The sequence below is a fragment of the Megalobrama amblycephala genome, linkage group LG7, assembly GCF_018812025.1.
Source record: "Megalobrama amblycephala isolate DHTTF-2021 linkage group LG7, ASM1881202v1, whole genome shotgun sequence".
Taxonomy (NCBI): Eukaryota; Metazoa; Chordata; class Actinopteri; order Cypriniformes; family Xenocyprididae; genus Megalobrama; species Megalobrama amblycephala.
Window position 1 is genome coordinate 47,543,323 of NC_063050.1, and position 285,441 is coordinate 47,828,763.

Genomic DNA, 285,441 nt, shown 5'->3' on the forward strand with positions numbered 1-285,441 from the left:
CGTACAATGCAAAATGTACAAGACAAATATAAGGCATTGTAATACAGTTCAGAAAAAGGTCAACATGTGTTCAGTGAACTGCATCTTTTCTCTCTGGACTATGGAATTCAATTGTTGTTTTTTTAGTCACGACTTTCAGTCTTGTGCCTATTCAATATACAACGGAGTAAAAGAAAAAGTATCAACTAGCCCCAGTATTCCGTACATTATTTTAGGACTACGTAGTCTACGTAGGCTTTCGGTAGCATCTATTTTATCCGTTTATGACAGGCTGAGGCTACCATACAACACAACCGTGACGTCTGGTTCAGGGAAATCTCCTCAGCTGCAGCTCATCTTATGTGCCATGAGGCGGCAGCATTTCCTAATGAATTTCTAAGCAACGACCCAGGTAAAAACAAATACTGTACGGCAAGTCTGCAAAATAGCGTACAACTGTGCGAGGACAAAGAGATTAAACAACTAATTAAAACGTCAGCCCTTCAAAAAAACATCTCACAACTGATCTGTTTCTCTCGTCCTCACCTTTTGTGCTCTGTATTCCTCGGCAGGTGAATGTAATCTCTTGTTTTGATACGGTGAAGCGGAACCTGTAAGGGGAGCTGAAGCCGGAGCTCTGCTGACCAGCTGCTGCTGTTCCATCACACATCATCAGCATCATCACCACCGGCCCTGTTTGATTTTCCGAGCACCTGTCGGCCTGTGAGTTTTCCACCGTGTATTCTGAGGCCCGTGCACTGCGGCTGAGAGGTAATTTGTCTCTACGACCACCTTAACCTGCAAACTACAACATTTGGAGAAATGCTCTTTTCTGCTCTGGTTTTTACACACCTTCCCCCCCTCACACACTCACATTTTACTACAGAACTGTCCCTAATTGGGCCTATTTTTGAATGTCAGAAAGATGTTTATATTTTAAAGTCAGAAAGATTAAAAAAAAATCATATGCCCTTGTAACCTTAAATCAAAAACAGCCGCAAACTGCAATCATCGGGGGGCCAAGCATAAATGGCCCATGAGTCATTCCACGAAACCGGTACGATTTGAGTCCCTCTGACCTTTTTCAGTGTAATTTATCTGTTGGGTCACCAAAATATATATTTTAAAAGCTTTTTGTATTAATTGAAATATCTCCTTTAATAACATTTAAAAATATGACATACATTTTATCTTTATATTAGAAATTATTATTTATTTATTTTTTTCAGTTGACACCACCTGTTTTGTCATGTCCCTCAAGGCCTTCTATGAAAGTGTACTTGGGATATGAATAATAAAATGAGAAAAAAAATCCATACATTTTGCCATTCCCATAAATATCCATCTGTGCTTTTTTGCTTGTAAATTCATGATTATTCATCAAAATCACATTATTTAGTTCCATACCTCAGTAACCCCTCAACCCCGTTACACAAACCATAATTAACTGATACTTATGTGACATCATTAATAGGAAGTGACATCATTGAAGTCAATATTGTGAGCAGACACATGCAAGTTACCACCTTCTTTAATAATTATAACTAAATTATGTTGTGAAATTGTGTTGGTCAAGCTTAACGACTCAACACTGTTACATCATTTAAAGATAGAAAACTAATTCTTGTGAAAATTATCTTTGTTATTTCAACATTATTCATGATTTCTTAAAATCATGTATGCCATGTACTCTCCATTTATTCACTAGATTTAAAGCAGTGGCCAATTTGGGGAAAATCTCACAACCCCGTCACACACAACCCTGTCACACCTACATTTATATTATTATATATTTTTTTAAGTTTATGAATAAGTAATTTAAAGTTTGTTGAGCTCTGTCTGAAATGTTCAGAGCAATCATAAGAATATTGATTTTTGTTCAAATTCTGAAGTTAAGCCAAAAATGATGAGGTTGCTGTCACAAAAAGTGCCCATTTCAGGCTTTAGTGTGAGATTTTATGTAACTTTTATATTTGCAATTACTGAATTAGTGTGAGGGACATCTGATTATGGGAATGACTCCCATGTGTTAGTTTGGGTTTGATGAAGCAGGTTTGCAATACATGCTGGTGTCAAAAGGGACAACTGACTTCCAAAGGAAATCACTCATTGCAGCATGCAAAAATTATTTTAATTATATTATATATTTTGGCCTGGGATGTTGGGATGGACTCCAGCAGCACCACACGACAGAGGATAAAGCATTTTGAAGAATGGCTAATTGGATCGATGGATATCATATATTTGTACAAATTACAATATCGCCTAATAATGCTGAATAAATACTACACATTACTAAAGACATGTTAGAAAATTTACTTAAATCCTATAGAAATGAAAATTGTCTTAATTTTAAATGGACAGCAGTATAACATTTAACATTTTTATTAGCATTATAAGCAAAATAAATATAAAATTGCTTGTTATAGGACCACCCTATGGCCAATTTTCACAAAATTTGGAACACATACTCAGCTTTACATGGTCTGTGATTGTCAAGTTCTGCAATGGTATGCCATCCACATTTTATGTTATTAGCTGCTGAAAATTGATTGGCTGCTGGTGGCCATGTTTTTTAATGTATCCCAGTGAAATGAGATGATATGTTAGGACATCCACTAAAGATGCATACCCATTTTCAACTTCATTAACCAACCAGTTAATGGCATTATTAAAGATTTTCTGTTGTAGCGCCCCCTATGGGAGAAATAGGATAAAATTTGACTTTCATCCATAGAATGTCTGTGTACCAAGTTTCCTTAAGCTTAGACTTTGCATTCAGAAGATATTTGCATTAGTGAAAATGGGCCACACCCACAGTTTCCATTGGCTTATATCTGATAAACAGTTTGACCGATCAAAATTCTTTTGATTACTTCTTGCCATGTGGTTCTCTAGTCTAGATGACACATGTCAAGGATTCAGAGGACACAATAATTTTGTTTCTAGCCCTTATGGAACCAGAGATATTAACCAAAATGCAAAGTGGCACCAGTACCTGAAAAATGTGTGTCGATGCGCCTGAGTAGCGGGTGGGATTTCTGACCATCCCACCAAGTTTGGGGTCTCTACGATGTACGATCTCTGATGCTCAGACAGATTTAGGGCAGAAATAGAAATCCTTACAAATACAATAGGGTTCCTGCACTTTGTGCTTGGACCCCTAATAACTTTCTCTCTCTCTTGCTTCAACTTCTCTGTTGATGTGTTTACTGGTGCAAGGGTGAGACAACCTGTCACTCACATGAGATCGACAAATAGCAAACCACACAGATCTAATGATCCAATCAATTCCTGATGGACAAAATCAAGTCCCACCCTACATTTTTTTCTTGTTCAAGAAGCCGTTTCATATGGATATACATCACAATAAGGGGAAAATCATAACTTCCATTTCAAGCCAACTTCAAACAGTTCTTTGTAGTCAAAATTTTAAAGGAGTATTTACACTTTCTGAATTCACATGATTTCATTGATCTGATAGCTATCTGTCCAAGTGTAAATGCCCTCCAAGACAGATCTGAGATAGATAGCAAACCTCAGGATACATGATGTGAAAACAGATCTGTAATACATCTGCATGTAGATCTGGTTTAAAGTAAACTTAAAGGGATAGTTCACCCCAAAATGAAAATTATCCCATGATTTACTCACCCATCCTAGGTGTCTTCTTTCAGACGAACACAAACGGAGATATATTTTTAAAATATCCTGGCTTTTTCCAAGCTTTATAATGGCAGTGAATGGGGGGCTCGATTTTGAAGCCAAAAAAAGTGCGTTCATCCATCCATTGCAAAAGAACTCCACTTGACTCCAGGGTGTTAATAATCAGGGGTGCACATAACTTTTTTGGTCTGGTTCTCAAGGGAGTACCTGGAGATGTTGCTTGGTACTCACACTTTACACGACACATCCTAAAAGCTGTCCTTATCACTTTCCTCCTGACTGCTCTCCTCACTATCTTCTTTTCTCTCGAACATGGTAGATGATGATAATGATTTTTTATTTTTTTTTACTAACATTAATGACAGCAAAGGCTGCTGTCACTTTAAGAAGGAAAGCACGGACCGAATAACTGACACACATCCGGTTTCTTTCTCAACACTTCACTTATGACATAACCGAGAGAACACTTGCCGAGACAGGTATTTTGACATAATTTTGTGTGTATGTTTCCTTTCAAGCGCAAGTAAACGCGAAAGCGGAATTAATTCGGTGTTCGAGCGCTGTCTGACTCATTATGCGCGCGTTTCGGGGGGCTGTGCGCACAGATTACAGTTCGCGAGTCCCGATTTTCGCCTCTTCTTCCGCTTTTAAAGTCGTTTGAATGTGTTAATTGGCGAGACAAAACACGTCCAAATTACAAACTTTCACTCTATGATGGTTAAATATAGCAGTTAATCCGCGAATCACATGCGTGCCGAACCGTTGGACCTTATCCGTATGGATCACGGATTAACTGCGATCCGTTGCACACCTAATAATTAAAGAACACACATATTATCATGATTGCTATCTTACCAGAGATGGAGAAAAATCCTACTCCAGTAAGTAAACGTATCCCTGTGAACCGGTACTCAAAAGCGCTTCCTTCCATGTTTTCTAGTACGCATAGTTTATTTTTACCGCGCATGCGTACCTGCGTACCTCTAATGTGCACCCCTGTTAATAATGGCCTTCTGAAGTGAAGTGGAAAAAAAAAAAAAAAAAAATCCATATTAACTATAATAACTAGCTTCCGGCAAACGGCTGTACGCATCGATTTGTGGTGGAAGGGTAACCTCTGACCCGACGCATGACGTAATATGAATGTGGAAGCGCAGAGGATAGAGCAAAACAAAACACTGGTCAAGAATTAGAAATCTAAAGGGAGAAATTTTGAAGAGAAATATCTGAGGATTTTGATATAAGCAAAGAGGAGCTTGAGTTTGTTGCACAGCCTTATTTGTTTACACTGTGAGAGGCGTCTAAGCTTATGATACTCCTATATCCTTCGTCATACATCGCGTCACGAGTTACTCTTGTGGCGTAAGTCGACTTGCGCAGTATGTGTATGGTCATCTGCCAGAAGCTAGTTATTTTAGATTATAAAGTTTTAAATATGGATATTTTTCTTACAAAAACCCATCGTTTCACTTCAGAAGCCCATTATTAACTCCCTGGAGCCGTGTGGAGTACTTTTATGATGGATGGATGAATGCACTTTTTTGCTGTCAAAATCGGGCCCCCCATTCACTGCCATTATAAAGCTTGGAAGAGCCAGGATATTTTTTAAATATATCCAATCCGATTGTGTTAGTCTGAAAGAAGATCATACACCTTGGATGGCTTGAGGGTGAGTAAATCATAGGATAATTTTCATTTTTGGGTGAACTATCCCTTTAAACTGTGTGCATGTACTAAAACTGACTTTCAAAGATAACCCTATAAGTTCACCGTCCCGCGCTCCTGTGGCTCTCTATGTGAATGTGTGTGTATCGATGTGTGTAAATGACAAATTGTCTCATCCATTTGTTTCTCCCACCTTAAACTTTTATTCCTTGTTATTACTCATTTTCCACTTGAAAGATATAAAAGCACAAATGCCCTGAAAGAGTTACTACAAAATGTCAAGGGTGTCATTTGGAAAATGTCATACATCGCCTGGCATGAGAAGGGTGATATATTTTAGAGCTCTTCTGTTAATTTAGTAAGCAGTCAGTGGTCTTCTGGTTCATCTCACCCTAGGGGTCTGAGAAAAATAGACACTGGAAAAGGTCTAAACCATTCCAACCACTTTGCCCTTGATGATTCATTCACCTACACACTCAAATCCACATATTTAGCCAAACATCTGCCTTAAACTGTCTTCCCATTCGCTAATCCCCTATGGTTGTTTTTCCTCCCTGTTTGCACAGATGTCGTTTAAAGTTTAAGACCTGCATTTTGCCTTTGCTTTCTGGTGTTTCAGTTTGTGTGGTATAAGGTTCTGCTTCTTAAACTTGCACCGTCTCGTTGTTTGACATCTAATGATAGCGGACAGGCTTTTAAGTCAATGTATGTGTACATTTTTTTTATGTTAAAGTCAACATGATGCATATTTGATTTGGCTGAGTAGCATGGGTCAGTTAGCAGATGCTTGTAGAAAATATTTTACAGTAGATGCACAAAAGCATCTACTTTTGAAAAGAAATGACAGTTACAACATTTGTAATGTCACAAAAGATTTCTATTTTAAATAAATGCTGTTCTGAAAAAATAAATGGTTTCCACAAACATGCAACACAACTGTGTTTTTTGAACTTCAAATCAGCATATTAGAATGATTTCTGAAGGATCATGTGACACTGAAGACTGGAGTAATGATGCTGAAAATTCAGCTTTGTTATCACAGGAATACATTACATAAAAAATTACTATAGATATCAAAATGGAAAACTACGGAAGAGGATTAGGGCCAAGCAATAATAAAAAATAAAACCATCTCAAGATTAAAGTTGTTAAATTTCGAGAAAAAAGTCGTTAAATTATGAGAAAAATGTCGTTAAATTTCGAGAACAAATTCGTTAAATTATGAGAAAAATGTCGTTAAATTTCGAGAAAAAAGTTGAGATAAAATGTTGAGAATAAAGTCATTAAATTAAGAGAAAAAAGTCGTTAAATTACGAGAACAAATTCGTTAAATTATGAGAAAAATGTTAAATTTCGAGAAAAAAGTTGAGATAAAATGTTGAGAATAAAGTCATTAAATTAAGAGAAAAAAGTCGTTAAATTACGAGAACAAATTCGTTAAATTATGAGAAAAATGTTGTTAAATTTCGAGAAAAAAGTTGAGATAAAATGTTGAGAATAAAGTCATTAAATTAAGAGAAAAAAGTCGTTAAATTACGAGAACAAATTCGTTAAATTATGAGAAAAATGTCGTTAAATTTCGAGAAAAAAGTTGAGATAAAATGTTGAGAATAAAGTCATTGAATTAACCAATTTTTTTCTCGTAATTTAACGAATTTGTTCTCGTAATTTAACGACTTTTTTCTCATAATTTAATGACTTTATTGTCGTAATTTAATGACTTTTTTCTTGTAATTTAATGACTTTATTCTCAACATTTCATCTCGACTTTTTTCTCGAAATTTAACAAAATTTTTCTCATAATTTAATGAATTTGTTCTCATAATTTAATGACTTTGTTCTCGTAATTTAATGACTTTATTCTCAACATTTTATCTCGACTTTTTTCTTGAAATTTAACAAGTTTTTTTCTCGTAATTTAACAAGTTTTTTCTCAACATTTTATCTCGACCTTTTTCTCGAAATTTAACGAGTTTTTTCTCGTAATTTAACGTGTTTATTCTCAACATTTTATTTCGACTTTTTTCTCGAAATTTAACAAGTTTTTTCTTGAAATTTAACAACTTTAATCTCGAGATGGTTTTATTTTTTTATTATTACTTGGCCTTAATCCTCTTCCGTAGAAAAACGTTATTTTAAATTGTAATAATAATTCCCAATTTTACTGTGTTTACTATATTTTTGATCAAATATATTCAGCCTTGGTGAATATAAGAGACTTCTTTGTTGTCTTCAAAACATCTTACTGACCCAAACTTTGAACAGTGGTGTATAAAGTGCAATATAAAATTACATTTTATTTTAGTCATTAATTTTTCAGTAGATTTTTTTTGTTGTTGTTGATGATGGGTCTAAAAGCATAAAACCCACTTCATAATGAGACATGTTTCTGAATGAAACACAATATTTTAGTAAAAAATGAGAGGATAGACTTGATGAACGATGATGAAGAATGTATATGTGATGAGTTAGTGAGTTAAAAAAGTGATTTATGAGTAAGTCATATTACTTATCTGTAAATGTCCTTCCCTGAAGAAAGAAACCTCATCTGTGTATAAAGAAGTTAACAAGAAAATATCCTAAAAGAGGTCCTGCTAATGTATATGCAACCCTCGGGTATATGGCACGTCTACAGGAGAAAAAAAAAAAGGATATGAAAGTGTCTTTGAGCTCTTAGTAACTTGTTCACTTGTGTCAAGAGACAATCCCAATCCTTTTCCAGCCCCCTCACCCCTCTGGGGTCCATGTCTCATGAGAAGTCTTCCTGTGTCTTCACTCTCTGATGTCATGACCAAGGACAATGTCACAGCCTATTAAAATCGTCCACACTACTGGATCAAACTCCGTCTTTGCTTCATAAAAGGAGTAGGTGGAAAGGGAGAGATAGGGAGAGCAATCCCTTTATTCACACTGAAATGAAATTTAAGCCCCTACTGTTTTATACAGTGGAACGGATGTTAATGTGGATTCATTTTCTTTTGATTTTTTAAATCTCCTTCTTCTCTTGTGTTTTAAATGAGATTACATGTCACAGCTTAAAAGACTAGACAGAGGAATTTATATGGAGACAGAATCTATTCAATGGTCACTTTGTATGCTAATTGGCATGTTTAATGGTTTGTTTCCTCAAAACTCATCCATGTAACAGCAGAACTTGGTGAGTTTTTAGAAAACTGTTTGATCAGTTATGCTCTCTCAAGTGGAAATTCCAGGAACTACACTGCCTGACCAAAAAAAAAGGTGCTGTTTGGACTTAAATAGGCATACGCTTACGAGTCTATGACTGGATCATTATTGCCATGATTATTATGTTTCTAGCATGTTATATGTTTGGCAACAGTTCTTTTAACCCTATAATACAAGATATTGACCAAAAAATGATGCACCTCTCGATGGAAATAAATGTTATGATGTTATTTCCATCAAGAGGTGCATCAGTTTTTGGTCAAGATCTTGTATTGACAATGCAAGAGGTGAGCACTCTGTAAAGTCTCCTCCAGCACATCCCAAAGACTTTCAATGAATTTAAAGGTGCCCTAGATTCAAAAATTGAATTTACCTTGGCATAGTTAAATAACAAGAGTTCAGTACATGAAAAAAAGACATACAGTGAGTCTCAAACCCCATTGTTTCCTCCTTCTTATATAAATCTCATTTGTTTAAAAGACCTCTGAAGAAAAGGCGAATCTCAACATAACACCGACTGTTACGTAACAGTCGGGGTGTACGCCCCCAATATTTGCATAAGGGCAGCCAGTATTAACGTCTGGATGAAAGGCATTAGACAAGGGCAGAACGTCTGGATGTGCACAGCTGAATCATCAGACTAGGTAAGCAAGCAAGGACAATAGCAAAAAAATGGCAGATGGAGCAATAATAACTGACACGATCCATGATATCATGATATTTTTAGTGATATTTGTGAATTGTCTTTCTAAATGTTTCGTTAGCATGTTGCTAATGTACTGTTAAATGTGGTTAAAGTTACCATTGTTTCTTACTGTATTCACGGAGACAAGAGCCATCGCTATTTTCATTATTAAACATTTGCAGTCTGTATAATTCATAAACACAACTTCATTCTTTATAAATCTCTCCAACAGTGTAGCATTAGCCGTTAGCCACGGAACATAGCCTCAAACTCATTCAGAATCAATGTAAACAAAAATAAACACTGTACTTACGTGATTAGTCATGCTGCATGACGAACACTTTGTAAAGATCCATTTTGAGGGTTATATTAGCTGTTTGAACTTTTTTTATGTTGTTTAAGGCAAGCCCGAGCTCTTGGGGCGTGGAGCACGGGATTTAAAGGGCCACACACCCTGAATCGGCTAATCTAATTATGCCCCAAAATAGGCAGTTAAAAAAATGAATTGAAAAAAATCTATGGGGTATTTTGAGGTCCTTTAAGGTCTGGACTCAGAGGTGCCAATTCACGTGTGAAAATGATTCTTCATGCACCCTCCCAACCATTCTTTCACAATTTGAGCCTAATCAATCCTGGAGTATGATCATGGTTCCTACATGTTTGTTTGAGAAATGAAGCTACACACTACATCAATTAGGGGTAGAAGAACTGTTGCTAAACATATAACATGCTAGAAACATAACAATGACAGCAATAATGATCCAGTCATAGACTCTTAAGCATTTGCATTTAAATCCAAACTGTGACTTTTTTTTTGGCCGGGCAGTGTATTTTGAGATTTTACACATGTACTTTTGTAGTATTAATAGCAGTGTTGCCAAGTCTGTGTTTTTCCTGCGGAATTGTGCTACCTTTAAATGGTTGCACTGATGTACAAATTCGGCTCTCCTACTGACTCCCAGATGGAGAAAATTGCATTGGGCTATTTTTGGGCATTTTTTGGCCAATGGGCGAGTTTTATCGCGCAGACCTGGCAACCCTGAAAAATACTATAGAAAAAGAGGTTTGGGTCAAAATTTAGAAACAGTTTATTCCTTTCAACGTTGCAGACAAGATACACTACTCTTCAGAAGTTTGGGCTCAGTAAGATGCATTAAAAGGCATAAAAAGTGATAGTAAAGACATTTAGAATGTTACAAAAGTTTTCTATTTCAAATTGATATCTTCTGAACTTTCTATTCATAAACAATCACAACAGTGTATAACATTGATAATAATAAGAAATGTTTCTTGAGCTTCAAATCAATTCAATGCACATTTATTTGTACAGCGCTTTTCACAATAGATATCATTTCAAAGCAGCTTTACAGAGAATGCATGTCAACATTGCAATTTAGAGTAATCTGTTATCGGACTGTCCAATGTATGTAATTTCAGAAATGTATATATATAATCATGCAGCTAACAATGTAATAATTTAGGCAATTTAAATCATCATATTAGAATGATTTCTGAAAGATCATGTGACATTGAAGACTGGAGTAACGATGCTGAAAATTTAGCTTTGCATCACAGGAATCAGTTACATTTTAAGATATGTTAAAACATTTTTTTGTAATATTTCATAATTTTACTGTTTTTTTTATCAGATAAATGCACAAAAAACAAACAAAAAAAAAACATTTATTTAATTGAGTCTTGTAGTATAAGTTTACGGAGAGTCTGTTTACACTAAGTGCAAATAACCCAAATATGTTTACACTAACTCCAGGCAAAAAGACAAAAGAAAGCAGTCCCAACAACCTGGAGAGTGGCATGCCAGTGTTCAGCTTTTGATGCAAAAGACTCAAGAATCTGCCTTTTCTCAACCCCATTCTTCTCCCTATTCCCATTGCATATTAGCTCGGAGAGGCATTTATTTTAAATAAAAAGATTTGAAAAGTCAAAAAAAGTCTGGAACACCAAATGCAATGTACAGCTCTTTTTGTATACCATGCACGCTCAAAACCGTGGACCTTCGAGGACATATTTACAGATCAGCATGATTCAATTAGGGTTAGGTGTAAATGTAGAAATGGGCTTTATGGATCAAACAATTAAGCTCTTAATAAGGCAGCATCCATTTATTTGTCCATTTAATCCATTTATTTTAATAAATATGATCAAATACAATGAATATGTTGTTATGACATACTATTTTATGATGTACTACAATACACTGAGATGTAAATTGTAGTTGCCACAATATAACACTAAAGTATAAATAACATCTAGATAAATAACATCAAACAGCATTTAACTATTATTTACACAGTGCAAAGTAAATATATTTGCTATAGTGTAAATGGCTTAGATAGATACATACATAGATTGATTGATTGATTGATTGATTCATTCATTGATTCATTCATTCATTCATTCATTCATTCATTTCATTTCCATGTTCCATTTCCAGTTGTGGTGCTGTTCATTATACAGAGGTGACTGTAATGAGTATCGCTGCATAAGATCTGTCTGTTCTGTCTCAGTCAGTGTCACTCTCTTCTGAAGTGCAGGTCTGTGAAGTCTCATTTTTGGAGTCAGAGTGTTGCCAACAAGAAACAAAGAGTCGACTACCTGCTGAGAGTTAAACTTGTGGCAGGATACTCCTGAGATGATTAATGGCTTTGCTTATGATTTCATTAATCTATTAATACCACTGATAAGTATCCTGCTGCAGAGAGAGAAGGTCAGTGTCAGAATAAATCTGGACACTCATTAACCCCTCAAGCCAAACCTCTGCTCATCAGAAAGCTCTGCAGAGAGAGGCGAGAGAAATGCCATCTTGACTGGATGTAATGTTTTTAAGGAAATAGATCTTCTCATTGAATGGTTGATCCAGTTCGCAAACACCATTGTGAATGATTTGAAAATCGTTAATGTAGTCATACACCTTACCATTCGAAAGTTCATTCAGGGTCAGTAAGATTTTTAATGTTTTATGTCTCTTATGCTCACAGAGACTGCATTTATTTGATTGAATAAAACAGTAATATTGTAAAATATTATTACAATTTAAAATAACTGTTTTCAATTGGAACGTATTTTAAAATGTAATTTATTCCTGTGATGGTAAAGCTGAATTTTCAGCATCATTACTCCAGTCTTCCGTGTCACATGATCCTTCAGAAATCATTCTAATATGCTGATTTGCTGCTCAATAAACATCTTTGATGAATTAAAAGATCAAAAGAACAGCGTCTATTTGAAATAGAAATCTTTTGTAGCCTTATAAAGGACTTTACTGTCAGATTTGAGCAATTTAATGCATCCTTGCTGAATAAAAGTAAAAATGTCTTACCGACCCCAAACTTTTGAACGGTAGTGCGTTTTAAAAAGCTAAAAATATTAGCAACAGGTAATTGATTGATTGTGCAACTTTTGGATCAAGCAAAAAAATAGCTGCTTTCATAAGGTAGCCATAAATCCAAGGGTATACTTGATAGACACTCTAGATTAAAACAAGACAAGACAAGGTTTTTTAGATCTGTCCCATGATTGATCTTTTGAGGAATTTTAGGTTGAATACAGATGAAAGAGGTTGAAACTGTAGGTGTTTTCTCCATTATCTCATGGATCAAGTTTTTCCTTCATGTTGACTTTTTTTGTTTCTTCACCTTATCTGGGTGGATTTCAGTGTTTTTGGCCTTGTGCCTGTTCTATGCTGAAAATAGATGCTTGTATGCGTCATACATTTATTAGAGCTCGTTTCTATGTGAAATCATATCCTGTTTTCTGGTCAATAAGATAATATCTTCACATACTGCATTAGAGTTTCATTTGGATTTAGTTTGATGCAGGAGTAACTAATATTTATAGTCACAATTAAAACCTCTAGCACTTTTTGGCCCTTTTTAATTAAGGCAATAGCACTGATGGCATTGGTCTGTCGAAGATTGTAAGTAAAAAGGTTTTTAGTGTTTAATCAATGCTTAAATTTGTGAGATTTTATATCAGCAGGTTTCCTTCACACATACTAATGCTATCCTTAGACTGAGTGACGCTTGAAAGCAAATTCAATTAACCTTTTACACAGTTTTACCAACATGAACAAACATGTAAACACTTTATGCATCAGGGGAGACAGAGAATGGTTGTAACACTTTTTGCTTTAACATTTGTAACTTATTGTTTTTTTCTACTTTTTATTTCTTTTTATTTTAAGGATTTTAATTTAAAAGGCTTAAAATTCTTTGAAAAGGCCCCCGGTTTCACAGACAAGGCTTAAGCCTAGTCCCAGACTAAAATGCATGTTTTGAGCAAATTGCACTGACATATCTTAAAATATGTCACTGACATTGTTTTGTCTCAAAATGCACACCAGTGATGTTTTTTTAAAATATTTATTAAAGGTCCCGTTCTTCGTGATCCCATGTTTCAAACTTTAGTTAGTGTGTAATGTTGTTGTTAGAGTATAAATAAAATCTGTAAAATTTTAAAGCTCAAAGTTCAATGCCAAGCGAGATATTTTATTTAACAGAAGTCGCCTACATCGAACGGCCAGTTTGGACTACATCCCTCTACTTCCTTCTTTAATGACGTCACTAAAACAGTTTTTTGACTAACCTCCGCCCACAGGAATACACAAGAGTTGCGTTTGTAGAGTGTGTTTGTCGCCATGTCGTCGAAACGCTGTTATTTTCATCCCGCGGTCCAATCACCGGGTCTGATTCCGGCTCAAATTGATAGGGTAAAATTAAAGACATGTTTACAATAACACTGAGCGCGTGCATCTCCACGTTATGGTAAGAGGCGTGACCTTTCCGGGCAAGATGCGCTAAACTGCTGTAGAATCACAACACAGGAACCGCTGGCACAATCAGAACTCGTTACGTATTTCTGAAGGAGGGACTTCATAGAACAAGGAAGTCATCAGCCAGTTTTTATGACAGTGGAAACAGCGGTATACAGATAAGTAAATTATGTGAAAAATACTGGTTTTTTTTACACGCGAAACATGAACACATGTTATATTGTACACTATAAACACAATCAAAGCTTCAAAAAACCACGAAAAACGGGACCTTTAAGATATTTTTGATGAAATCCGAGACTCGTCCATAGACAGCAATATAATCAAAATTTTCAAGGTCCAGAAAGGTACTATAGACATTGTTAAAACAGTCAACGTGACTGCAGTGGTTCAACCTTAATTTTATGAAGTGATGAGAATACTTTTTGTGTGCAAAAACAAAACAAAAATAACAACTTTATTCAACAGTAACTTCTCTTCTGTGTCATTCTCATACGTTGTTAAGTCCAGCGCCTCCAGGTTCTACGTCAGAACGCCGACTCGTTATTGGCCGCCTCCTGCACCAGCATCACACGCATGCGTCGTGCTGCTCACGTGATCAGCTTTGGCCAATGAGCCGGCATTTGGACGTAAACACGGAAGCCTTCACTGTGCTTACTGCGTCAACTGCGTAAGGATAATGACAGAGAAGAGAAGAGATTGTTGAATAAAGCAATTGACAGAAATTTCATTTTTGGTGAACTAACCCTTTAAATGTCCTAATTGAATTAAGGCGTACTCTTGGCTTAATCTAAGCCCTGTCTGTGAATCCAGGCCAAAAAGTATTAAACAAATACATAAAACATGGGCATTTAAAAAATATATTTTACTGATTGAAATTAAAATGCTAAACATTATTTGCAGTGCACAAGGACTTAATATTGAAAATGAAAGGTTTTCGGCAGGCCTTAACAACCCAATAAATCACAAAATTTGTGCTTATGGAGTACCTGTAGTAAGAACATGCTACAACTTGGTCAGATAACTCAAGCTATACATACTCAGCATACCGCAAAGGTTGACAACATGTTTGTCCGTGATGGGACTGCATCACTTTCTCCAGCTTCAGATCTCAGTGTTTTTCTATTTTTTTTTTTTTACCAAGGCAGTGATATCTACAACATTGTGGAAAAAAACCTGGCCATGCATTTTTTCCCTCTACCTTTATGGAGAGTGAACGGAAAGTCGTAAAACCTGGTGCCAGCTCTTACCTGGCCTTCCAAACCCTGAGATGAACTTGAAGCAGAAAGATGAGTCAAAAGCGATACAACACTGATTTAGAGCCTTGCGGTAGCCAATGTTCAGGGAGCCCAGAGGAAACTCCTCTTCTCCGCCAGGAAAACTGATGGGACGAGAGGAGTCAGTGAAGGAATGATAAGTTCTGTCAGACTAAGTCTAACAATAACTGAGAGAATCTCTTCTGCACCAGGGAGAAATAAAAAAGAGTGGAGGGGTGGAAATATTATGGTGGAAAGTAAACAAGGGCCAACATGTGGAGCAGAAGGGAGAAAACGTGTCAGAGACAAGAGGAAATGTCTTTTTTTCCCATAATGCTATATTTTAATTTCAATATTGTAATATTTGTTCATTTTGACAAGTTGATTTGAAAATTTACTGCATCTTTTTGTTTCTTTTTGTTCTTACTTCCTTTCTGTTCAACTTCAACTGTTAATCAAAAGCCTTGTCTTCATTGTCATGATATCGTCATGGTTTTATCCCTCTCATTTGAGCTTTGCAAAACCCACAGTTGGTGAATCGATGAGCAAGCACTTGTAAGTGGTAAATCATGCAACATTCCGAGCTGGATTCCAGCATCTGTCAGCACCATATCTTCAAAATCATTTGGTGATTATTTACTATCTGCAGACTCGTTCAAAGGAAATAAACAATAGAGTGGAAGAGGGAGACATGAGATAAAATTTGACAAACATGCACATGCATTCCTTTACAGACATTTTAGTGTGAATTTACAGTATATTTCTGGCTACTAGTTTCTGCACTTTCATAGTATTTTTTATTTTTTTTACAGCAGTAGATCTACAATTATTAGAATTACTGTAAATAGAAGGAAATTAATGGGATAGCAGATTTTATTACAGTAATCTCTTGTACATGACTACTAAAAGTTAGCATTGCAACCCCAATCCCAATATTATTTAAAAAATCAATCCATTTAAAGTATTTTATTATTTTTGTGCTATATAATATTGCCACATAAAAAAAAAAAAAAAATAACATGACTTTAGTTAATAATTAAGCTAATTTTCCTTTATAAATAAAAGTCCAAGCAGTTCTGCACTAAAGTGCCTCACAGAACATTTATTTAAGATTAAAAACATTCCCAAAACGGTATGAAAATGTCATATCAGTGACCAAAATTATCACATTATCAGTATTATCATTATCATGGTATTGTTGAAATGTGCTGGAATTGAATGTTCAAAAAGTACTGATGCACACTGAAATCATTTCATGTCGAAAACCAACAAATAACATTAGCAGAACTAGGCTATGCATTATTTTATTTATTTATTTTTCATTAAAATAATAACATTAACAAAGATGGTCGGATTTTAAATGAACAAAAATTGTTGGATGAGTCACTTACAACATAAAATGTTACCACAAGTTCAAATAAAGTTTTGACGAAAACCTCACATTACAACCTTTATGAAAAGGAATGATAATGAATGATCTTTATCTGTTCCATGAACAATTCTATCTTATTATCTGAATTGTTGAGATTTTCAGAATGCACATTAGCTATTATTTTCCATCTACCTGTTAAAATTTGCAACAAAAATTGGGGCATTTTTTCAGATTTGTTTCATTCAGATTTGTTTCATTGATCTGAACAAAAACGGTAGATGGGCTGAATGTCAGTAGGTGGCACGTATGGAACAGCAGAAATAAAGCTGTTTCCCCGGTAAACTCTGTAAACAAGGCAAAACGCTACTTTATTAGGCATTATAAAGTACCTCAGAGATTGTGTTTTTGTATAGGCCAACCCGGAAGTTAGCAGCGCACTGGTTCCCTCGATCGAAAGCCTATGCATTTTTCCCATAGACTTTTGAAAACTTGCAAAAAATAAGCTCTGTGTTTAACAAAGGGTTATGACACTTACACGTTTTGTCTATCAAGATAATCTTTACAAGTTAACACACATTTTGAAGCCTAAATAAAGTCGTCAGATATAAAAATCTAACAGTAGGCTATAAACGGACTACAGCACACCATGGTCGCGGATCAACGTCACCAAGACCAAGCTTCCTCAAATTTTATTTAAAAAACAATTTTATTTAAAGGTGCCCTAGAACGTTCTTTCACAAGATGTAATATAAGTCTAAGGTGTCCCCTGAATGTGTCTGTGAAGTTTCAGCGCAAAATACCCCATAGATTTTTTTTAAATTAATTTTTTTAATTGCCTATTTTGGGGCATCATTAAATATGCACTGATTCAGCGCGTGGCCCCTTTAAATCTCGCGCTCCCTGCCCCCGAGCTCTCGACTATAATACAGTGTATAAACAAAGTTCACACAGCTAATATAACCGTCAGAATGGATCTTTACAAAATGTTCGTCATTCATGCTGCATGCATGCTTCGGATCATGTGAGTATAGTATTTATTTTGATGTTTACAGTGATTCTGAATGAGTTTGAGGCTATGCTCCGTGGCTAACGGGCTAATGCTACACTGTTGGAGAGATTTATAAAGAATGAAGTTGTGTTTATGAATTATACAGACTGCAAGTGTTTAAAAATGAAAATAGTGATGGCTCTCTTGTCTCCATGAATACAGTAATAAACGATGGTAACTTTAACCACATTTAACAGTACATTAGCAACATGCTAACAAAACATTTAGAAAGACAATTTACAAATATCACTAAAAATATCATGATATCATGGATCATGTCAGTTATTATCGCTCCATCTGTCATTTTTTGCTGTTGTTCTTGCTTGATTACCTAGTCTGATTCCGCAGTGCACATCCAGACGTTAATACTGGCTTATCTAATGCCTTGAACATGGGCTGGCATATGCAAATATTGTGGGCGTGAATATTAATGATCCCGACTGTTACGTAACAGTCGGTGTTATTTTGAGATTCGCCTGTTCTTCGGAGATCTTTTAAACAAATGAGATTTACATAAATAGGAGGAAACAATGGTGTTTGAGACTCACTGTATGTCATTTCCATGTACTGAACTCTTGCTATTTAACTATGCCGAGGTAAATTCAATTTTCCATTTTCCATTTTTCGATTTTTCATGGCACCTTTAAAAAAACATGCTCGCTGATTATTAAAAAAACATGCTCGCTGATCTGTGCTGTGTATGAATACCTATCCACTTTTTAATGAGAAATGCTGTCCAAATGTCCTTTTAGCAACTTGTTAGCAACTGCTGTTTTTAAGACACAATAAAGGTTTAAAAAATCACAAGTGGGTTATAACTGGTGTGTTTTATGTCATAGATCAAAATGTGAAAATATTTAGAGGCTTTGTTAAGCACAGACCTTATTTCAGACGATTTAGCAAAAACTTCAAAAAACCCATAGACTTTAGGGCGATGGAACCAGAAGTCCTAAAATGCTAACTCGCTTCCGGGTTTTTTCTCTGAGGTACTCTATACAGAGGGAAGGTGAAAAGCAAATGCCATCTATACTTTCCTGAAGACATTCGGTCTCCCTTATTCATTCATAAATTCTTAAAATTTCTCTCAACACTCTACCTTCCGTCATGTTTTCACACAAATTGAAACCTACGCTGGATGCTGAGACTGCGTGGTACTGTTGCCAACTTTGCTGAAAGCTGAACACTGTATACTATTTACCGTGAGTTTTTCAAATACAGTTTTAATTATAATTCAAATGTGATATGATGATATCGTCAAAACGGTAAACGTTTCATCCCTAAAACCAACACTTTTTTTGACTCTGAGAAAGTCCAGAGAGCTTTGTTAAATAATTAGTACTAAATTTAGTCCTAACCAATGTCCAAATTCAGCTCAGGCATATAATAACAGCAGGAAATTTGAGCTGGAGGAGACTTCGCCTTTCATCATTGTCACTTTTGGCTGCTGTCACCTCAGACTCATTTAACCAAGAGGAAAATTCATGTAAGTGTTTTTAGCATCTGTCAGATAAGCAACACATCTGTTCTCATTTGCACATAATGACAAAGAGCTGAAAAAGTAAAGGGAGATTGTGTCTAAGGCTGAGCTGTTTTTTATACATGTGGCAGGCAGTCATTTCTTTCTGGATGTGACAGTTTGTGACACGCTTAACTTTGGCAGTTTATTCTTTCAATAGATGCACATGCGTTTCTAAATAGCAGATAATTAACCTGTGTATTATATTTATCAGATAAGGTTTCTTCATCATCTAGGACTAGGTCATCGTAAGGTTTGTTTTAGAGCATCTGGATTTATTTTTTCGTTTACTGAAGACGTTTGGCCACTTGTCTGATCTTTTCTTATATATCATGTTTATATTGCTCTTTTGAGTGACAGATCTGTGTCTGTCTGTCTACAAATGCATGTGTTTGAAAGAATGGAAAAAAGAGATGAGACAGGAGTAGAAATATGGTCCATACTCTTTCTTTATTCTCTCATTCCTTGAGTCCTTGAAGTGATCTGATGCATAGCCAAATCTCTGACGGACTGACCTTGTCTTTTCTCTCATATTTGTGTGTATGTGTGTGTATTCGAATCCACTTAAAGGGATAGTTCACCCAAAAATGAAACTTCTGTCTTTAATTAGTAATTACTCCCCCTCATGTCATTCCAAACCCGTAAGACTTTTTGTTTATCTTCAGAAGGCAAATGAAGATGTTTTTGATGAAAACTGACAGCTTTCAGATCCTTCATAGACAGCTATGCAACTTGCATTTTGACGCTTCAAAAAGTTCATAAAGAGATCGTAAAACTAATTCGTATGAATTGAGCGGTTTAGTCCAAATTTTCTGAAGAGAAATGTTTGCTTTATATGATGAACAGATTTAATTTGTGCTCAGATTTCATCAGAAAGATCTTCATTTGTGTTCTGAAGATGAACGAATGTCTTACGGGTGTGGAACGACATGAGGGCAATTAATGACAGAATCTTCATTTTGGGGTGAACTAACCCTTTAAATGATGATAATGTATCCAGTGTAGTTATGTATTCAGAAATTATATCAAAGTATGAAATATTTAAATATAGTATTTATGTATTTTAGATAGTATTATTAATATGTTATGATTATATGCCTTTTAATTTCTTTTCAATATCTTTAATGTCTACGTTTTTTTTTTTTTTTTTTACAGAGATATACAGCTTTGATCCTGTAAGCAAGATGATTTATTGTCAGTGACATACAAACAAAGGTAAGATGCCATGGAGCAATTTTCATCACTCTCTTTTGTTAACTTGCATATGACAAAAATGGATACAGGTGCATGTTTTATTAATACAATTTAAAGATACTGTAAATCACTATGGATAAGAACATCTGCTAACTGACCGTTTATTTTTACATACAAATTTAAATATGATATTTAACATAATCTATAATATAATTAAATACATACATAAGATGAACAAATGATCAGGTAACTAACCTAATATAACCTGAGAAATACAAGCTCCTTTTAATATAAAAAATGGTAGTGGCTAATTATACTAAGTGCAAATAGTGATAGATGATATTTACACTAAGGCCATTTTTTGCATATCCAGATGGGTTTTTGAAAGTCTGGACAGCAAAGAACACATGACATCTGATTTAAAGAAAAAATCTGATACAAACCAGATACGGAGGTGGTTTACAATGCGATTCCAATCAGATTTTTACAGATGCATCTCAGTCATCAAATAGTCTTTTGTGTCACTCTTAATGCGACACACAACGATAACGTCAACATCGGTAATGGAAATGCCGGAAGTATTCACACGGTGCCGGTATGTTCAAAGATTTCGGCTTTTTGTCCTGTGCGATGGACACTTTTTTGGGTTAAATTAATACCCTTATTAATACCCCTCAATTTTCAAATCATTCCTTTACCTCTAAATTATTAAATGTGTTTCTGCAGCTACAGCTTTCACATCATTAATTTACTGTCCTTTAACCATTTAAAGAGCAGCATGTCAGTCTAAGACTAGTTATACACTCTCTCTTTCTCCTTTAAATTGGATTTGAATGGATTAACTCCAGACTTGTTTCCCAGAAAGTCTCATTCTTACTGTTCATAATTGTATTTCACACTGATATGCAAATTCAGGTCAAAGTGTCATTAAGGTCATTGGCATCTTCCTGACACTTTCAGATCATCATAATCCCACAAACAGTATATTAACTTGCAAAGTTGCTTCTTCGATATCCAAAAGGGGTTTTGCAAGTGTTCATAATGTTGACAAATTGTTTAGATCATGCATCTGTATCGGTATTGTGTCAGCATACTGTTTTATAATGCTTTCATGACTCACTCTTCTTCAAACAAACCTCTTCCTACTCTTCGCTTATGTCGTCTGAGTCAGTTAGTGTTCTAAATTTGTATATATCAAAAGCTCATGCTGAGATAAGACCATTGTACTAGACATTATAATTTCTAAACTACAAAAACAAACTGGAAATGAATAGCCTGAAAGCTCTATAGCAAAACTGTATCTACTGTAATTACATCTATAAAGCCTGAGGCCACTAATAAAAAATGCCTCTACTTTCCAGTTTATCTAATTTAATAGTACTTTTGTCCTATTCATATACAATTAAATCATTTTCTGCTACAAATTCTACAACAACAAAGATGTTTCTAACAATGATGCCCAGAAAAATAGATTTAAATGCATATAAGGTTTAGGTAAATGATGACAGAATGTTAATTTTTGGTTGAACCAAATTCTATCCATTTTCCATAACAGTCATTTTTACAAATTCATTAATGTGAATAAAGGGATAGCATGCCTGATGGGAACACAATTGTGGTTAAAGGGATGTGTGGGGTATTTTTATGGCATTTTTCTCAAAGGATTTCTCACAAGTCCCAGGAGAGGGATGCACAGAAGTCTTTCCACAGACACATCCAGATGTGTTTCCCAATGATGCTGAACAGATGGCATTCAAATGCTTGAGTACCTGACTTAGCCTGACCTATAAAAGACAAAGCTGATTCTTCTATTGCCTAAGGATCATACTTCTTATTTCACGCTTTATTTTCTTGACATAGCACTATTGCGCAGAATTTAGCGTGCATGAACAGTTTAGAGTGTATAACACAGTGGAGTGCAGCTATACATGTAAGAGGGGAAATTTCAGTTACACTTCATTTTAAGGTATCTTTGTTACAGTGTGATTATACATTTAAGTACTAAGTAATATTGGTTAAGAACATGTACGTCTATAGCGTTAGGGTTTGGATTAAGGTTTGGTTTAGGTTTAGTTGCATGTAATTATGCATAATTTACTGTTATCACAGTTAGTACATGTACAGGTATCATGTAACAAGAACACTAAAATAAAGGGTTACACTTTATTTTACAGTGCCGTAGTTACATTGTAATTCCTCAAATAAGTACTTAGTACTATTAATTAACTACATGTACTTACTATAGAGTTACGGTTAAGGTTAGGGTTTGGTTTAGGGTTAGTTACTTGTAATTATGCATAATTTACTGTTATTACTATAGTAAGTACATGTAGTAACGTGTAACTATGGCACTGTAAAATAAAGTGTTACCAGATAAAGTGTTACTAAAATTTCTGTGATTATTTTTGGGCAGAGGTTCATGGGGAAAAGGTGTTTCAAGTGTACTAGATAGATAGATATATAGATAGATAGATAGATAGATAGATAGATAGATAGATAGATAGATAGACTGATAAAACAGATATATAGACATACATACAGATAGATAGATAGATAGATAGATAGACTGATAAAACAGATATATAGACATATAGATAGATAGATAGATTGATTGATTGATTGATTGATTGATTGATTGATTGATTGATTGATTGATTGATTGATTGATTGATTGATTGATTGATTCTAAATGTTGCCGTAACTGATATAAAATAATTTTAAGTACTAGATAGGTAGGTAGGTGGGCCAAGTCTCGCCATACTTTCTGGTATTCTGCTTAGACATACAGACAGATATATATATATATATATATATATATATATATATATATATATATATATATATATATATATATATATATATATATATATATATATATATAAAAAATGTCTGTATGTCAAATATAGATATATAGACATACAGACAGATAGACAGACTGATAAAACAGATATATAGACATACAGACATACAGATAGATAGATAGATAGATAGATAGATAGATAGATAGATAGATAGATAGATAGATAGATAGATAGATAGATAGATAGATAGACTGATAAAACAGATATATAGACATACAGACAGATAGATAGATAGATAGATAGATAGATAGATAGATAGATAGATAGATAGATAGATAGATAGATTTGAAATGTTGCCATAAAACTATAAAAAAAACTATAGCCTAAATAAAAGTTGAATCTAAATATTAATAAATAATATAATAGTAGCTATAAATAATACTAAAATAGCAACTTAAATGGTCATGTGGTCCTAAATAGGCTATATAAAATATCCCGTGTAAGTTTTGTTTACATAGTGTAAGTTGTGTTTTCAACATGTGCAAATAGCATCTGTTTATTAAGTGTAAATAGTGAAAGAAGCACAAAATGTAAATAGAAGTAATTCTATTTGTACTGTGGTAAATTGTGTGAGCAGAGTGGGTGGAATCTGCAAATAGCCTTTACCAATAAAGTTGCCTATTTGTTGTTACTTCAAATAAACATTGCCTATTTATACTTAGAAGAAAAAAATAAATGTGGGGGAATGTTTTTTTTGGAGTTATTGAGACTGATGGATAGGTTCAGATATGGGATATCTCGTCCGACTCATCATAACAGCTTGAGAGCTGGACACTCGTTCAATAAAGGAGGAGGGCTGTAATTTCTCTCCCTCCAGTGAAGTCTTCACGCATAAATTGGAGCACATGTGGTTGGCAAAATGGAGCATCATTCTTCCAATGAGAGGCGGAGTCAACCGAGCCGAGAAGCGCTCCGTTCATCTGAATTTTCACACGGGTAAAGAGGGGTGCGTGGCTCGTTTCTGCCAGTCTGCTCTCTGGACGCAGTGCAAAAGAGAGGAAAGCATATAAGAGGGAGTGATGAGAAAGTAGACGACGTAAAAGGGCACATCAATAAATTGAATTGTAATAACCACTATGGCCGTTCCTGCGACTCTTCCGGTTCACTCTGGGAGTTCTGTGGTGTCCGGTAAACTCTTCAGAACCGACCCGTTCTTCTCGAGTCCCGCGGACTCTCCGCGACTGATCAACTCGCTGAACGCGACGCTTCCGAGCGGCGTAGCGACAAACGAGTGCAAAATCGTGGAGGTGCACGGGGTGAAAGTCGCTTCTTTCAGCGTTGATGGACAGGAGCTCATTTGTCTCCCGCAAGTCTTCGACCTGTTCTTGAAGCACCTTGTCGGCGGACTGCACACCGTGTACACGAAACTCAAACGTTTGGATATAAACCCGGTGGTGTGCACCGTGGAGCAGGTGCGCGTGTTGCGCGGACTCGGTGCCATCCAGCCCGGAGTGAACCGCTGCAAACTCATTTCCAGAAAGGATTTCGAAGCGTTGTACAACGACTGTACCAATGCAAGGTTCGTTTGGTGAATAACTTTTTTTTTTTTTTTTTTTTTTTTTTTTTTTTTTTGCTGTTTATACGTTTAAATAATTGGTGTGCATTAACTTTTAAATTGCAGATAGACTCCAAAAGTAAAGAACATGTCAGTACTTTTTTCAGTATCAGAGAAGGATTTCGTTTCTAAAAGCACTGCATTGAAGCAGAAATGTGTGAAACAGAGGTAGACTGTATTTTGCACCAGGGTTGGGTAGAGGAACATAGTGTCCCGTTATGTTGCTCTTGAGTCATTTCAGTGGGGACAGAAAGCAACAAGTGGGGCCCCAGTTTTGACTTGGTGGCAAATGTCCCGGAAATATTAAGAATAAAAAGAAATATGAGGAATACACCTTGTCACAAACTGCAAAGCTCTGAGAAAGATCTTAGAAATGAAATCTTTTGTGTTTGTTCATTTCATAAATTTTTTGCAAATAGTCTATATTGATTCAGTGACTGGTATAACCTAGTAACATTTAATTATCTTCAGTAAAACATACAAAAGTACTTGTATCTTGAATACATGAGGGAGTATATGACTTAATTATTTTAGGTTTTCAAAAACTTGACTTGGCTTCCTGAATGTTGTTTACACCACGTTGACTGCCTGGCAGTCGAAAGCTAAATAATAGTAATAGTAATAATATTTTAAAGCTAAATTGCAAATAAAATCAGTAACATATTATGCCAACTAATTATTCCAATGTTTTCTTTTTTAAACCTTTTAATGAGGCTTCATTTTTACAATCTAGATGGTTACACTAGCCCAACAAAAGGTATTAAAAGACTCAGAAAGTAAAAGCATGTTCATGACAGAAGAGATGTTTGCAGATGAATTACATTTTCCTAATGAATTTTTGATGCATCCCGACCAAAAAATGAGCTCAACCATGTCAGACATTCAGCCAATGCAAGGTCCCGAAACCGCTATATGAGGTAAATTTTCTTGATTAAACTTTTATCAAGGAAGTTTGCTTGCATTACAGTTTGCTTATCTGTCTTCTCCATGGACACCCTGGAATACTTTCAGGGACCCCCAGGGGTCCACAGACCCCTGAATGAAAACCCTGACTCTAATTGGATGGAATAGTTCCGTCAGGAACCATTAGTTCTGTGAATACACTTTGTGTGTCAGCTTGTGAATTTTTTCGTGACCAAAGTGTAATTGCCATTCTTTGAAGCCCAGAAGCCTGTTCAATCCCTAGATCCTCACATACGTGACACAGATCAATTTTCCAGATCCTCCCTTATGTGAACGCACATGCATTGGTCAAGATGGTAAACTGTTTATCCACTTTCAGACCTCGCCGCTTGTTTTTCATCAAGGACATTTTAAGCATCCTATGTTAAGTTTCATTAATAACAGTCTTCTTCTAAACCAATTTGTTTGCATTTCCTATCAAAGACAAAATTAGTTTGTATGCTAATACTTTAATGCATTTAAACATTTCATTTGAGTAATAGCTTCTGTTTAATCCCCAAGTGATTAACTGCAGAACTGTATATATTTTAGTATGTTTTGTACAGTGCTGTGAAAACACTGGGATCGTGTAACATCTATAGAGTCATGTTACGGCCACGCTTTATTCACGGCAGACAATAGGTTAAAATATGGTGCTTTGAATGTGATGTCCTAATCCTTCTCTTTGTTGCGGTCTGTTTGTGCAGAGACCATGACTGAATAGAGGGGAGATATATTGTCATATTAGGTCATGTGTTTTGAAGAAAGTCTGTCATCAGGTTTCAAAGGGACTTTTGGATACATTCACAGGTTTGAAGGAAATATTTTTATGTGGTGTGAATGTTAGAACTGTTGCCTCTGGTGATATTAGGAAGCTAGTATTTAAAAAAAAAAAAAAGTCTTGAAATTTAAAACTATAATCTTTTAAGAAAATGATGAGAGAGAAAAGCATCTACTAGCAGTCAGTTTTTTTTTTTTTTTTTTTTTTGGTAACACTTTATTTTACAGTGCAGTAGTTACACGTTACTACATGTACTTACTATAGTAATAACAGTAAATTATGCATAATTACAAGTAACTAACCCTAAATCAAACCCTAACCCTAACTGTAACTCTACAGTAAGTACATGTAGTTAATTAATAGTATTCAGTTTTTATTTGAGTAATTACAATGTAACTACGGCTCTGTAAAATAAAGTGTAAACTTTTTTTTTTTTGCTTGTAGATAATTATGTAAAAAAGCTTTCAAGCTTTTAGTTCATGTCTGTTTGAGGCCATCTATTTGCTAGTGTACTGCTCAAGTCACATCATAATTCATTGTTAATTAAGTTATTAATAAGAAAGTATGATGATAACTGAATGATTCCAGGAAGAACAATAACATTTTTGATTGTATTAAGAATTTAGTATTGGTCACATTTCACCTTTGTGTTGTCTGGATTATGTTTCCTAGCAGATGGTTTACACTGCTGCGCATGAGTGAACTGCTTATTGACCTGTGACATATATTGTTGAGAACACACACACATACACTCATGATTTTATTTCTCTGTATAAACAGTGATGTCTCACCATATGTGATTCTAAGAATACAGCAGGCTCAAAGGGTGACTTGTTTTATTGCCTAGCTTGTCATGCACTGAACATTACCATTTATTAACAAGAATTTGAAAACCAAAGAGTTAGCACAATAAAACATTAAGTCCATGTCTCAGATGTTGTTGAATCATGATTGTGTTGATATGAAGTGATCCATGATGTAATAGTGAGTGTACTTGTGGCTGCGGTGAACTATGTCTGCTATAATATGAATATAGAATGGCCTCAGGATTCGAAATTCCAGCTCTTGACTCTGTAGTGAAGCCATTTCTCAATTTCTTCAGTGTACTTTGCTAAAAGGGATAATTCACCCAAAAAATGTAAAAATTAACCCATGATTTACTCACCCTGCAAGCCATCCTAGGTGTATATATCTTCTTTCAGACAAACACAATCAGAGATATATTTAAAAATATCCTGGCTCTTCCAAGCTTTTTATAATGGTAGTCAATGGGAGGCAAGATTTTTGAAGCCTTCCAAAAAATGCATCCGTCCATCATTAAAATAATCCATATGGCTCCAGGGGGTTAATAAAGGCCTTCTGAAGCAAAGCGATGGGTTTTTGTAAGAAAAATAACCATATTTAAAACTTTATAAACTAAACCAGCTGTATGGATTATTTTTATGATGGATGGATGCATTTTTTTGAGCTTCAAAATCTCGTCCCCCATTCACTACCATTATAAATCTTGAAAGAGCCAGGATATTTTTAAATATATCTCAGAATGTGTTCGTCTGAAAGAAAATAGTCATGGCTAGGATGGTTTGAGGGTGAGTAAATCATCAGATCAGATAATTTTCATTTTTGGGTGAACTATCCCTTTAAGAGGTAACAGTGTGAATGCAGTAACCTGTTAATATGGGTGCCGCTTCAAATGCATGCTCTACAAAACATGCCAAACATGGCACTATGTGCTGCTTCAAGCAGTGAGTGTGAAAGACCATGAGAGCAGCGGTTATTCATTTGATTCCTTATTGAGTTGTGTCTCAGCTGAGGTCATTCAGTACATTCAGTACTAATGAGCTGCACTAGGGGTGCAGTTGCACTCAGCGAGGTTAATGTGTAGCGTGAAGTGGACATTTTGATAACACTTAATTACATTTGTCCACATCAGAAGCGGATGTTGGATGGTACGACTTCTGCGTCACATCATTGTGCCTCTCTATCAAGAATCAGGCTGTAAATATTAGAAACTTCCTCTTCAGAAAGTTATTGTGTAGACCAGGTGAACATCAGGAAGATATGGATAATAAAGCTCCTTTATGCTGTTAGATTGTTATATTGCCTGTAGTTAAACAACAAGGTATGCTTTATACTGTAGATACTCTATTTGGTGCATATACTTTGCTGTATATTTAGTCTTAATTCTAAAAAAAATATTTTAAATAACATCCTTTACATACAGTACACTGCCTTTCCAAAGTTTGGGGTCACTACAATAAAAAAAAAAAAAAAAATTGAATTAATTATTTTCTTCATCAAGAACACAATACATTGATCTAAAGTGACAGTATTTATAATGCTACAAGATTTCTATTTCAAATCATGGAGCCCTGCACATGACATGCGGTTAAAAAAAAAATATATATCGTTGAGCACAAAATAACAATTCATTCCCACAATTTACCAACTTACTACTTACTAATACTACTTATTAATACTACTACTATAGCATATATAGTAGTAGTATGTTACTATTACTACTATATAGTAGTAGTATATTAATACTACTACTTGCTAATACTACTTACAACTTACTAATCAGCACGTTTTACTAAAACCAACTAAATATCAGCACGTTTTACTAATTCGTTCCATCGTTTTAAGTTAATCATGCGCTCAATATAATAATTACTAAATCGTGCGTACGATATACTAATTTAATTGTTCCCTTGTTTGATAAATCGTGGTAATGTTTAAACAATGTGTTCCCTTGTTTTAGTTAAATAAAAATGGTAAAACAAATTAGTACAACATGGCCACGATTTACTAAAATGAGGAAATTAATAAGTCGTGGAAACAAATTCTTAATTCGTGGTCACGATTTACTAAAACGAGAGAACGAATTCTTAATTTGTGGCCACAATACATATATATTTTTTCCGCATGTCATGTGCTGGGCTCCATATCAAATAAATACTGTTCTTTTAACTTTTAAGTCATCAAAGTATCCTAAAAAAATGTATCACAGTTTCCACAAAAACATTAAAGGGTTAGTTCACGCAAAAATGAAAATTCCGTCATTTGTTACTCATCCTCATGCCGTTCCACACCCGTAAAACCTTCGTTAATCTTCGGAACACAAATGAAGATATTTTAGTTTAAATCCGATGGCTCCGTTAGGCCTCCATAGGGAGCAATGACACTTCCTCTCTCAGGGAAGGTACTAAAAGCATATTTAAATCGGTTCATGTGAGTACAGTGGCTCAATATTAATATTATAAGGCGACGAGAATATTTTTGGTGCGCCAAAAAAAAACAAAATAACGACTTATTTAGTGATGGCCGATTTCAAAACACTGCTTCATGAAGCATCGGAGCATAAATGAATCAGTGTGTCGAATCATGATTCAGATCGCGTGTCAAACTGCCAACGGCTGAAATCACGTGACTTTGGCGCTCCGAACAGCAGATTCGATTTATGATCCGATGCTTCATGAAGCAGTGTTTTGAAATTGGTCATCACTAAATAAGTCGTTATTTAGTTTTTTTTGGTGCTCCAAAAATATTCTTGTCACTTTATAATATTAATATTGAACTACTGTACTCACATGAACCGATTTAAATATGTTTTTAGTATCTTTATGGATCTTGAGAGAGGAAGTGTCATTGCTCCCTATGGAGGCCTCACGGAGCCATCGGATTTCAACTAAAATATCTTAATTTGTGTTCCGAAGATTAACGAAGGTCTTACGGGTGTGGAACGACATGAGGGTGAGTAATAAATGACAGAATTTTCATTTTTGGGTGAACTAACCCTTTAAGCAGCAACTGTTTTCAACATTGATAATAATGAGAAATGTTTTTTGAACACCAAATCAGTGTCACGGGGCTGTCTAGTTTACATCCGAAAAATGATGCGTGATGCAGAATGAATGATTGATACTTTTAAAAAACATCAAGAATAATCAAAGTACCTTACACAAAAACATGATGAAACAGAACAATTAACAGAAAGAACTGAGGGCTTAAATACGCAGAAGAAATGATCAACGGAACAAAAAACAGGTGCATAAATCAATCAGAAACCATGGCGACAAACTATGAATGAGAATTCAGGCAAATGGTAACAGGGAAAACGAAACAGAACATGGCCATGAAACTAAACAGAACCAGATACAGAAACTAAACATAACATGATCGTGACAATCAGCGTATTAGAATGATTTCTGAAGGATCATGTGATACTGAAGACTGGAGTAATGGCTGCTGAAAATTCAGATTTGCCACCACAGGAATAATATATATATATATATATATATATATATATATATATATATATATATATATATATATATATATATATATATATATATATGTATATATATATATATATATATATATATATATATATATATATATATATATATATATATATATATATATATATATATATATATATATATATATATATATATATATATATATATATATATATATATATATATATATATATATATGTATGAAACCTGAAACATTTCCCTTTCTTTTGTTTTCAGTTACAATCAGTTACAAAGATAGTGTACAATCTTTTACAGTCATAGGCAGGTTAAACTAAACAGACAATTAAAGCGTTAAGAGCTTTTTACCATTTGTGAAGAAAGACAATAGCTGTGTTTAGCGATTGGATCACAAAGAGAAGTTCTGTATGTTATGCCAAGTGATCAGCTGATTGTGAGGCGCTAAGTGACAGGTTAGTACATTAAGTACCCGAGATACTGAAAGAAACAGGAGGAATCTGGCATCTTTTTTTCATGACCTGACGCTTGTGCGGTTCACAGACACATAAATGAATGATCTCGTCTAGACGCAACAAGAGTCAGCTAGTTTTCAGACTAACAGATCCCTCATCTCACTTGTTTTAGCCATAGCATCATGATGTCCTTTATGACTTCTGTTGAGATCATGCGTCTGTGTTTGCATTGTGGTCATGTAGACGGGTAACATGCGGATGGATAGATGTGTTGTGATAATGTTTCACCGAACAAAATAAACCAGACTTCTGTTCGGGTCTCTTATCTGAGTGAGGGAGATAAGCTGCTGTAAAATAGTCAGTTTCCCCTTAAGACAGTCAAGCAGACAAACACACACTCCCTCCCCACGCTTTTTCCTGTTGAGGTGTGGATGTTATGGATGGATGTTAGACACATGATAAGCCCTCTCTTCCTACTCACCTCTCCATTAGAGGCTTGAAGAAAACAAAAACGACAAAGTGGTGCTTGACAGTAAATGTTTTTTTTCTCATGCCTTCCTTTTAAAGGAGCAGTTCACCCAAAAATGAAAATATCTGTCATCATTTACTTACTATTGTATCTTATCATATCTAACAATATGACCAAAATGGAGAATTATTTTCAGCCACTTTTTTTTCAATGCAATTACAATGAAAGCTTTTTAGACATCAAAAAGGATGCAAAAGCATTGTGAAGTTATCATCATGGTAATCCATATGACACATGCACTAAAGTGTGTGTACATTTTGTGAACTGGATCAATTGATTCATTGAAAAAGATCTGACTCAAAACAATGATTCATTCACAAATCAGACATTTCTTGTGAGCACGCCAAGGATATCTAGGCCAGGTGTCAAGTATTTCAGTGAATAACCTCAGGACTTGGAATATAAGAGTTGTGTGGACCACTATCATACTTTAATGGTGTATTTATGAAGCTTCATTCCCCGTTTATTGTCATTGTATGGAAAAGAGCATGAAAATAGTGGAATAGATAGAAAAATAATGGATTTTCTCATTTCTAACTGAAAAAGCCACAGTGAATTAAATTACTTGGGGGAAGAGTTGTGTGTATATATATATATATATATATATATATATATATATATATATATATATATATATATATATATATATATATATATAATGGTAATAAAATATGACAAGATCTCAGAGTTAAACTGTGTCAGAAAAAAATAATCTTAATTATGTCAGATAACACTTAAGCAAAACATGGTCAGGTCAAAGTGTCTGAATAATTTTTGGTTTCAAATTTGTATCAATTTTACTGGTAGTCCACTGTATGAAGAATTTTTGGGTATAATATGTCACAGTTTACTTTATTTTGCTATCCTCACTTACATAAATGAACTATAGTGCCCTGCACCAACTAGTAAAAATATATCAAAAATATTTTTGGTTTGACTGTATGTATGTGTGTATATATATATATATATATATATATATATATATATATATATATATATATATATATATATATATATATATATATATATATATATATATATACAAATACAAATATTTAAGTAGTTAGCAAGTAGAGAGATTGACTGCAATTTGGTGCAATTTGCTTGCTTCAATTCCCTGATTGGTGGGGATTGTTTTGCAGAATCATGGGTAAACACAATTATTTAAAAAACGGGTTGAAATTATGCAGGATGATGGCTTCAACAAAATTATATGCCATCAATTAACAACCTCATAGCTCACAGTAGGTTTGTCTTTAATGGTCTATTAGTTATTATTAAAAATCAATTCACTTGGAGAAAAGGAATAGGATTTTTACTTCCGGGACCTGATTGTTGCACACTGTTGAATAAGTTTGATATTAAATTCTTTTTGTCACGCGTAAGAAAACTCTTTTGCGTTAAAATCACTTAAACACATGCCTTTTGTGGCTTGTTGGTTTATTCCACTCCTGTCTGCTATATTCTCCCAGTTTTTCCCATTCTCACCCTGTAGCACCTCTGAGAATGCTGCTCGCGTCTCTCTGTCCGATCACAAGGTGTCATCCCTGACTGTGCTGACTTGGCACTTTTCCGACACACACACACACACACACACACACACACACACACACACACACACACACACACACACACACACACACACACACACACACACACATAGAGGATTGTTTATTGGCTTGCAAATATGTCCTCTATCTAAAAAGGACAGAGAGGGAGAAAAGTAGAGAGAATTGAATAAGTAAATGTTTTAATATGCAGGAGGCAAAGAGGGAAAGAAAGACAGGAAGAGAAGAAGAGAAAGAAGAAGTATTCATGAGCTTGAGGCAGAAACTGAAAAGCAGTCAGTGGAGAATTGTGGTCATTAGTGGCACTTACTAACATACTGTAAGAGTCACTTTTACTATTGCTTATACTTTTGTGATTTAAATAAACTGTGAAAACTGTTAGCGTAGAACTTTAGCGTGTAACTCATGTTACGCTATTTGTTGTAATATTCATCTTTCTTTCTTCAGTTAAAATGAAATTAAGGCTTTTGAGGAAAACATTCCAGGATTTTTCTCCATTTAGTGGACTTCAACAGTTACCAACGGGTTGAAGGTCTAAATTGCAGTTTCAATGCAGCTTCAAAGGGCTCTACACATTCACAGACAAGGAATAAGAGTCTTATCGTGAAATGATCTGTCATTTTCTAAAAATAATAAAAATTGTATACTTTTAACCACAAATGCTCGTCTTGCACTGCTCTGTGACGCGCCACGTATTACGTAATCACATTCGACAGGTCACGCGTGACGTATAGGTGAAAGTACCGCGATAGGATGAAAAACCTAAATCATTTTCTCCTCCAACTTCAAAAGCGTCAGACAGCGTTGTTTTACCTTTTTTTTTTTTGTAAAAGTTGTTTGACTTTCTTTGCACGTTTGCTTTGTAAACAGTTGCTCGGTACTTCCGCCTACGTGACATGACCTTTCCAACGTGATTATAATGCGTGGGGCATCGTTTTGCTAGATAAGACTCTTATTCCTCATCAGGGATCGTGTAGAGCCCTTTGAAGCTGCAATGAAACTGCAGTTTAGACCTTCAACCCGTTGGTAACTGTTGAAGTCCACTATATGGAGAAAAATCCTGGAATGTTTTCCTCAAAAACCTTAATTTCTTTTCAGCTGAAGAAAGAAAGACATAAACATCTTGGATGACTTGGGGGTGAGTAAATTATCAGGAAATTTTCATTCTGAAGTGAACTAATCCTTTAATAAAAGCTCGAATTGGGAGGCTGGAAAAGGACTATTTCTTTTCAAAGTTATCAGATATATGATTTTCACCTGGCACAATGATATACTGTTACAAGCTGCAAAACCCTGAAGACTTACATGGCTCTTTTGACTTGTACCTTTTAGCAGCCACCTAGCAACCACACAGAACACCCTAGCAATACCCCAGCAACCACTTGGAGATTTGATCACAGTTGACACAATTACACAAATCTATTTTGTCAATAATTCTCAGAACGGAATAAATATAAGGTTCCACCTTACAATATATTTAGACAGTTCGCTAGCTTTTAGAACAGATCATGTCATGAAAGTAAGTAAGTGTCATGAAAGTAAATCACTCTCATAAATTGTTCACTTGGTCATTTTGTCTTTCAAAGACATTTCTATATTTACACAAGCATAAAAATGCTTTAAGCCACCAGTTGTTGTTTCCTTGTGTCCCTTTTCCTGTTTCACTCTATGAATAGAAATCAGCATTTATGTTTTCTGTTTGCTTCTGTGATTCTTTTTAGACAGAGAATGAATGCCGCCTTTGTGTGGTCAAGAAACAGAGCAGCAGATAAACTGTGCCTCTCTCTTTCTCTCTCTCTCTCTCTCTGTCCATTTCCCCCTCTGTAGTCTTCATTGTTACACTGCTCTCATACTCAGCCTTCCAAATGCATTTTACTCTGATTTTTTCAAATGTAGAATTAATCAAAATCATGTATTAAAATAAATGGTCTATATATTCTGCATGTATTTGATCAAAAATTAGTAAAACAGTAATATTGTGAAATACTACAGTTTCCTTTTTGAATATATTTAAAATGTAATTTATTCATGTGATGGCATGGCTGAATTTTCATCATCATTACTCCAGTCTTCAGAAATCATTCTAATATGCTGATTTGGTGCTCAGTTATTAACAATTATTATTGGTGCTCAATTATTAATAATACTTGTATTATTATTATTATTATTATTATTATTAATGTTGAAAATAGTTTTTGCTGCTTAATATTTTTGTGAAAACAGTGATACACTCAGGATTCTTTGATGAATTGAAAGCATTTATTTGAAATTGAATTGTTTTGCAACATTATAAGTGTCCTTTGAACAATTTAAAGGTGCCCTAGAATTAAAAATTGAATTTATATTGGCATAGTTGAATAACAAGAGTTCAGTACATGGAAAAGACATACATTGAGTTTCACACCCCATTGCTTCCTCCTTCTTATATAAATCTCATTTGTTTAAAAGACTTCCGGAAAACACGCGGATCTCAACATAACACCGACTGTTACGTAACAGTCGGGATCATTAATATGTATGACCCCAATATTTGCATATATGCCAGCCCATGTTCAAGGCATTAGACAGGGAAAGGCAGTATTTACGCCTGGATCTGTGCACAGACAAGGTAAGCCAGCAAGAACAACAGCGAAAAATGGCAGATGGAGCAACAATAACTGACATGATCCATGATAGCATGATATTTTTAGTGATATTTGTAAATTGTCTTTCTAAATGTTTCATTAGCATGTTGCTAATGTACTGTTAAATGTGGTTAAAGTTACCATCGTTTCTTACTGTATTCACAGAGACAAGAGAGCCGTCGCTATTTTCATTTTTAAACACTTGCAGTCTGTATAATGCATAAGCACAACTTCATTCTTTATAAATTTCTCCAACAGTGTAGCATTAGCCGTTAGCCACAGAGCATAGCCTCAAACTCATACAGAATCAAACGTAAACATCAAAATAAATACTTTACTCACATAATTCGAAGCATGCATACAGCATGCATGACGAACATCTTGTAAAGATCCATTTGAGGGTTATATTAGCTGTGTGAACTTTGTAAATGCACTGTAATATAGTCGAGAGCTCGTGTGGCAGGGAGCATGCGATTTAAAGGGGCAGCGCTGCCAAAATCAGTGTATAGTTAATGATGCCCCAAAATAGGCAGTTAAAAAAATTAATAAAAAAAAATCTATGGGGTATTTTGAGCTGAAACTTCACAGACACATTCAGGAGACACCTTAGACTTATATTACATCTTGTGAAAAAGCATTCTTGGGCACCTTTAATGCATCCTTGCTGAATAAAAATACAAGTTAATTCCTTGCTGCAAACTTTTGAATGGTAGTATATCACAGTTTTCACAAAAATATTAAACAGCACAACAGTTTTCAACTTTGATAATAATTATACAGTGGGTATAGAAAAGAATCACCTCCTTTAAAATAATCACATTTTGTTGCTTTGCAGCCTGAAATGAAGACGGACACAGTTTTGTTTTATCCAGCTGTATTTAACTTAACATCCAAGTGAAAGATATAACTCCAACATGTCAGGAAAAAAATTAAAAAATTAAAAACCAGAATCACTGAGTTGGAAAAAGGATCACCCCCTCCTAAAAATGAATTGTAAACTTAATCAGGTGTAGCTAAACACCTTCTCAATGACACACAAAGTCATTTGACTTTCAACTGTGATCACCTGTGGTCATTTTGATTAGCTCAGCATGAAAAGAGTTTTCCTGGAGCATTTCAGCAAACAATCAACTATGGGCACTGTCAATAGATCTCCGGGATAAAGTTGTGGACAGGCACAAGTCAGGAGATGGATCCAAAAACATTTCAAAGGCTTTATCAATGCCTAGAAGCACAGTGAAGTCTATTATTGAGAAGTGGAACACAGGCCCTTCCTGAATCAGGACGTTGCTCCAAACTGGATGAAAGAGCCAGGAGGAAACTGGTCAAGAGGCCTACAGCAACTCTGAAGCAGTTGCAAGAATTTATGACAAAGAATGGTCATTGTGTGCATGTGACAACAATATCACAAATTCTCCACAAATGTGGCGTGAATGGGAAGCTTGCAAGAAAAAAGCCACTCCTCAAGAAAGGCCACATGCAGTCACGACTTGAAGATTCTTCTGAGGCCACATGGGAAAAGGTGTTATGGTCAGATGAGACTAAAATTGAATTATCCAATAAATCCAATACAGCTCACCATCCAAATAACACCATTCCTATAGTAAAACATGGAGGTGGTAATGTCCTGTTATGGAGATGTTTCTATGCAGCAGGTACTGGAGCACTTGTCAGGATAGAAGGAAAAATGGATGGGGCAAAATAGGATGAGGAAAATATGCTGCTCTCTGTCAGAACGTCTTCAATGGGAAGAAGGTTTACAGCAAAGCTGACTACACAGTGGTTGAAGGACAAAAAGGTGAATGTCCTTGCATGGCCTAGTCAGAGCCCAGACTTAAACCCCATTGTTCCAATCTGTGGAATGACTTGATTGAAGACTCAACAAACGGTCACCATCAAATTTAACTGAACTTGAGCAGTTCTGCAAAGAAGAGTATTGCAAAGTCTAGATGTGCAAAGTTCAACTAAATACTGACACAATACTGATCCTTTTTCCAACTCAGTGATTCTGGTTTTTAATTTTAAATTTTTTTTTTTTTCTGACATGCCGGAGTTATATCTTTCACTTGGATGTTATAAGTTGTAGCATAAATACAGCTGGATAAAACAAAAACTGTGTCCGTCTTCATTTCAGGCTGCAAAGCAACAAAATGTGATTATTTTAAAGGGGGGTGATTCTTTTCTATACCCACTATAAATGTTTCTTGAGCTGCAAATCAGCATATTAGAATGATTTCTGAAGGAAAGCAAACTGTTTTAATTTGACCTAATAATGCATAACATGCATGTCGTGCCTCTAGATTTTTTATAATGTACAACATTCGGTAACACTTTATAATCAGTGCACGCTATGAAGCATTAGTTAAGCATTAGTAAATAGTTAATTCATCACTTATAAAGCATTAATAGACATTAGTAAGCAGTTTATAAATACATTATTCTTGATTTATAAGCATATCTATAATGTGTTTAATAATTGTATTTTCATACTTTATTAATAATCAATTTATCATTCCTAAATTAAGTATTACATTATTTACAAACCAGTTATTTAGGAGTTGTCAGTGGTTCATAAGATCATTTAGGAAGTGTAAATAAATGATTAATAAACTATTTAAACGTTCATTTATACATCTTATTATTTAGACAGATCGTAATAGTTACATAGTGTGTTAATAAATGCTTTATTAACACATTCCTACTGCAATTCATGATTAATTCAGGTAATTTTAAAACATTTATTTTTGTGAGCTCATCTAAAGTGAGGACTATTTATGCTTTGTAAAGCTTTTATAAATGAGATTTAAAGGTTCAGTGATCTTCTGCACTGCTGTTCTCTAATGTTAGTACCGAGGTAATTTTGACACTAGGAATATGTGTTAATAAAGCATTAACACTGAGTAACTATTACTGTGTCTAAATAATATGTATAAATGTACATTTAAATAGTTTATTAATCATTTACTTATACTTTCTAAATGATCTTGTGAACCACTGACAAATCCTAAATAATTGGTTTGTAAGTAATGTAATACTTAATTTAGAAATGATGTATGAAAATACATTTATTAAACATTATAGATATGCTTATAAATCAAGAACAAATCATTTATAGCTGCATTTATAAACTGCTTACTAATGTAAGGGACAATGCTTTATAAATGATGAATTGACTACTTAACTAATGATTCATAGCGTGCAGTTATTATAAAGTGTTACCCAACATTCTTTTATAAATATATACTAGATTTTTACTTTTTCTGAAGAAAGTGGGAGTTGTTCTCACGCATACAAAAGTCGTCACCACCATTGTGGTGTGTTGTGTGTGTGCTTGTAAGGATTAAGTAGCCTATTACAAGTATAAGTAACAGTCAGACTTCAGGGCCTAAGCATTGTGTTCTTTTCATAATATACTGTACAATATAAAGTGTCAGAGGCTGTAAATGAAATTGGTTTGAACACTGAATAAGTCTCAAATTGTCTTGCTGTGATCTAATTCATTCTCTCCCTTTCTTTTCTCTTTGTTATATTTTGTTAGGACATTTTTTTCTTTCGTTTTGCGTGTTTCTCTGTCATCTCTTCCCTCTCCTGCTCTTTTCACTCAATTGAAAATGAGAGACTGTAATTAGCTCTTCTGTGGTCCACACAAAACCAGCCAGAGAAAGATGGAGCTATTGTATTTCTCAGAAGAAAGTCAATAGATGTCATTGTGTATGTGTGTATAAATGGGTGTGTGAATGTGTGATTAAGCTTGTGTGTGTGTGTGTGTGTGAGAGAGAGAGAGAGTGTGTTTATTTATGTGTGTGCTGCTTGTCTGTCCTTATTATCATACTTGATAGTAGTGAGAAAAAGAGGCAAAGGGCTACATAAATTCAATACCTAGCTCAAATGAAAAGAAAGAAAGTAAAGAAGACAACCTTGACCAATCAATAAAGGGAGGGAGGGATTCCCTCCAGAGCTTACTATGACATCATAGTAGAAAAAACACACAAAGGAACAGATGCTCTGTCTTTTCAAAGCATTTCAATTCAGGTGTGCTATGCAGTAAAACATATTGATTGTATCGAAGTGTTAAATGTTCTATTCTTGTAAATATATCTGTAATGTGTACAGTAATGTGGAGAGATATTTTGTATCGGTTGAGATTGGTAATCTTAATGGTTGAATATCACAAAACCTATTCACATTTCACCCCAAAATCAAAGAAAAAGAAAAAACTGTGAAATTCTTAAAGTCCCCCTGTGGTGAAAATCACGTTTTTAATGTTGATTATATGTCTATGTGGTGTTTTTAATATGCTTTAAGACAAACCATGTGCAAATTCATAAGTCGACACCATTGCTGAGTATTTTCTCTTTAAAACTGCAGTGATCTAAAGATGGTTTAAAAAAACATGGTTTGAAATCGCTGATGTTTCTGACTTCATCTTGTGACCAATCACGTCAAACGTGCCAGCGGGCTTTAGCATATCATTAACTATGGCCTCTCTGAAGCAGGAGAGTCTCAAGAAGGTTATCCCGGTATATTTTTTCTGTTGATATGAAAAATCAGGTAGAAATATAGCAATATAGCAGGTGTATGATGTATATTACGATGTTATGATGAACTATATGCCTTTTTCCACTGACGTTCTAAAGTGTTCAAAGCGTTTCTAAGGATACTGATTTTAGAAGGCAGCTATCTGACTCACAAATGTGAACATGGTTTGTTTAACATTAGCAACACATTATTAGCTGTTTGATAACGTAGGTAAGCAAAAGGCTAATCATATTAATTACTGTTATGTGTCCGACGTTGTAAAAAGCGATACCATTATGCAGAGTTTACCTCAGTAAGTTGACTGAGTGGATCTCTGAGCTCGTGCGAGAGAGTGGAGGCGGGGCTAAATAGCATATTCATAGATCCGTGTATACTAAATGAGGCAAGGCTGAAGAGTTACATTCAAGCTATTTTAACCCTTAAATGCATGACTGTTTCGCCAATCATTCTTACATATTCGGGTCTTTATCGACCCGTATCTATATCTAACACGGAAGGATCTCTACCTGTCGCGATAATATAAAACTCCTCTGATATTAGAGTAACAATTACAGAAGAATAAAATAAATCATATTTTGTTAACTTTTAGAGCTTGAAAGGGCTCAGTTTGAGCAGATGTTTTATGCCATCATCACTGTCCTCGTCAGAGCTCATTTCCCAGTAAATTCAGCAAATAATAGGCTAGTTTTATATTTGAGGTCACAAATATGAGCTCATTCACGATCTCAAACGTATTCTCAAAACGATATAATTTTCAACATCTTCAAAATCAATATTTTGATCACTAACAGCTTCATCAGATCCATCCAGTGACAGTTACAGTCATATTTGATTGCGTTCAGTACTTGCTCTGCAGTAAATCGCTGAGCTATTCATGTTTCTCTTATTATTTCGTTTTCTGTCTAAATGAGTCGTCACTTCAGCATTGTGTATCAGACATTGCCACCTTGTGGAATAAAGGTGAATTGCACTTATTCCGTCATCTAAGATTCAATTATTGTTGTGCAGAAAAAATATACGTACACTCATACACACCTCGGGTCGTTTGCGACCCTATACAATTTTTACAAAGAATGAATACAAAAATAGACATTCTTTTATAATTTTATGATTTTTTTCTTGTTAGGGTTAGGTTGATGTCTAACTTTAAAAAATGAACAAGGAGGAGGGTAGTAAATGACGTCCTGGGTCACTAAAGACCCGAGGTATGCATTTAAGGGTTAAGGCATGAATAAAAAGTTTTTAAAGGAAAAAAAAGGGGGGACTTTTTTTTTCATTGACATTATTTGCATGATAATTAAGTGGAAGGTGCAGGCACTTAAAAATATTTGCAATAAAATATCAAAATAATTTTTTTACTACAATACATTAAATAATTGTCATGATCATGTCTTGTTTAGTTTATTGTCATTGTCTTTGCTTGAGTTCTCATTTGTTACTATGGTTTCTAATTAGTTCTGCACCTGTTCCCTGTTCTATTGATCATTCCTTCTGTGTATTTAAAGGGTTAGTTCACCCAAAAATCATCATTTACTCACCCTCATGTTGTCCCAAACCTGTATGAGTTTCTTTCTTCTGTTAAACACAGAAGATATTTTAAAGAATCTTGGTAATCAAATAGTTGACGGTAGCCACTGACATAAAAAATACTATCGATGTCAATGGCTACCGTCAACTGTCAGGTTAACAACATTCTTTAAAATAACTTCTTTTGTGTTCAACAGAAGAAAAAAACACTACGTTTTTTTTTCTTTCTTATAACTTTGGGGTGAAGTGTAACCCATTTGCATGCCATGTTTCCACGTGATTCCACCCTTACCGTTATTGTTAGTGAACATTTATGAATGTAAAGAGGAACTGCAGTGAGACCTGTGGTCAACGGTTATGACAGCTGTTTGATATCTATCATGGCAATAAATAGTAGAGCTACCCTCTGCCTGTGTGTGTGTGTGTGTGTGTGTGTGTGTGTGTGTGTGTGTGTGTGTGTGTGTGTGTGTGTGTGTGTGTCTGTGTGTGTGTCTGTGTCTGTGCGTTTTTGTGATTTATGAGGACAAAAATTTGTATAATGACATGGGTATTACACTGGTATTACGACGTAAACATGAAATATGAGGACATTTCATGAGTCCTCATATTTAAAATAGCTTTAAAATCATACTAAACAATGTTTTATTAAAAATGTAAAAATGCAGAATGTTTTCTGTGATGGGTAGGTTTAGGGGTAGGGGTAGTGTAGGTGGATAAATGTACAGTTTGTACAGTATAAAAACCATTACGCCTATGGAATGTCCTCACTTTGATGGTAAAACAAATCTGTGTGTGTGTGTGTGTGCGCCTGTGCTTTAATAATATGTCTTTGATCTCTGGGGGAATCCTCCCTTGTCCTCCATCTGCCACCAATCATAGCCGATGACAGAGTATTGATTGAGAAGAGGTTTCCATAGTAACAGGCTCCTGGGTGTGGTCTGATATATGTTTTATGCAGAGTTTGGTGTGTGTGTGTGGGGGGGGGGGTGTCTTTGATAAAATGTAATACACTCTAGAGTAAAACATCAATAAATAAAGAGTTATTTTAGTGTTCTCTGATACAGCAAATATCATCAAGGTCTCATACAATAGCCCTGTATGCATGTGAGCGAGCATGTTTAGATTACATTAGATTAGATAATACTTTATTGTCCACTACTATGGAAATTTGTCTTTGGCTTCACAAACAAAACTACATACGAACAAATTAAACATTATGTATATATAGTATCACGAAGAAAATTCACAGTGTCTTTTAAAATAAATAATGATAAATAAATAGAATAGATGTCAATACCACACAGTAAATAATTTTTTGGGATTTGTTTTCACATATTAAGTTATGTAGTTAATATGTGAAAACAAATCCCAAAAAATCATTTATGTAGTCACATTGTTTTACATTTTATATTATTTTACGGAAATACTAAATACTAAAACTCAGCTTTTTTAGATAATTATATATTTTAATCAAGATGTACAGGTTTTTTTTTTCTTCCATTTGCAATGGAAATCATTACTTAAATTGTGATTTCTAAAAACACACCGTTGCTTTGGGATCAGAATTAGTAGAGTGCACATATTTTAATCAAATATAATGTTAACTAAATAATATATATGATAAATAAATATCATATATATGTGTATGTGTGTATATATATAATACATTTGTTATATTGTAACATACACTAAAAAATGCTGGGTTAAAAACAACCCAAGTTGGGTTGAAAATGGACAAACCAAGCAATTGGGTTGTTTTAACCCAGCAGTTGGGTCAAATGTTTGCCTGACCTGCTGGGTAGTTTTATTTAACTCAACTATTGTTTAAAAATTACTGCATTGCTTTCTTAAAATGATCCCAAAATATGTTGGAAATTAACATGTATTAATATGTTTAAAGGGGTACTTGATTATGACTTCACTTTTTAACTTTACGTTAGTGTGTAATGTTGCTGTTTGTGCATAAACAACATCTGCAAAGTTACAATGCTCAAAGTTCAATGCAAAGGGAGATATTTTCTTTTGCAGAGATTTTAAGGACTACAACAAGCGGCTGGTGGGGACTATAACAAGCTTCTTCCTGGGTTGGTGATATCACAAACCCCAAAATTTACATAAACTCTACCCCCGGGAACACACAACAAAGGGGGTGAAGCCATGTTGGGCTGCTTTAGAGAAGAGGAAGAGTTGTTGTAGTAGAGTGTTGTTGCCATGACGTCATTTTACGCCGGACTGCTTCACAAATGAGGGTCAATTCAATGCTGGATTTGCACAAAAGATTAACATGACAGCACATGCTAGTCGATGAGTTGAATCGACTCCACAGCAACTACATAAATTTATACACTAACCATTCAGAAACATCCAGATGCATTCTGAAAGTTGTAACTTCTTTCTGAGTCTCTCCATCAGTGTCCGACTCCAGTTTGACCAATGTAAGGCTGAACACCGTTACTGATGATCGTCATTTTGGCTGTGTGAGATTCTCCAGCTTTGTTGTTGAGCAACCGAAGCGTGAGCTTTTAAAGCTCCACCCTCTTCTGGAAAGGGGGCTGGGAGCAGCAGCTCATTTGCATTTAAAGGGACACACACATAAATGGCGTGTTTTTGCTCACACCCAAATAGGGGCAAATTTGACAAGCTATAATAAATGATCTGTGTGATATTTTAAGCTGAAACTTCACGACACATTGTGGGGACGCCCAGATATTACATCTAGTGAAAAGGGGCATAATAGGTCCCCTTTAATAAATAAACATTAAATAGGTTTAATGAATAATAATTGAACAATAAACATTTATTAAATTGCTTATTAATAAACCTTCACATTTTGATTATTATTGTTGCCTCTGGTAATTTTGTGTCTGATTTTTAATTTCCAACCTATTTTTGGGTTCATTTTAAGCAGTAGTTGGGTTAAATAAAACTGCCCAGCACGTTGGGCAAACATTTAACCCAACTGCTTGGTTAAAACAACCCAATCGCTGGGTTTGTCTATTTTCAACCCAACTTGGGTTGTTTTTAACCCAGCATTATAGTCTGCTGATTAATTATAACCAGTGTACGATTACACATACACTCTTTTTGTTTGCTGTGAATCAAACCTATGACCTTGGCATTTCTTGCATCTTGCTTTACCTGTTGAGCTACAGAAATGCAGTCTAATCTGATGCCATGATGCTGGCATGACTGGCTGGTTTAGGCAGTGTGTTTCCAGTCCCTCCGATCGGTGCTTCAGTCATTTTTATGAGAGTTTGTGCTTGCTAGTGACCTCTGCATGACTGCATCGCTTCCATCAGCGGCTCATCCTGTCGTTCCCTAAAAGAGAGGGATTCTTTTCTCTCTGATAATACAGAACAAAAGAGCTGTTGTCAGTAGATCTGGATTAGCTTTTTTTGTGTTTCCGTGTGTGTGCGCACAGAAAGATAGAGCGAGAGAAAGAGAGGTAGAGAGAAGTGGTATCAAGAGATCAATGAATGAGCGTCTCCAAGAGCTGTATTACTGTAAGCTTTGTAAACAGCGTTCTTCCTTTTGTCTGTGCTTTTAAGAAAGAGGAAACCATTCACACCCCCGTACATCAACACACCGTCCCACACACACTGCACACATTCCTGTTAGGCTGACACAGCGGGTTAGTGGATGTATAAACATTACACACCAGGATGAAAAGAGAGATATGAGCAGCTGAACTGCCGTGGAAATGCTTTTTTCCCCTCTTCTTTCTTTCTCTCTGTTGGAATTCATCTGTGGCTCTTTTAGGCATCAAACTAATTAAGCGTGCAAAAAAGCATACACAATCCTTATTGTTTCAAAATCACATTGCCTTATTAAATTTACTCTGTTTAAAATCTAAACTGCTGCTGAGCCTGTGTTAATACTCAGAGATTTCAAAAGGGCCATATCAGAGAAAACAGGATTTTCCTTGCTCTTTTGAAACACAAAAGTATTACATTTCAGTGTATAACTCACCCTGCACTGTTTACGCTACAGTCATGAATAATTCTGCAAATTGTGTGGCTTGTTGAGGAGAGCTTGAGGAGAAAGTGATAAAAAGGATAAACGATCCCATAGATTTACATTTTAAGGAGGGACCCAAGCCATATAGAGACTTATGGCAGTAAACAACCGCCTATAGACCCTTTTCACAATGACGTCAGTTAACTTCCGCCTATCCGCAAAGCAGTGTATCAGTTGTTCCGTCTTACCTTCGCGCCGGCGACTTCTCTGGAAAATGCTTTAATAACTTTAAATGCGAACGGTTTATGTCAAGGATTTACACAGTCGGCTTCTTCTGGTAATGATATTTATTATTTCCTTTCTGTAACTGCCTTGGTTAGGGTTTCCACGAGCAGAAACTTTAGCAATGTTGTCATTGAATTGAGTTTTATCACAACGATTGTGTGTCCACACAAATCTGTTAGCCTATTTGGAATAACAAGAATATTGTCTTTAAAAAAATCTTTATTTTTAGAAATTGGTAGGCTATATGATGATGCATATTGTTCTTGTGAGATTTATTTACAAATAATGGACATCTGGAAGTAACACGTCCACATTTAATACTCCGAAGAATTAATGGTGTTAAGATTTTAGATAATTTTACATCATACCAGTTTAAACTGAACTGCTGCAATATATTAAGATTGAATAATTTGTAATAAGTGTATTGAAAATACAAAACGGAAGTAGCCTATGTGTTCATTTAATGTTATTCCCTGGAGAAAAAATTGTATTTTGTTCATTTGCTGCTATAACAATGAGTACTGTTGTAAATCCTCTATATATATTTTTGTATGCGACGATCTTGTTCTGCAATAAAGAGACGAATGACAATGTTTTTTTTACTATGGTAAAAATGCCATGTACATGAGTCAGTTTTTACAACATTAACAGTCTTCATGTAGAAATAGTATTATATTAAACACAATTTGTATTATTATGTATGCCATATTTATCGAAATATAAGTATAAAAATAGACTTTGATATTTTAAAAAATAAGCTTATGTTGATCTTCATTGTACATAGGCCTGTAGTAGGCACTGAAATAAGTTAGTGCATTAAGGTTTGAATTAATAGTTTTTTACTGCACGTAAATGTTGGAAACATGCGTTTATTTCACAAATATATATAAACAGCTTCATCTGCAATAAAGACAGCAAAGTGTATGTATGGCTTCAGTACGTATTCAACTCCTCCGACTTTAAGCAGCAAATCGCGCCGATCGGTAAGTTTTTTTTTTTTAGATCTGCGGCTGCCAAATACCTCACCTTGAATTTACATGAAATTGGGCGACTACAGTCATCCTTTAACCACATTTGTGGCATATGTACAAATATTGAGTGCACTTCATTCGAGTCGCGCTAGTATTCCACTATGCTGACGGAAGTGAGGATACACTGCTTCGAGTCCTAACGGAAGCTGTGTGACGTCATGTGAAAAGGGTCTATTAGCAACACCCTAACATCCACTCAGAATCCCCGGCAACTGCATAGCAACGTACCAAACATCACTCAGATTACCTTAGACCGCGTCTACGCCGGACGCGAGCGATGCGAGCGACAAATCTCAGACAGTAAACTGATGCCTCCTTCTATTTATGACATACTGACATGAAGGACAAATGCTTTGCAATGGGTGCTTTGTTGCGTGCAGTGTAGACAGCTTTTATGTGTTGCGACGTGAGCGACAGCAGAACAGAATGACAGAACAGAACTATGCTGATATGGGGAAGTAATTTACATATAGATGTATTAAAGATGTAGTTGCAAAAATATCAGTCTTATAGATTAATAGGTGGCAGATCAATCGAGATACAATGTTTTTTTTATTCTTTCGTGTCAAGTGCTTGACGATTCTGGTTCTACAGTAAAAAAAGTTGAAAAATATTAAAGTTTCACCGGTAAAATTCTTATCATTTGTAATTTAGAGCATTGTTTTTTTTTTTTTTTTTAAATAAGTGGGTTTATTTGTTATTTGGAGTGTTATTAATTTGGAGTTTATTAATTCTAAAATATTTTTTATGGTTAAGTCATTAATTTTGTAATAAGGTGTAGCACTATTTTAAACTTTAAAAACAGAATGTTTAATCAGTTTTTAAACACTTGATGAACACTAACTGCACTGAAACAACAGGTTTATTTATTTATTTATTTTAATTATGTACTATGGATAATCATGTTAATTAAAATGTGAATATGGATATGATATATAAGGCTTATGAGGAACATTTATTTGTAAATCTCAATCATTGCATTGCATGTTTTGTCCCCCACAATAAAAACTAAAAAGCTTTGATCATAAAGTGTTTACATACAATCTTACTAAGACATATTGTTGGGAGATATAGAGTAACAACTTTTTTTTCTATGCATTTTATGTATAGTCTGCTAAACTGTTATAAAAATTTGATTTACATTACAAGTTATCTTTTTTTTTTTTTTTTTAATAATAGTATAAATAAGTATAAATATCATCAACTGCACCTAATTGCATATTTTGGCTCAGTCTGGGGTGTTTTTTTTCCCCCTCCTCAAGTGTGAGCTCCATATTCTCATGTGTAAGCCAAAAAAGCCTGATGTATTAAATAGGATTCTCAACAAAACAGACTTTTATATTTAAAAATATATTGGTAACACTTTACAATAAGGTTCATTAGTTAACTACATTAGTTAACATGAGCTAATAATGATATGCAGTTCTACAGCATTTATTAATCTTTGTTAATGTTAATTTCATCATTTACTAATACATTATTAAGATCTTGTCAACATTAGTTAAAACACTGTGAACTAACATGAACAATGAACAACTGTATTTTCATTAACTAACATTAACAAAGATTAGTGAATACAGTAACAAATGTATTGCTCATGGTTAGTTCATGTTAGTTAATACATTAATTAATGTTTAACTAATGAACCTTATTGTAAAGCGTTACCAATATATTTTGTCTAAAGGCAGTAAACGGTTCCATTTCATTAAGTTAGATTTTTCTTACTATTATTTCATCTGTTAGTTTTTACAGTGTTAGGGTTAGGAGTGGATCTTCATTCTTACTTATTTTTCTAGAAAATTATTATACAAATTTAAGCCAATTAGCAACCAATTCGCCAAAGCGAAAAATAGTTAAATTTTTTTCATGAGATTGGTTTGCTCTGTGCTGTACTGTCTGAATAAAGAAAAAAAAAAAACAGCAAAAGCAAATGTTATTAAAAAATAAATAAATAAATAAACCTTGACTAACATTTTAAGCTTGGTTTACCTCAATCATAATATTTGGGGGATATGATAATGAAAAAAATAAAAATGCCACTGGTTCATTCTAGCTCACTGTACGTCAATGTCATTCTCTTGTTATTCACATATGGGTTCATGATTGTTGCTCTATCAGAGGAGAGATCACAGACTTGTCATCGACTACCACTGCCGCATAAATCAAGGGATGTTAAACTCAGTCTGTTTCTCTGTCAGTCACATGCCTCTGTTTAAAGGCCCCTCAGTGTCTTTTAACCTTTGACTGCTCAAAGATTGTGCCTCTACCCCTGAGATGAACCTTTGGAGTTATAAACAAAAGCAAGACTGGCAAGAAAAGCTACCGGCTGTCCTCACTCTTTCTCCTCCTGTATCGGTTATTTCATCTGAATTTGGAGGGGTTTGTCCATCTTTATTTAATCAGCAGTTTGTTGATTTATAGAGGATAGTTCATATCCCAAGTTTGGCAGGTGACAGACAAAGTGCAATGTTAAAACTACTTTAGGGGAAAAACTTATGGGAAAAGCAAAAGCATCCCTTTTGAAGCTTACTGAACAGTCTGAATCTGAACCTTCAGAATGATTTTCTTGCTTTGACCTTTATAACGCCTTTCCAGTTAGAAGTTAGAAGGCTGAAACCTCAGTATGTTCACCTCATATATGCTCAGTAGGCTCTGATACGCTATAAAATCATTTGAAATATCTATGTGATTTGCTGAAAGGGCTCTCTTGTGTGACTTACTTTTAAATTGTTGACCACTAACATTCATAAAACAGTCTCATATTTATGTTATTTGAATATACTGTTTAAAAGTTTGAGGCCAATGTGATTTAAAATACATAAATACTTTTATTTAGCATGGATGCATTAATTTGCATTTGAACTGTTCTTTTTGACTTTTTCTGAATGTATCACATTTTCCCCCAAAAAAATGTATATATATATATATATATATATATATATATATATATATATATATATATATATATATATATATATATATATATATAATAATTTATAATTAATATAATATAGCAGCTTTGAACATTGATGATAATAATAAGAAAGGTGAAATATTTTCTTGAATTACTTGAATTATTGCTAAATTTGGAAACTGTAAATTACTTTTTTATTTTTTTATTTGATAAAGTAACTGCTGAACCTTTAAGAAATCCCATATATATATATATATATATATATATATATATATATATATATATATATATATATATATGCATAAACATGATTTGCGCCACTGTTACATTTTTATTTATATGTATTTTAGTATTATTTTTTTATGTTGTTGCAGGGTAAAGATCAGAGAAAAATTTCTAATTAGTAATTAACATAGTATTTATTACTATTTTTGGCTTTTGTTTTTATATTTTCAGTTTTTGTTTCAATTAGTTAATTTTATAATATATATATATATATATATATATATATATATATATATATATATATATATATATATATATATATATATAGCTAGCAGCTTTGAACATTGATAATAAGAAAGGTGAAATATTTTCTTGGAATATTGCTAAATTTGTTGGAAATTTGCTAAATTTGTCAATATGTTATGTAAGTTTGGAATGCTAGAAAATTTGTGTTTCCTGTCAAACTTGTTGCTATAATGTCATTTTAAAGTGTTATTTTTCTAGTTTTTGTTCACATTACGTAAAACGTACTTTTCTATTATTTGCTTTTATTGTGTTTCTGTTTTTCTACACTGGTTCTCTGAGACATCCTCTCCATTGTCTGTTCCCGTTGTCCTTAATGATGGGCGCAAATTTGCTAATGTCTGTTTACGCCCTCCACAGCTCTCGTCCAGGCCGCCCACCAAAGCGTTCCTATGGGGCCAGTGTGCAAGACAGCCCCAGAATCCTCCACCACAGAGCAAACAGCCTTCTGTCTCCAGCCCTGCTGTCACCCACAGGTAAATCCAACACACCGTACACACACCCAGCTCGCTTTTCACCACATTCAGAGCGCTGTAAATTTAGATGAGCCTCAGTTTACTCACTCACAGCCCCCTTCAACACATATGAAAAGTATATGCTTAAATCACTCCCTCCTCTGCTGTCCTTCTGCTCATCTTTCATTCTCTCTCCCTTTCTGCCGCTCTGTTCGGTCATCTTTCATGCACCTTCTTTTACGGGTGACAGTGATGAATGACACACCCCAGCGGGATCACTCATCCATCTGTTCATCCCTCTCTATTTCCCTCTTCCTCTCACTGGCCAGAAGCCTCACATCCCCCGTCCTCTCTTCTCAACTCTACAGTATCACATTGGGAAGGGTGGATGCTGAAAATGTGCTGAAATTTGCCCTAAGAAATGTCTTATTTCCACCAGAATCAGGGATGTAACAGTGACAATACCTGGAGGGGACATGTCCTTCCCACTTTCAAAAAATGATGGCTTATTTTCAGGAAACAGTGCCAGAAAATCTGAATTTGAATTTTTTTTTTGTCAGAAAATCTGGAAACTGTAAATTACTTTTTATTTTATTTTTTCATAATTTTATAAAGTAACTTCTGAACCTTTAAGATATCCCATATATATAATATATATATATATATATATATATATATATATATATATATATATATAAACGTGATTTGCGCCACTGTTACATTTTTATTTGTATGTATTTTAGTATTATTTTTTGTTGTTTTTGCAGGGTAAAGATCAGAGAAAAAAATTATAATTAGTAATGAATATAGTATTTATTACTATTTTTGGCTTTTGTTTTTGTATTTTCAGTTTTTATTTTAATTAAGTTAGTTAATTTTAATGTTATGTGCCTTGGTCATTTTATTATTTTTTTATTTAGCTTTATTTATGTCTTTTTAATACTTGAACTTATTGTATTTCAGTTAGTTCCTTTGCACCTAACTGAAATAAAATAAGTTCAAGTACTAAAATGACAACATAATTTTAATTTAATTTCAAAATTTTCATATTTTTTATTTTATTTCAGCTTTATTTTAATTAACAAAAATGATTTTTAATAGTTTTAGTTTTAGTTAATAGTAACAAAATTGGCAGCACACCACATTATTTACACTCAGTATCCTTGAGCTTTTTTCCTATAACAGAGTGGAACTATTTAGCTTGAAGATAAAGCTTGTTTTCTGCTATGAAATAAAAAATAAAAAAACGTTATTGCGTCTTTTTATCTCACAATTCTTACTTTTTTCTTAGAATTCGAGATATAAACTCACAATTGCATGTTATAATGTCCAACTGTGAGGGAAAAAAAACTGACATTGTGAGATATAAAGTCAGAACTGTGAGATATAAAGTAAGAATTGCGTGATGAAAACTCGCAATTGCGAGAAAAAAGTTAGAATTGCGACATATCTCGCAATTCAGACTTTATAAGATGCAATTCTGACTTTATAACTCGCAATTGCATTTAAATCTTGCAATTCTGAGGAAAAAAAGTTGATGCAAACTCACAATTACCTTTTTTATTTTTTTATTTAGTGGTGAAACAAGCTTCCATATGAAGAGGCCAAAACAAGCAAAAAAATGGTCACTCCAATAAATATGATTTCAGAGATATCAACACTTTTCAAAACGTTAACCCATTTTTTAAACCTATACACCTGGTCAAAATTATTTTTCTATATGTTTATCAGCACGTGTGTGTGTGTGTGTGTGTGTGTGTACACAGTAATAGCAGAACCCCCTCACACACACATACACACAAAGTTGTGGGGTCACCATGGAGGATGCGCTAGACTGTGCAGTGATATTCTGCCATGTTTGAGCAGTTACCGTGGAGATGTCACTTAGAGTCTTGGCATCGTCAAGTGCCAGATGTCAGGACTCGTTAGGAATGAGAGTAGAGCAGTTTGCTTTGATTTGCCAAGTGCTCAGTCATTGTTTGAGGCTATGACAGTAAGGTAAAAAAAAAAAAAAAATGGTGGCACCATTTGAGTGATTCAATGTTTCTGTTCTAACAGCAAAATACAACCAGCCAGCAAACACAGTGGAGACATGACAGTATTTTGCTTTGCGTTTTTGTAAGAAAATCAGAAATTTCTTAAATATCTCAACTGAGATGATTCTCTGATTGTTTGCCTGAGGAAAAAAAAAAATAGAGTATAGCCTATGTTTCTTTAGAGCTTCAGAAGATGATGATGACATTCAGAAAATGTATGGAAGCTTGTTTCCGCCTCGGAATAAAAAAATGTAAAATATAATTGCGACTTTTTATCTCACAATTCTGACTTCTCACAATTGCAAGTTATAAAGTCCAATTCTGAGAGGGGAAAAAAGTTAGCTCACAGTGCTGACATTTTCTTACAATTGAGTGTTTATATCTCACAGTTCTGACTTTATAACTCGAGAAAAAAGTCAGAATTGCGAGATATAAAAAGCACCTTTTTTATTTTATTTTTTTCAGTGGTAGAAACAAGCTTCCATAAGTCATTTATTTCAATATGAAACATTCAAACATTTTTCAAGTTTTTTTTTTTTTTTTTAATGAACAATTCACATTAATTGTGTAGTTCTTACTGATCATCAGTAATTGCCTCAAGATTTTTCTCTGGGATCTGTATGTAACATTAGCATGAATTTTTTCTTAAAGATTGGTATGTAAAATTTGACTTTGACATTCATTTAAATCATTTATTTTCATTTTCTCTAATCTCCAACTGCTGCAAAATGGCCTCGTTGGCAAGTCTTGAAATTTTTGGGATTGTTTATGACACAGGGCAATGACAGACAGCAGGGGGTGGTGCCAAACGAGAGAGACGAGAGGAGAGGAGTAGAGATGGGGGAAATGCAGTATTTGATCTCCATATAATTGGTTCTAAATGCACACACCAGCTTCCAAGGCATCTAAAAGAATAAGAATGTCATACATGCATACATACATACTGTTCAAAAGTGTATGACAAGATTTTCATAATGTTTTTGAAAGTCTCTTATGCTCACCGAAGCAAAGAAATAATAAGCTTTTGTAACACCATGTCTTTATTGTCACTTTTGATCTATTTAAAGGGTTAGTTCACCCAAAAATGAAAATTATGTCATTAATGACTCACCCTCATGTCGTTCCAAACCCGTAAGACCTCCGTTCATCTTCGGAACACAGTTTAAGATATTTTAGATTTAGTCCGAGAACTTTCTGTCCCTCCATTGAAAATGTATGTACGGTATACTGTCCATGTCCAGAAAGGTGATAAAAACAGCATCAAAGTAGTCCATGTGACATCAGTGGGTTAGTTAGAATTTGTTGAAGCATCGAAAATACATTTTGGTCCAAAAATAACAAAAACTACGACTTTATTCAGCATTGTCTTCTCTTCTGGGTCTGTTGTCAATCCGCGTTCACGACTCCGCTTCTTCTTCTTTCCTGTTTTACGGTGGTTGGCATCCAGCTTATTGGTGCATTACCGCCCCCTTCTGCTCCGGAGTGTGGTTCACGACGTAAGACGCTGCTGACGTGTTATCTGGTGCACCAGAGCTTCGTTTACAGTCTGAGGGAGACGCACGCTGTATTCAAGCTATTCTACATTGTTTGTATTTTGGTATTGCTATATTTTTTAAAATGGTGCATAAGTGTGCATGTCGCGGATGTCCTAATCGCCAAAAACAACCACGGCGGCGTAAAAGTGCATTACCAACGCCGACAGATGAAAGGATTCAATGGAATCAATTCAATGGAAAGGGTTCCGGAAGAGAATACAATGCTGAATAAAGTCGTAGTTTTTGTTATTTTTGGACCAAAATGTATTTTCGATGCTTCAAAATGTTGCGGATGTCCTAATCACCAAAAACAACCACGGCGACGTAAAAGTGCATTACCAACGCCGACAGATGAAAGGATTCAATGGAATCAAAATGTATTTTCGATGCTTCAAAAAATTCTAACTAACCCACTGATGTCTTAAATATCTTAAACTGTGTTCCGAAGATGAACGGAGGTCTTACGGGTTTGGAACGACATGAGGGTGAGTCATTACAGTTTTTTTCAATTGCTAACATACTTTTGTCCATTCTGTAGTCACATTTTCAAAACTCTAAACACATTTAGCAGAACATCCGTCTGTTGTGGCCATACCATGAACACAATTCATGTCGTTTTCACACAAAATGCAATCAATTAACACGTTTCTTAAATGCTTACATTTTCTTTTCATATAAGCTTACCTCATACCAAAATCATGGATCTTTCTCATCTGATTTGCAAATGCTTAAACACAGCAAGTCATAAATGAAGACCTAATGTTCCAATCATTAAATATAGGATAAAACCTCTACTTTTGCAACAACAGCAGCTCAAAAGTATTGAAAAAATATACAAGACAAATACTGAAACAATTGATAAGCATTTTTAATTAGCAGATCACTGAAATATTGAGAAATAGCAGATTCCAGTCTCAGTTGGAAGCATAGTCAGGGTTTGAACTTCTTTCCATTACATGGACATACACAGTAAAATAGGACTCTTTGAATCAGATTTGTTCAGTGTGGATGAAAAACAACACAGAGGAGCAGAGAGAAAATAATATCTGGGTAAGGGAGAGGAATAGATGAAGGAGGAAAGGAGAAGTTGCATCAGGACAAGGGAGAAGATGATGTAGAGGAGAGGAGGAAGAATGTGTGCTGGATTGTGCATCTCTGTTTTTTTCACTTACACGTGGAACCTATGAAAGCTTATTTCTGCCATGAATAGAAAATAAAAAAGGTAATTATGTCTTTTTATCTCACAATTCTGACTTTTTAAACTCAATTCCTATAGTTTATATATCACAATTCTGAGGAAAAAAAGTCAGAATTGTGAGATGTAAACTCACAATTACAAAATAATAAATAAATAGAATTGTGAGATAAAAAGTCACAATTACGTTTTATACTTTTTTTTTATTCTGTGGCGGAAAAAAGGCTTCAACAGTAACCAAAAACCATGTATGTTGGATTTGTTGTTGATCAATGGCAGCAATTTCATGTTTTCATTTCAGTAAAAGTTTCATGTAAAGCTTTTACTTCAACGATTCCACTACCACTGTTCCATATATGCAGAATATGTGGTCTGCGTAGGGCACTAACTACCAAGGGGACACCATCCCACCCTCTATGGGGGCAACATCAACACCACACCCCCACCCCCAGAAAGAGATTTCAACCAAGGGGGCAGCTGAAGTTCTGCATAGGGGACACATCTGACCAGTAGCTGCCCTGAGCAATTCTGTTACTTTCTTCTTCTTCTCTTTTTCTACTGTACATTCTATAAAATAATGACTCACTTCTGTTGCCAAGAATGCACACATTCAACACTCAATCAAAAATATAGAATGGCTTACATGCATTATACTATTACTGTAGTAAAAGGAAACTGAATTATAAAAACAATGGATTTCATATTTTCTCCAGTTAGAACCGAAACATGACAAGTAATGCAGTTTTCATAATGCCATCAACTGTTAGTATTTTGACAGTCATTGCACTTTGATTGACTATATGTTCATGTTGAATAGAAAACCAGTGCTATGTTTTGACAGAACGACTCGATTTTGAATCAGGTTTGCTGTGTTTTGATAGAGTTAGTATATGCTGAAAAAGGTTTTTAGCATTTTGAAATGCAGAGTTTGTGTTTATTTAACAAAATATGGTTTTGGGTAGAAAATTAACTATTTGGCTAATTGTGTGATGTTTGTGTGTTGCTGTGTTAAGAGTTTAGAAAAAGTACTTTAAGTATTGCTAAACGCTTGTTAGCAATTGAAAAAAACTGTAAAGTGTTAGTTCACCCCAAAATGAAAATTCTGTCATTAATTACTCACCCTCATGTCGTTCCAAACCCGTAAGACTTTTGTTCATCTTTAGAACACAAATTAAGATATTTTTAATGAAATCTGAGAGTTTTCTGTCCCTCCATAGACTGCCTTTGCAACTTGACCTTTGACTCTGAAAGAGTTAACAAAGAGATCGGAAAACTAATCCATATGAATTTAGTGTGTGAACACAAACACTAAATGTGCACTGAACCAAATCGCAGATCAAGGTTTATATGTGAGTAAAAGCCTAAAGTAAATCTGTTCATCATAAAAAGCGATCTAGTCTCTTCAGAAAATTTGGACTAAACTGCTCAGTTTCTTCAAAGTCAGTTTCTTGCTGTTTTTATAAGGCATGTTCTGTGCATAAATGTGTGTATGATCTTAACTATTCTCATGGTGTGTGTGGCTGTGACATGAAATTTGTTTCTGGTGCAACATTCGAGTTCACATGAACGAGCAGTTTCCTTCTTGTCAAACAGCTTATGTAACTCAACTCAAATCTCTGAAGATTATTTTCCCATGAGCCCACAGTGAAGCTCATGCAACAGCTGTATACTAGATTCAGACAGTCAGCATTTACATATAGAGATGTTGAAATCATGATTAGCCAAGCAGTCACCGCTCTCCTGAGGGAATATGCCGGTCTGTACTTGTGTCTATGTGTGTGCATGTTAATGGTCCATTGTTTTTCTCCTTCTCAGCAGTCAGTCTCACCTGCACTTTTCTTTTCCTTTGTCACAATCGTGACCTTGTCAGATGCGATACACACGCTCACCCAAACACACATGCAAAAATATACAGGCACACACACACACCATCACATGCTCAGTGGACATTCTAGAGTTGCAGGGTCGTGTATTGAAAAATCTAAACTATAATGAGAGAGGCAGCAATTTTAACATCAATCACTGGTCCAGTGCATTGACCGTCTGTCACTAATCAATACTTTTTTTTTTACCCCTTTTTTTTTTTTTTTTTTTTTTTGATGGTATCCAGGGTAACCAAGGCCAGAGCTCTCAGGCTGGCTAATTGTGCTGGTAGTAGGAGGAGTTTAAAGTGATTGATTGGCAGATGGCTATTTCTTGGACGACTTCCATGATATGCTCTCTGTCCAGCTAACAGAGAGTTATTTCAGGTCCCTTATCTCACTGTGACCCTTCAGTTGCTCTGACTAAAACTCTGCTGATGACAACATCCATTCATTGTCAACTAAGGAATTTATTGCTGTAATTTTTAGTCTAATGTGCTTCATAAATAGCACATCTCTTAGCAGCCTGAAACCAATATAATAAGGTATTCAAAACCAAAAATGAAGCCTTATTTTTTTCTCTCATTTAAGTTAATTGAAAATAGAAAGAAATTAGATAATTGTTGTCTTACAGTAAGACTGTACACTATACCGGTCAAATGTTTGGAATAATAAAGATTTCTAATAATGTTTTTGAAGAAGTCTTTAAAGGCCCATTCACACCAAGAACGATAACTATATTTGCGTCCACACCAATGAACAATAACGGTCTGTTTATTGAAAGCTCTTAAATTCGAATGGATTCTGATTGGCTGTCAGTGTTATCGTTCAACAGCTGAAAAAAAAATTGCTCTGAAAGTGATCCCAACGATATCGCTTCTCTATATTGTTATCATTATAGCTGTGGTGTGGACACCGCTATTCTTTTATATTTAGAGCAATTTTTAGAACTATATCTTTATTATTATCTTTATAGGTATCGTTCTTGGTGTGAACGGGCCATTAGGCCATGCTTAAGCGTGAAATTAACGCTCAGCGCCTAGTTACACTCCAGGCGTTTAAAAAACGTGGCGCTTCCATTGAAAACAATTGGAAAAGTATGCTAGCCACTGGTAAAAACACTTTGGTGGACACACGGCCTTATGGTCACCAAGGCTGCATTTATTTGCTCAAAAATACTGTAATATTGCAGTATTTATTCCTATGATGGTAAAGCTGAATTTTCAGCGTTATTACTTCAGTCTTCAGTATCACATGATCCTTCAGAAATCATTCTAATGCTGATTTGCTGCTCAATAGAGTGGTGGAACTATGACGTCACTTTGTAGGCCAATCAGCAGTTAGCATCACACTGGTTCCCTCAACAAAAACCCAATAGGTTTTTCCCATAGGCTTTTGGATTATTGCAAAAAACAAGTTCTGTGTTCAACAAAAGTTTTATACTTGCACATTTTTTCCATCAAGATAATTTTCACAGATGAACACAACTTTTATGAATTTTGAAGCCTAAATGCAGTCACCTGAAGTAAAAAGCTAAAGGTAGGCTATAAACGAACTACACCACGGTCCCACGACTTCAGTGTCACCACCTCTAAGCTTCCGACAACTCTTTCAGTCTTTATCTAAAGACTTTTTCCCTGAAAGTTTGAATTAGAATAGTTTGTAAGAGCGCAGTTATAAGCATAGCTAGGTTGTAAAAGCGGACTGAGCTTACCTGTTCGGCGCAATGACATTTAACTATCATTTTCAAGACATGTAACAGCTTAAAAAAATCACGGGTAGGTTAATACTGATGTATTTTATGTTGTAGAATTAAACGTGAAATTATCTTGAGCCTGTGTTCACCACAGACATTATTTCAGCCATTGACTTTGGGACGAGGGAACCGGAAATGCCATAATGCTTCCGCGTTTTGGCCTGCAAAAATGTGTCATAGTTCCACCACTCTGTTATTATTGGTGCTCAAATATTAATAATTGTTCTTATCATTACTGTCACTTTTGATCAATTTAATGCACCCTTGTTGAATAAAAGTATTAAAGGTGCCCTAGAATTAAAAATTGAATTTACCTTGGCATAGTTAAATAACAAGAGTTCAGTACATGGAAATGACATACAGTGAGTCTCAAACTCCATTGTTTCCTCCTTCTTATATAAATCTCATTTGTTTAAAAGACCTCCGAAGAACAGGCAAATCTCAACATAACACCGACTGTTACGTAACAGTCGGGATCATTAATATGTACGCCCCCAATATTTGCATATGCCAGTTCATGTTCAAGCATTAGACAAGGGCAGGACGTCTGGCTGCTAATGTACTGTTAAATGTGGTTAAAGTTACCATCGTTTCTTACTGTATTCACGGAGACAAGACTGTCGTTATTTTTATTTTTTAAACACTTGCAGTCTGTATAATTCATAAACACAACTTCATTCTTTATAAATCTCTCCAACAGTGTGTAATGTTAGCTTTAGCCACGGAGCACTATCAAACTCATTCAGAATCAAATGTAACCATCCAAATAAATACCATAGTTACGCGATTAGACATGTTGCATGACGAACACTTTGTAAAGATCCATTTTGAGGGTTATATTAGCTGTGTGAAATTTGTTTATGCACTTTTTAAGACAAGCATGAGCTCCGTGGGCTGGGAGCGTGAGCATTTAAAGGGGCCGCAGCCTAAATCGGCTCATATTTAATGATGCCCCAAAATAGGCAGTTAAAAAAATGAATAAAAAAAAATCTATGGGGTATTTTGAGCTGAAACTTCACAGACACATTCAGGGGACACCTTAGATTTATATTACATCTTTTAAAAAGACGTTCTATGGAACCTATACATTTATTTGAAAAAAATTTAAAAAATGAAAAATTACTTACCCCAAACTTTTGAATGGTAGTATATTAGTGTATCAGACACTGATGACAGGAATAATTCAGCTTTACCATCACGGGAATAAATTACATTTTAATATATATTAAAATAGAAAACGGTTATTTTAAATTGTAATCATATTTTACAATATTTACTGTTTTTGCATTTTTTATCAAATAAATGCAGCCTTGGTTAGCATAAAAGACTTCTTTCAAAAACATTTAAAATCTTAATTATTACAAACTTTTGAGCAGTAGCATATATATATATATATATATATATATATATATATATATATATATATATATATACACAGTGTAAAGTATATACAGTGGTCTTGGAAAAATATTTAATTTCGATGAGAAATGTTTGATTCCATCTTGGAATTTATGGCATTTGATTGGAGAAAAATCTTGGCAAATCTGAGCTCAGTTTGAGATATTTTTGTTATCTCTGCTGAAAATGTTGTGAAGGAGACACATGCGAGTTTACTCTCAAATGAAGCAGAAGTGTCTCCATTTGATTACCTCAGTGCTGTGTGGGAGAAACGAGTGAGAGTGGAGTGTTTTGTGTATGTACTTATTTGTGATATTATTTTATTGCAGGTCTAACAACAATGGCTGAAGCCTTGAAGATACAGAAGATGAAAATGATGATGAATCTACACAAGACCCACAATGGCTTAGAATTTGATTCAGATGAGCTCAACTCTAATACAGATACAGGTAGGGCTTTTGCTTTCACTATTTGTTTGTTTATGTGTTGTGTTAAAGGCAGCTTGTTTAAAGTGCAATCTGTAGATGTGTGAGACAGATGGCCTTGCAATTGTAACCTGGGCCTTTTGGGTGAGATGAGCCCCATCACAGAGCTCGCTCAAGGGGCCCATGTTGCAGGGCTGTGCTTGGTTTACAGAGACTAATGGTGACATTAATGACTGCTGCCTGACTGTGCATTTAGAGAAGACCAACAGCAAACAGGAGAATAGTTAATCGTACACCAGCCTTAGAGATGAAACGAGACATTTGGTGCAGAGGTGCACATGTGTTTGTGTGTATGCACATGCTGTGTTATATTGCACAATATTTGTTTGTGTGTGTAAGTAGACACACACTTACACTTACACTTACACACTTTTTTATGAATTTTATATTTAGTTTTATTTAAACTAGATCTAATAGTACACATATTTATTTATATTTAATTATATTTGTTTTGTCTAAATATATTTATATCTATATTTCTAATCCGTCTGATGTGGTATAATACAATATCATGGTAGAAAATAATACATTTACTTTATACTTTTGCATTTACTCATATTTAAGTAAAAATATTTGAAAACAAAAAATATTAAAAAATTATAAACAATATAAAACATTATTTATTTTCAAGACCTGGTGATACATTGGTCTCAAAATGGCAAAATATTTTACAATTCACATGTCATTCATTATTCAAAAGCATTTATTGTTATTGAAAAATGTATGAAGTGTAATTTCCAATTTAGTTTAATCAGTTGTAATCTTCTTGATTTTCATTTCAGCTTCACTAACAAAAAGGTAGGGCTATTGTTTGATTTCCAACATGTTTAAAAACACATCTAAAATATAATTAAAAACATATAATGAATAAAAATAACATTTTTACTTATTCGCTATCGTTCGAGTTTTTTATGCTCACCAGGGATACATTTACTTGATGAAACATACATTATAATGTGAAATATTAAAATAAATGTTTTCTAATTGAATATGTTATAAAATGTAATTTATTCCTGTGATGCAAAGCTGAATTTTTAGCATCATTACTCCAGTCTTGATGCATCAAAATCATTCTAATAAGATGATTTGCTGCTCAAGAAACATTTATTTTTATTATCAATGTCAAAAACAGTTGCGCTGCTTAATATTTTTGTGAAAACCTGAATATATTTTTTCCATTATTATCAAAGTTAACAGTTGCGGTACTTAATATTTTATTAAAAATGATGATATATTTTTTTCAGGATTCTTTGATGAATAAAAAGTTCCAAAGAACAGCATTTATTTGTAATAGAAATCTTTTGTAACAAATCTTTTGACTCTTTACTGCCACTTTTGAACTTAATGTAATTTAATGCATTCTTACTGGAAAAAAAAGTGCAATTTTCTTAAGAAAAGCTTTTTCTTTTCTTTTTTTTTTTGAAGTGTTTACATTAAGCGAGTCCTGCTAGACAGATTTTCAGGCATCACATGAAATCTCGAGTCTTCAATCCCATCATAACTGTGGCTAAAACAAACACAGATAATGTTAACTTCAAAGGCCACTTTCACAAGTGTTTAGGAGGAAGAGAGCACAGCGTTCCTAGTGAGAACAGCTGTGGACAAGCAGAATTTAGGAGAGAAGAAAAAAAGGCCTTCATCAGAAAGATGGAATGCAGTCAAGGAAAATCAGCATCAAGGATGACATCAGAAGAGAAGAGAGAGACAGTGAGAGATACTTTTTTTCCTCTGCGTTGACAAGTTGAAAGAAAAATTCCATGCATTATTTAACAAGATGGCCGAAACCTGTCATACGGGTGATTGCCTGCGTTAACAGAAACAGGTGTGCGTTGTGCGCGCATACGGGTGTATGTTAGCACATGTGTGCTTGTTTTCACGTCCACATGCGCTTAGCAGGGAAGTCGTGTCTAGTGTAACGCACACATTATCTGTTTGCCCATCTTTCCCTGCGAGCATATGGTCAGCATTTTTGGATCTTCACCCGTCCACCCCCTTTCTGTCTCTCTCATCTTGTCTGTTTGAAGTTGCCCTCATTTTTAAGATACTGTTTAAATCAGTAGTTTTTTTGTGCAGGCAGTGTTTGTGTGTGTGTGTGTGTGTGTGTGTGTGTGTGTTTTGGTGAGAGCAAACATGTAGAAACACACAAATCTGTTCTAGTTGACTTTTAAAGCATTTCTCACTTGATCAAACAGTCTAGACAAGCTGACCATCTGGTGTTTATTAATTACTAGGATACTAATTACTATAATTAATTACTGGCCAAAAATACTCAAAAGTGAGAAATAGCCATTTTTATGAGAAAGTTTTACCTTGTTTTGACCTTGTCATTGAGGCTCATTTTTTCTGTCATTCAGTGGGAGAACGTGCCTGTGGTGACATTTCTGTGTGATAAAGTGATATCACGTTACTTTTTGCGTTTCGTGACACTTTTAAAGTGAAATGTCTAGTGATTGGTGCTAAATGTGCATTCAGTTTTGTCCGAAACAGATGAACGTGGATCTGGAGATGACTTATTACATTAGTTATTGTACGTATTGTGGCAGTTCAGAAATAAAAAAAAAAGTCTGGAGAGTTTTGCTAAAAGGTTAAAGGGTTAGTTTACCCAAAAATTGTCATCAATTACTCACCCTCATGTCGATCCAAACCCGTAAAACTTTTGTTCATCTTTGGAACACAAATGAAGATATTCTAATGAAATATGAGCGATATCTGTCCCTCCATTGACAGTCCACGCAACTACCACTTCGGCGCTTCAAAAAGTTCATAAAGAGATTATAAAATTAATCCATATGAATTGAGCGGTTTAGTCCACATTTTCTAAAGAGACACGATCACTATATATGATGAATGGATTGAATTTAGGCTTTAATCACATATAAACATTGATGAGCAAACATAAACAGAAGCTCAAACGTACTTGCTTGATGCACGAAAACAAACATGCTTGAGCTTCCGTTTACCACAATAATAGACTAAATTAAATCTGTTCATCATATAAAGCAATCATGTTCATTAGAATAACTTTATTTGTGTTCCGAATGTCTTACGGCATGAGGGCGAGTAATTAATAACAGAATTTTCATTTTTTTTTTTTTTTATCACGTTTGAATATAATGGAAAACCTCAACTAAACTCTACCATAAACTTATAAGATAGTGTTAACAAAGGCAAATGTGAGATAAAAAGCAACATGCCATTTTAGCTTGATTCTACATGTCTTTAAGCTCTTTTATTGTCATTCATGTTTCACGGGATTCATACCCGAGCGCTCTACATCACAAGTGCAATGCTGTACCAGGTGAGCTACTGAGCAAGTTTACTATGTCAGAAAAGCTAAACATATGCAGTTGGTTATGTGATGCAAAGTTCAAAATGTATTCGTTTTGAGTGTTTTGAGGTCATATATATATATATATATATATATATATATATATATATATATATATATATATATATATATATATATATATATATATATATATATATATGCATGAAAATAAGTCTTTATTCTTTCATAATCTGCCCCTGGTGTGAAAAGGAATAAAAGTTGTTGGTTTTCTACTGCCACTTCAGCTGGAAACCGTTGCAAATTGTATGTATAGTTAAGTTTTTTGAGTTTTGCATGTTTCTCTAATAATCTGTAATATGTTGCAGTGATAACTTTAATAGCAGATTGTACCTGGGTGAGTTGCTATGTGACTGCAAAGATATTGGTTGTTGCTATGTGGTTGCTAGGGCATTTCTAGGTTGATTGCTTACTGGCCCAAGTCAATAGACCAGCCCTAAATTATATTTTATACTAAACATGGCGCAGGTCCTTCTTTTAATGTAAGTCGGTGGAATTTTTGGCCTGTTTCATCATCCACCAGGTGAAAATTATCTGTCGGAAATCTATCTTGAATAACATGCACTTATGAATCACACACAATAAAGCCAAGTCTTTTATTAAGAAACTTTTTATTTCATGTTGACTGTACATAGACAGATTTGCCATCATATCTCTTAGACCAGATCCTTTCAAAATGTCAGTAATCCAAACCAAGCTGTTCTAGACATCCACCAAAAGCTGAAAGCTGTTTCTATTTGAGTACTTGACACAAGACAATATACTGTATGCACGTGTGTGTGCGTGTGCATGTTTGTGTTTGTTTTAGTGTTTTGCAGCACAGCTGCAGCTCTTGTTGTCTGATTGCCCCTGCTTTCCCTCCTCTCATCCATCTTCATCTGTCTGATTACTGTGAATTTGCACCCTCTCACTTACGTTAGAACTCCAGTCCTACAAGATACGTGAGCGTTTGTTGACACTGGTCTTGATTTCCACGGACGTGCAGATCGTCGCACAGATGGCCACTCTATTGTATGGTATTTATGTCACGTGAAGAGCCCAGGTTGCGAAGCTGTCATTGTGTTGTAATGTAACTGCAGTGTTGTGTCGTGGTGTAATGAGGGAGCTTATTGTTTTTAATCAGGTTATTTTTGTGCGGTCCTGTGAAGACCTTATTGGCTGGATTGTGTGAAAGTCTTAAGGGGACTGACTTCATCCTGTGTTATCATTGATTCCTTTGCCACAATCTGCCACCTAAACACCATCTGCTCCCAATGGCAGAGACATGAATGCTGATGATAGATTATTTCAGTTCATTGTTACTGCTGGTCGTTGGACAACCTACTATTTATTGTTTCTTTATTCACTAAAAATAACAATATGCACATCTTATAATATTTTGATCACCTTTTTGGGGCATAACGTTTTTAACTTAAACTTTAAGTTTAACTAAGTTCATAAGTCTGAGCATATTTGTGTGTGTATGTGTGTAAAGGTGCACTTAAAGTTCACCTAAAGCAAGTACTTTTAACAAACTCCAGTAATATTAGTCTGTATCTTCCAGTTATTTTTGGTTTCAAAAGTTTGATTAGGCTATAAAAATAAATAGGCTATTTCTACAATGACATACCAGTAGGTGTCAGTATAAAGTCTAATGCCACGATGAAAAATAAACAAAAAAAAAACTACTGCTGAATAGAGTGGTGGAACTATCCCTGTGTCCCAATGTCTATACTATCCATTCTAAATAATATATGAGATTACAATAAGTGTGTCACAAAGCATAGTATGTTGAAAAGAGTATGCCAGAAGTCCCTGAATGGTCTTTTTTCTGGTAGATTTTTGAAGTGTGGATCCGTGCACACTATAAAGGCTAATATTGCCCACAACCCATTGCATATTGAAAGAGGATTAGGTTCAGAACTACAAACACGAGTAAAAACTGTTAAAAAACTATAAAAACATGGCGGATATGCGCGACCGATGGTGAGAGGTTTGATAAAGGTTTGAGTGACTAATAATTAAAGTTTTACATGATAAAATATTTATTTAATGTTATCAGTGTTATATTTCATTTGCAATAACATTGTGGACTTTTATAAAGATCTGTTTGTCCATTAACTTATATTATAATTTCTGTGAATTTTGACTATTTCTTTACTATTTCTTTTCACTATTTCATACTCTTTTATTATTAATTAAACAGGATGTAGCACTTTGTCCTGGGAGAGAGAGAAACATTCATCACCTGCTTCAGAGAAAACACAGCACAGCTTGAACAACTCTCAGCTCAACTCTCTCCAACACACCCATCTACTGGCCAACAGTGAGCATTAACCATTCACTTGCACACCCCGTTGTGTTTAAAGGGATAATTCAACCCAAAACAAAAATTCTGTCAGTATTTTCTCACCCTCATGTCTTTCCAAGCCTGTATGACTTTCTATTTTCAATTATTGGGGCAGTTAATGTTTCATTTATCATTGCGTTTATATAGTACTTTTGCCTGCACTCAAAGTGCTTTTACATGGAAGCGAAAATCTCCTCAACCACCACCAATGTGCAGCATCCACCTGGATGATGCGACGGCCGCCATATTGCGCCAGAACGCCCACCACACACCAGCTGATTGGTGGAGACAGGACAGAGTGATGAAGCCAATCAATATTAATATGGGGATGATTAGGAGGCCATGATGATGGATAGAGGCCAGTGGGCAAATTTGGCCAGGATTTAAACCCCTACTCTTTTTCGAATGACATTGTACAGTGTGAACCCGGTTTAACATTAATGACACAGGCAGCAGCAGGAAGGCTGCTGTCACTTTAAGACCAAATGCATGCATACATCCTGCCATGTGATTACCGCGGATGCGCGCACGTTGCGATATCGATGCTAAAACAATATATCGTGCTGCCATAAAAAGCATCATATAAGTAGTCCATATGTATGGTAGCTTGTTTCCGCCATAAAATAAAAAATAATAAAGGTAATCTTTTATCTCACAATTCTAAATTTTTTTCTTAAGTTATAAAGTCAGAATTGTATGGTATAAAATCAGAATTGCGAGTTATAAAGTCAGAATTGTGTGATATAAAGTCAGAATTGCGAGTTATAAAGTCAGAATTGTGAGTTATAAAGTCAGAATTGCGAGTTATAAAGTCAGAATTGCGAGTTATAAAGTCAGAATTGCGAGTTATAAAGTCAGAATTGCTGATATAAAGCCAGAATTGCGAGTTATAAAGTCAGAATTGCGTGATATAAAGTCAGAATTGCGAGTTATAAAGTCAGAATTGCGTGATATAAAGTCAGAATTGCGAGTTATAAAGTCAGAATTGCGAGTTATAAAGTCAGAATTGCGTGATATAAAGCCAGAATTGCGAGTTATAAAGTCAGAATTGCGTGATATAAAGCCAGAATTGCGAGTTATAAAGTCAGAATTGCGTGATATAAAGTCAGAATTGCGTGATATAAAGTCAGAATTGCGAGTTATAAAGTCAGAATTGCGAGTTATAAAGTCAGAATTGCGAGTTATAAAGTCAGAATTGCTGATATAAAGCCAGAATTGCGAGTTATAAAGTCAGAATTGCGTGATATAAAGTCAGAATTGCGAGTTATAAAGTCAGAATTGCGTGATATAAAGTCAGAATTGCGAGTTATAAAGTCAGAATTGCGAGTTATAAAGTCAGAATTGCGTGATATAAAGCCAGAATTGCGAGTTATAAAGTCAGAATTGCGTGATATAAAGCCAGAATTGCGAGTTATAAAGTCAGAATTGCGTGATATAAAGTCAGAATTGCGTGATATAAAGTCAGAATTGCGAGTTATAAAGTCAGAATTGCGTGATATAAAGTCAGAATTGCGAGTTATAAAGTCAGAATTGCGTGATATAAAGCCAGAATTGAGAGTTATAAAGTCAGAATTGCGTGATATAAAGCCAGAATTGAGAGTTATAAAGTCAGAATTGCGTGATATAAAGTCAGAATTGCGAGTTATAAAGTCAGAATTGCGTGATATAAAGTCAGAATTGCGAGTTATAAAGTCAGAATTGCGAGTTATAAAGTCAGAATTGCGAGATATAAAGCCAGAATTGCGAGTTATAAAGTCAGAATTGCGTGATATAAAGCCAGAATTGCGAGTTATAAAGTCAGAATTGCGAGATATAAAGCCAGAATTGCGAGTTATAAAGTCAGAATTGCGTGATATAAAGCCAGAATTGCGAGTTACAAAGTCAGAATTGCGTGATATAAAGCCAGAATTGCGAGTTATAAAGTCAGAATTGCGTGATATAAAACCAGAATTGCGAGTTATAAAGTCAGAATTGCGTGATATAAAGCCAGAATTGCGAGTTATAAAGTCAGAATTGCGTGATATAAAGCCAGAATTGAGAGTTATAAAGTCAGAATTGCGTGATATAAAGCCAGAATTGCGAGTTACAAAGTCAGAATTGCGTGATATAAAGTCAGAATTGCGTGATATAAAACCAGAATTGCAAGTTATAAAGTCAGAATTGCATGATATAAAGCCAGAATTGCGAGTTATAAAGTCAGAATTGCGTGATATAAAGCCAGAATTGAGAGTTATAAAGTCAGAATTGCGTGATATAAAGTCAGAATTGCGTGTTATAAAGTCAGAATTGCGTGATATAAAGTCAGAATTGAGAGTTATAAAGTCAGAATTGCGTGATATAAAGTCAGAATTGCGTGTTATAAAGTCAGAATTGCGTGATATAAAGTCAGAATTGAGAGTTATAAAGTCAGAATTGTGTGATATAAAGTCAGAATTGCGTGTTATAAAGTCAGAATTGCGTGATATAAAGTCAGAATTGAGAGTTATAAAGTCAGAATTGTGTGATATAAAGTCAGAATTGCGTGTTATAAAGTCAGAATTGCGTGATATAAAGTCAGAATTGCGAGTTATAAAGTCAGAATTGTGTGATATAAAGTCAGAATTGCGTGTTATAACGTCCAATTGTAAGGGAAAAAAGACACTTCTCAGAATTGCGAATTTATATCTCACAATTCTGACTTTATAAACCGCAATTGCATGTTATAAAGTCAGAATTGTGAAATATAAACTCACACTTCTGATAAAAAAAGTCAGAATTGCGAGACTTTATAAGACGCAATTGCAGGTTTATATCATGCAATCCTGACTTTATAACTTGCAATTGTGAGTTTATATCTCGCAATTCTGAGAAAAGGTCAGAATTGTGAGATATAAAGTCAGAATTGCGTGATTAAAAAGTCAGAATTGTGAGAAGTCGCAATTACCTTTTTGATTTTTTTATTTAGTAGCAAAAACATGCTTCCATACATATGACTGGAGACATTCAGTAGATTTGTGTGATAAACAGACCCAAATGTAAGTAGTTATTCTCTGATTCTTTCTTCTTCGCATAGGACTGGACCTGCCCTTCATGATGATGCCCCATCCCCTGCTTCCTGTTGGACTTCCTCCTGCCTCTGTTGCCATGGCAATGAACCAGATGAACCACCTTAATACAATTGCCAACATGGTTGCCAGTGCACAGGTGCACAGCCCCGTCTCCAGGCCGACATCTGCCATCAAGGTAGGACATACTGTACACACCAGACACTAAAACACACACACATACACTCCAAGAGCTCATTTGCTGCAAGGTCATCAGGGATTGTTCACACAGTTCTTTTTTGAGTTTATTTATTTTGAGTCACTTAAAGCAATTTGCTGGTCCACTTGGTCTGAAGGGGTCCAAACTACTTTAGGGACTTGTGTTGCAAAGCACAGCTTGACTATTAAACTAGCTTCACCACAAAGCTGTACCTGAAAAAAGGTTTTATTTTATGACAAATCCTCAATGATGAACCTCAAGCCAATCTGACTCTCTGTTGGATTTCAGACGAACTGGGCCGTTGAAGATGTGTTTTCATGTGGGGAGAGTTTATATGGGTGTGTAATTGTTTACAGGACTGAACTTTTGATTTTTTATTTTTTTTTATTTCAGCAAGAGTGTTTTGAAGAGAGTCCCTCTTTGACACCATCCGTTGAGGGGATTGTTCCTCAGAAAACTGAGCCCTCACCTCAACAAAGCAGTTCAGTTCCCAGCAGCCCCACACACCCTTACACACACTCTCCTCAAAAAACAGGTGAGTTTACATATTCAATAGGGCTATCAAATGAATTAATTATATGCTGAGTAATGAATTGTTTTATTGTAATGAATCAAACTATACATCAATATTTTCTGAGTAAATCCCTCAAATATACAAAAGTTTGGGGTGAGTACTTTTCCTTTTTGAAAGAAATGAATGCTTTTATCCAGCAAGTGCATTAAATTGATCTAAAGTGAGAGTAAATACATTTATAATGTTACGAAAGTTTTTTATTTAAAATAATTGCTGTTCTTTTGAACTTTCTATTTATCAAAGAACCTTGAAAAATAATCAGAAATGTTTCTTGAGCACCAAATGTACATAGTAGAACGATTTCTGAAGGATCATGTCAAGTCAAGTCAAGTCAAATTTATTTATATAGCGCTTTTTACAATTGGTAATTGTTTCAAAGCAGCTTTACATATTAGAAGCACAGAAAAAAGAGAAGTGGTTAAAAATAAGCTGTACAAGCAAGCATGGTAATATGTAACATATACAAGACGGTTGCTACATTAAGCCAATGTCGGCTGACTCCCAGGGGTGGAAAAAAACCCCTAGGAGAAAAACCCAGCATGCTAACACTGGGAAAAAAGTCCTAGGAGGGAAAAAACCCCTTGGAAGATATATATAATATATGTAAATGGATATGGAGATCAAAATCTGAATTATACATTTTTATTATAGAGATTAAAAATAGATTATATATAAATATGTGTAAGCGGATACGGAGATTAAAAATCTTAATTATAGATCATGTGACACTAAAGACTGGAGTAATGATGCTGGAAATTCAGCTTTGCCATAAATTACATTTTATAATATATTCAAATAGAAAACAGTTATTTTAAATTGTAATATTATTTCACAATATTACTGCTTTTACTGTATTTTTGATCAAATAAATGGAGCCTTTGTGAGCATATGAGACTTCTTTCAAAAACATTAAAAAGTGTTACTAAACATTTGAATTATATTGTAACTCAAAGACATTATTGTGCTATATGAGTAAACCATTAAATAGACATTACAGGCAGTAGCATTAGAAGTCATCATAGTGAAATGTTTGTTTTATTTCTATAAAATTGAACATAAGCCTATCATTGGCCTGAAGTATACTTCAGAACACCTTAGTAAAAACACTCAGAATACTGTAGCAACTATATATATACCGATCAGGCATAACATTATCACCACCTTCCTAATATTGTGTTGGTCCCCCTTTTACTGCCAAAACAGCCCTGACCCGTCGAGGCATAGACTCCACTAGACCCCTGAAGGTGTGCTGTGGTATCTGGCACCAAGATGTTAGCTGCAGATCCTTTAAAGGGTTAGTTCACCCAAAAATGAAAATAATGTCATTTATTACTCACCCTCATGTCGTTCTACACCCGTAAGACCTTCGTTCATCTTCGGAACACAAATTAAGATATTTTTTATGAAATCCAATGGCTCAGTGAGACCTCTATTGGGAGCAAGATAATTAACACTTTCAGTGCTGAGAAAGGTACTAAAAACATATTTAAATCAGTTCATGTGAGTTCAGTGGTTCAACCTTAATATTATAAAGTGACGTAATACTTTTTGTGCGCCAAAAAAAAAATCGGCCATCACTAGATATTGTTGAAAAGTCGTTATTTTGCTTTTTGGCGCACAAAAAGAATTCTCGTCGCTTTATAATATTAAGGTAGAACCACTGTAGTCACATGAACTTTTAAATATGTTTTAAGTAGCTTTCTGGGCACTGAAAGTGCAAATTAACTTGCTGGCAATAGAGGCCACAATGAGCCATCTGATTTCATCAAAAATATCTTAATTTGTGTTCTGAAGATGAACGAAGATCTTACGGTGTGGAACGACTTGAGGGTGAGTAATAAATGAATTATTTTCATTTTTGGGTGAACTAACCCTTTAAGTCCTGCAAGTTGCGAAGTGGGGTTTCCATGGATCGGACTTGTTTGTTCAGCACATCCCACAGATGCTCGATTGGATTGAGATCTGGGGAATTTGGAGGCCATGTCAACACCTCAAACTCAGTGTGCTCCTCAAACCATTCCTGAACCAATTTTGTTTTGGGGTGCATTATCCTGCTAAAAGAGGCAACAGCCACCAGGGAATACCGTTTCCATGAATGGGTGTACATGGTCTGCAACAATGCTTAGGTAGTTGGTATGTGTCAAAGTAACATCCACATGGATGGCAGGACCTAAGGTTTCCCAGCAGAACATTGCCCAAAACATCACACTGCTTCTGTCGGCTTGCCTTCTTCCCATAGTGCATCCTGGTGCCATGTGTTCCCCTGGAAAGTGACGCACACGCACCCAGCCATTCACGTGATGTAAAAGAAAACGTGATTCATCAGACCAGGCCACCTTCTTCCATTGCTCCGTGGTCCAGTTCTGATGCTCTCATACCCACTGTTGGCGCTTTCGGCGGTGGACAGGGGTCAACATGGGCACCCTGACTGGTCTGTGGCTATGCAGCCCCATACGCAACAAACTGTGATGCAGTGTGTATTCTGACACCTTTATATCAGAACCAGCATTAACTTCTTGAGCAATTTGAGTAACAGTAGCTCGTCTGTTGGATCGGACCACAGGGGCAAGCCTTCGCTCCCCAATGAGCCTTGGCCACCCATGACCCTGTCGCCGGTTCACCACTGTTCCTTCATTGGACCACTTTTGATAGACACTGACCACTGCAGACCGGGAACACCCCACAGGAGCTGCAGTTTTGGAGATGCTCTGACCCAGTCGTCTAGTCATCACAATTTGACCCTTGTCGAACTCGCTCAAATCCTTACGCTTGCCAAATTTTCCTGCTTCTAACACATCAACTTTGAGGACAAAATGTTTACTTGCTGCCTAATATATCCCACCCACTAACAGGTGCTGTGATGAAGAGATAATCAGAGTTATTCACTTCACCTGTCAGTGGTCATAATGTTATGCCTGATTGGTGTGTGTATATATATATATATATATATATATATATATATATATATATATATATATATATATATATATATATATATATATATATATATATATATATATATATATATATATATATATTCCCTCAGAAAATGTAGTTTCTGAATGTTAGTGGATTTATGGAGACCCAGTTATTGTGGTTAGCATCTTCATCTTGAAGTGTGATATTACTGTTGTTTCATAATATCTTGCGTATAATGTCCATAGTAAACAATATTATATGATTTACATTGAGGGAAAAAAGATGTTACTGTAAACTAATCAACAAGCCTTGCAATGATTCTGGTGCATACACAATAACAGCACAAAGCAATATGTGTTTGTAATAGTCTGTGCTACTCAGAAGCTTCTTGTTTCATTTATCTACTGTCTTTTTATGTCTCTTTCTCTCTTTGCAGCATATGACGTTCATGACGAACAAAGGGAGTCAGACTCAGCTCTGCATATGAACAGACTTTCCAATGACAGGGGTGCATTTTCTCAACATAAACAAAATTTCATAAAAAACACAATTTCATATAACATAACTTTACATAAAAGCCTCTGACCTCCTCTGCTCTCGTTACAGTTCAATTATTACACAGAGCTTTTTTATTGCGTTTAGTTGGGTGATGTAATGGTATATTGTTGGTTGTAATGAGATATTCTAGGTTCTATAAACAAGTAATCTCAAAACAATTAAAATAATATGCTCATGCCTTACTTCTTACCATCCTGTACTAGAAAATATATAAAAAGCATTGACTGACAGACAGGTTTGGGGTCAGTAAGATATTAATTTATTCATTTTTATTTATTTATTTATTTATTTTTTTGGAAGTAAATGAATACTTTCATTCAGCAAGAATGCATTAAATTGATCAAAAGTGACAGATGTATCATGGTTTTCACAAAAATATTAAGCAGCACAGCTGTTTTAAGCATGATTCTAATAATAATAAATATTTCTTGAGCAGCAAATCAGCATATTATAATGATTTCTGAAGGATCATGTGACACTGAAGACTGGAGCAATGATGCTGAAAATTCAGCTTTACCTTCACAGGAATAAATTACACTTTAAAATATATTACAATAGAAAACAGTTAAAGTTTTAAATTGTTGTAATATTTCAGAATATTACATTTTTTACTGTATTTTTGATCAAATAAATGCAACCTTGGTGAGTATAAGAGACTTCTATTAAAACATTTAATAAACTTACTGACCCAAACTTTTTTTGTCAGTTTTATTATTATTGTTATTTTTTTTTATAATTTTTTATATTTTTATAAAGAGTTTTATTTCTTTACTTATTCTAGTACATCAATTTAAACTAAATTAAAATGAGAAATTTTGCCTTGACAGCTAGCTTTTATTGTATGTATTTAAATTTTACTGTTTATTTTATTTCAAGTAAAGATTTTTGGTAACACTTTACAATAAGGTTCATTAGTTAACATTAGTTAATTACATTAGTTAACATGAACTGCACTTCTACAGCATTTATTCATCTTTGTTAATGTTAATTTCAACATTTACTATACATTATTAAAATCTTGTTAACATTAATTAATGCACTGTGAACTAACATGAACAAACAATGAACAACTGTATTTTCATTAATTAACGTTAACGAAGATTCACAAATACAGTAACAAATGTATTGCTCATGGTTAGTTCATGTTAGTTAATGCATTAACTAATGTTTAATTAATGAACCTTATTGTAAAGTGTTACCAGATTGTTTTTTATTATTATTTAGTTGTTACCTATAATAACCCTGTCTGAGGATGAGCAAATGATGATAGTATTTAAATGAATGGCTAAACTATTCCTTTAACAGTCAGTTAATCAGTTTAATTAATGTCTGTGTGTTTATTGTTTTGCAGTTGAGCAGAATACAGCGAAGTCAACAATATTTGAGAAGGTCCCAGCTCAGACGTTTTCCTCAGGCTTCCCTGCTTCCCTCCTTTTCACAGACGGCCTCTCCTCCGTGGAGACCCTGCTCACTAATGTCCAGGTATGGCCATGAAAGGAATACATGCACACTGCACAGAGAGACACACATACAATACAATGTTCAGCATTAACAACATTTGGACATGTGTTTCAGGGTCTGCTAAAGGTGGCTTTGGAAAACGCCCGTCTGCAGGAGAAACAGCTTCAGCAGGAGAGGCGAGAGCTCAAGATGGAGCTGTACAGAGAGAGAGAGATGAGGGAGAGTCTAGAGAGACAGCTCACCTCTGAGTTACGCAGTCGAGGTAAAGTGTTAAGCTGTAATTCATATATTGGAGAATTGAAAAACCTGAGATCATCCAGTTCCATTTTGATTATTACAAGTGGAACTTTTCACTTCATCTTTTCTCATGCAGCCACTATTCAGAGACGTCTGAAGAAGGAGAAGAAGGCAAAGAGGAGGTTACAGGAGGCGCTGGAATATGAGTCCAAGCGGAGAGGGCAAATCGAGCAGGCCTTACAGCAGGCCACCTCATCAGACTCTCTCACACACGGTGAGACACGCTCACACACACTCAGTGAGTTTCATTCAGGCCGATAGTCTTTCAGCAGGCTTTGTCAGCTGTCGCTGTCTGTTAACACAGATCCAATCAGTCTGGACATGGAGACGGAGCGCTGCAGAAGCCCGGAGGACAACTGCTTGTTACAGGGTATTGAATGGAACTTCTTATTGTAGAACAAGCTATTTTAATCATATTTTAATAAATATATAGTACAAAATTCTGGAGTTGGTAAGATTTTGTAATGGTTTTGAATGAAGGCTTTTCTGCTCACAAAGGTTGCATTTTTTGAGTAAAAACAGTAATATTGTGAACTATTATTACAGTTTAAAATAACTATTTGCTATTTTTATATATTTTAAAGTGTAATTTATATATTTATAAAGTTGAATTTTCAGCATCATTACTCCAGTTTTTCACTGTCCAATGATCCTTCAGAAACCATTCTAAAATGCTGATTTGGTGCTCAAGAAACATTTATTATTTATTATCAATGTTGAAAATAGCTATGCTGCTTAATATTTTTGTGGAAACTGGGATACAAAAGAACAGCACTTATTTAAAATAGAATTTGTTATTATAACTAGTGTAAAAGTCTTTACTGTCACTTTTAATCAATCCTTGCTGAATAACAGTATTAATTTCCTTTCAAAAAACTTATGAATGGTGACATATACAATATATAAATAGTACAGTCCAAAAGTTTGGAACCACTAAGATTTTTAATGTTTTTAAAAGAAGTTTCGTCTGCTCACCAAGGCTACATTTATTTAATTAAAAATACAGTAAAAACAGTAATATTGTGAAATATTATTACAATTTAAAATAACTGTTTTCTATTTGAATATATTTCACAAAGTAATTTGTTCCTGTGATTAAAAGCTGAATTTTCAGCATCATTACTCCAGTCTTCAGTGTCACATGATCCTTCAGAAATCATTCTAATATGCTGATCTGCTGCTCAAGAAACATTTAATGTGTACAATTGTACAAAATATTTGTGTACAAAATTTTATTTGATGAATAGAAAGTTCAAAAGAACAGTGTTTATCTGAAATCTAATCTTTTGTAACATTATAAATGTCTTTACTGCCACTTTTGATTGATTTAATGCATCCTTGCTGAATAAAAGTATTCATTTCTTTCATTTCTTTTCAAAAAAATAAAAATAAAAATTCTTACTGATCCCAAACTTTTGAACGGTAGTGTATAATGCTACAGAAGCTTTGTATTTCAGATAAATGCTGTTCTTTTGAACTTTCTATTCATCAAGGAATCCTGAAAAAAAAAAAGTACACAACTGTTTTCAACATTGAAAATAATCATAAATGTTTCTTGAGCAGCAGATCAGCATATTAGAATGATTTCTGAAGGATCATGTGACACTGAAGACTGGAGTAACGATGCTGAAAATTCAGCTTTGCATCACAGGAATAAATTACTTTGTCAAATATATTTAAATAGTACACAGTTATTTTAAATTGTAATAATATTTCACAATATTACTGTTTTTTACTGTATTTTTAATTAAATAAATGTAGCCTTGGTGAGCAGACGAAACTTCTTTTAAAAACATTAAAAATCTTAGTGGTTCCAAACTTTTGGACTGTACTGTATATATCATTAGAAATTTAAGGATTCAGATTCATCATCATTACCGAACAATCATTATTTTAAATTTTTTTCTTTTGTCAAATTAACTTAAATAATTAATGTAGTTCAGATAACATATTTTAAGTTTCTGTTGATTAAACCAATCGCCTTCATTGCATTAACTCAAATTTTTAATTTCAATGAACTTTAACGCATTTAAAAATTTAACGCAACCAGGTAACTTACTTTTTTTTTAAGTTAAAACAACAATATTTTTTTACAGTGCATGAACAAAAATCAACAGGCTGAAGAACACTTAGACAAGGAACTTTTGCCTATGGTTTAAAAATACCTTAGCAATAGTAAAAACAACTAGCCTAACTAATATAAATTTCAAGCATTATTAAAGACAAGTAAACACTCTGTAATTAAAAAAAGAACAAATAAACAAATTAGCAATTGCACAAATAAATACAACTGAACAAAGATACAATTGAAATCAACAGTGTTTTAAAATTTTCAGGTATTTAGGTACAGAAACTGTAATCAAATGTAAAATAACACCTAACTTTATAAATAAAATATACATTACAAATATATTTACAAAAGTTAAAAGTTATAATTTTTCGCCTGCTGTCACTTTAAGAGCTGCACGAATCCAATATACCGTTATGCATTTTCTGATTTTCTGTCAATTGTTTACGTTCACTTAAGTCATAACCGACTGTGTTTACGAGGATATTTTGACATATTTTTGTGTGCATTTGTGCATTCAAGTGCAAAAAGACGCGGAAGAGAAGTCAGCATCAGGCACTAATTCAGCACGAGAGGTGGCTTTCTGCGCGCACGTTTTGGATGTGTGCACAGCACAGAAAACAGTGCCCGGGTCTTCTTGTGCTTGAATGGTTTAAAGTCAAATTAAAATGCACACAAAGGAATCGATAAGAGGAATCGAAATTTTAATTTTATAACAAGTATCCGATTCCAGAATTGGAATCGATTTTCAATTCCCAACCCTATTAATGATAAATATGATCATTCCCTGTATATTCACTTTGAAGAGAGTGCTAATATGTTTAGTATTTTTATTTTTCCTTGTACAAACACACGTTTATCAACACACTCATGTATGCAGTGTGTATTTATATGGACATGCAAAGTTTCAGCTTTGGCTTATTCAGATTTGTTGTTTTGACCTCACTTCCCCTTCCCATCAGTCTTTCTCAGCAACACCGTGTGTCACTCGCCCGTGTCCTCCAAACAGATGAGATCATCGGCTCCCTCTGTCTCAGAGCGAAACCATTAGCAAATAAACACATAGATGAATCAAAAGACTGGGGACTAATTGCAAGTTTCCTGTGTAAGCAAAGCCTCACCGCATGAATATTCCAGCTCCGCCCTTCCACCCGTTTATCTGTTTCTGCAGCTGGCCTTTCTCGTTCTCTCCCCCTCCGTGAGACAGCTAAAGCTACATGATAAATTACTTGAATTACACCTCGTGTTAATTTTATTAAAATGGCTCCCTAATGCCGAGAAAATCTGCTACACGTTGGCACCGCACTGGACTGGAAGAGTTGTTCATTTACTAATGTCTATTGTACTTTTTACATGATGTGCAAAAATAGTCTATTTTAGAGTAAAAGGGCATTTGAAATTATATATAATATTTACAAGTTAATAATTTCTTATATTTGAATTATGCAGTGTTTTTAAAAATGTTGGTCAAACATTAGGCCTATCTTAAATTAACTTAAATAAAAATAAAATTGACAATCTAACTAAAAAATAAAAAATAAAAAAATAACTGAAATGAACTATATGACAAAAAAATAAAACAAAATGCACTACCATTCAAAAGTAGGGGTTTGGTAAGATTTTTAAATGTTTAGGCTGCATTTATTTGATCACAAATACTGCAAAAACTGTAATATTGTGAAATATCATTACAATTTAAAATAATATTTTTTATTTTTAATATATTTTAAAGGCAAAGCTAAATTTTTAGCAGTCTTCAGTGTCACATGATCCTTCAGAAATCATTCTGATATGCTGATTTGCTGCTTAAGAAACATTTCTTATTATTATCAATGATGAAAACAGTTGTGTTGCTTAATATTTTTGTGGAGAACAGGATTTATTTAAAGGTGCCCTAGAATTAAAAATTGAATTTATCTTGGCATAGTTAAATAACAAGAGTTCAGTACATGGAAATGACATACAGTGAGTCTCAAACTCCATTGTTTCCTCCTTCTTATATAAATCTAATTTGTTTAAAAGACCTCCGACGAACAGGCAAATCTCAACATAACACCGACTGTTACGTAACAGTCGGGGTGTACGCCCCAATATTTGCATATGCCAGCTCATGTTCAAGGCATTAGACAAGGGCAGGACATCTGGATGTGCACAGCTGAATCATCAGACTAGGTAAGCAAGCAAGAACAACAGCGAAAAATGGCAGATGGAGCGATAATAACCGACATGATCCATGATATCATGATATTTTTAGTGATATTTGTAAATTGTCTTTCTAAATGTTTCGTTAGCATGTTGCTAATGTACTGTTAAATGTGGTTAAAGTTACCATCGTTTATTACTGTATTCACGGAGACAAGAGCCGTCGTTATTTTCATTATTAAACACTTGCAGTCTGTATAATTCATAAACACAACTTCATTCTTTATAAACATTCTAACAGTGTAGCATTAGCCGTTAGCCACAGAGCATAGCCTCAAACTCATTCAGAATCAAATGTAAACATCCAAATAAATACAATACTCACATAATCCGATGTATGCATGCAGCATGCATGACGAACACTTTGTAAAGATCCATTTTGAGGGTTATATTAGCTGTGTGAACTTTGTTTATGCTGTTAAAGGCAAGTGCGTGCTCCGTGGGCGGGGAGCGTGAGCATTTAAAGGGGCCGCAGCCTAAATCGGCTCATATTTAATGATGCCCCAAAATAGGCAGTTAAAAAAATTAATAAAAAAAATCTATGGGGTATTTTGAGCTGAAACTTCACAGACACATTCAGGGGACACCTTAGACTTATATTACATCTTTTAAAAAGACGTTCTACGGCACCTTTAATGATTTATTTTTTAACATCATAAATGTCTTTACTCTCACTTTTGATAAGTTTAATGCGTCCTTACTGAAAAAAAAGTATTAATTTCTTTAAAAAAGTTTAACAAGAGAAGTTTAACACTGTTAAATATTTAAATAATCATTGAATAATATTGAAAAAAACTGTCGTTTCAGCCTCTCCCCATTCAAGTACATAAGAAGAACAAGTAGTTTTTTTTCCAGACTGCTGTAATTTACAAGTTAAACCTGAGGTTTAGTACTCTCAAACCTTCCTCTTGTTGTTTCTTTTTTTTTACAGAAAGCAGAACATACACAAAAAATCCAATAATGTACTAAGAGGAGGTGATCTCCCAATGAGAGAGCGAGGATGTTCTCCACATCATGGATCATCCCTACACAATAAACAATCAACTTCCCAAATGCAGTTTCCAGTGAAGAGAGGACTTCAAGGTTTTACACAATGAGCTACATTGGAGAAGATCTTCTCTTTGACCCAACCGATTGCTCCATCCACTCTTATTCCCATCCTCACAACATTCCAGATTCCTCAACTGTTGTTTTATCTACATACATTGTGCTTAATTCCCTGTTTAAGCTCTGTGGAGACGGTTGATGTCCTGTTACTTGTTTTGAAGCCTTGACAATATCCCTTCAGGACACTGACCTTCAGTCTAATGCCCTCAGGATGGGCTGATGAAAATGTAAAAAAAAAAAAAAAAAAAAAAAAATGAGAGAAAGAGAAGGAAAAGAGATGCATCTGGCTTGTGTTTCATTCTTGTTGAAAGACTCTGAAGAGTGTGGAATGTTACATTTCGTTGCTTTTCTCTTGTTTGTCCATCTTCTGGTTCTTCCGTTCATTTATCTCTCTTTGTAGGTCAGTTTAGCTTCTTGATACCGTTTAAAATGTTCACCTGCTCTTCAGTTTGAGCAACCGTATGTGCTAGTTTTCTTTCGTATGACCTTGCGTTATTTTATTGGCTTTCAGTCAGAAGGAAAAGCTAACGAATGTGTTTATTCTGTATTTTGAATCTTTCCTAACGAGAAATACAGTATTACAGCCACGTCATTCATTCAAAAGTTTCAAAAGTCTCCCTGAATGTTTCGCCCTTCATATGATACGTAGGTCTTTGGATTGTTGAAACCTGTGGTTCCCAAGCATTTACAGAGATTTGATTCACTAACCGTTTTAGCATAGGCTAAAACTAGACACTTAGACCGCAGAGGATATTTGGCATTTCCCCCAACATATGAGTCTTTATTTAGTCTGAGAGTTACTTAAAGAGGAAAACAGACTTCCCGCAGAACAGAAGTTCCCTGCTGCTGTTGTCAGGATGAGCCTTGAGCCATCATTCCTATAGGCATTTGAATGCTAAATCATGTCTTGAAAGGTGTGGATCGATGTCTGTCACCGTTTTGTGCACCAGAAAGAACCGACGACACAAATAAACAATGCTATGCTCATGTCACCGGTGTCACCTTGTCGTCAATAGCATTCCTCATGAAGCAAAAGCCATCAAACAGTCCTATTGATTCAGGTCATGCAAATGAGACCCCATTAGTGCCTTTATTGACACATATCAAAGTCCTCATTAACATTCAGTTTGTGGTCTTCTCACGACCGGCATTTTAGACACAAGCTAAAATGTCATGAGTATTGTCCTGTAGAGTCATTTAGAGTCTAAATGGACCCTTGAAAGAGGCAATTTCCTTTTCCAAACAAGGATATCATGACTCAAAGTACAGTACTGTAACGTGGCATTGTAATATTTTTCTTTTGCATACTTTAGGAATATCACCAGAGACCATAAATCTTTGGGGACCATAAATAGATTTGAAAACAATTTACTCTGATTCGGAATTTCTCTCTAAAAATGGGAGATGAGTGACCATTTGGGAACGTGGGAAATGTTCGGTTTAAAAACTACAGTAAGCAAAAGATAGGAGCGGAAGATAAACATATGTGTTTAGGATATATACAGAAATGGCATCTGTTTTGTAATGATTGTTTTGTGATAAATATATCAGTACTGTTGCATTTATTTGTGTATTCAGTCAATTTCAGCATCCTGGAAATTATGTTAAGTTATACACAAGTTTTGAGTCTCTATGTAAAAGGAAACTACATACAGGATATTGTGTGATCACTGACTAAGCAGGCTGGAAACAAAAAATAAACAATAAAAATGAAACCTCAAGTATCAAGAACATGGTCCCATACACTGAAAAAAAAAAGGCTTTTTCACATTATTTTTCACAGGGCTTTTCACATTGCACTTACCCCAGGAAAGGAACGTTTCACAATTGTAATTTAGAAGCGGGGTTAGCAATGCTTTTTATGATACGGTGTTAAACGAGGGCTTTTCACACTTGAAAAAGTTAACCATGGGTCATTATAAACCCCAGGTAAATGCAATCCTGGGTTATCTTTATATTTACTTTTCACACTGCTCATACTATACCTGGGGTTAACAGTTAATCCAGGGTATTCATAAACTGCCGTTTCACACTGCACGTTCCTAGCAGGGTTAATCTTCTTATTTGCATATTTCAGGTGTCAGTACTGACTGGACAAACGCAGTGCGTGACCTGTTTACATAAAGGCTCTTGCATTGCTGACTGTAATATCAAGTGTTTTTATAGGTAAGGTAAGGTAAGGTAAGAATGACGGTCTCTTCACTCCAACTGAACGTTAAAGGATTAGTTCATTTTCAAATTAAAATTCCCTGATAATTTACTCACCCCCATGTCATCCAAGATGTTCATGTCTTTCTTTCTTCAGTCGAAAAGAAATTAAGGTTTTTGATGAAAACATTCCAGGATTTTTCTCCATATAGTGGACTTCAATGGAGCCCAAACGGTTGAAGGTCAAAATGACAGTTTCAGTGCAGCTTCAAAACGTTCTGCACAATCCCAGACGAGAAATAAGGGTCTTATCTAGAGAAAACATCGCTCATTTAAAATAAAATAAAATGTTATACATTTTAACCATAAATGCTCATCTTAAACTAGCTTTCTTCTTCTTCTTCTCTATTAGAATTCCAGCAGTGTAGACACTGCTAAGTGTATTACTGCCCTCCACAGGTCAAAGTTTGAACTAAATTGTCATATACAATATGCTAGTGCAAGTATATAACAATTAGTTCAAACTTTGACCTGACCATTGTACAAGTTTAACACCGCAAAACACCGTAAGGGCTCATTCACACAGAGGCGCGGGCAGTGGAATGGGGAAAAAATGCAAGGTCTCGAGAAGTGTTGAACTGATTTTAACTTGAGCGTTTTTAGAAAGCCATGTCATGCGCGAGACGCTGCAAAAGAAGCACGACCCGAGCGATTTTTCGTCTAGCGCGTTTACATAGAAAAACAATGGAAAAGTAGTGCTTATAAATTAAAAAAAAGTGTATAAACGTATATAAACAGTTGTTTCTGCGTATGATAGAAAAAATGTCAAACGGCAAAGGAAAACGCTGCAATTGGAGTGAAGAGACTGCCATTCTTACCTTTAAATTCAAAAAGTTCACTGAAAAAAACTTGATATTACAGTCAGCAATGAGGATGCGCAATGCAAGAGCCTTATGTAAACAGGTCAAGCGCTGCAGTAACATTGACACCTCGGAAATGAAAATAACACTAAAAAATAAAAACGGAAAATGTACTGGTAATTTTCTGCCAGGACGTTAATCCTTAAAACACAACCTAATGCAAAGCATAATTCTAAATACAGGTAAAACACCTGTAAAATACCAATATGGAAAATTCCTTCATATTTATACAGTACATTGTGCCCTATTTTTACTGAATTTTTAGCCCAGGGTTTAGGAATGTGCAGTCTGAAATGGCATTTTATGAACTGTTTATTAAAGGTGCTACAGGGGATGTTTTGTTTCATACATTTTTGCAATATTACTTGAAACTGTCTTTACTAACTGATAAAAGACTATTTATTAGGTGCACTGAAAGGAATAATATTAATATACATCATCTGTGCACGAGGTAGGGCCTTAAAAACATCAGCCAATCGTTTACGCAATCATCGCGTAAACGATTGGCCCTCTGGCTTGTCAATCACTGCCATGACTTTTCTTGTGCGAGACGTGCGCGGCTGCGCGCTCCAGTAACTTTCCACATTCCACAGGCGCTGCATGCAATGTTTTTGTCAGGAGACAGGAATAACAACTGCAGATTATGAGTTACCTGCGGTGAGTCCGACATAATGAATCCACTAACACGACACAGCGAATGCCGGTGGTAAACACTCGTGTTCCAAAACTCGTGCACGAGTTTTGGGAAGCGTTCCCTCGAAATGAGCTGTGAAGGAGGGGGGTTGTTCTTACGCATGCGCTCATTTCAAAAACTCACTAAGTGTCTTTGGTTTCTCAGTCGATGAAAAGATCCTCTTTAGCACCTTTAACTGTTAACCCCAGGTATACGGAAGAGGATTAGGGCCAAGCAATAATAAAAAAATATAAAACCATCTCGAGATTAAATTTGTTAAATTTCGAGAAAAAACTCGTTAAATTTCGAGAAAAAAAGTCGAAATAAAATGTTGAGAATAAACTCATTAAATTACGAGAAAAAAAAATTTAAATTACGAGAAAAAAGTCGTTAAATTACGAGAACAAATTCGTTAAATTATGAGAAAAATGTTGTTAAATTTCGAGAAAAAAGTCGAGATAAAATGTTGAGAATAAAGTCATTAAATTATGAGAATAAAGTCATTAAATTATGAGAAAAAAGTTGTTAAATTATGAGAACAAATTCGTAATTTAATGAATTTGTTCTCGTAATTTAACAACTTTTTTCTCGTAATTTAACGACTTTATTCTCAACATTTTATCTCGACTTTTTTCTCGAAATGTAACGAGTTTTTTTCTCGTAATTTAACGAGTTTATTCTCAACATTTTATCTTGACATTTTTCTCAAAATTTAACGAGTTTTTTCTCTAAATTTAACAACTTTGATCTCAAGATGGTTTTATTTTTTTATTATTGCTTGGCCCTAATCCTCTTCCGTACAGGTACAGTATGAGCAGTGTGAAACGTGAATAAAGATAACCCAGGATTGCATTTACCTGGGGTTCAGAATGACCCAGGGTTAACTTTTTCAAGTGTGAAAAGCCCTAAATGTGAGTGTAGAAGAGACCGTTTCATTCTTATCTTTATAGTCCGAAATGTCCATTCAATATAAATTTGAGTCGGCAATACGCAGCTGTAAACAGGTCGCGTGCTGCGTTTATCCAATCAAAGACACCGCAAATATGCAAATGAAAACATTAACCCAGGGTTTAGGAATGTACAATGTGAAACATCAGTTTATGAATACCCAGGATTAATTATTAACCCCGGGTAGCCTTAATTATGAGCAGTGTGCAAGATAACCCAGGATTCTGTTTACCCAGGGTTTAGAATGACCCAGGGTTAACTATTCCATGTGTGTTACTATAAATTTCACAAATAATTACAAAGAAATAGCAAGTGACATTTAATTAAACATGAAAATTTGAAGTAGTAGCTTTTTCTTGTAAAACGTACTCCGTTAAAACCTTTTTACAATCTACAACAGCAAAACAATACATCAGTTTATTTCATGGCATTCATTATTTTCTTTAAAATGATTCTCCAAGCTGTGGGCAGTTTTTCAATTCCTTGAGCCAGATAAACAGAAATGTGCCTGATATGTCTTATTATTTCCATGATGCATTAAGGGTGGCTGCTGTTTTCTCAGGGTGGTGCAACAACTATAAATAGTCAGAGGCACTGATTGAATGATTTACCCATAATGCTCCAAACAGAAAACATGAGTTTATTTTGTTACTCATGAAAAAGACAGCCCACATATTTTTTTAATGCGATTTGAAGAAGCTTCTTGTCTCCAGTGAGTTATAGAACCATTTCATGCACCACAGCCTTCAAATAAAGATACACATTGTGAAGAAAGCACTTAAATAAGACAAGAAAAAATGTTTGTTTAACTAGATTACCCATATTAGGGCACACTGGGATGGAAAGGGAGGAAATGCTTTGAAAGGAAATTATTAAATCATGATTAAGTCATTGAACCCATGAACAACTTTTCTTTTGACATCGAAAGATAACAGAGGATGTTTTTCCTCATCTAAAGTGACCAAAGTTCTCTTTTTTTGACTTCAGCCATATAGAAGAATGAGAATGTTTCTTTAAATGAATGACAAGGAATAAAATAATATAAAATAATAGATTAATACAAGGAAAGAAATCATATATTTATAGACCTGCACTGCTGCAAATCTTTTTAAAAATATCTTTTAAAAAAGTCTCATGCTCACAAAGACTGCATTGGATCAATAATACAGTGAAATAACTGTTATTAAAATAACTGTTATTATTATGATGATTTAAAATAACTGTTTTCTATTTAAACATAAAATTTCATTTATTCCTGTGATAAAGCTGAATTTTAGCATCATTACTCCAATTTTCAGTCACGTGATTCTTCAGATCCTTTGCTCTGCATTTTTTATTATCAATGTTGAGCCACTTAATAATTTTGTGAAAACCGCGATACATTTTTAGTGTCTTTATTGTTCTTTTCCACCAGTTTAATTTATCATTGCTGAATAAAAGTATTCATTTCTTTCTTTCAAAACAAACAAACAAACAAACAAACAAAAAAACATTCTGAATGGCATATGCATATAAAAAACATTAATTCCATATCCATAAAATAGTTTTTCAGTTATTAAATATTATAAATGCATTACTTCACACCACCAATAGGGTGAAATAGATATAAAACAAAAAACAAACAAAACAAAAAAATACGACCCAATTCTTCCCAATTAATTGTTAATAATTACTGTGGGGAAACCAGAAACCATGCTGAGAGCATATACATGGTCAACAACTGTAGGCTATATAAATCAAAACAGTCAAACAAAGACCCAGAGAAGAGATATTCATATTCTTGCTCACACATACTGTCTCTGGTGTAATATAGCAGGTGATTGCAATGTAAAAGATCAATATTTCAATTTCAGACTGCATTTTTATTCTCAGAGATTAGAGAACAATCAAATACTCGATTTTCTCCATCTGCCGAAGGAAGAATCTCTCAGCCTTACTGATAGCAAAATGAAAAGGTTTTAGCCTGGGTGCAAGATGTTTGTTTTTGTGAATTATTCATTGAGATGTGTTTGTGCAAGTGAATAGCCATTTGCTCCAATACTGAAGGGCAAATAATACAGATTGCTCAAACATAACAGAAAAGGAATTTGACATTGAGAAGTGGAAATGCGGACAAAGCCTTCAGGGTCACTCACTTACTGATAAACAGTCCTCGTGACAGATGGAGCGACACTTAAGCTTCTTCATAACGCACCATACTTGTGTCGGAAGAGCTTCGACAGATCTGTAGGATGTTGTTTGTCCACATAAATTTTAAGAAATGAAGGGGGTAAAGTTAGTGTACATCAAATAAGTCCCGTTTCCGGTGTTTTTCTCTTGAGAAAGTTAGCTTTGCTACAATAAAACAAAACAAACCAACAAATAAGAAGGACATACATTTTAAAGTCGACAGGAAACGGAAGTTTAGGTCTTAGGGAAGCGATAGCCTTTTCTTCCCTATGGTGACCTATGAAACGACTTCTCGAACAAGAAAAAATGTAAGGCGGGACTTGATTTTGTCCATAGGAATCGTGGTTTGACAGGTTGTGACCCTTTTTAAAAAAAAAAAAAAAAACAAACAAACAAACAAAAAACTATGGTTGTGATAAGCACACACACGTTGGGTTTCCATGTTTTATGGGGCATTTCCATAAACATCGTGATTTTTATACTGTACAACCTGTATTACCATAACCTACCCCACACAAAACTTTCTGCAATTTTACATTAAAAAAAAAAAAAATCAATTTAGTAACATCATTTATAGGCTGTTTTAATAATTATGGTTCCCTCATGGGGTTCAAAAAAAAGATGTCCCCACAAGGTCAAAGATTACTGGCATTACAATCCTTGTGGCGACATTTGGTCCCCATATAACGTCGTAGGGAATATCAGGACCACACACACAAAAGAAACGATCCTGAATATCGTAGGAACATTCCCACACTAAAACTTCTTGACAAATCCTTGTCTCTTTTACAAGCAAGGATTTGTTCTTTGTTTTTGGCGTTACCACCCCCTTGTGGTAAAGGCTGCAAAACTACTGCTCAAAACATTTTCTTCTGACATTTATTAAAAAAAAAAAAAAAAAAAATCAACCCAACAGTTGCTTGTTGTTGGTTTACTTTTTTTATTCATCAGTCATTTACAACTCACTTATCAAAAGCCTCAGCTAATGAGCTGCTGCCAAGAAACACAAAACCCGCACATGTTCCTCCCATTACAAGATTTGCATATACAGTTCAATCTCAGGTCAATAACTTTCATACACACACTCCACGTCGCACTCCAAACAACACTAATCTGAATAGGCATACAAACACCTGCAGGAGCTCACACACTTACAGACATACAGCTTTTGGAAACAGTGACGCCTGATATCAGATAAACAGCTGAAGTAAACAATACTGTACAGAAGAGCATTAAGAAAAAAAAATAACTCAAAACATTCCCTGTAAGTGACATCACATACATAAACACTGAAAACGCAAAAACAAATATGAACAGATCAAGTAAAAATGGTGCAACCATATTTGGATTTTAAAAAAAGAAGAAAAGGTCCCTACTTTCTCAGGGTTTCTTCCATTATCTGCATTACTGAAATGTGGGATATTTAGAGGCTTTACGAGGTGCCAAGTTCAGACTGTTCCATCTAAAAATAAAATAATAAAAGGAAATTTGTGATAATATATAATAAAAATCACATTTTATGGACATGTTGAATCACAAAAAAACAATCTGCATTTGTTGCATCACAAAATGTTTACATAAAAATATTATCTTATACAGAAAAAAAGTACAATTTTTTAATTTTTATTTTTATTTGTACCACCTAAATCATATTAATACTGAAAAAAGCTCCAAGTATGTATCTATGAGGGATCTATAATGATGAAATGAATGGCAAGTAAAAGTAACAGATCTTAACTAAATTTTAGGAAAGAGTGAGAGGAATAGAAATGAGAACCATGAGAAGGATTTCCAGAATCCATTCCGAGAGCTTGCCAACTTCAATGATTCAAAACACTTCCTGAAAGGAATATTGTACCAACATGTACCAGCATGAGAACAAACACAAGCAAACGTTTAAATCCAAGCTCTGATTTGATTGGTCTACAGTAGCTGCCATTTTTGGATCTGAAATGGTGTTCGATTTTAGCTTCTTCCTGTTCATGTAACATTCAAGTGACATGTTGTGCCTGATCTATAATGAGGAGCTCAATATTACTTTCTTCTAATGGACTAAAACTCAACGTACATCTCAGTATCAGTTGTAATTTTAGATGTCAAGGGGACAAGCATCAGAAAACAAACAAAAAAGGGGGGCAAAGAACTATATCAGAGTTCAGTTTTCTCCCGATTAAGAGGAACTTTCTTCTGAATCTCCTCCTCATCTGAGGTGTATCCGGCTTCTTCGGTTTTCCGCTTGCTAGTTTCGCTCTTGGAAAGCTTGGACTTTTCCTTCTTCTTCTTCTTCTTCACCTTCTTTTCCTTTTTCTGCCCATCCTCAGTGTCTTTACCCTTCTTCTTTTTGCCCTTCTTTTTCTTCTTGTCCTCCGCGATAGCTGCTGTGTCTCCCTTTTTCCCGACCCATGACTCTTTAAGACATTCTGCAGAGAGAATCAGAGGTACGTGTTTGCACAATTCTGATCTTTATACTGACTGCCTGCACTGTTATTAGCAACATGTGATCAAATCAGAGCTGTGTGTTCGGGAAGTGATGTCTTTTTCTGGCAGATCTATATTAGTTGCTATAGCAATGGCATAAGAGCCAGCACAATGCCAAATTAATCATTAATCTTCTATAACAGGAAGCAACAAGCTGGTGATATGAAGACAGACAGCTAATAATTTGTATTTGCTCATTTACACTATGAACAACTGGTATTTTCACAAGATTTCATTACTTACAGTACTTCAACAATTGGTACTTTGTCAAATGTGTTAAATTATGTACTGATTTTATTTGGAAAAATATAATAATAAATAGTATGCATGTATATATATAAAATGCAAAGTTGAATTTTTAGCATCATTATTCCAGTCTTCACTTCAGTGTCACATGATCCTTCAGAAATCATTCTAATATGCTGATTTTCTGCTCAAGAAACATTACTATTATTATCAATGTTGAAAACATTTCTTAATATTTTTCAAAAGAATAAATCTTTTATAACATAAATGTCATTATATCACTTTTGAACAGTTTAAAGTGATAATCTACCCAAAAATGTACAACCAAACAGTTTTGTTCTCACTGACTTCCATTGTATGCACAAAAAATACAATGAAAGTCAATGGGAACCGAAACTGTTTGGTTACCAACATTCTTCAAAATATTTATCATGTTCCACAGAAGACAGTAAGTCATACAGGTTTGGAACAACATGAGGGTGAGTAAATCATAGAATTTTTGGGTGGACTATCCCTTTAATGCATCTTTTATAAATAATATTTCTTGTCCATTTAGTTGTACAAGAGGGCGCACAGGACACCAGCTAAAGCTGCCATACGCTCTAGAGTACGTCATTTACTATTTCTGCTCCTGTGGCCTTGAGTAACTGTCTGAGTCTTCCCACAAACAACGGGTCTTAAAACCGGTGCCGATAAAGGAGATCAAGAGTTTTAGTCTGTAAGAAGTCATAATATTATGTCTGGAGTGGTTTAACTGTTAAGTGGGTATGTGATGAAGTAAAACAGCTGTTAGTTTCACATTACCAGTGTCTTGTCCTTTCAGCACATGTTTTTCACACAGGTAAGTGGTGAGATCTTCCTCCTGGCTGCCTTTATACCAGTCTTCAATGACTTCTTCATACTGCTCTACCATCACATCACACTGAGGGAAGAAACACACATCTCTTACTGGAGCATATCATATCTCTCATTTACCTGAACATAAATGGAAATCATGCATTTACATATGTTACTTTATACACTTAACCATTAATATAATAATATAAAAAAAAAAAAAAAAAAAAATATATATATATATATATATATATATATATATATATATATATATATATATATATATATATATATATATATATATATCAAATCAAAGACATCATTAACATACAGTATACAATATACAAAGAAGTTTAAAAAAAATGTTTGTAGAGGAGAAAATAACAGCATACCAGTTTGGAACAGTATTATTATAAATGTGTACACATACACACACACCCATATATATATATATATATATGGGTCAAAACACAATACTGGTCTCAGCTTGTTTTGTGTTGTATTGTATTGTGTTGTGTTGTGACCCATATGTTTTATGTTGTATTGTATGTTGGGTCAAAAGACAATACAACATATATGTTGTTGCACATTTCATTCATTTATACTGTTTATTTACTATAAAATAAATGTAACTGTTTAAAATAGTAATAAAATATGACAAGATCTCAGAGTCAAAAAATATATCAAAAATGTCTGAATAAGTTTTGGTTTGACATTATATTATATTATATTATATATATATAAAAAGATAACGGTTTTCTAGTTTAATATTTGTTTAAAAGAAAATTTATTCCTGTGATAACAAGGTTGAATTTTCAGCATCATTACTCCAGTCTTCAGTGTGTCACATGATCCTTCAGAAATCATTCTGATATGCTGATTTGGTGCTTAAGAAACATTTCTTATTATCATCAATGTTGAAAACAGTTGTGCTGCTTAATATTTTTGTGGAAACATAATACATTTTTTCAGGATTTGTTGATCAATAGAAAGTTCAAAATAACAGCATTTTCTTTTGTTAATCTTTTGTTACATTATAAATGTCTTTATTTACACTTTATGATCAATTTTATGTATCCTTTCTGAATAAATAAATAAAAAAATAATAAAAAAATTAATAAAAAAATTAAAAAACATTTTATATAAATATAATATATATATATATATATATATAAATTTGAGCAACTGCAAAATGAATCACATTAATTGCAATTTACACTGACAGTCACTCACATACCTGTTTTTTGAGGTCAGCCACTTCTGCACTAGTCTCGTTCCACAGTTCATAGGGAATGTCCATGACCACCTTCACACCTTTATTAACCAGGTTATGTAAGGTAGAGAATGTCTCAGACATACCCTGAACAGAGAAAGAGAAATGATCAGATCTCACCAGCTATAATACAGTTTGACATATCACAGCATTTTACAGTAAAAGAATTCAGTCTCAACATCATACAAATACCTGCATTTACTAGATCATCAAATAAAGAAACATATTGGCAACATTTAAGGCATTCCTGATATGAAATGTGATCATTAATTATTGGCACAGAAATTTGGTGCATTCATTCATTCATTCATTCACAAAACAAACTTTTCACTCTACAACCAAGTTTTAGTCACTCAAGATTGTTTAATAGATGTTATGGGGACAGTTTTATTAATTCTGTCATTTACTCACCCTCAAGTTGTTCCAAGTTTCTTTCTTCGGTAGCCATTGACTTCTATAGTATTTTTTTCCTACTATGGAAGTCAATGGCTACCATCAACTGTTTGGTTACCAACATTCTTCATAATATCTTATTTTGTGTTCAACAGAAGAAACTTATACAGGTTTGGAACAACTTGAGGGTGAGTAAATGATGACAGAATTTAAATTTTTGGGTGAACTATCTCTTTAATTATTCAGTAAGAGCACTAAAGTTGTGGTGCAAAAACATGAAGGTGGTAGAAAAGCAGGTTATATCAAACCTTTGCAAAGCGATTGCTGCCATCTCTCTCTTTGTGTAGATTGTACTGCATAATCCTTGAGCAAACATTCTCCATCACCTCTATGAAACGAATATCACTGAAAAGCAAAAGACAGCATTAGATGTTGCTCAATAAAGCTCACACTGCACATGTTCACTTTACAGTACTACATACTTTCTAGACCAGACGCATAATTATTTAGCTTAAGATCAGGGTTTGCATTAAAAACACTTACGATTTGACATATTTGATTGGCGGTGCACCTTTATCATCCAGGAAACGGTAGTTGGTTTCTATCACTTCTTTAGTTTTGCCGGTCTCTTCAAATGCAGACTTCATCTCAATACTTACAAATTTGCACACTATAAAAACATACAGACCATAATCAAATTTAGTAGACTAAAGAGGAACAGAAAGCAGCTTTGTCTCAAAAACTACTCCACCGCCTACATAGACTGCATTGTTGGTCATTATAGGCACATTAAAATGTTCCAAACATGCAGTCTAGGTAGGCAGCACACTAGGTTTTGAGACACACCAAGTAGGTCCGTTGAAAAGAGGAATCTGCTGCTTTTGTTTCCCCCCAAATGCTCTAAATAACAATGCATTACTTTCAATTATTTATAATAATTATTAGAATTAATCAATTATTAGTTGTAATCATTGTAGTATAGTTTAATATATTATATAGGCTAGTAAGACAGGTAATAGAAATAATATGTGGAATAACAATTACTTCTATGTTCAATGTTTTTAGAAATGAAAATGGTTCAAATGATCTATTTCGATTTATAGCTGTTATGAAACGAACTATGCAGATTGCTATTGATATACATGGATCTCTGAACTGAGTCTTATAAAAACAAATCTTAGACCTCTTATATTGTGTAAAATATGTGTCTGCGATTGCATTCGGTGATTTTATCAAACTCTGAAAATTAGTGTTGAAATGCACAAGAGATCATGATGTATTTAAAGCAAATTATTGATAAATTATAAATAAGGATAGTCTACCTTCACATTTATTTGGCAGATGCACCCACTCATCGTCCCCGCTTTTGTTAGCAGCTGCGGCACTTACGAGAAACAACACGACGCAGGTAAAAACATTCATTTTTGTTAGTGGGAAATATTTACAATGAGCAATACTAAAATACCGAACATGCTTATTTAACTAGCAGCTATTTCTTCTGAAGCTCCACTTCCGCTGTGGCAGGTTGACGCAGACGTGCGCGGAGTGGACCAATCACAGACGCCGAAGTGGCATGAGCGAGCCAATGAAGAATGTGGGCGGGGTCGACTGCATGAGAGATGTTTATGACAGAATGGCTTGATGTATTTTTGGCAGTAAATTAATTTAAAGAAAGAAAGAAAGGGTAGATTTTCTTAAATGTGGTATAAATTCCTTTTATGTAGGTCAGGTTTTTGAACAATACAACTAAACAAAATTGAATCTGAATTAAACTATAAAAAGTATTTGTGCAATGGATGTACGCAACCACTAGAGGCCACTACACTCCACATAATTAGATTTTCCCCAGGACTATACAATTGCACTCATAAATTAGCATGCTATGTTTACAAATTACTACAATGGCAGTGTTTGCTAATCTTACCCCTGCCAAAGACCCTCAGGAACATTGTGTCATTCACAAGGGTGATTTGCAGAGGACGTCAGCTTCATTTTTCCTATTCCACCAACAAAAGTCATGGTAGTAGCCTACTAATACATTTGTACTGATGAAAATTTCTCATTTAAAGGACATTTTTTTATTCGCCTTTGAACTATAATTTTAGTATTGTGTTGGATGGCTACTTGATGTCCAAAGTGAAAGTTGAGAACCACTGTCCTACATAAAAGGACACCTTAAATCACCACATTTATCTGAATTTACCAAGTGCCAATTTGACACAACTACTGGTGTTTGCATAGATTCACCCAGCCCCAGGAAAGCATTGCATAGTATTTTAAGGTACTTGTTTTGTTAATACCAAAAACTCTGGCCTTGTTTTACTGTATATGATAGAGCCGGGAAAGAGTAGAGCACGTACTGTATCAACATTATTTATATCTTGTCAGGAAATGGCAAGAAACCAAAGACATCACCAGGGTTATTCAGCTTTATTGAATCTGCATATTCGGCATTCCCTTGAGTTCAGTTTCTGGCTGTAAGAACTACTTTTTATCTTCATCGTATTTTCACACATTTCCAAGGAAAAGTAGAAACTTGTAAGAATCATACAAGAGGAGCATGTATTTCATTCAAGTGTTTACATAATAAGCATTTACAGTGCCTTGCCAAAAGTAATCAGGCCTTGACCAATTCTGTCATGTTACTGGATTACACAGTCCCACATTGCAGTTTTGTTACATTCAATCCCTACATTGTAATATTTTGGAACCTTCTGCAGAAATGACAGCATCGCTCAGAAATGTTCAAATAGCGTCACTGTAAGACACTCATCTTTTTGTTGAATTTATATTTATTTCATACCAATAAATATCATATCATCAAATAGTCTGCAACTTTTTAGATAATTTCTGCCCCAAAACTATTTTCCAACATAAAACAATGACAAATTAAAATACCTTCTAAATTCAAGTATCACCAATGTCACATTTATAACTAAGTAAAATACCAGAGTTGGTTAAATGACTGAATATTTTAGCAAGGCACTGTATATGGTTCATCAGCATTCATCATCGCAGAGCAGGGGGATGTCTTATTCGATGCATCTCCCCCATACCTGATTATTATAATATACTAATTAATATTCATATACAGTAAAAAGTAAGCAGTCAAAGAAAAAAAAAAAAACAGCTCCAAAAACATTATAATAGTATAATCTATAAATAATGTCTGTCTAGACTAAAACAGTCTTGAAATTAAATCATTTGTACATGCTATTCAAAATACAAAAATAAGATTTCAGTCATGTTAGATTCTAGCATAACTTCAGCCCTCCGGGTGCATAACACAAGTAACGTCACACTATGATGTGCACGTATCATAGCATTAAAGTGAGAAACCTTCACCGGGTGAGCGCCAGTGGCTCACTGATCAGTTACTGAGAGAAAAAATATATATTTCAAACCTGTTCCACCAAGAACATCATGTCCTTAAACATACACTGCAGGTCCATATCATGCTCAAGTATACTTTCCTATGAGAACTTGCTATGAAAATGAAGTACATGAACTGACAATGATTCAAGTGCATACTGAATTGAATGGCATGAATGGTGAGGTTCAGGGTTAAAATTCAACATGAAATGGCACACGCAAACTATTTATCTTATGCAATGTGACATTTTTGAGTGAAATAGGATATTTAATGTTTAAAAAATTTAGTGTGTGATTTGGTTTTATTCATGAAGGTCAAGTCCCCTTTTCCCAAATGACATCAGCCAAGTGGCGGAGCAGGTTATTACATTATTATGAAAGATTATGGATACAAATATTCTTATCTTTGGAATAACATGCATTTATGCATCATAAACAATACAACCAGAAACATGAATTAAGAAAACAGTCAATTTTGGTAAAATTACTCACCCTCAAGCCATCCTAGGTGTATATGACTATCTTCTTTCAGACGAACACAATCTGAGATATATTTAAAAATATCCTGGCTCTTCCAAGCTTTATAATGGGAGCGGTGGGGCCTGTTTTGAAGCCCAAAATAAATGCATCTATCCATCATAAATATAATCCATATGATGTATGGATATTTGGATATATGGATATTTCTTTGACAAAAACGCATCGCTTGGCTTCAGAAGGCCTTTATTAACCCCCTGGAGCCATGTGATGTACGATGGATGGATGCACTTTTCGTTTTTTGCTTCAAAATCAGGCCCCCCATTCACTACCATTATAAAGCTTGGAAGAGCCAGGATTTTTTCATATGTATCTCTTGATTGTGTTCGTCTGAAAGAAGATAGTCATATACACCTAGGATGACTTGAGGGTGAGTAAATCATGGGCTAATTTTCATTTTTGGGTGAACTATCCCTTTAAGCTAAACCCTCATGTTGTGTTCGGGACATTTTGACCCAGAGAAGATTTTCTTTTTCCCAAAAATGTTTAGTTTTAGTTAATATTATTGCATTGGACTAAAACTTAATTACTTTGCTCACACCCAAAAATTGTGGATAATTTTTGTACTTTTTAATTTTTGTACCTTCTTCCACTTGTGGTGTTCCTGGTCAAAAATGACCGACCTACAAAAAATAGCGTATAAATCTCTCATTATGCTATATTATCACCAAATATTGGATTCAATCCTTTTGTCGAATTGTTTTCTTTCAATTAGGACAGATTTTGTATTTCTTTTCAGAACTAATTGATCATAAACCTCATTTATCTGAGCTTATGTACCTCAGTTTTTGAGTGAAAAAAAAAATTGTGGATAATTTTGTCAATATTCGATCAAATATGAAAAAAAATTGCACTGTTTATCACACTAGTGTGCTTTAATATTTAACCAGGAAGTTTGTTTTGAAATTCTTTTATCTTGTACAAAATGGAACAAAGCCACACTTGTGGTGTTCACGGTCAAAAAAGACCAGCCTACCAAAAATATCTTATAAATCTCTCGCTATGCTATATTCTATCACCAAATATTGGATACAATCTTTTTGTCAACTTGTTTTCTTTCAATTATAACAGATTTATTTTGCAAACTGACTGGTTGTAGGCCTCGTTAAAAATAATCATGCAGGTTTGGAACGACATGGGGAGGGGGAGTCATTTTTGGGTGAACAATCCCTTTAATGATATGATGTAATGAAGACACAAAAATGCATCCTGGCCTGATTATGGCACTTTTCTATCCCTTCTGAATCTCTGTCGTCCATCGTTTCATTTATTCATCCCATCCGTCTTGTAAATGATTTGGTTAAATCTCAGAGAGAAATGACAAATATTGCAGCAGCAAACAAAAGAACAAACAAGAATCTGTTGTTGTTAAGGTAATAGTTATTGATATCATCACTGATTATTGTTATTATCAAAGTGCTGTACAGTACATACTAGCAATACTATAGCTGCGTGGTCACAGAATCGTCCTGTTCCGTTACCCAGCGGGACGAGTCTGGCGTTTGTCCGCCACAGGGCCCGACCAATCCCTGGAACACGTCCTCATTCGAGTCCAGGAGGCGGGAGCTGGAGGCGGAGAAACTGGAAGCACAGTGCAGAGAAGAAGATGGGGACAGAGGTCCTAATGTCAGTAAAACATCCCTCCCGTTAACTCTCTGTCCGTTGGTTGTCATGGCAACACTGTCGCCCTCATTTAAAGCGGCCACGTCCACCTGATTAAGGTTGGTCTCGCTGCGGGTGACTGGACCGTCGCCTCTGGTGAAGCCCAAGTCCTGCCAAGCCCCCGGCGGGTGAAGCAATCCATCTGAGATAGTGTAGGTTGCAGCAGTAACACCTGCCGGCTGCGGAATGTGGCTGCCCATGCGTGAGAACAGCAGCCCGAGCCGTCTGAAGGAGTTCTTCTTGGAACTAGAGAAGCGTGAAAAGCGCCTCCAAGTCCGTGAAAGTGCAGGTCTTGCTGGAGCCACTGAGGACAGGGAAGAGGAGGGCGAGGGATTCTTCCTCAGTCCGTTGATCTTTGGTTTATCTTCCCTGTACGCAGACGACGCTGCCGCTGTTGACGCCTCCATTCCGGAGATGGAGCGAAAAAGGGCGGAGACTCCGTACGACGGATCTGAAGGCGTGATGGTTTTGAAAGAGACGCCCTTGGCCCCGACGCTGCTCCCATCGCTGTGATAACAGGCCTCGCCTTCGTCGCTGACCTCGTCTCGAAGCGTGGCCTCGCTGCTGGAGGAATAGTTCCGCCGGGGCGGCTTTCGGTTGCCGAGAAGATCCAAAACTTCGTAGCGAAAGCTGGAAATGTCCTGTTTCAGCTCCTACAGCAGAGAGTTACAGAATTACATAATGCATTTAAAAAAGATCCTCATTTTTAGCACAGCAGAAGTTACGAATCGAAGATTCTGACCTGATGCACGACAAAACTAAATCACAACTAGCATGTTACATTTCGGATGTATCTGAAACTAGATTTTAAACCATTAAGATTTCACTGTGGGTTGAGGAAGAAAACAAAAATTAAGGGAGTTCATGGATTGATTTTATTGTTGTTACTTTATGACTTAACCAGGTGCAATATAATAATGAAAATATCCTGTATGTATATCACTGTAAAGAAATAAAATATAAAAGAATAAAGGTCCGAAATTCTCGTCTGAAATTTTCACACTTTAAAAAATAAATACGACCTCACATTGTGTCAATCACATTTACACACTGCCTCCGAAACTTGCAAAAAAAATGTAAAAAATCAGATTGGGTTTAATTTTCGGCATTTTTCGCATTCGTAGAAAGAATTTTGAGAGGTGACAATTCAGAGCCACCATACAAGCGAACGGCAAAATCCATAATGCCGTCTTACAAGTTGATCCACTTCGTCTTGCAGCACAAAGCACAGACAAATAAAGTGCAGAATACATATATATTGGTGGTCTTCTTTTTAATATGTGGCTCCAGTATCACTAGCAAAGCATCAAACTGAGCCACTGACATCCTGAAGTAAACTTTCAATCACTCTGGATAATCCTGCAGCTCCTTGAAAAGGAGGTGGAACTCTCCTTCCTCTCGACGCAACCTCAGGATTGGATGAACCCAATATTTTCTCTTTTTTTTTCTTTTTTTAAGAAGAGAGAGGACAACAAAATCATCCTCACTGCTTGAAGACTCCATTTTGTATTGTTTTGTGCAGTTTTTCGCAAAAGATTAATTAATACACATTGAACTCAGTGTTCAAGGTTTCTGTGCATGACGAATTTTTGGATGACTAATACAAAAAATGCATTCAAAAATTTTGGACTAATTCTTTAGGGTCCAATTCTCACTATTAACTAGTTTGCTTATTAGCATGTATATTACTAGGATATTGGCTATTTATTAGTACTTTATAAAGTACATATTAATGCCTTATTCTGCATGACCATATTCTACATCCCATAATCTTACCCAATACCTAAACCTAACAACTACCCTACTAAATATTAATAAGCAGTAATTAGGAGGCAAAAGTCGTAATAGTGAATATATGCTCCCCAAACTAAAGTGTGACCATGTTTATATACTAGAGTACTACAATCCATCTTGTACCTTTATACGATATATAGTCAAAGTTCATCACAAGTAGCTTTCCCATGAGCTGAGGTAAATACTAATTTATAGAAGGTACACACAGTGTCATACACATATATACAAAACACATCCTATAACACACAACACTAAAACAATGAAATAACAACATCAAATGTAACATAAACCCTAATGTATATATGTATATGTAATAACAAAAAATAAGAAGAAAATTAATTAATTATTTAAATAAAAAACCATCAACTGTGAAGACTCAGGAAATTCTGGGAACATCAACTTGCAGTTTTTCATTGTAATTTGTAAAATTACGTTTTTTTTTGTTTGTTTTTTGTTTTGTTTTTTGCCAAAACTGTGTATTTTACAGTATTTTACTGTAAAATTATATGAAATGTCCCTTTAGATATAGTTAATCACTGTATATTTTAAGGAAAGTACCGTTACTGTTAACGAATTAACAGGTTTTAGCATAGCATTTTTACAGTCTTCCCTAGTGAAAAATAAGTATACCAAAATTGTATTTGAAATTCATTTATTTTATGCTAAGCATACTACAAATACTTTTACATATTTATGCACTTAATATAAATACCCTGCAACTGTACTTTTATTATACTATATTGATATACTTTTCGGAACAACTAATTTTGCAAATAATGTACTTTAGTTATCCGGAAGTGCTGAGGTCCAACTAAAGATATACTTAAGTATATTTGATTGTGCTAAAATGGAACTATTGCAAGTATACTTTAGGTACACTTTAAATATCTTGCATTTAAAGACTGACATTATACATTGATCATACTATACTTACGAATATTGATATTAAAACAAATTTTAGGCTTAATATTAAGAAATGTCCATTGTGTAATAGAAAGTACTCCAAATATAGTTTAATTATAATATTTATTCAGTATAATATATATAAGTAAGTCTCAAGTGATATGTCAGTAAATATGTTAAAGGATTTGTAGTATACTTAAATCTATAAAATAAATGTAATTTAAATACATTACTGTATAGTATAGTTTTTTCCCCACTAGGGTTAACCTTTAAAATAGTGATCATTATATATATTTCACATTTTTTATTTAGTTAAGTTTAAAAAATTTATCAAGTGTGCTAGTGTAGTGTTTGTGTATCAAGTGTGCTAGTGTAACAAAAATGTTTGTACAGTAAAGTAATGATTGCAATATATAAGATAAGAGAGATAAAATAATAAAATAAAGAATGATCATTTGTGGTAGTGTTTTTAGTTAGTAAGCATGCATTTCCTGATGTTTATGCAAGAATAATAGAGAGCAATCAGTTTCAGAAGCACCTTAAAATTCTCCTCCGTCAGCCCTTCGCTTGTCTTAGCGTTGCGGATCATGGACGCCACGTACCTCTTCACTAGACTACGAATGACCTCCTGAGGGATTGAAGGAGAAGAAGAGAAAGCAAGCAATCAGACAGAGCTCCCTAATCTTGTTAATCTGAAAACGTACAGCTGGATCTTTGGTGTGACGGTGCAAGGAAAAAGAGAGACGGGGAAAACAAAGCCAGAGGCAATGCAATGTAATGCAATTACATGCACAGTGTTTGTATTCTCATATGTGTTTGTAATTGCAGAGCTTTATCTGCTGGCATACCTGATAATGCTGATTCTGTATCAGCCTGTCAGCATGCTTTTCCTGAAAGGAGAAACAAAAATTCACACTGTAATTATGCAGGGTAATTGTGCTCTTTGCCTAATCAATTACATGCCACTTATTTAGTTGTTTGTTGGATAATTATTCAATTAAACTCCAGGGTCATTCACAGGAAACTGTGGTATTTCTGTGCTATGTGTCACCATCACTTACAATTAGTATATTATCAGGGCACTAAACTTTAAATTAATTATGATATAATATAATGAATCTTATTTAAATTAATTCATAAATTCATTATATATAATTTAGTGTAGATTACAGATTTAATTGCTTGTCACTCAATATGCATGTTCCCATTCGTGATTACTACATTTGAATGGCACTGAAAAATAAACCATAGTTTTTGCATTATATTTTCCCCTGTACTTTCTGTCTAACAACTGTACTGTTATTAGTCATTTTCCTACTGTAATTTGATGATTGTGACATCAAATTTAGGGTGTTGGCATCAGAAAAAAATGGGTTACACTTAAGCCTAAGGTGATGTAGTTACATTGTATTTACTTAAATAAGTACAGAGTAATATTAATTAACTACATGTACTTGTATAGAGTTATGTATAGTTAAGGGTTTAGTTTATATTACTGTTATTAGGTTTCTGACCCCCCCCCCCCCCCCCCCAAAAAAAGCAATGTAATTACCACATTCAAGGCCCTGAAAGGTAGTAAAGACATCGTTAAAATAGTCCATGTGACTACAGTGGTTCAACCTTAATGTTATGAAGCTGATGCAGGAGCAGGCCAATAATGAGCCGGCATTCTGACGTAGAACCCAGAAGCGCTATACTGTGTTTACAACGTAAACTGCATAGGAGACTAACAGGGAAGAGAAGAAATTGTTGAATGAAGTCGTTATTTTTGTTTTGTTTTTGCACACAAAAATAATTCTCTGCTTCATAACAATAAGGTTGAACCACTGTGGTCACATGGACTATTTTAACAATGTCTTTAGTATCTTTCTGGACCTTGAAAGTGGTTGTTAAATTGCTGTCTATGGAGGAGTCAGATACCTCTCGGATTTCATCAAAAATATCTTAATTTGTGTTCCGAAGATGAACGAATATATCTATATCTACTCCATAAAATTTTGGCAACAGATTACAAGCAATATTATTAATTAAATTCAACAAATAAAATAGAGTTAGAATTAATCCAATTAATTCCTTAAATGTCAACCATTTAAAACGAGTAAAATTTAAGTAAAATTTAAACAAAAATATCTGAATAACAGACAGACGTCAAAGATGAATTAAGAACTCTTTATTTTTTATTGCCAACATTGAAGACACCTGATGATAACAAGTAGAATCACTGAAGGAAAGAGAAACACATGAATGAACAGAGGTTTAGATGTTGATGTTGATTTTATTGAAAATGTTTGGTCACCATTATGGTGATCGGTGTTTCATTTAGTTGGGCAGTTTGACTCTTTGCTTTTTATGTCAGTTTGTGGTTTATGTAATGGTGTTTGCTAATTGAAAGTTCACAAGAACAGCATTTATTTGAAAAAGAAATCTTTTGTAACATTATAAATGTATTTACTATCACTTTATATCAGTCTAATGCATCCTTGCTGAATAAAAGTATTGTACAAACTTTTACAGTGTACAAACTGAACTGATGGTGTCGGGGAAAAAACAATGATAGTTTGACACATGACTAAGACTCTGTTGTATCTGTTGATGCTGTTGACATTCAGTCTGCTGCATATCTTTACAAAAAAGTCTGATAGTAAAAAAAACTGAGTAACTATGGAAACAAAGAAACAATCTTGGGTTTATATCAACCCTTTCCTTTCACACCCTAAATGAAGGAATCAATCAAAATTTTCAAATGCTATTTAAATGTAAATTCTCATATGTAGCCCTACAATGCGTTTGCATTGTACTGAGATGTATTAGTCCAGCCTTTCTAACTGGAATGTTGATATTCAGGACAAAATCTGATGTGTGCTTTTACACATGCAGAAAAAGGCATTCTGCTATTGCAGTATGAGCTGTGAAAGATCTTTAATATTCTTATCAGATATTGCAGGAAAGCTGCTCTCCTCTTAGCTCTACATGTAGGCAGCTTTATATAATGATCAAGGTTTGATCCCAGCACAGCAATGCCAGCAAACATGTGGGAGAGAGTTTTGAGTGAGTGTGTTTCCGTTGTGTGTGTGTGCGTGAATGACAGTGTGAAAGAGAGAGAGAGAGAGAGTGCATGCGCATCTGTATTGATGCAGGCCAATAAAGGCCATGCTGAGAGATGGATTTGTAATAAAAGTGCGTCAGGTGGAACATGAGAGGTTATATTCGAAACAGAGAAGACGAGAGTCCCGGGAGTTTCGAGGGGAGTTGCATGGCAACACAGGAGGTTAAACTCTAGACAGACTCGGGCCATGTTACACCTCATTACATCATCAAAGGAGACATAGAAACTTGTTGAATAAAAGAATCTTCCTTCATAGAAGTTTAATTAATTCATATGAAACTTCACTGATTCAATTGAAATGAAATTTGCTACCAATCAGGCAATTCTCAATGAAAGCAGTATTTGAAGTTTGGGGGGAGGGGGGATGACAAGCTGATTGTGATGTCAAAAAAATGGCAAAGACCTGTCTCATAAATATTAATTAAGTCATGCTGACGTTGCTAGGTAACCTTCCCAGTTATCTAACTTATTTAATATTCATGGACCAAGCCTTTGCCATAGTAGCCCTGATAAATAGGTATTTCACATGAAATGCAGCTGACCTGTAGTGTGGCATGCTAAACTACATCTAAAACTATTTTAAACAGCATGTTGCTAATTCTTCTATAAGAATTATCCAGGCTGTTTTCTTGACCTCATATTAATTGTGAGACTATACAGAATAACTGTACTTTTAAAAATTCATAATGCAAGACCCTTCAAAAGTAACTACTGAAGACAAGAAAAAATGATGATCAATTTTCAGTTAAAAGATACACTGTAATATAAATGCATAATACACTTTTGAACTGAAAAAAAAAAAGTATCACAGTTTCCACAAAAATACTCTTTGTTTACTCTTCGGTGGTTGGTTGTTGTCTGTGTTTGGTACACACTGTTACGCTGTTGTGGATTATCTGAATTTGTTTTATTATTAAAGACATTCGTATTGGAACCTTTTGACTCATCTTCATCTTTGAACTCCTTAATCTGTGACAGAACAACCAACCACTAATATGAATCTAGCAGCTCAGTTCGGTGCTGTGGCCCAATGGACTTCATGGATTATACTCTCCAGTTCAGCCATCTTGCCATCCATTCAAACCTTGATGATGAGACCATCAAATCGCTGTTCTGGATCGGGAACTTTCACCATCCTATAGACCTCCCAGACACCAAAGGACTTGAATGGAGGGAGGCCATCATCAGGTGTCTGTCCCCGATCCAGGACACAGCCAGACCCAGAGCCCAGCCCACCACCACCACCCTCGACCGAGGAGATTCAGAGAGCCAGAGAGCTTAAGCCTGCTGTGATGAATGAGCCACAGCCCAAATAAGTGAGGACAGGGCCAATCATCGCCCCAGAGTGAGTCTGACCAGGGGTGTGAGCCAGCGATGGCAGTGGGAATCTTGATGGATTTGAATGAGGACTAGTTGATACAATGGGACAATGAGGTACTGCCTCCCAACTTGAATGAACTGTTTCGTCATCACCGCTGGTTCTTGCCAGCTTTGAGACTGTATTGTCAACCTCTACAGACTTTGAATTATTATCATTAATCCGGTAACAGCCTCCCTCTATTACCTCTATCGGAGAACTCAGCCAGTCCTCCAGCCCCGCCTCAGCTGGGTTCCTGCAGCCCTTCGTCTTCCCCCCTGATACCTGACAGCGTTGGGAAGCCTCAGGCCTTACACTTACCAGCTTCGCCTAAGCCAGAGGATCCCTCGGCTCCGCCTCCGACCGCTGATCCCTTCGCTTCACCTTGGCCCACTGACCTGTCGGCTCCGCCTTGGCTCCTCCCACCCTCGGCTCCACCAGAGACCCTCTGCCTTGCGGCTCCACCAGGCTCCCTCGTCCCTCTGGCTCCACCTCGGTCAGCCACCACCCTGCCTGCACCACAGACTTATGAGCCATCCGCGGCACTCCGTCTCTCCACCCCTTCGGCTCCAGTGGGCTCCATCCTCCCTCTGGCTCCACCTTGGTCCTCAGTCGCACCGGCTCTGACTCAGTCCTCGGGCACTAGGGTTCCTCCTTGGACACTGTGCCAGCAGTGTCGCTTGGACCCATCGGCTCACCGTCTACACCTTGGGCTCCCCTAACAACAGCTCCATCTCCATCGGTCGTCCCCCGTTTATCGCCTGCCAAGTCACCATCATGGCTCCTCCCTCCATCGACTCCGCCATGGGCTAACTTCCTGGTTGTGCTCTGGTCACCACCACCTGGCCACACCTTCCATCATCTCCTCCATGGCTTCTTCCTCCATCGCCTCCTTGGTCTGTTCTGCCTGCTCTCACCAGCCCTTTGCTAGCTCCTCTCACCAGCACTTTGTCAGCTTGTTCACCTCCAAAGCCCCCCTCCCTATGTTCTGTTATGTTCTGTTAGTTTCATTTTCATGGACTTTTAGTTTGTATTCATTATTTGCTGTTGTATTCCTGAAAATCATTTCTATGGACAGTGATTATCATCACAGCTGTTTGCCATCATCTCATTATCAGTGTGAATTTATGTTCCTCCTTGTTCACTCTTCAGTGGTCTGTTGTTGTCTGTGTCTGGTACACACTGTTACCGTTTCGTGGATTATCTGAGTTTATTTTATTATTAAAGACATTTGTATTGGAACCTTTTGACTCATCTTCATCTGTGACACCATCACAGGAACAATTTACATTTCAAATATATTCAAATAGAAAAAAATATTTTAAATTCTAAAAATATTTTTTACTGTATCTTCAATCAAATAAATGCAGTATTGGGAAGCATACGAGACTTTCGTCTTACTGCCCCAAAACTTTTGAATGATAGCATATATTTTTCCTTAAAATTAATGTAAATTTTAACCTAAAGTCTTGATGTTAATACAAAAAGAATGCAACCCAATTAGTGTATATGTGCATTGCAGACATGTTTGAGTTGTAAGGTGTTGTAGACGAACCACACTGAAGTCACTGACTTAATCAGAAGATCAAGGTTTGAAGTAGAGTATTTGATCTGATGTTGATTTGAATGTGCCAGATTTTTAAGTTGTTTTCTTTGTTAAAGTCAAAGATTTTTTTTTATATATTTCTTTCACCCAGTGATACCTGAAGGTAATGCATGATGATACCAGTCTAAATACAATTACTGCATCCCACTATGTGTCAAAAACCAATAGTTCAAAGGCAATAAAAATGTAAATGAGCTGTTTTAGCATTCAATGTGCTGATATATGTGTGTGGCTGTGCTGTTAGTCAATGTAATGGGTAATCAGTTACGGAATGAGCCTGCTGCATTGTGCTTAAAGTGTAATTTAAACCAGAACCACTTGATCAGATTCAGATGAAATCACAGTGAGCATGTTCAAATGGATTCAGGTTTTTATCTTTACCGTAAACTCCTTCAGATTCTCGTGTTTATGGGGTTCTTCTTCAGGCGGAGCAGTCTCCGACCCGCAGAGCCGCCCGTGTACCCATAGACACAGGTACCAGAAAGACTTAGGACTGGGGACTACATTGAATGGTGGAGGGAGTGTCCCTCCCTCATCAAAGTAACTCATCCACAGCTTGGTACGAGCAAACTTCCATTCGATATCAGCATGGTCCTAAGGCACAGTGAAAAAAGAGTTATTAATAATAAGAACTGAAGGATAATAATCACCCAAAAGTGTGTATAAAATGTGAGTATATTCGACCAATGCATACTGTGGTTCTCAACCAGGGGGCCGGGGCCCACTAGGGGGCCTCAGCAAACTTCCAAGGGAGTTTAAAAGTATTTAAATTAATAAATTATTATTAATATAATAAAATAATCTAACTTTAATCTAAAAAGCCCATAAAACTTAAATTACTGCAATCACAGTTCACAAAGAATCACAAAATGAATCCAGGTTAATTAATATATCAATACTCCCAGTTTCTTTTCTTATAAAAGTTTTGAAACAAGAAGCTTTGTAATAATCATGGCAGAAATACCAAAAATATTTTAGGGGCTTTGAATATTGTGTTGGGCATATGGGGGGCCTTTGAGTCTGTGCACGAGAATGATGAAAGCGAGCAAAGAAGTCAAAACGGTACTGACAGAAGACTGTTATAATTTTGCAATCTAACCTGAGCACCGAAACCTGCTCGCAATTTGTTGGCCAATCACCAGCATACTTGCGTATAGCCTACATTTCTGGCCTTAGGATTATTGTGCTCAGTACTCACAGCGATGAGCTGGTAGGAGTTGTTCATCATAGCGATGAGCATGTTGAGGAGAACCACCAGTGAGATGACGTTGTAGGTGCCAAACATGGTAGCTCCAACAAACTCAGTGAACTCGTGCCGAGCCTTCACATTGGTTACATAAAGATTCAGGAGGCCAAATATCGACCAGAACAGAGACTGAAGTGTCTCAAATAACCTAAGAGATGAAGAAAGAAAAGGCAAGAAAAAAAAAACATAATTAGAAAATGTTGTGCATCAGATACATTTAGGATGGGCCAGAGAAGATCACAAAGCTCCAGGGGTAAACAGTTCATTAGTAAATAATGAGAAATGGATCAAGTTATTAATGTGTGTGAATGAAATACTGTGAATGTGAGATTATGACTAGGGGAGATGGGGGCAATTGTAACACTTCACTTTTTCAAAAAACAAACAAAAACAAAATGTGAAATTATGCTCCCATATTCAAAATATGTTAGTAAATATACATATAATATTTTAGTAAAAAAGCACTGGACACTTCAAATGGTCATTTGTTAAATATGCTTATGCTTATAATGTGTATATATATATATATATATATATATATATATATATATATATATATATATATATATATATAAATCTTTCTCAAAATGTAGGTATTTTAATGGTTCTGTTACTAATGGCACATATACAGGACATATTCCAATTATTATAATATGGCATGTAGATTTGTAGTATTGTGTTTAATGTATATACTGTATGCCATTAAAAAAATGGAAAATAGACCATTATTGGAAGATGATGATCAATCAGTGTTTAAATCTATTACTATATTTATTATTCTATTGCAGTTGCATTTATAAACTTTGAATTCATCTTCCTCGCACTGGCAGTCTGAAAATGTAATGTAATGAATCTCACAAATGTAATGGTCTGCACACACACAAACATTCACATACAGTAAGACATGAGTCTGTCACAGTTGTGTAAATAAGCCTGCTAGAAGCAACAGTACTGCAATGCACAGCATCAAAAGTTTCAGAAAGCAACGCCTGGCTGTCTCTAAGATTTGAAGTTTGTGCGTCTACAAGCTCCCTAGGGCGAAAGGAATTGTGATTTTTTTTCATTGCATTAAATATTCAACATTGCCAGCTTTAATCAAAGTTTTGGCAGAGATAAATACAATGTGGTTTCCTGAAAATAGGAAAAAGGAATTACAGCTGAACAGAAAGGACATAGCACTGTGGATCATGTATGGAAGCAGGTGTTAAACTGAGTGTGATAGTGTTTGATGGGAGAAACTTCAGTGGCACAGACATATAAAAGAAACACACAGCAAGACTATGGAGTGAACGCTGAGAATGAAAAGTGCAACACTTGTAATGTCTTGCTGCTTTAATTTCCAATAGCACGTGCAGTGGCAGCCCTTGCTCACTTTGTGCCCTAGGCAAGACATGGCCAAAAACAAACAATAAAAAACAACACATGTCATAGTTTGTAGTATATACTTCCCCAGGTAAATGGCACACATGTACACGGCCATCCAGGTGATGTAAAAGAAAATGAGACTCAATGAACAAGGCGACCTTCTTCCATTGCTCCAAGGTCAGTTCTGACACTCATGTGCCCATCGTAGGAGTTTTCAGCTGTAGACAGGGGTCATCATGGGCACACTGACTGGTCTGTGGCTACATTGCACAATATGCATCAGGGTGCAATGCACAATTTTGTTGTGACAAATTCCTTCCATAGCCATCATTAAAATTTTGTGTGACTTGTGCCACAGAAGGCCTTCTGTCAGTTTGGTCCAGAGAGGATAGCCTTCATTGCCCTTACACATCGAGAAGCCTTGGGAGCCCAATGCCCTGTCAATGGTTTATTGTTTGTCCATCCTCGGACCACTGTGGATAGGTTCTCACCACTACTCACCAGGAGCAACCCATTAGGCTTGGCGTTTCAGAGATGCTACCTGACCATAAAATTTTTGGCTCTTGTCAAAGTTGTTCAGATCTTTACCTCTCCTACATACAATATATATAAAGAGTTCAGATGTAAAAAAGCCACTACACGCCGCCACCTCTGTCAAAAATTAGATAATGATATTGAGTGAATGATCTCCGCACATAGTATACATTCATTAAACACTTTCGCTTAAAATCCGCTAAATCCCAGCCTCAGCCCATTCCTAAATACAGTTTCGGTATATATGATTTCCAGATGAATGAGGGTGTGCGTATGAGTCAGCTTTCAATTGCCGAGCTGCAATTTTTTATCATGTTTTGTCCATCGTTACAGTGGCAATGACAGGAACACAGCATTGTTCCTTTTTCTGCTGTAAAACTGACAGAAACAGGCATTTTACTATGTCTTGTTGTCGAAAGAGGTCGACTTGAAAAAAAAAAAACTGAACCTAAACATAGGAACCTGGTAGAAAATGCTCATTTAAAAGAAAAGAAAGGTCATAAGGACTTATATATATATATGGCTTAAAATGTGAAGAGGCAAGCGACCTCTCAGTTTGAATGGGCATGATTCTTCTGAGCAGGGCATCGATATATCTGTGTGAATAGTGGTGTCCATTTTGATCACATGGGCAAAATTTAGAAGGCTGCATCCATGTTATATTTTTGGCACATTCAATGTCACTGATATAATAAATGAATAAAAAATAAAGCGTGGCCAGCACCTAAACCACAGGACTGCTGTGACAGACCTGCCGTGGCGAAGCCCTATAATGGAGGCACACAGGTTTGCCTCAAGCACCTCACTGACTTGTCAGAGATAGTGACATAACAACTGGCAGCCCACTATAGAGCCAGCAGCCCTGCACATCCTGTGCCGTTTCAGCCGACATTTGGCATTTGAAGCTTTCGAATTGAAAGGCCAAAATAATACAGAGAAGACATGAATATGTTCTGAGCGTACTGGTGTGTGTAAGATCTGTCCTCAGAAATCTTTTTTTCCGATATGCCTTGCAATAAATAAATAATTTTCTTAAGCAGAATTTTTTCAGTAAAATTATCAAAACATCCATAAAACCAGATAAATTTACTTGAGAAGCAAAATATTTTAATTATTAAAAATAAATGTTGATTAAATTTAAAATTTAATTCTCAATTATTTGAGAATACATTAAGACTTCATATGCAAAAGCCACTAAATGTCAAAACAAGATAATGATACTGAGCGAATGCTCTCCGCATATAGTATACCTTCATTAAATAGTTTCAGTTCAAACCCGCTAAATCCCAGCCTCAGCCCATTCAGAAATACCGGTTCGTTAGCAGAAACCTCTAAATGCCACTTCCCTTTGTCAACAAAAGCCTCTAAGTTCACAGAACCAATCAGAAGATGCTAACTGAATCATATTATTTCAAGATGACTGACGGCATGCGTATGAGCCGGCTTTCAGGTGTTGAGCTGCAAGTTTTTATCCTGTTTAAAGGTGCCGAAGAACATGTTTTCAAAAGATGTAATATAAGTCTTAAGTGTCCCCTGAATGTGTCTGTGAAGTTTCAGCTCAAAATACCGCATAGTTTTTTTTAAATTAATTTTTTTAACTGCCTATCATTATAAATGCGCCGATTCAGGGTACGCAGCCCCTTTAAATCTCGTGCTCCACGCCCCAAGAGCTCGCGCTTGCCTTAAACACCATAAACAAAGTTCACACAGCTAATATAACCCTCAAAATGGATCTTTACAAAGTGTTCGTCATGCAACATGTCTAATCGCATAAGTATAGTATTTGTTTGGATGTTTACATTTGATTCTGAATGAGTTTGATAGTGCTCCGTGGCTAAAGCTAACATTACACACTGTTGGAGAGATTTATAAAGAATGAAGTTGTGTTTATGAATTATACAGACTGCAAGTGTTTAAAAAATGAAAATAACGACGGCTCTTGTCTCCGTGAATACAGTAAGAAACGATGGTAACTTTAAACACATTTAACAGTACATTAGCAACATGCTAACGAAACATTTAGAAAGACAATTTACAAATATCACTAAAAACATCATATCAATGATCATGTCAGTTATTATTGCTCCATCTGCCATTTTTCGCTATTGTCCTTGCTTGCTTACCTAGTCTGTTGATTCAGCTGTGCACATCCAGACATTAATACTGGCTGCCCTTGTCTAATGCTTGAACATGAGCTGGCATATGCAAATATTGGGGCGTACACCCCGACTGTTACGTAACAGTCGGTGTTATGTTGAGATTGGCCTGTTCCTCGGAGGTTGTTTAAACAAATGAGATTTATATAAGGAGGAGGAAACAATGGAGTTTGAGACTCACTGTATGTCATTTCCATGTACTGAACTCTTGTTATTCAACTATGCCGAGGTAAATTCAATTTTTGAATCTAGGGCACCTTTAAAGAGATTTTTAACTAAACAAGATGGAGGAGTATGATGAAATGGATGAACCTGTAGTAGTTTCAGTCATTGGCAAAAGGAAACGTTGTCAATCTCATAATTCTGCCCATTCTAAGACTGAAGAAAATCGTTACAGTGGCAATGACAGGATTTCGCAAGTAGCATGTAAACACAAGAGTGTTTCATGTGCTGCTGTGAGTCATAAATTTAACTCTAGTGATTTTTGCACCTTTTTTAGACTTTCAAGTTTGCATTTGTTTTAAGAGAATATATCTTGAATCAAGTTTATTTTTCTTGCCCTATTAGCAAATTGTTATTTTCTTCCCAATATGGTCTCAAAAAAAAAGAATAAAAAATGCTAATAGTGTAAGTTTTACTGGATAACCAGACAAAAATACTGATTAATAAAACGTGTCTCTTTGAAAGGCCCAAGCCGACTTTAATCTGTGAAGGAGAGTCTATGTGACTGAACCTCAGAAAACAGCACAGGAAGCCTGAAGGAGCTTTTGCTGCTTCAGATGTGATATGGGTTGAGGGATTTGATATCTCAGTGTGGTAATGCCACATACAGCTCATATGCAGCTGCAGGCAAAAAACTGAATTCTGATGGAAATGCAAGAAAATCCCCAGACGTTACAACAACATGCTCAGGTTTTTTATGTTTTTTATGATTCAGGTGTTTATGTTTCACAGAGCAGCGGCAGTTTTCTGAGAGACACAGCACAGATTTATCTCCTTCTTTCTCAACGTTTGCTCTCATAAATATTCATGAGGTGATTCTTGAACCTGCATTATTGTGCAGCGATGGATGATTGTGCGGTTATCGGTGTGTCATTGATCAACAAATCACTGGAAAAGCAAGAGGTCTTGATGAATATTCAGAAGCAGTATCAGCGCTGTCCAATCAGCACTGACTGAGGCTGACCTGGAGCTGCAGTGCAGGGAAGGATGAATGTATGTTGTAAACAAACAGTGTGAAGAAAGCTTCCTTCAGTCTACTAACACTTTAAAATTGTTCAACAACAGTCAAAGTACCATTTTGACTACATAGTGCTAATAAAATGTAGTTAACTACATTATTAACTACATATATCCAATATATTAGTGCTGTCAATCGATTAAAAACAATGAACTAATTAATCGCAAAATTTTTTAAAATATTTTTATATTGTAATAATTTCACAGTTACTTTCTAAATTAATGTAGAAACAACTTAAAGACAGTATATTTTAAATATTTGTTTAATGGCATCTTTTTATGAATGAAGGCCAGTATCACTGATACTAATACTGGTACTGATGTCTCTATGAAACGTTACAGACATTCAGCATTACAGTATAACTGAAAGCTATCAATTTCAAGATTTATTAGGCTTTAAAAAAGAACTTTTAATTTAAGTGAACTTAAAACAATCACATAAACTCATTATAATAAATGTCATATTACCTGTGGCCCTCCTACCTGTCTAACGGGTAGGAAATATACAGAAACGGAAGTTATCAAACAGTCTGCACTGCATAAATTATAAATTAAATACAGATTAATCCTTATTAAAGCTACATTTTTTTCTGTTACCTTTGTTCTTTGATTAACATTAATGACAGACATCACAGCAACTGGTTTATTAGGCTGCTGTCACTTTAAGACCTGCTGCTGCCGAACATGACATGCATCTCATTTTCTCACAACTCTTTAAGTTCATTTAAGACGTTATTTAACTCATTTAAGACTGCTTTTATGAGGATACTCAACAAAATGGACATTTTGGCATAATTCCGCATGTTATTGTTTGTTCAAGTGCGAAAGAGAACTCGATACTGGTGCGCGTCTTTCTGTGCACACGAGTCGTGTGTGTGCCACAGACACAATAATCACAGACAGCGCGTTCTCGTTTGTGTTGTGGTGCTTGAATGGTTTAAAAGCATTTGCGTGAATAAGAGCATGATCATATAATATAACGCTAGCCAAATTATGACGGAAAAAATGGATGCTGCATTAATTGCGTTAAATATTTTTAACACATTATACTGAAAAAAATTAATCACATTAAAATGCACTAATTTTGACAGCACTAAACATCATATGATACATAACAGTAAATTTACACTAAATACCACAAAAAGAATTAGAAATCCTCTCTGTTTATATATATATACAGTACAGTCCAAAAGTTTGGAACCACTAAGATTTTTAATGTTTTTAAAAGAAGTTTCGTCTGCTCACCAAGGCTACATTTATTTAATTAAAAATACAGTAAAAAACAGTAATATTGTGAAATATTATTACAATTTAAAATAGCTGTGTACTATTTAAATATATTTGACAAAGTAATTTATTCCTGTGATGCAAAGCTGAATTTTCAGCATCGTTACTCCAGTCTTCAGTGTCACATGATCCTTCAGAAATCATTCTAATATGCTGATTTGCTGCTCAATAAACATTTATGATTATTTTCAATGTTGAAACCAGTTGTGTACTTTTTTTTTCAGGATTTCTTGATGAATAGAAAGTTCAAAAGAACAGCATTTATCTGAAATACAAAGCTTCTGTAGCATTATACACTACCGTTCAAAAGTTTGGGGTCAGTAAGAATTTTTATTTCTATTTTTTTGAAAAGAAATTAAAGAAATGAATACTTTTATTCAGCAAGGATGCATTAAATCAATCAAAAGTGGCAGTAAAGACATTTATAATGTTACAAAAGATTTGATTTCAGATAAACACTGTTCTTTTGAACTTTCTATTCATCAAATAATCCTGAAAAAAAATATTGTACACAAATATTTTGTACAATTGAACACATTAAATGTTTCTTGAGCAGCAGATCAGCATATTAGAATGATTTCTGAAGGATCATGTGACACTGAAGACTGGAGTAATGATGCTGAAAATTCAGCTTTGCCATCACAGGAATAAATTACTTTGTCAAATATATTCAAATAGAAAACAGTTATTTTAAATTATAATAATATTTCACAATATTACTGTTTTTACTGTATTTTTAATTAAATAAACGTAGCCTTGGTGAGCAGACGAAACTTCTTTTAAAAACATTAAAAATCTTAGTGGTTCCAAACTTTTGGACTGTACTGTATATATATATATATATATATATATATATAAAACATAGCGATGAACCCCAGTATTTAAGAAATACATTATTTTGCAATTTTTTTGTAATACAAACAAGAACTCTATTTTGTATATCACTTCAAAAAGAAGTAAAATGCTGAACAGGAGTCAGTGCAGGGGCAATAATTAATCTGTGACTCTGTTTTTAAATTAAATTAAATTAAATTATATTATCATTTAATGGATGGTTTATTAGCATTTAAATTAACCATCCAAACAAACTGATTCACTAAAGAACTAAAAGAACAAAATAACACAACAAACGGATGGCAAAGGGAGGGATAAAGAAATTTGCTAGCCCAGTCATAAAAGCTGAGAAACTCACGTAGAGAATGCATTATTCTGTTTCTCGCAGCGGATCCCCTTGCAGTGGTTGGGTTCGTCTGCTGCCTCTGTCTCGTAGTAGAAGTAAAGCTGGTTGAGTCCATTGGCAAAGGCCAGCAGCACTAGACAGTAGATGAAGAGGAACTTGAGGATGTCCAGCAGCATGCGGCCCAGAGAAATCTGCAGCGGGCCCAGGTGAGAGTTGGCCGTGAAGAGGGAGATGAGCCGAAGCGAGCTGAAGATGTTAGCGATGGCAAACAAAGCCTCGGCGATTAGCGTCGGATGCCACATCTCCCATTCCTCTCGTGGACGAGAACTGTTATACTGGAGAGAAGATAAAAACATTCAGAACATTATGTCATGATTTTGTTTCAGCATTAGAACTTAGAGGGGTTTTAGCTACGCAAACATGATGCAATAGTACTGCAAGAATGCATGTTAAATACACTGCCATTCAATGTTTGGGGTTGGAAAGATTTTTGAAAGGCTCACCAAGTCTGCATTTATTTAATCAAAAATATGGTAAAAACAGTAATAACAGTTTTCTGTTTTTATAACTATTTTCTATTTAATATTTTAAAATGTCATTTATTCCTGTGATGGCAAAGCTGACACATGATCACATGATCCTTCGGAAATCATTCTAATATGCTGATTTAGTGTTCAAGAAACATCTCTTATTATTATCAGTGTGGAAAAATGGTTGCCCTGCTTGATATTTTTTGAACGGTAGTGTACGTACAATGGGAACATGCTTGCAGTTGGTTGGCCAAGTGTTTGCATATTTGTGTAGAGTCCATTTTTAGCCTTATTCACATACTGTAACACCCACAGTCCAACATTACCAGGTGCTAAATGCACTGGTTTAAGCGCTGCATCATGCATATTTAAATTCATTGCCAAGTCACTGTCATTTGTTTCTGGGCAAATAAGCCTCCTTTTTATGCAAATGTGGCTCAATGGATCGGATTCACGAACATGAATGGATTGGCTTATTTGCCTGATGCAGTTAACGCTGCGCTATTACCACCTACAGAAGCTGACGGTAATTGTATTTAAAAGGGATGTTTGTGTACATTTTCTAGTGATCGTGGCAGCGGTAATTCATCAAAATGTTGATCAAAAGATGGATAAGAGTATGGTAACTATCATATATACAGACGTGCTGTGTATTCGAGCAAAATTTTGGCAGTTTAAGAAGTCGATTCAGGCCTAGATTGTAGTGGTGAAGCACTGCAAAGTAAAAATTGCAATGCAACTTGCAATCAACACTAATTTTGTGGGTGTGTTTGAACCATTACCTGATTTGCATAATTCCTTGAGTAAATCAGGTGCTGTAACAATACAGACAACAGATGCAAATGACACAAACACTATCAACAGGTTCAAATCATTAGTGAATTGTCTCCAGAATGTTTTGAAATGATCTGATAAAGAAAAAAAAAAATGGAAAAGTTTAATGCGGCAACTATACTGAGGAAGTTCTTCCATTAGATTTTGTTTTGGATATGCCTCAGGCTTTTCCAGGCAGTTGAGTCAAAGGTCTAACAGGTTCATAGACATTTCCTGAGATTTTGCCTTGCATAACTTCACTTGAGGGTGGAACAAGACGTCTTTTTCCCTCAGTTCCATCCTTCAATTCCATGTTTCAGTGGGCAGAGAAATAAGGCTGGCTTTTCAGTGCAAGGCATGGCTGAGCTCTTTAAATTCTGCTCTATACTGAGACTGAGACCACAATATTAACTGAATAAAAAAAAAATCACCCTCTATTCCCATGTTTTGAATCATACTATAAAATGATAATAATACATGGTAGCCAGGAACATTTTTAGCTTTAAATGCATTTCTTGAGAACATGTCCAAATGCAAAACAGAGCATAAATTAAATGGCTTGGACCATTGGATTTATCATCTCACACATGTATGCACAAACACACGCTGTAAGGGACTCGTGTGGGCTGGAACCCCTTCAATGCAGGGTGACTAACACAGCTGCAGATGGTCATGAAGTCTGGAGTGTGTCTGCGTGCATGTGCTCGCGTGCATTCGAGTATGAGCGAAGATGACTGAACTGAGAGTGAAACAATTAAGAGAGGGGCTCACCTTGACATAAGCAACGATCTTTAAAGAAATAGTGGCCAAATAGAGAGAATTCATAGCAAAGTCCATCAGGTTCCACCAGTCATGGACGTACTCATTAAAACCTCCGTCCCACATCTCCTTAATCTCAGCCCATATGAAGCCTATGAGCAAAACACACAAACATAAAGGAATATGCATAATATATAGGTTATTGGAAAATATTTTAATTTATCATTAGAAATAACTGGATATATATAGGTGCATGGTCGAAAAGGGTTGCACATAGTCTCTTAATGAGTCATGGATGTTTTTTTGGACGTAACGTGCAATAAACCAATCAGAGTGTCATCTCCCATTCCATTTAAAAGCCAGGTCCACTTGCACCATGGCAGATTTACATTTACATGGTGGAATATAGACACTCTCAACCTGAGGAGTCAGGATTAGGGATGTGTCACGATTTTCGAATATTCGATTAGTTGATTTAATTATAGAATATCGAATAGGTTGTGCGATTGTCGTCTTAAAAAAATCCTCATGTTTTCAATGGTGACACGTTCATGTAACCAGAGGGTGGCGCGCGCGCTGCCAATAACGCACCTAAAAAGCTGTCAATCAACTCTTAGACAACAGCAGAACATAGAAAAGCGTGGCATATAACAGAGACGTCAAAATCAATGTTCACACGACACACGTGCCGTCATTCAAGCTGTTCACAATGATATAACGCGTTTAGGCAGCCTAAAATCAATATGGCTTGAGGTAGGCTTGCTGCGATAGTCGGTGTTGCCGGTGTTCAGGAACAACATCGGTATCATCACTTGTCACCGCTCCCGAATTGGCGATAATTTGAAAGTGAAAGTAAAATTCCCTCGGTCATTCATGGTGCGTGTCCACTATAAGGTGCCGGACTGGACAAAAGCGAGGCGAACGCCGCGAGCGAGCGACACTGATAGTCCACTGGCGAAGAGCGAGCGTTTTCAGTTTATTCATGTGGAAGCTCAACGTAGGAATTAATTGAAAGCACTCGCTTCGCACTGTTATGAATGGCCGTGCGGATTTTACTTTCACTTATATTAAAGAACATATTAATATGTTTCAGCACATTACAACCATTATATGGCTTGAGTTAAGACAGCATATTCCCCAATGAATTAAACAGTTTATCAATATCATACAGATAGAAAGCGTGAATGGTCTCTCTCCCTCTCTCTGTTTGTGTGTGCGTGCGTGCAGGGGAGGGGTGCGATTTTCGAATAATAATCGAATAATTCCCAGCGATTTTCGAATATTATTTTTGCTTGAAATGCCCATCCCTAGTCAGGATACATTTTCAGTTGCCTCAAAATAGCAACACGCCAACAATGCACCTAAACACCTCTTTTTCAGACCAACACGCCCATGGATGAACAGATGGGCATGAGTGCATTTGTAATTTAAACAATGTGGGCGCTGGACGTAAAAATGATAACTGCGTTGGGCTGAAACTAGCAAAAAAAAAAAACACTTGCGTCACGCCTGGCATCGCATTGCGTGGGTTGCATGATAGGGGCCTTTATTTCAATGGTCCACTTTAGACATTCGAACTAAGTGTAAGTAACTTCGCAACTACATGTCAACCAACTCTCATTAGAGTATTAGTAGACTGTCTGCTTAATATCTGCCAGCACTTTATTTTGATGGTCCCCCAAAAGACATTCCATCAAGTACTTCATGGCATATGCAAATGTGTTTCTGGGAGTGAATCACAGTGTAAAACATGACATTTTCTGTTGTCCGCAGGAGGCGCTATGACTGTAACTGAATATTGGTATATAGATGTCTTCAGGCCAGGACTCTTATCAAACACATGAAGTTTGGGGCAGATCGGACATTATGCCTGACTTACAACAGCTTCCTGTTTCATGGTGAAACATCAGATTTTGTCAGGCTACCACGGACACGCCCTTCAATGAAAACTCAAGATCTTCGCAATTCAACGTCGTAAAGGCCTTAAGATTAGACAGACCAAATATGATGTTGATCTGATTAAAGCTCTAGGAGGAGTTTGTTAAAGTACAACGTCTGGAAATGGCAAAAACTGCAAAAATTTTGCAGAGAAAATTCTAAATATCTCACTTGTTGGGTTTACAGATTTTGCACCCAGGGACTTTTTTGTAGGTATTGGGCTGTTACATGTGTCTACCAAATTTTATACTTTTACGTGAAACGTAGCGTTAAGGGCACTTAATTGAAATTTTGTTGGTGGCGCTATCGAGCCATTTTGCCACACCTAATTGTGAAACCCATATCAGACGTAAATTTTCACCACTTTTGACGTGTGTGCAAAGTTTCATGAGTTCTTGAGCATGTTTAGGCCCTCAAAAATGCGATTCATTTTGGAGAAGAAGACTGAGCAATTACAAAAGGGTCCTCACACCATCGGTGCTCAGGCCCTAATTACAGACATTAATTACAGCTGTAATTACATGCAGGTATTTTTAAAAATACAAATACAATGTAAAAACATGTATGTACACAATAAGTGCATTGTATCAAATGATTAATTTAAATGTAAGTACATAGTAGTTAAAGACACCTAATATAAAGTCTAATCTACAAAAAAGTTGAAAGCACTATACGTTGGGATTAATATACTTTTAACTGTTATTAATTAATTGTTATTGATTAATTATACTTGCAACTTTTATTAAAGTTCTGTAAAAATCTCTGACCAGCATATTTAAGGAATATCAATGCAGCTTGCACACACTATAAATATGCAATTTCATAAATGTGTCACTACTATTTAACAAAATTTTTACAAGCTAAGCAACCTACAGTCCCATCACACACACACAATAATACTCACCCAGCACCCAAGGTAGTATCATCCACTCCACCACAGTGGGCGGAGGGCCCTGCATGTGTAGGTTGGTGCGTGCAATGTGCTGTGAGGCCAAGAGGAGGAGGAAGAGGAAGGTGAGGTAGGAGGCCGTGTGGCAGATAAATTTGATGAAGGGTTTTTTGATGAAGAGTCCCAGCGTGCTTTTTGGAGCCAGCAGGTAGATCAGCGAGAAGACAGGGAAGAGAAGGCCGATAATGAAACACATGACAAGCTTAACTGCCCAGTGGCGGCGCCGCCAGCCAGGAAAGCCGTCATACCATAGTGTGGCCAAGAGCTGCTGACAGTTTGGCTGTGCCACAAACTGGAAAAAAAAGAGAGAGATTTGTAAATGGATTTTAAATGATTTGTAAATGCTCATGCATAATGGCAACCATACGCAGAAGGACCAATTAACTGGGAGAAAAAAGAGCATTATTCACTCTGACAAGAAGTTCATCTTTCATCAATCCTACAGATGGGTAAAACTACATATTTTCACAATCCACTTGTTGGTGCGGTGGTGGGATGACTAGTTGACTAGCTGATCTTAAGGAAAACCTGTATAATTAGGGTTCACCAGACCCAAATCAGATTTGTTTCTTATTGGACATTCACAGGATGCATTCAAGTCTCAAAAAAAAAAGAAAGAAAGAAAAAAAAAAGACGGAGCAACAGAATGGAATAAGGTTAAGTGCAATATGTGGTCTTAAGCTGAACTTACTGAAGATGGTTTCAACTTCACAGCCCATCTTAAAAACTCAACGCTCATGGTGTAAACTTTTAATGGGTACTCTATTTACTCACATTTATGATAAATGATGTATCTTACCTATGTAAATACATCAATAAACTTAGTTTTTACACTCAATTTGCTCCTTTATTGTCAAATGCTTTACAAATACGTTGAGAAAATAAACCAGCAGTTTGTTCACAAATCAGACATTATACAGATGCTCAAAAGAAAAAATGAAAGTAACTGCCTATATCTATAAAAATGATAAATCTATGTGCATTTATTGCATAAACATGGCTCGCTTTAAAAAACAGACCAATACTGTGATTCATTTCTCTGCATTTGTTGTTGATTGAACCATGCGTGTTAACACATTTAGCTCTGAAATGTCACTCATGGTTTGCAGCTGAATATGAATGTGGGAACGTGAAGACAAACCGGCAAAGACAAAGAAAGGGGGCTGAAGCTTTCAAGCGTCAAATAGGACACAAAAGCACCATAAAAGTGTCATAAATGGGTACATATGATGTGCTTGCTATATTCAGAGTCTTTTAGGGTGGTTTCCCACTAGCACTTTTGGTGCGCAGCCAGGTTTGATTGATGTCAGAGTTCGGTTCGTTTGGATGATGTAAACTCGGATGATTTCCGAACTCGAGTGCGCACCCGCGAACCATACCAGAGTCCTCGTAAAAAGAGTGTGGTCTGAAGTATGGTTCATGCAAACTCAAGTACGGTTTGCTGCTGATATGAACGCAATCGTACTATCGCGGAAGTGAACCGCTATTAAAAACGCATGATTCGATTAAACTGTGTGTTTAAAGGTCCCGTTTTTCATGGTTTTTTGAAGCTTTGATTGTGTTTATAGTGTGCAATATAACATGTGTTCTTGTTTTGCGTGTAAAAAAACAGTATTTTTCACATAATTTACTTATCTGTATACCGCTGTTTCCACTGTCATAAAAACCTTTTACTTTTTTCTTTTACTGTCTATGATAAAAACGGGCTGATGACTTCCTTGTTCTATGAAGTCCCTCCTTCAGAAATACGTAACGAGTTCTGATTGTGCCAACGGTTCCTGTGTTGTGATTCGACAGCTCTGAGCGCACCGTGCCCGGAAAGGTCACGCCTCTTACCATAACGTGGAGATGCACGCGCTCAGTGTTATTGTAAACATGTCTTTAATTTTACCCTATCAATTTGAGCTGGAATCAGACCCGGTGATTGGACTGCGGGATGAAAATAACAGCATTTCGACGATATGGCGACAAACACAATCTACAAACGCAACTCTTGTGTATTCCTGTGGGCGGAGGTTAGTCAAAAAACTGTTTTAGTGACGTCATTAAAGAAGGAAGTAGAGGGATGTAGTCCAAACTGGGCGTTCGATGTAGGCGACTTCTGTTAAATAAAATATCTCGCTTGGCATTGAACTTTGAGCTTTAAAATTTTACAGATTTTATTTATACTCTAACAACAGCATTACACACTAACTAAAGTTTGAAACATGGGATCACGAAGAACGGGACCTTTAAAACTCCCGTGTTCGTTAGAACATTTTCAGTACATTCGCGGCAGACAGACGCAAGTGCTGTTATGTGCCAATGCTTTGGAAACAAAACCAAAAGATCTAAAAGTGAGGTGAGCAACTCTGTGCATTTTGCCGCCTTCTCCTGCGCCGTCGTTACCATTCAAGAGGGGTAAAACAGCTGCTGTTTTGATGATGCAAATGCAGTTTGGATTTAAATAATATAATGTAAACACAATCCAGTGGGGGCAGCAATCGAACTCGTGTTTGGACCAGGCAATCGAACCAAGTGTGAAAGCACCCTTAAAGCCATTTTATAACATTGTTTAAGGAACAGATCCAAATGTAAGCCGTTAATCACTGAAAAAATTGACTTTTTGTCATTTTGAAAGCCCCAGTTATCAATCACTTATATTCAAAAGACTGGCCTGGACATTCTTAAAAAATAATGATGAAAATAAATAAATACAAATACACGATGCAAAAAGTATCATTATTCTCAATCATTCTCAAAGGAGGAAGTGGAGGATGAATGGAAAAGCTCTTCTTTAGAGTGTAAACAAAGCTAATTACCAGTTTAGTGCACTGCTGTAGGAGACTTGCTTGTAAGAGAGCGTCCTCAGAAACATCTGCTTTGAAATGAAGCGAGCCAAGAACTGACTCGCCTCATATTTCATAGCACATTTGTGATAAGTTATCTAGTGGCTGTAATGGAAAATGCTGCGTGGGATGACAACACTGCATGATAGATGAGTAACAACTCTTTCTCAGTTTTAAAAGTTTCCATTGTTGAGAGTTTCTATGGCAAGCCTGAGAAAAAGCAATGGCTTCTGAACCAGTTGTGCCCCTCTGAATATCCACTAAACCCATAGCCAATCATTGGTTTCCCACAACCCCCTCACTCAACCTCATTACATATATCACAAAAGATCCTGTAGGAAAAGACAATCAACCTCCACTTAATGAAGTAAGTTAATAGAAGCCCCCGAACCCCAGGGAGGGGACGTGGAAAAGGGTTAAAAGGCACACAAGAGTGAATTTAACAAAGAGGTTTGCGAAAGGAGATAGAACAGTAATTTCCTTCAGGTTTTATTTTATAATGAACAGTTCGGGAGGATGGGCCATTTCCTCACACCTGACTTGCTGGTGTTTCTTCCGTTGTGTGAGAGTAACACTACAGCAATAAGCTAAATCCCTTCTTCATCTATCAATATGAACACTAACCTTCAGGCGGCCCTTTAGTTAACAACACCATTCCTCAACCTGTCCATGAAATGAGACTGATAACATCCCAGCCAGCATGCACCGCTACAGACTGTAGTAATGACTTACAACACATGGCTTGCAAGTAAATAAATGGCATCTTGTATTCTGACCTGTGAGAACGGTCCTGAAGCAGGGATGGAGTACATATATAATGCAACACTGTGTTGAAGATAAATGGAACTGTATTACTGTAAAGATGGATGAGTTTGCTGTGTTTCTGTCAACTCTGATATGAATGAACTGAATGAGTCGTTCTCGCTTACTTCCATGCAGTCATGGGGATTAACTAACTAACTAAAAGTAGTGATGCTACTAACCTAACTACATTTTTCAGAACTGCCACATGATAGCTTTTCTAGTAAGAAGCTATTTTAACAACTAGTAACAGTTTGTTAACAGATGGAATATGCTTCCTTTCGTTCAATGATTGAATGGAAGAAGACACTGTTCATTCAATTCGGCAAGGAGACAAAAGAAAGTGCAATGAAGACCAGTTTTACTAGAACAACACATAGAATAATCTTCACTTTATGGATGTGGATAAATGAATAACAACTGAGCGTAGCCTATTGAAAATGTATTGTTTACTCTTGCTAGGCGACATTTCACGGTCATTAAAATTGGAATTCACGTGTGAGGGCGAAAGATTTCCAAAGCAGATTTAGCTTATTTTCAAGTTGGTCACACAAATTCGCCACGTTGACTAACAGAAAGCTGCTTGGTGCGAAAGTGACTTCTATGTGAGCTGTGCTTCATACATTGCTATACTATAGTTGATGATAGTTGACAATTTTGATGACATTTCGTTAATGTGATCGCACCTTAAAGGGTTAATTCACCCCAAAATGAAAATTCTGTCATTAATTACTCACCCTCATGTTGTTTCACACCTGTAAGACCTTCGTTCATCTTCGGAACACAAATTAAGATATTTTTGATAAAATCCAATGGCTCAGTGAGGCCTGCATTGCCAGCAAGACAATTAACACTTTTAAATGCCCAGAAAGCTACTAAAGACATATTTAAAACAGTTCATGTGACTACAGTGGTTCAACCTTAATGTTATGAAGCGACAAGAATACTTTTTGTGCGCCAAAAAAACAAAATAATGACTTTATTCAACAATATCTAGTGATGGGTGATTTCAAAACACTGCTTCATGAAGCTTCTAAGCTTTATGAATCTTTTGTTTCGAATCAGTGGTTTGGAGTGTGTATCAAACTGCCAAAGTTATGTAATTTCAGTAAACGAGGCTTCGTTACGTGATAAGCATTTAGAAATTTCAATGGTTCACCACTGGGGGGCGTGACTTTGGCAGTTTGATTCACACACTCAGAACCACTGATTTGAAACAAAAGATTCATAAAGCTTTGAAGCTTCATGAAGCAGTGTTTTGAAATCGCCCATCACTAGATATTGTGGAAAAATATTTTATTTTATTTTTTTTTTGGCACACAAAAATTATTCTCGTCGCTTCATAACATTAAGGTTGAACCACTGTAGTCACATGAACTGTTTTAAATACGTCTTTAGTAGCTTTCTGGGCATTGAAAGTGTTAATTGTCTTGCTGGCAATGCAGGCCTCACTAAGCCATCGGATTTTACGAAAAATATCTTAATTTTTGTTCCAAAGATGAACGGCTTTGTAACGACATGAGTAATTAATGACAGAATTTTCATTTTTGGGTGAACTAACCCTTTAACAGTTTTCCCTCATTGTCACTGTTTATTAGTCTATTGTCTTTTTCTATAGATAAAAAAAAAAAAAAATAGATTTGCCTTGTTTTAATTTGTGTAGAAAATGCTTATGGTGCTTAAATATAATTTCTCAAATCTCTCAGTAAAGAGATTCCCAATCAAGGATAGTTCACACAAAGATTTTCGTCTTGCTTTGTTAAAGCTATAAAACTGAAATTATGACTGAATTGCATTTAATTTATAACTCACTTCTCAGATGTTTCTCAATGATAGCCAACAGAACTGTCAAAACCTAAGACAAACTTAGGTGGCTCATTGAAGGAAGGAGGACCTATTTGTTTTTTTATTCACAGTATTTGTTGTTTTAGATTGTGAATCACTGCAATGATATGCACTTTAATAAATTAAATGGTAGTGTTTCGAATGAATACGTTGAGTAAATGATAAAATGATTACTCATAATTGAAATAACATAATTGCTAGTCCACCTATTGGCATAACGATTTAAGCAAAAGAAAGTTCGGTAATTGAATCTTTTTGGTGAACAGATTCAAAAGAATCAAGTGGGATGTATCAACACTATTAGTTTGTAGGTTTACACTGAGTGACCTTCATAAGACAGGTCAAAAGGTGAACAGAAGGCCAGGTAATGATGTAATCTGTTGTTCTTTTGCCTTGTTTGACAGAAGCGATTACAGAACAACAGATGTCCTGTTCGTGTTCTGGTTGCTAGGGAGCAGTATGCTAATGAGGATTGATCTCCAGCTCTGATAATGCAAAGAGTTTAGGCAGGCTCACTCTTGAAGAGTAACTGACTCTAATGCAGAGTCAAAGAATACATTAACTTCCACTAAAGTTGTGCACACCTGCATGATATGAATTTGACCTGCATGATATGACCATGGCCTCAACAGTATTTGGACGATGAAAAATGTATGAATGCATTTGATAACAAAATATCAAAACAGCATCCGCAAACAAATTTTGTTACAGTTTTTTAGATCTGACTTTTCTGACCCATTTTTGGTCACAAGGTGATTTTTAGTGGAAGTATGAACTCAGCTCTCCTCAAGTTCATTCAAGTGTGCAACGGGTGAAGATTATCACATTAATTATGAACATGTTTTACTAATATCTGACAACTAGAGGGATTTGAAATACTCAAAACTCATCATTTTGAATATCTATTATTTTATCATAATTGAATTTCAGCGGTTTAATGCTCTCATCAGCCAGTAATTTACAACACAATGGACAAATCATGTTTGTGAACTCAAAGCTTTTGTATTATGGGTCATATTTTCTTTAATATACCAGAATATTGTAAAGTTTCTTAAACCTTTGTGCGTTACGGTCCCACATATGGAATGTTTATTTTTTGTGGCTCTGAGCGGTACAGTCCCACATATGGGATTTAGAACGTTCAGCGACGTCACATAACTGCCAGATTCAAACTGTGCTTTCGCGCTCTGGCTGCGAGACGTATGCGCTCTGCTCTTGTCATAAATCACAACTATGCAGTGTTTTGAGCCACATAATGTTTTTTTTTAAGGTTTCAGACATTTAAATACACATACGTAAGCACCAGTAAAACAATACGTTTAGAGTTTATAAAATACACAGTGATGTCAGACGTCAGTGGAAGCAGCAATAACAATCCATTCAAATATAATTTTCCGACATTTATTCATATCAAACACACATAATGGGCCTAAGTAACTATAAAGTTTCCTCTATTATTCTTCTAGTTCACCAGCCACTTACTTGCATATATTTCGGGAGACACTGATGAATTCACCTGCTGTAAATCCGACTGACAGGACTCTGCGAACTGCGGGGCAAACTAAGATGGCGGCGCCCATCTCACGTTATAGATCAAGATAAAGATCATTTATAAAAGTTTTTAAACGACAAAACACACTCACTTACACAAATTTGAGAATCGGGTTATCAGATAGTCGATGACATGGTAAGCAAGTTTGTGAATATTTTAAATAAAAAAGGAAAAACAATAATAGAGATCTATCTGTCGTACAGTGTTATTGTGGCTGCGTTCAGCATACATGACATGCATGGCGCGTTGCTATGGAAACAATAAGGGCAAATATTTTAAATAACAGTTGCCTTAAAAAAACTCACCCTGGGGGGGTCAGTTAGAATATTTAAAACTCACGCTTGAAAGGGTTAAGACAAACAGCATTCAGTATCAACAATAACTAATATAGTACATTTTCTCCTTTTAAAAGTAGCAATCACATCATTACCTACATAGTGCAGCTGATTGGTATCAGCGGACAATGAGCTTGCTGCTCAACATTCAAATACTTGGCATTGTTTGCTGTTAGCAGTCTGCAGTGCACTTTCAGAAATCCTCCACCTTCCCCAGCTTCACCTGTATAGATCTGCTACGGGGTTTATTTCATGTATGTTATATGTGCAGCAGCAGCATGTCTCACATGCTCACAGCAATGTCTGTGAATGCACTGGCAATAGCAAGTCTCTGTACTTGCTCTGCAGCAGCAGCAATAATCAACAGCAGCAGCAGCATATCTATTCCACCAAGACCAAATACATTACATTGCCATATCAATTACCATGCCAATCTCTCCCAGAGTTGTCATGACAGAACTATATTTATTATCTGCTTTTAGTGTTGTATTCTTGTCTGTATCAGTACAGACCTTTGACTAATTTTAAGAACCACTCTTACACTTTCAAAGCTAGCTTGCTATTGCTAGCCACTCTGAAATTGCCTACCCTAACTTTAAAAGCAACTTCATTGCAATATACACACTGGCCACTTTAATCAGTACTTTCTAGTACCAGGTTGGACCCCTTTTCATCTTCAGAACTGCCTTATTTCTTTGTGGCATAGATTCAAAAAGGTGCTGTTCAAGAAACCAGTTTGAGGTGATTTGAGCTTTGTGACAAGACGCGTTATCCTGTAGGAAGTAGCCATCAGAAGATGGGTACACTGTGGTCATAAAGTGATGGACATGGCCAGCAACAATACTCAGGTAGGCTGTGGCGTTTAAATGATGCACAACTGGTACTACTAAAAGGGGCCCAAAGTGTGCCAAGAAAATATCCCCACGCCATTACACCACCAGCAGCAGCCTGAACCGTTGATACAAGGCAGCATGGATCCATGCTTTCATGTTGTTTACGCCAAATTATTGATTGTCACAGCAGAAATCAGTGTGATATTCTGCTGTAGCCACCACACAGCATCTTTACTGCAGTTTTCCTTACTGCAATCTCAAAAATGTACAGAAAAACTGCAAAAGTGCACTGTGATCAGTGTCTTTTTTCTGACAAATAAAGTTGCCTAAAGTTCCCTAAACCCCCCACACAGCATCTCCTTAATCTTTTAAAAATGGTTCTATTCTAGGAAATTGTCTCTTTAAGGGTGCAATGCTTCCCAAATCCCTTTGAAACCATCTGCTGTAAAAAGGCTTTGCGCATCAGAGTTTCTCAGTATAAGCTAAATTGCATACTGTATCTGGCAATAAAGTAGGAGGTGAATCAAAACTCATACTGCAGTATAAAAGAGTGCTAGAGAGAGGGAGAGATGGGATGGTGTTTCGTTTTCATCTTCAGTGCAATACAATAATTGTTTATATTCAAATCTGTGAAAAACAGTCATTAAAATCTCCTTATACACAGGGCAAATATTTTCAGCAGTCTTGAGGCTCAATAGCAAATATTACAGTTCAAAAAAAAATCCTGAAGTCCATAAAATACGTATGATTTTTCTCATCTCTTCATACAAAAAGAAAAGATGAACCATATGTTATATGTAGAATGGACTAAAGGTTATTCAGGTGCATAAGCACTCCCTTTAGATTACTGAACAAGGACTATTTAGCTGCCACTTTGACTTTATTTGAGTAATGGAACTTGCAGACCTGACAAGGCAGTGGATACAGGCTACAGGCTACTTTAAGTCACATTAGAATGAGTTATCGGCATGTCAGCTTCATCTACTGGAATTGCGGTCTGAAAATACAGTTTCTCATTAAGTTCCTCAAAAACAGAAGACAGTATGTTTGAAAAAAGTTATCTACAAGAAGGTAAGATATTACTGGCTGCTTTTTTTTCACATAACAGATTTTGTGCCCCTTATGATGTTTCTTTCTGTGATGCTAGATGTGAATTGAAGAAATAGCCTACTAACAGCAACATTAAAACATGCATACAGTAATGCCAGCCCAAACAATCAAACAAACAAACAAATACATAAATACTGTGGTACTACCATGGTACAGTGAAGGTATCAGACGGTAATTTAATGATATATTGTATAACATGGCACAGTATGGTTTACACAGTAGGGATTTAAAGAATACCATGGATCACTCATATTTCATGTCCAAAAAAGCATGATAGTTCCATGGTACTCTTAAGGGTATTTGCCTTTACCCCTATAAAGCCTAAGGTATCATATTTGATACACAAAGTAAAAATAAATGCAAGAATAACCTTTATATTGTTAGTAATATCTCAAGATGAACACTTACTGAAGCAACTAAAGCAAGCTGTGCTTCATTATTTATTAATCATCAATTTTTAGAAAATGCATGTTAAAATATGATACACAAGGCTTTTGAAGAACGTTTATTTGTACATCTCACAAACATAATTTTGGTTTGCCCCCAAAATAAAAACTTTTTTATTTAATTGCATTTTTTTCTTTCATTGCATAATAATATAATATAATATAATATAATAGATTGGGAATACAGCAAGTGCTTTAAAGGGGACCTAAAATGCCCTTTTACAAGATGTAATATAAGTCTCTGGTGTCCCCAGAATGTGTCTGTGAAGTTTCAGCTCAAAATACCCCACAGTTCATTTATTACAGCTTGTCAAATTTGCCCCTCTTTGGGTGTGTGCAAAAACACGCCGTTTTTTGTGTGTGTCCCTTTAAAGGCAAATGAGCTGCCTCTCCCGGCCCCCTTTCCAGAAGAGGGTGGAGCTTTAACAGCTTGCGCTTCATGTTAATATTTTGCGCAAATCCAGCATTGAATTGACCCTTGTTTGTGAAGCATTCCAGCGTAAAATGACGGCACGGCAACAACACTCTACTACAACAACTCTTTCTCTTCTCTAAAGCAGCCCAACATGGCCTCACCCCCTTTGTTGCATGTTCCCGGGGGCAGGGTTCATGTAAATTTTAAACCAGGAAGAAGCTCACTGTAGTCCCTACCAGCCGTTTGTTGTAGTCCTTAAAGAATCCTTTAAAAGAAAATATCTCCCGTTGCATTGAACTTTGAGCGTCGTAATTTTGCAGACATTGTTTATGCTCAAACAGCAACATTACACTCTAACTAAAGTTGAAAAAGTTAAATCATAATCAACCACCTTTTAAAATGCAATGGTCTGATTTTATATCAATACTTTTTTGTTGTTGTTCATACTGCCCACATTTTAGGGTTAGCTTAGCTTCAATACTAGTTTAGGGGAGATTAGTTATTCAAATCCTACGCTTCTAATCTGCCCCTCCCCACCATGCGGTTCTCCTTCAACCTCCCCTAATAATCGTTCAGCTTGCTCAATTTCATTTTGCACAGTTCAGGTCAAATGTGATTTAAATGCTAATTCACTTAGCCTCTCCATTCCCCACAGCTGCACTGTTGCTGCAGTGCCACTGCAATTCTGTAGAGTCCAGGCAGCGCTCCAAACAACAGATCACAAACACTGTTAGCAGAATGTCATTCGCTCTTTAGCTGAGCATAAGCAACCCAGCAGATAATGCACCACTGGCTCCAGGATGTGTCAGATGCCACTCCAGCCAAAGTTGACAAAATCATGATGTCAATTCTTACTTGCTTTGCACAACAGGGGAGTAAATATTAAGTTCATATTTTTCCACTGCATGCAATATGTAACTGTATTTCATCATATGCACTCAATGACATCATTATAATGAAAAAAGAATAAATGTTAATGGAAATAAGATTGGCTTATATAATGCTTTCCCCTACAAAGGGCAACTAACTGCATATCTAATAATGTCAAAGACCTTTAAAGCATTATAACATTAGAAATTAGGTGTTACAAAGCAGCGAATATTGACCAATCTCTGCCTTCAAGCAAATCAGTTAGGACTAATTGGACAATGTCATGCTACGTAATTAATCTTCATGAGTCAAGTTGATAAGTTTGATAGATCTTTAAATATATTCTTAGCTGGATTTGACAAGGTGTTTACCTTCATTAAGGTTTAATTTCTTTCCTGTGTTGATATATTTCCAATATAACAAGGAAGTTAGAGCAAGACATATCAAAGTCCATTATATTTAATAGACTAAATATGATTTGCAACTTGCAATTAGGGCTGCACGATAATGGTTAAACTGACAATCACAATTATTTTGATCAAAAATTATAATCACTATTATTAATCAAGACTGTTCTCATTTGAAAAATATCTTTTTACATTTCATCAGAATTATTGCATTTTATGTAAGCACCAATCAAGAGAACATATACTCATTCACAGGGTTTATTTTACCTAAACTAGTTTCCTGATTTATTTTATTTATCATTTAAATTAACACACTCTCTACATTATGAAAAACTGGTAAAGCACGCTTCCTCAATAGCTAAAACTGTGAACTATTCCTAATAATTCCAAATTATGTTAATGCTTATCTATTAAATCAACAAAAAAAAAACGTTTTTTTTTGCATTGCACGTTGCCAGGTTGAGAAGATTAAAGTAAATAGTTACGCTTACTTTACACTTACTGGTATCCTTGTATAAAAGACTAAGAGATAATAATCAACTACATGTACTATAGGGTTAGGATTAGGGTGTGGTTTAAGGTTAGTAGCATGTAATTATGCACAATCTATAGTAATTACTATAGCAACAACATGTAACGTGTAACAAGGACACTGTAAAATAACATGTTACCAAGTAAGTTATCTAAAGTAATAAGTAAAACTCTGGAAATGTATCCATTTAAGAGAAAATCTATGATTCAGAGACTTAAAGTCAGTATGATTCAGAGACTTAAAGAATTGAAAATTCAACCTGTCTATTTTCTAAATGCATGTTATAGATCTTATTGTGACCAATTCATAGGTTCTAGTTTTCATCTGCCTCCACTTTTTAGTGTGATGCCCACATCTCAAAAAGGTCTGTCACTGCCATTTCATTGCAACTTTAAACTCTTGACAGAATTTCCATTTTTGAGTAAACTCTTCTTTTAAAGCTATCATATAAGAGCTACAATATAAGCCTGTCACATCCACACGTCACTTGAACTGTCAGTTTGTTTGTGTTTCTTCTGTCACGTGCTTCTTTGTTTGAGTTTCCCGCCACAATCTGTTTCCATGGACACTAATCATTATCATCACAGCTCTTTGTCATTTGAGTTCATTAGTATGTGTATATCAGTTCAGTTCTGTCAGTGTGTCTTTGTCGGGTCTCGTTTGATGTAAGTGATGTGTTGGTTCATGTTCTGCTCTGGATTCTGTGTTTCTCCCTGTGGATTATCAAGTAAAGACTTATTTAACTTTACTCTTTCTCGTCGTGTGTTTGATACACCACCATTATGTAAGAGAAGATCCGACCAAAACAGTAGCGGTGTGTTTTTTCCATGATTTTTTGTGTGTACGTTTTTTGTTTTTTTTCCTGCACCATCGATTCTTTTTTTTTTCTATGCAACCACTTTGCCTTGAACAGAAGGACCGCTCCCTTGAGGCACATTTAGAGGATTTTATCTGTCTCGTACCATCTACAACTTTCCCGGACCGCAGCCTCTGCAACTTCCTACTGTATATGCTGGCCTTAACACCACCACTGCTGTCCGGGGAAGGGCCTCGAGGGAGTTTCATGGTATACGTTGAGTGGATGCTGGTGTCCTGTGATTCTCCGCTCACAGTCAACATCGTCAACGATGACACCAGCCCCACTAGCTACCCAGTGCCCAGCCAACAACACCCCGACTGCGAGGATCGACAGCCCAAGCCCACCGCAGGCAACGAGAGCCACTCCGCCGCGACGTACAAGCCAGTGCACACAAGAGCGACCGAGCTGAACATCGCCACGGAGCCTGAGTGACGCGTGCCTGACCAGGTGTGTGAGCCGGCTGCCTCAACCATCGCTGAGGGAGTCTTAGTGGAGTTTGACGGGAGGGAATGGAGAACCCCCCCGCCAATGGGAGTGAGTGTTCGGCCATTGCTCTGGGAGAAATTTTTTTTGATGATGAAGAGGTTGTTTTGTTATCCCCTCTGTTACCCCCTGAATCTGACTGTTATGTTTCAAACTGTTTGGATCTGCCCAGCCCTGAGCTGTCCGTCTCCCCACTGGTTCCGTCCAGCCCTGTGTCTCCTGTGTTCCCTCCCAACCTCCCTCATCCATTACCTCTCCAACACACATTGAACTCTGTTTTGTTTTTTGGACTTTCCTCTGCTCTACAGTTTTTGCCCCAGTCCCCAGCTAATCATGTCGTCCCATCATCGATGCCTCCCATCAGTCCCTCAGCACCTCCTCTCAGTGGTGAGGCTACATCTCGGGCCCTCCGGGAGTCATCTCGTCATGGTTGTGAGAAGCCCTTGGCTCCGACCTCTGCCTCTGCATACTCCAGTCCTCCTCAATCTGTCGTCCCAACTCCTGCGCCTACACTCCTTCCTCCCTTGATGTTGGCAGAGATCGTTGGACTTTCAGCCTCGCAGGACTCCCTCAGTATGTCGGCTCCGCCTGGGACGGGCATCGCTACACCTAAACCACGGACTTACGGCCAGCTCCTCCCTCCCTCAGGCTCCACCTCCGCCCTCAGTCGCTCCTGCTCGACTTCAGCCCTCCGGATCTCTACCACCCTCTTGGTGGGTCCTCACTACGGCTACGTCGTGGCCGCCTAGATCTTCGGCGTCCCTCCACTACATTGGCTCTCTGGCTTCATGGTGGGCTTCATCATCGGTGTCTCCGTCGCCTCCAGTCAACCCCTATGGTGGCGCCAGTGAACATCTCTTCATGGCTCCTCCCTCCTGCGCTGCCGCCATAGGACACAGTCTCAGCTGTGGCCTGGGTCAGCACGCAACATCTGCCTCTGCTCAAGGCTCCACCCTGGATCACTCCACCATCCTCTCCACCCTGGACTTTTGTTTCTTGCCTCCTAAACCACCATCCACCTCCTAAACCTCCTACATCTACACCTCCTTATCTCCATCTACTCTCCACGGCGCAAGGGCGTGCCTTTCCAGGAAGGGGCGATATGTCACATCCACACGTCACTTGAACTGTCAGTTTGTTTGTGTTTCTTCTATCACATGCTTCTTTGTTTGAGTTTCCCGCTACAATCTGTTTCCATGGACACTAATCATTATCATCACAGCTGTTTGTCATTTGAGTTCATTAGTATGTGTATATCAATTCAGTTCTGTCAGTGTGTCTTTGTCGGGTCTCGTTTGATGTAAGTGTGTTGGTTCATGTTCTGCTCTGGATTCTGTGTTTCTCCCTGTGGATTATCAAGTAAAGACTTATTTAACTTTACTCTTCCTCGTTGTGTGTTTGATACACCACCATAACGTAACAAAGGCACTGAACTCCAATAATGATGTCATGGGTCTTGAAAGATTTATGCTCACAAATTGCGCCCAAATATGACAGAAATGCTCAAGAACAATATTATGGTTATGTATAACCAAGCTCTACTAAACACCAGTTTAACACACGTCAGCAGTATAATCCCAGTGCTGTACCGCCTGAGCAAACAAGCTGTAAACACGTCCCCTGATTTCCTGAGTGAGGAATCATCAGGACATGTTCTCCAGTGTACAATCCACCAGTGAGAACTTCTACAACCTGTACACTCACTCACCAGCAAACCCACAGAATAGATAAAAATAACCGCTGCCAGTGATACAGTACGAATGAGAGGGAGAGATTAAGAGATGGAGGCGGAGGCCAGCGAAAAAGTGAGAGAAACGCAAGTGTAAGACTCTGGAGTGAAGACTAATCGCTCCCAGCTCTTTCCACGGAGATCTTCTGTCGCTGTTTGTACTGAACTAAAAGAAACAACACAGGGAGGGGAGGACACAGAGGGGATAGCTGTGGGGGAAAAAAATAAAGTCAAAGAGAATCTCGATGAGACAGAATAAGAGTAGGATGGAGACCAAATTTAAAAAGGTGGGAAGGGCTGTTGGAGATACAGTATGGATAAAGCGCTAACTCTTGGCAGATGTCAGGGCCGCTGTCCTCGCAGGTCTCAGAAATGCTGCTTCAGGGGTATTTTAGTAAGCTGTGCCCGCTGGCACAAAATGACATGGCACAAGATCCCAGTGTTCCTCTGTACATTGTGTAAATGCCGCTTTAATGCTCTGAATTGAATTATAAACAATCCTAATGTAAAATTCAGCCATTTATATGATGAAATCCCTCATAATTCATATTTAATCTGTGCACTAAACACAAAACAACTTCGAGCTAACCGCAATAAATGTTTCATGGCAGAAAAGTACAATTGGAGGTAAAATGTTCAGATCAGTTTTGAATTTTTTAATAAGGAATGTCACAACAGCACAAGATAAATACATTGATATTGAGTAGAGCAGATTGTGAACTGTAAAACCATTGATTTGAGTTTACCAAATCATGCAGCTGAATCACAACTATACGCTGAAGTGCTCGCTGAGGTGTGAAGTGGTTTAATCGATACATACTATAAACAGTTGTATATTTAACACTAGGAGACAAGTAAGTTGAAAGATATAATTATTGCCTTGCTGAAACTGATGATGCAGAATATGCATAAATGTCACAACAGAACACATCAGATCCAGAGAAAATTCAAAGAATCTTTGAATCAGACTGTGCAACCACAGTTTCCCTGCAACAGTGTTCACATGGTTTTACTTTCATATTTTACTTTTTAAGAAGGCTGTGCATTACTTTTTTGTCATGATTACAACTTCATTTACTCATAATCTCAACTTAACAAAACATGTTTTCTCAGGACCCTGACTTATTTCTCAAAATACAATACTTTTTTTCTTGGTGTGGCAGTAACAAAAACCACTTTACTTATCACAAGAAAATTAAGTTGTGATAAGAAGAAAACAAACGAGGAAAAAATGAAGAATGCATGGCCTCTAAAAATATCTATATCTAAATCATTTTTGCTAAAACTGCAGATATGCACTAATATTTAAAAGTTTGAGGTCAGTAAGATTTTCTTTTAAAAAAATTAACACTTATTCAGCAAGTATGCATTATGTTGATAAAAAAGTGATATAATGCTACAAAAGATTTCTATTTCAAATAAATGATGCACACAGTTTCTACAAAAATATTAAGCAGCACAACTGTTTTTAATGTTGATAATAATAAGAAATGTTTCTTGAGCAGCAAAGCAGCATGTCTGAATGATTTCTAAGGGATCATGTGACACTGAAGACTAGATTAATAACTTTTGAAAGGCAGAAATAACAAAACCATATCTACCTTTTACCATATCCTTACATTTTCAACATACTTTATCAAAGAAATATCATTTGATAAGAACACTGTGTGTGATCACCATGGGGAATTGGTCTGAATAGGCCACAATGCAATAGTCTACATAACTCTCCTTTAATTTGGCTGTAGCTCACTAACAAAAACGTACATTTCCATTCATATTTGAATGTAGGCGTGTTGTTTTTGATCTACACAAACAGCTCCTCTTTGTAAACAGACCAAGATTAATAATTAAGCAAACAGCCAACATCAGAAAAACATGCTAAAATTAATAAATGACAATTGTTTGCAGACTGATTAATAAATGCAGGGTATTGAAGTTATTGATGCACTTAATTGTCACAATTGGACCCTAAAGTGTTTGAAAAAGCTGTGCAGTTGTGCAAATTACAGTTCGTTCCACTTAACGGCATTTAGTCCCCCCTGAGGTATTTGGTACAGAACAGCCTCCTATAGTGTATTAAGCAGTAATCAGAACGCACTCTTGCATAGGTCATATTTTTTTGCAAGGCCTAATTACCAGGGAAAGTAACTATTGTGTTACTTTAAATAACTTGGATGCCCCCAATATTAAATATAAGTCTCAAAATAAATGATGCTTGATCCGACTCCTGACTCATGATCCGCTCTTGCTCACGACATCAAATTTCTCTGTACTGTACTATACGTGTTGGCAGCCATTAAAGAAAATGTAGTTTCATATTTATGTTTAAATAGGCCTATGTTATGTATCTATTTGATTATGAAAAGTGAACAGCATGAGTAAGCTAGAATACATCATATGATGCGCAATATATCGGGAGATGGAGTGGGTCAGACATGATTTTGACCACTTCATTAAGTTTTGTTTTGTAGAAAGCCTTTCTTTAAAGTGAATTTCGTTTTGTAAAATTGTATCTTAATTTTAATCAATGTTTCATCAACCAATTGCCTGGATTTAATAAATAAGAAACAAATATAGCAGACAATATAATCATGACATGGAGGCGCCGGCGCGATCACTTGCACGTGAACTGGAGCGTGTCTTATAGGCTAAATGAACTGAAACTCAGTGTATAGGCTGCTTGCCTCACAGACATGAGAAATATATCTATAGAATACTTGAAATGTCTCCTTTTAAACTAAATAATTCAAAACGAAAAGAAATAGGCTACTCTGATTATGTATTCGGAATGATATGTGCATTCTCTCTCTAGGCATGTCCACGGAGATGATGAGAGTCAGCAATGTCAACTTCATCTTCCCAGCCGACACTGATTCAGAAAACATTACATTTATTAATAAACAATTAAAATGTCTCCTTGCTTATTTTGTCACATTTATAATCATTACTTTTGCCAGTTCTTTATGGCAAGCTTTATGCGTGGGCTTGAGTGCTATATAGCCTATATTACGTAAACGCTCATTATTATGGTTTATTCTCTCCAGTATTTAAGAAATTAAATTAATATAAATGTGATGAGTCAACTAATGGCTTAAATGAACAATAACTAGTCGACTAGAAAAAACTTATTTCACATATTTTTGATCCAGCATTTCACAAAGGGTATTCTGGTTTGAGCTCGCGCTCCGCCTGCATGATCTGACACAGACACATAAAGCATTGTACATTATTATCAGTTTAAAATTATATTTGTGTATGACTAACCTGTACTATTTCTTTACAACAAAATGCTTTGCAGGTCTATCGTCACACACCAATCATCATCAGTTAGCATGTGTCCCACCCCAACACACACACCAAAGAAAAAACTTTGCAGGTCCTATGGCGAAGAGAGAGCCATATTCGGATGAAAACTGCTTCAGTGAGCTCAATTATAGTAATGCAACTTTTTTTTTTTAGTAACGGTAACGGCATTGTAACGGGAGAAAAAGTAATTAGTTTTATTACTCGTAACTGAAAAAAGTAACGCTGTTAGTAATGCTGTTTATTTAAAACGCCGTTATTCCCATCACTGTTAATTTCCCGCGCTCTGCTCAGTTTCACACATGGTAGAGTGCATGAGCCTTTTGGAGTATAAAGACACATAAAGACACATTCAACGTGTGCGTGCATCTAGAGGACTTGTTTTCAAATGGTCATTCGCTGATTTGCACGTGCTGTTCTTGTTCTTCTCTTTTTCCTGTTGTGGCAGTTAGCAAACAGTGTTGCATTACCACGCGCACCCTTCTGGATTGGAGTGTGGATCACCCGTGACTGACTTTATTCATTGTCTAACTGCATGAATCAAACCGTGACGTCCGTAATGTACTGTTCAGGATGAATAAATGTACAGTTACACCCCTAGTACAGTTAAAAACTAGCTAGTTTTCTAATGGTGTAATCTCTATTATATAAACACAAAGGCAATAAGATTGCCACAATACTGTAGTGGGTGGAACTAGTTAACATTCACATTAACAAATATGTATGTTCAACTATGCACCAAAAGCCGAGATAACATTTTGTCTAATGGGTTATTCCAGAGAAATCCCTCGTCGTCATAACTTTCTTGTGTATTTAAGCAATCTGCTTGTCACAGAGACACTGGAGTGCTGGTTAATTCATGCAGTCCTTGCTATTCTTACAGAGAGAGATGAATAAATGACAAGGGTAGGCAGTGTGGTGTGTAGAAGCAGACGGGCAGCGAACTGTAACTCTAGTTCACACACAAGCTGCCGAGGATAAGCCTGATGTTATAGCCAATCTCTTTTTTTCCTGGCTGGAATAAGCTCTCTGTCTCTCAGCTTCCTGTTACCTCCTTCCCCTGCTTCCTCCTTCCTGCTTAGTCCAATTTACAGCTCATATTAATGTTTTATGAGGCTATGAGTGAGCAAAACAGCACATATGTAATTTTTAGCAGTGTATGGCATCATAAGTAGGATAAGTGTGCACAGGAAGCTTGTACCATTAAAACAATATTGTACAATATGTTGAGTGCAAGAAAAGTGAGTAATGTTGCAATTGCAGGGAGTATGTAAAAGTAGAAAGCCAATATCAGAACCCAGTGTATATATATATATATATATATATATATATATATATATATAGGCAAAAAACAGACGACATGTTGGTTAAGTAATACAGTTTTCATTTAATTCACAAGGGGACCCATGTTTAAATTATGATCTATTTGAAATACTAGAATTACTAAAAGCAAACAATTTTGCTCAACTGATTGTGGTTTCCTGTAACGAAACAAGTCATCAAAGCAGAGAAGCATTGATCGCCTTTACACACAAGGTCTAAAACAGCAGAATAGAGCAGCAGAGTGCTAGAGAGAAAGAATAAACCTCTCTCTCTCTCCTCCCTCGCTCCATCAGAACAAAAGAAGCCATTGCTGCTCAGTTGGCCGGGAGCGATCCAACTTGCCGACCAGGCAGAGTGAGAAATTGATTTGTGCTTTATTATTCAGCAACAATTTGTTCTCAGTCAGATCTACTTTCACTGCCTTTTCTTATCTATCCCTCGTCCTTTCTGCCCCCTTCACTGTATGTGTGTGTTTGACTTGGATCAGTACGAGAAAGAGAGAGAGAAATGTTGTGAGAAAGTGAGCGGAGGGAGCGTACTCTAATCCCAGGGTGCCGTCAGTGAGCGTGCAGTGAGAACAGAGCGAACAATTCCTCCGGCATGCAGAGCTAAAAATACAGGGAGATATCCAATGTTCAATCCATCCGGTGTGAAGAACAAGCACGAGATCAGCAGTCTTCTTCACCTGACCTGTCTTAGGGTGTTTACACGACAACTATGTACTAAAAATGGAAACATTTTTCCTTTGCATTTTTGAAAAGTTTCACGTAAAGATGACAACATTGTCAAAATGTTACCCGTTCACATGAATCTGAGAATATGGCTAAAAATGCTGTATTATGCATGCCAGGCCAGTAGTTGGAGATGTCACTTTGTAAAGAAACGACTGAGCACATATGCATTCTTCTACCGTGCCAGACTGATCATGCTATAGAGCGGTGAAAACATGAAAACGAGTTCGCATTTCAGCACTTCTGGTTCTATCGTGTCGATATCAATGGGTTTTTTTAATGGGTTTTTGGTTAAATTCCTGAAATAAGGTCTGTGGTAAACAGTGGTGAAAATGTACGTCTGATATGGGTTTCAGAATTATAAGTGTGCTAAAATGGCTCGATAGCGCCACCTACAAAATTTCAATTAAGCGCCCTTTGCGCTACATTTCACATACCAGTATGAAATTCGGTAGACACATGTAAAAGCAGGAACACTCCAAGCCGACGGTTGGTCGTCTGGCAGTTTTTCTTCGTCAGCCGACTAAATTTTCTCAGTGTGTTCCGCACAGTCGGCTGAAGTTGGTCCTCGTCTGCTTTTTTCCGGCCGATTCGAAATGTTGAATCGGCATCGGAGCTCGTCGGTCCGTCGGGCCATCTGATCATTCTGATTGGCTGTTCAGATACTGCCACCTGCTGGTACGGAAAGGCGTCCAGAACGGACGTGCTACTTGGCCGTCGGCTGTTTAGCGTTGGTTTGGTGTGTCAGGGCAACTTTGGACACAGACGCTGCCGACGTGAGTCAACCCCGCAGTCCGCTTTCATTGCCACTAGTTCGTCGGCGTCGGCTTGGTGTGTTCTGGCCTTAACAGCCCAACACCTACAAAAATGTCCTTGAGAGCAAAATCTGTAAACCCAACAGGAAGTGAGATATTTTGAATTTTATCTGCAAAATGTTTGCAGTTTTTGCCATTTCCAGATGTAGTATCTTAATGAACTCCTCCTAGAGCTTTAATCAGATCAACATCATATTTGGTCAGTATAATCTAAAGGCCTTTACGATCTAGAGTTTTCACTGAAGGGCGTGTCTGTGGCGGCCTGACAAAGTTTGTTGTTTCGCCATGAAACAGGAAGTTGTTGTAACTCGGCCATACAATGTCTGATCTGCCCCAAACTTCACATGTTTGATAATAGTCCTGGCCTGAAGACGTCTACATGGCAATATTCAGTTGTAGTAAAAGCAGCACCTTCTGGCAGCTGGAAGTGTGGCACATCAAAATGACTGCTATTTTTCCCCTATATATTTACCAGCTTAAATGCATGTCATCCACTATTCACTGTTTTCCTAAGACCACCAGGTGGCGGTGGCCCCGGATGCAAGGGCCCTTTCAACGCTGCTTGCAGCTTTAATTAGCATTATAATCCCCTGAATGCACACACTAGATGATTCGACTGGACTGCAAGACCACACACCTGTTGACTGCAGGAACAATTTCACAGTGAGACAAGATCTTACGGAGACTCGACTGACTTGAGAATAAAATCAAATGAAGGACAATCGACGTTGCCAGCAGCCTCTCCTGCCATGTGTTCTACTTTACAGTGTTAAACAAAATAGGGGGAAAAAAAATGATCTTCTTTGTAGGATTATTCCCGAACAAAGCTCACCAAATTACCACAAACTCCACATTCCAAAGATCAAAGAGTCAACTCATTCCCTTACTGAACCATTTGTGAGCCATAAAGTTGGACCTGGAAACTAAAATGGCTGATCGAAGATGGCCCCTCAATGTCTGCTTAATTACAAATGCATTTGATTGTAGTAACAGAGCAAAAGATCAAAGAGACTCTCTTTCGCTGTGTTGACGTTAAGAAAACAGATGGATCAGCAAACACCAAGGTGTAAATTCACGGTTATCAGGAAACTTGGCCCTGCGACACATCTTGAGGTGAACATCACAGCAGGGCACCATGGGAATCACCCACAAGAAACTTTCCCTCTGCCCAGCTTTGCATTTCAAAAGACATTCCAAAGTTTCAGAGACAATTTAGGCTACGTCCACACGAAGCCGGAGCTTACCCTAAACCGATCTTTTTTTTTCCTCGTCTCAAAAAATATCTGCGTCCACACGAAACCACTGAAACGACTCAAATGATGTAGTATACATGCCAGACCATTATGTGGCGCTGTAATTCTGCTGCAGAAATGCACTTAAAGCAGCGAAGAAGACTTGGAGCATGCGCATAAACCTTGCGTGCTGAATACAAACTTTAGCAAAGCTTAGAAATAACACTTTATTTTGGTTCAGTAGCTTCTGCAGCACGAACACAAGCATGTAGAGTCTGCTATTGCTGTTGTTGGTACTGTTTTGTAGTGTTAGCGCGTCTGACTAGGGTCGACACGTGGGGTGATGACATCATCGTTTCAGAAAATATACGGATTGCCCCGTCCACACGACAACGCCAAGCCGGCGTTTTCACATTTTTCCACTCTGGGACCCGGTTTCAAAAAATACCGGTTTCACCTTTCGAAAACGCCGGACCCGTGTGGACGAAACGCCTATCCGATAAAAAATTTGTGCGGTTTCACTGAAACGCGTCTCCGTGTGGACGGGGCCTTAGAAAAATACTGCCAGAGATATGAACTTATCACCAAAAGCAGTCTCTAACATATCATATGTATTAAGCATGTCTTATTTTGTTCATGGAACGTATGTAATTCTTTCTGTGTGTTTTAAATATTGATTACCGGTAAATTTGAAGAAAATCTACCTCAATTACAGAAAGTGTGTACTGTTTGGTATGGTTGTGATGGATGAATGCTTTCCAGTATTTTGATGCAAAATTGATTTATGTAAGATGTATGACTATTGAACCAGCAAACTTAACTTCTCAAAGTTCTGACCAAAATCCCTAAGTTTGAGAACAAAGGACTGTAAGGACAGTATGCTAATTGCATACAAGGACAGGAGAACTGGGCGTGGGACCCCGCCCAAAACAGGACCTGATTGGCTAAAACAATCGGAAAGGCGGAACCAACTAACCGTTCAAAACTCAATACCGCGCATTGTGAAAGTGCTTGCTTTTGCTTTCTGCTTTTGCTTTCGGCTTTTGCACTTCGTCTTGGCATTCGCTGAGGCGGCGGACCGAACATCGTCCTGCCTGCAAGCCAAACCATTTCAAGACTCACTCAAACCCCTGCAAGAAACTTCGTTGAACATCGCAGCCGAGGACTCACCAAAAGTCCTTTGTTCCAGCAACTCCTTGAGACGCAGAGAGACACTCACGCAGCAACGCGTAAACCCTGCTATCCAACGAAGACTCCATTTTCTGCAAAGCCAACTTCTTCCCCACGGACGTCGTCCTTCAGAACTCTTGACCGAGCCACGCGCTTCCTTCAACTCCGTCACGAAGGGAACACGCGCTTAAAGGAGCAGCCAACGCAAGTAACACAGGTCTCCTAATTTTGCTGAGCTGGTGCAATTTTATTAAGCAAATGAAACTATGGTTGAATTGCTAGTGTATTAATTCTCTCAGGTTACGGTCAGAGAAACTTGTTAAAAGCTAAACAACTGGGGAATCCATTCACCTCCAAACAATAACCTCACCATTTCCCTGTAACTGAATGAATGTATGTGTGCGTGTGTGTATGTGTGTGTGTGTGTGTGTGTGTGTGTGTGTGTGTGTGTGAATATATGTTTTTTTCGTTAGATTAGTTTGTGCGTGGTAGATTTAGTTCAATAAAGTCTTGTTTGATTTTCCCATACATACAGTGTCTTGTGCTGTGCTTACCAAATTGCTGCCTTAAACAAAGATCATGCTACTTGCTCATAATCATAATCATAATTATTAATCATAACAAAATATTATTACTGTTGGCCACAGAATAATAATTTTGTCCAGAATTGGTAAAAATACTGTAACCTCAATGTAACACAGTTCGTAAATATGGGAAGAAGGAGGCGGGAACCGGCGAACGTTCAACGTAACTTTAATGTAAAATAAACAAAGAACAAAACGAAAGTAATGCCTGGCAGACCCTCGCAGACATCTGCCGGCCACACAAACATAATAAAACGTAAAATAAAGTCCAGGCCTGGTCCTCTCTCGTCCTTCACGGTCGTCGCTCCTTCTTTTATGCCTCCGGAGCTCCTCCGTGAGAGACTCGAGGCCGGCGCGCCTCGCAGGTGATGCTCATTATCACTCGCGCCACCGGCCTCGCGCCGTTCCCTCACGGCTCTCGCCCGCCCTGCTCGTCACACTCAATTTTTCTGTGGACGAATAATTGATAAAGTGTTAAATATTGATTCTGAATCATTCACGGTGAATCCGGTTCTTATTAAATGTAATTTAATTACATTTTGATTCGATATTTGGGTTTAATTCCTACATCTTTCTCAATACTCCACTTTCGTGGCATGTTTGCGGCTGCCAAGTTTCAGCAAAAGAAGCACCCAACAACCAGTAGGTAACGCTTGCTCATTCTCATTGGTTATCGTGGGTATCACGTTAGAGACAGCCCGATCAAGAGTTGTTTTGAGATCGACGACGCTCCGTCTCGATCGGGAGCAATTAAATAATTGTAATAACACCACACAATAGAGGGTAGCAAACAAAAAAATCGAAATCGGGCCACGCCCCTCCGATCACTCAGGGGTGCAAATCGGGCTTAAAATCGGACTTGTGTGTGTGGACACAGTATGATGAGGTAATTAAAGCTTTAAAGTCAGCATGAAATGGAAATTGTTGTGCTTTTTTTGTTGTGATGCGTATCCAAGTGTATGAGCCCCAGACATGAAATGTGAAAAAAAAAAAAAGAAATCCTGGCCATAAATTAAGAATTTGTTCCAATGATTTATAAATCTTTTCCCACAGTTTATTTCTCATTATTAATATGTTCCCTCTTTTTAGGTAAATTGTGGACAAGATGTACTAATTAGTTCCTATGATTTATTCGTTTGTTCCCTCGGTTTAGTAAATTGTGGCATTGATTTAACTAAAAGGAGGGAACAAAATAATAAATCATAGGAAGGAATTACTACAACTTGGCTATGACTGACCTAAAACAAGGTAACAGATCAACTGATCAAACACTTTTAATCCCGTTCAATAACACTGGCCAAATCCCACATCTGTATAGTTATAACAGCAGCAGCTGTATCTATCGATGCGCATGAATACAGCGCAGCTTTCAAGCAGCAGTTCAGATGAGAGGCGAGGTAAGGAGATTGAAGCACAGCAGTTATTGAGCAAAGTGCTGCTCAGAGCATATGGGGTATGTAATCCTTATCGATTCAAAAAGCGAAAAAGTGAGGGGGGGTGCTGACTGCGCTGATGTTCCCCTGCAGTAAATCTACTTTCCTCCCTCTTCCAAAATTACAGAAAAGAAGAGATGATGGAAGGACAGGAGGTAATGGGGAGAGGCACAAGAGAAGAAAAGGATGAGAAGGGAACGACATCTGAAGAAGAAGAAGGATAGGAAGGGCCTATAGTCTCTGTTATCTATCTGATTGCATAGAAATGTAAAAGTAAACCTCTCCACAAAAAGCCACATGATTCGTGGTATCATTCACGTTCATACAAACAACATGGGATGAGTTACACACCAAAGTTGAATACTTAAAGGATTAGTTCACTTTCAAATAAAACAGAACGAATGCAGCGCCAGTTCCATTTTTTTCCGTAAGTAGAATAAGGAAGGCGTGGGACACACAGCGTAAGCTTTTTGAAGAATACGAAAGTGCGGTTTTGGCGGAAGCACTTGGAAGGCGATCATTTGTTTATGTAAAGCATATACATTTACATTTTTTTCGAAAATGACGTTTCGCTAGATAAGACCCTCGTCTGGTATTGTTTAAAGCCCTTTGAAGCTGCACTAAAACTGTAATTGAAGTCCACTATGAGGTGAATAATCCTGGAATGTTTTCATCAAAAACCTTCATTTCTTTTCGACTGAAGAAAGAAAGACATGAACATCTTGGATGACATGGGGGTGGGTAAATTATCAAGAAAATTTTATATGAAAGTGAACTAATCCTTTAACAGTGCTGTTATTGTTAACTAAAACTATGAAATCAAAAAGATACAATTTTAACAAACACTTGAAATTTTGCCTTGGCAATTATTTAAAAAAAAAAAAAAAATTCTTACTAAATATTATCAGCAGCTGAAATTTCAATGCATCAACAATTTCAACAATGAAACAATGACATGCTTCGGCTTTAACTCACTGAATTGATCACACTGCGCCTATAGAATGCTCGATTCTGATTGGTCATTGACTATATTCTGAGATCAAATTTTGTTTTAGATTTGTATTTTCATGTCTTCGTATCAGAGTCCTGATCACCCTGTCTTGGTTTACATTGCTATAATGAACATCTGACTGTACATGTTCAGGTACTTTGTGTTTTTGGGCTGCATAATAAGTCAAAATTATTAAAAATGTCACATATGTCAAAATACATAAATAAAATATAAATATTAGATGAAAAACTTGAACTTAAACTTATTTCTTTCAGGTATTTGCCAAAAAAATATTTCTAATTCTTATTTACATTTTTTAAGTACTGAAATCCCTAAAATGGAAATAAAAAGAAATTAAAGTTAAATATAAATATTTAAATAATAATAATAATAATGAAAAAAGCACAGAGCAAAATGAAAAATGAAAATATAAAAAGTTAATTTAAAATATTAATAAATACTATAAAAGTACATAAATAATACTAAAATACTTAGCTAATGTTTGGAGTTTGTTCCAATCCCCAAGTCTATGGCCCTGTTTCCACCTGGTATTACGATGGTTTTGGTCGATCGGATCACAAGTGGACAACGCTAAATACAGTTCTAAACAGGGTTTAAAACATTTTGAGCTTGTCCACTTTAGACTACTTTCAGAGGTAGCCGAAATCGCAATCGACCAGATTGCTTTCATAGTGAAAATGCTCATGTGATCGGATTAATCCGAACAGCCACAAAAGACCACCTTCTCTCTGCCTACTGACCTAATTCGCAAACATTTTAAGAAGCGCGCTAGCCAGACAGGATTTGAACTTTGTTGGCTGAAGACCCAAGTTTGGTTGAAAGATGAAAAACATAAAGCACAATGTTCTCTCACCATTCCTGATTTCTAACACACACTCACAGCGTTCGGCTGGTCTTGCGGCTGTCAGAGCAGAAATGAAATCTGATGCTCTCCGTATGTTTTTCCGCTGTCTTCAGGTGCGATAATATGTAAATTTCACAAGCTTATTTTGTCCATTAGATTGAAAGATCTGGAAAAAAACACACACATTTACCCACCCACATACACCTAGTGTTTTAAATAGAAAATTTAAAACACCAGGTGTAAATGGATATGTCTTCCTCATCTGCTTGTGATCCAATCGACCAAATGCATCTTAATACCAGGAGTTAATATCAGGAGTAAACAGGGCCTAGGTATCAGCAATATATAATTGCATCTACAAGATGAAAATCCAGAAACCAAGTAGAGGTCTTGCCAATGTTTGTGTGCAAGGTTGTACAACCCTTTATCAGTAACAAAATCAACAAAAAACACCAGGGGTCTCATTTATAAAACTTTGCGTAGATTTCATCCTAAAAGTGTACGTACGCGCAAAAGATTTTGCGTACGCGCAAAAAAAATCATATTTATAAAACCATGCGTACGCCAGAACCTGCGCACAAATCCTTTTATAAATCCCAGTCAGCGGAAGATTGTGCGTACGTGCATCTCCACCGTGTCTCCTCCCCGAAATCACCATATATGGAGATTACGACGCCTAGTTTTACTATGCATAACCTCATCTGCATATCATTTCCATACATATTCCCATCCACGTGACACCACGCCATCAAAGGTACAAGACGATGTAAAATATTAGATATGGATTATAAATGCCATTTGTGCCACACATTATATTGATAAAGATCATCCAATATCCTCTTTATGTTTTAGAATAAATATATCAAAATATTATAAACAAAATTATATAAAATACTTAAGATAAAGGTTTTAGAATAGAGCTGATTCATTCATTTCCACTGGCCAAATAGTATTTTAATAGTTTTAAACAATTCAAATCAAATTTATACAGTTTTGCTGATAAGGTGAACACATCTTTTAGGAAGTTTATAGGCTATTTTTAGTGGAAACAGATAGGCCTACTTATTTAATGTCTCGGTGCGTCTCTGACAAAGTATTTTAAAAAGAAAACATGCAAATCTTACCGTTTTCCTCATATTATATCCTTCAAATGGTAATTGTTTGAAGATCCTTCACACGACATCAACACCTTATTATTGGACCTATTCAAACTAGACAACGGACCGTTCGACCAGCAGTGTCTTCCATAATGTCCAAGTTAAGTGTGCATTGATCATCGTTCTCGCTAAAATATTTTGTCATACCATCTGCAGTTTAGTTTAAAGAGGAATTATTGTGCTCCCAGCGCTCCTCGCTGTCATTAAAACAGCGTGTCACAGGAAAAGTGATCGAAAGTAGCACATCTACTATCTAAATTCATATCACTTTTGTTTAACTTCTGCGTAATGTAATTTCAGTGCTTATCGGCAATAGTGAAGTGTAATATTAATGTAAATGTTTATCAAATGAAAACGTGTTTCCACGCGAGTTTAAATAATTCTTTTATTTATTTAAACTGTTATTGTGGACATGAACTGTATTTATGATTATGACTCAGAATGAGGATCAGTCCCTCAGCTCACCATCAGTGTCGCCAAACCGCTCTGTCTCCAAAATGTTCGTACGCATGGCTCAAAGTTTGCTTAAAGGTGCGCACATTCTCCCGTCAAGTTTATTTTTATAGATCACAACCTTTGTGTGGGAACTGGCGTGCGCACGTTTCCAGCCCCGTTTTAAATGAGACCCCAGAACCATATGGTCTCATTTGAGGACAGCTCTAAGCAACGACACAAAGGCTCTTGAGACCTGTGAGCGTATAATGAAATCCATAAGCAGCATTATCTGTCACTATAATGCCCTTGAGTGATGTTTCAAGCAAGCCTGTCTGGCTGTATTTGACTCTTCTTACCCTTTCAGCCCTGTTAGTATTACACCGTCATCTACTCGAACATTTTAGTTTAGGGTCCAATTCTCACTATTAACTAGTTTCTTATTACCATTCATATTACTAGAATATTGGCTGTTTAGTAGCACTTATAAAGCACATATTAATGCCTTATTCTGCTTGACCATATTCTATAACCCTTAATCCTACCCAATACCTAAAATTAATAATAACTACCTGTAGCATTAATTAGGAGTTTATTGAGGCAAAACTCTTAATTAATAATCAGTTAATAGTGAGAACTGTACCCTAAAGTGTGACCAGACAAATTACTGTGTGAAATCTTGAGTAAGGCTGCTAACATTTTCTCAATTATTAATCTCATCCTATAAAACTTTAATCACTACAAATATTATGGCACACTAAATGTGCTCATAATAATCTTGATCTCTCTTTCAATTGTATAGCATCTCTTGGCTCAAAGCCCCACGTCTGTCTTGACTGTCTTCCCCATGTGTGCGTATGCGTACAGCATTGTGATCTGTATTCACAGCAGCTTTATTTGGGGTGCACAAAACAATTAGAGCTAATTGGAAGAGCAGTCTCGCAGGCCAGGACCAGCATCACCTCTGACTGACAGGAAGAGAAACGAGACGCATTGACACTAGGCTCTCAGATCCTCAGTTTGGAACAAGTGTCAGTTCTGCAACAAGTCGGTTTGGGTTTCAAAATGCAAAAGATCACTGGAATCTCCCTAGAGAGCCCAAGACGGATTTTAAAATGGATTTACACAATCTCAAGGAAACAAAACTCGAGGTAGTTTCCAATGCTCAATTAAAAATCTTTGTTTTGGAGCATTCTGTAAATTGTTGGTATTTGACACAGTATTTGAAAACCATGATAACCTTTAATAAAAGTACCTTGCCTGTTTCCTTCTATTTATGACTTTAGTCCCACTATATCCCATATGCTGTTTTTTTTTTTTTTTTTTTTTTTTTTTTTGCGCTTACTGTGGATATCATCCATGCTGCAACATACACTACTGTAATGCATTTCTTTATAATAATATTTAATTTTATTACAATTTTAAGTAGGGATGCACAATATATCAATACATCATACCGGTATCAGCTGATATATGTTAATTTTTAATGGTATCATTATCGGTCCGATAAGAAAATTTGGCCTATATATATTAAAGCTGTTAAAAAATGGATTGTTTCCTTCAGCTGAGACACTTCAGATGCGCACTGTTTGCCATGATGGTTTTGAATTGCTTGAAATATGATTGGAATCACTTCAAAAAGAAAAATACACTTAAGTTCAAACATGTGCAGAGCAAGTCTGTCATATAGGCTACATAAAATTATAATGAGAAAATTATAGTTGAGTGCTTTGGACATGGCTTTTAATGGTATGACTTTTGTTTTTGTAATCAGGCTCTTTAAAAAATTATATAAAAATTGGATTTAGATTTATTGGCCAATATATAATTTATTGGCTTTCAAATATAAAGAATATCGGTATCGGACAAAATTTTCAATTCAGTGCATCCCTAATTTTAAGTAACCATTTTCTATTTTAATATATTTTAAAATGTAATTTAATCTTGTGATGGCAAAGCTGAATTTTCAGCATCACTACTCCACTCTTCAGTGTCACATGATCCTTCAGAAATCATTCTAATATGCCGATTTTAATGCTTAAAGGTGATAGAGAGGATTTTTTCGTCGACTGAGAATCCAAAGACTGTTACTGAGTTTTTGAAATGAGCGCATGCGTCAGAACAGCCCCCTCCTTCACAGCTCATTTCAAAGGAACGCCTCCCAAAACTCGTGCACGAGTATTGGAAAACGAGTGTTTACCACCGGCATTCGCTGTGTCATGTTTTTGGGATTCATTATGTCGGACTCACCGCAGGTAACTCATAATCTGCAGTTGTTATTCCTGTTTCCTGACAAAAACATTGCATGCGGCGCTTGTGGAGTGTGGAAAGTTACTGGAGCGCGCAGCCGCGCACGTCTCGCACAAGGAACGTCACGGCAGTGATTGACAAGCCAGAGGGCCAATCGTTTACGCGATCATTGGCTGATGTTTTTAAGGCCCTACCTCGTGCACAGATGATGTATATTAATATTATTCCTTTCAGTGCACCTAATAAATAGTCTTTTATCAGTTAGTAAAGACAGTTTCAAGTAATATTGCAAAAATGTATAAAACAAAACATCCTCTTTAGCACCTTTAAGGAACATTTCTTCTTATTATCAATATTGAATACAGTTGTGCTGCTTACTATTTTTGTGGAAAACATAATACAGTACATTTTTTCAGAATTCTTTGATGAATAGAAAAAGAACAGCATTTATTTAAAATAGAATTTTTTTGTAACAACATAAAAGTCTTTTTCAATTTTGTCAATTTAGTGTGTCCTTGCTGAATAAAAATATTAATTTCTTTCATCATCAACAACAACAACAACAACAAAATCTAACCAAGCCAGAACTTTTGAACTGTCATGTATGTTAGCGCTTTAAGTTTGATCATGTCAGGTAAACAGTAATCAAAAAAAGTAAGGAATAATGAAAGGAATAATTTAAAAAAAAAATACAACAAACCAGTTATTATCACAGAATAAACCCAGTATGCAAACCATTACCCTTGTTTATTCTGAATGAAAACTATCCCACTTATTACATGCGTTATGACCAAAATATATATAATTGGACACTGATATTGTTTTTTGATTTAAATTATTGCAATGCGATGGAAGCCAACAGCAGCAAAATAATCAAAATGGAAAGAAATTCAATTCAAATGCAAGTCTCCATACAAATATGTTCAAGCTGCTTAAGATTCTCTCAAACACAGCACTGCTTGTTTTGCTGCATATTTATGGCTAAATGCCGCAAACATTCTACCTAAGCACATCACTCTCTTGTTTTTCCCCAAAACCTTGTGATCTGCCTACAGAGGTAGAATTTTAAGGCATCATTGGAGCGCTTCCAGTATGAAAGCTGTTCCAAAGGTAGGCTTTAAAACTTAATTATGCTGCCTTCTTTTGGCCAAATTCTCATCATGTATCATTTATGGAGAATGCAATCTCATAATGCACTTCAACAAGCTCAGTGAAAAAATAAATCCAAGATTTAGGAGAAATGTAGATTAAATGTGTATTTCATTCACTACTAAGAAGTATCAATAAAGTGTAAATTAAAATTTAACCCAGTATGATGTATTTTAATGTTTATTACAGTATTGTGTCATTTGAAATCAATTTTAAGTCTCAGTTGCAAAGCACTATTTATTTGTTGCATTGATTGGCATTGCCTAGAGAATTTTCAAATTATTTCCAAGACTATTTGGATGCTGACTTAGAAGGTAGCTGCCTATAGGCAGTAGGTAGTGTGGCAGCTCACAAGGTTTCAGAACAGAGCTCCTGTCTTTCATCTGCCTAGTGCTTCTTTCTCATTGTCTCTAACTCCTGTCTTTCTAATCTCGTCAAGCCTCTGGTCTTCAGCACACATCGTATCCTCCTGTGAATCACAGAGTTCAGAGAAAAAGACGGAAAGGCACTTTCCCTATTGCTTTAGGTTTGGAACAACACATTCCAAATATTTCAAGGGTCTGCAGAATGCTATTGAGTGGACTTCTGCCAAAAAATGAAATTCATACATAAAGCCTAGTCTCTAGCCTAGTGTTTTCTATAGATTTTTCAGCAAATCTTGGGTTGGTGAACCAATTTCCTATTCTATATTATTTCTATTCTATTCAAATTTGCTGTGTTGATGCTGCATAGTTTTACAAAAACTAAATAAAATAAAAAAATAAAAAATAAAAATGCCATGGTGTGTCTGGGTGCATCTCTGAAAACTTGTCAAGAACATGTCCAGATCATATTTCACCCCAAAAATTATGTTTCACTTAAATGAAAATGAAGCCTATTTTTATGAAAATTAAATTTTTTAAAGTTGTGACATTATTTTCTTCCACCACCCCAGTGTTACGGTATGGTGGTGTAGAGATGAGGCAGATACGGATTTCCACAATAACATAGAGCTTTAATCAAACAAAGGCAAGGAAACACCAAACATAACCTTAACACAACAGAGAACGGACGAGGAGTGAAGGGAGTGAGTGCAATATATGGGGAGTGCTGACAATAGAGTCCAGGTGCAGGTGATGAGTGCTGATGAGGAGCTGACGAGGGAAGTGAGTGCAGGTGTGGAGAACAGGAGGATCTTGGGAATTGAAGTCCAGGGAAACAAGGGTTCTGTGACATTACCCCCCCCTCCCGGTAGGCGCGTCCTCGCGCCGTAGATGAAACAACCGGGAGGGGGGCGGGCGCCCTGGAGACCTCAAGCTGGTGCAGGGGGAGGAGCAAACTGGAGTGGAGGTCTCCAGGGCAGGTTCAAAAGCCATGGCAGGTCAGGGGCTGAAGGCAGCCATGGCGGGTCAGGGGCTGAAGGCAGCCATGGCGGGTCAGGGGCTGAAGGCAGCCATGGCGGGTCAGGGGCTGAAGGCAGCCATGGCGGGTCAGGGGCTGAAGGCAGCCATGGCGGGTCAGGGGCTGAAGGCAGCCATGGCGGGTCAGGGGCTGAAGGCAGCCATGGCGGGTCAGGGGCTGAAGGCAGCCATGGCGGGTCAGGTGCAGCGGGCAGCCATGGCGGGTCAGGTGCAGCGGGCAGACATGCAGCGGGCATACATGGCGGGTCAGGTGCAGCGGGCAGCCATGGCGGGTCAGGTGCAGCGGGCAGCCATGGCGGGTCAGGAGCCGAAGCCGAATTGTCGCCGAGCCCAGGCGGCGCTGAAGGACCGGCGGGAGATGGCGGAACCAGCGGCTCCGCCGCCCGAAGCGCAACCGGGGCTCCAGAAGGCCGCAGTTGAACACAGACGACAGACAACAGAGTGAACACCAGGGGGAGTGAGGAAGCCAACTGGAAACGAGGGACGGAGGGACGGAGCGGAGACGGAGGAGTGCAGTCCAGAGGGGAGGGCAGGCTGACGAGGGACCAAGGTGTGAACGGGGGCAGGATGGAGACTTGTGAGGCTGGAGGACTGATGGACAACGGTGGAGACGAGGGAGGTTGGAGCCAGGGTGAAGGTAATCGCCCAGAGGTCTGAGGTGGAGATCTGGGCGAAGGGGCTTGAGGTGGAGGTGCAGTGAGTACATTAGTGGGAGGAGGCGGGAGAGGGAGGCAGGGAGGGAAAATGGTCTTTGCAAAGTTCATAGTAGGAGCGGCTGGCTCGGCGGCGGCTGGAGCTGAGGGCTCGGCGGCGGCTGGAGCTGAGGGCTCGGCGGCGGCTGGAGCTGAGGGCTCGGCGGCGGCTGGAGCTGAGGGCTCGGCGGCGGCTGGAGCTGAGGGCTCGGCGGCGGCTGGAGCTGAGGGCTCGGCGGCGGCTGGAGCTGAGGGCTCGGCGGCGGCTGGAGCTGAGGGCTCGGCGGCGGCTGGAGCTGAGGGCTCGGCGGCGGCTGGAGCTGAGGGCTCGGCGGCGGCTGGAGCTGAGGGCTCGGCGGCGGCTGGAGCTGAGGGCTCGGCGGCGGCTGGAGCTGAGGGCTCGGCGGCGGCTGGAGCTGAGGGCTCGGCGGCGGCTGGAGCTGAGGGCTCGGCGGCGGCTGGAGCTGAGGGCTCGGCGGCGGCTGGAGCTGAGGGCTCGGCGGCGGCTGGAGCTGAGGGCTCGGCGGCGGCTGGAGCTGAGGGCTCGGCGGCGGCTGGAGCTGAGGGCTCGGCGGCGGCTGGAGCTGAGGGCTCGGCGGCGGCTGGAGCTGAGGGCTCGGCGGCGGCTGGAGCTGAGGGCTCGGCGGCGGCTGGAGCTGAGGGCTCGGCGGCGGCTGGAGCTGAGGGCTCGGCGGCGGCTGGAGCTGAGGGCTCGGCGGCGGCTGGAGCTGAGGGCTCGGCGGCGGCTGGAGCTGAGGGCTCGGCGGCGGCTGGAGCTGAGGGCTCGGCGGCGGCTGGAGCTGAGGGCTCGGCGGCGGCTGGAGCTGAGGGCTCGGCGGCGGCTGGAGCTGAGGGCTCGGCGGCGGCTGGAGCTGAGGGCTCGGCGGCGGCTGGAGCTGAGGGCTCGGCGGCGGCTGGAGCTGAGGGCTCGGCGGCGGCTGGAGCTGAGGGCTCGGCGGCGGCTGGAGCTGAGGGCTCGGCGGCGGCTGGAGCTGAGGGCTCGGCGGCGGCTGGAGCTGAGGGCTCGGCGGCGGCTGGAGCTGAGGGCTCGGCGGCGGCTGGAGCTGAGGGCTCGGCGGCGGCTGGAGCTGAGGGCTCGGCGGCGGCTGGAGCTGAGGGCTCGGCGGCGGCTGGAGCTGAGGGCTCGGCGGCGGCTGGAGCTGAGGGCTCGGCGGAGGCTGGAGCGGCTTGCTCGGCGGAGGCTGGAGCGGCTTGCTCGGCGGAGGCTGGAGCGGCTTGCTCGGCGGAGGCTGGCTCTGCGGAGACTGAAGAACTTGGCTCTGCGGAGACTGGAGAACTTGGCTCTGCGGAGACTGGAGAACTTGGCTCGGCGGAGACTGGAGAACTTGGCTCTGTCCAAAAGTCTATAAGCCAGGCCACCTCACTTGGTGGCTCGCACAGGGTTGGAGCTGCAGGCTCGGAAAGGGCTGGAGCGGGCTCGTTCATCCCCTCAAATACAATTAAAATCCCCACAGGCACTGGAGCTGGCTCTGTGGGGACTGGAGCGGGCTCTGGGGACTGGAGCGGGCTCTGGAGAGACTGGAGCGGGCTCTGGAGAGACTGGAGCGGGCTCTGGAGAGACTGGAGCGGGCTCTGGAGAGACTGGAGCGGGCTCTGGAGAGACTGGAGCGGGCTCTGGAGAGACTGGAGCGGGCTCTGGAGACACTGGAGCGGGCTCTGGAGACACTGGAGCGGGCTCTGGAGACACTGGAGCGGGCTCTGGAGACACTGGAGCGGGCTCTGGAGACACTGGAGCGGGCTCTGGAGACACTGGAGCGGGCTCTGGAGACACTGGAGCGGGCTCTGGAGACACTGGAGCGGGCTCTGGAGACACTGGAGCGGGCTCTGGAGACACTGGAGCGGGCTCTGGAGATACTGGAGCGGCTTGCTTCCTCCTCCTCCGCTTACGGGACCCAGTTGAGGATTGTGGGTTCCGTGTGGGGCAGGCAGGGAATTCGCTGGAGGGGTATGCAGAGGAAGCCGGAGGTTGACTGACTGGCCCGGCCAGCCGTGTTTCTGGATGGACTGGAGACATACACTTATCCTGAACCTCATCCACGAAGAATTTGGAGCCATTTAACCACAAAATAAAATTGATTGTTTCGCTTAAGGAGAAACGATAATCAGGTTCATCAAAACGGATAGTGTTGTCGTCCAGTCCATCCAGAAACAGGGAGATTAAACATGCTTCAGGCCAGTCAGACAAGAAAGCAAGCTCAACGAACTCCTCCACATACCTTTCCAGCGAACGACCCACCTGAAGAAGCCCGATGAGCCGATCGCCAGTTGCCAGATGGGAGAGAGGCCTTGGAGGAGCAGGAGCCAGGGAGCTGGTGGAAGTCTCCATATTTTTTTCCTGTGGAAAATCCGGCCGGTATTGGTCCGTTCTTCTGTTACGGTATGGTGGTGTAGAGATGAGGCAGATACGGATTTCCACAATAACATAGAGCTTTAATCAAACAAAGGCAAGGAAACACCAAACATAACCTTAACACAACAGAGAACGGACGAGGAGTGAAGGGAGTGAGTGCAATATATGGGGAGTGCTGACAATAGAGTCCAGGTGCAGGTGATGAGTGCTGATGAGGAGCTGACGAGGGAAGTGAGTGCAGGTGTGGAGAACAGGAGGATCTTGGGAATTGAAGTCCAGGGAAACAAGGGTTCTGTGACACCCAGTTCTGATGAATTTAAAGCAAAAATAAAATCTAGTTCTCAATATGATTATGTGAATAAATAATACAGTATTTAAACTGCATTACAATTTCATTACATATAGTTAATTAACTCTCTCAGCAATTTTTTAAAAAGCGGGCTGTTTTTGACCATTTTCACAAAAAGATTTTATGCCCCCCAGAATATTTTGTTGTATGAATATCTGAGCATGCAATAAATCAAAAGAAAGAACAGACCCTCTGCTTTTAAATAAAACGAAAAAAAAGTTTCATTAAAAAAACAACATTTTGAGCAAAAAGCTGAGAAAATTGCGTTTTTGTCAAAGACTACAACTGGATCAGATTCAGAGGTCCTATAGCTCATCCTAGGTCGATATTTCTTTCAAATACGTCAGGGAGCTTTGATTTATATGCTGTTTAATGTTGATAATCACATCATTTTACATATTATTACATATGCTATCACTTGTTTCTGCATCTTCTTCACCTGTGTTTTGATCAGGAGATTCAGTACTCTTTCAGAAGATGCGTAATAGCCCCCCCATCTTACAACAATAAAAACACGTAAAATCTCGTTCTTGGCAGGAAAGCGCTTTCTCATAAAAGACAAGGAACTCATCAATGGCAGGGAAGGAGTTTAACAAAAAATGCTAACACTTTACAACAAGGTTCATTAGTTAACATTAGTTAACTACATTAGTTAACATGAACTAATAATGAACTGCAGTTATATAGCATTTATTAATCTTTGTTAATGTTAATTTCAACATTATTAAAATCTTCTTATCATTAGTTAATGCACTGTGAACTAACATGAACAAACAATGAACAACTGTATTTTCATTAACTAACATTAACGAAGATTAGTAAATACAGTAACAAATGTATTGCTCATGGTTAGTTCATGTTAGTTAATGCATTAACTAATGTTTAACTAATGAACCTTATTGTAAAGTGTTACCCCAAAAATAAAAAACACAAATATAAATGTAAAATAAATAAATTCAAGTATACTACATAGTAGCATTTTAGCATTTAAATTTTATATATATATATATATATATATATATATATATATATATATATATATATATATATATAAACAGGAATAAGAATCACCAAAGAGAGTTATGGTAATGACAATTAAAGATATTTCCCTCTTAAATTCACATGAAAAAATGTAACAAAAACTATAAAAGGCTTCATTATATTCTGCAAAACTATAAAATTCCTTTGGATTTGGGGGTGAAATTTCAGGATAATATTTAATGTGCATGGTTTCTTGAGATTCACCCATAATATTCAAATAAGGTTTCTGTGCTGCCTTTGCTAAAGCCATAGCAAGCAGAAGTAAAGTATGTCCATTATTGGAGGGAAATCTGTGACACAACAGCACAAAAAACAGCCAAACTCACAGTAATACACACTTTCTCCAAAGTCACCTCAGTTGTTCTACAGAATCTTGTGCACAGCTAATTCATTGTATGTTCAACATCAGACTGGGTGCAAATGACCAGCAACAAATTTATTCAAGAAGTTACAAGAAGTCTCCTCACCTCTTTCTGGTGATATTTAATGGCCAGCTTGAGTTTGGCCAAGTCTCGGCACTCTCGCGGGTCCAGCTCCTCGCTCTGGTCATCACGGTGATTGAGGATGGTCTCCAGCTCACGGGAGCTACGTGCCTGGTCCAGCAGGTCTTTAGCAAAGAGCTTACACTGTTGAGAAAGCTCTTCGTATTCTTGTCGAAACTCGTTCTCCACTTTACTGAGCTCCTTCAGTTCCCAGCCCAATCTAAAGGCGGTTAGGATGGGATCCTCGCTGGAGAGGGCGATGAGTGAGGGGCTGGCGAGCGCTTTATAGATGTTGAGACGGGACCGAGAGTGACGCAAGCTGTCCACTTCAGAGCTGGACACACACTCCACACAGTCACAGCGGATCTGGTGCGGCCGAGGGATGGTGACTTTGCGTTGGACCAGGAGTTTGATAATTTCATAGTTGTTTGTGTGGGCGGCGAGCATGATGGGAGTTATGTCAGGTGTGAACTCTGAAAACTGGGCGTCCATCATCAATGATGGAACCTAAGAAAGAAGGGACAAGAAGGAAAGTGTGAAAAACACAAGATTCTTGGACTGTTTCACCTGCACAAGCTGCTGAGAGTCCATCAGTTTGGCAATCCACCAACCCACAATGCATGTAAAACTAAAGCAGCAGAATTCAGATGAACAGACAAGATGCAGCCAGCTCTCTAATATCCCAGTTGATTGCCAACCATAAGATTAAATGAAGAACAAATGGAGACTTTAGCTAAAAGTCAGTGAAAAAGGCTGTAATTGCCAGACCTTAAAGGGATAGTTCAACAAAAAAAAATGAAAATTCTGTCATCATTTACTCACTGTGAAGTTGTTCCAAACCCGTATGGATTTCTTTCTTCTGCTGACCACAAAATAAGATATTTTGAAGAATGTCAATAACCAAACAGTTGATGGGCCCCATTGACTTCCATAGTACGGAAAAAGAAAAAATCTATGGAAGTCAGTGGGGCCCATCAACTGTTTGGTTATTGATATTCTTCAAAATATCTTATTTTGTGTTCAACAGATAAAAGAAATTCATACAAGTTTGGAACAACCTGCATTTATAACGGTATTTTTTTTAATTATTTAATTTTATATTCAATTAACTAAAATAACCTACAATAAAAACCAATATTTACCTTTATAATATACTGACAACAACCTTAAAAACACCGGTGGTAAAAAGAAAGCCACATGATGGATCAAAGTTCATCACAAGAAGGAAAATGTACATAAATAAGGAAAAAATCGCAACATTTAACAGTATTTTACTGTAAAATTACACAACTGTCCCATTAGATCTATTACAGTTTTTCACCATACAGAGTAAGGGAACTTATTGTACCTTTAACCAATTAACAGGTTTTTAACGTAGCAATTATGATCTCACATGAGGATCTGGTCAGGATGCTTGACACTGTATTTTTGGGTGCAGTCTCTGTCAGTTCAATAAAACTCCCTAAAACAGAGCTCACCTTCACACTACGAATGCGAATGCATGAGACCAATCGCTCAGGTTACACTGAAGACACGTCTGCGTCCGTGATGCACATAAGCGGTTTGGTGTCGATCTCTTTTGCAGTGGTTCTCAAACTGGGGGTCGCGGAATGATTTCAAGGGGTCGCGAGTTGGTTTGAAAAAATTCTGTATTTTCTGATTACAAAAAATATTTTTCAATACTAAAAAATTAAGATTACAAATAAATATTTTTTGATTTCTAAAGACAGAATTGATTAGAAGGTTTTTAAAAAAAAAAAATTAAATAATATTTCGTGACTCTAAGATATGACGTCACCGTGCGGCGACCGATCGCTAGTTATCAATACTGCACGCAACTGCACGAATGGATAAATTTGTAATTCGCAAGGTTAAAAATGTTGAGGAAATTGTGGACAGTCTGCCTGAATCATCATCAGTGGATGTACTGCTTCCGTTTGGCTCTACTTATTTGTGCGAGCAGACCTTTTCCGCTGTTACATACAAATACATACAAAAATAAATACAGATCACGTCTTGATGTTGAGGATGATCTGCGAGGAGCCGTATCCAACATCAGGCCACAGATTACGCTTTTGTGCACCGAAAAACAAGTGCACCCATCCCACTGAAAGGTAAGCCTAAATACAATAAATATTATGGAAGTTTGTTTCCGCCACGTAAGAAAATATTTGAAAAGATAATTGCGATTTTTTTTTTTTAATCTAAAAATTGCGAGTTTACATCTCGCTATTCTGACTTGTTTTCTCATAGTTGTGAAATATAAACTTGCAGTGCGAGTTATAAAGTTATAAATGATATAAAGTCGCAATTACCTTTTTTATTTTTTGTTCTGTGGTGGAAACAAGCTTCCATAGGAAGTGGATGTGGATTTAAAACAACTTTTTTTTGTTTTGTTTATTGTTTGTGTATTCTGTGGTAGTGGGTCGCGAGTTCTCGTCGATGTTAGTTTAGGGGTCGCTGGCTAAAAAGTTTGAGAACCACTGCTCTATTGGACTCTTTCTTAGGAAGTTTTTGACAGTTTGACAAAGAGTGCAACTAAAATATTCGCAAATGCGACAAAAAATAAAAATGTGTGATAATAATTTAAAATCTAGTCTCCATTGACAATAGACCAGAAAACACTATGTGCGGCCATTTAAAGGATTAGTTCACTTCAGAATTAAAATTTCCTGATAATTTACTCACTGCCATGTCATCCAAGATGTTCATGTCTTTCTTTCTTCAGTCGAAAAGAAATTAAGGTTTTTCAGGAAAACATTCCAGGATTTTTCTCCATGTAGTGGACTTTAGTGATGAAAAACTCTGTTCTCCTCCAACTTCAAAATCGTCCAACATCATAGTTTTACCTTTTGGCTTAGTCTTTGCACGTTCACTTTGTAGACACTGGATCAGTACTTTGGCACTTTGGCCTACGCACTTTAGGTCATGCATGACCTTTCCAACGAGATTACGTAATGCGTGCTGCATCGCAGAGCTAGTGCAAGACGAGTATTTGTGGTTAAAAAGTATATACATTTTTATCTTTTTTAGAAAATGACTGATTGTTCCGCTAGACAAGACCCTTATTGCTCGTCTGAGATCGTGTAGAGCCCTTTGAAGCTGAAGTCCACTATATGAAGAAAAATCCTGGAATGTTTTCCTCAAAAACCTTCATTTCTTTTCAACTGAAGAAAGAAAGACATAAACATCTTGGATGACATGAGGGTGAGTAAATTACCAGAAAATATTCATTGTGAACTAATCCTTTAAGCGATTTCATCCGATATCATCTAGCTGCAGGCAGCAACAATAGCAGTGTGATGCGATGACTCTTATGAACTGGTTCTTTGTTTGGAGTCAATTAAAAAGATTAAAAAAAGATTAAACTCTCTCCTTGAATCAGACTCAACTGCTCAGAGCCATGACTGAGTTCACAATTGACTCCCTTACTCAACCACGAGACATTTTACGGTGACTCCAATTCAAAATAACTCAGGAAGTGCTCTTGGGATGTAAACGTGTCGGTATGCAATTAAACGTACGAATTTACAACAGATGTTGTTGAAATAAACTAATTCTAAAAAAAAAATAGGCTATTTTACAAAGAAAATAAAAAATATTGGTTATTGCTTGGAACAACATGAGGATCAGTAAATGAGAGAATTTTCTTTTTTTGGTTTTAGAATTGAATAGAGAACAGAATAAAGAGAGAGGGAGTGGACCAAAGAAACAATATGCATGTTTAGCAGGAGTAGCTAAGACTGGAGTTTAAATTTGATGCATATTTTCAGAGATGAAAGAAGAAATGTTCATTTCACAGAAACGAGAAGTGGTTAAAACAGAAGGTTTCAGAACATGATGTGAAACAGTTCAAGGCCCCGCCTCCTCTGCCTTTCACTCCTCCCCTCACAAACACGAATGCTACACGAGAGACATGACAGAAAGTCTGTTTACAGGAGGAGTGAACAGAAAAAACAAGTGATGATGGAGGAGAACTGCATATATATCATGCTGTCCTTGCAGCTGTCAGAAAGATGAACCACAAGCCAGTTAGAAATTTTCCTTTTTATGTCTTTCACCCCGTTTGTATCTTTTCTCCTCATCTATCACATCCGCACTCATTCAGAGGAACCTTTGTGTAATTCGTTCCCTTTTTATACTGATTATTTACCTTAGTTTAGGAGTCAAGGGCTTTACTTTCAAGAGCAGATGACTGCATGTGAACACACACTTAAAAGCATGCATGACACCATTAATCAATTTTAAAGTGCCAGTATTTGACCAAAATAGTCAATCCTATCATAAAGACAGCCATATCTGCCATGAGAACATTATGGAAATATGATTTGTGGTATGGTGGTGTTACAAGCCAGCGAGTGAGTAAGTGAGGTTTGCAAACGCATTTTATTTTGAGATTTATTTTCAGTCCATTAGTATAACAGTCCTCCCCCAGAACTCCCAAGTGGCTGCAAGGGTTGCTATAGTGATAGCAATGCAAAATAGCCCATGCTCTGCGAATGGCGGGCACATGGTACACGGGCTAGATTCCAATTTAGGCCCCACGGCACTTCCCGCAACAATCTCACTTGATGTATCTGCAGCACCGGAGTTCACTTTAGAAAACCAAATAATGAAGCAAAAAGAACAAACCTTGCTACCGGCTTTATTTCCCCTAATGCTTGTTCACTCTAACATCAAAAGTATAGGAAGCCTGTGCTTCTCTTCTGAACAGTATTAGTGATGTAGCACTTCACTTCATAAAAATGTGTACGTCTAATCCAAGAGGGAGCAGCGAAGCTACCTGGAGCTGCATAAACATCATCGCTGCTCCTTTGTAAATCAGTCAAGCTGTAGAATAACAAAAGAGCTATAAAATAATTAATGTGTCCACATTTTCACTCTAAAAGGGAAACTAGACTTTGAGAAAATGCAACATATAACAAATAATATTAAATTGAAATATATAACATAAAAATAAACAAATGGACAGATATTGACTTCAAAAAGGTTTACATGAAGCATTCATAAATGTTCATATTCAGCCTCTCATCTTAATCATTTTGCATATTATTGGCCTATACCCAGCTAACAAAAATATGTGCTAAGAGCGTTTTGCTAACATTTCCATTAAGTTACGAAAACATTATTTTTGAATGACTGTTCTCAGAATGTTGACTCCCTTACTGAATCTGAATGATGTGTAAATAGCTAGTTTTGATAACATTATTAAAGACCACATTGTCACAGTGGCTGTTGTAGAGAAGCGCATGACAAAGGAGAAGAGAAACAAAATGTGACCCGCTCTGGCGAAATGAGTCGGAAGTCACAACGTTCTATTTTAAGATATGGGCCGATAATGTGGAAAAACAATGAAAAAAATCGCTAATTTCAAAGAACAGACTTTCAAAAATAATCTCCCAAAGTTTTGTAGTCCAGATAATTAAGTAAAGGTATTTAAATGGCTATTAAATTTGACATGGAACTCCTCTCGTCACTTATGAGCATTTCCCGGTATCCCCTGAAACGTCTCTGCTCTCCAAATATGGTGTTACGCGTTGTATAGAACCAATCAAAAAGCTTAGAAATGTAAACACACTGACATAAACGCTGATTTTTATCAATGGGAAGCCCCGTTTTGACTGACAGGCACGCAATCGGTCCAGCCATCCTCCTGTCAGACTAGCGCGCGCTCTGTGTAAACAAGCTAGCAGACCTCCTCAATGTCTAGTTGTGAATCGGTTAGCGGTGATCGAGATGTCGAGTTAGCCAAAATACGTGCCTTTTGCTGTAAAGGACAGGGCCTGGTATTTTTGGGACCTGACAATGCAAACTTCTATAAACAACACCCTTATCGTCTCTGTGTAAACTGCAAAAATGCAAAACTGTGAAAATGGTGAAAGCATGCACATATGTATTACGTGTTTAGGTCGGTAAAAGAATGTGCGCATGCGTGTAATCTTTCTTTACAAAGTGACATCGCCAACTACTAGCCTGGCATGCATAATTTTAAGTTTTTAGCCGTTTTTGCTTATCCGTGTGAATGGGAATCTTTTTAATATTGTTGCCATCTGTACAAAGAATTTTTCCATTTTTAGTACATTGTTGTCGTGTAAACGGAACATAAAACGGAACATAACAGAGCATACATGTTACACACTTTGAACGAATGTTCTATCAGCGTTTGTTCATAACATTCCCTGTTAGCTGGGTATGCAGTTCATTCTAATATTATTATGTTTAATTTTAAATACATTTTTTGTTTACTTATGTATAATAAAATAACATTTTAAAATTGTTTACATGTACAATGTGAATCACTTTTTTTCACCCTGTTTACCATATGTGTGGCATGTACCACGTACAGTGATTCTGAATACTCCCTAAATGTGTATAAACAAATGGAAAATGTGTTTAGAGTAAATATTACTGTTCACATTACATTATACACTAGCAAGCAAGCTGGCAGTGCCAAAATTCGAAAGACCCCATAAAATGAATTGACAAGCTCAGTTTTCTTTGCTGTGTGACATATTGAAGAGTTCATCCCAAATAAGCCAATACATTTCAGTTTAATGGAATAGTTTGAAATTATGTATTAGGTTGACATCATGATGAAAAAAACAAACAAACAAACAAACAGGATATTCCATTAAACATTAAACAAATCCTGCTGGCTCAATTTACATAATTAAAATAAGCTAATGCAATACAATTCTTGAACAAGCTGTCACAATTTATTTTTACAGCATGCAGTCTGTTTAAATTTGTAAAACAGAAGTTTACTCAATCCATTAATCCTCGGCATGAATATTTTTCATTGGCAGTAACACTGCATTACTGAAACAGGACTGATGATTTCCAGTTTCTAGCATGCTTTGTCTGGGGAGAGTAAATGTTGAAATGAAGTCTTAGGGCCTGTTTACACCTGGTCACTTTATACTTTTCTCTGATAGGACAGATATCCAATCATGAAAAGACCACCTGTAAACGCCCTCCAAATCGCATTCGAGACTTTTTTACATCCGATCACTCAAGCCATTTCGCTCAAGCGGTGTTCTGAGACGCATTCCAGACGAAACTGGACGAGTGTAAATGCCTATGGTTTAATGAAGCCACATATGTATATTGCACTCCTCCCAAAATGGTAAATAAATAAACGTGTGAAAGAGTGTTACAGGCTATGACAGCACTACTGCAACATGCATCGCCACAGATATAGCCTGCCGGAGATGAGTAGCTGAGTATCTCTTCAGCAAGCTGATCCACAAACTGCTGCAAATAAAACTGAGAGTTCAGCGTCACATCCTGAAGCACAATCTTCTTCATTAAACATAGAGAGACTAAATGATCTTACCAGTGCTAACGCCGCTCTCTCTTATTCTCTTATTGCGGTCTTTGATCTTGAAATTAGCTGACGATAAATAAATTGCAGCTCATATCCATTGCTTTCATTGATGTGAACTCTGTTAAATTTGCTGTTAAATATAGTGCCTGAGTTGAAGATCAGATTTATATTCATTTTGTGGAGACATATTTATGTAGCCAAGTGTAAATGGAAGAGTTTTAACAAAACGGATACCTATCCGATCAGTAAAAATGCATTAAGTGACCCTTATTTAATGTGTGTGCGTGCAAAAAGGGGATTTTTTTAGTGTTTAATGGTCAGTTAGGGAACTCAATATATTTATTTTGGTTTTTGGTATTTTGGTTGGTGTTTTAGGTTGTTGTTAGGTAGGGTACCCTTGTGGTGAAAAATGGAGCTTGAGTTGAGCACCTTGTCCACCTCAAAAGGTTACTATGTAAGATACGACTGGATAGAGAGCTCCTGAGTTGAGCTATGCCTATAGAGTGAGAAATTCTAGATAAAACCATGAAAATCAAGCACTAATATATATATATATATATATATATATATATATATATATATATATATATATATATATATATATATATATATATATATATAAAAAATGTAATAAAAACTGAAGTGCAAAGACTTCTCAATTGAATTGCAGTATATGAAAAAATATTGTGAAAATCATTTAGTGAGTTTCTGCAGATTCTGCATTTCCTGTGCTTGGCTTTATGTCAGCCATTCACCTGGAAATGAGAGTGATTATGTGCATAATTTATTCTACTCCTTAAAAAGGGGCATTCATAACCTCAAGCACTGATAAATTCATAGTGATAGCTTTTGTGTGCAGTGGCTTCCTTCTGACACAGTGCTGTACAAATCGAACCCTGGTTCACAGTGAAAACCGCTGTCACATGCCCTTTGTCAGTATATGCTAGCACTAGCAGAAGTCGCTTGAAGTTACATTCCCCTTCATCCACCACTGGCTACGAAATCAAGCATGTCACAAAACACGAACTGTGACTATACAGGAACGCAAGCATTTCAGGTTAATCTTATCCTTGAATGAGGGGAAAGATTAGAGGATAACAAAATGCAATCCAATAAAGATTTGTTGAGCTATGTGAGGTGAAAATCAAATCTGAAAGATAAATCTCTGCCATCTCATCTTTTCTATTAGCTTTGGAACACCCACTCATCCGAACACATAGAGTACAACCTCAAATATGAACAGTTCCCACCTGCATACACACTGTTCAATAACATAGACACTCACTCGGTACACACAAACAGAGATTAGGCATTGCATAAGTAGGAGGAAAATGACAAAATGCATATGAAAACTCTATATTTATGTATATTGTGTCCTAACCAGGTGCATGGGAATGAAGAACTGGTTCTTATTCAGAATAAGTCCATTGTCCACAGCAATGTTTGAAGGCCACCCCAATCCACCCACATAAAATATTTTGAGCTTGGCATTCTTCTTTTTAATGAATGGGTCAATCTCAAACTCATGATTTATAGGATTACATTGACTACGTTTACATGGACAGCAGTAATCCGATATTAACACGATTAAGAAAGGACCATGTAAACAGCAATGTTTTATTACCTTAATCCGACTAAAGTCATACTCGAAGTAAACACAAATCGAATTAAGACAGGTGGAGTATTCCTATTTTAATCGCATTATTGGAGTGCATTGTAGACATGTACACACTTTAATCACACTATTAACGTCATGTGGCAGTTTTCGCCGCACTTTGCTACAGGACACATACCGTTTTGACGGCAAACGAGAGCAAGCTTAAAGCAAGAAGCCACAAATCAAATTCCTCTCACCTCATCTCTCATCCAGAACCTCTGAGTTTGTCGTGGTGGCATGAATGAAAGTTGCCGAATTAAAGTACAGGAGGCCTGTTGCTGGAGAATTTGTATCCACCGTTGTATTCACAGAGCCCCTCACATGAGAGGGAAAATAAATAGTAGCCTAGGCTAAATCGTGCGAACGGTTTACTAATTTGTTCCCTCAATTTATAAATCATGCGCATATCATTTATAAATCGAGGGAATTTAATTAGTAAATCGTGCGCACAATTTATTTATTTTTTCTTGCATGTCATGTGCAGGGCTCCGTATCTATTTGCACGTATATTGCATGTCAAATAATTAACTGCACTTGAAGCTTTTGTAAGATTCAAAATGAAACACCCAAAACTGTATATAGCACAAACTGTGTGGTGATACGTGAAATTCTGTAGAGAACGTCGGACGGCATGCCGTGGGGACGTAATGACGTTTGCCCTTAATCGATCTATGTTATATAACATGTAAAACGGGAACATGAAAGGAATATTTTAAAGGCAACTCATGTAAACACCTTAATCATAATATTGTCTTAATCAGAATAAGGTCAGTAATTAGATTACTGCTGTCCATGTAAACGTAGTCATTGTTTAAGCAACTTTCAGGACCAGCCTGAGACTTACTCACGTAACTGCACTGAATCTTAATTATTTGCGCGAGTGGCTGATATACTGAATCGTTAAATTCCTTTTGTCCTTACCAGCTACAATAATCATTTTTTGGGCCACTTGTTTTCAATTTATTTTACATTGCACTAGCTAGCCCTGCTCAAGCAGAAATCTCATTGGTACTTAATTCTGCTCCACATAACGGCACATTTAAAGCATTTTCTTATTGGCTGTGACACAATGCGGAGGGACAAATTAAGTTGTTGCAAGAAAATGCATTGCACCTGGTTAGTATATTGTGCTGATATCCCCATCAGGTTGCTTAAGCCTACTGTATCATATTTGATAAATGACTTTCTAAGGCCTCTAAATTACATGAGCAAATCTTTGCAGAATAACCCGTTCTCCCCCAACCCCAAACAATTAAAACTACAGAGCTAAGCATTTAAATGTCATCTTACAAAGACATTTTATTGGGAGTTATAGATTGACAACTGATATGCATTGTTTGCTATACTGTTTTAAAAATCTCATTGATTTACATCACAAGCTATTAGAATTTAACTTCGTTTTCGGCCATATAAATAACAACATCTGCAGCAAATTGTGTATTTTGGCTCAGTTTATGCCTCTGAATATAACTGAGGTCTTTTTTCATCCTTGAGTATGAGCTCTATATTCTTATTATATTATACTAAAATGGACCATAAAAGCCTGATGTATCAAATATGATTCAAAAACAAAACACATAAACAAATCGTTTTTGTCTAATTTTTGTCAAAATTTCTTTGTTCAATAACCTGTTCAATAAAAATATTCTAACAAATATGTCAGGCTTTAAAGGGTTAACTAACTTATCCAGCATTGTCAGAATGAGTCTAGTCTAGAAACTATACAGCATAAACCAACCTAGAAATTAATGCTATAGTTAATGCTTTTCAGCAGTGAAAATGCATATAAAATCCCAAATGCAAACAGACCTGTTTCTCTCCACTGGGTTTCCTGTGGGACAGCAGTAACTCCACGGCTCCTACCACTTCTTTGCGGATGGCGTAGAGCAGAGCGTCTCCGGTGTTCACTCCGTGATCCAGAAGTAGCTCCATCACCTCAAGGTTCTCATTTTCAATAGCAATTAGCAGAGCGCTGCGGCCTAGTGGATCCACACAGTTCACATCAATGTTGTAATAGACCTCTGCCTCACGTAGTGCATGTTGAACCCCTGCATAGTCGCCCTTTTCCACCGCCAAAAGGAATGAACGCTCCTCTAGAGAGAGCTCTACCTCTGCCCGGACGATCTGTAGAGGGATTCGGTCCCGGTACGGAGAGTAGCTGCTCTTTTTGTAGTATAGATGTGACAAGGGATTCATGATGGATGCTGCTAGAAGAAGAAAAAAGAGATAGAGAAGCTGTAATTATTTCAAGGGGTTCATGATTATGATTTCACTTTTTTAACTTTAGTTAGTGTGTAATGTTGCTGTTTGAGCATTAACATCTGCAAAGTTATGACGCTCAAAGTTCAGTGCAAAGGGAGATATTTTTTTTTACAGAAATCACTTTAAGGACTACAACAAATGGCTGGTAAGGACTACAAGGAGCTTCTTCCCAGATTGGTGACATCACGATACCCAAAATTTACATTAAAACTGTCCGCAGGAACACATAACAAAGGGGGTGAGGCCATGTTGGGCTGTCTCTCCATCAGCGTCTGACTCCGGTTTGAACAATTTAAGGCTGAACAATGTTACTAACAATCATCATTTTGGTGTGTGACATTCTCCAGTTTTGTTGTTGTTGAGCAACCAAAGCGCAAGCTGTTAAAGCTCCGCCCTCTTCTGAAAAGCAGGCCAGGAGCAGCAGCTCATTTGCATTTAAAGGGACACACACAAAAACTGTGTTTTTGCTCACACTCTAATAGTGGCAAATTTGACAAGCTATAATAAATGATCTGTGGGGTATTTTGAGCTGAAACTTCACAGACACATTCTGGGGACACCAGAGACTTATATTACATCTTGTGAAAAGGGGCATTATAGGTCCCCTTTAATATGCACTAACAAACAGGAAATAGGCACTTGATAAAAATGAGTCAGCATACTTGCTGTCGGCATGTGGAAATAGTCTACATTTATAAATTATATATCTTTTCATTCCACAGAAACAATTTCTATGATCTTGAAATGCATTAAGATATGCTCTTTGAAGTTTAACCAGAGTAAATTTCAATAAGAGATACTTGTAGATGGATGTGAGAAATTAATAGGTGAACTGATGCATCAAGTTTCCGGGAGTGATTGATGCCTTAAGTCATTTTTCTTAATGGCCACAACATGATCACAAGCAACAGCTATCTCTGTTATTGTGTTCAGTCATCATACTGTGGTGTCAGTAATTCTGCTATGCCACAACTGAATTGCGATTTGCTACGCTTTTTGTGAAATAGTAACCACACACATGTATACCTCAGGATTCTATCAAAAGAAGTAGAGCAAATACAAGTGTGTTGAAACATGATGGCGTTAAATGATTGCACTCTTTTGTCACTTTTGCTTTAGAGGAAGTCATTTAGAGAAGGTGAAGAGTTGATATTTCATAGTTTTTTCATTAGAGAGCTGAGTGCAGTGATAATTTAAATTAGTGCATTCCTTATTTTACTGATATTTACATTTGATCTAAAATTATTGATGTCCACATTGTAGACTGCAACTGTTAAGATTCGTTTTGTTTGTCCATGCTGCTCTTTCGTTTTCCGAAATATCTGCATTGGTTTCTATGGCAATGACGTTGCATTGGTAGGCATACACCAAAAACAACAACAACCACCGCAGCATGGAAGGGTTTGCAATACAGATGTTGTCTTATTTACAACATGACATTGTGGACTAGTGCATCTTCTGAGGCTGCAACAGAAACATAGGAGGCTGTTATGTGTGGCTTTATTCTGTGCTTTCATCTCTGCCGTTTTTTAAAACATGTCTCCGTTATATTGTAATTGTCTGCTCGACCGGCAATTTGCAACAACAAAACCTTGTTTCTGCAGTGACTTTTAGTATGTTTCCTATAACAATGTCTGACATTTACGTTTTACGTGGCGTGAGCAAGTCACATAAACCATGCGAAATCCAATCAGAGCAGTCAGACTGAAATGGATTGCTAGAAATGCAATTTGAATAGGATTTAAAAATTTGTAAAAGCCACATTTCATGTGATTTTTGGCCGTTCACACTTGCTAAATCTGATCAGATTTCAATCGGATATGCACAAAAATCGGATTTGGACTGACAGTCTGAGCGTAGCCATGGTGGTTGCAGCAAAGTTGAGTTTGAGCAGGATCTAGTAAAACTTTAATAAACAATAACTCAAATTATAACAATAATAACACAATAAACCCAAATAAAACAAACACTTGAGAGAGATCAACATGCATGAACAGAACAACCTCTTAAAACAGATGTAAAAATGGAAAAGGAACTAAATTAAACAGTGAGTATTTATACAGAGACTAAATAGGTGAGTTAACAAGGAACAGGTGGACAAAATGGAAACAAATAACTTGGAAACTAGGTCATACACTAGGAAACTAGGGCTGCATCCGAAATTGCATACTTCCCTACTATATACCAGGTGAAAAACAGTATGTGACAAAATAAGTATGTCCGAATTCACAAAAATCATAAAAGAGTAGACAAAAAGTACCCGGATGACCTACTACTTCCGGCGAGACACTTTACTATCCCATGAGGCCACGGAAGAGGATTTGTGAATGGCAGTGAAGCGACATAACTGACGCTGGTGGGTCACATGATAATGACAACATGGCGAATGTAGTACATCCAGAATACATTCATACTACACACATTCAGAACATACTTTTTTTGCAGTTGTGGTGTAATTACTTTTTCAAAATAAGTACATACTCAAGAGAGTATGCAATTTTGGATGCAGGAAGACAGGAAATAAACACAAAAACTTAACCTAATTGTGCCTTTCTAATGTAATTCACGTGGGTGCAGTTTGCAAAACTTGGCTGTTGGCTCCATGTAAACAGTTCTTCATGGTTAGTTACGCCAAATCTTTCCCATGGTATTCCTGAAATCTTCACATGGAACTAGATTTACATTTTAGCTAGGCAACTCTCTACATACAGTATAGGTGAGCAATACTAAATATTAAACATTTATTGCAGCTGACCCGTTTGCCTGCTAGGCTGCTAATATGGTAATACACTTATAAAAGCATTTCTCATTCATTTATACACACTGAAGGGTGAAATTATTGTTTGTGGTAATCAACAGCATTTTTACAGACGGCCCATAAACTCAACCCAAATTATGCCTTTAAGGAGACCTCACATAAGTGGCCGTTTTGTTTGGTCAGGACACGCGACTCATATTTCTTTTTTTTGTTTTGTTTTGTTTTTTTCTCTCAGTTTAGTGTTATTGGTAAGCAACAAACCAGTGGAATTCAAAATTTTCCAGTTTACCAGCAGTTCATCTCAACTCATTCCAAAGTGTACCGATCAGCAAGCGAAAAATATCCTTCTAATTTCAGAATAAATGGGAAGACATGAGTAATTACTGTGATTGACTCTGCGATGATGTTGTGTCTTGCTTTGATCTTCTTCTCTGAAGAAGATGAACAGACACACCAGGTGGCGTCTTCCATATGGTCTCGCTTCAGCTGACACCACATATGCACACACACTTATCAGAACACACACACTTATCACCACACTCAGACTCATTAGCACCCAATTCACACTTTGCGTTGCATTTTATATTATGGGGTCTAACCAGTGTCTAATAGATGCAGATCCCCTAATCCACTAATAACATAGATGTCATGTTATCTATAATGTCTGTTTTTTTGTTGTTTTTTTTACAGGGGAACTACAGTAATACCTTATGACTTAATTTAACAGCATTCTTTTAGCTCATCAAGTTTTTAATGTTTATATATCAGTGGATTTTCTGTAACAAATGCATTTGCACTTAAAGACAACATGAAATAGAATTATGTGAAGAATTATTTATCCATGCATATGTTTTTTATTTATTTATTTATTTTTTTTTTGAGCTTGTATTTTTAAATCACAATATCATAACTCCTTCTCCAATCATTTAGTCTGCTTATACCCCGCCCCCTTCTTAATGTCGACCTCAGACTCGCGTTCAGATTTGCCGGCATCCAATCGACCATCGATGGATTGCCCTACTTTTTTCTTTAATGATAATCAGTTTCACTCAGATGTACGTCACAATATGGAAGAAAAATCTGTATCTACTTCCGTTACATCGCGACTTTAAATTTTTATAGAAAGAAAGCCTGTGGTATCCAACAATAATGTTCCCAAATAACACGATGCAACTTTATCACTCAATCCGAGTTCTTTTTCTCAACCTCTCTAAATATCCACACCATGTTAATCCGATGCTGGTGAACACATCAGTGCACTTGCCCCCACTGCAGCTGGTACACCCACACAGCTTTCTGCTCCTTAATGCTAATTTTTAGATACTGGATAGGAACATGGTACAGGCGAACTGTTCCAGGATCAGTGCTGTTTTCAAAATGGATTCTGGTTGCTTTAGTCAGAAACAAAACCATTGTGTTAGAATGCTGCCAGTTATTTTGTCTGAAAAACAAAGATTGTAAGAACTAAGAAGTGAGTTTTATATACACTTTTCTGTATACAGAATTCCCACATGGAATCTGCTCCCGCAGAACAAAGATGAAATCTCTGCTGATTTCTGTACTATTGAGACGTTTTGTCATTCACAAAGTTCTACACGTACCCTGCGTATTTGTATGTATATATACGTATATATTAGGGCTGTCGATGTAACGCTTAAATAGATTAATTAGTTATGGTAAAAAATAACGTGTTAATTTTAATGCATTTAACGCACTTGCTCCACCCCCAGACCTATGTTGATCATCTGACATTACATACAGTTGATTGTTGAAGAATATGATGCAGGTCAACAACTCACTGCGTGATGAAGCCTATAGAATGCAGTCAGAAAATCCCTAAAACTAATGATATGTGGGTAAAAATGCTCCTCTTTGAGTTTTTGTCTCATATTTAGGTCATATTAGTTAAGCAATATCACACGAGTAATGAGTGCAAATGCAATACTGATTTTCACAGTTCACTAAATAAGAAGTTAATATTGTGATATTTTAGACACAATATTGTCTATTTTGTTCAATTTTGCCATTGAAAACATAAAGACAAAGCAGAACTGTTCGTCTCCACGCAATGCACAGCAGTGTTTCATTTCTGAATCCGCGTTTTGAACGAACCGAGTGAAACCAATGATTCAGCGGACCATTAAAGGTGCCCTAGATTCAAAATTTGAATTTACCTTGGCATAGTTGAATAACAAGAGTTCAGTACATGGAAAAGACATACATTGAGTTTCAAACTCCATTGCTTTCTCTTTCTTATGTAAATCTCATTTGTTTAAAAGACTTCCGGAAAACACGCGGATCTCAACATAACACTGACTGTTACGTAACAGTCGGGGTGTACGCCCCAATATTTGTATATGCCAGCCCATGTTCCCAACATTATGAAAGGCATTAGACAAGGGCAGCCAGTAACGTCTGGATCTGCATAGGTGAATCAACAGACTAGGTAAGCAAGAACAACAGCGAAAAATGGCAGATGGAGCAATAATAATAACTGACATGATCCAAGATAGAATGATATTTTTAGTGATATTTGTAAATTGTCTATCTAAATGTTTCGTTAGCATGTTGCTAATGTACTGTTAAATGAGGTTAAAGTTACCATCGTTTATTACTGTATTCACAGAGACAAGAGCCGTCGCTATTTTCATTTTTAAACACTTGCAGTCTGTATAATTCATAAACACAACTTCATTCTTTATAAATCTCTCCAACAGTGTAGCATTAGCCGTTAGCCACAGAGCATAGCCTCAAACTCATAGAGAATCAAATATAAACATCAAAATAAATATTTTACTCACATAATTCGAAGCATGCATACAGCATGCATGACGAACATCTTGTAAAGATCCATTTGAGGGTTATATTAGCTGTGTGAACTTTGTAAATGTGCTGTAATATAATCGAGAGCTCATGTGGCAGGAAGCACACGAATTAAAGGGGCGGCGCGCTGAAAAAATCAGTGCATAGTTAATGATGCCCCAAAATAGGCAGTTAAAAAAATTAATTTAAAAAAATCTATGGGGTACTTTGAGCTGAAACTTCACAGATACATTCAGGGGACACCTTAGACTTATATTACATCTTGTGAAAAAGCATTCTTGGGCACCTTTAATGAAAGACTTGGACTTGAAGCGGCGATGCACAAACCGATCGGTGTATGACATGCAAAGTACAGCCAGAGCGATTCAAAAGCAAACAGAGCCGTCTGCTCTCTAACTGCTCTCACAGTAGTTTGATGTCATATACTGATCGATCTGTGTAGCGCTGCTTCAAGTCCAACAAGCCTGAAGAGAACCATTTACTTGAATGAATCGAATGAATGAATGACTGACTTAATCATTAAGACATTTACCGCCACCTACTGGCAGTTTTAGTTTCCTATTCAGAGTCTAATTTTTTTTTTTTTTTTTTTTTTTTAATTACTTATTTCCATATTAATTAAAAAAATTAAAGGTATAGTTCACACAGAAATGAAAATTCAGTCATCATTTACTCAGCCTCATGGTCCAAAAGTTCATGTGTAAAAATGTTTATGCTGAATCAAATAAAAGAATCTACTTTTTGTAATGTCTCAATACTCAATAATGCTTTACACAATAATAAATTAATCACCACATCATGTAATTAATTAGATTAAAAATGTTAATCACTTGACAGCCCTAGTGTGTGAACAACAAATTAACGAAGCCTTGTTTACTGAAATCACGTGACTTTGGCTCTCCGAATCCCTAATTCGAAACACAAGATTCGTAAAGCTTCATGAAGCAGTGTTTTGAAATCGCCCATCACTATATACATATATACACTATATATATATATATACACACACACAAATTATGCCAAAAAAACAAAATAACAGCTTTATTCAACAATATCTAGTGATGGGCGATTTCAAAACACTGCTTCATGAAGCTTTACGAATCTTGTGTTTCGAATTAGGGATTCGGAGAGCCAAAGTCACGTGATTTCAGTAAACAAGGCTTCGTTAATTTGTTGTTTCGAAATTTCAATGATTCACCATTGGGGGGCGTAACTTTGGCAGTTTGATACACGCTCCAACAAAAGATTCATAAAGCTTTGAAGCTTCGTGAAGCAGTGTTTTGAAATTGTCCAACTAGATATTGTTATAAAGTTGTTATTTTGTTTTGTTTTTTGGCAGACAAAAAGTACTCTCGTCACTTCATAACAATAAGATAACACTGTAGTCACATGAACTGTTTTAAATATGTTTTAGTAGCTTTCTGGGCATTGAAAGTGTTAATTGTCTTGCTGACAATGCAATCCATCTGATTTTATCAAAAATATCTTAATTTGTGTTCTGAAGATGAACAAAGGTCTTACAGGTGTGGAACGACATGAGGGTGAGTAATAAATGACAGAATTTTCATTTTTGGGTGAACTAACCCTTTAAGTCCCATGGAGATTTTAGTAGGTTATAGGTTAATTGTACTTAAAAAAGTTATGTGAACTCAATAACTGATTATATAAAGCTGAACTTGCAGCAGTAGTTCCAACCATGCTTTTGCATCATACTGTATAAGGAATATAAATGTTGAAAATAATTGTAATTTTGTGTGTTTTTGCACAGATTATTATAGGGAGAGATGTGTTAGTGTTTAATGTTCTGGTATGTTGGGATTATTGGAGTTATGTTGCAAAATTATACTATTGAAGTTATATTAACTAGCTGATCACCTCAAATTTTTTGAGTTATGAATGTCTTGAGTAAGACCTGTAAGGATGGGGCTTGGTTCTATCAATCGGATGTTGATTGGATTTTGAGATGTGGGTGTTACACTCAAAAATGAATGCGAGCTTGCTGTCGATTGAGGAGTGTTTAAGCAGAATAAATGATTGGAGAAGTTCACTATATGTCACTCGCGCCACCGGCCTCGCGCCGTTCCCTCACGGCTCTCGCCCGCCCTGGTCGCCAAGTCACTTCTGTCAATTTGACTATAAACATTATAAGGTCAAATTTTAATAAATAAATGAATAAATAAAATCAAACAATAAAATCTACATCATGCATTTACATAATACATAGGGGGAATTTTCAGCATTTCGCAATTCTTACTTCGTCCTTCTTTTACTTTTACGTGGTTGCTGTATATTGATTTCTAACAATCGATGACCCTTCCTCTAAACCTTACCCTGCTTCTAACCCTGAAAAGAAGAGGGAAGGCATGCTATGGACAGCCTCAGTGACTCCACTACAAAGCACCACTCTGACCGAGCAATTATCTCTGCAGTCTAATCGCAGATGGCTTAATTGTGTAATTAATCTGTGGTTCTCAGTCCTCTAAGGACTGCTTATCTCTGCGGAATATCATTAGAGTATAAGCTGGGCCAAACATTAGCTGATAAATTAGACGTAAACTAAGTGTGCAAGAAAATCCCCAGTGATCCATCTGAAGTGGACAAAGCTTCTCTGGTTGGAATGATAGCCATTCCAGAATGCCTTAACTCAATGATACTTACTTCCATAGCATCTAACAAAATCATTGATTTATTTACTGCACCAGCATGTGAAATATTTTAGAACAGTAGGTCACTTAATGAATTTATCACAATCTTTTATACAAAGTTAATTTTGGTCTGTTTGTGTAAAATGTGGATCCTCAGGTTTTGCACTTGCGAAGTCCATTATAACTTTGGTACATGCAAGTGCCAAACAGTAAGATATTCTGAAATGTATATATATTTTTTGTGTGCTGATAATACAAAAAATGCTAAACGGCAACATTTTCACTAATAGTCTCAAGCTTTTTGATCCCTACTGTAACATCGTCTTGCTGAAATTGCTTTTTATTTTTTCCTGTTTTTAACCGCAGTAAAAAAAACAAGAGTCACAAAAGAAACAAACTGTGCTCTGAGGGGAAATAACTTAAACTTGTACGATCAATGAAAAGCCGCTGACAAGGTCCGAATGGGCACACTGATTAAATCAATACATCGATGAGTATTTTCCAGATTGGATCAGACAGAATCTCTCAGGAGAATCAAACACAGACGCTTATAAGAATTTATTTAGGCTTGTCTGGTCCTTTGAGATGAGTAAATTAAATTAAAAATGGCCCTGACACAGCACAGTTGTGTCTTAAGGACAGTTTCCTTGAATTATGGGAAGCAGGGAGATTAGCGCATACAGCTCAGCTCGTAACTAAAGGAACAAGCTGGCATGGATGGCATGCAACTGGGAAGACATTTACGGGTATTAGAGGCATCAGAAATTTAAGCACAGCTACAAAACAACAGCCGATTGCGAAGGATGCCACGTTTACGCCACTGTAATCCAATTAAACTCTTTGCTGTGATGTGTGAGAGAGAGACAGTCAAAACCCGTCTGCAAAGACATTGAAAAAAATTCAAGGACTCATTCACCTCTATCTATCTATCTATCTATCTATCTATCTATCTATCTATCTATCTACACTGTTAGACATTTTAAAGGGTTTTTACAGTAACTTAGTGGCAACACTGTTGAGATTTAAGATTTACAGTACTATGACCGTATTTCAGTTTTACAGTAACTTCATGTACTGTAATTATGTAATATAGTGCAATTACTGTAAAAAACAGTTTATCAGTATACTACTGTAATATATTAATTTGTACTAAATATAAAGTAGATTTTATATTTTTATATAGAATTCTATCTATCTATCTATCTATCTATCTATATATCTATCTATCTATCTATCTATCTATGGCCAAGCAATGGTTCAGAAAAGCATAGCAACAACAACCTAGTACATAAGGCCTGAATGAACATTATACTTCAATTTAAAACTGTTTGTCAACAACACTAGAGTTTCTCTTGACAAACTTTCCTTTTCTAGCTTCCGTTGTTTTTTTGCTGTCGCAATTTATCATCCTGGTCAATTTGTCTTGCCCTACAGTTAACATTTAGAGAAAACCTCTGTCATTTTGCCATTACCCATTCGATAAACCCTAACAAACACTGACAGGCAGACGTATAATGAAAATTTAACATACGTCTGAGAGGAAGGAAAATGCTTCCTCCTGTCAGATTCTCTAACAATACAAAGCGACTACTCGCCTCACCATTATATCTTTTCCTTTTAGCTAACTCAGCCATGTGTTCCACCCTCATGTCAGAAAGCCATGAGCAAACCCATGAGGGTGTTTGGGAAGCCTTTAAATTTTTATATAGAGATAAGCTCTGCAATCTCTCGTGATCCAAAACAAACTCACGAAAGACAAGCACGGAAATATCTCCGCCTTGTCTGGTGTAAAGCATGCAAAGACAGCTAGGACTATGCCTGCTCTTCCCAGCATGTTTCACATATAAACATGAAAAGCCCAGATCTGCTTCTCCAAATGATTATCTGACAGGCAGGAAAGGTACAAAATGTATTTTTTTGTAAACTAGCTTTGTATTACAAGATCAAATATGATTTTTTAGCTACTTTCCTGTTAGATATAGTTGCCAATTCTGAAATCTGTTGTTTTCTCTCATAAGAGGCATTTTTTATTATTATTATTATTATTATTATTATTATTATTATTATTATTATTATTATGCTAGCATTGAAAGCATATGATCCCACACTCCCTGCAAATTGCAATCCAAAGCTACGTCTCCGCCAAAACAAACAGCTGCTCTCTGCAAAGCGTCCCAAGAGATGGCGTTAAACTATCTCATGTCTTTAAGCACATAACATTACAATAATAATGAATGTAAATAACTTATAGAGCTTGTACCTGACTGCTGCAGATTAATTTCGGTGTTGACATGGACACGCATAAATCCGAGTCTGACTGAACAGCTCTGGTTAGAATGTCACGGGTTCCCTTGATCTCTTAACCCTCTGGGGTTCTTCATTTAGGAGTCACACTCAGGACCTTCAAGGTCAAAAGTGACCGAAGAACCCCAGAGGGTTAATTACGGTAGCTATTGCGTGAATGCAGAATAAGCTTGTTGTTTTGATTCGGTAGGAACTGTAAAAGGTGGCTGCTGTTTGTTTGTGGTGCTCCGTGACTGACGTCTGTCTGTATAAACTCTTCATAGCATGAAACATGCTGCAAGAGCATATGAAAAAACATACGCTGACAGGCAGGTAGGACATTGTATTATTTCATTCAGACCGAATATAATAATTGGATGATTTTGGGGTCCTACACCTTCCACAGATGATGTATATTTATAAAAAAAAAATACATTTAGGCTGTTTAACAGTGATTGCTATCAGGATATGAGGAGACTTTCAACCAGGAAATGTTTCTGTAGAGAATCACCTATTGCAACTTTAACTCTGTATACTTTTTTCACTATACTGTTTTATAGCCCTTGATAGAAACCAGCTGCATAAACAACATCCAAAGCATCTTGCAAAGCAAATCCTGATCTAAATTCCATTCATATCTGTACGCTTCAGATACGCTTTTCTTTTTAATCTCCCAGTCATACCTGAATGTATTCCCAACAGCCTGTCTCCAGTTTAACCTTTTAGTTTAATAGATAATTAACAACCCATAGTCTCCCTGTCGTTTGTAACACATACACACATGCAAACACAATTTTCTATCATTTATCCACGTCAACGAAGTCGCTGGTCTATGGAAAGGCTGTTTAATTCAGTTGCAGCGATAATTACGGGAAAGAATAAGCCGTGAGTGAGTTCATCTTGTGAGTCATTTTCGGGGTTAAGAGCTGTTCGCCGTGACATATGGAGACGCTGTGGCAGTGATGTAGAGCATTGGTGTGAGAGTTTAATATGCCAGGCACGTTGAGTTACTCTCCTCTCCATGAACTTAGGCGATACTTCAAAGCCATGCTTTTGTCATGTCTAAAGAATGTGTCATTGATATGAGATGGGATCAAAGTTTCTGTTTTGTGTGTCTGCAGCTCTGTGCAGCGAGACCTAGCCAGCTTCTAATGCAGCATCCTAAACAGTATGGAACCTCAAACGTGACCGATTTGAAGCACTCTACCCATGTGCCACTCCAATAGCTCATCTCACATGAAGGGCATGGGAGATTCAACTCAGAATTGACTCGCTGGAGACATTAGCATGATATTCTAAGCATGAAAACAGTATTGGGTACAATAATATTTTCTAATTACATTAATTACCATGTAATAACTATATAATAACGATTTTTATTGATACTTTGTCATATTGAATGTGGTCTGGAGCACATGATCCCTTTCATAAGCAACTTACTAGGTTTTTATTGGATATTATTCTTACTGTACATTGGCTAGAAGTGTGAAGTGTGATTCTGCAAAGCATGTTATCTGCCGTTTGTCTTTAACTTTTAAATTATGCAGTTCTATAAAAAAAACTGCAGAGTCTACATATCAGAACCTAGGATAATCAAGTGTAGAGTTAATTCTGGCAGGTCACGTCAGTCAAGCTCGCATCAGCTGACTCGCTTCTACCTATAGGAACAACGCCTATCACAGCATCCATATATGTAAGCTCTTTCAGCATTATCAGCAGCTATCGTGTTTCTCAGGAGCTAATTACCCTCCTCCATCCCCAGCTCCAGTCAGGGTTTGGCCTTCTGATTCCACTTGAATCAGACTAATTTCTCAAATTATGTTGTACATTATCTTGCCCAGAACACGGCAATCCAAACTCTATGTGATTGTCAATCGTCTTTGACGATAGTGGTCCTGACAGAAGTACTTATCACTGTTGAATGAAGGAAAAAAGCCTAATTTAGTAGAAATTACTTAAGGTAAAGTTTAAAATGCAGGTGTCCTTACTGATGTTGTTTGAGGGCTGATATGTAGTTTAATCCGAGGCATGAACTTTTATTTAATTATTTAAAAAATGGGGAAAATACTGTGTCACTATAAAAAAGGATTTCTCTTTTTACTCTTTCTACTCTAAAATTTCACATTTAACTCAGTGTATTACTTGCCGTTTCTTTGTAATTATTTCTGAAATTTACTAGCATTTTCTGAGTGAAAATTGTTGGGTTTTTTCGATTATACATTGTCAATACTGTAAGTGTTACAAAGCAACATTTTACTGTATTTTGTATCATTTTAGTACAATTTAATTTCAAAATTAAATTAAAATCCAAACTCACAGCTTCTACTTACAAAAGGTATTAGATTTTAATTAGACTGTTAATCAAAAATGAATTGAAATAAATACATTAGGGGTGGGTGATATGACCAAATTCTTCTTTCACAATTTGATACATTTTATTTCATGATAACAATATACAGGTGCATCTCAATAAATTAGAATATCATGAAAAAAAAAAATTCTGTAATTTAATTCAAAAAGTAAAACTTAAATATATTCTAGATTTATTAGACATAAAGTAAAATATTTCCAGACTTTTTTGTTTTCATTTTGATGATTACAGCTTGCTGCTCATCAAAATAAAAAAAATCAGTATCTCCAATTAATTTCAAGTTCAATTAAATTACCATTCTCAGAGTATAAATACTGGGTTTAGGTCAGTAATCCCAACAGCAGTCGTGGGGAAATCTGCTGACTTGACAGTTGTCCAGAAGACGATCATCAAGACGACCTCTACAATGAGGGTAAGCCACAGAGGGTCATTGCTGAAAGAGCTGGCTGTTCGCAGAGTGCTGTGCCAAAGCATGTTCATGGAAAGTTGACTGGAAGGAAAAAGTGTGGTAGGAAAATGTGTAATTGTGAAAGGAATGACCGCAGGCTTGAGAAGATTGTCAGGCGAAGCTGATTTTAGAACTTAGGAGAGATTCAAAAGGAGTGGACTGAAGTTGGAGTCAGTGCATCAAGAGCCACCACACACAAATGCCACGTACCAAGCCACTTCTGAACCAAAGACAACGTCAGAAGCGTCTTACCTGGGCTAAGGAGAAAAAGAACTGGACTGTTACTCAGTGGTCCAAAGTCCTCTTTTCAGATGAAAGTAAATTTTGCATTTCATTTGGAAATCAAGGTCCCAGAGTCTGGAGGAAGAGTGGAGAGGCACATAAACCATGTTACTTGAAGTCCAGTGTGAAATTTCTACAGTCAGTAATTATTTGGGCTGCCATGTCATCTGCTGGTGTTGGTCCACTGTGTTTTCTGAAGTCCACAGTCAACGCAGCCATCTACCAGGAAATTTTAGAGCACTTCATGCTTCCTTCTGCTGACAAGCTTTATGGAGATGCTGATTTCATTTTCCAGCAGGATTTGGCACCTGCCCACACTGCCAAAGGTACCAAAAGCTGGTTCAATAACCATGGTGTTACTGTGCTTGATTGGCCAGCAAACTCGCCTGACCTGAACCCCATAGAGAATCTATGGGGTATTGTCAAGAGGAAGATGAGAGACACCAGACCCAACAATGCAGATGACCTGAAGGCCGCTATCAAAGCAACCTGGGCTTCCATTACACCTGAGCAGTGCCACAGGCTGGTTGTCTCCATGCCACACCGCACTGATGCAGTAATTCATGTAAAAGGAGCCCCTACCAAATATTGAGTGCATAGAAATGAATATACTTTTCAGAAGCCTTACTTTTCTGTTTAAAATATTCTTTTTTTATTGATCTTATGAAGTATTCTAATTTATTGAGATTAAAAGAACCAAAGACTTAAAGTACTTTAGTCTGTGTGCACTGAATTTATTTAATATACAAGTTCCACAATTTGAGTTGAATTAATGAAATAAATTAAATTTTACACAACATTCTAATTTATTGCAATGCACCTGTATATACATTCAAACCAAAAATTATTCAGACACAAGATATTTTTTTTTTAACTAGTGGGTGCAGGACACTATAGTTCATTTATGTATGCAAGGATAGCAAAATAAAGTAAACTGTTCCATATTATACCCAAAAATTCTTCATACAGTGGACTACCAGTAAAAGCAAAAATTATCCAGACACTTTGACCTGACCATGTTTTGCATTGTTATCTGACATAATTAAGATTATTTTTTTCAACACAGTTTAACTCTGAGATCTTGTCATATTTTTTTTTTAAACTATAGTAAATAAACTGTAATAATGAATGAAATGTTCAAGGTGTCTGAATAAAATTAGGTTTATCACGATATAGTTATTTTGTGTTATTTTATCTAATTTCTGTTATTAAAAATAAGAAAAAAGAAGCAAATTACAAACAATATGACAACAATAGGCATGTTCGACCATTCAAGCGCAAAAAGATGTGAAATAGAACTGAATTTAGAGATCGCATGCTGAGAAACGCAACTTTCCATGTACTGCATTGAGTTCTTTATCTCAGCTTATTGTACTTAATAACACTTTTTAACATTGAGCACGTCCCAAATTCGCTATCGCCATCTGGCAGCTTTTTGTGTGCACACTTTGCCAGTCAGCTCGAGCACCGCACTGAGCTCCTTTTCAGAATATATTGTGCTTATAACTCTTTTTTTAACATCAACCACATCCCGCTCTTTATATTCACATTCATGCATTTCATCACTCTGAAGTGTCCATAGTGCTATATATTTACATACTGCGATATACACATACATAGGCTAGCAAAATCTCCAACGATGGACATTTTATACCACAGTAACGATATATATCATCATACCGCCCAGCCCTAAAACACATAAACAAATAAATATATAAATAAATAAACTAACATTATATAACTGTGAATAAAACACAAATTTATGATTTACCAAACCAGCAAAATATGTACCTTTAGCAAGAGGCATTTAAAAAGATTCATTTTGAAATCATGCGGACCAATCATTTAAATGTTATATGTACAGTAAATGTGACAATATTCACATCCAATGCCTCCAAAGCATTTTTGTCATGACCAAAACAGTACAGTACATTCAGCATTTCCAATAATTGCACATTATTTTTGCTAAAGAGCACTGGCAGTTTCAGTAATGAGCTCTGATTTGATATAAACCACGTAAGCAGTATGAGTCTGGGCTTTGATGGAGGTGACTTCTGCTGGTCTCAAACACTCAGTCACAGCAAAACCAGACAGCATAAACCACCAGACACCCTGAAAAATCTATTAGATTTATTATCTTCTCTCAAAGTAAATCTGACCTTCTCCCTTTGTCCGTATTTCTCTTTTTCCTTCTTCCTCTCCCTCTCTTTCACTGTCTTTACCACTGTACCTTTTGAAGAATCTATACTTTGCTTGTTAGCAATAGGTCCGTTCCATCATATTCATGTCCTGAAAGTTGCTCAAGGGCCAAAATAACAAAATAAGCAAGAGAAATCCAGTATAAGAGGTCTGGAGAACTTATCACACAATTTGTTACTCTTTGTCTTTCAAGGACTCTTTTTTGAATGCTTTAAAATCACTTTGATGATCATTCTATGTTGTGAGAAGCATGACGATCCACTGTTTTTGGAGACCTGTGTGTAGGCCAGTAAATACACACCTGTATTTGCTAAGTCCCAAATCTGTTTGTCTTATGTAATCCACCATTAGGCGATGTAATCTTATTTGAGAGACTAGGTCACTCACTTATAATCAAGGGTTTGAAAGGTTGGACCCTGATGGGTCCTGTGCAATTTCATTAGAACCATGGAGATGAAAAACTGGGGACAAGGTTAAATTGATCCCCGGAGACATTAGCCCAAATGAACCATGGCTTACAAACTCAAAACGCCTCCAGATGAACAAACTGAATGTTATAAAGTAAAGATTTTTTTCTGTCACCTCCTAATGGTGTTGCTCGCACCAATTTCTTTTTTTCCCCCTGAGCTCCCTTGAAGCAATGTGCATGGACAGTCCAAACACTGTCTACATGCCTCACTTCAGTTTCCACTCAAAACAGCAGTGGAACGAGTGTATAAACCATTGGTCACACTCCTCAGCCCTCAGAGATGACCAGATGCATTCATTATCCTGTAGCCTTAAGTCTTAAGGTATCTGCACAGTGCACACACATCCAATGTGACACAAGGCAGCATAAAAACACTACTAAAATATGCCACTGACCCATCGCAAACCCTCATATCCAAACCAGCTCTATTTCACAATTTATATCTTTGTTTTTTTCTTATTTCTATTCATAATTTCTTTTTTTCTTTTTTTAAACTTAGGAACAGCATATTCTAACAGATATACAAGCAAATACAAGAAACATTCCATAAATCTTGCGGACTCTTTGGACCCACGTTTCATATGGGTCTATTCATCATAATTTCTGAACTTAAATGGTCATGAATGTTTAGGAACACAAACCTAAGGTTGGAAAGCACTTCAAAAATTAAAGGGTTAGTTCACCTAAAAATGATAATTCTGTCATTAATTACTCACCCTCATGTCGTTCGAAACCCATAAGACCTTTGTCCATCTTCGGAACACAAATTAAGATATTTAGACTGCAACACTATTACCACTTTCAAGACCCAGAAAGGTCCTAAAGACATCGTTAAAATAGTCCATGTGACTACAGTGGTTCAAACGTAATGTTATGAAGCGACGAGAATACTTTTTGTGTGCAAAAAAAAAAAAAAAAATCAACAATTTCTTCTCTTCCGTGTTAGTCTCTGTCACTGTTTATGTGAGCACCAAGATGCATGTGTGTGGTGCTGAAGCAGGGGCCCGGCCAATACTGAGCCAGCGTTCTGATGTAGAACACGGAAGCGCTGCACTGTGTTGACAACATGAACAGCGTCAGAGTCTGACACAGAAGAGAGGAATATCGCGTCAATATCGCGTTCATAATCGAAGGCGATTCATCTGCGATTATGAACGCGATATTGCGTAGCTTGTCCACGAACTACGGCTCTGTATATTAAGTGCCGCTCCATTTGAAAGCAGGTGATGGACATTTACCGCTAATCACAGAACCGGCTTTACTGACGAGACACGCATGACAATCTCATGCGATTAATCGTGCAGCCCTACACTGTAGTCACATGGACTATTTTAACAATGTCTTTACTACCTTTCTGGATCTTGAAAGTTGTAATTACATTGCAGTCTATGGGGGATAAAAAAACAACTCTTTCATCAAAAATATCGTCATTTGTGTTCCTAAGATGAACAATGGTCTTACGAGTTTGGAACGACATGTAAAAAAGTCAAATGTGTACTGTAAAGCAAATGTACTGAACAAAACATTTTTTATTTTATACAAATTATATATTTTACAAAATATTTTGGACTCTAAATCTGCTAGAAAATCAAAGCCATAAGTCTAACAAAGTTGTGTTCTAAATCCAGAAGTTCATATCACAAAATTTGAGCCTGTTAAAAGGTTTTAAAGTACCATTTCCATTGTAAAGCAATGTCCAATTTGAAAAAGAAAAAAAACGTTTTCACTTGATGCATTTTGAGTGTTTAATGTTTTAAATTATACCTAATTTATAATGATTATTAAAATATGAGAAAAATAGGCAATAAAAAACGTGTCAAGTGTCCCGCTACTGCAACACTAACGTTAACAGGCTACAACATAATTTCTGCATTAATAATGTCTGTTATATCACTTCAGATGCAGCTTCTGTGCTGCAGTGTAAAGTTAACATCTCATACATTAATTCATGCCAAAAAAACCTTTGTTTACATAACCATTACACGCCGAAAAGTTGAACTCAAACCAACACTGCCGCATTAGGCTCTTTTTGCATGACTTTTTAAGATGATGGAACCAAAATACTACACGACAAACACAATTACAATCCAATCTAATGATGTGAGACCCTATTAACTAAACGGAACATAAATGTTACAACAAATTTAAATCAGTGGTGACAATTGCCTGTGAAATAGCTTCCCCAATTCATTAAAAATCTGCTTCATTTACTTTACAATCCTAACTGTGTTGCTCAAACCAATTTATATTCTCTCAGCTCCCTTGAGGCGATGAGCATGGACAATCTATTGGGACAAACCCCGTCTACTTCCTAACCTCTGTTTCCACATGTAACAGCGCCTGGAACGAGTGTATAAATCTTTGATCACACTCTTCAGCCCTCAGAGAGATATCAATAATTATCCTGTCGCCAGCAGTGCCTAGCTGCTTAGCAAGTCTTAGATGCATTAATGCATGCAAATATATATATATTTACATAACCATTGATGATGATCAGTTTGACCAATATTTGACCAAACACTTTTCAAGTGATTCTCTATATCGTTCTGTGGATAAATGATGACTTTTGGTCACTAATATGGAAAATCCTCTAACAACAATATTCACAAGAGCAACTAATTTAATGTATTGTTTGGAAGATTACTTAACTTCTTAAATAGCAACTATTTATTCTCAAGTTACAGTTGTGTAGTTTAATATTCAGACAGCCCTAAACAAAGATGAAAATAAATCTGTCACCATTATAAATATAATGGAAATAATAATAATACATTATTCAGAAGGCATATTATTTTTGCTGTCGCATTATGATAATTATGTTTTAAAAAAAAAAAGAAGAAAAAATAATTAAATATCTGTAATGCATATCGGCTATTGGACACACATTAAAAAAAAAAAAAAATCTGTATTGGTATCGTCATTAAAAAGCAATATCGTGTGATCTCGAAGTTGAACTCAGACCAACACTGCAGCATAAGCATCCATGCAGTAATCAGGATCGTTTAAGATGATGGAAGCCCAGTACATTATTACAAGATAATATCTAAGTTATTAGAAGACCCTTTAAGTAAACAGAACCGAATGTTGTGATAACTCTTATCGTATGAATTGGTCTCAATTGGCTATCAAATCTCATGAAGCTTTCCTAGTTGATTAAAATCTGCATGAAAAACGCTTGATTTACTTTACAGATCAGGTTTCCGTGGTCAGTTGTGTGATATGTCCATTCTTGTTGATCAAGCGCGCGCATTGACACCTGCAGATGTAGGTGCGAAGGCGCTTGAGCGCTTTCACTTTTGCGACGCATCAAATGATGCTCGACAAAAGACGCTTTAGAACTTCAATGCGAATGAAACCCCCGAATCGCTTCGCTTACCTGATGCGCCTTACTATGTGGATATTCAATCGCCCCTCGTATTAAACAAGGGGTCTCTGAGGAGGGTGTTCCGTGGTCCTCCTATGTGGCAGGGAAGTCTGGAATACTATTTATCATTGGCGTCCTCACGAGATCCTCATATTCCCCATTTAGAGCCAGTGGAACGCGTGCGGTGAATGTACAAGCCTCCTTCTTTCCTCTGTTTTCCTTTCTCACTCTCTCACACATGCATTAACACGCACAGCACACACGCCCCAGTGGGCTCTCCACGCGTAAACGCCATGAGGAGCATCCCTGACTCCAATGCGCATTTCATCGCTCCTATACGCGCGGCTGATATCAGTGCATTCAAACCAGCGCAGTTCTTATGTGGCACAGAAATATTAAGGTTTGGCCAGCAGCAGAAAGGTTGTTTAACTCACATTTCCAACGGACGCTAGATACAGGTGGTTTTGCAAATCTCCGACGTCTTCTTCCAAAAGTGCGGAGCGAGTAATATTTCAAAAGAACAAGTGCGTCTCGCGCTCGTATGGCGGCATCTTGTCTTCATATTGGGCTTCGCGGCAGCTGCAAAGATTCCAGCGTTCGCGCGCTGCGGTTGTCATGGTGTCAGACTGAGGGATGCTGCTGTGGCTCTTGATTCGTGACATCACACAGCCGTTAGAATTGCTACAAGTTTTCTTTTATTGGTTAACACTTACGGGGTTTCCCTTCTTATAATTTAACTCTTAAATGTTGGAGATAGAGATGATTTTAATCTTCTAACAATGGGAATGATTCTGTCAGAGGACTAGAACATCTAGAAATGAATATTCTGTCATTTATTTGGCGTCATTCCAAACCCTTATGCATTTTCTTCTGTCGAACACGAAAGGAGAATGTGAAGAATGTTTTTGCTGCTCCATTCCACAAACGCATATCGTAACTAAGGGCTTATTACCAGTCAAATGAGCACCAAAAAAGTAGTCCTTGTGACTACTTACAGTATGTTCCATGACAAATTGCACTATAAAAATAATAGTAGGCTATAATTACAATTAGACTCTGAAATATAGCCTACATGTTGTTAAATGCACATTATCTTACCATATATGGTAAAAAATATTTGAAAGAACAGCAAACATAAATTTACTGTAAAATAATGTATTAACATTTTTTGGATGTAAAAAGTTAAAAAAAAAAGTTAGCTTATTCTTATTTTTGTTATTAGTTATGTGAGTGTGTTGCATTTTATGTTATTGTGTTATTTTTATTCCATTATCACATTATTAAAATTACTATAATACTTTTCCAGGAATTGTTAACCCAAAAATGAAAATTATATAATCAGACATTATTAGAAATGGTGGGGGGTGGGGGTGGGGGGAGTTGCTAAATATTTAATCTGCTCTTTTCCATTCCATATATAGTGACATGGGGGTGGCAAATTCCAAAAAGGATAAATCTGGATCATAATAGAAGTCAATTTGTCTTGTGCAATACAGTATATTCTATTGTATATTGTTATTCACTCACCACATAACATTTGTGCCAAATGGCAACTGATCAACCTGTTTGAATATGTGGAGGGATGTCAATAAGGCATGATGGCTGCCATTAATAAATAATGTTTACTGCTAAATATCTCTTCACTTAGACTTGCCTGTAATTGGGAGTGGAATCAGCTCCTGTTCTCACTCTCACATGTGTGAGTCAGTGATGTGTTTGGACAGAGCTTTGGAAATTTATGTCTCTGGGTATTGACTGGTAGTTCTTCTAGCCGCCTTGAGGCATAGGCTAGATGTGATTCACAATACTCGTTTTGCCCTTATTAGCAGAAGACCTGAACACAAAAGAAACATTACAGAGTCCAACTGTGATCTTACATTCATCACCATTAAATAATCATTAAATACACATCTCCTCTCAGCTCAATCCATCATCAAAGAAAAATTTCCCTAATCTTGTCAGTTGAATCTGCGCTCTGTTCCCTCCACAAAATCTACATCTTTCCCTCGAATTCAAATCTCACTTTGAAGTCTTGAAAACACTGTACATGAAGTAAGAAAATAAATGCTCCATTTACCTTTTTCTAAATACAAAGGTTATAAACGAAGGTTTTGCAGTGATGCCACAATTTTGGGTTCCCCAAAGAACCTTTTAGTGATCTTGTGAAGATTGAAGAACATTTTAATAATATAAAGAACCCTTTTCCACTATAAAGAATATCCATGGATGTTAAAGGTTCTTCATGGAGCCACAGATGCCAATAGAGTGATGCAGGTAGGCCAAATCACGAAAGCAAGTTAGCTTTTTAGCACTTCCGGTTCCATTGCCCCGAAGTCAGTTTTGAATTGGATTTTGGTTAAATGGTTGATATAACTGAGCCTGGCAGTTGCTAACAAATGACTAAAAGGGACTACACAGGCAGTTCTCACGCCGAAAAAGTAAGCTCAGTCCGCTTTTACAGCCTCATTATGCTCATAATTATGCTCTTATAAACTAGTCTAACTCAAACGTTCTGGGAAAGTGTTTTTAGATAAAAACTGAAAGAGTTGTCAGAAGCTTAGTGATGGTGACGTTGAAGTCGAGCGACCGTGGTGTAGTTTGTTTATAGCCTACCTTTAGCCTTTTACTTTTGGTGACTGCCTATGGAAAAATCCTATTGAGTTTTTGTTGAGGGAACCAGTGTGATGCTTACTGCCGGTTGGCCTGCAAAGTGATGTCATACCTGCACCACTCTAGCCTGACGTGGTCATACTCAATTCTAGTTTGAATATGAGTCTGATACTGCTCCACTGGGCTTTGATTATGGGGGCGTATTTCAACCGATCCTGGAAAGACCTCAATTGGATAGACCTACAACCAATCAGAGCTACAGAGTAAGTGACGTATGTTGAGCGACGCATAGTTGTCAACAGAACTCTTCTTAGCGACCATCGGGGCCAGCTGATAAATCAAACTTTTGCCGAATCCCATAGGAAGGACGGCAAAGACATCTTTCCCATCGACAAATGCCTTGATCGCGGTCCTCTGTTCCTTTTTTAAAATTAATGCGCTGTCGATATCTTCTATAACGGACGCGATGGCGGAATCTACACATCTCAGTTCTTCAACAACAGCCATCATTGTTGTAAACTATTTGACCTTTCGCAAAGACCCGCCCCCCTTAGTTACTGTTGCTTTGTCCGACAAGCCGTAGCGCTGTCACGCCACACAGAGTGGAAAATACATCCCGGCGCAAAGAGGAAACTGACAACACATCGACAGACGAGACAGAGCAGGTTACTTATGATATTAAACAAAGTCCCAGCTTTCAAACTGTGTAGTTATTAAAAAAATTCCAACAATAAAAACCGTTTTGTGGCTCTTTAATGGGTTGTGACCATGATCGTGACAGATTGCTGTAGCGCCTCAGCTCAAGAGGCTCGTGAACGGATCATCTCTTCCTACTAGTCCATTTATAGCATCAAATAAACATGAATGAACATGAGAATGAATGTTGTTTCAAACGCGGAAAGACGTCAATATGCACAATTTTTCAAGTTTAACTCCACCGAGGTTAATCTTCTAACTCCTGACTGCTTTGTCGGACAAAATGGCAGATGCGGCGTTCTGATTGGTTAGATCGCTTGTCAATCAAACTCCCCAAGCGCTCTTTGATGACGTGGCTGATTACGTTTCTGGTGATAATCTGTCAATCATCGCCCTGACAATGTGATTGGTCCGAACAGTTTCTGTTCGGGCATAATTACTCCTCTACGGATCGAGTCCAGACCGAACTCCCCGACCTCAAAATGTTGTGGGCGGGGCTAAGTTCGGCTGGCATCCAGGCTAGCACCACTCTATAACCAAAGTGTAACATTTATTTGTCAGCAAACGTTTTGACAGCTCCATGGCTTGCGCGGAATCTACACACACTCTAAAATAAATCTGTAAAAATAGGGCACAATGTACTATTTATTTTTTACAGGTGTTTTACCTCTATTTTGAATTTTTGAATACACTGCATTGCGTTTTGTCTTAGAGTTAACGGAAATATCCGTACAATTAATGGATAATGTCCCGGTAATGAGCTGACAGTACTTTTTCTGTTATTTTGCAGATTTATATCTTACAGCGCAGATTATACTTTTGCATTTTTGTATTCCAGCCCACGGACAGTGATTATTAACAGAACAGTTATTGTAAGGGTAGGTTTATCACTGAAAATACTGTACTGTGTCTACTCTTCAAACAGAATTACTGTAAAGATTAAACACTAACAGCTTTCTTACCTGTAAGTGAGGCGTTTTGCTTCGTGGGGTTGGGCATGAACTAACAGAACGGCCGTTTCTTTCATTTTTTTCACTGTGTTCGAGATCATTCAATTTGAAATGTTGACTACAAACATGGAGGTTTTCTAGATTTTCCTGTCACGGCATTCTCTCCGTATTTATGATTTTTTGCAGCCTTTAGCCACTGCTTAAAATGTGTTGGATCTTTCACTGGAAACCAAAAGTAACTCACTCCCACTTGTTGAATTCTTGCACCTGGGAACAATACAAGATGACATCATTATGATTAAAGTTTGTTATGAAGTATTTAGTTCTAAATCAAGGTGGTTTTAAAATTTAAAACTAAAAAAAAAAAATTGCCAACAATGGTACCCCTTTAAGAGTGGCAAAAGCAACGCATTACTCTTTTTGGACATTTTCCAAAAACATTTTTTAAAGTTAATATAAACTAGTTAGTTCAGTACTAGAAATTGTATACATCACTGATGCTAATGTATAAAAGAAATGAATTTTCAAAAAATATTCACTGAACACAGTGAATAATATGTGCTGCGGTGTGTTAGATCTGACGTACTCATGTTTCTAACAAAGCAACATTGATGGATAATGAAACCTCAGCAGAATTTCTTCTGACTGGAGAATGGCTTGCAGTAGATGCAAGGAGGAAGAATGGCCTATTCCTTTGTGGAGAGGAAGCAAATTTATAATTTATTATTACTTGAATAGACAGAGAGAAAACTAGGGAGAAACAACTGCTACATGTGGACATTTATAGATAAGTGTACTTATGCTTTCATTTCAGTAATAAACATGCACCAGGATTTCAAAGTATTCCTCAGCTCACATAGTCTATTGCAAAATCATTTTTCAACTTAACCACTGTGTAAAACATGTTCCTTTCACCAAATTAAGTAATACTGCATCAAACAGCAAGATTCATCTTGAAAAAAACAACAACTAAATATAGAAATAATCCCTGCATTTACTACAGTGCACAGTTTTCATACTAGAAATGCATTTTCATTAAGACATTACTTAACATGTGTGGGTCAGGTTTTTCCTGGACTGCAGTTAGAGAAACCTGAAATCACCAACGTTAAAAATCTAAACAGCTAAATGTTGGTATACTCTTTTATATGCTGGTGAGCCAAAGACAATTTTCCACCTCGGTGGACAAAAAAGATATACAATGCAATACAATACAATAAGGAAGTATGAACTTACAGTGGCACTGAGAAGACACTAAAGGCACATTTAAAAATGCCAGAATCTCATTGCTAGTGTTGCATGGGAAAAGTTACTTTTAAAAGTAATGCATTACAATATTGCGTTAATCCCAAAAAAGTAACTAATTGTGTAAGTTACTTTTTATGGAAAGTAATATGTTACGTTACTTTTGTGTTACATTTATCATCTGGGCTGTGCTTGCTTGTTTTGTAATGAAAAAAAAATCTTCTGTTTTTGGCAAATGTAAAGACCCTTTGAATGTGAAATGAATAAGCCTCAGGCTGAAGGAAAAGCAAATTCACACCTGTGCAGTAGAGGGCGCAGCTCAAACAAACCTTTCTAATCTATTTTGGATTGCAGAAGAATTACATACATGACATGCAGAAAAAGAAATAGTAGGCTAAATCGTGTGCACACTTTACTAAGTCATTCCCTCGATTTACAAAATTGTGCGCACAACTTACGTTCCCTTGATTTTCTAAATATCGAGGCAACGATTTAGTAAATCGAGGGAATGACTTAGTAAAGCGTGCGCATGATTTACTTTTTTTCCTGCATGTCATATGCAGGGCTCTGTACAGAAGAATATGCAGGAAAAGAAAGTTCAACACTATTACAGAAGAAAAAAAAAACTCTTACTTTAGATAAGCATAATTATTGCAGGTTTGCCTAATATTCTGAGTTTGCATTTCATATTTTTGTTCCTTTTGAGGAATACTGTTTTTGTGCAAGCGATATGAGTAAAAGTATGTTCACATTTAATCTACAATAACCATCATGTTTAAAGTGTACACATAAAGCCTCTACACTTTACTCCTGATTTCTCTCAACATGGGGACAGGAGAGCTGTCAGTCCATAAATGAAAAAACAAAGTAACTCCAATATTTTGTTGTAAATTTAAAAGTAATGCATTACTTTACTATTTACTAGTAATCTGATTACGTAACTCACATTTCTTGCATTACCTCCAAATGCTCATTGCATTAAAATAAATATGACTTGATTATATGATTACATGCCACTTTTATATTTTATTTAATAAAACTGACACATTTTACATATTGTATATGTGTGATTTATACTGAAATAACAAATAACATTAAATAATATATAAAATACGGTTTACACTCCCAGAAAACTTTGGATTCATTATGTTAAACATCCTGATAATTCATTACGGCAATTTATCCACAGTTGCTTGCTACAATCATTCCTGGGAATGAATAATTGATAAAGATCTTAAAATGATTCCACTATAAGAACAGACTCCTACACTGCCTCTCACCTCTGATTATGAGCCACATTAACAATGGACAACCCCTCCATGCTCGTTTGACAAAGTGATGTATTTGAACTGCCATGGACAGCTCTATTAAATAATACATTAAACCTGGGTGCAATTTGGATACTTGCAAAGTGAACAGCGGGAATTGGTGGAATGAAATTGGTTTTTCACATTGACATCTAATTACAAATGAACGAGAAGGTGAGCAAGTGTTTATAGATTACTCAGAATGACAGCCTAATGGCAGTAAATTTACACTACCTCTAAGCTGTTTACTGAAAAACTTTACTGACCGTATTTACTCACATTGTTCTTTGGATTTAGTCAAACTTCTGCTCAACCTGCTAAAAATTTGTTTGAATTAAACCGCAAACTGCAGTACCTTTAAACTTCCCTTTGATAAATAGGTTCATGCTCGGTTAGTTACTGAAATAATTTGACTACCAATACTATTTTTGTACTGTACTTTTTGGTGACACAAGTAGAGCAATGTGAAACTACCACTCTAGCCCTGCATGTTCTGCCAGTAATTTGAACACAAACCTTGTTTAACATATAGGGGAAGTCAAGGGTGTATGTTTGATTTTGAAATTGGTGGGGACATTCACAGAAGGAAATTAATCGAATAAAGTATTAAGGTTTTTAGTCCATATTGACTTTAACAATATGTTAATTATTGAAGTCTGTAACTGTTAAACTGCCTGCTTGTCTTCAACTTTATTCCATTCATAGTGCAATGCAATAGTCAATGTCAATGTGTCTACTGTCTTGTTCCTTCCTATTTAAAGAAGCCAAACATGTCTGCATATGTCATTAAAGGTGCCCTAGAACTTCTTTTTACAAGATGTAATATAAGTCTAAGGTGTCCCCTGAATGTGTCTGTGAAGTTTCAGCTCAAAATACCCCATAGATTTTTTTTAATTCATTTTTTTAACTGCCTATTTTGGGGCATCATTAACTATGTACCGATATATAAGTTGCGGCCCCTTTAATTCTTGTGCTCCCCCGGAGCTCGCGCTTGCCTTGAACAGCATAAACACAGTTTACACAGCTAATATAACCCTCAAAATGGATCTTTACAAGATGTTCGTCATACATGCTGCTTGCATACATCGGATCATGTGAGTATAGTATTTATTTGGATGTATTACATTTGATTCTGAATGAGTTTGAGGCTATGCTGCGCGGCTAGAGCTAACATTACACACTGTTGGAGAGATTTATAAAGAATGAAGTTGTGTTTATGCATTATACAGACTGCAAGTGTTTAAAAATTAAAATAGTGACGGCTCTCTTGTCTCCATGAATACAGTAAGAAACGATGGTAACTTTAACTACATTTAACAATACATTAGCAACATGCTAACGAAACATTTAGAAAGACAATTCACAATATCACTAAAAATATCATGTTATCATGGATCATGTCAGTTATTATTGCTCCATCTGCCATTTTTCGCTGTTGTTCTTGCTTGCTTACCTAGTCTGATGATTCAGCTGTGCACATCCAGACGTTCTGCCCTTATCTAATGCCTCGATCATGGGCTGGCATATGCAAATATTGGGGGCGTACATATTAATGATCCCGACTGTTACGTAACAGTCGGTGTTATGTTGAGATTCGCCTGTTCTTCGGAGGTCGTTTAAACAAATGAGATTTATATAAGAAGGAGGAAACAATGGAGTTTGAAACTCAGTGTATGTCATTTCCATGTACTGAACTCTTGTTATTCAACTATGCCAATATAAATTAAATATTTAATTCTAGGGCACCTTTAAAGGAAATGAACTGTTGGCATATTTGTTTCACGTCAATATTGTCCAGTGTTTCTGGTGGGCATGGCACACAGCAATACTGTTAAGTCTCACTTGTGCCATTATTGTTCTGACCCATGTTTTCAGTCTGCTAAGAGAACTGATGAGACTGGGACGACTAAAAGCAGCCTGACACGGGTTTCAACAAGACCAAGCCTTTAACAGACCCAGCAATGTTGTGTTTTCATGTTTTATGGGGACTTTCCATAGACATAATGATTTTTATACTGTATTCTATCCTCTTACACTTACTCTACCCATCACAGAAAACTTTCAACATTTTTACATTTTCAAATAATTATTCTGCATGATTTATAAGCTGTTTTCCTCATGGGGGCCAAAAAAGTGCCCCCCAAAAAGACATTTTTCGGACTATACTTTTTGGGGACGTTTTGTCCCCTTAATGTAGGGTTTTTCACACACAAACACACACACTAGCATTTAGGTTTGCTACTTATCCCGCGATTGTCATATCCTCCTGACTAGCAGAAAAATTACATTACATTGTCATTACATTGTTTAGAGCATGAGAAAAAAATGGGAAAAAAACATTTTTGAAAAATGATAAATCAATGTTAAATGTTAAATCGCCAATACATTTTTAGGTTTCAGGATTTTTTATACAAAACTTTGTTTAAAGTTGATTCTCAACTATGTTATGAAAGCTATAACAGAATGATTTTATATACCATTTATGCAATATACGTGTAAAATGGCCATAAACGTGTTTTCCCATGATATACAATAGATCTATACACTGTCTAATTTGCATATTCATGTATTTGGGGCTATATGTAATGAAAAAAGAAGTGTAATAACAGGAGTAATAATTGGCAAGATTTTCATAATAATGTCTAATATTTCATTGGAATATTGATATATAATTTCTTTCCCTATTCACTTGTTAAGTCCTGGTGTTCTCTACAGTGGACATGTATGAAATCAATGTCCTGTTTCATAATAGAAAGTCATATTTTGATTTGAAACCCCATAATATTTTCCTGAGATGTTGATTTATGACAAACAATTTGATAGCCTAATTATTCAGATTTAAATGATAATTACAAAATATTATCATATTTCCATAAGGGTGTTAAATTTGATCACTGAATTAATGTCAGCCATTTTTAAAGACCAAGGAGAGGGAGTGGTCACAGTGAAACTTCCAAACATTTGGTATCTCTAAAAGCCCTGAATGTGCACTTTACAGGACATCCAGACTAAAAACTTTGACATTTTGGCCCAGTTTCACAGAAAGGGCTTAGACTAAGCCAGGATTAGGCCTTAGTTATAGGGCATTTAAGTAGTTTTTATAGACGTGCCTTAGAAAAAACATTACTGGTGTGCATCTTAAGACAAAGCAATGGCTCTGTCATATTTTAAAGGGTTTGGGGCGACATGAGGGTGAGTAATAATACATAAAAACCACAAGACACAATCGGATAACAGTGGCTATATATAAATATGTTTTAATTTTTGATCGAAATTTTTGCTAGGGACGAATCAGTGTTACTGGATATTGGTAGGGACACGTCCCCAGCGTCCCTACTATAGCCCCTGGGGGAAGTTGGTCTCTGTGTAAAAAGGATTTTACAAGATATAAAACAATTTTGAAGTCAGAAAGTACTACATACTATAATATCATCAGCTGTGAAATATATTTCTTATATAATATGAAACATATAATACACCTTTAAAACTTTAGTAGGCTAGTTGTAATAAGATCGAGTCATTTCAGTATAGAGTGACCAGCAGAAAAATAACACGGGGAGTTTTTTCAGTGTAACTGAAAATGAAATTTCAGAATTACCTGGCATAATTCCTGGTCACCATGAAGGGAAAACTAAAGAGAAATAGGAAGAGTAAAACTGACAGGAAAAGAAAGAGAAAGTCAACAGACCATACAAGCTCTCTGAAGGTTATTTGAGATGGGCTTAAAGGCACTTAAATCCAACCTCACTCAGATGTCTCCAATGATAGAGGGTAAAACCTGGTCAATTTACTCATTTATAATGACCATGAATCATTTTATTATAAGCTCATTTGATAGGTTATCAGGCTGATTGTACTTGGTTATATAAAATATTAATGTTAAATCTCTTCCAATCTGTCATTCTTAGCATCTCGGGCAGAAGTGCAGTGCTCGCATAGCTTTGGAGGGTTTATTATTGGCCACAAAAGGAACACCTTTAATAACTGTGTCCATGAGTTGAATAAATCACAGACAGGAGAGAAATATTATACTCCTTATATTTTCATAAGATATCTGATATCCAGTAGATGGCAGAATTTCTCTCCTGAGATCAATCCAAATCCCTTGGTTTATTTCTACTCTAAATCTACACACATTTTGAGGTAAATTTTCTGCATGGCAGAAGAATTTTATGTTTGTGTTTTAGCAAAGTTATCCAGGTCTAAAAAAAATATGGATGAACTGATTAGAAGTAATTTTATTGTCCTAATACTGGTGTAATGATTTACTTGCATACGCTTATATATGCAAATGTATTTTACCATCACCATTGCAGTATACTTTTATGATGTTGTATTGTCATGCAAATTAATATTCAGCCTCTTTTGGTAGTTGACTGTGACAGAGGGAATCAGTGTTGGGCGATAAAACATTACATACACATACACATACATAAGTAATGTGAGTTACATAATCAGATTACTTTTTTCAAGTGGTAAAGTAGGTATTACTTTTTTCAAATAAGTAATGCAAGTTTTACCATTTTTTTTGGACTGATAGCTCTGTCCCCATGTTGAGAGAAATCACAAGTAAGTAGAGGCATTGTGTGTGCTGTGTATGAACATGAACTGCACCCTCTACTTCCTCTACGGGTGTGAATTTGCATTTCCTTCCGACTGAGGCTTATTCATTTTACTTTTGGTATAAAAGAGCCTTTATATTTGCCAAAAATAGAACTTTTTTTTGCTATTAAAAAACAAACAAGCCCAGCCCAGCCCAGGTGAGAAAAAATTAAAGCAAAAGTTACATAACACATTATTTTCCATAAAAAAGTATCTAAGTAATGCAATTACTTATTTTTTTAAGAGCAACGCAATATTAATGCATTACTTTTAGAAGTAATTTCCACAACACTGAAGGAAATTCGACTCTAAAATGCAAAAAAATGCATTGCACTGCTAGTGCCATCACTGATCTGATCACAACTGTGGAGGCTCATGTTATTTTTGGTAAAATGAGCTTAGTTTCAGTTTCAGCCACAAGTCTGGACCACTGCAGTGAAATGTTCCATTGCAGTTAAAATGAATGTAGCACAAAAAGATCATTTAATATACAAGCTGTGCAATTCATCATCCCTTTGTTGTTGTTGAGCAACTGAAGCGCGAGCTGTTAAAGCTCCACCCTTTTCTGGAAAGCGGCCAGGAGCACGGAGGACACGCACAAAAACGGCATGTTTTTGCTGCAGCCTGCGATGGACATCCAACCACATCCATGTGTGACGTCAGAAGCCCGGTCCATGCCGCCCTGCAGCCAATTCTTAAAGGGGTTTCTGCTAGCCTGGGTGCCAGCCCGAACCCCGCCCACAACATTTTTTGGACGGGAAGTTCGGTCTGGACTCGATCCATTGTGGAGTAATTATGCTCGGCTCCCAGAAGGCCGAGCCAATCAAATTGCCAGGGCGGGCTTTAATCGATGATGGACAGGCTATCTGCGGTTACGTAACCACCCACGTCATCAAAGAGCGCTTGGGTTGAATTGGTTTTCACCAACGATGACTGCAGCTGGAGAAGTAAGATGTTTAGATTCCGCTATCACGTCTGTAATAAAAGAAATCGACAGCGCATTAATTTTAAAAGACGAACAAAGAACCGCAATCAAGGCATTTGTCGATGGGAAAGATGTGTTTGCCGTCCTTCCAACGGGATTCGGCAAAAGTTTAAGTACAAGTTCAACATACGTCACTTACTGCGTTGCTCTGATTGGTTGTATGTCTATCCAATTGAGTGCAGAGTTTGTTTTTTTTACTGGTTCGGTTAAGACACGCCCCATAATTCAAGTGCAATGGAGCAGTATCAGACTCACATTCTTCCTAGAATATGAGCATGACGAAGTCAGGCTAGGTTTCTGCCAATCTCATGTTAATCTTGAGTACCTAAAGAGTAGTAGTTCATCCTTCGTTTCTCCAATAAGTTTTTAGTTTTATCATATTTATAAAAGATACATACACTGTACCGAGTCTTTCCGAAAACAGCCGAGCTCCTGGAGGCGTGCCGTGTGAGCGGAGCTAAAGAGTGATGAGCTGTCACGCTTTGCGTAGCGATCGTCTGCAAGCTATCAATGATCAAACAAATGTATTTAAACACACAATACACCATCGCATTATCCCTGGATAACTTTTGAATCACTATAATAAATATGGCGTATAGTGAATGATGTGAATTTATAAATTCACTATGTTCGTGTTTTTTACATTATATGCAGACATTTGATGCAATTTTACTCACCACCTGCGGTTCCGACTCATGACCGGGATCATTATCGCTGGGACCGCTCCATCTTTCAGTTTCAAATCATCTGTAAATCCAGTGTGGTACTGGGCCTTGTTTATAAAACCATAAGCGCCGATCCTGAGGGCTCGAGCAGCCACGGAAAAACACGAGATATTCTCCATTCATTTTAACCAATAAAAAAGTGATTGCAACTATCAGTTTCTATGGTTATTTTAATAACAGATATCGAGAGTGCATCAATAGCCGCTTTTCCACCGTTGGGCCGAACGGTTCTTAGCACTGGAGCCTGGTACGGCATGGCATGATTACAAACCGTTCTCGGCCCAGTTGTCTAACCGTGCTGATTCGTGCTGGTAGAATCGGTGAAGTGATGTCGACACACAGGATTGGTCACTTGTCTGTTGCCGTTACGTTACCAGGGCAACGACTGATGCCTTTATATTACATTCCAAAGAGCGGCCGTTATCAGCCCCACAGTGGAAAACGAAACTGTAACTGTACCAGCTGGTCCAGATCGGCATGGAATGGAACGGTTACGCAATAAGAACAGTTTGGCCCGATGGTGGAAAAGCAGCTAATGTAATGTGTAAGCACAAATCTCACAGCTCCATTTAACACTGGGTTCTTTGGGAAGCAAGGTTATCTTTCCCTCACAACCTAAAACACACTCCTTTGGTGACATTGTTGATTTCGTGGTCTAAAATCACACAGTGACAAATCTTTCTTGAGCAAGTCCTGTGCAGCGCTGCTGATGACTTCCGTAAAGCCAAACGAAGCGCGTTGATGGGCGTGCTCTTGCTCTCTCGCTCTGGTCGACGTGTGCGCATGCGCTCTTCCAGGAGAAGTGCCCGTATAAGGAATTCCGCCCCCCATTACATAATAAATGTCCATACTCGGAAAAAAAATGTCCGAAGTTTGCGAGCAATCTGAAGAGTATTTTTGGCACCGAAATACTCCATTATACGTCCAACTCGTTTTTTGAAACTTTGGCCATGTTTAGCATGAGAATCCAACTCTTTAACACTGAATAAGTCAGAATGCATGAAATAGCATTAGACCCCCCTTTAAGATTTTAGGTGTTCGACATCAGCTGCAGCTGGATGCAAACAATCGGCAAGAGTAGCCGTGTGCAGTCGAGGAGAAGCTGAAAATGACACTTCTGCTTCCCGAAGTGACGCTCGCGCTGCGTTTGCATTGTTGGGGATAAACAGTTTAGGACCCTTGAGACCAGATATGTTGAATAAAGACCAAAGTTTAAAAAAATTAATAAATTGAAGAAAAATTTAATGAAGAATAGTTTGCAGTTTCATCAGCAGAAGCCAGCTTCAAGTCTCCCAAGGAGTTCGTAGGCCGCTCTGTGTACATTCACATTTCCACAACAATTATACTCTAACAGAGTCTACTAACTACGTCATTACTTCAGGTTGGATGATTCTGATTGGCTAAGAAAAATAGACAAGATTAGAAATTTTCCACACGTGGACAGATAGTAAGAAGCATATCTCCCTTCATCACGGTGATGACGAGGGGGACCCTGGATTTAGGTACCAGATGTCCTTTGGACTCATGACATGGCGTCTGCTGGTCTCGAGCAGACTGCCAGTTGTCCAGTACAAAGGGACCTGCAAAAAACCCTTAGCGCACATACACAGATACACATGATTCACAGCTTCTTCAAGGCTGAAGTTGATCTGAGCTCTGCTCTGAGCAGGAAACTTTCCCCAAAACATACAGATAACATGTTCTTTTCTCTCAGTGAGAGGTACAGAGGAAAATAGATGCTTTAACATACATTGAAGAAGTCATTCAAATATTTTAACAGAAATATAAATGTTGATTAATAACTTAAAAGATATATATTGAAGCGGCTGTGGATTCCAGAATCCACCCCTTCAGCATACTTTATCAAAGCTGAAGTGAAATAAATGCAATATTTGTCAAATACACAGATGTTTCAGATGCATTTTCATTCAATACTTTACGTATTGCTTACAGTGTCTGTTTTACAAGAATAAAGTTCAACATAAGCATATACTATTTAAGTACCAAAGACGTTTTTATCAGTTTTATTTTGATAAACATGAAACAATATAACAGTGCAACTACATGAAAAGAGCTTTTACAGATTTGTGAGCATTAGTGGAACTGAAGGTTTCAGAATAAAAATACAAAACACATGAAACAGCTGTGTCGTCATCAGAGCTCGTGCAGCCGCTCTGGAGAAGCTGTGCTGGCCGACTCAGCCGACTGCTCTCAAATCGCTCTCGCAGTACTTTGATGCCATACGTCACAGTCATGTGCCGTCGGCGCTGTCTCAAGCCAGACAAAATTTATAACCGGCATGCACTGCTTCAAGTAAGCTGCTGATCGGTCTGTGCAGCGCTGCATGAAGTCGGTGAAGTGGTTTAGTGGGGAGTCACGAGGTGACATATTGGGCATGGGACGTGGCTTCTGGTGTCACACTTTGATATGGGCGGGGTTGAATGTCTACTGCAGCCCTACTGGGTTTTTGCTCACACCAAAATAGGAGCAAATTTGACAAGCTATAATAAATTATCTGTGGGGCATTTTAAGCTACAGACACATTTTGGGGACACCAGAGACTTATATTACATCTTGTGAAAAGAGGCATTATAGGTCCATTATAGACGTTGATACCTTGTGTTGGTTCATGCTGAAAACACAATGTCATTTAATAACAACATAAAAATAATATGGCACTGAATGCTAGCACAGCTGCGTCTGCCTTTAACTGGCCACTCCATGTTGAGACCTTCAGACCTTTGTATGGATCAGCTGTAGAAACAAGTTTGTCATATTAACAATAAGTCACATTTAAGAGCATTGTAACATACAACAACTAACAATCAAAGTAATGTTTTTGTTTCAGCTCAAACCTGTGACGTTGAGGTACACAAGATGGCCTTTCGCTGCAGTCCCACTGTTGAGACATTTGGCATCACACTGGTAGTATCCACTGTCTTTAAGGCTCAAGGAATTAAATGAGAGGAAAATGTTCCTTTGCCTCATTTGTTCTTTTTGTGTTTCATTTACAGTGATTACATAATGGTTTGGATCTGTGATGAGCTTGGGCTCAGTTTCAGGCGCAGCTTCCCCCTCAGCGGGCTTTATGTACCACCAATTGTTCACAATGTCACAATTCTGTATCTCATACTGCACCAAACACTTAAGAGACAAAAAATGGCCTTCAGTCTTCGTCACCGGTTCACGTGAGTATTTCACAACCACGGGACCTGGGAAACATTTTGTATTTCATTAAGCCCATCAAAAATGTTGAATGAATTAAAAAATACCTCAACGCCAAAATTTGACAAGAACCCAGCAAACAAAAATACTTTGTAAGAATGTTTTCTAAAGTTCCAATTAAGTTATGAAAACTTGATTTCTGAATGTTCTCAGAATGTTCAAAATGTCCAGTTTTTTTTTTTAAATGTTTTAAAAAACCTTTTTTCTTGGTTCTTTGTGAATATTATATAATACTTGCTAAATGATAAAATCAAGAAAACATTCCCTTAAGGTTTTCTCTTTTATAATTTTGCAAGTAATATGGGAACATTCATTTTGAACATTCTCTGAACCATCTGAAAAAAGTAGTTAGTAGTTAAAACATTTGACTAATGTCCAACTAAAATGTTTCAGAACAACATTCCATGAATAATGTAAATAACACTTCTGTGCTAAAGTCTGATGATGTTATTAAAGACCAGATAACTCTGAACTAATGTTCTATTAATGTTACTGGAAGAACATTTGTTCGTAACTTTGAAAGAACCTTGCTAGAATATTAGCCAAAATTCTGAGACTATTCACTGTTCAGCTGGGAAAGCTTAATTAAAAACAAATGTGTCTGATATACACACACACACATATTAATATATACAGCTATGGAAAAAATTAAGAGACCACTTAACATTGATTTCTGAACTTGGAGTGGTCTCTTAATTTTTTCCATAGCTGTATATATTACTTAGTTAAGAAGTGAGCGAGACTTACCCCCTACTAAAGATGATAACAGACTGCAGAAAACAGCCATTATAAGGGGCGCAGAAGTCGGGTGAAAGATCTGCATGTTTCTGTGCTCAGTCAGTCAGAGGAAATGGCTAACTTGAAAATGGCTACCTGAACTTTATCTCTTGCTCTAACCACATCTTCCTTTGCACTTTGCACTTTGCAGATGCAGCGCTGGTGCATCATTTTAGACAGGCAATCACAGATCACGTGGCTAGTGAAAAAAGAGGTAGCAAAGCACTGTTGAAAGTTAAAAGTTGGTAATTTTACGGAACAAAAACTTTAAATTGTGTTCGTTTGCCAAGTTGTTTGCAGTATCAAACCAGCCTCAACATTTACCGCTAACCAGTTACCACTTTAAATACGTCATTTTCAGCTCAACCAGACCAGTGGCCCTTTTTTTCCACTGGGTGAATAGCTTATCTTCCTTTCAAAATCTGCAATGTTATGAAAATGTTTTAGATTTTTTTTAACTAATATTACTCAAAATGACATTATACATATGATATACTGTGAATTCAGAGAGATTGGGGCACTTTTTCAGTCATTTCAATGGCAAAAAGTGTACCAATCAACCTAAATTCATCTTGCATATGATATTTTTAGTCTTGTCATCTATGTGTGTTACACTAATTTGTTGACATCATTTATGTGGCCTGCATAAATTTCCTGTGTTTGACACTCTCTAAATAACCTTTAGTTTCCTGCAGAAAACCACAAAACAGTATCTGTGTCTAATGATGACATAACTTTCACTTTGTTTCCCACAGTTGAAGGTTGTTCACCCTTTAGATTCTCGGTTTGTATTGGGTAATGTTTTGTATTGGGTAATGTTTTTTCTTCCCCAAACCACTGTTATTGCTCAACACAGTATTTTACCACTGTGAGCTGTGACATCATGAATGATGGGAAAACATTTATGAATTTATGAATTACTGTCACAGGCTCAACATTCAAGCGTTACATTACAACCAACTGGGTCTTAAAGTGCAAATACATGAGTCTGATAAATTAATACATGAGTTATAGTTAAATATTATCTTTTATACAGTCATTCTCTGTGGTCAAAATACCCACAGTGGTAAAAATATTGTGTATTTAACTATATTAATGCAATAGAGTACTACACAGTAATATATTTTGTTGATGCTTTTACACTTTTTTTACACTTCTGAATGTTCTTTGAATCTTCAGAATGTTTTAAAATGTTTTAAAAACCTTTTTCTTGGTGAATGTCATATAATACTTTCTAAATGATAAAATCGAAAAAACATTCCCTTAATGTTTTCTGTTTTATAATTTTGCAAGTATTATGGGGTCATTAATTTTGAATGTTCTCTGAACCATCTAAAAGAAGTAATACTGTAAGTAGTAACGTTTAAAAAAACATCTGCCTAATGTCCAGCTATGAATAATGATAAATGAATAATATAACACTTGTGGTAATGATGTTAACAAAGATGTTATTAAAGACCAGATAACTTTGAACTAACATTCTATTAATGTTACTGGAGGGACATTTGTTCTTTGAAAGAACCTTGCCAGAATATTAGCCAAAGTTCTGAGAATGTTCGCTGTTTGCTGGGAAAGCTTCATTAAAAACAGATGTGTCTGATTTATTTATTTATATAAGAAATGAGCGAAACTTACCTCTGCAGAAGACCAAAGCAGACTGCAGAGAACAGTAGTAATAAGGAACGTAGAAGTCACGTGAAAGATCTGCATGTTTCTGTGCTCAGTGAGTCAAGGGAAATGGCTAACTTGAAAATGGCTAACTGAAGTTTGTCTTATGCTCTAACCATATCTCCATTTGCAGATACAACACCAGTGCATCCTGCAGATGCAGAAGTGATTATCACGTGGCTAGTGAAAAAAGAGGTAGCAAAGCACTGTTGAAAGTTAAAAGTTGGTAACTTTAGGGAACAAAAACTTTAAATTGTGTCAGTTTGCCACTGGTTTGATACTGCAAGTTGTTTAGACCTTGTGCAGGAATCATGCCTCAACATTTACCGCTAGCCAGTTACCGCTTTATATGTCATTCTCAGCTCGACTAGGCCAGTGGCCCTTTCTTTTCACTGTGTAAATGGCTTCTCTTCCTTTCACATTTTTGCAATGTTATGAAAATGTTTTAGATTTTTTTTTAACTAGAATTACTCAAAATGACATTATACATATGATTTACATTGAATTCAGGGAGATTTGGGCACTTTTCTCAGTCATCTCAAAGGCAAAAAGTGTCCCAGTCAACCTAAATTCATCTTACATATTTGGGTTTAAGCAAAGAAATTTAACTAATGTTAATGCAGCAGATGTTTTTAATTCAATGCAATTGCACATTGCAGGTTAGACTTAAGCAATGAGGTACGAGAGGCTGTGCTGTATCGTGAATAAGTCACGGCTGAAGGGCATTGTTTGGCATGACGCGAAGCTAGTGTATTCACGATACAGCACTAGCCTCGAGTACCTTATTGCTTACATCTAACCTACAATGCGCAATTGCATTGAAAACGGTTACCAATGCAACTTTCATGAAGTAAACTTTCACTAAAAGCCTTCCTTCTGCCTGAAAAAAATAGTCCCTGACTGTGAACAGCAACAGAAGTTACATTATTACACCATTAGATGGTGGTAAAGACTGTCTTTATGAGTGTGTCAGTCAATAGCGAAAACTTTTACATTGAAAAGACTGAATTGTTGTGAACATGGAACAAGACACAACTGACAAATGCTTTAACTAGCACTGTCAGTCACAGGAAAAACCCTTAATGGTTAAAAGGACAAGATAATACATCGGACATTTAAACAGATTTTTTTATTATGAACATAGTACTGACCTGAAGGAAAATGCTACATCTGAATGCAGGTAATAAACTCAGTCATTCGATCTCTTTCTCTTTCTCTCAACACTCTTCTGCATAATACAGTTACAGTTCAATGAACAATATAGATTGAGAACATACAGTTTACATTGCTAAGAGTGTCTCCTAAGGGTGTTGTGAATTGATACACAGAACCGTTGGGTAAAGCAGTCATATATACACTTATGATTTACTTGCCAGTCATTCTTGCCATCTAAACACTTCCAGTAATATTACTGCAGTGAACAAAGTACAAATACTGCCAATAGTAACAAAACTAGGAATCTCTCTAAGCAGCCTTTAGAGTTTCCTCCAGGAAACCACAAAACAGTATCTGTGTCTAATAATGACATAACTTTCACTTTGTAACTCTTGAAGACTAGGTTTTTTCTCAGTTTCATGTTTTTTCACTGTCTTTGCTCAACAAAGCACTTTACCACTGTGAGCCATGACATGGATCATGGGAAAACATCAAAACTTACATTTATGAATTTATAAATTTATAAATTACTGTCACATACTCAACTTCAGAAGAATTACATTACATTCAAGCATTACATTCAACCAACTGGGTTTTAAAGTGCAAATACATGAGTCTGATAAATTAATACATGAGTTATATCATGAATATTACATGCCTGTTTTACAGTCGTTCTCTGTGGTCAAAATACACTGACAGTGGTAAAAATATTGTGTATATTAATGCAATAACAGTTCACAGTAATGTAAACATAAATATGTAAAAAGCATGTATGTAAATAAATAAATTAAATAAATACTAGACACCACAGTTATGATTCCTCTAAGGAACATCCAAAAATTCACATTCATGAAGATGAAAAAACATACTATGATATAGCTGCAGAGTTAACATTCCTCCTGTAGGTCATCAAGGGATTTCATACCAAAACTGTCTCCTTGGGGAGAAAAAAATATGCAAAATGAAATTATTAAATAAGTTTGTTATTGAGATGCTGTTGTTAAAAGATTACAGTATGTTGGGTATGGTACAGTAATTAAACATGAGTGACAGAATTTTGCGGCTTACTCTTTAGTTTGGTGTGAAGACAGATGACAAAAATTACAATAACCACAATAGTCATGACAATGATGACCGATGTAATGATGTAACTTCTTTGTGTAGTGTTGTTCACTGTAAGACAAGAAGAAAATATTTTTTCATTAGATAGTGAGAAAAAGTCCTGCAGTTAAAAACTGTCAAAATGGCAACATAATGAATGTGTGGCTTAATTGGTTTTGCTGTTTTGTCAGGTAATCTAAAAATGTGTTTCATGTTGTAACATCTAAATTAATCAGTTTTATTTTTTGAGTTATTTCAATCAAACATATTTAGTATGAATAAATCAAGTGACTGCATTAGTTAGAAAGTAACAACTGCACATTTTCTCAATGTGATTCATTATTAGCTGATATCCATGCTGAACCCGTTACCTTTATCATCTTGTTGAGACACATAGATTTGGTAGCTCTTCTCCACACCGTCACTCTGAGCCAAACATTCCACGTACTTCCCATGAAATTGTGACAGTGAAAATGTGATGTTACTTGTAATGGTGGTTGAACTGTCTTTGTTTAGTGTTGTGAAATCATTTGACAAGAAGTTTCTCTCTTCCTCTGTGGATTTCCACTGGATTGTTGGAGCTGGTTTACCGGTGGCTGAACATGAGACTACAACCTGATCAGAACTGGGTGAAGGATTCATTTCCGCTGTTATTTCTGAGATACCTGGAAAATACCAGCAAGATAATTACTTAAAAGTTCTAAATATTTGGCCTACATCACTAGAAAAACGTCTAAATACAAGTTTAGATTGATGGTTTCAGTCCTTGCATTTTATATATATATGCGTGAACTTTGTAGGCAAAGTATGAAATGTCTGGGTTTTGTGATTGTTTCATACTTTTCCTAGGCATTCTATACATTACCTAGATATTTAACAGAATGACAAGCCGACTGGCCCTTTGGCATTGTATGGAATGCCTACAAAATGTGTGAAATATAAACCATTTCATATACTTTGCCTGCAAACTTAACGCATTCTATATATTCCCTAGGGATGCACCAATACTAAATTTCTCCACCGATACCGAAAGCCAATTAACCGATATCTGCCGATATCTACCGATAGTTTGGGGGTTCTGTCTTTTATACCTTCTTTTAAATAATTATAATTTCATTATGATTAATAATTAATCATTATATTTTCAAAGAAATGCAAATACAAACTTTATTTTCTCCATTTCATCAACTTGTTTCAGATTAACTGCTGTCAGTAATAAACAAACACATTACTCAAATTAATATTAACACGCATTAACTAAACTAATGTGATTTAATAACTAATAAATTAATAACTTTCTGAATGTTATTAATTCATATAATAACTATTAATATTGAACATCAAACTGGTTTCTTAGCATTATCTTTACAAAAATCACAAATTGAGTGCATCATTTTCCTGCCCTCTTTTGATTGACAGGATATATACTGGTCCTGACTATCGGCTGTTTTTAAACTAAAAGCCGGTAGTGTGAAAATTTGCTTTTATCGGCCGATACCGATTATTGGCCGATACATCGGTGTATATGTATATATATAGGGTGAATTGGGACACTTTTTGCCATTGAGATGAATTGGAAAAAGTGAATTCACCCTAAAATGTTCATTGTGACAACATGCCCCAACACATAAGAACAATGTGTGAATCAAGATGTCAAGATACAGTGCAAGGTATGTGCTGTTTATTCATTAAGTTACAGTTTTATTCGAATAGAAAAATGCTGTCTTTAGACTGGAAACACCATGATATTACCATCTAAAACTATGACTACATCATGGTATCGTCACAGTAATTTACAGGTGTTTACTTACCTTTAACAGTGAGGCACATGGTTTTTCGTATGGGTCCTGATGGATACACTTTGAAGGAACAAATGTAGCAAGCCTCATCTTCAAATGTTGTGTTTTTGATCTCAATAGATGTTGAATTAAGTGACGCCCGAGTCAAAGTGACTTTATCGGCATACTCCTTATCCACATTATCCTGGAAGCGTTCGCTGAATGTTGCCAGAATTTGTACAGACTGATCCGCGCGCACCCGCTGCCAGGTGACATGTTTGACTCCAGACGGGTTTGGCAGCGTACAAGAGAATGAAGCATCCCGACCCACCACAACATCTGTGTCTCCTTGTGCTACTATTTCTGAAAGGTAAGCTGTGGAATAAAAACAAACAAGTTATTAGTCTTGTTATTAGTTTTGTCCTAAAAAGAAATGCGTTGAATTGAATAAAAAGTAGGATTGTCTTAATGACTAACCTCTATTTATGAAGCTTAAAATTACGATCAAGTTCAACAGACACAACATGTCGAATGGTTTTCATGGCCCGTTTGTGATCAAACATCTTATATATAGGCAATACACACCCTCTCTTACTGGTTGAGTAAATTTCTGGTTGAGGATTTTCCGGACTTCCCTCACAGTGGCGTCGCGTAGCGTAAGTCGGAGGGGGAGGGGGATCTTTTCGCTTTTTAACCAAGAAGTTGAGCCACTGATAACATCAGTTATCAGTTATCAGTGGCGCAAGAGTTGAAAAAAGTAAAAAAATAAATAAAAAATATTAAAAAAGTCTCCCAACCTAGGTCAGTAGCCTATTAACTACAGAAAGTGAAAGTAAAAAGTGACGGAGCTGTCTGACGCTGGATAAAGGGAGCATATTCTCTCAGAGACAAATTTCAACATGCTGATAATGGTATATCTTAATTTATTCCATTGTTTCTCCTGTGGTCCGTACATATAGTGAAACAAATGAGAAGAATAGTATTTCGTGTTAAACAGGTTGTTTTTTAAAGTCAGTGCTTGAAGTAAAGCTGCTCTTAATTTCCATTGATGACTGCAGTGAATATTATAGACTGTTTATAATTTAAATTATAGGCCTGCAATTCACTGTATAGACCTAAAAAAATGTGTAAAACATTTTCAAAGAGGAGGTAATAGCTTAATCTTTTATTATCCTCACAGCACGTCAGTTATGCGGTGATGCGCTATGAAATTATTGCGGGGCATATTTATTATAATATTAATTTAATAATAAATGTAGTCTAACTTAATAGTAATACTGATAGTCTAGAAGAATGTAACAGACCGTACATTAATTGGAAATGCTAAATCGTCTTAATATTGCCAATATTTGATGCTTTTGACAATATCTCTGGCTATTGTTGACACGTGATCATCATCTCATCTGATCACGCGACCCAGCCCAGGGGGTTATCGCGGGGACCCCCAACACGTGGGGCCTCCGCAGTACTACTCCACTGGTTCACCACATACAGTTAAGTTACTGCATTCATGTAAATTGAGAGTAAATAAACCACCTGCTTGCCTACTTCATCATGTGATATAATTATTGGAGTTTCCTTATTTAAATGACAGTTAAAATGAGCCATCACTTTTGAGAAGGACAAAAAATCCTTGTTAAACAGGAAGACTCACATTCCCAGAAACTTATTTGCTAATGAAGAAATGGTTTGTATTTTTGCTGTCTCATGTATTATGGTAAATTTGTGTATTCATGGGGTCACAGAATTCAGATTCAGCACTCCACATTACTGTACATTGTGATTTAGATTCTTCATAATATTAATTTTACATAAAAGCATACATGTCAGGTATTTAACTGTTGAGCAAATAGATATATTGACTTGTTTTAAAACAATTTAAAACCAGGATTTGTTGGTTGTATTTATCAGTGGATGAACTTAATCAACTTGGCCAGTTACTGTCATTCTCAAACCATTTCTTCATTCTGCAGATTAGTTTCTGGGAATGTACAGGAAGACTCCTGTTTAACATGGATTTTTTTTCCTTCTCAAAAGTGATGCCTCATTTTAAATACATTTATCTTTCACTGTTTGATGTGGGCATCCTATATTTATTCCGTTGTTTATCTTTTATATGTACTTAACATATCAAACAATGTTCTGCGTCATAATTTGCGTTTAATTCCTTCCCTGTGGACCAAACCGTAAGGAAGTGCTGGGTGTTCTGCACTTCAGTTAAAAGTTTTCATGCATTGTTAAAGGGATAGTTCACCCAAATATGGAAATTCTCTTAACATTTACTCACCCTCATGCCATCCCCAATGTCCCTGATGACCCAGTCAACATGCTCGCAGTTTGAGTAAAACGTGAGCTTATTGTAAATTCAAATGATTCTCATACTGTGATACTCGCAGTGTGAGTAATATGTGAGGTCATTGTATATTCAAAATGTTGAGGTTAAATGTCGGTCACCGAAACTTCCTGTTTCTCAACACTCGAAAAATGTGTATATGGCAGGATTTCAGGCAAACTGTTTGTGCTGTACAGTTGTGTTCTGGACTCAGCATGGAATTGTTACACTGGAGAAATGGTGAATGGTCGCTTTAATTGCTATTCACATACGCTCATATGCTAATAATAGAGAAATTTTAGAACTCACACTAAACTAACAGTATAAACACACAGTGAGTGCGCTGTGACCTCACATTTTGACCATATGAAGAACCAGAGCTAGGTATTACTTATGAATTGTAATCAGTTACTGATTACAAATTACAGGACAAAATTTGTAATCAGTATAATTTCTTAGATTGCACATTTTTGGTAATGTAATCTGACTACTTTTGGACTACATTTAGATTACTTTTGTGCTAACCCTTATTTGATGTCACACATATTGTAGGATAATCTTGTACTATTTTGACAGATACAAAGAAAAAATATATTCCAAAAAATATATTCTATTCACCAACAAGAGCCTCAACAGATTCTTTTAAATTGCAATGTATGGACAGTTAATACTTCAAAATACTAACACTAATGTACCTGTTAGTGCTTGCTGATAGTAACACAGAATAAAACAAAATCTCATCTTATGATTTTAAAAAATATTTACTTAAAATTAAGTCAATTTAGAAAACAGCAACATTACAAAAACATAGATTCTTGTTGTTGCTGATTTCTGTGCACGATTCCACACCGTATATAATGAAAAAAATATTAACATTAAAAAAATGAAAAATTAGGAGAATCAATGAATTGTGAACAACTTACTGCCATTGTGTAAATAATATGTAATCATGCAATTCATAAAAAAGAAATGAAGCTCTAGCGCAAGTTCTGCCGGGAATACTCAAATGTTACTTTACTTATTAGTTCAGATCTAACCAATCATTATCTAACACTTGGAGTATAAAAGATCAGTACTTACACATGTCTGAGTTCGCAGATGCTGACGCCAACCTTCACCTCCATCCTCCCCACCACCACCAGGATGGTCCCTGTCCATACTTCCCGGGGGTCAGCTACACCCCTGCCTTCAGCCTCAGGCAGGAAACGCAAAGTCAGCAACCCTCAGGATGTGAGCTACTTATGGGGCCTACGTTAACCTTTATATTCTGCTTGCTGTTTGGTAATAAATATTGTTTCGTTATCTTGCCTCCCGAGTCTTTCTGGTAGAAACTGTAGTCTGATTACGAGTATTTTAAAAAGTAGTTTACTCTAATTACAAGTCCTTGATTTTTTTAATCCAGATTACATGTAATCCGTTACAGGTCTGGTAAGAACACACAGTACACTGACCACAGTATAAGCACAGTGAGTGTGCTTTGACCTCACATTGACCACAGTATGAGCACGCAGTGAGTGCGCTGTGAGGTTACACTTTTAGCTTGCTGTGACCTCACACTGTGACCACATCATGAATATCCCTGGAGCTCATGGTGAGATCACTGTGAGTTGAAATTGTTGGCTGGGGAGTTTTTTTCTTCATATAAAACAAACAAAGATTTTTAGAAAATAATCCATCTCTGTGGGTCCTCGGCTGACACTTGAAAAACCACACACAGCGATCATGACGTTAAACCATAAAATGAATCAATGTCTTCTGAAGCGATAGGTGTGTGTAAGAAATATAACTATAACTAAACTATAAACCATTGCTTCTGGACAACTGGGACTTCCTAGGACTCACTTCCGCTGTTATTTCTGAGATACCTGGAAAATAACAGCAACATAATTACTTATGTACAATCTTTTAATACTAAACAATAAATAATGTGATATCCAAAGCTCAAAGAGTCTATTAAAGTTCACAATATACACTTGCTTTCATTTTTCCGGAACTGGAAACTGAATGCAAGTCTTTGGTTCATCTTGAGCACATTGTTTGGTCCTGCATTGAGATGCCATCATTCACAAACGGATCTCTATATCCATTCTGATTAACACATCCCTTATTAGTTTGGGCATATCTGCATTATTTTTGATGAAATTTCTTTTTTTTTCACTTACACAACATATACTATACACTGGAGACTGGAGCTAGTTTTCACTTTTTTAGGGAATATTTCACTACACACACACAAACACAAATCTGTCAAATAAAAATAAATATATAAATAAAATATAGCTGCAAGCAGCAATTATGGAGCCAAGCAAAAAGCGGCACAACAAGCCAGCCAATATGGCTGGGAGCATCAGACCAACTGCAACAGTGAGCAATTAAAGACCTATTAAGATCATTTAAGGCAAAAGTGTTGGAAAATGATATATAGACCTCTTTGGAGCAGACGTCACAATTACGTCACTTGCAGCTGCGCGCGCATAGTGGAAAAATAGCAGAAAAATAGCAGTAGCAATTGGAGGAAAATGTGCAAAATCCACAGAATAAGAGAAAAACGTTTTGTTGTGCCTCTGGATGTTGGAATCGGAATGCAAAAAATATAGTCTTCATTTTTAAAGAAAACCATCGTTGAAAACGTCCTTTGAAGCTAAACGGAGACATTTCACAGACTGGACTGATGACACCTGCAAGGATTAGTCTACTATTAAAGCAGGAATTTGAAGTAAACAGTAAGTCTACATAATATTCACATATGCAGTTCAGAGGATATACATACATAACAGTTACAGCATGAAATAATATTTAAACCTATAACATTTTACATAGATAACTTTTAAACATAGTCTATAAAATTTTTATTTCACAATTCTGACTTTTTTTCTTGCATTTGCGTGTTTATGACTCCCAGTTCGGCCATTATAACTCGCAATTGTGAGTTTATTTTACAATTCTGAGGGGAAAAAAGTCAGAATTGCGGGATAAATTGCAATTCAGAAAAGACAGGATAACGAGTAGGCTATATCTCACAATTCCGTTTTTCTTTGTAAGAAATGTGAGATGTAAACTCAGATTTGCGAGAAATAAAAGTCAGAATTGTGAGATATAAACTCGAAATTAACTTTTTTATTCTTTTATTTCGTGGCTTCCATAGACTGCTACTGCTCAACTGTCATTTTCTGCAACCAGGTAGGCTCCGCCCATAAAAAACGTCATCGCTGTTTGCAAACACCAAATTGGTCTATACAGTCAATAATAAAGATTTACTGGTTTATCACTTTTGACCAATAGGTGGCACTGTGACCAAATGAATGTGGTATGGTTAGAGTGAGGTGACAATGACACTCACTATATAAGGATATGACTCCCGTAAAAATAAGTCAACAAGATCAAAAGTTATAAGCATATGAAAAAAAAACACTAGGTGGCACTGGTTTGGAACTACTCAGACTCCTTCAGGGCCTTGTGCTGATGACCCATACAGAGTTTCGTAATGATGTGGTAATAATGGTTATCATTCGACTCGGCATGATTCCCTGAATCTGCCGTGACCATATTTATGATTTTTGGACAAACCATTCAGAAGTTATTAGCAAAAATATCCATTTTTCGTATCTCCGGACCAGTAGGTGGCACTGCAACGAAACGCTGTATGTTGCCTCAGGTCATGCTTGAGATGACATGTACCAAGTGTGGTCTGAATACGATAAAGCGTTGCAGAGATATAGCCTCAAGTCTGATTTGGCGAGCTTTTCGTTGAATTAATTTGTGCCATTTTCGAGAATGGATTGTTATATCAAAAAGCTTTTGATAACTTTTTGTCGGCATGGTCTCAAGATGATCTGGTTCAATTTTACGGCCTAGGAGGAGTTCGAAAAAAAATTCAAAATGGTGGGAAAATTTTCATGACGGAAAATGACGTCATATAGTGCATTCGAATCGTCTTGAGCCCAGGAATCAGAGGATTTTTGTTTCTAGTCCTTACGGTTCAAAAGTTATTAGCATAAACAGAAGTGAAAATTTGGACAGCTGGTGGCGCTAGAGGGATTGAGTTAGAGGCTCCAAATTGGCTATGGACGCAGTTCAGACTGTCCTCTAACTGTGTGCCAAATTTCACAACTTTTTAGCATACGGTTGGGCTGCCATAGACTCCCAGAGCGGAAGAATAATAATAAGAAAAGTAAGGATTTCAACAGGTGCCTACGCACATTCTGTGCTTGGCCCCTAATAAAAATTGTCCTAGGTGCATTCACAAGTTTATCTTGACAAACATAAGTGTAAAGTTTGCACGAGAAGTAACATGAAAGCACAGAGTACCGCCACTTCTCATGCCAGCTTCACAATGCATTTATGTTACGTTTCACAATGAACGCTCATATGACAGTAGACCGGAAGCAATGGTTTATAATTAAAAATAATAGTATTTTTCTTACACACAACTATCATTTTGCTTCAGAAGACACTGATTTATGCACTGGGGTCACATGGATTATTGCCACGATCGCTGTGTGTGGTTTTTTAAATTTCAACTGAGCGGCACCCATTCACTTTCATTATATTCATTCACAGGGATGGATTATTTTCCTAAAAATTTTAATTGGTCCCACTTTATATTAGGTGGCCGTAACTAATATGAACTTACATTTACATTTTAATCATTTGAACAATGCACTTACTGTTTACATACATGTTTTACATTGTAATTATATTTTTAGAAATAATTGCATGTAATTACATCTGTATCTAATTTCGGTTACACTTTATTTTAAGGTGTCTTTGTTACACTGTAATTATACATTTAAGTACTGAGTAATATTAAAGGTACAATTTGTAGGACCTGCCACTAGAGGGCGCACTACCAAAACAATAACAATCGCGTGGTTTGATGACGCTAAGAAGGTGCGTGGAATGATGGGATTTGTTGTCTTCTACCCAACCGCTGACGGCCATCAATCAGACGGAAAGATAAATCATGGATTTAACGGATGAGGTAAAGTTTTATAAATGTATAAACTATGGATCAGACGCGTCCTCGCGCGGGTCTAGAGACGCGATGCTCCGCGTTTGGCGTGTATGCCCCATAATACTAATCGCGTTGATTGTTATAATGGCATACGTTTTCTGTAAAGATACGAATCAAAACAACTCATCTGTCGAGTAAAACACAAGCGAGATCGGCATCTCTTTCTAGGTGAAGTTTGTCGCGAAGCTCTCTCCATCTAGAAAATGCAACACCGATATTGATCCTCGCTCTTTCTCTCCTCTTGTCCCAAACTCTTCTTGGGTCGTTTGGTTGGCCCGTACGCTTACGTTACGGGAGCTGTCCTTGTCGACAGAACCAGCGGCAGATGGTAAACAGTAATTATGTTCTATAAATAAGTAACACAATCCACCATAAAACGTGCAAGAAGTAAATAAGGAACTGCTTGAAGCAAGCTAGTGGTTTGCTGGACGCTAGACACTACTTCCGTATTTGTCCACGACGCTGTTGTCATGTGGTTTCTACATCAGTAAAGGCGGTAACAAAGGGTAATTGATGTCATTGACAGGCGACTGCACTGCCCCGTGTCACTGTTTAGAATGGGAATTTTCTCATGATTTACAAGTAGTTGAAAACATTAGAGATATTGTTAGTAATCAGCTGGACAAAATATATAACACTAGCCTGTTGGTTTTTGGATATTTTACTGCGAATATCTTACAAATTGTACCTTTAAGTAACTACATGTACTTACTATAGGGTTAGGATTAGGGTTTGGTTTGGTTTAGGGTTAGTTGCATGTAATTATGCATAATTTATAGTTATTACTATAGTAACTACATGTAACATACGTAACAATGACACTGTAAAATAAAGTGTTACCCTAATTTCTGTAATTGCAACACACTTTTGACCCATCCCTTACACCTCAACCCACCCTTAAACCTATCCATACCACCACACTCCCTAACCCTGCCCCTAAACCTACCATCACTGGGGTTTAGACCATGGTCACGTACGAATTAGCCACCTCGTAAAATATGTTCGTATTGGTTGTGAGATAGCGTTGGTCATAAACATCAGGGATGGCATGAAGTAAATGATTAGAGTCAGGGATGGCATGAAGTAAATGATTAGAGAATTTTCATTTTTGGGTGAACTATCCCTTTAATGTGTCAGGTTTGAATGTGAATGAGAGGGAAGGCAAGACTTTTAGTGAATAACAATTTAAATTTAATTCCGTGTATAACACAAAAATATTGTATGGATTAAGAAGGAATATGCACTACTTTTTTTGGTAGCTATTTTGTCTTTGCAGTTTGACAGTACTGGCTATTCACTTTCGTTATAGGGAAAAGAACAGCCTGGACATTCTGCAAAAGATATATTGTCTTTTTTAATGGGGCAAAAAAATCTTAAAAGGATTTAACTGATTACTGATGCACTGCATATGTAAGAAACTGAAACTTATTTCTGCAATGAAAGGAACTGAAAGCAAAACATTCCTTCTACATTTGTACTTTAGGTACTTTTCTTTCAGGATAAAAAAACTGTACTCATTGTGTGATTCACTGGAATGACTGTCACTGGATATAAACAGGATACTGTTTACATGTCATTGGTATGAGAAGATGAATGGAATACTTTTCCAGAGTATTGCTGGCACGTTGCAAAAAGACAAATGACGGCAATGACACATTACAATGGAATTTCATAAGAAGTATGCTATTGTTATTGGTGGGTTAGCCATCAAATGATCACTCTTGGGAATATTTGGCTCCATCAAACATGTTTTATTAAAGAATTTTGAGCATTATGGACAGGTCACCTGTGGCTTTGTTGAACAGCATGACAGTGTGTTGTAGATCAATGGAAATGACTTTGACTGCAATAGCATTTACACATTTTCATGTCTGGCTCAGTTGGTTTCAGTACCAGATATGGACTTATGGACTATACATAGTATAACTGACAACGAAGTTTCTATATGTTCGACTAATGTATAAAACACAGAATTCACATATAGCAAAAGGGTTTGGTAAAGAAAATAAATAAATAAAAAAATACTTAAAGACAGCCTGCTGTAAAAAAAATTTTCTCAAAATGCAATACACCATACTCACAACAATAAATAATACCAAATGTTAAGTAGAAAGAACTTTTCATTAAGTCCTTAAAGTGCAGATGCAGGATGTAGAAACTATAGATACAGACTTTTTCAGGTGAACAGATATTATTTATACAATTATATTAACATTAGCTTATTCATGAATGTAAACAGTAGCAAAAGTAGCATAAAACAGTTTTGTAAATTCTGAATAAAGTGGCAGCTGACCAGTAGTTTATGCTGTACAAGCAGATTTCTGATCTTTATCTGGGAAAAAAAAGAAAAAAAAAGATTAATATACATATTTAACAATGCTGTTCTTTATGACAATAAATAAATGTGGTCCTGATAGAGAGTAATATTTTTCTACTTACTATTTAACTTTGTGTGAAGGTAGAAGGCAATAACGACAATACTGAAGATAACCACGACCAACATTGGAATTATATAACTTCTTAATGTGACCTTATTTTCTGTGAAAGAAAAACATTTTTGCATGTAAAGATTGATGAATATCGTTTCATTTAAAACATAAAAACACATCTTTATAATATTACCACTGCTTGCTTATGTTATTATTTTCTCATACAGTTCTTAATACAATAAGCCACACCCATCCAAACACTTATGTTTCATAAGTCAAATCAAGTTACCATTATGATCATCTTGTCGAGGCACGTAGATTTGGTAGCTCTTCTCCACATTGTCACTCTGAACCAAACATTCCACGTACTTCCCATGAAACTGTGACAGTGGAAGCGTGATGTTACTTGTAATGGTGGTTGAACTGTCTAAGTTGAGGTTTGTGAAATTATTTGACATGAAGTTCATCTCGTTCTCTGCGGATTTCCACTGGATTGTTGGAGCTGGTTTACCAGTGGCTGAACAAGAAACTACAACATTTGTATCAGAAGTGGGTGAAGAATTCACTTCCGCTGTTATTTCTGTGATACCTGGAAAATAACAGCAACATAATTACTTAAATAGAATCTTTTAACACTAAACAATAAATAATGTGATATCCAAAGCTCAAAATGTCTATTAAAGTATATACTGTACTATCTTAACCCTATGATGCTGACACTTGCTTTCATTTTTCTGGAACTGGAAACTGAATGAAAGTCTTGTTTTGATGGCCATTATCATTCATGTGTACCTTCTGATTGCCACCATCCCTTATGAGTTTGCGCATGTCTGTATTATCTTGGATAAAACTCCTTGTTTTTCACTTACACAACTTATACAGTACACTTAACATACTTTCTGTTTCTTATTGACCAATTAGTGGAGACTGGAGCTAGTTTACACTCTTTTTACTTCAGGGAATATTTCTCAGGGTAGGCTTATACTTTTGAAAGTCTCGACTACAAAAAGCTATTAAAGTGCCCCTATTATGCTTGTTCAGATATTATCTTTCATGTAGTGTGCAATACAACTGTTTGGGAATGTAAAAGGTCTGCCAAGTTTCAAAGATCAGATTTCATCGGTTTTCTCCCAAAAGAAAGAACCGACTTTGAGTCGTCAGTAATTCCGGTCTTCCTGCACAAGCCTACATAGGTTTGTAACAAATTTGCTTAATGCCAGCCTATGGTCTTCATTAGCTCCTGTATACAATGTCTACTTTGACGCTTAAATATTGTAGTTGTAGCTGATGCCTGGAAGAGTTTGGTTTCTGTTGTCAAAATGCTGAGAAGACAGCGTGTTCTGCACAGCGAAAGCAAATGTACTTTGCATGCACTTCCAAAGTATGAGGATGTGCTGAGTCAGTAAAACCGAAGCCATTGTTACTGTCCGAACGATACAAGTGCTGAGGAAGCGTCCGTGGTTTAAATTCAGATTTGTTTCCGACATGCGGCGTAAGCGGTAGACTCCTGAGACACAGCTGAATGGGCCATCTGACCAATAAGAGTAGGAGTAGTAAGAGAGTAGTAGTAGAGTAGTAAAAGAATTTTTTGACATTGGGTGCATGTAAACCTTCTGTTGGAGACCTCCAAAATGAAATTAGGAAAATTTAAAATAGCATAATAGGGTCACTTTAAACATTCCCACTATTATTGCCATGAAAATGATCATTTAATACACATCAACCTTGTGTCCCCAATAGTGTGAAATATTGTCAAACTATATGGAGTAAGTTGTCACAATGGGAACCTGACATTAAATAGCCTATTATAAGCCATTAATGGCTTTTCAGCCATTTCTAAAATGTAAAACAACCTCTGTTTTGGTAAAAATTAATTATAAAAAATTAATCAAATTACACATTTGAAAAACATGTGATACATAACCTTCCCCAAACTGATATGCCCAAGTCTTAAAATCAGTTAAACGTTTTGGTTAAAACCTGCCTTTTTTTTTTAAATAATCTATGTGTTTTTGACTCAAAATCTTTTTTAACTACAACGTACTTATTGAAATCTTTGTGATTTCAATTAGTTTGGTTGCAGGAGTTTACCTACCTTTAACAGTGAGGCACATGGTTTTTCGTATGGGTCCTGATGGATACACTTTGAAGGAACAAATGTAGCAAGCCTCATCTTCAAATGTTGTGTTTTTGATCTCAATAGACGTTGAATTAAATGACGCCCGGGTCAAAGTGACTTTACTGGCATACTCCTTATCCACATTATCCTGGAAGCGTTCGCTGAATGTTGCCAGAATTTGTACAGACTGATCCGCGCGCACCCGCTGCCAGGTGACATGTTTGACTCCAGACGGGTTTGGCAGCGTACAAGAGAATGAAGCATCCTGACCCACCACAACATCTGTGTCTCCTTGTGCTACAATTTCTGAAAAGTAAGCTGGGGAATAAAAAAAATGATGTTGTTATAAGCCTCCCACCATCTCCATCCAGTTTAGAAACATCCAGCCAGAGCAGTTTCAGATTTAGCCATAAAAATTAGGAGTCAATTACCGACCTCTTCTGAGCAAACTTAATATGATCAGAAGGCGCAGCATGTCTAATATGTTCTGGTTTCTATCTATGAACAGATACATATATAGCTTATCTGGGGAATCTCCCAAACATGTAACTGTATAAAAAATAAGAAGGGGAATTTTATGAGTGGCTATCAATGGCACAATACACTGGAATAAGGTTACCATTAATTTGAACCAAATGCTAATGTCTGCATTTCATATTTTAATATAGAGTATCAATTAGGCTATTAGAATTAAAAGATCGACTTCCTTAAAGCAAAGATACAGTTGCTATAAAACGTTGGCTTCATATTTAAATATGCTTAGTGTTGCATAGTATACCGGCCCCACCCCAAGTTTGTTTGGAGCGATCACGTTGTTTTATTTGCAGACAATAGTATGACAGTGCAAATACTTCTTTCTCTTTTCCCTTGAAAATTAAGACTAAATGGTGAGAGCAAAAAAAATCAGACATGCATTTATTATAAAAATGAATTTTTTTTCTGCATAATCAGTAAGGGTTCCTTTTTGAAAGAAATTAATACTTTTATTTAGCAAGGATGCATTAAAATTCAAATTTTTCAAATACTATTGTTTTTAACTCTATTTTTATCAAAGAATCCTGAAAATATGTATCACGGTTTCCACATATATATTAAGCAGCACAACTGTTTTCAACACTGATAATAATAAGAAATGTTTCTTGAGCAGCAAATCAGCATATTACAATGATTTCTGAAGGATCATGTGACACTGAAGACGATGCTGAAAATTCAGCTTTGCCATGACAGGAATATAATGCATTTTAAGATAGGCTACATCACAATATAAAATAGCTGCTTCAAATTGTAATAATTTTCCACACTACTACTGTTTTTACTGTACACATGCAGCCTCGGTGAGCATAAGAGACTTATTCTGATGGATGTCAGAATATCAAAGTGACATTTGCTAACAAATAACGCAACAAACTGTGACATAAGCGTCCAGATACTCTCTTTTGCGGCTAGTGGATGTGTTCAAATTTAGTTGGGATCAGTGTTCTGCAGCTACAGGTTCAGAACCCCTCCACCAAGACTAGTTAGTGCCCTCATTTATTTTGATGTTGTGTTGAACTCTTCTGATCTTTTGCATATGAGTAATACCAGTGATCATAATCGGTCATATCGATCTAAATGACCGATCTATTTACGATCTATATATCCACCTATCTATCTAGTAAATCTTTTAATAATTTCCGGGATTTTCTGGCAGGTTTGTTCCGGACTTTCCACAGATAACTTTCAGTAGCTATACAGTAAAGTACAGTATCCTACATGTGACTCATGACAAAAACACTTCCGCTTTTAAAGTATTTAGTCATGATTCTATATCAGTATTTACGATGTAAACGAACATGACGACTTGCCAAGTTTTGCAATCAACCCCCAAGCGTATACTCTTTATCAGAAATGCAAGCAAAACCGAAGTCCTAATTGTGTTTTCTTCTGAGTAAATTCAGAGTAATCCAGATCACGAGCATTCATCAGAGCTTGACAATATCGCAACACGAGAATGTGAACTCCGTCTGATTCATTGAGTTCCAGGAAGCACATGATTAGGAGGAAATAAGATAAAGCGGAATTTAGTGGCTTACGTGCTTTTCGTAAACCTGTCAAAATAAAAGATATGTTTACAAATGAACCATCCGGCTCTTAAATACTTTAAATTTGCTGCAAATGACATTACATAGCTTTATTTTTCACTTAAGACTTTTGCTCTTTATAATGCTGATTAATTTAATGAAACTGATATTGAATACTTTTGCTATTGCTGGTTTATAGAGACTTTCCCATTATAACGTGTTTTACCAGGGAAAACCTGGGAATGTTTAAATGTTTTTTTTAAATGCCTGTAAGCCAGTATTTGGGTGTGTCATGTTGTATGTCTAAACTTTGATATAATATTCCAATATTTGTCTGCTACAAATTAAAGTAGTTTATAAATCTTCTACTTAGCCCTAAACTGTGTGAATTCATGTCGAGTACACAGGGTATAGACAATAGAAGTATAGAAAGTGTTACCAACTTTCTCTATCCCATCTAGTCAACCATGATATTCCAAGGTGTTTTTTTTTTGTTTTTTTTTTACATTTAGGTTTTAAATAGATGATATCTACTCAAAACCTAAATGTTTAAAACTTTATAAAGTAAAATAACAAGCTTATGTTGAATGTGTATGGCAGTGGCACCAGAAGCTCATTACTTTATGAAGCTTTAAATAAAGATATTTGTCTTACCCAAACTCATCGATTTCGCTTCAGAAGGCCTTTATTAACCCCTGGAGCCGCGTCGAGTCTGTTTAATGATCAATATGCACTTTTTTGGACTTCAAAAACTCATCCTCCAATCACTCCCATTATAAAGCTTGAACGAGCCAGGATATTTTTAATATAACTCTGAATGTGTTTGGCTGAAAGAAGAAAGTCATATACACCTATGGCTTGAGGGTTTTTGGGTGAACTATTCCTTTAAGATGTATGGTTACGATCAAGATTTGGGAATGATTACCATTCAGCTGTGGCTTTGTTTCCCCCAGTGTTGCAGAAATTACACAACGAGTTACTGTTAGTGTTTATTTACTGTTCAAAGGGGAACTTTAAACTGAAAATACCAATGTATTACACACAAACAAAAACAACCAACCACATGTCACATGTTTTGTACTTAATGTGCAAGTGTGTGGATTGTTATTTTCTAAGACATATACAGTTGTTTTTTTATGCTATATACACTAGAGAATCATATTTTTCATACCAGGCAATACACAAAATAGAATCTTATTATTTTCACATTTACCCATATTCAAATGAATTAGGTGAGCCCAGGAATAAGCATGTTCCTATTCACTAAATGGTGTAAAGATGACTCCCCACCCCCACTTCCCCATGCTATATTTGGGGTAGTGCAATATAATTGCATTATGGTTTATAATAGCTCTTACAAACCGAATTCCGGAAAAGTTGGGACATTTTTTAAATTTGAATAAAATGAAAACTAAAAAAAACTTTCAAATCACATGGTCACAGGTCTCAAAATAGTTGGGATGAGGGCATGTTTACCATGGTGTAGCATCTCCTCTTCTTTTCAAAACAGTTTGAAGACATCTGGGCATCGAGGTTATGAGTTTCTGGAGTTTTGGTGTTGGAATTTGGTTCCATTCTTGTCTGATATAGGTTTCCAGCTACTGAAGAGTTTGTGGTCATCTTTGATGTATTTTTCATTTAATGATGCGCCAAATGTTCAAAAGATCTGGACTGCAGGCAGGCAGGACTCTTCTACGATGAAGCCATGCTGTTGTAATAGCTGCAGTATGTGGTTTTGCATTGTCCTGCTGAAATACACAAGGCCTTCCCTGAAATAGAAGTCATCTGGAGGGGAGCATATGTTGCTCTAAAACCTTTATATACCTTTCAGCATTCGTAGTGCCTTCCAAAACATGCAAGCTGCCCATACCTTATGCACTTATGCACCCCCATACCATCAGAGATGCTGGCTTTTGAACTGAACGCTCATGACACACTGGAGAATCTCCCTCCTCTTTAGCCCGGAGGACACGGCGTCTGTGATTTCCAACAAGAATGTCAAATTTGGACTCGTCTGACTATAGAACACTTTTCCACTTTGAAACAGTTCATTTTAAATGAGCCTTGGCCCACAGGACACGGCTGTGCTTCTGGACCATGTTCACATATGGCTTCCTTTTTGCATGATATAACTTTAGTTGGCATCTGCAGATGGCACGGCAGATTGTGTTTACCGACAGTGGTTTCTGGAAGTATTCCTGGGCCCATTTATTAATGTCATTGACACAATCATGCCGATGAGTGATGCAGTGTCGTCTGAGGGCCCGAAGACCACGGGGTCCAAAAAAGGTCTTCGGCCTTGTCCCTTACGCACAGTTTCTCTGAATCTTTTGATGATGTTATACGCACTGTAGATGATTAGATTTGCAATTTGACGTTGAGGAACATTGTTTTCCACAATCTTTTTATGCACTCTTTCACAGCTTTGCCCATCTTTACTTCTGAGAGACTCTGCCTCTCTAAGACATCCCTTTTATAGCTAATCATGTTTCAGACCAGATATCAGTTTACTTAATTAGTTGCTAGATGTTCTCCCAGCTGAATCTTTTCAAAATGTCTTGCCTTTCCAGCCATTTGTTGCCCCGGTGCCCCTGTAGCAGGCATCAAATTTGAAATGAGCTCATTTAGTGGATAAAAGTGTAAAATTTCTCAGTTTAAACATTTGTTTTGTTATCTTTGTTCTATTGTGAATATTGGCTCATGTAATTTGAAAGTCTTTTAGTTTTCATTTTATTCACATTTAAAAAAAAACTTCCCATCATTTCCGGAATACGTATTGTATAAAAATGTTGTTTCACTTTGTGTTATGTGTAAATATATCAGTCATGCAAAACCAACTGACTGCTAAATAACTGTATCAAGGTTGTGTAATTCTGTATTTTCAGATGATGTAGCCTATAGAGTACCTCAGAGATTACATGATTACGTGACATCACTATGCATTTTTCCCATAGACTTTTGGAAAATCGCAAAAAAATAAGCTCTGTGTTTAACAAAGGGTTATGACACATGTTTTGTCTATCAAGAAAATCTTTACAAGTTAAAAAATCACAAGCGGGTTATAACTGGTGTGTTTTATATCATAGATCAAAATGTGAAAATATTTAGAGGCTTTGTTAAGCGCAGACCTTATTTCAGGTGATTTAGCAAAATCCATTAAAAAACCCATAGACTTTAGGGCGATGGAACCGTAAGTCCTAAAATGCTAACTCGCTTCTGGGTTTTGCATACAAAACATGTCGTCTCTGAGGTACTCTATAGCCTACACTTTATTTTTATTTGTTTACAATAAAAAAAACTACAAATAAATTATGATATACTAAAAATAATAGTTAGTGTCACTGCTGCAGTTTGTCATTTGTTTTTTTTATTCAAATCTGTCATCCAAAATTGTGAGATGGTCCTCACTGCAGAGCACGAGATCCAGGGGCCGAGGTTGTATCCAGATCCAACTCCTCCCACTTTACATATCCCTAAACCTGCCCATCTCCACCCCTGGATCTGGATCCAACCCCTCCCACTTTACATATCTCTAAACCACCAGTCTCCACCGCCTGGATCTCGTGTGTTTTGCAGTGAGGGGCTACTGGAAATTGTAGGCTATTAACAATCAAGTAATACTAGCTGCGTATTAATAATAGCCTATTGATAAATAAATGTTAAAAAAAATGAGATTTCATAGCTTTTTCTTCATGGATTATTTAAAGATTTGAACAATTTTCTGCTCCAAATTCATTCTCTCTTCTTCCCGTTCGTTTCCACAAGCCAAAACGGGATTTTCACCACGTGTCGATTAGACCGATAGTGACATCTGCTGGACAGACGCCGCTACTAGCCTACTTTATGATGCACTAGTGCAGTCGCTTTAATATTCCACTAGGCTGTTACCTATTAATAGATCATATGACCACATTTTCCCTGTAGAGATCCAAGGAGCCCATTTTATAGAGTGAGAGATAGGTCATTTATTCATTCATTCATTTCTCACTGTATTATTCAAGATCGACCTCACGTATCTCATTGTTTGTGTTCCTGTAGGCTCGCTGCCTGTCACCAAGACGTGTTTTGATGATGGTGACATTGTGATAGGTCGTCTCGAAGGGTGGAGAGAAGGTGCGCAGACAGACGTAACTTCCCATCGACATCGTGCTCTGATCACTGCATTGAATGATTATGAGTAGCAGCAGACTTTATTTACGACTGCAATCATGTCGTTTTTATTCCGGTGGTATGAGGGCGACGTATCACCGGACCCTGGACAGGATCGAGTTAATGCTGCCGCCTAAATTAAGACCCATCTACAATCATCCTGCTGGTAAAGAAATTACTCTGCTCCTGTCTGAAGACACACATGAGATTTTAACCTAGCCAGTCATTGAGTAATTATTTTAAAGCATTTGTATAACTAATGTTTTCTATATCATCATCTTTGCGTCTTTTATTATCTCCGCGTAATGTTATTTGTCATGCAGTCATACAGTGACCCCTAAATGAATTTAGATACTTAAATGCATTAAACAAGTGGCATTTATTACAAAGAAAGATGGCACTAGCACATCTTTCATGCAAACATTTCACAGTTTAAGTTGTAAAGCAAATCAAATTTGACGTTAATTGAACACATCTATATGAATGAACTTCATCCATATAAAATAACCTTGGGATTACAAAATGGCTCAGAAAGCTTTTAGTTCTGAGAAAAGATCTAGGGTCATTTGTTTGCAGCTGCAATTTGTTTCATATCTTTCCATCTATGCAAAGAAATGCATACATTTTAAGTCTGATTTAAATATCAAAATACTTTTAGGGCCTGGCTTGGACAGTTTGAATGAGGTGCATCTCTCTGTCCCACTAATCATGTATTGTGTTGTATGGTGTCCTGTCCACCATAACCGCCTAGACCTGCACTGCGTCTGAAATCACTTACTGTCTGTGTTGGTACTTTATTTGAATTTGAACAAACCTTGCGACCGAAGGTATGTTCTATATAGTATGATTGTGGGTAGTATGAATGTAATCTGGACGTACTATATCCGCCATGTTGTCATTATCATGTGACCTACCAACGTCAGTTGCATCGCTTCTCCTCCATTCATAAATTCCCTTATGTGGCCTCATGGCATAGTATCCATAGTGTCCATCGTATGCACACCTCAGAATCTCACCGGAAGAAGTAGGTCACCTGGGGACTTTTCGCCTACTGATTTTCACAAACTATTTAGTAGGGAAGGATTCGATTTCAGACGCAGCGCTGGTTTCCTATTTGGTTCTTTCCGGAGATCTTGATGGAGTTGTTTGTCCCTGTGCTGTTGATGCTAAGGATACGTTTACATGACAATGCACTAAAAATGGATAAGTTTTTCCTTTGCGTTTTTCACGTACAGACGACAACATTGTCAAAACGATCCCTGTTCACATTGATCCGCAAAAACCACTAAAATGCTGTAATATGCTGCCAGGCCAGTAGTTGGCGATGTCACTTTGTAAAGAAACATGTGCTTATAGACTGAACATGTAATAGAGTACCTCAGAGATGACAAGTTTTTGTTTGCAAAACCCGGAAACGAGTTAGCATTTTAGGACTTCCGGTTCCATCGCCCTAAAGTCTATGAGTTTTTTTAATGGGTTTTTCTAAATCACCTGAAATAAGGTCTGTGCTTAACAAAGCCTCTAAATATTTTCACGTTTTGATCTATGACATAAAACACACCAGTTATATCCCAATTGTGATTTTTTTTTTTTTTAAACCTTTATTGTGTATTAAAAATGGCGGTTAACAAGTTGCTAAAAGGGAGACATCATCATGACAAACAGGACATTTGGACAGCATTTCTCATGAAAAAGAGGATAAGTATTCATACACAGCGCAGATCATAATCAGCGAGCATGTTTTAAATAAAGTTGTTTTTAAATAAAGTTTGAGGAAGCTTGGTGGTGGTGACGTTGAGCCACGACCATGGTGTGCTGTAGTCCATTTATAGCCTACTGTTAGCTTTTTATATCTGACAACTTTATTCAGGCTTCAAAATGTATAAATGTTGTGTTAACTTGTAAAGATTATCTTGATAGATAAAACGTGTAAGTGTCATAACCCTTTGTTATGCTTATTTTTTGCGATTTTTCCAAAAGTCTATGGGAAAAATGCATAGGCTTTCGATCGAGGGAACCCGTGCTCCGTTAACTTCCGAGTTGGCCTACAAAAACACGTCATCTCTGAGGTAGTCTATATGCATGCGCATGTCACTGTTTTCACGAGTTTGTGTTTTCAGGCCCCCAAAATGTAAATGAATGGCCATAAAGCATAAAAAGTTTTTAGTTGAAAACAGTGTCATGTGAACAACCCCTAATTTTTATTTAATAAACTTTTGAAAACATTTTTTCAAATGCAAGTTTTTGAAAATGGTAATGTTATCATCTCCATGTAAACTACAAAAACGCAAATTTATGAAAACCGTGATGTTATGTGCATGCAAATTATGTGTTCAGTCTATAGGCACATAGTGACATCACCAACTACTGGCCTAGTAATTCATTTACACAATAATGTCGTTTTGGGGGCCTGAAAACAGTGAGGTCATGCACATATTACATATTACATGTTCAGTCTATAGGTCTGAAGTTGATAGGTCTATAGTCCTAGTTGTTTCTTTACAAAGTGACATCGCCAACTACTGGCCTGGCAGCATAAAAGCATTTTTAGTCATTTTCACAGATCGGTGTGAACAGGGATCAATGTTGTTGTCTGTATGAGAAAAATGCAAAGAAAATCTTCGGTTTTTAGTACATCGATGTTGTGTAAATGTACCCTTAAAGGGTTAGTTCACCCAAAATTTAGTACTCACCTTCATGTTGTTAAACCGTAAGACCTTCGTTCATCTTTTTGAACAAAAAATAAGGATATTTTTGAGTCAATCCATGAGCTATCAGGCCTCAGATAGACTGCAACACTGTTACCACTTTCAAGGCCCAGAAAGGTAGTAAAGACATCGTTAAAATAGTCCATGTGACTACAGTCGTTCAACCTGTTTACAACGTCAACTGCGAAAGATACTGACATGGAAGAGAAGAAATTGTTGAATAAAGTCATTATTTTTGTTTGTTTTTATGCACAAAAAGTATTCTCGTAATTCATTAGATTAAGGTTGAGCCACTGTAGTCACATGGACTATTTTAATGATGTCTTTTGTATCTTTCTGGGCCTTGAAATTGGTAATTGTGTTGCAGTCTATCGGAGGCCACGGATTTCATCAAAAATATCTTAATTTGTGTTCCGAAGATGAACGAATGTCTTACGGGTTTGGAGCTACATGAGGATGAGGAATTAATGACAGTCATTTTTGGGTGAACTAACCCTTTAAGGTTTAAACATTGCTTGGACTACTCCAACACTTCTGGATGATAATTTCTTATCATATACTTGTAAGACATTTTTAGATGAATCTTATCTGATCACAAGCATTCTTCTTCTACAAGTTATTGAGCATTAAGAGCATTAAATAAAAAAATAAATAAAAAATTAACCAACTGCAAGTGAGTTTTTACAGTAGCACTTTGTCATAATTTCTCACAGAATCTTTTTTTTTTTTTTCCCCTCAAGGGCCAAAGACGGTTTTCTTCTGGGCACCTGTTTTTAAATGGGTGAGATGAGAATTGTTTTCCCCTCACAGTTGAAATATTAAAAATACACAAATATTAAAATAGAGCACTCATCATCACCTTTTACCATCTTTGGTTTTTACATGTTTGCAGTTCTATGGCTAAATTGTAGATTGTCTTGGCCTTGGATGTTTGTGTTTTACTTGATTATAGAGAATGCAATGAAAATGACTAGTTATAGTAGGGAATTGTTCATCATTTACTCACCCACATGCATTTTAACACCCATTCTTTCTTCTGTGGAACGCAGAAGTTCATAAAAGTAGCAGAATGTTGCTGCTCTTTCTATACAAGGAAACTGTGACCACGCCTGGCAAGCAAGTTTATTAAGGCGTAACTTAAATTTCAGTCTTGTCCTAACACATAAAATTGTTATGGCTTTGTAAGATTTGGAATGTAGCGTGGAAGTCACATAGACTACTTTTGTGTTGCTTTTTCGAGCTTGAGCTTCCCCATCTACATTCATTATATGGAAGAGAGCACCTAGAACACTCTGCTAAGCTTATTTTGTGTCCCTTGGAAGAGCGGTTTGTAAAGGCATGAGGGTGATAAGGATGATTTTTGAGTGAACTTTAGCTTTCAGTTAACAAATTGGCAGTGCAATTTGCAATTTGAAATGTTGTAATGCTGCGATAAATGCAATCATGAATTTCCTGCTGATCATGGTCTTTTGCCAAGCTCACTCTTGTTTGCTCTTTCTTTCCTCATGCAGGGTTTGGTTGTGGCTGGATTTTCTGATATGACCCGGCCACCAGAAAAGCTCAGTCTCTCTCAGTCCTGCGTCATTACAGCCACAGGTACTTGTTCAAGTGACATGACTGAGACTTGCTCAATGTTGTTTGGTCAAGATTTATCAACATCAGTAGCTGTTGTCAGTGTCCTCTAGATTAGAATATCTCATCTAAAGCCTCATAGTAACCTGAGATGAGTTTGGCTGAAAATAGAACTTGAAACGAACCCATGAAACTAAATATCTGAGCACTAGATCCAATTTGACAGTCAAGAAAATATTCTCTCTCTGTCTGTATTTCTGACTCTGAGAGAGCATTTCTGAGGCTGCTAGTCTTTTCTCTCAGCATATCGGTTTAAAAAAATTGGCTCATACTACGATTCAGTAGCTCAAGTGTGATCTTGGCCTAAGGTTTGACCTATATAAGTCTTAATTTAACAAGGCTAAGGCCTTAACCCACTTCACCCACACAAATTGTTGATTCCGCAATGAGGATTTTTATTTCAACACAGCGAATCTCTCTGGTTTCTTTCCAGGATTAATTTGGTCAAGGTACTGCTTGGTGATCATTCCCAAGAACTGGGCTCTGTTTGCTGTTAACTTCTTCCTGGGCATATGTGGAAGCGTCCAGCTCATAAGAATATGGAGGTTAGTCATTACGAGTTCTGTTCTAAGGTCAGCTTTGTTTACTACAATCAGTCAATACACACAGGAGACAGGCTTAGTCTTAAGGTTAAGCTGCAAAGACTTTGAGTTCAATGGTTTGGAGTTCAAAGATAATAACAAGTGACATATTTTTAAATGCATAACAACTAAGTAAAGTAAATCAGATCCCTTTTCCCCCAAAGTATTTATCTGACAGAAAATCAAGAATGATCTCATTTGGAGTGGCAAGTTACTACAGTTTTATTTATTTAATTTTATTCACCAACACTGACAGTTTGACTCATTTTTTTTAATTAAACCTCAAATTACTTGTTACGTAATGTTTTCACACTATACACACACACACAAACACTTGTTAATCACACTTGCCTTGGGCCTACTACGTATTTAGTACTAATATTTACTTTTGCTGAAAGACATTGTGTATCAAAAGGGTGTTTTTCAATTCAGTCATTGTTTACTGGTTGATTCCATGTGATGAATTGTTCAGTTTGAAGGTTAAAAGTTGCATAGAAGTTTTTTAATTATTTATAAAACTAATAAAATTAAATTTTAATGATTTTATAAATAAATGTATTTGTCTACATGTAAAGTAAATTTAGTTTTTTTTTTTTTAATTTTCAAGTTAGTAAATGTACTGATTCCTTCATTTTTAAAACTGCACTACTATAATAACACCCATATATTACAAAAACACTGTGGATTTTCATGCATAAGATATTACAGAATAGTCCAAGGGTGGGAAACTTGAGGTCCACAATCCTACAGAATTTAGCTCCATCCTTAATCGAACACATCTGCCTGTGATTTTTAGGTAATCCTGAGGACTTTGGTTTGATTTTTTTTTTGTACGATCCGCTGGGACCCGATATGAGATCCACCAATCAGAGATGCTCCTGAATCTCAATAGATTTTTTTTATTGGTTAAAATGAATTGAGGATATTTTTCCATGGGCGCTTGACCATAGGATCGGCTCCTATGTTGGTGGAGATTGTGAAGATGCCTTGTTATTATGTTACATGAATTTTATGGGAAAAGATCTTATGCACCCACATCCAGTAAGTCCAATGGATGGCGAACTGGAAGTAATGGAGAGTTTAGCACAGTTTCAACTCTGTCCTTTTACTTTTATGCAGATGTCATAATTACAGTAACTACGAGATTTCAACTTGTAAAAAGCGTTCATGTCCTCATAGAGCTCTTAAAGATATAGTTCATCCAAAAATGAAAATTATCCCATAATTTACTCAACCTCAAGTCATACTAGGTGTATATGTCTTTCTTCTTTCAGCCAAACACAATCAGACTTATGTTAAAAATTATCCTGGCTCTTCCAAGCTTTAAAATGGAAGTGAATGGTAAAAAAAGTGCATCCATCAAACTAGGGCTGACCGATATATCGCATGCGATTGTCACGCGCATTTCGTCAGTAAAGCCGGTTCCCTGATTACCGCTAAATCGCCATCACCTGCTTTCAAATGGAGCGGCATTTAATAGACAGAGCCGTAGATCACTGACAAGCTACGCAATATCGTGTTCATATCGCAGATGAATTGCCTTCGATAATGAACGCGATATTGCATGGCTTGTCAGTGAACTACGGCTCTGTCTATTAAATGCCGCTCCATTTGAAAGCAGGTGATGGCGATTTAGCGGCAATCAGGGAACCGGCTTTACTGACGAAATGCGCGTGACAATCACATGCGATATATCGGTCAGCCCTACAACCAACATAAAAGTAATCCATACGGCTTCAGGGTGTAATAAAGGCCTTCTGAAGTGAAGCTATGTGTTTTTGTAAGAAAAATAACCATATTTATAACTTTATAAACTATAATACCTGGCTTCCAGTAACGACCGTATGCTAGTAGTTCCAGTCGACCTGTAACCCGACACAAGACGCAATGGTGAACAGAGGAGAGAGCAAAACACCGGTCACAAATTAGAAGTCTAAAATGAGAATTTTTAAAGGGAAATGTCGGAGGAGCTTGACTTTGTTGCCCAGCCCTATTTGTTTGAACAGCGAGAGGTTTCTACTCTCACCTAAGCTTACGCTACGTCCTGCGTCATACGCCCGAACTCAACTCTCTCGTGAATGTGCGGACGGGTGTTAACGGAAGCTAATGATTACAGTTTATAAAGTTATAATTATATATAAATATAGATATTTTTCTTACTAAAATGCATTGCTTCACTTCAGAAGGCCTTTAATAACCCCCTGGAGCTGTATGGATTACTTTTATGTTGGACGGATGCGCTTTTTTTTGGGCTTCAAATAAAATGGCATCATTCACTCCCATTATAAAGCTTGGAAGAGCCAGGATATTTTTTAATATAACTCCGATTGTGTTTGGCTGAAAGAAGGAAGTCATATACACCTAGGATGGCTTGAGGGTGAGTAAATTATGGGATTATTTTCATTTTGGGGTGAACTATCCCTTTAATTACAACTTGTAAGCTGGGAATTATCTGAGAGCTCCTACTTGTACCATGTGACTGCTGCAGATTCTTTTAGGCATTGATACTGCTGCCATAAGCCCTATTCGGACGGGACTAGTTTTCCAAACGACGTTTGAGTAACAATTCTTATCAACCTACGTCTGTGATTTTATGTACGGATTCGGACGGGACTAACATCTCCGTGTTTATTACCGAGGTAGGAGTGTCTGTGTTTTACATGTGGGCATTTCAGAAGATCACGTGTTCAGAATGCACTTTGAAATATAAAGTAAAACGTCCTAACACATTTAGTGTTTTGTAAACATTTTTTAAAAATTGTAGTGTGAAAAAACTAAACATACATTTATCATCATGATTTAATAGAACTGGGTTCTTATAATAAACCCACTGGAATAAAAAGTTTTAACTTATATAATTTACATGTTATGTAATTAAGTGCAGAAATGAAAGTAATCTTACCTGAAACTGATATTACAGTATTACAGTATTTCTTGATTTTTTTTTTTTTTTTTTTTTTTCTTCGCAGTGTACCAAACACATCTACATCCATTATCGGTGCGCAAAAAGCAGAAACTTGAATACCGGCGCGATAGCGAGAGATTGTACGGTAGTTCACGTTGACCAAAACACAAAAGAAAAAGCGTTTTGGAAAAATTTTTCGGAAATCACAGATATTCGCATTCGGACGGGATTAGATTTCTCTGAGGACCGCCGAGTTTGACGAAAAACAGTAGGTAATTTGCTCTGGAATTTTTACAGAGGTCGTGTGAGAAAAAGACAGACATGGCAGATTCGGACGGGATTAAAATCTCAAAGTACGTCTGTGAAACAGAAATTTCTCTAACGTCCCCCTGTGAAACTAGTCCCGTCCGAATAGGGCTATAGAAATGCATAATTCCCAGTCTGAGGACATGAACAGCTCGAGTAGAACATTGTGTGTTGTCATCTCGAAATTATGTTAATTACAACATGGTGTGAACACAGCATTTCGCTCCAACCTTGATCAAACTTGACCTGCTTATAACTTTCTAGTAATCATGAAGACCTTGATTAGCTTGTTCAGGTGTGTTTGATTAGGGTTGGAGCAAAACTCTGCAGGAAACTGCAGGTTAAAAAGCGAGAGGTAACAGACTGTCATGAATGTCATGAAGACATGTGTTCCTGTTCCCAGCAACCTATTGTGTTCATTCAGCACTTGCAGTGCTATGGCTAAACCATTAAGCATTCAAAAGGAGTGACGCACTTTGTATTTGTGTGTGTAGGTACAACCAACAGCTAAAGGAGAAAGGAGAGGAAGTGCAGCAGACTTGAATTGCCATTTAATCTGACAGAAGTGGAGCGGTGAACAAGTTTTGCTGTTTTTTTAGTTAACGTACTGTCAAAGCAATGAATCAGCATTTTGCACACATAATGTTATATAGATCAAACATATCTGTGTAAAATAGAAAAAAAATGTCAATCATATTATTTAAAATGTTATCACGTAAAATTGTGATATGATGATTGTAATTCTGGTGTTCTTGATTGTATACTGTACTTTATTGTTATCCATTTCTATCAATTTATCAGTTTTAAAGGGGTCATATCGTAATAATAATAATTATAATATGTTACTGGAGTTGTGCCTATAATATTAATGTTTTTTTGTTTTGTTTTTTCTTGTTTTGTGCCAAAACAATCACAATTTAGTTTTTTTTAAGACTTAACCTAAAAATTACTCTGTTGTATTCCTCATTGTTAGGTCGCTTTGGATAAAAGTGCCTGCTAATTGAATAAATGTAAATGTGTGATACAAACTGCTAAGATCAAATTGAAATGTCCAGGGATATTGTTAAAAATAAGAACGCAGTGTTTTGTGTTTTTCCAGTACTTAAAGTTTTTTTTTTTCTCAAAAGATTAAGGGTAATTTGATTCCTCGTGATGTGACCCCTTTAAAATAAAAAAACTAATGGTCATATGACAAAAACTAACATCCTGCATGAATGCACTGTATGACAAATTGTTGTCTGTTTTGCATTAGAGAGCTCAGATGAAAACAGGAAGTGGTTAAAAGGTATTACCAGATCAGACACAGACTTTGCTCTTTCACATGTACAGAACAGACACACAATGATAGACATGATGTTTTAAAGTGTTTTTGTTTGTAGCACTTTATTGCACATAATGGTAATATCTCTGTCTATTTGTGCATTTATTAAATCAAAGCTGAAATTACATTGAATAATGGGACAAAAGACTGTTTTGTAATCGCACATCCTTGCATTTTGAGCACAAAGAGCACTTTTCTCCAGAGCTGCATCCTACACACTGGGTTTAAGGGTCATTAAGCACCGTACATTTCCAGACCCTCTCCATTGCTAAATCAGGAATCAAGGGTGTATGACAAACGCATCCACCATTTTGTTCCCTCATGCTAAATTTGACCCGTTAATCCCCTTTAAACCTGTTTTCAGTGTATCCTACACACCGACTCTAAATTAAGTATGCAAGCCGCTGAATCATCCGTCTGTCTCAAAACTTATACGTCACACTTCACCTCTGCAGCCCACTCTCTTGTCAGATGTGAACAGCATAGAATAGAAATTCTGTGTTCTGCTTTCTGCATGAATATCTACTGTATGAGTAATTTTATAAGATTTATGTTTGCATTTATGTTTAGCGATTTGTTACAACACAAACAATACGTAATATAGTCACCTAATCAGCCAAATAATTAATTTGTCTGTTGACACTGAAAGCAAAAAATGTTTAAGCCCTGGGTACACTTCGTTTTTTTACACGTACGCTAGTCTACGCGCACCGTCGAACGCACAGCCCTTGGAAAGTATACTTCATTTGACTCGTACGCATACACAGATGTTCGACGCATGTGCAGTTTTGAGCAATCTATCGCCACGAGTTACAACCCACGTAAACATATTCGTATTCTTTCATGCTAGAGTTGTGGGTACTTTCTAACCTCTTCGCACAATCTCTCGTATATGTAGGCCTCTTTTGTCGCTGTAGCTTGCATGTGTTCCGGTCTGTTCTGTTTATGCAGTTTTTCCTTGACTACCTTGTGAATCGACGCCCCCAGGGCACGGTTGCCACCTTGTGGATAAGCTAATTATTGCAAAAAAATAAAATAAATAAATGCGCCTGTGCGTACAAATTCGCATAACGTGCACTGTACGCGTAAAAAGTGAACTATACTTGGGGCTTTAGACCCAAGACCCATTTTGGACCAGTGACATTTTACAGTGAGCAGTGCTAGAGTGACGCAGGAGAAATAAAGTAAAATAGTGTTCATAGCGCTTTTCGCTTCACAACATTAAGTGATAAAATAGTGCTGCAGTACAAACATTGTTACATATTGTTGGAACAATGACTGTCAAATGCCACTTTTTATTTTTTTGATTGTGTGCTTATATGCTAAATAAGATCTTATCTCAACTGTTGCAGTAAGCTGCGATGGTGTTTTTAGCTGAGCATTGAATACAGAGAATGAAGAACATGTGCTGTGTGAAAAGATCGAAGGTTTATATAGCTCAGACTTTGCACCGGTTCACCTGACTTGAATGCCGACTCTGTGCTGAAAGAGTTGGCAGTTGTGAGGGCAAATGATTGAGTAAATATTGAGAGAGAGTCTCATGAACACAAATTGGCCTGTTGGTACACTGAGTTTTGGCATTTGTTGTGTTGAAGTGAGAAAAGAATGAATGTAATTTGAAAGATGTAGTCATTGAACGCATTTTATGCCAAAGCAATAATAAATGATCCACAGTTTAGCCCACATTTCTGTTGTGCTCACTGTGTGAAGAGTTTTGAAAGAGTGACCCAAGTATTGAGAAATGGGTCGTTAAAAAAAAAAAAAAACTGTAATAGGCTAAGTGTAAATGCAACTGTAAAGCTGTTTAAGTGAAAATATGTCTTATGTTTATGTCATTCATAATGCTTCATGGGATAAATTTGTTCATTTACTAATATGAAAAAATAACCATGGTTTTACTATGAATAAAACTAAAAAACTATGGTTATTGTAGTTATTCCATGGTAACCACAAATGGTTTTGCTTCAAAAAACATAGTTTAACTATGGTATTTGTGTGGTTATACATATGGTAATCAATATGCCAAAAAACATGGTTAATTGTCGTACAGTTTTTAAGTAGCCTATTTTTATTTTTATTTTAAAGCTGTAAATAATCTGTAAATTATCTTTTGTATAGACAAAATAGACAACAAATACACAATTGCGTGAAAACTGATCTGTCCAACACCTTAAATCTCATTAATCTGAGCTTTTATAGAAGTAATTTGTGATCAAATCTCTCAGGTAATGTATGCAGGATTCACACATACTTTAGCCTGTAACTGAGCCCGAGGCAGTTTAAGAATTAGGCCGTCACAGGTGTGCTCTATTGTCTATTTTTCATGAGAAGTCAAATAGGTACAATTAAAAGATTTTCACTTCAGCTCACTGTTGCCTTGGTAACGTGACCAACCCATCATCTCGTGCTTTCAAGGTCAAGCCTTAAATTGCTGCAGTGGCAGTTCCAATTCATCTCAGTGACATTTGACACTCTGTTCCATTCTCTTCATTGTCTCCGTCTTTCATTTTCCACATTGATGCATGAAATATACAGAAATACAATCCTTTCTCAGAGTCAGCGAATTTGGAGTATCTTGTGATGTATGTAAAGTATTCTTCGGTATTAATATGCTTAAGGGTAAGTGAAGTCGCAAGGTAAATTGACTGGCTCTAAAAATAGCATAGCAATCTGTCGTCACAGTCATAGTGAGTGTGTGTCTGTGTGTGTGTGTGTGTGTGTGTGTGTGTGTGTGTGCCGCCACCATAAGGGTAGACCTGCTTATCCCACCTGGTTTCCCCGTGCTCTTTTTCGTTCTTGCATACCTAGGAGTCGTGCACATGTTTGCACGTGTGAGTTTGGTGGAGGTGCTGCTGGGGGATGGTGCTGCATGAGACAGGAAGAGCAATAGGGAGCGCTGTTCTCTGAGGACGAACGCAAACAGCGATTAATGCAGTGTGAAGGACACTAGATCAGTGCTACTCGATCTCACCGCAGTAAAGGCAGGAGACCACCATATCCTGAGGAAGTCGCGCTAATATATTCTGCTTCAAAATGTAGACGTGTCTGTAAAATAAAAACAAGTGTGAATGAAAAGTGGCAGAAACAGGAAGCCATATGCTTGATATGAATAAATTAGCTTACCCTTGTCCATGTCACTGGGGACAAGAGCTTATGTGAACTTCATTATTTTGGGATTATGTTATGACTCATGCAAATTTATCTTGACTTCGAAATCCCTTGATGGTGGCATCGCCTAGAAGCTATTTAAAGTGACAGATGGCATAAAAAGAAAGTTCTGTTATCATTTACTCAACCTCATGTTGTTCCAAACCCGTTTCTCTTGCGTGAAACACAAAAGTAGATATTTAGCAGAATGTCCAAGCTGCTGTTTTCCGTACAATGATAGTGAATGGAGACCAGGGACAATCATTGTGTTAAAATAGCAGCTTAAGCATCCTAAAATATTCCTTTTTTTAGCAGTAGAAAGAGAGTCATACAGGTTTGGAATGAAGAGTGAGTAAATAATGACAGAACTTTTGTTTTTAGGTGAACTTTCCCTTTAATATAGAAATAGCTGGATTCTGTTGTGCGGAAGCTTATCTCAATGTCACCGTGAGGAATTAAAGTGTTCCTCCATTATAGGAGTCCTTTGTGGTTTCAAGTACCCACACAATTGTTCTGAAGAGGAAGGACAGGTCTATTTTGACATGGTGATTAAAAAACTGTTGTAAACATACATGTTTTTTTTTTTCTTTTTTTTCAATCCTTCATTTAAATAAGTACTAGAACGCAGTGTATTAAATGAAGACATGCACTGAGATAAAGTATCACACAATTCTGACTTTATAACTCACAATGGTGAGTTTATATCACGCAATTTTGAGAAATAAAAGTCACAATTGCGAGATGTAAACTAATAGTCAGAATTGTGAAATAAAAAGTTGCAATTACTTTTTTATTTGGAGGTGGAAACAAGCTTCCATAGAATATAAATATGGATTTTTTTTTTTTTTTCTATGGCCTTGGATGACCCTGCACATAATACACCACTAGAGGGTGCTCACAAACTTATTCCCCTGTAGGCTGAAGTGAATGGAATAGGGGAGTTCCCAGATGTCTTTCAGATGACACAGGCTGTCTAAAACCCAAGGCAAATTACAATACAACAAAGCATTTTGTGTGTGAAGTTCCTCATAAGGTACCATGAAGTTATGTTTAATGATCTAAAACTAATTCAAGTGAGCTTTAGAGATGACTAAGCAAATATTTAGTCACTACAATGCTTATTTCACCATAAAAATGTTGTCCTTAGTAGATTAATCTCTATGGAAGCCCATTTCCTCCCACATAATAAACAATCTTTTGTAAATCTTAATTATGACATCATCATCATCTTCTTCCTAGCGTTATTCGTTATTCTCACTCATTTGCAGGGTCCACTTCACACACACATTTGTTTTGGCACAGGTTTCACACCCTTCCTGGCACAACCCAGCACTGAGAGTGCTGGGACACATTCATACTCACACACACTCCTACAGACAATTTTGGCACATCCAATCCACCTAACTTGCATGTCTTTGAAGAAAACCGGAGCACCCGGAGGAAACCCACGCTAACACAGGGATCACATGCAGAAAGGATTCCTGGCTTAGCAGACCTTATTGTTGTGAGGCAACAGTGCTACCCAATGAGCTGCACAAATCTTTTATGAATTAATGAATTAAAATTGTATGAATTTTGACTTAGCATGTCATAATTTTGATGACTTTTAAATGTCATAATTTTGATGACTTTTAAAGTCATAATTTCGACTTGGTATGTCGTAATTTTGAATTTTCATCTCATGAATAGGACTTTGTTTGTGTCATAATTTCTACTTTCATAATTATGATTTACAAAAGCATTACTTTGTGGCAGTTATCTTATGTGGCGGAAATTGGCTTCCATACATAAGCGCCACCTACTGTCAGAGAGTGAATTTGCATTTGCATTTCACTCAAAAAAAATGAACTGTTGAAATTACTTTAAAAAAGCAGCGTCATGTGGTTCCGCGCAACTAAAGTAATTTGTACAAATAAAGAAATTCAAGTAAAGCTGACAACATTTCTTTCAGTATATACAAATCGTTTGAATTTGTCGCTGTTACATAATATTTATATGTGCAGTTTATTTAATACGGTTATGTTTATTACGTAAGGTGAACACATTCATTGACTTTATCTTATTATATTAACTATTTGCTCTACAAAATGCACTCAAAAAATAACTCACTGAACAAACTCAGTTAAATTGAGAGCAGGAATTCCATCCTAAACATGTATATAAGAGAGCTCACAGCCTAAACACAAGCGCCCCTTTTTATGAAGTTATGAAGTAAAATATGTAGTTTCCGCCAGACCATCTTCCGTATTCTTCAAAAAGCTTACGCTGTACGGGTCCGTGTACGTTTTGATAGTTTGTTTTCCAATTTGAAATGAAATACGCAGAAACGAGAAAACAGTCGTTTCCCGTTTTTTCGTTTGTTAAAAAAAACGGAAAAACAAGATTTTGACTCGATTTTCGTTTTTTAGGGTCATGGATAGAATACGGAAACACGACTTCAAAACTCGTTTTCCACATGTGGGCGGTCATTACACGCCCCTTTCAGCCGATTGGTCAATCAAATCTGAGCCAGTGACGTCATCTTCAGTTCGTTCAACAAAATAACAGTCTCTCCTGCTATATCAGTAGATGTCATAAATCGGCTTTCTTCTGTGCAACCTAACGGGTATTTCACAGAAATATTTATTTCAGAAATGTTAATCAGCACACAGACTGTTGTAATGCGGTTTGTAGTTTAATATGCATGCTGGAACTGCGCTACCCACACAGAGGAGCGGATGAAAAGCACAGATTTAAAAAAACAAACAAAAAAAAACAAACAAACTAGTTTTTATTTTATTCTATTTTGAATAAATAGAATAAATCACAATAAATAAGTAGTGTAAGCAGTTTTGAAAAACGAACAATAGCTCATCTCTCTATTTATTTTATATAGCCTAACATTGCCTGCTGAATATATAGGCTAATGTTAATAACCCTTTGGTTAAAAGATTGAGGGAATATGTAAAGATCAAACATTAAAGATTAAAATTACAGCTACATAGCTATTTTAGTTATGACAAAAATAATATATATAAAACGAATTAATTTAAAGCTGAACTGAAACAGAAACCGGCGTTATAACTACCTCTCTAATTTGACACAAATCCAAATGTTTCAATATTCACGATTTGGAGGCTAAACTATATTTATTATTTGAACGCTTTTATTGTATAGCCTACAGACTACTTAAAATGAGCAGTATAACTTTTTATATATTTGGTTGAATAGGCTATGTTATTTTGACAGTTAACAGGCTGTGATGTCAAGTTACTAAAACTGATGTGTGTGCGCGTTAGGCGCCGACGCGTTCACTTGAATTTTCTTATAAAAGCGGAAACAACTTAAAATACTCAGTCATTTATGGTCAAATATATGTAACACCATTCGAATCTGCGAAGGGTTAAATAGGCCTATTATTTTTGTACACTCACAATAAAAACAAAACATTGCTCGTAAAATAAACAAAGAAATTTTCTGCCGTCTCGGTTTCCTTTCTGTGAACGTCTCAAAAATGAACCGACACTCATATTGTCGCATTTTTTTCCCCTTTCATTTTGGTAATATGTTAATTACTTAAGTGAAATAAATTTCGCACATAGGCTATTTATTCGTTTTATATAATTGAATCCTTTTTTTCTCCGTTCACAGAAGCGCGGCAGGTACGTGATGATGATGAATCCTCATGTTCTGTTGTTTATTCTGCTATTTGTTCATGTAGGCTAAAACTAACCCCCTGGGATTTTTTTAATGATTCACAGACATTTATCATATATGCATACAGTACATTTTCCCGCTGTTTAAGCCACGAATATTTACAAAATAAAATAATTACAAAGATAATAAAAGATAATAAAATAATTACAAAGATAATAAAAGTTCTATGTTCAATATACAAGAGTTTTTGTTTTGCTGTTGTCCACTAAAGCAGCTGACGCAGAATCGCCAATTGCCGTTAAATCGAAATTGAAAGTAAAATGTTCAGGGCCATTTAATTCATTCAAAAGCGAAGGAAAGACAGAAAAAGTGAGGATAGCAAGTAAACTGTGACGTATAATAATGTTCACTGTGTTCATAAAAGTGTTTAATTTAAGAGATAAAATCTGCATGGCCATTTATAAGTAAGGAAAACTAAAAAGGCCCCCGATGGTGATACCGTTATTAGGTGTTGCCACACAGTGGATAGCCTATTTTCTAATATGACTTCATAGTCTACTATATAGCCATGCAAGGAATGCGTCTGCTAAATGATTGAATTTAAATGTATAAAATGTAAACAAAACATTAAAATAAGAAAAAAATGAGTCCAGTAGCCACTGATCTATAGAGAATAGTCTATCATTATGTACTATAGCCTATTGATCGGTGGTAGTATCCCAAAGGATGTCATGCGCTTGGTAACAGATGTAGCGGCATTTACATTTTACATTTAAAAAAAAACAATGACAGCTTAAAAACAGACTAGGTTTTTTAAACTTTTTTTATCTGTGCAAACATATTTCTGTGAAATACGCGTTAGGTTGCACAGAAGAAAGCCGATTTATGACATCTACTGATATAGCGGCAGAGGACTATTATTTTGTTGAACGAACTGAAGATGACGTCACTGGCTCAGATTTGATTGACCAATCGGCTGAAAGGGGCGTGTAATGACCGCCCACATGTGGAAAACGAGTTTTGAAGTCGTGTTTCCGTTTTCTATCCGTGACCCGAAAAAAACGAAAATCGAGTCAAAATCTCCTTTTTCCGTTTTTTTTAACAAACGAAAAAACGGGAAACGACCGTTTTCTCGTTTCTGCGTATTTCATTTCAAATTGGAAAACAAACTATCAAAACGTACACGGACCTGTACGCCCTACGCCTTCCCTTTTCAACTTACGGAACTGACGCAACGGCAATTCCTTTTTTCCCATAATTTGAATACTGAAGGCGGTCTGGCAGAAGCTACATATTTTACTTCATAACTTGTTAAATATGGATATTGTTTTTTTACACAAACGCATCGCTTCACTTCAGAAGGCCTTTATAAACCCTCCGGAGCCATTTGGAATATGTTTATGATGGATGGATGTGGATGGAGGCACTTTCTTACTTTCGTTACCAAACTTTCCGTTTGGTAACGCATACTGGATGCGTCAGAATATTTATTAATATTTCTCCGATTGTGTTCATCAGAAACAAGAAAGTCATATACACCTAGGATGGCTTGAGGGTGAGTAAAGCTTGGGGTAATTTTCATTTGAAAGTGAACTAATCCTTTAAGTAAAGCTGACAATACTCATTTTTAGTAGAAACAACTCAGTTAAATTAAGTTCATGTAGTTACATGAGTTTTTTAAGTAATGTGAACAAGGATGGTTTGAGTGAAACTAACAACAGTGAAAGTTTTTTTTTTTTTTTTTTTTTTTTTTTTTTTTTCAGTGATTTAGCCTGTGGTTTTAGCCTAAAATGTGATTTGTCATTTTATAAAACTTTTTGGTTTTGTCAAAACATTATTTGATCAGTAGAGTTGTTTGTTTTTTAATGGTCATTTTACAGTTTAGGATGCCCTTGACGTTGGTGTTGTTTCAAAAGAACGTTGCTAGCTACCTAAACATGTAGTTCTATTCTGATATCAGAATTTTCAAGAACAATTTCAACTGCTGAAATTTTTCGAGGAAAAATTCCCCATTCCCCTTAATCAAATCTCTCATATTCACCTAATCACGCTGGTGTCGTGAGGTTGCTTTCCTTCAGTCTAGTGATGGATGCAGTGACCAGAAACCACCAGCAGATGACGAGAGTGTGAACAGGAGCGCTGCAGGAAACCTTCAGGACAAGGTCACCTTAACATACGCACGCCCTGCTAGTGAGGTCACTCAACTAGAAAATATATAAACTCTCTTGACCGTTTTCAACCCATGTCTCCTCAATAGAGGTCTGGAGGAGAACAAAATGAATGTGTTGCAGACAGTAGTCGTGATGAGACATAAGTGAATCATGCGACTGACAACTCAGCAGTTTTGTGAGAAAGATATTTATAGCACGTCATTGCGGGTTCGGTTGCAGGTGAACAAAACAGCTGTAAAAGTTTTCTGTGATATGCAAATCTAGCCTATGAACTGAACTTTTGGGAAAATGTATAAACACCTGCTGTCACATTCTGTCTTATTAGTATTTAAACCTTATTGTTCCACAAACTTTCCAAGGAATCACACACAGATATTCTCAGAAGAGAATAGCTTGAGTCAATAATGAGGCTTAGCTAAAAAAATTGGCAGGCCGCAACAGTAAATACTGCAACAAAGCTACCAGGTAGGGGACCGATGGGTAGCGGTGTCCTTGACGGCAACGGATGTTCTATTATCTCTAAAATCATGCAGGAAATGTTGCTTAAACACATGCTTATACTGCTTGACTCAGCTTTACGGTATATACAAACTGTTTCTGTACACCACAAACCTCTCTATCTAAGAATCTGTCGTGAAAACAGCTCTCGTGGGTGGACTGTACAAAGGTCATATATGAATGTCCACTTTAAACCTACACGCTTTTTTTTTTCCGTAGTATTATATTACAGATTTTTTATACTTCTACTTTGCATAATTTAAATAAGGTTACATTAATTCTAAAAATTTGCCATTGAAAAACCTCATTAAAAAGGCACTTTCTGAAAAACAGTTTAGGGTGTGGTGTAGAGTTATAAATATAATCAATTAAATAAAATGTTTAAAAGTGCTTGGAGGCAGAGTGTCATGTCTGTTAAAAATTAAGCAATATAGTTAGTATGTCCTGTAAACCCAGTTTAAACAACGTAGTGTGCATGCATATCCAGCATTAGTCAAAATGGATCCTCTTCATTGATCTATTAAGTATAACATTTCTATATTAAACTTTTCGCAGTGGTAACTGCTGCATTTAGACACAATGAGGTCATGAAGTGGAACCCTGTTATATTTAGCCATATTGACTGGAGCAACAAAAAGCATCTGTCTGAAGTGTTGTGATAGTTCTCATGCAGCTCTTTGGGTGCTCCTGTAAATTCCAAATTGGTCGCACATAGACACCGCTGAGCTAGTTGCCATGGCTACAGAGGCAGTGACTCAGCGAATGTCTTCTGAGGTGACAGACAGACAAGACTTATTACTTGATGGAGAGACAAACCTGTTTCATGCTTTAATTTTTTTTTAATTTTTTTTTTCATGTTGAGGGTCCTTGAAAGTGTTTGGAAGATTAAAACACCTTTAAGCAATGTAAAATAACGGAAGAGAAATGCTCACACTTTCAAATTAGGCACAAGCACTAATGGTCTAACTTGTTAAGGAAAATACAAAAGAAAAGTCATGAGGTTGATGTCCCAGAGGTATTATATAACAAGTGTAATCCAGTGAGGGATAATGCACAGTCACTTGGTCATTATTGCAAAAAAATAAACCCCGGACAGGGTGATCATGGATTTGTATTATCCCACTTATCATCCACCCACCAATTAAAGGGATAGGTCGCACAAAAATGAAAATTTGTTAATTGCTGTTAATTTACTCACCCTCAGGCCATCTAAGATGTTGATGACTTTTTTTCTTCAGTAGAACAATAAAGAAGATTTTTTGCTGAAATTGTGGTCCTCTGTGATTCACATAATGGAAGTCAATGGGTGCTGGCACTTGAAGATTAAAAAAAAAACATGCAGACAAAGCAAAATTAATACCCGCGGCTCCTGACGATACATTGAGGTCTTAAGAAGTGAAACAATCATTCTATGCAAGAAACTGAATATTATTTACAGCATTTTTCCCTGTAATCCAAAGCCTTGGAAAACGGTCCTGAGCGAATTCACAATAGTGTTTGCATCGCGGGTTTTATAACAGAGAGGGAAGTGTTGTATTGTTCATCAAAATCATACTTACTTGTGCTAACCCTGGATGCCATAAACTATATATGTGTGATTTCAATATTGAAGATTGATATTCCATAGATTCTCAACGTTTGAGCTCCCGCGCATACGTCATTATGCGACAGGAAGCTCGCGCTCCAGACTGTCGCGAATTCGCATGGAACCGTTTGCAGAGGCTGTGGATTACAGGTAATAAAGCTATAAATATTGTTCAGTTTCTTGCATAAACCAATCGTTTCGCTGCTTAAAGCAACACTATGTAGTTTTTCGACCTTAAAAATAATGTCTCTAAAATTATTTCAGTGGTAGAACAACTCTTACCCGGACGAATTCTACTGCCGCTGGCCCGCTGCTACCTGAGCAGCCTCCTAGCGGCTACAATCACACTCTGCAAGTTTTGTGTGGTTCGGGTCGGTACAGCGGAAGAGTGCGACCTGCTTTACGGCATGCGTCACATATTTTACTCGTGGCCTGGGTAGAGTTAGCCAACAGTTAACTATAAGACGAAACGATCTAATATGCAAGTCTCAAAACCATGCAGACAACATTTTATTCTATTATACAAATTACACCCTTTGCAAACAATGCTACATACGAACTATGCGGGCAAAAAAACTATTGCCCTTATCAACCACATGGGGGAACCGTGAGCAAATGTTCCATGTTGTTGCTTTAAGACCTCAATGTATCGTCATGAGCCGCGGGTATTAATTTTGTTTTGTCTGCATATGTTTTTTTGAATCTCAACGTAACGGCACCCATTGACTTCCATTATATGAATCACAGAGGACCACAGTTTCAGCTAAAAATCTTCTTTACTGTTCTACTGAAGAAGAAAAGTCATCTACATGTTGGATGGCCTGAGGGTGATTAAATTAACAGCAAATTTTTATTTTTGGGTGAATCCCTTTAAATAAATAAACGGACATGAAATAGGCCTATTGATTTCAGAAGAAACTGTATTATGTGAGAAGAAAGAGACCGTAGAGGGAAATGAGAGACATGAAACTAGCTCAGTCAATTATACAGTTTAGCAGCAATTATACAGTACGAAATTATTCGACCATGGAATTCTGTAATTGACCAATAAGAACTAAGTATTTTAGAGACACATTAATTAATATACTTTTACCAAAGAAAAAGGTGTCCCTGAAAACTGCCAATGGAATGAATGTATTGTTTTTACTGAATTACCTGAAGGTAACAGCTTGAGTCTCCCTCATTGGTTCAAACATCACAAGTTAAATAGGTTCCACAGCAATGCCGTTGAATAAATACTTTTGGTTCCCCAAAGAACCTTTCAGTGAACATTTCTTAAAAGAACTATTTTTCTTAATGTGAAGAACATTTCTATAATCTAAAGAACCTTTAGTGGTTCTATGGATGTTAAAGGTTCTTCAAGGAACCAATGATGCCCATAAAGAACCTTTTTTTTTTAAGTGTACAGTATCCATATTAAGCTTCACATTCCTGCAACATCTTTGCTGAGTAATCTAAAGTTACTATCACCTGGAACATCAGTAGAGGAAGTGAGTGTTTGCTGTGGCGATGTCTTATCTTCTGATCTACAACTCTTTGTTGGGACGCCAGCCTTTTTTCCATTTGCAACTTTGTATTTCGATTTGTAATGAGATTATTCCAACATATGAGTGAAGTAGATCAATTTTAGGCCTACATTGCTGAAAAAGTCCATACAAGATGAAGAGCAGTGAGTTTAATGTAATAGACCTACCACTATTCTCATTTGCCTAACATGAAAAAGCATGTCTTAGACTGCAATTTAATTAAAGATGGTATTTATATGTTCAGAATATTCATTATTATCATAATATTAATTCTGACATTTTTATATAGTGGAGTCAAAATTGACCTTCACATTTAGAATGTGGTTTCAAAATGTTGGTATCAATTGTACATCAATGCAACATGAGTTACAGTTTATCTGTGTGTTTTCAGGAATATCAGCCATAAATTCAAATAATGTGGCCTGTCAAGAGAATTATTTAGTGCGTAGTGTCTCCTTATGAACTCACCTTGAGTTTGACAAATGTGATCTTGAAATTTTTGACATTTTTGACATTGACAGCTTTGCCTTTTTTGTGTGCTCTATTTGTGATTCAGTCTACGCTCTGTATACATGTAAACACTGTTCCAAGGTGGTTCAGTGTTTGGTCAAGGGTGCATGTGTGTGTGGGTGGAGGCTGTTCATGCACCTCTATGCACTCATACAGATGCAAAGAGGTCTATCAATCATTGTCATTTCACTTCTAGAACTTTCATGTTCTTCCTTCCAGTTTTCTTATCTTTTCAAATCATCCTGCATTTCATATTCCTACGCTCCCGCATGTGCATGTGTTATATGATGTATTTGGTATTGTTGCTGTGGTTCCTCATAGTACACTTATGGGCATTCACCTTGAGTATCACTCTCACAACCTCTTTTAATTTTCAATATCTCTTATCTTGGTCGGAGTTCATATGTTCTGACACACACACACACACACACATATATATATATATATATATATATATATATATATATATGTTCTGTTATCAGCATTATAGGTAAAAGTAAAAGTGAATTTCAGAACTTCTTAGTCTTTGATATGTCTCTCTCTTGCTTTAATAGCACAGCACTCAAACAGCACACTCTAAAAAAATGCTGGGTTAAAAACAAGCTTTTGGATTGCTTTAACTCAGCGAATGGGTTGTTTTAACCCAGCGGTTGGGTTAAATGTTTGCCCTGCTGGATGCTTTTAACTCAACTATTGTTTATAAAGTACTTTATTGCTTGCTTAAAATTTAACATGTATTGACAAAATTAACATGTATTGATATGTTTCATGAATGAACATTTATTAAACATTAAGTTTAATGAATAATAATTAAACATTTATTAAATTGCTTATTAATAAATGTTCACCTTCTGATTATTGTTGCTGTCTTTAGTAATTATGTGTCTGATTTTTAATTTCCAACCTATTTTGGGTTGATTTTAAGCCAGACATATAGTAATTTTGGCAACACTTTAGAATACTGATCCTTCATTAATGAATGGCTACACAGGAACAAATGAGTAATGCATTATTAACACTATAGTAACGACTATTAACTAACAAGAAACTCTGATTAATGAATTAGTAAGTAATAGTGCTCAGTTGAAGGTGGTAGTTCACTATTAGCTAATCAGTAACTACTGTTTTTTCATACCTCCCAGAGAACTACTAAGAACTACTATATACAGGTTCATAATTAATATGAATAATTCATAATGTATATTTAATTCTAAAGTGAAGGTCATGGTAACACTCTAGTAATGACTGAAGTATTACCAAATCCTTCAGAAGGAATTACTAATTATTTGGATCAGTATTCTAAAGTGAAAAACATGATAATTCTCTAGTAACTACTTAAGTCAGTGTAAACTTTTGAGGTTTTTGTAAAGTATTGGATAGTAATAACTCAAGATTTACTACATAATTCTAAAGGAACCACTACTTATTTGGATCAGTATTCTAAAGTGAAGATCATGGTAACCCACTAGTAATAACTCAAGAGTTACTACATCCTTCTAAAAGAACTAATTATTTGGATCAGTATTCTAAAGTGAAGATCATGGTAACCCACTAGTAATTACTCAAGTGTTACCAAATACATCAGAAGGAATTACTGTACAAAACTGTACAAAAACCTCAAAAGTTTACAATGACTTCAGTAGTTATCATGTTTTTCACTTTAGAATACTGATCCAAATAATTAGCAATTCCTTCTGAAGGATTTGGTAATACTTCAGTCATTACTAGTGTATATAGTGTACCTGTATATAGTAGTTCTTAGTAGTTCTCTGGTATGTATGAAAAAACAGTAGTTACTGATTAGCTAATAGTGAACTACCTTCAATTGAGCACTATTACTAACTAATTCATTAATCAGAGTTTATTGTTAGTTAATAGTAGTTACTATAGTGTTAATAATGTATTACTCATTTGTTCCTGTGTAGTTATTCATCAATGAAGGATCAGCATTCTAAAGTGTTACCATAATGTTTAAACTGCCCAGCACGTTGGGCAAACATTTAACCCAACCGCTGAGGTAAAACAACCCAATCGCTGGGTTTGTCCAGTTTCAACCCAACTTGGGTTGTTTTTAACCCAGCATTCTTTAGAGTGCATAAACAAGAATTATTTTGTTCTCCAACATGATATGAGAATGATCCAAAGAGCGGCTTGTGCTTCAATGAAAGCCAGAACATCTGACCTTTCTTATATACAAAGGAGTTCATTGTGATGGTCAATGAAGTTCAAATGTGCTTGTATGGTAGCTAAAAAATAGCGTTTGGTAATTTCCATGAGGAAATTGGTGGGTGGGGAAATCATTTTTTCCTTTTCTCAAACTTTTGAACCCCTTATTTTACATTTCTCTGCATATGAAGTTGCTTTGTTTCTTGTAGCCTATTTGTTCTGTCAACCGCTTAATTGGCTTTTTTCATTATTCATTCCAAATACTTTACACTGTTATAAATTTCAACAGAACTGAACGAATAAAATAATAATAAAAATAAAAAACAAAGTGGCTTTTAAGTGACAGCCTGAAATGAATTAGCAAAGAAGTGACAGAAACGATTATGACAAGTTTAATAGATTTTGTAATGACATAATGATTTTCGGTGTAAAGGCACACAGGCATATGTTCATCCATCTGCATGCACTGTCTAAAAATAACAGCCTGAGCATCCTCAAAAAACGGCGCCGTTGGGCATCCCAGATCCCACTTCTGCGCGTTGAACGCGGCTCTTGCGTCATGCGTTTTTACATCACTCCTTTCAACCTGTCCTGTTCTTACAGCGGCTTTTACGTATCTTTACGCAACCCTATTGTAAAGTGATTCCCTCCCCGAATTCTTGAGCAGCACGACCGTGTTACGTCATTAAAGGTTCTGTTTTGTGATTTGTTCTGGGCGACTGTGGGCGGGACCTGGGCGCTCCGCTGGATATATTACGCGGGGCACCTTGGAGAGAGCCGGGTACGGCTCCATGTCACGGTGGGCATAGTGCTCCGGGAAAGGGGTGTAGTGTTACAAAGGAGGCAAGAAAGGAAACACGAGGGAATTCGCTTCTTCAATTGGACAAACAAATCCTTACAGTTCACAATGCCTGCTCAAAATAAAGATGAAGGAGGATGGAAGAAGTTTGTATGGAATTCAGAGAAGAAGGAATTTCTGGGGCGCACCGGTGGTAGTTGGTGTAAGTATAAACTATAGCTATACAATATCGACAGTTCCGCTGGATTTCAGCACGTTGGACAGCGCTGTGATGCCTGTCATCGCCGTTTCTATAGCAGCAGGTACAGATAGACTGCCAGTCTGGTCACGATGCAACCTGTATGATTTGACTTTGCAGCAAACGTCTCGCGGACTTTCATATATTGACATACGGACCCAACGCACGACTTGCCGCGTTAACTGGTGTATTTTGATAGTTCAAAGCATTCTTGAACATGCGGGTTCATTTGTTGGTGTTTTTCTGTGTCCCACCTGTTTCGTTGAGACCCCGCGTTCTTTAGACAGGCTTGACGTGTTTTTCGTTTTTCTACCTAAACAGAAAGATATATGAATGTATAACGAATGCTGTGCGTGAATTCGATGCTGATGGAGGAGCAAAAGGTCAACAAAGGACAGAATCAGATTATTGATCAGTTCGATTTTTGCTGCTCAGTACTAACGGGAAATTTAATAAAAATGATTTTCCTCCTCAAAAAGAAATAATTAAACAAAAAAACGAGAAGGCTAAAGGCATGTATTTGTATGAAAAAGCTGATTGTTTCTTCGCTGTACTTGACATGAAATCAATCAACATGTCATTTCATTAGTATACTTGTCATTATTAATGTAATACACATACAAAGGGTTAAAAATGCATCATTGTTCAAGGTGACTCAAGGTGAAAGGCCTAGTATTTGGGGTCTGACTGATTCATCTAAGGTTGCTCTGAATATTGACGTCATGTATTTGAGGCAGCAACAGTTTCTAATTGATAGACTCCATGCCTTCAGTTTTACAAATGCGGCTTACCTAATGTCTAAAGTTAACTCCGTTGTCTCGGTAAGTTATTGAATCTGCCTTCCAGTTGATATTATTTCATCTCAAAATACCTTGAATGTGTCTAGCCAGTTGTGTGTGGACATAAAATCCATGCTAGAGCTATTAAGTGTAAGAAGTTCCTAAGGATGGATGCCCAAATTGAGTCGTGCTTCAGCAAAGCAATGCATAATCACCTATAGATGTCAGTGCATCTCCTAGGATTTCGGATGGCCGTTACATCATACGTTAACATTCACTGAGCTTTAGTCCCAGTGACCCTCTGACATTGCTTTATGCACCACTGGAAACCACACAGACCTTGTGGCCTTGCCTAACTGCGCATGAGCAATTGAAATTGAGTTTAGCATTGTAATGATTTATTCAAATCTGCATCATCTGAACAGGCTGTCAGTGAATTCTTTTGGGATAAAAGTGGATAGACTGGTTTGACTGGTCTGGAAAGAACTTAAGATATGACCCTACCGGTTTTACTGCACTGTGATGCCCTTACACATTTGTTGATGTTTGAGACATTGAGATTACTCATCATATCCTGTCATGCTGGCACCTCTATATTTTCTGGGGACAGACTGAGGACATTTGTATTGCTGGTGTGTGTCAGCAGTTTCGCCTGTTTGATGTAGCATCAGTGAGCTTCCTGGGATCAGTTTGTTCCAAGTAGTAGTTTTCAATAATACTTATTCTTTAATGTATGAATTTTGTAAATATAGGTTGTATATGTATAAATAAGTTCTAGTAATAATGACTTGAGTTCCTTCAGTAAACATTTTTGGACTGGACTTTTCTCTAAGAAAAAAAAAAAAAAAAAAAAACCCTGCTTTATTGTATTGCCGGTTTTAACCATCGATTAAAAGCAATTAAAAACAGAAGCATGTCCATAAAAAAAAATAAAAAAAATAAAAAAATAAATAAATAAAAATGTCTCTAATTCGCATGCTGAAATATGATCTCATCTCTCTCCCCACAGCAAAAATCTTCCTCTTCTATCTCATCTTTTATGGCTGTCTGGCCGGGATCTTTATCGGCACCATCCAGATTCTCCTCCTAACCCTGAGCGATTACAAACCCACCTGGCAGGACAGAGTAGCCCCTCCAGGTAAGAGCTTTGTTATGGTGGCTGTCCCACCCTTTATATTTTTGGTAGATTTTGTTGTGAGTGTAAGCCGAGGTTGAAGTATTATCCAATGGTTTGTGAAGCCCTAGGGGTTCATGATGGAACTTCATGGGGCCATTTTAAATAAAAAGTCGAAAATTAAAAACAAAAAGAATATAATTTAGCTAAAAAATATGGCTCATTATTAAAAAAAAATTGCAATTTTTTCAATTTATTATATTTATTAGAAGACTTTTTTATTTCATATTTCAAACTATTTCTTACAGAGCCCTGCACATGGCATCCAGGAAAAAAATAGTAGGCTAAATCATGCGCACGATTTACTAATTTGTTCCCTCGATTTATAAATCATGCGCACGATTTACTAATTTGTTCCCCCGATTTATAAATCATGCGCACGATTTACTAATTTTGTTCCCTCGATTTATAAATCATGCGCACGATTTACTAATTTGTTCCCTCGATTTATAAATCATGCGCACGATTTACTAATTTGTTCCCCCGATTTATAAATCATGCGCACGATTTACTAATTTGTTCCCTCGATTTATAAATCATGCGCACGATTTACTAATTTGTTCCCTCGATTTATAAATCATGCGCACGATTTACTAATTTGTTCCCCCGATTTATAAATCATGCGCACGATTTACTAATTTGTTCCCCCGATTTATAAATCATGCGCACGATTTACTAATTTGTTCCCTCGATTTATAAATCATGCGCACGATTTACTAATTTGTTCCCTCGATTTATAAATCATGCGCACGATTTACTAATTTGTTCCCTCGATTTATAAATCATGCGCACGATTTACTAATTTGTTCCCTCGATTTATAAATCATGCGCACAATTTACTAATTTGTTCCCTCGATTTATAAATCATGCGCACAATTTACTAATTTTGTTCCCTCGATTTATAAATCATGCGCACGATTTAGCAAATCGAGGGAATGAAATAGTATATCGTCTGCATGATTTAATAAATTGAGGGAACGAAATAGTAAAACGTCTGCACGATTTAGCAAATCAAGCGAACGAAATAGTAAATCGTCCACACGATTTAGTAAATCGAGGAAATGAAATAGTTAAACGTCTGCATGATTTAGCAAATCGAGGGAACGGAATAGTAAATAATGTGCACGATTTACTTTTTTTCTTGCATATCATGTACAGTACTTTCCTATTCCATCAGGGAGTTTTAAAGGGATACTAGTTCACCCAAAAATGAAAATCCTGTCATCATTTACTCACCCTCAAGTTTTTCCAAACCTGTATGAATTTCTTTCTTCTGCTGAACACAAAAGAAGATATTTTGAAGAATGTCAGTCATCTCAATGGGGCCCATCCACTGTTTGGTTACCGACATTCTTCAAAATATCTTCTTTTGTGTTCAGCAGAAGAAAGAAATTCATACAGGTTTGGATCAACTTGAGGGTGAGTAAATGACAGAATTTCTTTTTTGGGTGAACTATCCCTTTAAGTGATTTTTAACAGATTTATTGTTGTCCATTTTTAAGTTACAGCCCAGAAAAACTATAACATGCTACTTGCTGTTACTAGTCGATGGCAGTAGTATTAGTTGAAATTTTCATGCAAGAGAAAAATGTATTGAACAAAAATATGTGTGCGCACATCTATACAAGATGTTGATATTTATGGTTCATTTTCCTGGTAGAGAATTTTTAAAAACTATTTTTGTTTGCATGGAGTCTAGAAATTAGCCTGGATGAAACACATTAGCCTGGATGAATAATTGTGGTCCCCTTAGTTGATTAGGTTTGGGACACGCTGTTCCTTTTGCTGTCACAGTTGCCATTCCTCTCGCTGTTTAAAGTGAGGCTTGAAGGCTTGGATCAATCTGATAAACATTTGGAGGGTTCAGGGAACAGATCAAGGGCTAAGAGAGCGCTGGGCACTTGGGAATTGATAATCTGTTAGTTTTACGTTCACTGGTGAAATATTTCACATGTTTTCTTGATAGAACAGAAGGCATATTAAGGGGAACAGAATGAGAAACAGACACCTTTCAAAACACACTTTAAAGAGAAACTGATGTCTCTCCTCTGCAAGACTTATTAAGGATCATGGGAATGATCTAAATGATCCAAAATATGGTTTGCAAAGATTTCTGCGTTTATTTTCTTTCTCCCTCTAACAATCACAGAATGTTCCTTTATGATTTATTTACAACTCTGAGCCATTGCTAGACTAGGAGCATTCAAGCTTTGCAAACTGTTTTCAGAAAATGCTTTCTTTTTGCATGTGATTCTGTTACAAAAGATGTATTTTGATTGCAAAATGCAAAATGCAAAACCACTTCAGTTATCAAATAGATAGGCTTTGTCCATTTGCCAGGTGCATCAGAATATCACCAGTCTGTAACTATTGCTAATATTTTGTGCATAATTTCATGTTGTAATAATTTTATTTTATCCTTAAATATGACATTAGATGGAGAGTCATGGAATTTGGAAACATTCCTTTATGATTATTTTTTTCACACTTGCCCAATTGATGTAAAGGTGTTTGCCAAACAAACACTTTGTCCAAAGTCAAATACTTCTCTACTATATAGTATGCGGTAAAAACAGTATGCCAAAAGAATAGTTTGTCCGAATACATAGTATTCTAAAAACAGTAGTGTGAAATATTCTGTCGAGATTCTGAAGTGCGCATTCGATGGATACTTTACTATCCCATGAGGCCACGGGAGAGGTTTTATGAATGGCAGTGACGTAACTGATGCTGGTTGGTCATGTGACAGTAACAACGTGGCGGATGTAGTACATCTGAATGTCATTCATTCTACCCATATTCATTCTATATAACATACTTTTGTAATGGTTGTTAAGTAAATTCAAAAGTACTTTAATTACCCACAATGAAGGCTGATGTTCCAAAGAATTTAGGACTGACTGAGTTATAGGTTCAAAAAGGCTAGACAAAGATTCAGATGAGTCAAATGAGTAAAGATTCAAAGGATTAACTGTCCAACAAATGTGTCTCTGCAAAAATTGATTTAATGTATTTATATGTTAATTTATCGGTGCACAGGGCTCAGTCACTTCCCACGTTCAGACAAGGCTGAGCTGATCTTCTCTCCGGATGACGTGGAGACGTTTCTGAAATACACCAAAGTCATGAAAGATTTCCTAGGACCTTATGACCTGGAAAACCAGCGGGACCAAATGAAGTTTGAGGACTGTGGAGGTACCAGATTACACATTTTTCTTCTGTTACTTGAGTCCAAAATGAATATGGATGTTCTCTCAGCAGGATCAGTGTTTTCATTAGCCTACAAAAAGCAAAATATATTATGAATTATACCACACACTGCTATACAGCTTTAGCTTACATTTTCAATTAACAGAAAATCTTTTACATGTCCCAAAAAATTAACATGTAGCCTTATATAAGACAGCAACATAGTGTGGCCCAGATCCGGCCCACATCTGGTACATGTGGATTACACGCGGACCAGATGTGGGCCACATCTGGGCCGGCACTATGTTGCCGTCAGGGACAGTACATGTCTACATAATTTTTTATTTCTGTTTTCACAGATCAACCCCAGACCTACAAGGAAAGAGGTGGTTTAGAGAGTGACATGGGTGTCAGGAAGGCATGCCAGTTTTCAAAGACTTGGCTAGGACCCTGCTCTGGCATTGAGGATCGTGATTTTGGATTCTCAGAGGGGAAGCCCTGCTTGATTGTCAAGCTCAACAGGATTGTGAACTTCAGACCGAAGGTTTGTTCCATTCATGCAATATTTTAAAGGGCACCTATTATGCCCCTTTTTACAAGATGTAAGTATTGGTCTTGGGTGTCCCCAGAATGTATTTGTGAAGTTTCAGCACAAAATACCCCACAGTTAATTTATTATAACCATTTGAAAATGTCATTTTTGGGGCCTGTTTTAAAAAGAGCTGTTTTGGTGTGTACCACCTTAAATATAAATGAGCTGCATATCCCCGCCCTGCCTTTGGATGAGGGCGTAACTTGCATACCTATGGCAATAAACAGTCAGTAGAAGCAGAATGGCTGAGAGTGAGAGACCCGCTGTTTTGTATGGCATTCAGCCGTACATGTTTGAACCGGAATCAGACCCAGATGATGAAGAGACTCCGGCAGAAGAAACACAATTGAGAATGGAGCAGGACGTCTCTGAATGGTTATTTGATACATTTATGTACTTATAGAGTTTTAATCACGTCCCCTTTGCAATTATGGATGTGCAACACACACACACACACACACACACACTGTGAAACGTTCGCGCAATTTTTTGAAACTACAAACACAAATACTGTGATAACGTTTGCTAAGTAAACATACACAGTTTTTAATACAATATCTTTAAAAAATATATATATACGTGTGGATACACACTATACAAACAAGGTTTAAATTATATAACGTTACACAGACATTCTACGACGACGACAACAACTTTAGACGCATTTGTTATTGAATTGGCTGACATCGACTGAAATGACTATTTGCTCAAAAAACATTAAATACACTTACTTCTTCTGGAGGTGACGTTGGATCGCGAACAGTAGGCAACGATCCACACTTGAGGATTAACTTTGAAGCAAGACCTGCTTTGAATTGACCCTCGTTCTCAAAACAGTCAGTCAAAAAATGATTCGCGCAAACATAAACGTATTTTGGAATTTTGAGTGGCGCCTTTCCTTCGTAAATAAAATCCATCCACTGCGTTTTCAGTGGCTCTGATGTCGGAAGTAAGTGAAAACTACTATGTTCATTATTACATCCCACAACAGAACACTTATGTTTCTTAGGAGACATTACCGGCTGTCGTTGAAACAATGGAGGATGGTTGACAGATCACCGAGGGCGGGGTCTATGCCAAAACCAGATTGTCAATCAAACCACGTGGGTGGGGCTTAGCGCATTTCTACGTCACAGTGAGAGCAATCTTAGAACAGGGCGTTCTGAGACAGTGCTTATGAATTATTGAGATTGTAAAAACCACTGGGTGGATTTTTCTCATTCTAGGGTGGTTTTGCTCACACACTGCCAACACACATTTATGGTCAAACACCATGTAAAAGTGAATTTTGCATAATAGGTGCCCTTTAAAAGTTTTAAGCCAGTTATTTATATCTTTTGCTGTAGTGTGTCAGTAGGATATGTCAGTTTACATTTCCAAACATTCCTTTTGACATTAATTGAAATAATCCAGTGAGATTTTTGAATGCACAAGGAGTCTGACAAAAGCCGGTGCTCCACACGGAGATCTGATCTCACCACCTGCAAAGCTACAGTACTGTGAAAAGTTTTAGGCACTTGTGTAAAAATGTTGTAAAGTGAGGATGCTTTGAAAAATAATGTCATAAATAGATTTCAATTATCAATTAACTTCTATCAACTAAATTATATCAATATTTGGCGTGACCAACCTTTTGTGCTTAAAATAGCTTTATAGGTACACTTGCACATATTTTTTCAGATAGCTTTGCAGGTAGGTTTCTTCAAGCGTCTTGGAGACGTTGCCATCGTTCTTCTAGATTTAGTCTGTCTCAGTTTTTTCTGTTTCCTCATGTAATCCCAGATGGACTTGATAATGGTGAGATCAGATCATATCAGATGTTGTCAGACTCCTTGTGCATACAAAAATCTCACCCGATTATTACAATTAACGTCAAAAGGAAATTTTGGAAATGTAAACTATTTCCTACTGACTCACTACAGCTAAAGATATAAAAAACTGGCTTAAAACCTTTTTTTTTTTTTTTTTTGGTAAAAATACTAACGTGCCTAACTAACATACTGTACATATATATAATAATCGAGCCCTAATATATATATATATATATATATATATATATATATATATATATATTAGGGCTCAATTATTTTGGTACTCGAGTAATCAGTCGATTATTTTGATGATTAATCGAACAATCGGACCTAGGCAAAACTTTTAAAGATGACTTAAAATACATATATAATAACAATGAGGCAGTAATATTTGGTTCAAATAAAATATCAAAAGCAAGTGATCATATGGTTTTATAGAATAACACTGTTAAAATACATAATATAAAGGCAGAGGGCGCCAACAACCTGATTTTGTTACACTTTACAGCAGATCAAATATGCCAAAGGACATTTAATTCAAATGTTTAGTTCATCATTAATATTTGGCCACTTCTTTATAGAAATGCTACAGCCACTGAAGTTTCTTGAACAAGAATACAAGAACATTGAAACATTGCAAACTCAGAGCAAGGCTTTAAAGGTGCAGTGTGTAAGTTTTAGCGACATCTAGCGGTGTGGTTGCAAACTGCAACCAATGGCAGCTCACCCCTCCCTTTTGAAGCAAAATAGAAAAGCTACTGTGGCCGTCATCGTTCAACGTAGTGACAATGCAAGCTGCCTCTAAAAACGCAAATGATTTAGAGGAAGAACAACATAGTAACTAAACACGCTCTGTAGAGTGTTTGTCCGTTTAGGGCTGCTGTAGAAACATGCTGGCGCAAAATGACGACTTGACATGGAGGGGGGACCTGCGGTGTATGTAGATATAAATGGCTCATTCTAAGGAAATAAAAACTTAACAGTTCATTATGTAAAGTCTTTATACACCGCTGAAAACATAGTTATGTATATTACATATATAATAGATCCTCCCAAATTTTACACATTGCACCTTTAAACGTTTGTTTTGAAACAGTTTGCATATTTAGAAACATATTGATATTGATATTTATAAATTATTTACTATATAAATCTGATGAAAGATAAATCTGCTTCGTTAATACTTTTGATTTTTTTATTTAAAAAATCTACAAAAATCCAACCTTTCATTGGAGAATAACAATTTTAAATGGGGGGAAAATCTCATTATGAGAGAAATGTTTTTCTCTAATACACATTGCTCACAATTAATCATACCCTTTTATTCAATACTTTTTGCAACCTCCTTTTGCCAAGATAACAGCTCTGAGTCTTCACCTATAATGCCTGATGAGTTTAACACCTGACAAGAGATCAGAGACCATTCCTTCATGCAGAATCTCTCCAGATCCTTCAGATTCCCAGATCCATGCTGGTGCTTCTTCTCTTCAGTTCACTCCAATCATTTTCTTTAGGGTTCAGGTCAGAGGACTGGGATGGTCATGGCAGAAGCTTGGTTTTGTGCTCAGTGACCCGGTTTTGTGTTGGTTTTGATGTTTGTTTTGGATCATTGTCCTGATGGAAGATCCAACCACAGCCCATTATTGGATTTCTAGCAGAAGCGATCAGGTTTTGATTTTTTATCTGTTGGTATTTGGTAGAATCCATGATACCATATATCTGAACAAGATGTCCAGGACTTCCAGCACAAAAATAGGATATAGGATATATTTAACCGTGGACATGGGGTACTTTTTAATCCATGTGTGCACCAAACCCATCTGGTGGGTTTGCTGCCAAAAAGCTCTTTTTTTTAGTTTCATCTGACCATAAAACATTTGAAAAGTAACTGACACGACTGGAACTTCAAACGGGATGGGTTCTATGGTCAGATGAAACAAAAAATTAGCTTTTTGGCAGCAAACACTCAAGATTGGTTTGGTCCTTACAGGGGTAAAAAGTACCCCATGTGTACAATGAAATATACTGCTGTATCTTTACTGTTGTGAGCCTATTTTTCTGCCGGAGATCCTGGACATCTTGTTCAGATACATGGCATAATGGATTCTATCAAATACCAACAGATAAAAAATCAAAACCTGACTGTCCCTGTTAGAAGTCATTGTTGTGATTGGACCTTCCATCAGGATAATGATCCAAAACAAACACCAAAACCAACACAAAAATGGGTCACTAAACACAAAACCAAGCTTCTGCCATGGCCATCCAGTCCCCTGACCTGAACCCTAAAGAAAATGAGTGGAGTGAACTGAAGAAGCACCAGCATGGAGCTGGAATCTGAAGGATCTGGAGAGATTCTGTATGAAGGGATGATCTCTGATCTCTTGTCAGGTGTTCTCCAAACTCATCAGGCATTATAGGAGAAGACCCAGAATTGTTATTTTGGCAAAAGGAGGTTGCAAAAAGTATTGAATAAAGGGTATGATTAATTGTGAGCAATGTGTATTAGAGAAAAACATTTCTCTCATAATGAGATTTTCCCCCCATTTAAAATTATTATTTTCCAATGAAAGGTTGGATTTTTGTAGATTTTTAAAATAAAAGATCAAAATGATTAATGATGCAGATTTATTTTCACAGCCTTCTTTGGTCATATATACCAAGGGTATGAATAATTTTTAACACAACTGTATATACGTGGAGCATGTAGCATAAGAAGCATGTTGCATGTAAGATCCTCCTGGTGTAAAAGTCAGAACAATTTTATTTAAAAAATGTCTTTTTTCCTTTTAGACACCAAAGACAAATGACAGCATTCCAGAGGAGGCACAGTACAAAGTCCAGTCCCACGTGATTCCTATCCACTGCACAAACAAGGTAAGCAATCCTTTCGCCACTCCGCCGAGTACACTTAATGCCTCCGTAAAATAGTAAAAAATGTTGCTAACCGACAGCATATATTCTCTTGCCTGCAGAAAGAAGAGGATGCAGGTAAGCTCGGCGAGGTGAAGTACTACGGTATCGGAGAAGGCTTCCCCCTTCAGTATTACCCCTACTACGGGAAACTCCTGCACCCTCAGTACCTGCAGCCCCTGGTGGCCATCCAGTTCGTCAACATCACCTTGAACACGGATATCCGCGTGGAGTGCAAAGTGTACGGGGAAAACATTTATTACAACGAAAAGGATCGCTACCAGGGACGATTCGATATTAAACTCGGTGTGCACAGATCATGACCTCTGAACAGAGTACCTCCTCTCTCTCCCTATTTAAAGGCAAACTAAGGCTCCTCTTCTGACTTGAGATACAAAGGCACCAGAGAAAAGTTTCTCATCGGTCTTCCACAGTTGTTTAACCGAGGGGATGTTTTTTTGAATGTACAAGTGTCTCATGTCAGAAAGAGGCCTCATTTTAGTTTAGGAGAGATTAATTAACAAAACAAAAAAAACAAAAAGCAAATAAAAGAATATTTAAAAACGCTAGTCTAAAACAACATACCATCTTAGACATGTGGGACCTAACATTGTCTGTACTCTTTACTTCAAGCTTTCTGCTTACAGTCTAGGGTTAGAAAGTTAATGCCTGGAGGATTAGCCATAGCATAAAAAATTTATTCTACTACCGATTGAGAACTGTCCACGATCAAAAGGGGCATGTTGTTTTACTGTAAATTACATTTCCTCTACCAATGTAGCCAGCACAGTTTTGTCCTTCTTGTATTGTATTGCTGCCTCGTGTGATTTCCCTATATTTAGAAAGAGCACAGTAGTTGCATATGTAGGTTGTTTCAAGCCACGCCATGTGTGTGATTCAGCTTCATTTGTCAAACGTGCCTACATATATGTATAGTTACTAAATGGAAATACACTGGCCTCTTAACATTGCCTTTCGGGGGTATTGATGTTCTATCTTTGCATTTTTTAGGTGTATTATAGGTGGGTAATGAACCTTTTTTTCCCTAATTCACTACAATGTAGAGGGAAGATTGTACTTCTCTTTGATGATTCGTTTTCACTGAATGTAGATGTTGCCTTTGGTTTTATGGTGTCATTCACGTGTGGAGGGACCCGCTACTGTAGCTTTGATTTATTTTTTTTATTTTTTTTTTTTACGACTTTTCGTTTTCTTCCTTGCCTTTTCGTTCTTCTCTTTAATGAAGACGTCACACGGCGTGGTCGAATGTTTTAAATTTCACTATTTATTAAGTGGTGACCTTAAATATTCTGTTCTTGCACATGCTCATGTTCTGCAGAAACTCGTCATGAATGTTAATAATGCCAAAGCCATTAAGATTATTCTAGATTCTATCAGAAGTAATGCAATACCCTGTCCATTGGGATGTTTTGTAGGTGTGCGCAATCAGTGTCAAACATCAGAAATGTCAAATTTCACGAGTCCCACAAGCTCTCATGTTTGAAACTAAACTGGAAAAGACTAACCAAAATAAAGATGAGACTCTAAAATTGTGCTGTTTTTTATTCTGTACATCTTCTAAGGTAATATTTTAATGAAAAGTCATTTTAAGATCTCATGTTTACTTTTTTTTTCTTTATAGCTTTATAAAATATATATCATTTAAAGACAGCTTTTGTAATTCACATTTGGATATGATTACAATATGCAAAATAAGTCTTTCCACATCAAGACATTTGCACAGTCTAAAGAAAAGAAATTATAAGATATTTGTAACAAAACAGAGGACAAAAATGTAATCTTAAGACTTTGACCTTTCTAATTATTTATATTTTGTCAAGAATAAATAAAATATTACATTTAAAAGTATTTTTAAAGTAAAATATTACTTTATGCTGTAAATATATAAAAACCTACACTAAATGGGTTAAAAACAACCCAAGTTTTGTTGAAAATGGACAAACCCAGCGGTTGGGTTAAATGTTTGCCCAACGTACTGGAGAGTTTTATTTAACCCAACTATTGTTTAAAAATTACTGTATGCTTGCTTAAAATGGACCCAAAATAGGTTAAAAATCAGACGTATAATTACTAGAGGTAACAATAATCAAAAGGTCAACATTTAATAATAATTTAATACATTTTGTTTAATTATTATTCATTAAACTTATTAATAAATGTTAATTTATTAAACATATTAATAAATTTTGATTTCCAACATACTTTGGGTTCATTTTAAGCAAGTATACAGTAATTTTTAAACAATAGTTGAGTTAAAAAAAAAAGTCTACCCAACCTCTAGGTTAAAAAGAACCCAATTGCTGGGTTTGTCCATTTTCAACCCAACTTGGGTTGTTTTTAACCCAGCATTTTTTAGAGTGTAGAAAATGGTCACCAATCCTCTGCTGAATATATATGCAAAACAAGTATTTTCACAAGAAGACATTTTCACAGGATGACTGTGAGGCTTTGAGCAAAACATTTAAACTGATATGTATTTGGCACACACTCCAGCTGATTAAGTTAAAGTGCAGAGAGAAAAGAGCAAGAGAGAGAATCCAAATGAGACTGAAGACAGCTCCCATCAAGCTCCTGCAGGGATGAGATACTGAATACAATCCTGAATTTTAGGTGTTGGTACACCTAGGAATTGAAAGCAATTCTACCTGCTCTGTCACCATATCACTGACTGATCTTTGATGGTGATTAACTAATGTGGGCCTTGATAAATTAAAAATGTGCTTTGGCACCCGAGAGGATCAGTGTGTGTTAAGCAGAGCTATCTGATATCTTCAGACGTGTGATGTCTACATGTGTCTCACAGTGAGTAAAAATACTTGCTTCAGAATATGTGTTTGTGTGAGAGAAAAGAGTATATGCAAGAGTATATTTATTATATAATTACATAATAAAAATGAAAAGAACAGCTTTTAAGAGATGCAAAGTGCGATTCATTTATAATGGACAACATAACAGCCATCACCGCCAATATCTGTCACAGCTGTTTTCATAAGCATAACTGAAACGCTTTTTTGAGTGGCAATCAATGCCAGAAATAATGCTTCAATCATGAATCTTGCATTAATAAAACACTTCATGTTGCTGATAAAGCTGCACTGTGTTGTCAAATGAAATATGAAAGTAGTATTCAAAATAACGTATACATAATATTTGCAGGATGGAATTTGTGAATCCCTTTGCAAGTAAGAGAGCAATAAGTGAGATAACAGATCTTTTCTTTGTTCTTTGTGAACTCTGTGTCCTGATTTTAGTTGGATCACCACTGCTAGAGAAAATAACAATAGTGTTGCATTTCCTCCCATTGTGTGCTATGTGCCTGACCTTGGATTTTAGAGGCCAAAATAAGTTTTTGTATCCTTCTCCACCCTCAGTACTGGTACTATTCACAAATAAGGTACAGTACACTTTGGTGTCATCACCGAGGTGATAATGCACACATGTATAAAGGCTATGTTAGCTACATATACGTGTGTTTATTTATTTTGTTTAATAAAAAACTATGGGCTCTGTTCATACGCCGCTGTTTAAAACTGCACGAACCATCCATTCAAGACATAGCTAAGGCTGATTGTCTGAATATTTTGTTGTCACCACTGTTGAGATTCATATGCCGATTACTTGTAATTGTGGTTTATTATTTTTTGCTCACGATTTTTATCTTCAATCTTCTGATTATTGAAGTATAGTGTGGTCTCATGTTGCAGTAAAACAGGTATTATAGTATCAATGGCAAAACACAATTGTTATGTTCAAATAACATCAGTGATTCAGGCTCAAACCATCAATAGCTTAAAAAAATCATCATCTGATTTCATGTAAGCTTTTTTCTACTGCAAATGCGTTTCACAAACACACACTCACAGCAGCCAGAGAAGACAAACATATTATAAGAGCCCAACTAATGGAAACACCAATCACCATTATGGAACAAACATGACCGTTAAACTTCTGTTAATTCTCAATAAGAACTTCTGTAGATGAATGACAGAAATAAAGTCAATTTGGTTAGTAATACGTGAAGCTGTAATATTGTTTGTGGAGTTGTTTAACCCTCCTCTGCTGAGATCTGGAGAGATTAAATGTCTTCTTTTATCTTCAGTTGATTTAATCTAAGGCTGTGGCTGAAGTCAGTTGTAGCTCTTGTGTTTTTCTGATGTCTCTTTTTTCTGCTTGTTAACAAGCTTGTTATGCTAAGATGATTCTATACATAATATATAAAGATTTTGTGGCTCAGATAAGGTCCACTTCTGGTTTACTTCTTTGCTCTTGGCAGGCATGTGGCACTGCTATGGCCTGCTTGTGGATCTGATCTGGTAAACAGGAGTGGTCCGCCCAAGTGCCATCATTCTACACCACAAGTGGCCCAGATCATCAAACCACACGTGGCAGATGTGGGCCGGCACAAAGTTGTTATCTGGGAAGTGTCATTTGGAAATCATTTATAGAGTTAGTTGTAGTGTGTCAGTAGGAAATATCAGTTTACATTTTGCCATTAATTGTAATAATTCAGTGAGATTTTTGTGTCCAGATGGACTCGATGATGGTGAGATGATGTGGAGCACCAGCTGTTGTCAGACTCTTTGTGTATACAAACATTTCACTGGAATATTACAAAAATGTAAACTGGGGGGGGGTGCCTAAGACTTTTGCACAAAACTATAATCAGAGGGAATAGTGGTTCCATGCATTTGGGAAGTTTTTCGTTAAAAATACAAAAAGAAGTAGAACAATGTGGGGAAAAAAGTAAAGCCACCCATAAGGCCTGTCTGCGTCACCACAACATGTCCATAGGGAACCATTTCTATGTGGGAGAGATGCAATTGTTGATTTATGACGGAGGTTTTAAGGCTTTTCTCTCACACACTTCACCCTTTGCTATAACACACTCCCATGCTATTAAATATATATATATATACTACCGTTCAAAAGTTTGGGATCGGTAAGATTTTTAATATTTTTAAAAGAAGTTTCGTCTGCTCACCAAGATTGCATTTATTTAATTAAAAATACAGTAAAAACAGTAATATTGTGAAATATTATTACAATTTAAAATAACTGTTTTCTATTGGAATATAATATAAAATGTAATTTATTTCTGTGTTGGAAAAGCTGAATTTTCAGCATCGTTAATCCAGTATTCAGTGTCACATGATCCTTCAGAAATCATTTTAATATGATGATTTGATGCTCAAGAAACATTTATTGTGCACAGATGTACAAAATATTTGTGTACAATATTTTTTTTTCAGGATTCTTTGATGAATAGAAAGTTCAAACAAACAGCGTTTATTTGAAATATAATCTGTTGTTACATTTTAAATGTCTTTACTGCCACTTTTGATTGATTTAATGCATCCTTGCTGAAAAAAAATATTAATTTCTTTAAATTCTTCTAAAAAAAATAAAAATAAAAATTCTTACTGACCCCAAACTTAACTAAACTTAACTTAACTAAACTTAACTAAACTTAACTTAACTAACTAAACGGTAGTGTATAATGCTACAAAAGCTTTGTATTTCAGATAAATGCTGTTCTTTTGAACTTTCTATTCATCAAGGAACCCTGAAAAAAAAGTACACAACTGTTTTTAACATTGATAATAATAATGAATGTTTCTTGAGCAGCAAATCATCATATTAAAATGATTTCTGAAGGATCATGTGACACTGAAGACTGGAGTAATGATGCTGAAAATTCAGCTTTGCCAACACAAGAATAAATTACATTTTCAAATAGAAAACAGTTATTTTAAATTGTAATATTTCACATTACTGATTTTACTGTATTTTTAATTAAATAAATGCAGCCTTGGTGAGCAGACGAAACTTCTTTATAAAGCATTAAAAATGTTACCGATCCCAAACTTTTGAACGGTAGTGTGTATATATATATATATATATATATATATATATATATATATATACTGTGCATGCTACTGCAGAAATAATATTACTTCTCTCATAGACCTTACTCACAGCAGCGCCATCTTTGATTTTTAATGGGAATGAAAGCGAGGCTGTGAAGGATAGACATCTCTTCAGTGGGTTGTACTATTATTTGTTTTTGGATGATGAAACACTGCAAAAATATCTTTCCCCGAAATTTCAGTAGACAAAAAACTCCAGATGACATGAGTTGTGGAAAATAAGTGATCCAGGAGATTTATACAGCTTTTTACAGAGGTCTATCGCTCACAGCCTCGCTTATACTTGTCATGGAGCTGCTCTGATGGGTCAGATCTGACCTTCAGCTCATTGATTGGTATATCTATATCTGTTATCTGATTAAAATGACCCCCTCCATACACTCGATTACCCTTCTCCTCTCCTCCCTTTGGTTTGTATTTATTTATTTAAATATTTATAATTAAGTTGAGTGACTATCCATCCAGGTCAAAATACATTTTGTTTTTTTTACTTAACTGTATAAACACTAAAAACGTTAATACTTTAATAATGGACAACACACAAAATCTAAATAAAAAATCATTTTGTCAGTGAAATATTCTTAATATGGCTGCATTCATATTCATTCTACGTGTAGTTACATTTCATTCTTTTTACAAATAATTTACAGAATATATATAAAAAAAAGATTTCTAAATGACTGCCAGCAAAAGTGACAAAAAGAAGCCTTTTGCTGGTTTATACAAAGTCATTCTGTCATTATTAACAAATTTTATTGACAATTTATATGCATCATGTCTTTGCACAATGCATGAAATTGGTTTGCTTCCCAGAGGAAACACTGTGCAATAGAGTCATGATGACCTAATCACATTACAGACACATAAGATCATTATCTTTGTGGTGAATCCATTCCAATTCATTTAAAGTTTAATGCAACGAAAATTAAATCAGAAAGGATGATTTTGCAATTTGCCTTTCCCTGAAGGCAGCACCGAAGAACTGACACTGACACTGCTTTTGTTGCATTAAGTCTATCAGATTATTTAGATTTTATCAGTTCTAGAGCATAACAACAAAATGAAATAGACCACCAAGAGGTCATCTTGAATTATTTTGTAGGTGGAATATGATATTAAGCTTGTGTAAGCAGGAAGGTTCACTTCCTGTGTGTGTGTGTGTGTGTGTTAGCAGCTGTGGGGGTGAACAGACTCAGCAAACAATGCTACAAATACATGCTGTACTCTCCAATGATTTGAACAAATAAAAGATCTTGTATCTTCTTCTGCTTTGATAAAGATGTTTTAGCTTTTGTTGAGTTACATGGTGCATTCTTGGCAAAACAAATCAATAACACTCATGATTGACCCTGATCTTAAACAGCCCAGTAAAATTAGCCTGGGCGGAGTGTTGTTCCCTTTCACGTGTGTCAGCACTGAATGAGAGCATTAATATAATATGAAATATACAGGCAGTTGTATAAACCATGCTGAGCATGCACCTGTGCTATTTATAAAACCTTGTCTTTTCTGGGAAGGTCTGGTGCTTACATCATGAATATAATCCGTCTTGGGTTACAACTTAACTGGAACCGTTACCTTCAAATGCCCTTTAGTCCCTCTGCGCTCAGACATGCTCTGTTCCTGCCTTTTGTCAAACATACATACACACACACACACATGTTCATATTTGTGAATTGTGGGGACATTCCATAAGCGTAATGGCAAACCGTATTTTCTATCCCCCTACCCCTAAATCTAACCATCACAGGAAACTGTGCACACTTTTACTTTCTCACAAAAACTCATTCTGTATGATTTATAAGCCTTTTGAAAAGTGGGGACAGGGGGTAATGTCCTCATAAGACACCTCTTTTTGTATTACCTATGTTCTACCCATGTCATTATACACATTTGTGTCCTGATATGTCACAAAAACACACACACACAAAATTACTTTGCTATCTAAATAATGGCATACGTTAGACTTCTATTGTTCAAATTTGTAATAGGTTTTGTCGGATTTAGGTAATTCCTGAAGACAAACTACAGCTAAATATGTACACATGTTACATGTTTAATCTAAATGAGGACATATCACAGATCTCTATTGTTTTAGAATAAAATAAAACTGTATTTATTTTATGTATGATTAGTTTTTCCAATTGAGTACATTCCCAAAGACAGATGTGGCTAAGGTCTGGGGACAATTTTATGTCAAACTAAGCAAATACATGCACATACACAGAATTGCAGTCTACAAATAGATTACTCTGTTCATCCTGTTTGTTTACTTAGATAAACATAAGCTGTTTTCCTTTCTACTTGATATGGCTGAAGTCACAAAGCCACGCGTGAGAGGTGTGACATCATCTTCACACCTCCCCTCCCCCGTCTCGTGCTGTAATCCGAATCAGCAGGGATTTTGATGACATTTGTTTTAAAGTTAAACATATGCTGATCGTGGCAGAACTTTATCAGCAGCTTTCATGGAGGGACGAATATCATTGAACCTCAGTTTGGAACCAAAGAAGGAACAAACTGTGCCGTTCTAAAGATACAAGTTACCCCATGCAAAGCGTCCGGGCCAAAGGATCGATGAAGCATGAAAGTCCTAATCTTTTAGACACAGACATAAACACACAGCTGCAAAAGTTCACACTCTGCCTTTTCCCCTTTAGCTAAAGGCAAATGAAACACTATTTACCTTATGCTATCAAGCAACCATATTAAAGGCACAATATGTAAGATTTTTGGATTAAAATATCTAAAAACCACTAGAACAATGTTATATATTTTGTTGACTTGTGTACTTACATTATCCCAAATGTTTCCAAGAATGTTTAAATCCAGAGAAATAAGTCATTTTAACCAGGACACGGACCATGTCCGTGTGTTGTCTATAAAAGACATCATACCTGCGTTACCCTCGGTTTCCGGGATTATTTTGTGAAAACCATTAAAACACCAAAGACGCTATAATATATGTTTTTTTAGACAGGTGAGCAACTGTTTGGATACATTCATCAACAGAAAATGAATCATTGTTACTGTATATAGCTTGACACAGTAATTCTTATTGTTTAAATCTCGTTTTCTTGATTTACAGTGAGTACCATTATTTACCATGTCTAATATCGATCTAGCTTACTGCAGTGTGCAACAAGAATCCCATAGTAGCTGCCGAGTGAATGCACAGAGTAGCGTTATAACAACTTTTAATACACAAAATATCTAATATGAAAACACAGCACTGCTTTTTAATGTTTCTCAAAAGCATGATTTATCATATTTGATGCTTACATTTTAACATGAAATCTATGTTGCTTTTGTCTAGTAAATGTTATATTAGTAACAATATAAAAGTTAAGTTATGTTTACAGCAAACAGTCACACGTAACAAACTGAAGGTGGACATTTTATTTTAGGCCTATATTAAAAGACATTTTGTATAATACAGTTTTATAAAACGGTTAGTTCCTGTCCTTGATTCTGATTGGTCAATAGCTGTTTTATTTACAATAAAACGCGGCTATGATTGCTTCACGCAATGGTTCTGTGCATCACTACACAACACCCTTAGCAACCACTCTTAGCAACGTAAACTGTATGTTCTCAATTGATATTGTTTATTGAAGATTCCTGTATTATATATAATAGTATAGACCCTTTTCACGGACTGTGATGACCCGTTTTAAAAGGCATCAATATTGTAAATCATGCAAAGTTTTTTATATTTTCATTTTTTTAAAAACATATGTATTATTTTTAACACTATACTTAGTATTATATTACCTTTGCATCAAATGATAAAAAACTAGTTAAAGTCCCCCTGAAATCAAAAGTTTTTTAGCTTTTAGTATGAATATGTTAGCCTTAATGTTATGAATAAGCTGGTGTGTTCCAAAACAATGACAAAATTTGCATTTTTAGGAGATATAAGCATTCAAAACTTACAGTCTCTCACTTCCGGATCACGGATTTTCATGACATCACATCGCACTTCAGTTTCTCATCAAATCTTCTGTCCAATCAAATGCTCTCTAAAATAGAGTCCCGACTCCACCTACACTCTTACAGACGCTGAAGCCTCGGCTGAAATCGGTCATTTGCTCACAGGTTTACTAGTTTCTACATGGTGAATGGCACATAGTGCACTATAAAGAGAATAGGGAACGATTCAGACAGTGTAAATATGCTTTCCTTTGACACGAATGAAGTCCGTTTTCGTGTTAGTGTCACATGAACCGCTGCAACGAGAGCAGTCTGCTCCGGTCCAGAGACAGGAAAGCACAGAACGGATCATATCCGCGAGTCGGCACAGACCACAAAACGTATCGGACCCATTTAAATTCTGCACAGAATGCTGTATATAAGCGATATAAAGGACATTATGAGGAGGAATGGTTCGAGATTAGAAGGAAATGATGTTTTACAGAGTCTAACGGCTCTGGCCGAGCTGTAACATAAACAAAACGCTATTGGCTATTTTAAAAAAGGGGCGGAGCTATTCGATATATCGCCCTGTCTTCCTGTTTCAGTTGAAATTACGTCAACACATTAAATAATGCTGCACGTTCGAACACTCTTCAGTGGGACTTTAACGCTGCAGTGAGGGTGTTTCTAATACAGCAGCTATGGGAGTGACAGTAAAAATGACATCTTTCTCTCTTCTGACTGCCGTTTTCAATCGCTCTGTTTTTTTTCCTATTTAAGTTGTGAAAACACTATTAGTTTTTCATTTGCTATTTGAGCAAATGGAAACACAAAAAAAATATATTTAATGTATTCTCTCATTCACCCAACTATGATGACTTCTGCTTCTGAGAAACCTGGAAATGTGAAAAGGGCTATGGAAAAGGGTCTATTTTGAGTAAAAGATCGAGTGAGCGAGTTTATTACCTGCATTCAGATTTATCATTTTCCTTCAGGTCAGTCAAAGTCCCTTTAAGACAAGTCATTTCACTCGGCGGCCATCTTTGAAACGCCTCTCGGGCATCCTGGGCATGCAATCTCTTTGAATGGGGAAACATCAAATTCTCCAAAACTGTTCGCCAACCTTACGATTAAATTTCATATTTGAAATCACCAATGAAATCTAACAACAACCGGCTCATAAATTTAGTTTCTAAACGCTCGAATCATGACAAAAAAACCCTGTAATTTTCAGGCTGGATCAAGCTAATGCGCATGCGCAGACCTAAATGCGCGTCTCTTCGGAGGCGCGCGTCTGACTGTTTCTATAGAAACCGGTGATTCTAACGGCCGCTGAAGTGACGCGATGACTTTACCAGTCGGCGATTGGCTCTTATTTAGAAGGCGGGACTTATTCCGACATATTGCGCGTTACACTTTCTCCCATTCAAAACGATACGAGTGACACGTGTTGTGTTATTCTATAGTCTTTGGGTCAGTCCTATGTTCATAATAAAACATCTCTTTAAATGTCCGATGTATTATCTTGTCCTTTAACAGTTAAAGGCTTTTCCCGTGACTGACAGCGCTAGTCAAAGCATTTCTCAGTTGTGTCTTGTTCCGTGTTCACAACAATTCAGTCTTTTCAATGTAAAAGCCTTCGCTACTGACAGACACACTCATAAAGACAGTCTTTGCCGCCATCTAATGGCGTAATAATGTAACTTCTGTTGCTGTTCACGGTCAGGGACTATTTTTTCTGGCGGAAGGAAGGCTTTTAGTGAAAGTTTAATTCATGGATGTTGCATTGATACATATTTTTGGCTTTAATATTTGTATTGTGTGGTAACCGTTTTATAAAAGCAATAAGGTACTCCAGGCTAGTGCTGTATCGTGTATCGCTTAGCGTCGTGCCTAACAACGCAGCTGTGACTTATTCACAATACAGCACAGCCTCTTGTACCTTATTGCTTACATATTAAAAGGCCTTTTACTTGCTAAAACAGTACAAACTATGAATCAGACGACAGAGGGCATACATAGTAGATTGTGTACATGTTTTTAAGCAAAGTTTTGATCATGTTGATAATTTAGAAGCCTTAGAAATGTGTGTATCAAATACACACCACAAGGTAAAATAGACTTTATATAGTTAAGTAGACTTCATATCAGAGTCTTATAAAATGTATGCATTTAGTATAGATTTTTGTGGAGGTGTTGTCTCCCTTTCCTCCTGCCTGACACAAAACTGAGAAAAAAAAGCATGCATACACCATCATGAGCAGCATGAGTCATCTCATCCACTGATGGCTGAATTAATATATTCACACATGCCACGCATCCTGATTTGAGTCTTTCTCGCATACATGTAGCCAGAGCACTGTGCTTGTTTCCCCCCCCCCTCCCACCATTTAACACAGTAGGCTATGTCATCTGCATAGACTCATTCTAAAGACTGGACATATGGCCAGGTTTGGAGCCCTAAAATGAGACAGTTTGCTCTCTTTGCTTCATCGGTTGAATAACATCATGCTGCAAAGTCAGAGCAATGTCAGAGGAACCCTAAAATAGCTGTTCTGCTCGTGCAAGCACTGTCACAGAAACATTAATGCTGTTTATTAATAACAACAACAGCAGCACACTCAGGCAAATGAGAAATGTCAATACAGCTTGACTTTCACATTAGCATGATGGAGACCAGCGCTGTTCATTACTCAAAGACTGTGATGCTGCACAGCCGTGTTCATGACGTGATTGTAATGAGATGTCGTGATGGGTTAGAGGAGGTGACAACAGGGTCTTTTCTCCTCCATGTGGTGGCCCAGAAGTGAACAGTCCACATGAGAGGCAGAGCTGAGCAATGTTTTATATCTCCTCATCAGTAAGACTTTGCTTTACATCACAAATGCTAATTATAATTAACAGTATTTCTCAAAAATGTAATTCATTTGAGCCTGCATGTGTTCCTTGTGCATACGGGGATAGCAAAGACAACAAAGGTCTTAAAATTAGAACTCCAAAAGTGGATCGTGACTTACAGTAATTGTGGTCTGTGGCTGCTTACGCAGGACAATATTTGCACTACAAGCACATGGTGAGTTTGGCTTATAGACCAGCAGGGGGCCTCCATGCTATATTTGTGTTTGTGCTGTTGTCCTGTGCTGCAGTTCAGGTAGACTGATATATATTAGCGGGGTCCAACAGTCTGAGACCACATTGAAAATATTTTTATTTACACCTAGAAATCAACAGAAAGATTTAAGATTCATTATTATTATTATTTTTATTTTATATTCTCAAATCATGCTGGACAACATGGATATTTTCCACATGCTGTCATATAGTGTTTATGTATGTACATATGTCATACACTGCAGTTCAAATGTTTGGGGTAGTTAATATTAATACTTTTTAATACTTTTATTCAATAAGGCCACATTAAATTGATCAAAAGTGCCAGTAAATACATTTATCATGTTACAATATTTTGATTTCAAATAAATGCTGTTCTTTTGAATGTTCAAATTCATCAAAGAATCCTTTAAAAATGTATCACAGTTGTATCACAAAAATATTAAGCAGCACAGCTGTTTTTAACATTGATAATAGTAAGATATGTTCTGAAGGAATCTGAAGGATCATGTGACACTAAAGACTGGAGTAATGATGCTGAAAATTCAGCTTTGTATCACAATAATAAATTTCATTTTAAAATATTAAAATAGAAAACAGTTATTTTAAAATTGTGATAATATTTTCACAATATTTGGGGTCGGTAAGAAAAATCTTACCGACACCAAACATTTAAACAGTAGTATATGATTAGAATAAAAAAAACAAAAAAAAACCATAAATTTCAGACTTCCTTGGCTCAACCAGAAAATGATAATAATGCTTTCTAAACAGATTCATAAGTATTTTTTATTACACCCACTCTGCATTTAGTTGTATTACAGTTTTCAATAATGACAAATTATAATTATTTATACACCTATTTTTTTTTTTTTTTTAGTTTTAAGGAGGCATTCAGTAATTATAAAGGAAAGAACTTAGGTAAGGAGTCAGGGGACTTAAACAATTATAACCACACACCGGTACAGCAATTAGATCAGGACAACAATCACCTGTAAACAAGATCCCATCTCTGGAGATGTTTGATGTTAGCATGCTTAACAGCTTTGTTTTATAGCAGTCATTTGCAAACAAAGAACCTTAACCAGACTAAAGGACATGTGGAACATGCACTGATTCCTTTTCCCTCATCTGTTATCTGCTTATGAGGACAATTCCTAATGTTGCAAATCTTAAATACACTTCTGGTAAGTCTAAACTGTATGGACAGATTTTAATTTGAGTGTGTGTACCGTTAGAAAAAATATCTGTATTATATAATTCATCCAATATGTACTAGACCAAGTTGGAACTGAATGTACACCTGACTAAAAAGTGATGTTTTGAGCAATATTAAAAGCTTATTATTTTTAAATGATATTAACCTTATTGGTTAAGTAATAAAAAAAATAAAAATAAAAAAAAACAGCAAAGAACGATCATCAAATTATAGCAATCATCTTTTCACTGAAATAAGAAAAATGTCTAATTGTACAAATGTTGTATTACACAGTTCTTCTCATATTGATTTCTCCAATGGAATTACTTCATTATCATTTCAGAGTGATTAGAGACTAGCATCTGCTCTGCACCACTTGTTTGAAGTCTGACATCAAAAGATTAAACATAATCTGATTGATGATGATTTATCTCCTCTCAAAGGCAGCCGTGTTGTCTGAGAATGACTGTCTGAAATACAAAAATCACACTGGGGGTCAAAACAAATGAGACAATTTCACTAATGAGTAAAGATCTGAAATGGTGATAATCACAACATTAAACAAGACAGATAGCAGCTATAACAGATTTACTTTCGGAGACATTAGCTATACCAGTCTGAAACAAGCAACTGCAGATCAGTTGAATTTTATGGGACAGTTCAATGTTGATCGATTGGGGGCCTCACAAAACTACATAGAATTAAAATTAAAGTTGCCATAATTAAGAAAATGATCTGGCTGAGATAAATACAATTTTGACTTGTTTAGTAAATTTAGTTTTTTAAAACACACTCTTAAAAATAAAGGTTCATTATTGGGTTCTTGGTTCCATGAAGAACCTTTAAACATCCATGGAACTTTTCCATTGCACTGAAGGTTCTTTATAGTGGAAAAAGGTTTGTTAGACTAAAAACTATGAAGTGTTCTCTGAGAGGTTCATTGGAAACCAAAGATGTTCATCTGTGGAATCGTTGCATAAACCCCCTTTTGGAACCTGCATTTTTAAGAGTGAATGGAGATTGGATGGATGAATGGATGGATGATAGATAGAACAATAAACGATAGATGGACAGAGACAAACACATAGATAGATAGATAGATAGATAGATAGATAGATAGATAGATAGATAGATAGAAAGACAGACAGACAGACGGACGGATGGACAGATAGATAGACGGATGGATGGACGGACAAATGGATGGATGGATGGATGGATGTATAGACAGAACAATAAACGGCAGATAGATAATAGATAGACAGATAGATAGATAGATAGATAGATAGATAGATAGATAGATAGATAGATAGATAGATAGATAGATAGATAGATAGATAGATAGATAGATAGATAGATAGATAGATAGATAGATAGATAGATGGATGGATGGATGGATGGACAGACAGACAGATAGATATTTGGATGGATGGACAGATAGATAGACAAATAGATAGATAGATATTTGGATGGATGGATAGACAGTACAATAAACGATAGATGGACAGAGACGATAGACAGACAGGCAGATAGATAGACAGGCGGACAGACAGATAGATAGATATTTGAATGGATAGCTGGATGAATGGATAGACAGAACAATAAACGATGATAGATAGATAGATAGATAGATAGATAGATAGATAGATAGATAGATAGATAGATAGATAGATAGATAGATAGATAGATAGATGGATGGATGGACAAATGGATGGACAAATGGATGGATGAATGTATAGACAGAACAATAAACGATAGATAGATAGATAGATAGATAGATAGATAGATAGATAGACAGACAGACAGACGGACAGATGGACGGACAGACATAGATAGATATTTGAATGGATAGCTGGATGGATGGATAGACAGAACAATAAACAATGATAGATAGATAGATAGATAGATAGATAGATAGATAGATAGATAGATAGATAGATAGATAGATAGATAGATAGACAAATGGATGGACAAATGGATGGATGAATGTATAGACAGAACAATAAACGATAGATAGATAGATAGATAGATAGATAGATAGATAGATAGATAGATAGATAGATAGATAGATAGATAGATAGACAAATGGATGGACAAATGGATGGATGAATGTATAGACAGAACAATAAACGATAGATAGATAGATAGATAGATAGATAGATAGATAGACAGACGGATGGATGGACAGACAAATGAATGGATGGATGTATAGACAGAACAATAAACGGCAGATAGATAGATAATAGATAGACAGATAGATAGATGGATGGATGGACAAATGGATGGATGAATGTATAGACAGAACAATAAATGATAGATAGATAGATAGATAGATAGATAGATAGATAGATAGATGGATAGATAGATAGATAGATAGATAGACAGACGGACAGATAGATAGATAGATAGATAGATAGATAGATAGATAGATAGATAGATAGATAGATAGATAGATAGACAGACAGACGGACAGATGGATGGA

General features: G+C 36.5%; 8 protein-coding genes and 1 long non-coding RNA gene across 12 annotated transcripts; 4 read left to right on the forward strand and 5 right to left on the reverse strand.

Annotated features, from left to right (window-relative positions):
- Nucleotides 1-24,053: 24,053 nt before the first annotated feature.
- Nucleotides 24,054-83,119, forward strand: dachb (dachshund b). The gene is made up of 12 exons (XM_048197869.1): nucleotides 24,054-24,739; nucleotides 51,093-51,208; nucleotides 61,299-61,418; nucleotides 66,986-67,105; nucleotides 70,182-70,351; nucleotides 70,766-70,907; nucleotides 74,302-74,373; nucleotides 75,775-75,905; nucleotides 75,999-76,146; nucleotides 76,258-76,395; nucleotides 76,486-76,551; nucleotides 81,383-83,119. The coding sequence occupies exons 1-12, from the start codon at nucleotides 24,297-24,299 to the stop codon at nucleotides 81,418-81,420; spliced, it is 1,704 nt and encodes a 567-aa protein (XP_048053826.1). The 5' UTR covers nucleotides 24,054-24,296; the 3' UTR covers nucleotides 81,421-83,119.
- Nucleotides 83,120-89,336: 6,217 nt separating this feature from the next.
- On the reverse strand, nucleotides 89,337-95,220 carry cnpy3 (canopy FGF signaling regulator 3). The gene is made up of 6 exons (XM_048197870.1): nucleotides 94,963-95,220; nucleotides 94,184-94,310; nucleotides 93,949-94,045; nucleotides 93,212-93,334; nucleotides 91,945-92,062; nucleotides 89,337-90,836 (listed from the first exon to the last, which is right to left on the reverse strand). The coding sequence occupies exons 1-6, from the start codon at nucleotides 95,060-95,062 to the stop codon at nucleotides 90,565-90,567; spliced, it is 837 nt and encodes a 278-aa protein (XP_048053827.1). The 5' UTR covers nucleotides 95,063-95,220; the 3' UTR covers nucleotides 89,337-90,564.
- A 2,661-nt stretch (nucleotides 95,221-97,881) lies between these two features.
- trpc5a (transient receptor potential cation channel, subfamily C, member 5a) lies at nucleotides 97,882-192,289 on the reverse strand. Of its 4 annotated transcripts, none has more exons than XM_048197873.1 (12): nucleotides 191,689-192,289; nucleotides 171,582-171,976; nucleotides 160,774-161,295; nucleotides 121,929-122,265; nucleotides 119,099-119,238; nucleotides 118,297-118,329; nucleotides 116,997-117,319; nucleotides 109,176-109,371; nucleotides 108,359-108,571; nucleotides 102,757-102,798; nucleotides 102,447-102,536; nucleotides 97,882-99,864 (listed from the first exon to the last, which is right to left on the reverse strand). In XM_048197873.1, the coding sequence occupies exons 2-12, from the start codon at nucleotides 171,966-171,968 to the stop codon at nucleotides 98,992-98,994; spliced, it is 3,156 nt and encodes a 1,051-aa protein (XP_048053830.1). In that variant the 5' UTR covers nucleotides 171,969-171,976; nucleotides 191,689-192,289; the 3' UTR covers nucleotides 97,882-98,991. The 4 variants fall into 4 exon arrangements, with proteins under 4 accessions (XP_048053830.1, XP_048053829.1, XP_048053831.1 ...); XM_048197872.1 differs by having other exon boundaries at nucleotides 171,582-171,979; XM_048197874.1 differs by lacking the exon at nucleotides 118,297-118,329 and having other exon boundaries at nucleotides 171,582-171,979.
- Nucleotides 162,553-209,085, forward strand: LOC125272777. The gene is made up of 4 exons (XR_007185919.1): nucleotides 162,553-162,902; nucleotides 207,645-207,721; nucleotides 207,811-207,984; nucleotides 208,950-209,085. It is a non-coding gene; the product is annotated as an uncharacterized LOC125272777 (long non-coding RNA).
- On the reverse strand, nucleotides 206,578-211,134 carry zgc:174945 (uncharacterized protein LOC793867 homolog). The gene is made up of 4 exons (XM_048197877.1): nucleotides 210,434-211,134; nucleotides 208,769-208,997; nucleotides 207,652-208,008; nucleotides 206,578-207,550 (listed from the first exon to the last, which is right to left on the reverse strand). Exons 2-4 carry the CDS (start codon nucleotides 208,842-208,844, stop codon nucleotides 207,447-207,449), a joined length of 537 nt encoding a protein of 178 aa, XP_048053834.1. The 5' UTR covers nucleotides 208,845-208,997; nucleotides 210,434-211,134; the 3' UTR covers nucleotides 206,578-207,446.
- A 77-nt stretch (nucleotides 211,135-211,211) lies between these two features.
- On the reverse strand, nucleotides 211,212-215,116 carry LOC125272775 (OX-2 membrane glycoprotein-like). The gene is made up of 5 exons (XM_048197876.1): nucleotides 214,978-215,116; nucleotides 214,534-214,875; nucleotides 213,094-213,387; nucleotides 212,690-212,794; nucleotides 211,212-212,558 (listed from the first exon to the last, which is right to left on the reverse strand). The coding sequence occupies exons 1-5, from the start codon at nucleotides 215,024-215,026 to the stop codon at nucleotides 212,509-212,511; spliced, it is 840 nt and encodes a 279-aa protein (XP_048053833.1). The 5' UTR covers nucleotides 215,027-215,116; the 3' UTR covers nucleotides 211,212-212,508.
- An 8,460-nt stretch (nucleotides 215,117-223,576) lies between these two features.
- Nucleotides 223,577-228,430, reverse strand: LOC125272778 (OX-2 membrane glycoprotein-like). Its single transcript, XM_048197878.1, has 5 exons — nucleotides 226,830-228,430; nucleotides 226,371-226,712; nucleotides 224,565-224,864; nucleotides 224,286-224,384; nucleotides 223,577-224,178 (listed from the first exon to the last, which is right to left on the reverse strand). Exons 1-5 carry the CDS (start codon nucleotides 227,014-227,016, stop codon nucleotides 224,147-224,149), a joined length of 960 nt encoding a protein of 319 aa, XP_048053835.1. The 5' UTR covers nucleotides 227,017-228,430; the 3' UTR covers nucleotides 223,577-224,146.
- Nucleotides 228,431-232,250: 3,820 nt separating this feature from the next.
- On the forward strand, nucleotides 232,251-242,188 carry mpc2a (mitochondrial pyruvate carrier 2a). The gene is made up of 6 exons (XM_048197880.1): nucleotides 232,251-232,403; nucleotides 232,493-232,769; nucleotides 236,052-236,092; nucleotides 236,823-236,907; nucleotides 237,377-237,488; nucleotides 241,230-242,188. Exons 2-6 carry the CDS (start codon nucleotides 232,622-232,624, stop codon nucleotides 241,276-241,278), a joined length of 435 nt encoding a protein of 144 aa, XP_048053837.1. The 5' UTR covers nucleotides 232,251-232,403; nucleotides 232,493-232,621; the 3' UTR covers nucleotides 241,279-242,188.
- A 15,872-nt stretch (nucleotides 242,189-258,060) lies between these two features.
- On the forward strand, nucleotides 258,061-270,340 carry atp1b1b (ATPase Na+/K+ transporting subunit beta 1b). Its single transcript, XM_048197881.1, has 6 exons — nucleotides 258,061-258,296; nucleotides 260,121-260,249; nucleotides 263,325-263,480; nucleotides 263,834-264,018; nucleotides 268,671-268,754; nucleotides 268,853-270,340. The coding sequence occupies exons 1-6, from the start codon at nucleotides 258,203-258,205 to the stop codon at nucleotides 269,111-269,113; spliced, it is 909 nt and encodes a 302-aa protein (XP_048053838.1). The 5' UTR covers nucleotides 258,061-258,202; the 3' UTR covers nucleotides 269,114-270,340.
- The last annotated feature ends 15,101 nt before the right edge of the window (nucleotides 270,341-285,441 follow it).

Bases quoted from the DNA above. Each gene is read 5' to 3' on its own strand.
- LOC125272775 (XM_048197876.1), bottom strand. From the start codon at position 215,026: ATGTTGTGTCTGTTGAACTTGATCGTAATTTTAAGCTTCATAAATAGA. The intron at 214,876-214,977 runs GTTAGTCATTAA...TTTATTCCACAG, and splicing joins TTTAAGCTTCATAAATAGAG to CTTACCTTTCAGAAATAGTA. The intron at 212,559-212,689 runs GTAAGCCGCAAA...TTTCTCCCCAAG, and splicing joins TCTTCACACCAAACTAAAGA to GAGACAGTTTTGGTATGAAA.
- trpc5a (XM_048197873.1), bottom strand. From the start codon at position 171,968: ATGAATCCCTTGTCACATCTATACTACAAAAAGAGCAGCTACTCTCCG. The intron at 122,266-160,773 runs GTGAGGAGACTT...TTTTTTTTCCAG, and splicing joins TTAAATATCACCAGAAAGAG to TTTGTGGCACAGCCAAACTG. The intron at 109,372-116,996 runs GTGAGTTTCTCA...TTCATCTCTTAG, and splicing joins CAGAATAATGCATTCTCTAC to GTTATTTGAGACACTTCAGT.
- dachb (XM_048197869.1), top strand. From the start codon at position 24,297: ATGGCCGTTCCTGCGACTCTTCCGGTTCACTCTGGGAGTTCTGTGGTG. The intron at 51,209-61,298 runs GTAAATCCAACA...ATTTTATTGCAG, and splicing joins AGCCCTGCTGTCACCCACAG to GTCTAACAACAATGGCTGAA. The intron at 74,374-75,774 runs GTGCATTTTCTC...ATTGTTTTGCAG, and splicing joins CAGACTTTCCAATGACAGGG to TTGAGCAGAATACAGCGAAG.
- mpc2a (XM_048197880.1), top strand. From the start codon at position 232,622: ATGATTATGAGTAGCAGCAGACTTTATTTACGACTGCAATCATGTCGT. The intron at 236,908-237,376 runs GTACTTGTTCAA...GTTTCTTTCCAG, and splicing joins CTGCGTCATTACAGCCACAG to GATTAATTTGGTCAAGGTAC. The intron at 237,489-241,229 runs GTTAGTCATTAC...TTGTGTGTGTAG, and splicing joins CAGCTCATAAGAATATGGAG to GTACAACCAACAGCTAAAGG.
- cnpy3 (XM_048197870.1), bottom strand. From the start codon at position 95,062: ATGAATGTTTTTACCTGCGTCGTGTTGTTTCTCGTAAGTGCCGCAGCT. The intron at 94,046-94,183 runs GTAAGTGTTTTT...TTTGCTTTTCAG, and splicing joins CCAATCAAATATGTCAAATC to TGATATTCGTTTCATAGAGG. The intron at 93,335-93,948 runs GTTTGATATAAC...TTCTCTGTTCAG, and splicing joins GCAGCAATCGCTTTGCAAAG to GGTATGTCTGAGACATTCTC.
- atp1b1b (XM_048197881.1), top strand. From the start codon at position 258,203: ATGCCTGCTCAAAATAAAGATGAAGGAGGATGGAAGAAGTTTGTATGG. The intron at 263,481-263,833 runs GTACCAGATTAC...CTGTTTTCACAG, and splicing joins GAAGTTTGAGGACTGTGGAG to ATCAACCCCAGACCTACAAG. The intron at 268,755-268,852 runs GTAAGCAATCCT...TCTTGCCTGCAG, and splicing joins CTATCCACTGCACAAACAAG to AAAGAAGAGGATGCAGGTAA.
- LOC125272778 (XM_048197878.1), bottom strand. From the start codon at position 227,016: ATGGTAACCTTATTCCAGTGTATTGTGCCATTGATAGCCACTCATAAA. The intron at 226,713-226,829 runs GTCGGTAATTGA...TTTATTCCCCAG, and splicing joins ATTAAGTTTGCTCAGAAGAG to CTTACTTTTCAGAAATTGTA. The intron at 224,385-224,564 runs GTAACTTGATTT...TTTCTTTCACAG, and splicing joins TCGACAAGATGATCATAATG to AAAATAAGGTCACATTAAGA.
- zgc:174945 (XM_048197877.1), bottom strand. From the start codon at position 208,844: ATGCAGATCTTTCACCCGACTTCTGCGCCCCTTATAATGGCTGTTTTC. The intron at 208,009-208,768 runs GTAAGTCTCGCT...AATGTTTCCCAG, and splicing joins GTTATCATCTTTAGTAGGGG to GTCCCGTGGTTGTGAAATAC. The intron at 207,551-207,651 runs GTTTGAGCTGAA...TTGTTTCTACAG, and splicing joins TGTGTACCTCAACGTCACAG to CTGATCCATACAAAGGTCTG.